The sequence below is a fragment of the Misgurnus anguillicaudatus genome, chromosome 19 (assembly GCF_027580225.2).
Source record: "Misgurnus anguillicaudatus chromosome 19, ASM2758022v2, whole genome shotgun sequence".
NCBI classification, from domain to species: domain Eukaryota; kingdom Metazoa; phylum Chordata; class Actinopteri; order Cypriniformes; family Cobitidae; genus Misgurnus; species Misgurnus anguillicaudatus.
The window spans coordinates 13,526,290-13,814,647 of NC_073355.2; the positions used below are offsets into that span (position 1 = coordinate 13,526,290).

The 288,358-nt window shown below is 38.3% G+C and overlaps 10 protein-coding genes and 1 long non-coding RNA gene across 24 annotated transcripts; 7 read left to right on the forward strand and 4 right to left on the reverse strand.

The window, feature by feature from the left end:
• The first annotated feature begins 27,744 nt into the window (after positions 1–27,744).
• Positions 27,745–65,875, forward strand: brd4 (bromodomain containing 4). Of its 2 annotated transcripts, XM_073856971.1 has the most exons (19): positions 27,745–28,401; positions 51,166–51,535; positions 55,616–55,753; positions 55,863–56,016; positions 56,125–56,453; positions 56,541–56,906; positions 56,992–57,120; positions 57,854–58,075; positions 58,262–58,473; positions 58,615–58,991; positions 59,196–59,306; positions 59,391–59,774; positions 59,933–60,691; positions 60,952–61,046; positions 61,121–61,277; positions 62,614–62,750; positions 62,852–63,060; positions 64,701–64,965; positions 65,051–65,875. In XM_073856971.1, exons 1-19 carry the CDS (start codon positions 28,301–28,303, stop codon positions 65,117–65,119), a joined length of 4,584 nt encoding a protein of 1,527 aa, XP_073713072.1. In that variant the 5' UTR covers positions 27,745–28,300; the 3' UTR covers positions 65,120–65,875. The 2 variants fall into 2 exon arrangements, with proteins under 2 accessions (XP_073713072.1, XP_073713071.1); XM_073856970.1 differs by lacking the exons at positions 27,745–28,401; positions 51,166–51,535; positions 55,616–55,753; positions 55,863–56,016 and having other exon boundaries at positions 56,085–56,453; positions 62,614–62,744.
• Positions 65,876–74,545: 8,670 nt separating this feature from the next.
• On the forward strand, positions 74,546–76,297 carry pet100 (PET100 cytochrome c oxidase chaperone). Its single transcript, XM_055188353.2, has 4 exons — positions 74,546–74,695; positions 74,943–75,029; positions 75,597–75,629; positions 75,893–76,297. The coding sequence occupies exons 1-4, from the start codon at positions 74,669–74,671 to the stop codon at positions 75,980–75,982; spliced, it is 237 nt and encodes a 78-aa protein (XP_055044328.1). The 5' UTR covers positions 74,546–74,668; the 3' UTR covers positions 75,983–76,297.
• Positions 76,298–78,218: 1,921 nt separating this feature from the next.
• On the forward strand, positions 78,219–94,110 carry stxbp2 (syntaxin binding protein 2). The gene is given in 19 exon segments (XM_073856972.1): positions 78,219–78,333; positions 79,168–79,217; positions 79,299–79,376; positions 79,659–79,739; positions 79,840–79,915; positions 82,106–82,209; positions 82,290–82,444; positions 82,552–82,636; positions 83,128–83,262; positions 83,361–83,467; positions 83,553–83,610; positions 88,134–88,199; positions 88,290–88,370; positions 89,403–89,544; positions 89,622–89,728; positions 92,375–92,473; positions 92,554–92,639; positions 93,089–93,249; positions 93,331–94,110. Coding segments are annotated over 19 exon segments (1,782 nt in total). The 5' UTR covers positions 78,219–78,296; the 3' UTR covers positions 93,405–94,110.
• Positions 94,111–95,858: 1,748 nt separating this feature from the next.
• LOC129430815 (uncharacterized) lies at positions 95,859–105,096 on the forward strand. Of its 6 annotated transcripts, none has more exons than XM_055188385.2 (12): positions 95,859–96,014; positions 97,274–97,438; positions 97,537–97,660; positions 97,788–97,963; positions 98,071–98,253; positions 101,118–101,238; positions 101,342–101,487; positions 101,790–101,933; positions 103,228–103,366; positions 103,566–103,774; positions 103,848–103,886; positions 103,988–105,096. In XM_055188385.2, the coding sequence occupies exons 2-12, from the start codon at positions 97,346–97,348 to the stop codon at positions 104,348–104,350; spliced, it is 1,737 nt and encodes a 578-aa protein (XP_055044360.2). In that variant the 5' UTR covers positions 95,859–96,014; positions 97,274–97,345; the 3' UTR covers positions 104,351–105,096. The 6 variants fall into 6 exon arrangements, with proteins under 6 accessions (XP_055044360.2, XP_055044370.2, XP_055044377.2 ...); XM_055188395.2 differs by having other exon boundaries at positions 95,869–96,014; positions 97,248–97,438; XM_055188402.2 differs by having other exon boundaries at positions 95,869–96,014; positions 97,327–97,438.
• A 226-nt stretch (positions 105,097–105,322) lies between these two features.
• Positions 105,323–113,583, forward strand: xab2 (XPA binding protein 2). Of its 2 annotated transcripts, none has more exons than XM_055188424.2 (19): positions 105,323–105,481; positions 105,968–106,116; positions 106,197–106,320; positions 106,405–106,602; positions 106,688–106,822; positions 107,286–107,450; positions 107,544–107,688; positions 107,771–107,922; positions 108,004–108,123; positions 108,210–108,341; positions 108,427–108,558; positions 108,652–108,765; positions 109,982–110,144; positions 110,613–110,803; positions 110,935–111,057; positions 111,141–111,312; positions 112,796–112,922; positions 113,080–113,186; positions 113,275–113,583. In XM_055188424.2, exons 1-19 carry the CDS (start codon positions 105,446–105,448, stop codon positions 113,334–113,336), a joined length of 2,547 nt encoding a protein of 848 aa, XP_055044399.1. In that variant the 5' UTR covers positions 105,323–105,445; the 3' UTR covers positions 113,337–113,583. The 2 variants fall into 2 exon arrangements, with proteins under 2 accessions (XP_055044399.1, XP_055044405.1); XM_055188430.2 differs by having other exon boundaries at positions 107,774–107,922.
• A 1,074-nt stretch (positions 113,584–114,657) lies between these two features.
• camsap3 (calmodulin regulated spectrin-associated protein family, member 3) lies at positions 114,658–168,072 on the forward strand. Of its 6 annotated transcripts, none has more exons than XM_073856976.1 (18): positions 114,658–115,139; positions 136,023–136,288; positions 149,614–149,753; positions 155,285–155,372; positions 155,569–155,601; positions 159,570–159,708; positions 159,794–159,933; positions 161,787–161,880; positions 162,141–162,177; positions 162,332–162,387; positions 162,553–162,625; positions 162,707–164,714; positions 164,796–164,920; positions 165,104–165,372; positions 165,456–165,555; positions 165,647–165,759; positions 165,917–166,035; positions 166,173–168,072. In XM_073856976.1, exons 1-18 carry the CDS (start codon positions 115,007–115,009, stop codon positions 166,473–166,475), a joined length of 4,236 nt encoding a protein of 1,411 aa, XP_073713077.1. In that variant the 5' UTR covers positions 114,658–115,006; the 3' UTR covers positions 166,476–168,072. The 6 variants fall into 6 exon arrangements, with proteins under 6 accessions (XP_073713077.1, XP_073713078.1, XP_073713075.1 ...); XM_073856977.1 differs by having other exon boundaries at positions 164,799–164,920; XM_073856974.1 differs by having other exon boundaries at positions 114,659–115,139; positions 165,101–165,372.
• Positions 168,073–170,466: 2,394 nt separating this feature from the next.
• Positions 170,467–178,065, reverse strand: nr5a5 (nuclear receptor subfamily 5, group A, member 5). Of its 2 annotated transcripts, XM_055188495.2 has the most exons (7): positions 177,815–178,065; positions 175,511–175,626; positions 175,294–175,435; positions 173,611–174,326; positions 173,410–173,529; positions 173,171–173,318; positions 170,467–171,286 (listed from the first exon to the last, which is right to left on the reverse strand). In XM_055188495.2, the coding sequence occupies exons 1-7, from the start codon at positions 177,912–177,914 to the stop codon at positions 171,039–171,041; spliced, it is 1,590 nt and encodes a 529-aa protein (XP_055044470.2). In that variant the 5' UTR covers positions 177,915–178,065; the 3' UTR covers positions 170,467–171,038. The 2 variants fall into 2 exon arrangements, with proteins under 2 accessions (XP_055044470.2, XP_055044477.2); XM_055188502.2 differs by lacking the exon at positions 177,815–178,065 and having other exon boundaries at positions 175,516–175,632.
• Positions 178,066–180,863: 2,798 nt separating this feature from the next.
• soul5 (heme-binding protein soul5) lies at positions 180,864–186,686 on the reverse strand. The gene is made up of 8 exons (XM_055188514.2): positions 186,588–186,686; positions 186,378–186,437; positions 184,170–184,254; positions 183,910–184,030; positions 181,706–181,845; positions 181,238–181,401; positions 181,038–181,147; positions 180,864–180,938 (listed from the first exon to the last, which is right to left on the reverse strand). Coding segments are annotated over exons 1-7 (651 nt in total). The 5' UTR covers positions 186,590–186,686; the 3' UTR covers positions 180,864–180,938; positions 181,038–181,068.
• Positions 186,687–191,623: 4,937 nt separating this feature from the next.
• On the reverse strand, positions 191,624–198,975 carry shfl (shiftless antiviral inhibitor of ribosomal frameshifting). The gene is made up of 10 exons (XM_055188527.2): positions 198,817–198,975; positions 198,407–198,548; positions 198,274–198,323; positions 195,727–195,765; positions 195,277–195,324; positions 195,139–195,186; positions 194,857–195,012; positions 194,638–194,741; positions 194,399–194,556; positions 191,624–192,135 (listed from the first exon to the last, which is right to left on the reverse strand). Exons 1-10 carry the CDS (start codon positions 198,841–198,843, stop codon positions 191,924–191,926), a joined length of 984 nt encoding a protein of 327 aa, XP_055044502.1. The 5' UTR covers positions 198,844–198,975; the 3' UTR covers positions 191,624–191,923.
• An 81-nt stretch (positions 198,976–199,056) lies between these two features.
• On the forward strand, positions 199,057–208,202 carry LOC129430915 (uncharacterized). The gene is made up of 3 exons (XR_008639672.2): positions 199,057–199,459; positions 201,918–202,020; positions 207,959–208,202. It is a non-coding gene; the product is annotated as an uncharacterized lncRNA (long non-coding RNA).
• A 1,126-nt stretch (positions 208,203–209,328) lies between these two features.
• On the reverse strand, positions 209,329–243,235 carry notch3 (notch receptor 3). Its single transcript, XM_073856981.1, has 33 exons — positions 242,910–243,235; positions 241,333–241,399; positions 226,761–226,903; positions 226,350–226,685; positions 225,649–225,779; positions 225,330–225,555; positions 225,101–225,256; positions 224,818–225,003; positions 223,866–223,979; positions 222,666–222,779; positions 220,791–221,024; positions 220,564–220,674; positions 220,277–220,469; positions 220,042–220,187; positions 219,539–219,772; positions 219,308–219,460; positions 219,003–219,231; positions 218,723–218,924; positions 217,924–218,080; positions 217,659–217,843; positions 217,450–217,582; positions 217,111–217,365; positions 216,917–217,029; positions 216,285–216,823; positions 215,883–216,209; positions 215,649–215,797; positions 215,354–215,573; positions 215,155–215,245; positions 213,891–214,059; positions 213,504–213,808; positions 213,249–213,396; positions 213,065–213,162; positions 209,329–212,950 (listed from the first exon to the last, which is right to left on the reverse strand). Exons 1-33 carry the CDS (start codon positions 242,968–242,970, stop codon positions 211,499–211,501), a joined length of 7,377 nt encoding a protein of 2,458 aa, XP_073713082.1. The 5' UTR covers positions 242,971–243,235; the 3' UTR covers positions 209,329–211,498.
• Between the last annotated feature and the right edge of the window lie 45,123 nt (positions 243,236–288,358).

Consider the following 288,358-nt stretch of genomic DNA (forward strand, 5'->3'; position numbering starts at 1 on the left):
TGATATTTTTGCTCTAAAAACTAGACTTATTTTCTTGGGTTGTTTTGCTCATCAAGAAAAAGCATCTTAATTTAAGAATTTTTATATATTTTACTAAAAACAAGACAAAAATACTAAGATTTGTTCTTGAAAATCATTTTTTGCAATGTACTTTCATTACATATTTTATGTTTTTTTTTAAAATGTAATTTACATCATATATTTGGTAGTTATGGACACATGATTGTATTTTAAATGGAAGAAAACACTGTTTTTGATATCAAAATAAAGCATTTTCCATTTGTACATGACTGTGGGGGCGAGCACTTCTGTGGTGCTTGGAATTTTAATTAATTTATATATATATATATTGTTGCATTAATGGCTAGAGAAGGTGTAATTGTTCAAATAAATTTTTTTTAAATTTTAAAATATAAAAAATTGTAACCCTAAAGTGTTTTTCAAGTGTAATATTTCTGTAAAGGCTAGGGTCAGAAAAATTGACATTTCCAAAGAATGACCCTTATACAGGTTTCTAACAAAACGAGAGTGAGTAAATGATGACAGAATATTCATTTTTGGGTCAACTATCCTCTTAATGATCACAATGGACCGGTTTCCTAAAATGCATGTTTGAGCTGCCCTAATTTGAAGACATCTTATCCCCTGACATATCTTAACACATATATTAGTGCCATTATTTTGTCTCAAGATGCACACCAGTAAAGATTTTTGTAAGGGTTGCTGGTAAAAACAACTTAAATGTCCTAATATAACTAAGGCCTAGTCCTGGCTTTATTAACCCTTTAAATGTGCAGCCCTTTTTAAGTGTGTTTGTGGTGGGGGGTGAAAAGGTAATGTACACCTTTAAATTTATATAATTTTTGGTCTAACCTTGGTCTTGTTTTAAAAAAGACACTTTAAAGTTTTTTACAAAAGTGTCTGGAGGTGAAAATATTAAATTATTGTAATAAATAAAAATAATGCAATATATGTATTTTATACATAAAATTATCAAAAAAAATGAAGTTTGTGCTGGTTTGCTGTGAGGTTTGCTGCATACTCCTGTCACAATTTAATAAATTAAGGTCACTGCATTATTATATCTGTTAAAAGGTTTTGAAATATGAAAACTACTTTCCAATTATATATAGTTTGGTGATAGATTAACATTTACATGCAAATATTAAGGTAAACTCAGGTGTCCCGCTCAAGAGTTAACCTAAACCCTGTCCGAAAACCGCCCCATTAGTAATGAAAATTAAATCTTACAATTTTAACATGTCTGGGAGATCTCCCCGCTTTTAGTTAGGTATTTTATCATTTATGATTGATTATGTTTTATATTTATTTATAATGTGCTATTGGTTTTAAAACGTTATTTAAACCTTATTTCCAAACATATATAATATGTGTAATTAGTATCTCTGCTTCTCAAAAGCATTTCATTTAAGGGAGACAGAAATAAATGAGAAAACTCTGCAGTCTATGAAGAAAAAGTTGTCATCAGCCACTTTAAAAGGCTAAAAACGTATCTACAATCCTGCCACACGGCGTCGCAATGTATACGTTTGAAAGTCTACCACCGCTTATGAAAATTAACCTCGGCTTCATTATTGTAAAAGTGTACTAACCTTGGCGTATTTATTACCATTGGTAAGTAAAACCATACTTTGACTACAAAAAGACATGGTTAGCCTACTGTAGGTCTACTACTTAGGTCAATTTGTGGTCACCAGAGTTTACCTATAGTAACCATGATTATTTTTGGCTTTATTTGTAATTAAAGGTTACTTTTCGTAAGTGACTAGCAGATATTGCGTCGTAAATAAAATGCATATTTAAAAAAAATTTACCCTGCTGTAGCTTGTCCTACATTCTAATTTTATATAGTTTTTGCTTTTTTCTACTATACAGACAAAATTACTATAGGATCTTCGTTAATTTTACAGTTTTAATGTGATTTGTAATGTGATTTTTTTGACACAAAGTTTTATTTTGACAACTCATAGGCGTCACCGAGTTTATTATCTTGAGTTTTCCCATGATTCAGTGCACTGAAAAATCAGATAACGGGATTCAGATTGTAAACAGTACAAACAGGGTACGTATATATTTAAATATACACGTTATCTCTGGCTTCTTGTTTTAATTGACATCTGATTTATTTAATCCGATGTGTTGTTTCACTCCAAAGGGTGTCGTTTTAATGACATTGATCTAACACCAAACGCAAAAGATCAGAGAAGAGCGGCTTTAAGTGATCTTTCACACGTGTGACAGCAGCGCTCGCGGTCCTCACGTCCTGTGCGTCCTCCACGCGCATGACGTCATCGACGTCTCGAGCTGTTTGTTCTGGATTGTGGGAGAGAAAGAGCCCGCGCGCCTTCACAACAAAATACAGGAGGTAAATAAACAAGCGGCTTTTGCATTTATTTCCAGCGTTTATATCACATGAACTGTCTCCGGACGCGCCGTGTCGTTTCTCGTAGCGGTCATGCGCGCCAAACAGCGCTGAAACGATTGTCTGCTGCGCGCTGTGATAGCGGCCTGTGTGCTAACGCTAACTGCTTCGAAAGAGAAACTCGTTCACAATAACGGGTCAGTTTGACACCGTTTAAACTTTGAACTCTTTTTTTTAGGTGTGGTTGAACGCCTTATTAGTCCTTAGACATCGCACGGGCGTCCAAAAACAAGGTAATGTGGGACATTCGTGTTTCAGCCAGGTTGTTTATTAGCTTTAGGCCATTTGGTGGGCAATGCTAGCACAGCATCCCTGCCTCTGCGCAGCTTGACGGCCGCGCTGCGAGAAAATCTCGCGTTCCGCTGTGCGGGAATGCTAGCGAATTTTACGTAAAATTCTACGGGAATGCGCGCACACTCGTGCACGGTCAGATTAATCAAGTCGTTTGCATGTGAAACGATTCGCGCTCGTTTCGAGCGTCTGACATTGACAGATGCGTATTGTTCGCTGGCTTTAGTTTCTGGGTGAGTGTCTGTGTGTTTTGATAATGCACATGCGCTCCAATACGCCGGACGAGCCCGTGTCACACATAAGTGTTAGCATTAATAGCGGATCTGAGGAAATATGCACCCATTTAACGCCCATTATTATTTCCCGTCCTTTATATTTGTGTGATAAACGTTTTAGTTGTTTATAATCCCCTGAAACGCGAGTAAAACGCAGTGACCGTCCGTGTTTAAGGGACTTTGCGAAGAAGGACTCGTCTGAGCTGCCCGCAGTCGCCATTTTGTGTTGCTCCCCGATGATAGAGGAACCCAAAACGTGTTCATTTAAATCACGATTAAACACACAAGTGTCGATATGCATGCTTTAGTTTAATCTGTCTGTTTTGATTGATATGGTTATTCTGTACCGTAGTGTGTATTTTTGTTGAAGGTTGCCAGTTTGGTGGAGCGCTTGACAGTAGCGTTAGCCTAGCGGGTTTGCTTTGCACTGAGATTTTACACAATATAGCCTGGTTTATATAACCTGGTTTTTCATAACATGCACACATTTGTCATGTTAATACAGGCTAGTCATTGTAAACCGTTTACCATCCACCCAAACATGTGTACGTCTTTGCTGTAGGTTTCCTATCGGAAATCATCGCTCTGTGATTGACAGCTGTTGAATGTCAGCTTTCCTAGCCTAAGGTGATGTGTGCTGAAGTTCATAAGTGTTTTTATCTTATTAGATACATTTTTACTTTTAGGGTTTCACGAAGAGCCGCTCCATCCACCGTCAGGTGCGAGCGTGCTAACGTTTAGCTTGGTCTGCCATTGTGGATTTTAATTAGGACAATAAATAAAACATTTACTGTATATCAAATAGCTTTGTTTTTAATGACATAAATATTTCCTGTGGGCTTGGTAACACTTTCCCCTAAACTATAAAATAATAGCTCTTGTGACAGTGAGTATAGCGGCTCAGGTGTTTCCTGTCTGGTCGTTTGTCAAGTTATTTTTAATTTCTTTTCCCCACTTTTTGTACTTTTTGTGTTTTTTTGCGTGCTTAGTCACAAAAATTGTTGTGCTTTTGTGTGTGTTAGATTCTATCATCCATACGTGGAACTAAATGTGAGGCAAAGATTCAGGCATAGTCCACAAGGACACAGGTATTTTTATAACCGTGACTTTTTTTAACGCGGTTTGGCCGTTCGTCCACACGAAAACGCAGTATCAGGGCACTGAAACCAAACATTTTTGAAAACCCCTGCCAGGGTGAGGATTTTAAGAAACGCTAGTTGCAGTGTTGGCTTGTAGACAGTAAAACCGGGGGTTTTGGGTTGCAACGGAACCGGTAATAACTTTTTGTTAGGCTTCTGATTGGCCAATGTGGCTTTACGATTTGGGTTAAAGACGGTTTAATCGGACACACGTGCACTGACGCGATACACGTCTGGATCCGAACTTTATTTCCGGTTTTCGTTTTTTAATGGTCTGACTACTTGCTAAACTTATTTTTTAAACAAATGCCTCATCGAAAATAACAAATGTTTTGGTTTCCTAGTTCATCTACGTGTTTTTTTTTGCTTGTTATATAAATAAACTACGTTTAAAGAACTTTGTTGTTATTTATTCTTAGCGTAGTTTACCAGAAGTTACGTGCGGACCGCGACAGTCGCTTGTTTATGTCGTTACTGCTGAAACCGTCTATATCACTGCCTGCTGGTGTGGCATGCTCTTGACAGCGATTGATAGCGTGTTTTTGCTTTTTCATGTAGATTAACGGAGATAAACCGAGCATTTGTGGAAATTATTTTTCGGATAATTAAACGGCCGTCGCCAATTATTCCTTACATATCCTGTTTCTTGACGCATCCATACATCATTCATATGACTTCAGGAAGTTCATCATGTCTTCTAATGAACTGTAAACAACCTCGTAAGTTGTGCGATCTAAAAATGGGGGCATGCAGGCTCCGTGCCGGTAAATAAAGCTGGATGTAATTTTCAACACGTATGCCAGCGTAGGCATAGCGTTTGCATTAGGGCTGTGTGTCTCCAACAATTTCCAGATACGATACATATCCCGATACAGGGATCCCGATACGATGTGCATCACAATACAAGAGTATTTTGAATTAAATTTTTGTTCAGAATTTAGTAACATTATTATTATTATTATTATAGTGCCTTACTCTAGGCATTATATTTGGCTCTCATTTAATTATTCTATCTATGAATATATCTATAAACATGCAGTCCGAGTTAATACTATTTAATAGAAATCAGATTATTAATGTGACAGCTATAGTTTGAAGTAGCTCTGTATCTGTTCTCTAGACGTACACTTTTCAAATCTTTGTCGTGTTTCTTCTTTAATGCATTAGTACTGTTTTATAAGAGAGTGGTTAATAAAGCCCTTTGCAGTAGTATAGGCTAAGATATCTGCGCTTTCATACTGAACTCATTGATTTTAAATACGGGCATGCGCGCGCGAGAGAGAGAGAGCTCGCAAGTTAAACAGACATGTGCACCAGCGAGACAAGTGCATGTGAATCGATACGGAAGGTGCTGTATCGATGCGTGCATCGTCAGGCGGCCATGACGATGTATCGTCGTATCGATATTTTGAACACAGCACTAGTTTGCATAGGCATTGGACGCATGCAATACCTCTCCTGGTCTACAGGGGTTTGTAAAGAACTATTAAGTTGGTCTTAAAGGTCTGATGCCACTAGTTAAAACTCATGTAAACATCTTTGTACTCTTTCATTGCATAGTTGTATAAATTAGGGTACTTCCTGACCTCGATGTGGCTTGCACATGTTCCGGCCATTTTGTTTATGCAGTTTTTCATTGTCTACCTCGTTAATAAAAATAAATGAATACTACAATAAAATAAATGCGCACTTGTGTGTAGTACAGAGTACATAGAATATGCGCACACTATTCTGATTATGTAATTATCAAATGTAAGTCAAATGGGTGGATGCTGTAGAAACCTGGTCACTCTTTAATGACATTATTATTTAATAAAACTTTGAGTTCGGTTGAGGTGGAAAAGAATCCATATACTTGGGGCTAGGTATTGTCAGAAAATCTTCGATACCCATAGCAATACGGATATCTTCTAGGGATGCACAATACACTTAGTTCACGGTTCAATACAATTTTCGGTTCTTGTCCACGGTTTTCGGTTCGGATTCAGTTCTGATGCTTTGGCCTAATAAAGTGTTTTTAAATAATTCTATACTTAGTTAAAAGGAACAGTGAGATGTTAAAAAGAAAAACAATGGTTTTAATTGCAGTTCTCTTTATTTTATGTAAATGCGAAAATCATCTTACACATTTCTAGTGTATTGATACAATAATGTAAGATATAATTAAATAAAGATATATAAAAATTATATCCTGTTCAAACTGGGGAACATGTGAATTCATTACTTTACATAAATTAGCCATTTTATACTTAGTAAATTACATTGTAAATGAAGATTATACATTACTGCACTACTGTTAAGTCCAACATCATGCTGTTTGTGTAGAAACCAGAAATGTGTTCCTCAATCAAGATTACTGGTGGGATTTATTTTAGCATCATGCGCATTCCCTTCTTGAGTTGAACTTTTTCAACTTGCGCGGGAAGACGTGTTTGAGGCAAATAACGCGCGTTTGCGTCAATAACAAGCACAATTTGCGTCATTCGCATTGCCCCACGCGAATTTGCATCTTTACATTGATGTTGTATGTAACACGCGCAAATAATTAATCCGCAGCTAGCGGACAGTGACTGCGCGGCTCCAGACTGCCACCAAATGGTGGCATTTTGCCACCAAAATTTGAGAGTGTGCCACTGAATTTTACATCCAGTCGCACATGTGCGACCAGTAAATTTGACATTTTTTTGTGATGTGACACTGAATCTGAAACAGCACATTGTACTTTCTGCATCTATCATGAAAGTATTTATTAGTAATACAGTGGAAATGAGTAGAAATGTGAATATTTGGTTAGCATGTTGATTTACGGTGTGTGCCCCTAAATTTTCTGGTTGCGCCCCTAAAATTTTTAGTTCAGGGCCTAGTGAAAAAAGTTAGTCTGGAGCCCTGGACTGGATATCAACTCGCTGTGGCGTTTAAGATCACGCGGGCGCGCACATTAACAAAACTGCAGGGAATATAACTGACAGATTTGGATGGATAAACCGAAAAAACGCAATTCACATGCGCGTATTGGACCGTGGGGGTCTAACCGAACGGTTCAATATTATATTGAGAATTGTGGCATCCCTAATATCTTCACTTCGATAAATGTTCCTGGGCTATACTTTGTTTGAGACCAGTTTTATTAAATCAATTTAAACAAAATTAGATTACCTCAAATAAACATTTGTTCTTTTTTTGTTTGTTTGATTTTTTTGCTTTATTTTGCCTACTTTTTTAACTGGGGGTGTTCTTAATATGAAACCACTGAAGCTAGTGGTTGGAATCACAGGGTACCTCGCGATACAATACATGACTCGCGGTATCAATAATATCACGATGCACCGAGTCTACAGCAATCGGTGTATACTATGGAAACCAAATTCCCAGGAAAGGGTTAAGTGCAAGTTTTAACTATATACATACATCCTTTACACATTTCTTGTCTTCTATCCTTTATTCTCGTCTGTAATGTTGGTGTTAATTTATTTTCTCCCGCTATCTCTATCTCTCACCTATGTCCAATGACCCCGCATCTTGTTGTGTTCTACTTTAACTTATCGCTGGGCTGCGTAGACCAGCGGTAGATTACCGAGCGCATGATGACATAGAATAGATGCGTCGTCCAAATGAGAGGTAAAAACACAGTCGCACATTCTGTTTTTTGTGGGCTCAAGATCTGGATGCAGTCTGGAGCCCTGGGGTAAATTAACATCATATTAGCAACATGTGTAACATTTCAAGGACATTAAACATGCTTAAATTAATAGCTTTTGTTTGTAAACTGACACATTTTACAAAATAAAAATGTGCTAAAACAACCTGATACATTCCTAATTTTAACAGCCCATTAATGGTATAAAAGCATTTGGTCTTAAAAGTGGCTGAGGCATAAATTATCTCATATTGTGTCAGACACATCGCCATATCAAAGAATTGTCCCACCCCTAATTGCAGCTGATATGAAAGGGAATGTTACCTGATATAGAAAGCATTTCTTTCCTCTGAGGAGAGTTTGAGTATGTAATGGGTTTTATCGATTAACTACTACTTTACTAGTACCACTAATACACACAGCCTGTGTGTTGTTGACGTACAACCTCTGTACCTTTTATACCCTTGTCGCGTCACTGTGTACATAGCTCTCACGCAGCATAAAGTTCACAGAGATAGCATGCAAGAGGTCAGGGTAGATGCAGGGGTTGAAGTGTTGGGTGTTTATTTTAATTAATAGTTTTTTTATAGCTTAATTGGTAGAGCATTGCATTAGCACCGGAGAACGTTGTAGGTTTGATACCCATTAAACACACACAGATAAAATGTATAGCTTGAATTCACTAAGGCTCTTTGAAGTGTCTGCCTAATATATAAATGTGTTAACGTTAAATGCATGTAATTATGTTAGGTTTTATTAAAGTAGGCTATTGTACATTAGATGTAGTGCTGTGTTGCAACTTTACGAGTCTAATTGCGAACTGTTGTTGGGTGCTTGTTTTTCCTCTCTCCACACAATTTTTGTGCTCTTCTCTGGAGTTGAGTTACCATAGCAACTCCATCATTGGCCTTATTTCGATGTAACCTCTAAAGTGAGAAGACAAGAGTAAATGAACAAGAGTCCAGATAAAGATTCTGCGATACTTTTTTGTTTACCTTCAGAATTAAGTGGTGGTTCTGATATATGTCGTATAGAGTTATTCAGGGTTCCCACGGGTCCTTGAAATCCTTAAAGGTTGGGAATCTGGGAGAAAAATCAAGGCCCTGGGAAGTTTTTGAAAATATACATAGATACAGGTCATTGAAAGTGTCTTTGAATCTATTTTATGCAAGAAATTTTCTGGGAAAAAAATCCATATTATTCCCTGTGTAGTGTAGGATAATAGCATAGAAATTCTAGCCTTTTAGCACACATGCTAAACTGTTTGCTTTAAATGATTATATCTTCTGTATGCGAATGTTGATTCATATCAAAATGCTTTTTTGCATAGTTGTGTTTGACACATGAAAACGTCTTGGGTTACGTATTACTGTTGTTCCCTGAGAAGGGAACAAGACGCTGCGTCTCCCTTGCCATACTTCCTGCATCCCTGTAACGCCATCTTTGGCAATATTTCAAGTAGCGATATACTTCCTGGCTCCCGCGTCACCCTGTCTTTGTCTCACCATTGGTTGAATTTGATATACACATTCAGATGCACTTACCCCTGGAGGCGTCCCCAAAGTGTCACTGCATTGACGCAGCGCAAGTTCCCTCGAAAGGAAACTGTAACAATGTATCTGTATGTAAATGTTAATATATCACGACAAACTATATATTGTTGGAAAGGTCTAAGAATGTAGTTTTCATATTTCAAAACCTTTTAGCAGTAATAATAATGCAGTAACTGTAATTTATTAATTTGTGACACAAGTATGCAGCAAACCAGCACAAACCTCAGTTTTTTGACAATTTTATGTATTAAAAATAATACTATATTGCATTTTTATTTATTACGAATAAATGTAAACTGCTAAAAAAATATGAATTTTTCACCTCCAGACACTTCCCTAAAAACGTTGAAGTGTCTTCTTTAAAACAAAAAATTACCAAAATTAAAACCAAAATTAGGCTTCTAGACCAAAAAAAGTTATATTAATTTAAAGGTGTATATCACCTTTTCACCAACCCCCCACTCAAAAAGGGCTGCGCCAGTTAAAGGGTTAAAATAACGTTTCCATAAAAGTTTCAGTCGTTCATCCACAGGGTGAACGGCACTTTCACATTCACTTTGCAGCCCTCTATCGGCCAAAACTGCACTAAAAATTTTTCCAACCGTCGGGTCGCGGTCCTGTAGTTAGAGTTAAAACTACAAAAACTTGCTTTATGGCGGACCTACAATCCAATCAGAGCCAGCTTTGCTGCAGTAGGCTAAATTATTTACGACAGTGGTAATGGACAATTCCGCTTCTAACCTGTAGGGGGAGCAAAGAGCAAAAACTCTTTAGTGTTTCTTTAAGGTGTGGGAACCCTGGTTATTGCACTTTACATCAAAAATGGCTAGTTATCCTTTAACTGGCTATTTTTACAGGTCTATAGTTGGTGGAAGTTTTTCGTTTTAACAAACAAGTCTGGTATAAGAGTAAAGCACCAGTGTATTAGTCAGACTGATTTAAGTAATTTCGGATGATATTTGTGCAATTTTGGCGCATTTACAGAGGTGGTAGCTTATCCTTGTATCAGTATCTATTAGGGATGTTAACAATTAATCAATTAATTGTCGATAAGAATTAAATCAATAAAACTTGATGATGGTCCATAAAGCAAGGTCATCCACGTGTATGCGACACCTGGGCAAAACGCATACAGCAGGAGAAACAAAAATGAAGCGAGCGCGCATAAGTTAAACTAGCCATGATCACAACTATGCTCGATGCCAAACACACACCTGGACATTTTAACGTCATTCGAGACTAGACTGGCTGCCAACGCTACGAAATGGCATCCACAGTGTATCCGATATGGTCCAATACAGAAAATGCAAATTAGGGCTTCACAATATATCGCATGCGATTGTCACGCACATCTCATCACCTGCTTTCAGTTAGAGCGGCATTTATTACACAGAGCCATAATTCTCTGAAAAGCTAGGCAAAATTGCATTCACAGGGCTCTACAGTGCGAGTATTTCACTCGCGTTTGCGCCTAAAAATAGTTATGTGCGAACTTGTAAAATAATTTAGGAGCACAGTGCGCGAGTGACAGGCTGTTCTCATTACACTGAACAACAGCGAAGCATACCATTGATTTCACATGGAAAGCATGCAAGAGGACAGGGTCGCAATCTTGATGCGCGTGCATCTGTTTCATACAGCATGAGATGCAGAATACGAGTCATGTGACTGGCGCGAGCAGCTGTGTCACGTGTTTATATTCACGCTTTGTTCTGCCCGCGTCAAGATGCGATGACTGACAGTGGTGAGTTAAGACCACGGACTCTATGGCTGTTTTAACTTTATTTATTGTATTTCCAGCTTACAACACCACCTTTTCCGACAGTTGTTGTCTGATATGTCGGCTCAATGATCACTTGCTTATCCACAATGACATTAGATGTCTTTATAAAGGAAACGCATTGAAACGATTTTTGTGTCTTACTAGAAAAAAATCCTGGCGTTTCTTCGAAGTTCAAAACAGACAAAGGCTCAAATATTATGCGAGTCATCGTTCTCACACAAGAATGCAATTTAAACGAGTAACAGTTAATCACCCATCGCTCAGAGCCCAGCACCTGCACCACTGTATGTGTATCGCGCTAACAAACATACACCTGATTTTTCTGCTCTTGTGAAATCTAAAAGTATAATTTCTCTTATTAGAAGATAGCCTAATGTTTACCAGTTATTAAGATGGCGGTTGTAGTTTAAATTACATTAAATCTGCATATAGCGCGGGAATAGAATATCCGTATGAATTGAGCAGTTTAATAAACTTTTTTCACTGTGCTCCTATATTTCTTTGTGTGCTCCTAAATTTTTTCATTTAGGAGCACATGCACTCCTTGGGAAAAAAGTTTGCGTAGAACCCTGATTCATAATTGCAGACGATTCGTACGTGATTATGAATGCGATATTTCCCAGAAAACCACCAAATTGTTTCTTTGTAGAGTACAAGCGTGACTAACTTAGTTAAATGCAAGTTGAGTTGTGGCGCCTCGCACAGGGCAATGGGAGTCATGTGACAAGAGTAAAGTAGCGTGATGATTGACCGGACGATGACGGATGCAAAAAATTGCATGTTAATAAAGGTTTCATTTCTTTCGTTAATATAAATAAGGTTGTCTTTGTATTATTGTTGTTGGGTTTTCATAATATTCAGTAGTAATGAACCAAAAACTAAGCATCCATTTAAAAGTAAGGGGGAAATCCAGATCTTGTTTATTTCTGTAACAGTTGCATGTATATCACTGTCATATCATCTGGCTTAGGAACCCTTTTAGAGCCTACGTCATGGCACTAGCTAGAGGCAAAACAAAAGTAAAACTGAAGGCGGCCAATACAAATCAGCATAGAGTCGGATACACAAGGAACGCAAATGTCATCTTGCTGTGTTGGTACAAGCTCCAATTTGAAATGTATCGCATACCTACTGCCACGCAAAAAAAAAAACGACGACAGCTGTGGTTAAGAGCAATAAAATGTGTGGATTGGACAGGAAGGATCATCATAAATACTTGTGTTTGCAGCGCACACTTCATATCATTCTGCACATAGTTATAGGCATCTAATGATTTATTTCTCTCTACTTTACACGCTTGATTTCTCTGTAATATGTGGAGATGTCAGGCCACTTAAATGGAGGTAGTCCTGTCACATCCATTAAATAAGCAAGTACTGGTTGGCAATCTAGTTCTGTTTATTAAAATGAACTTTTTCAAATTGCATTCATGGTACTGGACAGTGTCACACAATCAGATTAAATCATATTTTGTCCAATCATTGTTTAAAACAGGTAACACTTTAAAATAAGGTTGTTAAAATTTGTTCTCTAATTTAGGGACTTATTTAGCTATAATAAGTGAAAAAACTTAATTCAGTAAATTAGGTTTTTATCTGATTAATCAGAAAAAATAATCGTCTGATTAATCGATTATGAAAATGATTAGTTGCAGCTCTAATTTAAAATGACACACAATTTCCAATTAAATGATGCGCTGCTGCCGTGAGCATTTTTTATTGTTTCTCTAGCATCACAGATTACAAGCATTGACAACTTTTTTTTTTAAGTCAGGCTATGAAATATAGTTATTAATGTTCATTGGGTCTATCAGTCACTGATGATGATGTACACAGTTTTTAGTAGCTCATGCTGGACTGTTAAAGGACTACTCTACTTTAATAATATGAAAATTCGAATAACTTTCTCACCCCCATGTCATCCAAGATGTTTAAGTCTTTTTTTTTTGTTCGGTCAAGAAGAAATTAGGGATGCACCAAAAGGAAAATTCTTTGCCGAATAAACTGAAAAACTCAGCCGAATTCACATTTTCAGAATGTCTTTTTAATATATTTATTTCACATTATTTAAGAATTTTTTTATGATTCCAGAAGTCATTATAGGGTCTTTTTACACCTGATCCCTTCCCTGATCAGATAGCCATAGATAGACACAAACTGTTCCATTTACAAGTAAATCATGTGTTTATTATAATTTTTTGCTGAAACATCCCTTTTAAATGCTTTACCAACATGTTTGCTGCATTTGCGCACCTCTCACTCCGCCCTGGTTGATATTTGATTGCGTCATCAAAGACCTCCATTGTTCTGCCTTTTTACTTATTCCAACGAACATCGAAAAGTTCGGGGTTTTTTGTTTGTTTTTTTGCTATTTTCGGCCGAAATATTTTGGTTGCCAAATATTCGGTGCATCCCTAGAGAAATACTTTTTTTTTTTTTTTTTTAGGAAAACATTCCAGGATTTTTCTCAATTTAATCGACTTTATTGAACCTCAACAGTTTACAGTTTCAATGCAGGTTAAATAGCAGTTTCAAAGGAATCTAAACGATCCCAAATGAGGCATAAGGGTCTTATCTAACAAAACGAAAAATTTAAAATATGCAATTTTAAACCACAACTTTTCATCTTGCACTAGCCGTGTGGAAAGTCACGCGTTACATATGTAAAACGCACACTTTTTTTTATTGGTTTTATTGGTTTGTTGTTTTTCTACTTGGATTAATTAAGTTTATGAAAAGTTGGAAATAAATACAATTATACAAACATTTCTTAGGTCAGTTTCGGTTTTTGGCCAAGTGCGTCCAGAATTTTCTGTTTCAATCCCAGAATTTTTATTTTGATGCATCTCTAGTAATCACAGAATGCTTGCTATGACAATAGATATGTTTAAAAGCGCATCGGAAAAACTATAAGCCAGTTTCATCATCAGTATCAGTGACTGAGAGTTTGAAGTTAGGACCGCGTGCATGCTTTTTAAATAAGTGCAGACTTGACACTTACTTTCTTTGTTTGTCTCTTTGCAGTAGTGGCCCTCTTACTTTGTGATCAACGGAGATTGATTTCAAGCTGGTGACTTGTCTGGACCGCGTCAAGGCAGCTCTTCTGCTGAGTGCTACTGGAGAAGATGTGCACACTCAGATAAGAGACTCTTCACGCGAGAGACAAAAATGTGAGTCAATAACCAGATAGCGCCTTCCATTCACTCCTGTCATAATTCCTGCCATGTAACCATATGCTATGATTGAATGCCTTTTTATTGTATGCCCTTTTCAGATAACAGTTAATCCCATTTAATAAGACAAGTATTTAAAAATGAATGCTTTTGTAGCCTAAATATCTCACAACATGTTAGCCTACTTTATTTTGAGCAGGAGTAATTGACCTTGATTTATGCATCTAGTAAAAAGACTAAAGTAGTATTCAGAATGTGAGTTTAAGGTTTTAAACATTCTCAATTGTCTATAGAGAGTATAAGCACTGGGATGTAGTCTTTAAAGGGATTGTATGTGTATATGTGTAATTATGCTATGTTTTTCGTTTTATGGTGACTTTTTAATATTCTGTCAGCGGGCTACAGATGAAAAATAGCCCTTTGGGCTAATTCTGGCACATTTACAATTATGTTCCTTAATTTGCATTGTCCCTGTTTAACAAATAAACTAAACTAAACTAATATCCATACATGTTGTTCCTAAGGTTGGGTTGCATCTAGTTTTAAATCTGGTTTAAATCAAGGCTTATTTAATAACTCTGTGGCACCAAACTTTAAATCTTGTTTTAAAATAAACAGGGTTACAATTGAAATGTCATTTTGATCCAGGTTTAAATTTTACATTTGAGGAAAAAATCTGCAATTAAATGTGTGGCTAAATAATCAGAAATTGACTCCACGTGCATGGTGGCGCTATTCAAAGATGCGTTTATTATAACGTTTCAACCAAGGGAGTTTGGTAGCTCAGTAATATGTTTTATTGGCTTTGAAGTCCGGGATACCCTCCTAGGGATGCACCGATAGGATTTTTTTTGGGCCGATACCGATTTAAACATACAACTTCTGGCCGATGCCGATATTAAACACATGTATACAATACTATACAGTTGGTCTATTAGCTAGCTTATTTCTGCATCAAATTATTTTTACTAAACATGGATTGGATCTAATTAACATTCAACTGACCCAACATAATAAGAGAGGCACAAATTAAGCTAAAACAAATATAATAAGACAGCATAACAACCTTCAAAGGTGTTTTTTGCTATTCAGCATTTATTTTATTAATAACATTAACTCATTTTTTACATATAATGGATTTCTTTATGCAGTTAATTAATAAACAATCAGTATCGGCCTTTCTCGTGCTATTGCCGATATGCCGATGGTTTCAAATTCATCAAAAATCGGCCGATAAATATCGGCGGCCGATACATCGGTGCATCACTATACCCTCCCTATCCTACGTTATATACAAAAACATATTTTTCAAATACACAGAATTAGAGGCCGATCTAATATAATTTAATTAATTTTAATTATAGATATCACACATTTATTTTGAATCAGCCCTTTAAATTACAGATGTATGTAGGTAGTGATTTATAATACAAATATTACATTTCCTTTTTCGCATAAACTGTTAATTTCCTTTTTGAATGACTGCGTCAACATTTGTTGCTGTTTAATATTTAATAATACTGGCAAATTCATTGTGGTGCACAAAATAGCAGATGAAGGTTTTAATACAAGTTAAAGTTTTAATCTAAGATTTGTTAATGGGTCAGTGACAAAAACGGTTTGGCAGGATGAGAAATTAAAAAATCTTTAAAAAAATTGTTTTAAAAGCATACATCAGGTTTATTTCAATGCACATAGTGTATTTATGTTAATTTTATGCAATAAAAAATTACATTTGCACCATTTTTATGAAAGGTAAGACTGAATGGAGTCGAAAATATCAAATGGTGTAACTGCCAATTGCGCCAAAAAATGAGAAATATTAAATATTTGATCCACCTTGGTGGCATGTATCATAAAATTTCATTTCCTGACATATGCTGAAAACAGCTGTTTTCTTAATAATTTTTGACAAATGATGTAAAAAAAATCATATTACACTAAACTAGATGATTATATTTTATTCCACATTTTTTATGAATATATTTATATTTTTATATATAAAAAAAAAGAAACACCAATGGAGACTGGTTACACCACATTGACATTTTTGCAGTTATCCCCAAAATATTCCAGATATTTGGACTTGACTCAAAAAAGAGAATGTATGAACGTAATCTGCAAATGTATTTGAAATTTTAACCCTTTTACATTTAATTGAACCATACGGACACAAAATAATTAACGTCACGTCATTGATCCTAATATATGTTTAAATTTAAGTGGTGCAACACAACTCGAATTAAAATTAAAAAGAGATCAACAAACTCCTGTTTAGCTCTAACTCTATTAAACTCTGCTTAATCCCACATTATTTCTGGGTCAAAAACAAGCCACGCTAAAATTTGCCACAAAGATTTAACAGCAGACTAAAATGACCAGTGACCTTGATTAAAAAAGAAAAAAAATAATGCTTATTTTTAGCGTTGCCATTGGCGGGGCAACACAGGGAATGTCAAAAGAAAGATATTACAGTTTTTTCCACGGGGTTAGGACATGTTTTCAAATACCTATAGGTATTTTTGAAGTGTAAATGCTTTCAATTGAGGTTTGTGTGTGTGTCTGTGTATTAGTACATGTTAATGATCTGCAAAGTTACAAATCCCAAAGTCTATGATGATGAGAGAGAGTTATCATCTACAAATTAAATCTCTTTTTGACATACAATGAACACAAGTATTGTAAGCAGCAGTTTATTTCTGTAATGAGTCAACGTGGTCTCGATTAACATTTATCATAATTACGCAAAGGCAGCATTTATTCTATTATTTCATATTTACATTTTATTCGTATTTGAATTTACTTGTCACCATTTAAACTCGAGTTTTGAGCAGTGTAGAGTAGCGCTTGTTGTTTATTGTTTCTATGATCACAAATACAGACCTGGTTTATGTTTTAGTATCCTTATCTTACCAATCTGTTACGTTCTTCTCAAGCCGTAATGGCATAGTTGATCGATAAGCTTGGTCATCTGCATTTTCTTTATCGGATTTAAGCTCGTATTGATAAGAAATTAAAGACTATATTAACTCCTATAAGTATTGCTTTGGAAGCTGATCTTCCAAATATGGTAAGAAGCTTCACTTTCCATCACACACTTGGTGTAGTCGCCCAATCACAATGCACTGGATAGCCGGGCCAATCGGAGCACACCGCGCTTTTCAGAACAATGAGTTTTGTGCAAACAATGCGTTTCAGAAAGGCAGGGCATACGTCAGCAACAATAATGAACGATACATGGGAAATTGTTTTTTTTAAACCATAAACCTCATGTAAACATTGCATTACCCCAAATACACAATCACGTTCTTTTTAGCAACGTCATAGGGACTCTTTAAGTTGTGATAAACAATTACAAATAGTACAAAAAATTTAATTTCTTAAAGGAACACGCCCACATTTTGGGAATTTAGCTTATTCACCGTATCCCCCAGAGTTAGATAAGTCTATACATACCTCTCTCATCTTCGTGTGTGCTGTAACTCTGTCTGACGCAGCCCCCGCCAGCCCAGCCCAGCACAAAGACCGGAAATGCATGGCTCCAGCCAGCACACCGCTCCCAACAAGCGACAAAACAACGCGATCATTTTCCTATTTATGTGTTGTGATTTGTATAGTCAAACCGTGCACAAACAACAAGGCGATATGAGACACAGCGATCTTCCAACAGTACACATACTGAGAACTGTGTTCTCTGGAGACGAAGCACTGCCGCATGGGCGGAGTGATCTGCTCGCAGCACACGAGAAGCCCCTGGTGAGGAGCAGAGAGTTCGGTCAGAGTTGTGCAAATCACTCCGCCCATGCGGCGGTGCTTCGTCTTCGGAGAGTGTAGTTCTCGGTATGTGTGCTGTTGGAGGGTCGCTGTGTCTCATGTCACCTTGTTGTTTGTACACGGTTTGACCACACAAACCACAACACATAAACAGGAAAACGATCGCGTTATTTTGTCACTTATTGGGAGCACTTATTGCACTTCACAGATGATCTGTTATTGTTTTAGCCAGGGAATTAACTTAATACCTCAATTGAAATTTATACTGCAAGTGAAAGCACACCACTTTCGCACTACTGGCAAGGTGTTTCAGTTTCTAAATTGTTGACTTTATAACACAGGACGTCATTCATTTTATTACTATGATGGGAGTTATATCTCTATAAATGGGTGTGTATAGATGCGTTGAAATAACCAGATATTTATTTGTGTTCTCACGGGTCCTTGAAACCTTGAAAGTTGTGAATCTGGGGGAAATAATTCAAGGCCCTGGGAAGTTTTTGAACTATACATACTTATATACATACTTATCATTAAAAGTGCTTGAATCTATTTTATGCAAGTTTTCTATAAAAAATCCATATTATTCCCCGTTTCGTGTAGGATAATATCGTAGAATTTCTAGCCTTTTAAGCACACATGCTAAACTGTTCGCTTTAAATGTTCTGTATGTGAATGTTGATTCATACCAAACTATGCAAAAAACCATTTGTGTTTGACACATGAAAACCTCTCGGGTTACGTATTTAACTGTTGTTCCCTGAGAAGGGAACAAGACGCTGCGTCTCCCTTGCCATACTTCCTGCGTCCCTGTAACGCCATCTTTGGCAATATTTCAGATAGCGATATACTTCCTGGCTCCTGCGTCACCCTGTCTTTGTCATTAAGCCTTACTATTGGTTGAATTTGTCACCACAGTGACGCAGCGTTAGTTCCCTCGAAAGGGAACTGTAACAATGTATCATAAAAGGTAACACGATGTAATCTTGCTCTCACTTGAAATGTGTCCCCACATTTAGTCCTTGAATTTGACGGTATTGGACCTGGAAAGTCCTTGAAAGGTCCTTAAATTTTAAGTTAACTAAGGTGTGGGAACCCCAATTTATGTAATATTTTAATGTAGGATTGGACTACTTGCACTACTTGGAAATGTATCTCACTTTCTGCACTATTCAAACCGACACAACGCTTTCCATTTTTGGATTAAGATCACAAAGTAAGCCTGCAAAACAAAGTTATTAATTTCACATGCAAAACTTGCCTTCTCTGGCTCATGTGTGCACGAGTGCCATTTAATCTTAAACAATGGGAGATCTCCTTGTACCTTTTTTGCAGATGATCTATTTCTGTCTACAGCACGAACGTAAGACTTGTTACGAAGGGTGTGTGTCGGGCAGCAGCCGTACGACAGCAGGCAAAAAGAGGTCAAGGTGTCTGCTGCCGCTCTTGTGTGTTTGCGTATTGCTACTGTGTCACCGTAGGGCACGTAGCCACAAAAGACAGATGGGAGGGTTTCTGTCCTGTATGCCACAGGAGGCTTACGTTAGGAGCAGATGGGGAAAGACGAGAGAGCTTTTTTGTGTCCCTTCTTCGTTTTACTGAATGGAGCACATGAAAGACTTGCTTTGTTGTGTTTTTTTGTCTATCCTCCTGTACTTGTCTTTTTGTCATAGGCTCACCTGCTCTTTATACCCCTCCCTGGTGCAAGACATTTTACACACACACATATATACAGTGCAGATTACCCTTCCCGGTTCTCTCCAGCCAGGTCCCTGTTGGCTCCTCAAACGTTCAGATGATTAATGGGCTGAGAAGTCTGAAGGCGCTCACTGCCGCCTTTTCCTCCTCCATTCCTCCCATCCCCCTGTTTTTCCTCTCCCCCCTTTATTCTCATCCACATCTACTTTTGAATTCAGGAGCGCGCACACACACAGAAACGGCCACCAAATGCTGGTGAGGTTCGTCTTCGCCTCTCCGAGTTGTGCATTGTCACTCAGGGGGCAGCTGCTGTATTGTCTCAGACGGTGCTGGGAAAGGCACGCGCTATCTGGGTGGAGGGATTGCCACTGTTTGGTCTCTGCTGCAGAGGACTTACTGACAGAATGTGAAATTGGAGGACGCACACACAGTGCTTACAGATCTCACGCCTCACACCCTTAAAAATATTTGGCCAGTTATGGTAGGGTAGTAAAAGTAAGTGCAGATGGCCAGGAGTGGGATGGAGGTTTACCTGGAATGTGAAGGGTTGAGGTCAGAGGTTAAGGTTTCTGTCCCCTCTGGCGCTCAGGAAGTATGCAGTGTGTGTCACAGTAGATTAAATTGCGCAAGGTGTGTATGGAGAGGGGTGGGGTGTAGGCTATGAATAATTTAAACATGTCAGAATGTAAACTAGGTTTTCTAACCTTTAAGTGATGCCTGCACAATCCTAGGTAGTTGTGATTTATTTTCCAAGGCATTGATAAGCAGTTGTGATGTGCAAGCAAGGTGCAGAAATAATTGCATGACACAGTTTAACAGTCTGAGTTAAACCCATGAACCAAAGTGTCGCTTCCCTTTAGAAGATATGGGTAGTGGAAGCCGTGGCCTAGTTGTTAAATACTTATGCTCTAATATTGGGACATGCGGGTGAATGTCAGGTTCACATTAAGTTTGCCACCTTCAATATTGCTTCCTCTTTAGTATATTAATAGCATTTTAAGTAAGGGGTGATGTTTAGGCAGCAGGTTATTATTGCAAAAAATAAGCCGCGAAAGTGTGATCCGGTTGTATCAAACTTAGGGGCTTATTTTGCAACCTGCTGCCTGCACATCATCCTGCTTATTACACGCCTACATCATAAGTAAGGTAAGGAGCATTAAATATTGATTTAAAATATTTCCTCATTTTTAATGAATACAGAGAGGAAAACACGTTTACTTTCGGTTTTAAGTTAAGACATTCAAATGTCACGAGCACGCTATTTGGTTTAATCATATGTAAATATAACATCATATATGTTATTAAAAGACTTGTATGTAATTTTGTGTTGTTACATTGTACCTGTCAAAATGATTTGCAGCATACGTGTTATCGTGTTTTTAGTTTTGAGGGGTAGGTATCTGAAAAGAATGAATCTTGAAATGTCGCGACTGGCCAATCAGAATCTAGCATTTTAGAGAGCCGTCTAATATAAACAAGTAAACGCTAACAGGGCTCAACGTAAAGGACTGCCTGATGGCCCGAGGCAGTAAACAGTATTATCGGGCCATTGCTTAACCCTCAGTAACTAAAATATATTTTCTGGCTGTGACCGTTTGTTTGTATTTTTATGGCATGTTACCATCGAGACACATTTTAAGCGTCGCAAATGGTAACTTATCAGCAATGTCATGAGGTTTCTCCTACTTTATTGTTTGTAGTGAACACTCTTGCATGTGTTTGTGTGTTACGTCAGGCGCCCTCTAATTATGAGGCCAAACAAAAACTTATTTAACATTTTGGAAGCAGACATTTACTGGGATAAAACACGACGAAAGAAACGATGCAATGTTTTGCACCGTTTCCAGATAAAGCAGACAGGTCGGGAGCCTTTTTCTTTGGAACAAGGAACTACCGTAAACAAAACCTCAAAGGTCATGAGAAAAGCCGACAACACATAGTGTGCATGGTGTCTTGAAGGGTTGCCGATAACCCTTCATCTGGTCCACTGAACTTAATGTGGAGATGCATTAGTGGGACACTCCACTTTTTTTTCATTTTCCAGCTCCCCTAGGTTAAACATTAGATTTTTACCATTTTGGAATCCATCCAGCCGATCTCCGAGTCCGGCGCCACCACCCCCAGCATAGCTTAGCACAATCCATTGAATCTGATTAAACCATTAGCATTGCGCCTAAAATATAACCAAAGAGTTTCGATATAAGTCCTATTTAAAACTTGACTCTTCTGTAGTTACATCGTGTACTAAGACCAACAGAAAATTAAAAGTTGCGCAATGATATTACGTAGTGCCCGAAAATAGTCCCCTGCTATTGAAGAATACTAAGGAGACTATTTTCGGCTGTTGCGTAACAACATTGCGCCTCCTGCAGCCATGTTACATCAGCAAAGTCCTTGACTATTATATTAGAATGAGAGTGTAGTTCCTAACCATATCTGCCTAGAAAATCGCAACTTTTAATTTTCTGTTGGTCTTAGTACATGCTGTAACTACAGAAGAGTTTTAAATAGGAAAAATATGGAAACTCGAGTCATTTTTTTAGGCGCGATGCTAATGGACTAATCAGATTCTATGAATATTGTGCTAAGCTATGCTAAAATGGTACCACCAGACCCGGAGATCAGGTGAATGGATTCCAAAACGGTAAGAAGCAAATGTTTAACTCTAGGGGAGCTGGAAAATGAGCTTGTTTAAAAAAAAGTTAAGTGCATCGAGAGACATATCAACTCAGCATATTAATAACGCTGTTTTATTCATATTGGTTTCGATGTCTGAAATACCAATGACGCAGTTTTTTTTACCTGACGGGAGGGGTTCTAGTGGACCAATCACAACGCTTGTGGTCCACGTAGGACCGACGTGCTATTAAAAATTTGGCCAGGTGCACGTCAGGCTACGCTCAGGCTACGGATAACCTATGGCTTAGATCTTACGCACGACTATAACATGGGCTTTAGTGTTAACAGCTGAGGGAACAAGATGTTGTACGGTAGCGTTACTATTGTCAGGGTTTCCCGCAGCACTTTTCAGTTCGGGCGACCCACCTAAGCTGGGATATCCTACCACCTTAACTAGGTCGTCCAAAAAAAAAAATTCGCTGCACAAATGGCCGTCAAGTGCATCTCGGAGAATACTATGGACACGCTTCACACAACGAGCGGGCACGCGCCACATGGCCAAAATGAGAGAAAGACATGGTCCGTCACTGTCTGGAGGATAACTTGCCTGTTGATAAAACATTTAATTCATTAATAATCTAGTATGTGTTCATTTTCTGTCATAGTTTCTTCAAAATTGAGTTTTATTTGAGTGTTTAAATAAAAATATTTTCATCATGACGCGTACACCCATGGTTTATGGGTAGAGAGGACCACATCTTGGAGACCTGTTATCAATTACTCTTCCAAAGGCATTGTTTAGATAAGTTATCAAGTAGATGATTTTATTTGCTGCTTCATGTAAATGCATGTCTGAGAGATTGCATTGTTCCCCCATGCTTGTATTTTTAACGTTTTATAGTGCTGAACGTTCTTGCTCTGCACTCTCACGTTTTTACTTCATGAGCTCTTAAAAATCATTCTGGCTGAGGACAGCGTGCTCACGTGGTCATACAAATCAGTGAACTGTTAAAAATAGCCATGTTTGTCACGTTGTTAAATTGTAGCTTCTAGACTCTTGTGGTTTTGTAAGCGTAAGCATTTCAGTCGGGATTAATTGGGAAATTGGGTAGTTGCGACACCCCCAGTCTCAGCGGAAGGTTAGATGAATTTACAGAAACCCTCCCATCACATCTGTTCATCTACATTGAATCTGGTGTGGTGACCTCATCCGTTTAGAGATCTGTCACTCTCAAACGACTCAACACCCCTCTTTTGTGCTCACACAGAATACATGATAATTGCTTGTTAGCTTCTAATGTAAATCCCCTCTCCCTTTTGGGGGGACATGATCCTTTACAAGAGTCCTCTAATGAGGCAGAATCAAATCTATATGGACCTTATTCAAGGCAGACGTTGTACTTAATTTTGACGTGAATCAAAGCGATGCCGTGAGGGACAGGAGTACAGTCTGCACAGATTTAATGTCTTAGGCTTGTGTATAATTTTCCACTGAAAATTAAAATTTGTGTGTCTCTCTTCAGTTTCTTGTTTATTTTGGCATTTATTTTTTACGCTACAGACGCCTCTGCCAATAGCATCCGTCAGGCCTTTGGCTCTCAAACCACTGCAGTGGCCACTGTGGCGCTTCTACTCACCCTCTCCCAGAACTTTCCCCTTTGGTTTGTACAGACTCTCAGTCTGTGTGGCTTCTGTGGAACAGGGTGGTCCTGAACTGTAAATGAGAGAGAGAGAGGGAGGTAAAGGTGTTACAGAGAGAGAGAGAGTGATAGAGAGAGAGGGAAATTAGCCTGAGTCATGATGATGATGATGATAATGATTATGTATGTGTGTGGACAGATGGTGTGTTGATTAGGGAGGAGACATTTGATCGAGACTGAATGTCTTGAGGGGGTACGAAAGGTTGTGCGTCTCTCACGCAAATATGTTTTATTTATACATTTATTTGCACTCATGTCATTCCAAACCCATTTGAATTTCTCGTGCACAGGACACAAAATAGTGAATATTTGGTTTTGTGAATTCAGTGCAGTGGAAGTCTATCACGCCATATCTAAACACTTAGACAGTCACCATGAAACGGAAATAGCAGTTGTCTACTTTTTCATATTGTGATTTTTATCCGTGTGAAATGGCTTTTAAAAAGAGAAAACATTTCGGACCGGACTTGAGTATCGAGAACTGATTGCATCGTTGAAAGTTGGCCCGTGTTGGTAATTGCTAATCGTCATGAACTTTTTCCAGGCAGAAACGTGTGTCCGATAGCCCCGCCGCCTTGATATTTCTCATGACAGAAAGTTAAGAGAGGTCATTTTGAGGAGAGGAGGTGGTTGGCATTGTTGATTTAAAGATTATGAGGGCACATGAATTTAATAATAAATAAAGAAGTCATTTATAAAAAGCACTGCGATATTCCATAAACCCTTGAATTTCAATTTCGTGGTGACTTTAATAAGATGCCCTTGAGTGACAGCACAAAAGTGCCATGCTGTTTGCTGAACATTTAAACCATTTCAATGACTTTTCTAAGCAATGATGATAAAAACAACCTTTTCTTTCTACCAAAAACAACCAAAACAAAGCTTTCTTGGAGGCTGCCATTCTTCATTCAGAATAGCGTTCCTCAGGTGAATGTGAGCTAGTTTTATAAAAAAAATAAGTAAGGCTGTATGCTGTTTAAGACAAATGTCCAGTAACTTGCCAAATATTGCAATATGCAATGCGTTAATACTTTAAGTTTGTAAAATCGTTTGTGTTTTTCAGTGTGGACCTGCAAAACGTAACTAAAGTCAATAGTAGAATTTGGCAATCTAAACCTTAGCACAGTGTTCTCCAACATGGTCTCCGCTGGCACCTGGTTGCGGCACAGAGTCTGTGAGTTGCCCCCCAAGCTCATTCTATTAATAGATTTATTTATTGCCTATTTTTTATTTTAGCTTAGCTTCTTTTGTGTATGTTAACATTTTAAACAAGTATAAAACATATCAAGAAGTCAAATTAAATTAAATCAACAAGTAAAATAAAAAAGTTTAGAGTAGACTAGATCAAAATGTAGCCCTCCAAATTGTTTTATCCATTGTTCACAAAAAGGTTGAAGACCCCTGCCTTAGCATATAGCATTAACTAGCATATAGCGCTAACTCAACAGTCACAACTTTGTTTTTAGCATTGTAACAACATTGTACTTAATTTAATGTGTAATTTAATGTTGGGGCGTACATCTCGACTGTAAAGTCACAGTCGGTGCTATGTTGAGATTGGCATGTTTTCCAACAATCTTTTTCATGCATGAGTTTTACATTAGAAGTAGTAAACAAACATTTTTCATATTCTTTCTAACTGTACACACCGCCGCATACTTCCAAAGTTACCGGAAGTCATTCATTTACAATGGAAGCTGGCTTCTCTCAGCTGCAAGGAGCGTCTAATCCATCAGCGTCGCGTTTTGGGTGTCTTAAGCAACCAGAGTGTCAATCAGAAAGTTGAAAGAAGCTTAACTTTATGGTAATGAGCTATGATGCCGTGCATCGGCAAAATGCCAGCAACCAATCGGAATTTAGCCTAGACGTTCTTCACTGGCTGATTCCAGAGAAACATACGATGTAAACTTTCGTTCCTACCAGAACATTAGTTACGAGAAAATGACGGAGAAATTGATAATCGCTGTTGCTGGGTTTCCTATCATTTATGATATGACTTTATTTTCATATAGGGATCAGTTACAAAACAACGAGGCATGAGATAAAATAGCTGGTATAGTTGGTGTCAACCGGTGAGTTTGAAGTGCGTGCTGATGATTTATAATATTTTAACTAGTACTGATAGATACTCAAATGCGTCTCTGTCTTGCCAGTAGGACTGCACAGTGTATCGTTTAAGCATCGATATTATGATGTACGAATCCATGTAGTCACATCGCAGGAAGAATAGGTAGCTATCGTAGTTGATTCATAATTCATTCGCTCACAGATTTAACCAAATGCACAGATGCAAATAAAAAAATAGTAATAATAATAATAAATATAATTATAGACGGTTTCATCGTACGCACGTGATGCACGTCTGGATCCGAACTTTACTTCCGGTTTCGTTTTTTTAATGGTATGACAAGTTGCTAAACTGATCTCTTGAACAAATGCCTCGTCGAAAATAACAAATTTTTTGGTTTCCTATGTAATCTATGTGGTGTTGTTTTTTGCTTGTTATATAAATAAACTACATTTAAAGTACTTTTTGGTTATTTATTATTAGCGGAGTTTACCGGAAGTTACGTGCGGACCGCGACAGCCGCTTGTTTGTTGTTACTGCTGAAACCGTCTATAATAATAGCTAATTATAATTTTTTCCAGACCAAAACGATTATAAAAATGCTGTCATTATAAAGCGTTTATAATGTCAATGTATTTTTTTCCAGTTAAAATTTCATGGTGACACAGACTTCAGAGCGGCCAAAGCGTCAACAAGCTTCCCCGTATTTTTTGACAAGCGTCCTTGACCGGACGGCCTGAGCTTCTTTGGAAGCTCAAGTCTGCGACGGTGTGTACGTACAGTAAGAAACAAAAGCATCTTTCTCTTTTTCGCCAGTCTATCTGCATCAACATAAAACCTTTCAAAGTATTAATATCATCTAGTTATTGCAAAACATTGGGCTATGCACGTTTGAGATTTTTTGATATACAGCCGTACAAAATATTTGTATTGGCTATATCCGCATTCTCAATGGAAAGGCATACGTGTATATAAGTATTGCGGAAATTCATACAAATAAAGGGAATAAGGTTTCGGTATAAACTACCTCTCAAGTTGTCTTTAAGAGTTGTATAAGAGGTTTTTGTAGTTTTGCACTAATACAACCTGTCCTCCTCTATTCTTTCCTCCAGTTCACCCTTCTGTGAGTTCACTCTTTCCATCTACTCGTCCCTTGTAAACCCCCGATCCAAACACTATTAGTGATATTTGGCTCAGAGTGCATTTCCTGTCTGTTGGCTGAGGAGCCCGAGCGTGCCGTGTTTTTTGTGTTGGCGCAGTCTAGACGTGTGAATGTGAGCGGAGAGGCAGCAGATAAGGCGGCTCTTAATGTAGTGGGGGAGGCACGAAGGAGATCGGCCTGAAAAGAGTGAGTGGGGGAGGGCGAAACGAAAGGAGGAAGGGGGTGGGGAGTTAAAGGTGTGTGTGTGTGTATGTATGTTGTAGCTAGTGAGAGAGAGAGGGAAGGAGAGAGAGAGAGGCAAGCCGGAAGACAGAGCGAGGGAGGGTGGAGAGTGCTCACGCTATTGATGGGGAAAGAGAAGGGAGGGGTTAAAGTACGAGCAGGCGCTGGAGAGAGCCGAGGGAGGGGTGTGTGGGTAGTGCCTGTTCTCAATGAGGAAGCGCCAGAGAGCCATTTTCACTGTTGAGTAAGAGCACGCCGCTCTCAGCGCGACACCGAGAGAAAGAAAGTGCGCATTCTGGATTTTACTGAGACGCCTTCGCTCGTTTTCGCTCTCCCCCACTTTCTGGGGGCCCGCTGGAGGCAGTTTGTGTGAGCAAAGCCTTGGGTGGACACACAATGGGGCGAAGTGCCTGTGGCAACTGGGCCGTTGTGCTGCCGAGGGGGGGAGGGGGTAGAGAGCCGACCGGCGCACAGAGCTAACAGATCCAGCCAGTGTCAGGCCTCTCTCTCACACACACACACAGACACACATTTACGGAAAGACTCCGATTAGAGGCTTCTCAGGAACTAAAAACCTCTTTCTCTCAGGAATATGGTGGACTAACTATGGATTAACATGTATTTGGCGCAGTGGATTTTGGGAAACGTACGGAGATTTGAGAGCGAGAAGTCGCTGCGTTTTGGGATCGAGTGAGAAACTTTTCTCGTCTTTCCGAGTTCCCTTTCTGTTTTGGTTTTGCTTTTGTGCCGAAAGGACCTCCTAAATGGATTACAAAATGCATTCCAAGTCCAATGATTTGCTGGATTTTCAGACACTGGATGCCCTTTTGGAAAAAATTGCACATTGCTCCGTCCCAGTTAAAAGGTAAAACTGATAAGCTTTCTGTTTAAGTAGCGCTTTTAAACATTACACAACTACACATCAGTGTTGTTTACTAATGTTTACGTTCTTTTTGAGTTTAATACCAACATTTCCAGGAACAAATCAGATAGCTAGCACATACATCTTATGTATGAAGCTTTTAGCTTTATTTACTTATTTTTTTAGTAACATTATATTTATATTATGCCTTTTGTATCTCAGATATACTATATTTTCTTTTCTAGATGTTTTCCTTAAACTCCAAAACTGTGTTTTTAAGGGCGGCATTGTTAGCAAGAAAGCTAAAAGCTTCGAATAGGCTGCCTCCCGGTGGGAGAGAGGGGGTGTGTGAGTAAGCAGAGGGAGGGGGTGGGGTTATTCCGAGGAAGAGGGGGGGGGGTGTATTTGTTGTGGCAGAAGAAGAGGCTTCACCCGGCACTGATATTGTCAATTTTAGTGAATGCTTGTATGAAAGTTATGGCTAAACCTTAGTTTTCATTTAACTTCACAACATGCTTTTTAAGTGATGTAGATTGGTGCTGAAAGAAGTTAATAACCATTTCCTTGTACTCAATGCTTTTAGTGGATAGCAAAAAGGGAAGCAAAACCAACGGGATCTGTACTTACAGAAATGTCAAGGACATGCTTTTTCCTTTTGTGTAGTTTTTTCCTATCTACAGCACTACAAATCTTTTAAAAGAGTTCCTGTCATCTTGCTCTTGTCCTTCAGATGTGCACTTGTGCACTAAGGTTTTATTTAACTTAACTTTCTTGATAATCTTTAATGCAACGGACTAGCATGGGACTACTTTTGCTGTTTATTAATGTGAACATATCTTGAAAATATGACTTTTTACATGTTTAAGGTTTATAAGTGGGTCCCCAGTGCTTGTATCAACCTGGAAATTGTTAAAAAAAACAACAACCCAATAACCTAGTTTTGGCAAAGCATGTGAAAAAATAGGTTATTGACATTTTGTTTTGCTTGTGATGTCAGAAGGGGATACCCTTTAATCTGCGCTATCCAACCATGGCACTGCCAGTTAAACCCTCTACGCCCAGGGTACCAACGGGTCCTTAAAATCATTAAAAGTTTGTTAATCTGGAGGGAAAAATTCAAGGCCCTTGGAAGTTTTCGAAAATATACATGCTTAGATACAGGGCATTGAAAGTGCTTGAATCTATTTTATGCAAGAAGTTTTCTGGAAAAAATCCATATTATTCCCTGTGTAGTGTAAGATAATATCATAAAAATTGTAGACTTTTTAAGCACACGTGCTAAACTGTTCGTTTTAAATTCTTGTATCTTCTGTATGTGAATGTTGATTCATACCAAAATGCTTTTTTGCATAGTTGTGTTTGACACATGAAAACGTCTCTGGTTATGTATGTAACTGTTGTTCCCTAAGAAGGGAACGAGACGCTGTGTCTCCCTTACCATACTTCCTGCATCCCTATAACTCAGTCTTTGGCAATATTTCAGATACATATATACTTCCTGGCTCCCGCGTCACCCTGTCTTTGTCGTTAAGCCTCACCATTGGTTGAATTTGATATATACATTTAGACACACTTACCCCTGGAGGCGTCCCCAAAGTGGCACTGCAGTGATGCAGCGCGTGTTCCCTCAAAAGGGAACTGTAATAATGTATCTTAAAAGGTATCACGATGTAACCTTGCTCTCACTTGAAATGTGTCCCCACATTTAGTCCTTGAATTTGAGGGTATTGGACCTGGAAAGTCCTTGAAAGGTGTGGGAACCCTGTTATTTACAGCACTACAAACCTTTAAATAAATCATTTGAAAATATAAACCATTACAGTTCCTGTCATCTTGTCCTTTGATGTGCACTAAGATTTTATTCAACTTAACTTACTTGATACTTGAAGCAACGGACTAGCATGGGACTAAATCTGGCTTTTCCATGTTTAAGTGCTATAGTTGGGTCCCCAGTGCTTCTATTAACCTGAAAAAAGTGAAAAAGATCAACCCATTCACTTAGTTTTGGTAAATCATTCACTGCAAGAATGTGAAAAAATAGGTTATTGAAATTTGGCTCTCCTTGTGATTTCAGAAGGGGGTAAAACCCCCATCAAACCATGGCACTGCCATTTAATGTCATTTGCATTTTAAAGGACACACCCAAAAACAGCACATTTTTGCTCACACCTACAAAGAGGCATTTTAACATGTGATAATAAATAATCTATATGGTATTTTGAGCTAGAACTTCACATATGTACTCTGGGGACACCAAAGATGTATTTGACATCTTAAAGAAGTCCTGTGAAATGTCTCCTTTAATTGAAATGCCAAAACAGTCAACCCACTGAATATTCAGACCTCTTAGCATAACAAAACTCCTGCTCCACAAACAGCTGAAGGCAAACCCAGTGGAACATTCCCACATCCGAGAGTGACTGACGTGTATCGGTCCCGGTTTGAAGTATGTCCCTCTGGATTTGCGTCATGTTCGGCATGTGGAACAGTTGCAGACGGAAAAAGTTCTTGGGGTCGCATTGCACACATGCTTGCCGTGTGCCTCGCTGCCAGTGCGCTCCTGGCTCCGCTCTCTAACAGACGTTTGTTAGTCCCCGTTCGGAGTCGTTTTAGGTCACTGATCAAAGCACTAGCACAAAACGACAAGGCACACACCTCTGATTTGATGATGTTTGTAAAGCTTGGTTCCCTCCGCATGGAGAGGAATTTGTAACCAGCAAACACAACTGTAACCTCTGAAGGTTTTACTTCTTGTTGATGGCAGCTGTGAAGCCTGAAGGAGTGTGAAAGAGGAGAGATGGATGAGGTCTGTGCAGCTGATTCAGTACAGTTTCATTTATTATTTATGCATATGCTTTCAAGCAAACGACCTGCCGCCCCGCTTCTGTCCCCGGCGGGAGCCGAGAGTTTTGCTGGCCTGAGAAACTCCCTGTAAACATGAATGATTAATTGTTTACTTTCATCAGAGATGCAGCCATTTTGTTTGCCATCGGTTTTTGCACCCTGCCTTTAATGTGTCACGTTTGGGCTTGGCTTGCCTGTTCAACCAGATTTCCTGGTATGTGTTCAGGTTCCCAGTAGCCACAGCTACTTCCTCCCTCAAATACATTCCATGGCGGTGATGTACGTCAGGTTCAGAGGTCGAGCCTTATTCCAGAGGCTGTTTGTTTTAAGGAAATGTGGCGGCAGGAAGTTTAAATCCTCATTAAAGATATTGTCCTGACTGTACTTCAGTAGTAAGGAAACCAACCTGTTTGTTTTGGGGTTTTTTATATAGTTGAATGAAAATGAAGAGACCTGTTGTACTTGTGTAATGGAATGAGGTTCAGCAGAAAGATTGTTGTTCTCAATTGCTTAATGTTTAACAAAGCCATGGACATATGAAGTATATAATGTTCCTATTATGATTTAAATATTGGGTTCGGCCATGTAATGTTGCTTTTCTGGAGCAATCAGGAGCATAGTCTATTCCTTCACCCTATAAGTATTTGTAAATTCGCCAGCTGTCTTGCTTGCACTTGCCAGCTGCTGCATTTCAGGAAATCAGTGAGGCTCATTTTATGTAACAAATAAAATCCAAGAGTATTTCATTGTAGGTTTTGTGAATTTGTCTTACTTCAATTCCATAGGAAAACTGGTATTGTTACATTTACCATCCACTGTTTACAAACTTGGTATCAGCTTGGTACCAATTACTTTTGACATCTCGAACGTGATGAATTTGTTACTTTGTCCAGTACTTTCTTTGTCACGTAATTGTTTTTTTTTTTACATTTGACTTTGTTATTGTAAATCCTGAAGTATAGTCTCGGTTCTACGGAATTTACAGATTTTTGGAACCGTGCATACTTGGTCACATGCGAGTACAGGAGTATCTATGGAGTATGTAGGCCAGGAGATGCATTGCAATTTGTCGCAATGTGCATGCGTCGAACGTATGCGTATGAGTCAAATAAACTATACTTTTCTAGGCTGTGCTTTCGACCGTGCCCGTAAGCTCACGTATACGTAAAAAAAAAGCTTTACTCCAGGCATAAGTCCAACATCTCAGCTTGGATATAAAGACTAAAAGGCTCGTTATAGTTGTGCGTAGGTCCTACGGCGTAGGATCTGTGTCGGTTTTCTTTTATACTTTTGCGTTGTCGTCCGCGTCGACGTGCAAACACACGTGGAGACCGCTGGTAGGCAGTAACCACGCATGTAACCACAGTACCAGCGCGAACATCAAAGAAGAAGAAGCTTAGCAAGTTAACCCACAAACGAAGAAGAAACAGCAACTTGTTGTGTATAATTTGAGAAGACCCGCAATGATGGAAGTAAATAAACAGCTACTTTTGATGCAGTTTGAGTTAAATCACTCCTCAACTTGGCTCATCTTTGTTTTTACCTTCACAAACGGAAATACCTATGACGCAGTTTTTTTACCTGACGGAAGGGGTTCTGGTGGACCAATCACAGCGCTTGCGGTCCGTGTAGATCTGACGCGCTGTTAAATTTTTTGCGAAGTGCACGTCAGGCTACGCAGAGCTACGCACAGGCTACAGATAGCCTGCGCTGTAGCTACTGCGTAGAACTTACGCACGACTATAAATCGCCCTTAAAAGGTATAAAAGATATCAAATAAAATGAAAACAGCAGCTCTCATGTTTACCAAATGAGACCACGTTAAGTCATGTATTGTTTACACTGCTACAAGTGGTATTAACACAAGGTAAATGCTTAGTTATGCGAGTTATTTGAAGTGTTTTAATTGCATTATCATAGGAATACCACCCAGCAAGAAGTTGTAATTTGCATCAAATGTAATTTGCATCACAGAACATAATTTACTTCATAGTTCTCCACCTTAATAAGCTCAAGGCTAAAACTCTTCATTACGTCTGGATGTAGTATCACATGACTCAAGCTGATGCAAATGAATGATGTAACCTATTCATGTAAATGGTAAAAATAAATAAGTAGATGCAGTGTGTTCAGTTGGTCAAGGTGCCTGAAAATTATTCTTGCTGTCGAGACCTGAGCTGAACCGAGAATCACAATTTAGTTCATGTAAAAAAAGTTAATGCATGCAGTATTGAAAGAACATGTATACATATATCTATATTTTTTATCTATAAGTTAAATTCAATTAATTGATCTAATACAAACATGGCATAGGTTGGTAAGTGGTTGCCTATAAAATTCTCCAGGCAGGTTTAATCACAGTAGTTTTTACAGTATATTACAACCTTTTGACATGCATGCTTGCTCTTTAGTGATGGGGCAGTATGTATATCAACCAGTAATAATTCACATGTACTCTTAATACTGTAGCAGATCCATTGCGCAATAAATTGACACCAAGCAGAAAACTTTGTTTTATTACTTCATAATAGGGGTGATATTTAAAGTGTTGTGCCTCTTGTCTAAACATGAAGTTACCTTTTAGGTTATTTAAGGTTTCCACATCTTATCTTATTTAATAGGGTTCAAATGATGTGCGGTCATACAGTCAGTTAGTTTGCATTTATACATTTTTTCCAATGTGGCTTCATGTTTCGGTATTAAGTGCTTTTTTTCTGGTAATGCCCGTATTAAAGGGCACCTATTGTCTGAAAACTTTCCGAAACTTGTACGAACCCTGGCGAAGTGCATTTGGCACAGAAATACTCTGTAACACATCCAACTACTTTTTTGACACTTTGCCTACGTTTAGCATGAGGAAACAACTCTATAACCGTGTTAATAAATCAGAATGCATCAAATACCATTGAACCCCCCCTTTAAAGGAAAATCAACCCCCAACAGTAAAAATTTAAAAGTAGAAATTTTAAAAGCATTTAAGTCACTAGATGAAGGGGACTTCTACATGGAATATATATTTATGTATTTTGTTTTTACGTACTGTGAAATACCATTATCATGATCAATCTTAAAGAGATTATATCCTTTCAACTGGTTCAACCGGTTATTAATCATTATTTGTTCTTCCAATAAATCTTAAATATTTTTTTGTCATTTAAGTTTCCTGTTACTATTCTGAGATCAGATTCGCCACTTCACATTCCCACTTACCTCTCATGATACCAATCATAATGAGCATGTGGCATCATTTGACATCTGCACTCGTATGCTTTCAACGCTTGTGTAATAGTTTACTCGCATTTAGACCCATAACTCCAGATTGCTCTTTGGTGGATTGCTCAAGAGTTTTTACTATTTACTGCTTATTTGCTGCTTTCCCACACAGATGAAGATCTGTGCCTGATTTTTCTTTAGTGTCTGACTCATAGGCACTCTTAGGATGAGTAACCGCTTTTAATGGCTTCTGTAGTTTAGAAATGTGCCTCCTTACCAAAATCCTCAGCTGGATGACATCACTGGCATGCATTACATCCTGTGACTGTGCTTAATGCGTTTTAGCATTGGCTGACCTCATTCTTACATTTTGCTTCTCAGGGGCTGTTTACACTTGGTATTAAGATGCGTTTTGTTTGATTGGATCACAAGTGGTTTTACATAGTTTGACTTCTAGCGCAAACACAGAGTCTACAGCGCTATCTTTAAGGCTTTTATTGATAAAACTAAAGGGTGATTTATAGTCTTGCGTAGGTTCTACGCTGTAGCTACCCGTAGCCTGTGCGTAGCTCTGCGTAGCCTGACGCGCACCTCGCAAAATTTTTAACAGCGCGTCAGTTCTACGTGGACCGCAAGCCCTGTGATTGGTCCACCAGAACCCCTCCCGTCAGGTAAAAAAAACTGCGTCATAGGTATTTCCGTTTGCGATGGTGAAAACAAAGAATGGCCAAGTTGAGGAGTGATTTAACTCAAACTGTAACAAAAGTCGCTGTTTATTTACATCCATCATTGCTGGTCTTCTCAAATTATACACAACAAGTTGCTGTTTCTTCTTCGTTTGTGGCTTAACTTGCAAAGTTTCTTCTTCTTTGGCGTTCGCGCTGCTACTGTGGTTACATGCGTGGTTACTGCCTACCAGCGGTCTGCGCGCGTGTTTGCACGTCGACGACGACGCAAAAGTATAAATGAAAACTGACGCGGAACCTACGCCGTAGGACCTACGCACGACTATAGCGAGCCCTTAAAGCAGCTGCTCCCCGCATCTTTCATTAGATTCATTTTGTGTGCGTGTGAAAGTTGCGCGATCTTATTTCATTAATTGCGCTGAAATATCAGAGAAAGCTTACATGTACAGAACACTGTGCAGCATGTTTACTGAAAACACAAGCTGCGGACTCATAATATTAGTTTGTGTCATTTTAAACCCATCATTCCTCCCACTCGTGTTTAAACGAAAGCAGAGGGACTCGCTCACAGTCTCCACAGACCATCCCCTCACCGTAATCATGACAGGACGGGATGCACTGCACGATTATTGGCTGTCCCAGACGAAAGCTTGCCATCGTGAAACAATTGCCGCGATTTCTGTGATCGTGGCTCTTCATTGGTGGACCTATGTCGTACAGTGAGAGTGGTTTAAAGACGGATGTTTTCTCCGTCTTGCGTCCAAAGATCAGTGTCAGAAATTCACAATTATCACCGCAACATTGTATGTTTGCTGCTACGACCTGCATACTGGTATTTGTTTACCACGAGCGCATGCTGGTTACTTTGCACTAACGTGTGCCGCAGCCGTCGAAGCTTCTGTGTCATCCTCGTATAGTCTACATGCCTGTCGTACCAGAGATTAAATGAGATGTCACACAGTGTGATAAGGTTCTGATCTTATAGGAGGGCAAAAATCCTGCAGTGTATTCTGGGCTTTAGAAACATGAAGGCTTTTGTATTGTGCATGGATGGGTTTTAACTTCGTTGTTTATCTGCATTTCAATCAGTTATTTAATTCAGTCTCTGTTTATCTTCTGACAGGGTTATTCAGATGCAATAACTAATTAACTAAATTTTGGTTGTAGATTCTAATATAGCACACGTTATGTCTTTCTCATTCAATACAACATGCATCATTTAAATGCTGCATGTTTTAGTGAGATAACTCCTGTCAAACAGAACATGTATCTGATTTGATACATTTTTCATTGGCATCTTCTCTTTTAACCTAATTCACTCTACTGTGGGCCATTTAAAAAATGTAAAAGTTTTTATGTTTTTTGACTTTGTTTACAAGACAACTGTATTTTGTAGTGAATCTTGAAAAGGCAAACTCTTGAAAATGGGTGTTTAGAGATCAAGTTCTTAAAATCGATGCCATTGCTTTTTAAGATAGTGTTTTGTTTATTTTTTTATTGTCACAAATTCATAGCAATCTTATAATTAGGACGTGTCCTTGAAATCCTTGAAAGTTTGTGAATCTGGGGGAAAAAATTCAAGGCCCTGGGAAGTTTTTTAAAATATACATGCATAGATACAGGTCATTAAAAGTGCTTGAATCTATTTTATGCAAGAAGTTTTCTGGAAAAAATCCATATTATTCCCTGTATAGTGTAGAATAATATCATTAAAATTCTAGACTTTTTAAGCACACATGCAAAAATGTTTGCTTTAAATGCTTCTGTATGCGAATATTGATACATACCAAGATGCTTTTTTGCATAGTTGTGTTTGACACATGAAAACATCTCGGGTTGCGTATGTAACTGTTGTTCCCTGAGATGGGAACGAGATGCTGTGTATCCCTTGCCATACTTCCCGTGTCCTTGTAACGCCGTCTCTGGCAATATTTCAGATAGCGATAAACTTCCTGGCTCCCGTGTCACCCTGTCTTTGTCGTTAAGCCTCACCATTGGTTGAATTTGATCTACACATTCAGACGCACTTACCCTTGGAGGTGTCCCCAAAGTGTCACCGCAGTGACGCAGCATGAGTTCCCTCGAAAGGGACAATGTAACAATGTATCTTTAAAGGTAACACAATGTAACCTTGCTCTCACTTGAAATGTGTCCCCACATTAGTCCTTGAATTTGTATTTATCACTCAGTATCACTCAGTAGTGTTTCAATGTTGTTGTTTGTACATAAACTTGTTCAAAAATGCTAAGGAAAACACTCCCAGATGTTCTACAACATTCAGCCTGATTCTCAGGTGATGAAGATAATTGCATGTAAAACGCATCAGCAGTGACATGGCAGCATGCTTTCATAACTAATCAAAATATGTTTGAGAACCACTGGTTTTAAGGCTTTAGAAAAGTCCCCAGTATTTGTTTGCTACAAATACTGGGGTAAAAGCATTACCGTAGTCGAAAATTTCCAGTTGACGAAATAGCGTTTTCCACAGCATTAAGCTAATGGACATTGTATATGGATATTAATGTTGAAGTCTTTTACATCACATTCCCAGTAGATATTTTAGCTTTTTTTTTCTGTAGTTTTGACCCACAGCCTACCATTGACTGGTCCTTTATTTTTTTTAGTAACCTGAATAAGACCTGCATCTAACAAACATTTCTTTGTCACCCTTAAACATTTTGCAACTCGAATACTTAGATTATATTTTGGAAAGCAGGTTGATATTAAAACTATTTATATCTAGAAAAATTATAGATGCATTGTCACACCTGAATCCAATGTCAATCTTGCATGTAGATGCTCTAAGTAGAAAAATGTTTTTGCATTTTTTGCATTACAAATGTGGAATATTAAAGATGTTTAAATGTATGCTGCAATCATAATCAGACAGTAGAAATATAATGTAACCCAATATGTGAAAATCAAGCTATTGTTTTCTACAAAAAATCATACTACATAATGTAAAAATATAACCTTGATATCTTTAATATTGACTGAGTAAGATCATGACAAAGAAATCAGTTATTGGAATCAAACTTTGATGCTCCTGATCTCATAATTAGATGCACAGAGATGTCTACAAACTTGAAATTATATATATATATATATTTTTTTTATATTTTTCTTTATATTAAAAACTCAAACCCCTGAGTACTACCCCTGTACTAAAATCTGTGCTAAACAGCTGGATAGCAACTGTTCAGTTCTTAATGAAGCGGTTGGTTTGTTATGAGTAAAAATCCCACTGTGTTTGAATGAATTACTTGGCTGTTGAAGCCCACTGAATTAATTCACTGTTTACCACACAGATTTGGTGGTTATTGGCCATCTGTGTGTATTTGTGCATACTAAACCAGCTGGAGTACACTACATGACCCCCTGTAGCGCTTTCCAGCATCAGTCTGTCACTTAAGTGCAATCTTTTCCTGTATGTCTGATGCTTGTACATCCTCTCTTTGTGATCACATGCAGTGCAGTCACAACAGTTTTGTTTACATTTGTTGTACAAGACAGTTGGCATGTGTTCTGTGTCTCATATTGGTGTTTGTTTACAATCTTCCTGTCAAACTTCAAGATGTGATGGTTTGTAAAAAGGAAAATATAAGAAACCTCTTATGGTGCAGACGAAGCCTGTGGCTTGATGTCCATTACCTCAAAAGATAACACGGGCTGCGTACATGCCGCAAGGGTTTGGGAGTGGCAGCTTCATCTAAATGCAGAAGTGAATCCTTAACAATTTGGTTAATTTTGTGTACAGCATACACAAGTCACTCCTTAACTTGTAAGGGTTGATGTGCAACCATAGTAAGGATGGCAAATGATGCTAACAAGTTGTGGGTGGGTTAGACTTAACATTGGTTTTAGCCTTTTATAACTAGCAAATGTAGATGCATTGAATCTGGATATTGTAAAAAAAGTTGCTAAAAACAGAGCACCGAGCCGTGTGCTCTGTAATGGAAAGGCTCTTAGATAAATTTAAGTCAATTTGACTGTAAAATGCAGCTGTCGTTGTTCTGTACACACAGAGTTGTGTTACTACTAGGTTAAGCACTCAAAAGAGAAAAGGTAATTGTACTGGGTGTTAAAATGCAGTTTAAAAAGTATAACCATGAAGTACAAGACTAACGTGATGGCTTGCTTATTTTGTCCATTTAAGTAACATCCAATCTAAAAGCATGTACAGTCAGTGAACCTGAACATTTTTAGCAGAAACAGACTTTTAGTCTGTGTCCCAATTCTCGAAGGCTGTGTCCTCCGAAGGCTTAATCCAAGACCGATTGCATCACAGCAGTGCGACTAAAGGCTAGTAAGGTCATCCCATTCAAAATTAGTCTTTTCCTTGAAACGTGAAGGAAGGATCTCGAGATTCATTGCGCATCTGTAAGTAACAGCTATGAATAAAAGCATTTTAAACCTTTAGATAAAAGTGTTTTTTGCAGAAATTTTTTTTTTTTTTGCTGTTTTAGTAGTCAAAATTTGTTATATTAATATTATTTATGCAATATATGAAGCAGTGTTTCCCACAGGATTTTGAGAGACTGTGGTGGTGATGACATCACACGCCAATTAGCATATATGTGACATCATCGTGTCGTGTTTGCGTTTGATCTAGTGTTGGCACCTGAAATATGTCTCACTTTTACTCTTTGATCTGTATCTGTATTTGATCTGTATTATATATCACATTATATTTTTAGCCGAATTAAGCTGTTTTAAATAGTGAAATAAAAATGAAAATGGAAATCATGAAAATTCTATTTGTGGGGGCCAGTTTTGATTCTGTGGTGGGCCACCACAAATAAATCAATTTATGGGAAACACTGTATGAAGAGTTTCGTTGCAAAACGAGATAAATCCATTTTTTTACATTTTTGTCAAAAAATGTTTATTATTATGTTATTATTTTGTTTTATGGTGCTACTTAGCTGTATTTTTTTAAGTTATGAAGGTTTAAATCAAAACAAACCAACTGCAGTTGCATTGAAATTAATTGGAATGCACAACCAAAAAACGGGATTTCTGAACAATTAAGAAAATGGTGGTTATCTCGTTTTGCAACGAAACTCTTCATATGCAGAAATATATTTATATATATTTATTAACTTTGTACAAGTTGGTTAGTTCGATAAACTGTTGGTTAGTTTAATCTACGTCTAAATAAAAAAAACAAAATCTGTACCTTTTTTGTCAATTATTTACGCGTATGTGAGGTTCAATTTTTATCATCAGAAATCTGCGCGTATACTGTACACGCACTGTCAGATTTTTGAAAATGATGTACGTGTAGGTTGTTTTGCAATTTGTCGCAGTGCGCATGCGTCGAACGTCAGCGCACATGTTTGAGTCAAATCAACTATGCCATGCAAGGCTGTGCCATTGACTCTGTGCGTACACCTGCGACGTGATCTCTTGTAAATTAGCTTTTTTTATCAGACTTTTGATGGATTCTGCCAACAAACCTGTATTTCTGAATGGCCTGAGGCTGGGATTAAGCCGATTTGAAGTGAAAGTATTTGATGAACATATAATATGTGCCGAAAGTAGGGATGTTAGCAATTAATCGATCTTTTTTAATTTAAGAATTAAATCTATAAAACTTAACGGTTGCCGAATAAGCAAGCACGTGTGTGCGGCGCCTGCGCGAAGCACATACAGCCGGGGAAAAAAAATGAAATGAGCGCGCAGAAGTTAAACTAGCCATGATCATAACGATGCTCGATGTCAAAAACACACATGGGCTTTTTAATGTCATGCGAGATGAGGCTGGCTGCCAACGCAACGAAATGGCATCTTCAGTGAATTTGAGAGGGTCCGATACAGAAAATGCAAATACGGTTAGGATACTGAAAGCAAAGAACGCTGCTAACGCTGCTATACACAGGGAAGGAGACCAGAAGTCGTTTTTAATGAACAGATTAAGATGTAATCTTAAATTCAGACAAGAAACTGTAAAATGTAAACCATAACTGACTGCCGTAACACTCTGAACGCCCACAACATATATAATTGATCATCGTTATTGACTGGCTACACGCTAGCCAAGTTGACTGTTTCTAATGGAAGGTTGAAATCTTCATAATATAAGCATCTTTGTATAAAGTATGCCGCAGGTCTAAGCTGAGGTGACGATGGGATAAGTGCCATTCGTGTGCTTCTTGGATATAATTACAACAAATAGTGTATCAACGATTTAGAAAGCGAGGTGAACAACTAGAAAAATAAACGTTTGACATGTCATGGACGCATGGCTATATACGGCACTGCTGTACAGCCTTATTGCACTATCACAGTTAACAATTTTTTGATTGATTGATCGTTGTTTTAAACTATCATCGAATATGGAAAATTGCATAAGTTGACATCCCTAGCCGAAAGCATTCGGTTAATATCATTTCTCATTTTTAACAGAGGTTACATTTAGAGGCTTTTGCATCTGAGCTCCTCAATGAAGTCAGAAATGTCTCTGCTGTGTCCCACTGACAGGCACTTTCTCATTTCAGTTTGCTTCGTAGACTTTGGAGTCTGCGACCTACGAAGACCACAAGTGTTAATTTTTATAAACTAAAGGTAAAAAGTCAAAATTATAGACAGCTTGTCACAAGATTGAACCCTAAGCATTCACTCAAACTGTAAATAGGTCAACTTTGTTTGTCTTGTGTTATTCTAGCACAGTTCCAGGTTGATATTTAGGGAGGCCCTACATTTTTCCATGGAGCAGCTTATGAGCAAGCATTTACTGGTAATACACAGTTTGGCATTTTTTCCCTAGTAGTCATCCCGGCCGATTGTAAGTTCTGTCTGCGTGTAGTTGAGATCATGGTAAGATAGCTAGCGGTCATGTGATCTACCCACAGTTTCCCTCGTCACTAGGTGAGTCATCAGGAATTTGGTTAGTTAGTCAGAGACAGACAACTGTTTTGTGTTTACAGCCACATTTAACCATGGTAAAATTTTTATTGATTCCCTCCACGGGTCTCCGGGTATTTTTAGGTTTGCGCTCTTGTGTATTTGTAGCCTTGGGCTGAAGATTAGTCTTGTGATCTTTGTGTGCATGGTGCATTGTGTCCATTACAGTTAAGCTTCTCTGCGGGAATTCAACTGCAGCGTCCCGAGGTCTCCAGAGATCTACAGCAAGAAGGATGCTATCGGCTCAGACCCTCATCGCATGATCTGTAGGCTGTGCCAGAAGCAAGAGAAATATTTGCCCTTAAGCGTTGGCGCTTTCACAATGAACACTTTCTTTTACACAGACGGTCATAAATCATTCCCAGGATTCACTGCAGATTGGATCATTAGCTTGTAAAGCAGTTTCTGATTTGAAGCACTGAAGTGGATTGCATCAAAATGCTGAGTAGCGTTCTCCGAGAGATTTATGTTCAGTATTGTAGACCTGAAAATAGTCAATTTACTTGAAAAGCGAGAGTCGAATTGAGCAACACAGAATTTGTAAGTTGCTTTGATATGAAAGATTTTGTGAAGTTTTGTTTCTTTTCAAATACTCTTAAGCTATTTGTATGCGCAAGCATGTTTGTGCAAAAGCTTCTTTTTTATTAAGCTTTTATAGGCTTTTTAGTACAGTTTACTGTTTATTCTAGAGATGCATGATATTGAAGTTTTGCCAATATGATGATGATGATTTTCAACTCATTTTTGCCGATGCTAATATAAGTTTGTTTCTTTTTTGAGTTTCAAAGATTTTTTTTAAGAATACTCAAATGAAAAGAAAACTTCACAGAGTCTTTGTATATATTACCATTAAAATCACAGACATTAGCATGTAGGCTGTCACTTGGACTGATTCAGTATACACATGATGACCGACTTTTTACATTCACTTAAAACATCTTTTCGTGTTTTTTACATGACCTTGTGTGTATTTGACAGTTTAAGCACAATATGAAAAAAAGTGGAAAAAGAGGGTCCCAGTGCAGCAGGCACGGCTAAAAGCCATCTGAAACCTATAATCGTGCACACTCCTAGCTGAAATGATCCCCATAGCACTCCTTACAAACGTGTGAGCTGACTTGCATAACCAACATGTCTTTATATATCGTCAAATCATATCAGTGTGATTTGTCATATCTGGCCAATGCCGGTATGTTATGCATAAGCAGTCATTGGCCGCTAATTTGTACATTACTAGTAGAGCCCGACCGATATGCGTTTTTTCGGGCCGATACAGATATTAGGGAGTAAAAAAAGACCGATAACGATATATCGGCCGATATTCTTTGTGTGTATATTATAGTTCAGTATATACTACAGTATATTATACTAAAGTACTGTACATAGAATACACTATATACTTTAACATAATATACTGTATATGAATAAATACAATGCAATGCAATGATCACTCACATATGTGGTGATCACTCACAAATGTGGTGATCCAACACTTATATTGATGTGACTAAGATATGTACTATAGGCAAGAAGTTAACAATAAACTTTATTATCCAAAATTAGTCTGATATCAGTGCACTAAACAGTAAACTTGACTTATTATAAATAACTTTAAAACACAAAGAGAACAAAATACATAAAACTTGCATCATTTGCAGTTTTGACGAGAATAACGTTATAAAGAGAAACTTATGAAGTCATTGATTAATATTAGCTTTACAGTAAGTTGTGTACTTCACAAATTAGTTAACGTTAGCCACTCACAGTTACGAAGACAATGCTTGACGGAGCACATACTAATGTACGCTATGTTTAATGTTGTGCTTGTGCACAACGTTTTTATAACACAAACCCAGGGTTCCGTGCAAACTTTAGACTTTTATAAAAATAAAGCGTCTTCGCTCCGCCTCTTTTATTTAGCAAGGGTGTAGAGTTGCGCGAGCTTATTGAATCAATTGCTCTGAAATGAGCGTGTTAACTAACAACACAAGCAGCAGTAATCTCATATAGTGTTATATAAGTGCACGGCTGCGCGTAGTTTAAATGTGTCATTTCTCCGTCTCGCGTCATTTCTCCCGCTTGCGTTTTAACTCGCAAGTCGACAAAGAGACGGATTAAAAACACCAAATGTAAGCGGGAATGCGTCTCTCTTGTCCATTTATAATCCAATCGACCAAAGCGTGTCTTAATACCAGGTGTAAAAATGTTGTGAAGAAGACACTGCGTGACTGCTTCTATGCCACCTGAACTGAGAGACTGACTGAATTGAAGGGGGTGGGGGATTGGCTGGTGTCACTACAGTGAGTGATCTGGGTCGCCATTAGCAACCAGTATGGCGCACTCTGCTGGACAAACAAGTACTTACATCTTTCAAATGCATTTAATGTGTTCTGTAACAAACGTTCATATCGGCGCATATCTGCGGCTTATACGCCGATACAGATATATCTGCGACATGCTCATATCGGCCGATAAAATCGGCAAAACGATAAATCGGTCGGGCTCTAATTACTAGTTTATTCATTTGATAGATCATTTGATCCAAAGTGACATTGATTCATTCATGTGATTCATTTTATATCAGTTTGTGTGCTGCCTGGGAATTAAACACATGACCTTGGCAATGCATACAGAGTTTACCATGTGAACAGGAGTACTCACTTTCCTGCCCTACTGTAGATCAGATCGATTGTATGTCATGCTTAAATTTCAGTCGACAGGAAACCGGAGCAGAATATATTTCTGTATACATACTTTGTAAAGCTTTTCTTTGATTTTAATGCAGCATTGTAAGGAAGGAAGATCTTACAAATTTGTTTTGCTTTTGTAGCATTAAAGACGACGCATAAATGGCATAATTTCAAGGTTAGCCGTGGCTATGATGTGAACCTGGCACCCCAAAAAACCTTTTGACAGCAGCATTAATAAATTAGGGCTGTCAAAATAACGCGTTAATTTCGATGAATTAATCTGAGAAAAAAATAACGCAGATTAATCCATTCCATATTGACCTTTGAACCTGGAAATGTTCTAGCCACCATTCGACTGTAAAATGAAGGAGGGAGACGAGAACGCGCTGGCTGTGATTTGATCATTGATTGGAACATTTACTTATAAAAAACGGCCTGATGGAAGTGATGATAAAAATAAAGTTGTCTGCAGCAAAGAATTTGCATATCACATAGTTCGTCCACTCTAAAGTACTACATCAATGCAAAGCATCCAGGAGTTAGCATTATTTCGGAGGTACGACCTAGCACGTCCCGTAATACCAAAGGTAAACGGGCTGTTTTTTTATTTAAGGTTTATGTTCAATTGCACAAAAAAGCCCTGCAATTGATACTGCATTGTTAAACTTTTGGTAAATAATCTTCCTGAAGCACTTTTGAATTTATTTCCTTAGCATATTACTGTAGGTAATTTTGTTGATTGTTATGACCATTAATGTCACTAATGCTGATTCACTGATTTTTCAATACAAATTATGTATGCGATTAATTTAGATTAATTAATCACAGAGTATGTAATAATTAATTAGATAAAAAAATATTGATTGACAGCCCTATTATAAATGTGTTGTTTTTATTACAGACATGGCATGTGTACATTTAAAAGCATGCAGAGCTTAATGACACTCATTTAGCTGCAGAGAGGAACACTTGGATATCTGTTTTGTTTTTAAGTAAGCCTGGCCTCACTGTTTTTCCTTATGTTTTATAAAAGACTTGACAGTAATCAGAGACTTTGCCAAATGAGTCACTACAGTATTTGTGTGGCTGTATGCTGCAGTCTGTCTACACACTTTATCAGATGTCATAACACTGTCCTCTGATTCGGTTTCATGATTCCTTCAAAGACAAATATGGCCAGTTGACAGAGAAGTTTCTTTTTTGTTTTGTCTAAAATTGCAGTATTAATTTAGTTGACTAGAGTTTGGTTTCAAAACGCAATAAATCCATTTTGAATAATTTTGGTAAAAATGTGTTTCCTGTACCAAGAAAGTGACAAGATGAAAACCACACTTTTCTGTTACAAACTTTCACATAGCATCTTTAGGTTATAACAACATAAAAAATCAAATCCATAATTTGATTTTCCAAGATTTTTTATAAAAAATAATTATTTTCTCGCAAAATGCAATATATCCATGACAAGTTGTTTTTTTCCAAAATGCTATAAATCTATTGAATTAATATATAAATATGCATTCATCTTTGCCATGTTATATTCATTTAGTTGACTAGTGGTATACAATGATTAAACATTAATGGCATTAAACTTACTTTGTCATATTAAGAACACTGTCATTGCTGCGGTTATACTTGAGATGTCGTCACTGAACTTTTTTTCGACAGCGATCAGCTGTAAATGTTTTGGGTCTGCTCGGTTTTCGTTGACTTCGAGTAAAAAAATGGAAAGTTTTTCATAAGATCCCCTGGGGTCAATGTGTTAGCATGACAGAAGCTTGATGCTGTCGTGTGAGAAAAAGCAACAGCCGGCATTTTTCTTTCACCCAAGTGTCTCTCGTGTAAATTATTAGATTTTGATGGCTTACGTTTTTTTCTTCGCTACAAAAAACCACCACAGGTTTATCAATGCCATCAAAAGTATTATTTTGTTTTTGTTTGTTTGTTGATCACGAAGTAGGGCTGCACGATTTGGAGAAAAAATCGAATTGTGATTTTTCTGATCAAAATTGCGATTTGTGATTTAAAGTGCGTTTTTTTTTTTTATAAAATTAAAGAGCTACATCCAGGTTTGTTGTGGTGGTTTTAACTGCACCAAAGAAAGATGCTGCGCTACTGTTTATTTAAAACCTCTTAAACATTGTACCAAGTTGTCTGCTGGACTTTGCTCTTCCGCAGACACACTTTTTGTTTATCAAAAAACATTAAAAGAATACAATTTAACAAAAATATATTGAACGTTTTATTTAAAATAACATACTGGCCAATGTATTTTGGCTGTCACTACAACAATGCTTCTGACAAGCAAATGTTTCGTTTTTTTCTTTTACTCATAAGACTATACTCATCTTGTTTTACTTTTCAGGCATCTGTAATAAATGTAAATATGAAGAGTTTGGTTCCAAAACGCAATAAACGCCATTTTTGAAAAAAAATGAGTTACTGCCAAAATCAGTATTATATCAGGTCAGTAGTTAAAAGTAAATAATTAATTTTACGCAAAATCCAATACCCGCCGTGATATTCTGTCATCTTTTCTCCCTTTTTTCCCAAAATGCGACAAACGCCACTGCTCCTTTTTTACAGAATGCAATAAATCCATTTCTGATATTACAGCGGACCATTCACGCAATGTAAACAAACATGGCGGCGCGCTGAGTACACGGAGTCCTAGTTTTCCTCATCTACTTTGTACTTCGTGATCAACAAACAAAACAAAATAATACTTTAATAGCATTGCCAAACCTGTGATGGTTTTCTGTGACGGGAAAGAAACGTAAGCCATCAACAGCTAATAATTTCCGCGAGAGGCACTCGGTTGCTTGCTCTCCAGACAGCATCAAGCTTCTCATGCTAAAACATTGTGTTCTTAATATAACAAAGTAAGTGTTTTGGTTAATGCCATTAATGTTTATTTTTTAATCATTGTATACCACTAGTCAACTAAATAAATATAAAATGGTAAAGATGAATGCACATTTATACATTGATTTAATAGATTTATAGCATTTTGAAATAAAAAACTGTCATGGATTTATTGCATTTTGTGGAAAAAAGAATTAGTTTTTATAATAAATCTTTGAAAATCAAGTTATGGATTTGAATTTTTTATGTTTTTATAACCTAAAGATGCTATGTGAAAGTTTGTAACAGAAAATACTGGTTTTCATCTTGTCACTTTCTTGGTATAGAAAACACGTTTTTACCGAAATTTATCAAAATGGATTTATTGCGTTTTGGAACCAAACTCTTCATATATTAGTTATTAGAATCTATGATTTAATATCAGCAAAAAAATACAAATAAAACACTGCACAGTCCTTACTGTAGGATTTTAAATGTGGAGCTGCAGAAGCTTGTTCAGTTAAGAGTAAGGAGTGATTTTAATTTTTGTTGTGTAATGAACATTTCTGACACCGAAAGCACCAGGTTACTGTCACTTTAAGACACAAGACAGCTTTAAAACTGCTCTGCTTCAATATACTGATAAACATCCAGCTGTTTATGTTCACTTAGACAAAAAAGAAAACTTTAGTTTAGTGATCCCGCGTGTGCTGACTGCTCGCTGTGTGCGTGCTTCATGAACCCTCGTGCCTGTAAATATACTTTCAAAGCGGTGCGGATGTGCGTGTGCAAGAAAGTATACTGTACCTCTTTCGTCTGTTGTTTTCCGGGCTTTAATGAAACCTGCTTATGATTTGATGAGGTGCTTGTCATTGTTTGCGATGCATGACAAGAAACGGACGTATACACCTTTCTTTAAGTCCAACATTACCCAAAAGGAAAATGTTTCCTTACATTTCTGTCCTTTATTTGCAGATTAATGAGTTATAATGGGTTTTAAAAATGACTGAATCCAAAATTTGCCTAATTCCATGACATTCCGCGGTGTGCAGTTAATTCCATTTTTATGCTTGGATTTCGCGATTCCGTCCGTGTTTCCCACATCGCCGAAATCATAGGGCCCTAGACTTTGTTGAGGAGTTGAACTGCTGCTCGCGCAATAGCGTTATTTGACGTGTAGTCAGCACCTCAGTGTTACAATGTCCTCTATTGGTTAAACTGCATCAAACGTAAAATGCGTATGAAGCGAACTGTCAAAAACTGCGTACTAGATGATTGTTATATTTAATAGTTCTGAATCAAAATAACCGCAGCTCTTGCGATTCGAAAATCTCAGCCATTCAAATTGTGATTTCGATTTAAAAACAATTAATCGTGCAGGCCTATCACGAAGTACAAAGTAGATGAGGAAAACTTGGATTCTGTGTGTATTCAATGCGCCGCCCTTATTGTTTACAGTGCGTGGAATGGTGCGCTGTGATTGGTTAAGTGGATTTGCTGCATTCTGCAGAGAAGGAGGACTGGCATTTATCGCGTTTTGGGGGAAAATGGAGGAAAGATGACAGAATAACACAGCGGATATCGGATTTTGTGTTAAATGAAAATGTACTTTTTAATACTGATCTGATAAAATACTGATTTTGGCTGTAACTGTAAAAAAAATGTTTATCGCATTTTGAAACCAAACTCTTCATATAGACGGTTTCATCGGACGCACGTGCGCTAACGCAATACACGTCTGGATCCGAACTTTACTTCCGGTTTTGTTTTTTTAATGGTCTGTCTAGTTGCTAAAGTGATCTCTTGAACAAATGCCTCGTCGAAAATAACAAATGTTTTGAGTTCCTAGGTAATCTATGTGTTGTTGTTTTTTTGCTTGTTATATAAATTGCGTTTTTAAAGTACTGTTGTTATTTATTCTTAGCGAGTTTACCGGAAGTTGCGTGCGGACCATGACAGCCGCTTGTTTATGTTCTTACTGCTGAAACCGTCTATATATAGTGAATATATTTTAATTACAACAATATACGTTTCAAATTTCTGGGGAGAAAAGCATCACAACAACTACTGAACATGAACAGTCATGTTTATTGTTGCATAAAACAAATGTAGACATTTTAACAATGTAAACAAACAAAAATGTATCAAATAAAAATCACTGTTATCATGCCAGATGTTAATATTATATTATTCACATCAACCTAAAACTATGACCATATGTTACTTTTTTATTAAATTATTATTAAAATTACATTGCTCATGTATTGCAAACCATTATGGTATGCATTACACGATATGAGCGTTTACTGTATGCAGTCATACTGTAAATGCATCCTTGTTCCCTGCAGTGCTGTGTTTTATGGAATTCTCTTGAAGCAGTTGTTAGGGAGGTTAAATGCACTAGAGAGCAGAATGAGGTGACATGAGGTTTCATTAGCAGGAAGTGTTGGTCCGGGGATTGCCGGATTACTGAGCCAGTTGTGGTGCTGTTATTATTAGAGAGAGGAAGACTTTTAGGTCATTCACTGGTATCAATTACCAGGCTGACCTTTAACATGCTTTAGTCGAAAAACAACTGGCTGGGGGGGAACGTTGATTGCGAAGGATGGTTAAGTCTGCTGAGCCGTATTTTTACTAATTACTCTGTGATTGGGCTGTGATGTGGTTGTGAGGTCACCTGGTCATGCTGTGTTGATGTGCTGTGCTTCTCATCTTGACCCTGCTCTAAAAGCCCAACCAATTATCAGGTCTGCTTGCCGACGCAAGCCACCGTTCATTTCTAAGCACACGTATGTTCGAGACTTGTTTATGCATATTTTTGAATAATGGAAACCATCTGATGCAAATATTCATGCTGTGTAACATTTACACATTTATGTGTTTGCCCTGGGGTTCCCACTGTCGGTGTTTATGATGCAATTGTGAATTATAATTATTAATAAATTAAATTAAAACAGTGACCTCTGTAACCTTTAAGTAACCGTAATTGGGTTTTTTTTTTGCAGAAAGTAGGAAAACTTGAAACAACATTGATGTGAATGTTTAGGTGTAATTGTTTAGTTTAAAGACAAAATCAGCAGTATGGTGTCTTTACAGGACCCGTTTTTAATATCCCTGACATGCAGACATGTTTTTATTAGGCATTTATAACCCTTCTACATTAATGGCCTATAATGTCATTCACCCATGACTTGTAAAACTGTATTGGTTACATGCTCCTAATAAGCACCATATGTTATTATTTCTACCAGTTATAGGTTAACCTATGGATTATAAATTAATACTGATTCAAATACTTCAAACATCCCTAGTTTCCTGTCTACATATGTACGTACTGCTGTAAAAACCAGTATTCTCGTAGAGAAGCCAGTCCTAATAAAGATGTCAATTATAAAGACAGGTTGGTAAATTACCTAAGCAATTACTAAAGCAAGCATGTATTATTTAGATAGCGTCATTTTTGGAGGATGTGTGTCGGTAGTTGGGTATAATTGCGATGATAGTAATGATTACAGTGATGGATGTCATCCAGATGCCATGGATGTAAATTAAAAGGATAATCACTCTCTGATTTGCTTCCTTTACAGAGACACCAGCGAGGAGTGCAATGGAATTGGTGGTGCTCTCCCTGTGGAGCCCACGCCCGGCTCGAGACTGAACGAGTGGTGTCCTGCCGCACCCCCTCTTGTCCCTCTGCCCGCGCTCCACCCCACCAGTATGGGGGACGGCCTGGACGCAGTGCAGATGTCGGGGAGCAGCAGCAGTCAGGGGCAGGCGTTGTCCCAAGCCTCTGGGTTAGCCAACCCTCCTGCCCCAGAAATTGTCGACCCTACCCGTCCCAAGCGCCTGACCAACCAGCTGCAGTTTCTGCAAAAGGCGGTGCTGAAGAGCCTTTGGAAGCACCACTTCGCTTGGCCTTTTCATTCTCCTGTTGACGCTGTTAAACTGAATCTGCCTGTAAGTGATCTAATTGTTTGTTTGATACCTTTGTTGTGTTTGGGATAAGTTTCGGTGAGACTGCTGTAAAAATCGTAACCCCTTTGAACAGAAATTGTTCTGTTGGGTAGTATGCCGGCCGCTCCAGAGCTATTGTGTTTAAGTCTTTACTACAAGCTGTTGGACTCGCAGGAGTTATTATTTATAGCAATTCACACAGAATATTTCTTTAAAAATGAAATGTAGTGGTTAGAGCCGCAGTGCAACACAGTATGCATTTAAGATTTGTTTAGTTTCAGAATAAAAGATTTTAAGGAAGAGTAGGGTAAAGTATAATATAGTGGTGTAAAGCTGCCTGACTTATATTTATAGGTAGGGCTTTTAAACTTGACGGTGTTTTTAGATGTTTTTGAACTTGTGATAGATGTGGCTGATTGGGCAGATTTTGGAGATCATTCCATCAGACTTGCAAAATAAATGTCATATGGCGCTTTTTCATTGCATAGTATCCCACCATTTGGGTCGGGTCAGCTTACTTTTGGGGGCTTTTCCATTGGGTGCAGTAAATAGCCCCCGATACTTTTTTTTAGTACCACCCCGGTTGGGGTTCCAAGCGAACCGAGCTTATACCAAAATGTGACGAGAAAACACTGTAGATCACTGATTGGTCTGAGAGAATCGTCACTACCAGCGTCATCGCTATAACGTAAACGATTAGCTTTACCTTCATGCTAGCTTGCGCTGTCTCGAGTAAAACTGTTGTCATCTGTGCTTTGCTGTAAGTTCCCAAACTCCCTTTTAGCGGTGAAAAACATTCACATGTTGCGAATCACATGACAAACACGATGTGCAAACATCTATTTGTGGTGGTCAATTTGAATTTTGTGGCAGACTGAGATATAAGTGCATATATAGGAATGTACAAAGACGCTCTCACTTGTATGATGTCACAGCAGTAGGCAGCGCAAATATAACGACACACCTATAATCCCTCCCACTCCAAAGTGTTACTAAACTTGATGGAAAAGCAAACCAAGCCAAAGTGAGGTGAGCTGACCCAAACCAAATCGTGGGGTACTATGCAATGGAAAAGCGCCAATATATGAATTGTAATACTTTTGCAGATTGCGCCGTCTCTGTGATTTCTGTGTCGGTGGTGGGGCACACACACACACACACAAAGAGGACAGCGACAAGTGAAGAGAAATTATTTGAGAATTATTATGTGTTTTCCTGACGAATACAGTCAAAAAATCATCTCAAAGTTGCAATCCACAGCTCCGAAGTCGGAACATTAGTGACCCGTGCTGGCAAATTGAGTTGAAATGAGCACATGTCCGAAATTAGTTATTTAGACATTCTCTATTTAAATAAAAAAATCAAAACAATGCATGATTTGTTGGAATCTGACACAAAAATTACAGCGCTACACCTGTTCGAAGTTGATAGAGTCGGCAAATTCAATTTTGAGAGAAATCTAGTTAAATAATTTTTAACAAATTCACCCAACCATACCTTAAAATCACTGGTAAAGCTAATAGATTTGGCACACACAAAGTCAAAAACAATATATACAGGAAACATATATGTTAAACTTTTTTCTTTTATTGTTTGATTGACATTGAAAGACATACAGTTTTAAGATCTACTGTAATGCAAGGATCTAATATAATGCTACACATCAGATATTGTTCCCCAACAGCACCAAACATTCACCTAAAGGCGGGGTGCATGATTTTTGAAAAACACTTTGGAAAAGGTAATCGGGCTGACTACCAAAACACACTTGTAATCAATCAGCAGTAAGGGGCGTGTCTACTAAGCGACATTGTTGCCTGGGGTTGCGTATGTGTGGGGCGGGTCTATCAAAAGAAGGTCCAGATTCTATTGGGGCAGGGCCGTGTGTGTTTAGATGATTTCAAATGTCATCATTGGCTTTCAGAGATCATGCACCCCGCCTTTAAGACATAACAGATTAAATTTGCAGGGATTTTTGTCAAAACAGAACTGTAATTCTGTGTATATGTCTATATATCAGGGTTGTGCTCAGGGCTCGTATTCTTAAAGCTTCTTAGTATCCTCTCAGAAGTTTTTAAGAAAAATTAGAAGCTTTCTATGTAGGAGACTTAGATTAAGAGCGATTAAGGACCAATCTGAGAGCAACTTTGAGCAAGGAAAATACAAAAACTTTTATCTTGGTCAGGTGGCAGGGCTGACCTCATTGGTACGTATGACACAGTCTTCCTAAGACTGTGATTTGATTGGTTGTACAAGAAGGAAGAAAAAGAGTGCTTTTTTAAGTGTCTATTATAAGCCATCAGATTGAAATAACAGGTATACTTGTTCCTGTTTTACCGTACTCAGACACACACATGCTATATATGTTTTTGATGATGTTGATGATGTTACTGCGCGCCGAGGTCAAAGTGATGCAAACTAAGTGCTCATCTGCCATACAATATAGTTCTCATTTTTATCCACTTAAAAAATCACCACGTTTTATTTTGTGCCACCATACTTACTCATGTAACTACTCATGTAACAGTCTTTAATTAGGGAAAACATGGAAGTGTTTGGTGGCTTCTAAATTCATCCGTTTGGATCCTAAGGAATGAATAGGGCTAGGCTACATGCTAACACATTCACAACACGCTGTACAAAGATAAAGTGCACGCATTGAAAAAAGATAGGTATGTATTAATTAGTCTAATTTGAGGTAAGAACATAGTAAAATATTCAAAAACTGTGATGTTTTCCTTAAAGCATCTTAAAAGTCCTCGTCGATACTCCTAACAATTTTGGACCTTAAGACCTCTTTTAACGGTTAAGATGCTTTCGGAATTACTTTTTTTCTTTACTAGGATCTTTTCTTAAATCTTAAAGGGAATCCGCCCACATTTCTATGGATTTTCTTAATATTTTGTCACCAGGAGCAACTCTTTGCGCTAAATTTTTTCATGAAAACATGCCCAGATGTGTCAGTCAGCGTGAGAAAGATTGTTTTCGAGTCTTGTCACTCTTAATAACGCTTTTAAGATCTATTAGTTACGAACTTTATCTCTCTTAATAACCACTTTAAAAGCAAGCAAGTCCTGCACTCTATTTTCTAATTCCTGTATGTTTTAAAACCGAAACAAAAATGTCAGATGTGCACGTGGATGGACACGTGTCTTTGTATTAAGGGGGTCGCACACCGGACGCACAGCTCAGTGCCGCGCTGTTCTAAATAAAATTGAACACATTGTTTTCTATGAGTATACGCACACCGGCGCCGACATGTTGAGTCTGTCCGCGGCGCCCAGCTTTGACTCAGGAAGTTGCTCAAATCCCTGTCCTGCCACAGAGCGCCACTCACATAGTTTAACATTGAATAAATCATATTTGTCCCAAATCATTAACGATTAACATTGGCTGCTAAACGTATATTTTGCATTTTGAAGTAGACGCTATTTGACTAAACTCGCACTATTTAATGGGCACTTCCGGTGTACGATACCTCCGAGTTGTCCTAGACGCGCCTCGATGTGGCGCTGAGCTGCGCGTCCGGTGTGCGACCCCCTTTAGGTTAAGGACAGTACATCTCTCAGACAGCATACAAATAAAGATAATTTTTGATGTTTAATGACTATTTATAGCTTTGAAATCGCAAGACATCAAATCGACTTTATTTTTTTTGCCTCCAATACAAAATTTGACTTCGCATTTCGACTTGTTTTGCCAGCACGGGTCACACATGTTTTTTTTATTAATCTTGTGGTATTGTGATGTCAAACGCTGATAGTCCTGCATGGTGCCATGGGAAGGCGGACAAGCCATTTATGGGATATAGATGGTCTGAAACATTCTGGTAGTGGGACATGACAGATAAGCCCAAAGCCATCATTGGGGATTGTAAATCAAAATGTTTGTGCAATGTGCACATTGTTCTGGTCCTAGTGGAAACTTGGGGGAAACGTCTACGATTGGCACAGCACACTGTTGACTTGAGTACTTAGTTGCTAGAAAGTTGTGGTTGCCTTAAGACTATAAATGTTGGGGGTTGTTTGTTTTAAGCATTTTAGTGAATTGCTATGCTAATATTTTGCAACATTTCTTCCCCAGGACTATTATAAGATAATCAAAAATCCTATGGACATGGGAACAATCAAGAGGCGACTAGAGAACAATTACTACATAAATGCCCAAGAATGTATTCAAGACTTCAACACCATGTTTACTAACTGCTATATTTATAATAAGGTATTGGTTCACTTTGCATGACAAAAAAACAATTTATTTGACATCAGTCGCTTTGGAAAAAAGTGATGTAAGTGGGCAGGAAGGTAATGGTGTGTGTCGCCCTCTGCAGCCTGGGGATGACATAGTCTTAATGGCAGAAGCACTGGAGAAGGTGTTCCTTCACAAGATTTCGGAGATGCCCCAGCAGGAGATAGAAATCAAGACTACGGGAAACAGAGGTCGTGGCCGGGGCAAGAGGGAGCAAGATATAAAACTCTACTTGAGTGCTATTCACACTGACACCGATTAGAATTGGACCGTCAATGTTCATATATCTGTCTCACAATAACTTCTTATTTCTACCACTCCTTTAGATGTAAGCCTGAGGATAGGGGCTACCATGGAGTCTTCGCCTTCCCCCCATACACGTGGCCTTTCCAGTCTCACGCCTGTGCAACAACCGAGAGCACCGCCACAAGGGCCGCCTATTTTACCTCCCCAGCCCGCCATGCAAGCCTTGCCCCCACGGGTGCCTCCTTCGCTCCCTCCCCATGCGCCGCAATTAGGGCCACCTTATTCTTTGGGACCCCCTGACTGCAACCCTCCACCCCCCATCATGACGGCTGTGCCTCCTCTTCCCCCCCAGACCTCTTTGCCGCAAATGCACATGCAGCAGAGCACCGGTTCCATTCTACCAAGCCCCATCCCAATGGCGCCGAAAGTAAGTCAAGTTACATTTTGTTTGATTTAGAATTGTTTCTTGTAATCCCCCCTTTATTTCTAACACCTCTTCTTGTTTTGTTTGCAGCAGAGAAAGAGTCAGAAAAGAAAAGCGGACACCACGACACCTACTGCGAATGACCAGCTGAGCGAGTCTTCACCTGCTGAGTCAAAGTCGGGAAAAACTCTGCCACGTCGGGAAAGTGCACGACCTCCAAAACTACCCAAAAAAGAGGCACCGGACTCCCAGCACCACTGGACGCTCGCCACTGGGACCCATAGCCCAAAGCAACAAGAGCAGTTACGCTACTGCTCGGGCCTCGTGAAGGACATGTTCTCTAAGAAGCACGCGGGATATGCTTGGCCTTTTTACAAGCCAGTGGATGTGGCCGCTTTAGGGCTGCACGATTACCATGACATCATCAAACATCCAATGGATCTCAGCACCATTAAGGTTCAAATGCAGCTCGAGATCGAAGTATGATTCACTGTGTCAGTCTCTACTTTCCGTGTTCATTCTTTAGTTTTTTCTGTTACAGGATAAGTTGGAAAACAGACAGTACAGAGATGCTCAAGAGTTTGCAGCAGATGTACGGTTAATGTTCTCCAACTGCTACAAGTACAACCCTCCAGACCATGAAGTGGTGGCGATGGCACGCAAACTGCAGGTACATGACGATGTGAACACCTGCAGAGGATTTTGCGTGTTAAGCTCAGAGTATTGTCTGTTTTTTATGTGTACACGACATGCACAGTCGAACGCACAGCCCTGCAAAGTATAGTTTATTTGACTCGTATGTGTACACAGATGCAATACATCATTTGGGTTAATACAACATTCTCCTGTAGGTGCATGTGCGACCTACGCATAAAATGTACACAGGGTATTAAAAATTTAGCGGTGCGCAAACAGTACGCAAGCACTGTTCTGATGACGAAAATTGTGTCACACGCACAGTACACGGACCCTTGCGTACACATAAATTATTTTTTTCTGTCCAGATATGGAATATCAGGGTTTTTTGTTTGTTGCTTTAATTTTTAGTTTCCATTTATTAAAATGCAATCCATTTGTTAACTTGTGATGTAACGAATACTATTCTATAGTCCCAGGCTTCGCTAATTTCAAGTGAGACTAGAATTTAAACAGCTGTTGGCACTGTTTATTAGGGTGGTCCTTATAATGGGTCAATTTGAATTGTTCCTACAATATCTAGAGGTTGCTCAAAGCCTTTGAATATTTCCGAAATCACATATTTTTGAAAAAACGCACAACACACATAAAACTTGCTTAAGTCAGGGAATTTGACATTTGACTAAGAGTGGTAACCCAGTAACTAGTTGACACAGACTAGGACCTTCTCAAGCGAGTTCATGGCAAGTTTCTCATCTTTTTTTAAGGATGTGTTTGAGATGCGTTTTGCTAAAATGCCTGACGAGCCAGAGGAAATGATGGCAAACGCTCCTGCGCCAGCGCTCCACCCGGCTCCTGTCAAAACGCAGCCGCCCACGGGCCCAGCTTCATCCTCGGACACCTCCAGCGACTCCTCATCCGAATCTGAATCGTCCACTGATGACTCTGAGGAGGAGAGAGCTCAGAGGCTGGCAGAACTTCAGGAGCAGGTGAGATGAACTAAAGACAAGTTAATTTCATCTTTGTTATTTAACCAGTAAACATAGAGTAGATCTGGGATGGAAACGATGTTAAAATTAGAAATGTTAAGTGTATAAAACAACTATGCATATTGAACTGTCCAATGAGAGACTATATCATTTCTTTTAAATGATTTTTGGTGTTTTCTTGCTTAGCTGAAAGCGGTTCATGAGCAGCTGGCTGCCTTGTCCCAGCCTCAGACCAGCAAACCAAAGAAGAAAGAGAAGGAAAAGAAAGAGAAGAAGAAAGACAAGCACAAAAAGAAAGCTGTACTGGAGGACATCCTGGAGCCACCTCCTGCCCTCAAGGCTCAGGGAAAGCCCAAGAGCAAGACCGATGCCCTGCCCAAGAAGCCCAAAAAGCTTAGGTAGGCCGTTTATTACACCTTTAAAATAGAAAAACAAGTAAGCATTGTTTAATTTGTTGCTTTTTAATAAATCAGTCATGAAGTTATAAGCAATAGTGTGTATTGTTTAAACACCAATATTCAATTTCTTTTCCCCTACAGCAAAAAGGAGGGAGGTAAGGGTAACCGCTCCATGGCTCCCTTGGGCACGGCCCCACCCACCCTGCAGCCGGTGACAGGCCTGGATTCTGAGGAGGATCTGGGTCTGACTGGAGGGCAAGCAATGGCAGGCATGGCCGCTACGGAGAAGTGTAAGCCCATGTCATATGAAGAGAAGAGACAGCTGAGTCTGGACATAAACAAGCTGCCTGGAGATAAACTGGGGCGCGTGGTCCACATCATCCAATCCCGCGAGCCCTCGCTCAAAAACTCCAACCCGGACGAAATCGAGATTGACTTTGAGACGCTAAAGCCCTCCACACTACGAGAGCTGGAGAGATACGTGTCGTCCTGTCTGCGCAAGAAGAAGAAGCCGGCAGGTGGGTGCATATATGATCAATATCACTTGAACGAAAAACCTACTTTACATGTCAATTGTCCTGTGAATCATTACGGATCAGATTGGCTGTGATTAATCTGATCATTTAGTCGGCAGTGTACCTACTTTCAATTCACCAAGATATACAAGTTGTTTATCATGTATTTAAATTTTTATAAAACTGTATTTTCTCCCTGTAATTCAGTTCCAGAGAAGTCCATGGACGCAATGAGTTCGGCAAAGACGAAAGGTTCGTCATCTGAGTCGGGCAGCAGCAGTGAGTCCAGCTCTTCAGAAAGTGAAGACTCGGAGATTGGTGAGCCAAATACAGAAGCAGACACATTTTTAAATCACTTGCGGTGTTACTTGATCTGTAAAACAGCATTTTTCTTCAACTCAGGGATGGCTTCCAAGACGAAGAAAAGAGGCAGAGGTGAAGGAAAGAGAGCTCATCACCAGGCAATGGCACCGGGCATGCAAGTTCCTCATCAACCGCAGACGCCTGTGCTGCAGCCCACCATTCAGCTCAAGCAGCAGCAGCAACAACATCCCTCGCCAGCCACTTTCATGGCTCCTCCTGTTACAGCGCTGGAACCTTCACAACTGCTGGAAGCCCCCTTTGACCCCCTTTCCCACTTTAGTCAGCCCCTCATGCACCTTTCCTCTCACGCTAATGACTCGTCCTCCCCTGCACCACCCCACCTCAACGCTCACCCTCCGGGAGGCCCTGTGTCACCTGAGACGCACCCGTTCCTGAACCAGCACCCCATTCTTCCTTCCCCGGGTAAGTGAAAGATGTACATCACCTTTGTTTTAATAGCTCCAAAAGTGAGCAGTACCGAGTCGTACTATATACGATAATGATGAGGTTATAAAAAGGGTAGAAGCATTTTGCAAGTCGTCTTCTACCTCTTTTTCATCTGGCTTTTCCTTTGTCCACAGCCCTACACAACGCAATGCCCCAGCAGCCTTCACGGCCCAGTAATAGGGCAGCTCCGCTACCTCCTAAACCTCCGCAACAAAGCACGCCCCAGCAGCAGCAACCCCAGCAGACGCTGCCCCAGCAGCTCCAACAGAACCAACAGCCTGCTGCTGCTCCTCCCCAGCACCACCTTCCTCCTCACCTCCTACACCCTTCTCAGCAGATGCGTCAGCGACCCCTCTCCCCTCCCACGCTCACTCCCCAAGGCCTGCTCTCCTCTCAGCCTCCACAGATGCTACTAGAGGACGACGAGGAGACGGTTCCCTCCATGTCGCTGCCGATGTACCTGCAACACCTTCAGCCGAACCGCCTGCAGCAGCAGCAACAACAAACAGCCTCGTTATTGCAGTCGCTGCAGAGCAGGCAGCAGCCAGGGCAGCCGTCGTTGCTGCAGTCAGTGCAGGTTCAGTCGCAGATGGGGACGCAAAGCTCCCTACCCCCACCGCAGCTCCCCGTTCAGACTCAGCCCCAACAGGCGGCATCGCATCAGCCCTCCCCGCAGCTCTCGCAGCATCAGGCGAGACACGTGCAGCACTCGCAGCAGCAGCTGAGCTTTTCTCAAGGCCCAATGCAGGCCACACAAACTCAACCCAGTCAACACAAAGTCCCAATGCCTCCCACCAAAGCACAGCAGATCATCCAGCAGCAGCAACAACAGGCGCAGCAGCAGACGCAGCATCACTCTCCACGTCAACACAAGTCTGACCCGTATAACTCAGGTAACGCTTCGGCACACGTAAGGAGGGTCAGCTGTGTTTAAAACTATTCAGCTTTTCCAGTAAAATGTATATAAATTTTTTGTTACTGTTGATTCATTACCATAATTTTCTAATCATTTACTCAATTTTTTTTATTATTCAAATACAGTGGTGACTTTGTTTTGGTTTTGATTTAACTTATATTGAGAAACGTATCAAATTATGTTTTTATTCTAGCTAAATAAATGTGCTTAATTTTAATAGTATCTTTATTTCTACAGCACACATGCGTGATAACCCCTCCCCACTCATGATGCATTCCCCTCAAATCCCTCAGTATGCCACTTTCCAGCAGTCCCCCCCTCAGGGCAAAAAGGTAAGCATTGTTAAGTCCCGTTACCTGCTTTGGCACACGATGTCCGTAATAGCTGACACTTTTGTTTGCTTCAGGAATCACAGCGAGGTCCTTCAGCTCTTGTCGGTATTAAAGAGGAAAAGCTGCCCCCGTCGTCTGTGATGCGCAGTGAGCCATTTAGTCCAGCCATGAGACAAGACTCTCATAAACACCCTGAGACCAAACCAACAATGCCGGGCCACAGCCAACAGAGTAAGTTTATGTAATTAGATTTTGGCAATATCTGACTTTTTTCATGTTTAAAGGGGACAGAGAATGAAAAAACATTTTTACCTTGTCTTTGTTGAATAATGGTAGTCTACCCACATTCACAAACATACAAAAAGTGCTAAACATGCTAAACAGCTCAGTCTCATAGAAACTCCTCTTTTAGAAATGTCAGCCAGAAAACAGCCCAATCTGAAACTGATGCTTATGACATCACAGGCATCTAACTGCCCCTCCACTTTAAAATAATTGACTACATTTTTTGAGTGGCAGCAAAGTCAGCCAATCAGTAATGAGATTGCAAGTTAAGCCAGTAGGGGGAGCCAAATAGGTGCAAAACCACTTGTTTAAAATCCCCACCCTAATAGAGCTATCTGAGAGAGGTTTTTAGGAAGCTTCTAAGGCATTACAGACCCAAACAAAACATTTTTTGTCTACATGTCACATCACAGAACATGGATAAATACTCCGTTCAACCATTCTATGTCACCTTTAAGTGCTATAATTGGGTCCCCAGTGCTTCTATCAACTTAGAAAATGTGAAAGATCAACCCAGTAACTTAGTTTTGATAAACCATTCTCTGTAAGCATGTGAAAAATAGCTAATTGAAATTTGGCTCCCCTTGTGATGTCAGAAGGGGATAATACCGCCCCTTAATCTGCATTATCCAACCACAACACTGCCATTTAGTGCAGCAATCAGCTCATTTGCATTTTAAAGGACACACCCAAAAACGGCAAAACATTTTCGCTCACACCTACAAAGTGGCAATTTTAACATGTTATAATAAATTATCTATTTGGTATTTTGAGCTAAAACTTCACAGACTCCTGGGGACACCAAAGATTTATTTGATATCTTTAAAAAAGTCTTGTGAAATGTCCCTTTAAAGGTGCAGTGTGTAAATTTTAGCGAATTGCAACCAACGGCTTAGTCCACTGCTCACCCCTAGCTTTTGATACACATAGAGAAGCTATCATAGCCGCCACCGGACAAACATGTCATCGCCGGAGACAACTTAGTAAAAAAATGTGTCCGTTAAGGGCTTCTGAAGAAAAATGGCGACTTCCATGTAAGGGGACCCTCTGTGTTTGTACATAAAAAGGTCTCTTTCTAAGGTAATAAACACATAATGATTCGTTATAAAAAGGTATTTATACACCCCTGATAATATAGTTTTGTATATTATTTTGCATTTCTGTCAAGAGATCCTTCTAAAAATTACACACTGCACCTTTAAAACATGCGTCATGTAAAGTCAAGCTTTTTTGTCCAAGTTAAGTTTTGTCCTAATATATATGTGTGTTCATCTGATTAAAGGAGCCGATATGAAACCACTTGAAAGTTCCCGACCTGTCATACGCTCGTCTGAACAGAGCGGCCCACCACCTTCAATGCAGGACAAAGACAAATTCAGACAGGAACCCAAGACACCCGTGGCCCCTAAAAAGGTACAGGTGGGTGCATGGAACGTTCTCATCAATGCAACTTGACCTGATTATGGCAGTATATCTTGTTATCATGTACCAACTCCTAACCTTGCCTAATTCGGTCCTAGGATGTGAAACTGAAGAATATGGGTTCCTGGGCGAGCCTGGCACAGAAATCCACCTCTGCTCCCTCGTCCGGACTAAAGTCGTCCAGTGACAGCTTCGAGCAGTTCAGGCGCGCAGCCCGGGAAAAGGAAGAGCGAGAAAAAGCTCTGAAGGCCCAGGCCGAGCAAGCTGAGAAAGACAGGCAACGCAGAGAACAAGAGAACAAGATGCGGTAAGAGAGACACTGAAAAGGGAACGAGTTGAATTGCTATGTTCACATGCACACAATTTTGTCAATCCGACTGAATTTAATCTGATTGCAGGTTATGACAATACAGTTTACATGCACCATAAACACTGCAATCTGATTAAAATGTTGGTTTACATGTACATTCTATAGACTGTTTCATCAGACGCACATGCGGTGACGCAATTACGCATCTGGTCGGAACTTTACTTCCGGTTTCTGTTTGTTTAATGGTCTGACTAGTTGCTAAACTGAACTCTTGAACAAATACCTTGTTGAAAATTAACAAATGTTTTGGTTCCCTAGGTAATCTACGTGTTGTTTATTTTGCTTGTTATATAAATAAACTACTTTAATGCTGCATTCAGACCAGCCGTGGTAGAGGCGTCAAGCGCGAGTGATGTTAAGTCAATGTAAAGACGCGTTGACGCGAGTCTGGAGGTCTCGCGGCGCGAATGAGGCGCTTAGCACGGTAGATGTGATTCCGCTTCATTCGAGTGTCTAGTTCACGCGATTTGAGCGCTGCCGCGGGAAACGCGCGAGTTGAAAAAATGTAACTTTGGTGGAAAACGCGCCACAATAACCAATCAGGAGCTTGTTCTAGTAGCTTCGTGATTAAAGGAAGCGAGCGGAGTCCCAGAAGCCCCTCCCATGACGTGAATTTTCGCGTGAATGTCTCTATGACTAGAATTTCACACGTGGCTTTCACGCACGTATGAAACAAGAAAACTCATAATGTTCCAGCGGCAAACTAGGCGCTGTAGACGCAAATTTGACGCCTCAAACGCGGCTGGTGTGAACCCACGTTAAAGGACTTTGTTGATATTTATTCTTAGCGAGTTTACCAGAAGTTATTGTTGACCACGAAAGCCACTTGTTTATGTTGTTACTGCTGAAACCGTCTATATAATCCAAACCAAATGGCTGCGCAAGCGCACAGCTAGGGTTGCCAGATTCGCATATCAATACCATCCCAATGGAAATTTAAAATTAGCCCAAAAGCATCCGAAAAAATTAGCTTGTGGGAACAGTTTAAACATTAGCTCAAATCTGAACTGGGGGAAAAAGCAGAGGACTTGGCAACGCGGCGCATAGCATATCTCGTTGAGTTCATGCTTTATCTCGGAATAAATGTAAAAGTCAAAGCTAAGTTGGAGGTTGTTCTTCAGAAGCAACGAAAACACAATTTCCGAAAGGCACGACGCGATTTTATTGCTTTATGTAGCCTAATGTTATGAAAGTACACATGAATCCTTAATAATGCGTGTTGCCATTGCCTTGCTATTGCATGTTTCTGTGACGTAAATATGAGGTAAATATAAAATTTGTACTTTTTGCGCATGTGCACGTGGTATTTTTGCATCCGATTGAATAAATGCAACGATTCACGCGTTTACATGGATACTCTTCTCCTGCTGATCGGATCACAGATCGGACAACGCAATCAATACAATCAAAATTTGCATTTGATCGGCCTCAATCGTATTGATTAAAGTGTTTACATGAATGCTTTTCAATACGATTGAGCCGATTGAAACGGATTATTTGGTTGTATGTAAACGTACATACATGACTTATTTTAACAAGAGTACTGAGTGTGTCTAAGATCTTGATTTTTTGTAAAGGGGGCGAGATGATGAGGAGTCCATGGAATCTGCAAGAAGACCCCCGGAGGAGCCCCGCAGGCGGTCGGAGCAACAACAGGTTCAGCCTCCTCCTCAGCAGCAGCAGCACCAAACGCAGTCTCAAACCCAGAACCCGGCCCAGCCGCCCGCGGCCCCACAACCTTCCCAAGCGCCGCCACAGTCCCCTGCCTCTTCCCAGAGTGCACTTGACCAGCAGAGGGAGCTTGCACGTCGCCGGGAACAGGAGAGGAGGAGGAGAGAGGCGGTAAGTTGAAATTAAATACAAAGATCTTGTGGATGTGGAAATAAATACGGTCGGTTATTGACGCTTGTTTTCTTGACCTTTCCAGATGGCAGCTACTATCGATATGAATTTCCAAAGTGATTTGATGGCTATCTTTGAGGAGAACTTGTTCTGAGTGTAAGAGGAAGCGAGAGACTGCAAAAAAACCCAACAACGACCAGATCACGGATTCCTCTACACGGACAGAATGGACTTGTAAAGCAGTAAGGGAAAGAGACCCCGTCTGACCGCAAGAAACACTGAAGAGGCTGAAATAGCGATGCATAAGCTGAGGCCCTGTGAGGGAGGCTGTAGCTCTTCTTTTGCCTTAGCAGAAAGAGAGAGGGACCCTCAGACTGGGACGCCATCGCCTCTCCGGCATTCCTCCTGGATTTGGCATTGTGACCGTGGCAGGAAAGAGAGGACTTGTGTGACTCTAATTCAGAATATGGGAGCAATGGACAATGCTACGATTAGCGGAGGAATAACCTAAACGACAACATTTAAATGTACTGATTATCTGTAGTACGGCATCCATCGACTGCCAGACGTCTGAGGGGGATTTGTTGTTCTCGTTTCGTTTCCCTTCCATCGTTTTGATTTCGCCATATGTCCTTTCCCCCCTTACACGGCAGGATGGGATCGGGGGCACTTAAGATCTTCCTCGGGAGAAGAGGGGAAGTGTACAGCTCGCCTTACACCGCTGACTTGTAACCGTGACAACACAAATAAAATTCACCAGGGGCTGTGATAAATGACTAACCGTGGTGTGTTTCACACTGTTATCATGTGCAGATGTTTCATTATGTAGGATCTACTGTAAAAAGGTATTTTCTTAATTACTGTTTTGGTTGATTTGGTTTTCTTTTCCTTTTTTAAAAAAAATATTTTTAACTCTCTCTTACCAACACCTCACCCCCCCCCCCCCTCTGATGTCTATGCCAAACATACGCATATCCTTTTACGCCCGAAACGCTTCACTTAACGTCTTTCTTAATATATAAATATATTTTCTTGTTCTCCCCACTCGTCATTAAAAGTTTAGGTAGTCTTGTAGAAAATAAACCCTAATATATGCATTATTCTGACAAGTGTTAATCGAGGCGAGAAACGGAGATCTACTTTTCACTTTTCATCGTTTTCACGTAAAAGGAATCCTATGGCAGGCCGGAGCGCTGATCTATAAGAGGCGGTTTCTGTTTAGTTTAAGTATAATTTAAAGAATACAGGAACTATTTTAAGTGTATTATACATGCATACATACATATAGAAGGAAAACTCGCAACTCTGTGCAAACTGGTACACGCATTTTACAATGTCATGCTAGCGCCGGGCAAAATTTAGGCGCGACGGAGCTCTCAGCTGGTCACTGCATGACTCCTCCTTTCTTTTCACGTTTCATTACAACTGCACAGAGCGAACTCTGTATGCTGTACTAGATATAATTACAAAAAAGTTTGCAAAAAAAATCAAATAATCGAAACCGTTCTGATTTATCATTGTTCTTGTTCGATTCTAGTGGATGTGTTCTAATTCTGTTATTTGACTCTCAAGAAAGGGTGGCGAGGACACAGTTTGAGACCTCGGCAGGTCCTCTGAGTTTTCTCTTATAGTGTTTTCTCCAGTGCCTGTATTGTATTGCGATTCTAGTTGGCATTTATTGCGTTCTGGGAGGGCGAGGGAGGGCCGCGGTTCGATCCGGGTGGGAAATTTGGGATTTAGGGGAGAGCTCGTGTTTAAAAGACGAAAAAGGAAAGTCGACGTTTTATATTTTACCCATTTACAATATTCAGGTTTTAGCCGGACTTCTCGAGTATACGCCATACAGCTACGTTTTCGTTTTCTCAAAACCGCTACGAGGATTCGTTCGAGCAGGCTATTAGGTGTGTCTGGATGCATCGTCATATGTCAGTATGGTTATATATGGAAGGGGAGGTCGGTCTAACCTGGAAGTTGAAATCCCAATAACACTTCATTTAAACGATATGCTTTGCAAACTTTTTTCTTTTTTTGGTCATGAAGTCCACTTATATAAATATCTAAGTTTTTCTTTGGTTAATTTGGTCTGTAAAAGTTAAAAGAGAAACACTTCATTCCTTCGAGCCTTTAAGTGTATTTTTTCGTGGTAACAGTTGGACATTATGTGCCATAGATTTGGATTGTCCGGAGAATGTGCTGACCTGCAGCTCAGCAGAGAGTTTGCTTTATTCAGGTATTTTGTTCTTTTGTTTTGTTGTTTTTTTTCTTTTTGGGTTTGTTTAACATTTTCCTCGATTACTGTTTGGTATGTGCGTGGGCTATCGAGGTCAATGGTTCAATCTGTTATGATCATGAAATAAACTCATCTCTTTTATAGAAAATTAAATGAAACAAAAAAAAAATGAGCCCGTCTCCTCTTTTATAATTCATACACAGAATCAGAGTTGTGTTCAATGCAGCATATCAGTTTTGCTTTGTTTAATATCAGATTAGTTTTTGCTGTTAACCTATTAAAACTGAATTATGTTGCTTAAAAAAGGCTTTTCAAACCATATATTTATTGCTAGGGGTTGTCTATATTGTTTAATGACACTTTTCAAGAGGTCAAAACAAAAGCAGTGTTTCCGCTATATACATTCTACCGTGGCGGCCCGCCATGCCTAAAACATCCCCGCCACGCCTGCGGTTGTGGATAGAAGGGATACAGCAAACGAAATCTCGCTGGATGAGCACTGTTTTATCCTAATCCTTCAACCAAACCCCACTCTAAACACAAAATTTCACACGATTGTAGGATGTATTTGTATCTCATTTAGCCAGAGCCGCTGTCTTCATCCTAATAATCCTACCTCCAAATCTAATCCTTAATTTTTCGGCATTTGCTGTATCCCTTCTAGACAAAACCCACGGCGGCAGCTCGCAAAAAGCTACAGAAATGTCCGCTCTGCCAGACTGGCTGTCTTAGAAATAAATTCCTTTCTGGATTCGCGTTGTTAACTCGTTTATAAATAAATCTCCTAAAGTATCATAATTTCTTCCATGGGTTTAGTTTAATGAACAAATAGATTTAAATCAACAGAGGATGATTAAGCTACGTCTTTGTTTTGAGAAATAATAATAAAATAAATAAGCCTATACGAAATATGTTACACTTAAATAATAATTAAATTGACAAAACGAATAAAAAAAGTATTTGAGTTTCTGTTTTTTTTGTGACGCGCGGACCAAAGCAGCAGAAAGCACGTCATGTTTTTAATGATTTTAAATAAGCACAAAGTTTTCTCCTTATTGTGAGTTTACACAAATAAAAATACATAATTTGAAGTTTCGAATATTGTTTTACTTTTATCTTTATGACTATAAATTTAGGGTAATTTAAGGTGCAAGGTCATCACGCATTTGATGTTCATCGGCGCATATACACGGACGCAGCGCAGGGCTGCGAGAAAAGACATTATTAAACTTTCGATTTAACATATTACGAGTTTTTTGGACATTCATTTGGAATCACTGTACTCATATTATCAACTTATCTGGTCATTAGTTATTCAGAATAGGCTATAAGCGCAGTAGCGCGCTGCTGGCCGCTCAGCTGTCAATCAATCTTCTGTGCTTTAGATCGACACTCACAAAGTTTCACATTAAATTATATGATATTTGTCCAAAAACAAAAGGCTAAATACTGAAAACTACTTATATGCGACTGCAAGACATTAATAGTCGAATCTGTTGTAGGAAACTTACATTATTCCCGTGGAAGAGAAGAACGTTGGTAATAGAAACTTGAGGCAGACGGATAATATTTGATATAACGGGTGTAATAATAGACTATTCGCGTGTCATTTGTGTTGTAGATGCAGGTCGGGACTCAATAGACAAGAGTAAAATGCGGGTCTAACATCCAAGACCAAAATTCGACTCGTTTTTTAAATGGCCCCGTGCTTTGTGTTTAAGATCTGTCTGAAGACCGTTAAAGGTTTCTATTCAACTGCGCGATTTGCGGTGTGACCGGCTCGGGGTCTTTATGTCAAATGGTCCGGACCGGGTGTGAAATAAAATTGCTGCTGATGGATGTTCGGTCAATCACAGTGGTGCGGATTATCAAACAGGACTGTGCGTGAGTTTGCAACAGCTCTGTAACGCTAAACACGAGCACAACTTGCAATGCACACTACATTAAAACTACAATGAAATATCCGAACTACGTACGTAGCTATGTAACGTTTTTTAAGAAAATACATTTTAGATCAAACATAGAAAAGCAATATGCTATAAATATAAGGAAAAGTAAATGACAGCATGAAAATGATAAAAAAAATACATGTTAGTTTACTGTAGCCTATATTCTACTTTTTAAAAAATAATGTACATTTATAATCATCATGGGCGCCCCCTGCCGCCACAGCTGAAAAAAATCCTAGAGGAAACACTGAAAAGGATGTTTATCATAAAGATGTCCTGGTAAAATTTTATTTGTAACAAATTCAGCAAATTCAATTTGTGTTTTATTTATTTATCCTTTATTTAATCTATCGAGACAGTCTCTTCTTCCAGGAAGACCTGGTTAAGAGCGCAGCACATAAAGTTTTACATAAAAACAAGGACAAACTGTACTTTAAGTATTATGACTGAAAAAAACAATAAAAAACAGTTTTTTTAAGACAAATTGCAGAATATTTTTAAAAATACATAGACACTTTTATCCTAAGTGCTTATAAATAAGACAGCTTTTTAAAGCTTTAAGATCAATCACCCCGCTGACCACCACCACCACATATAACAATAAAATGATTGTATACCCCTTACGTAAATTAACACTGGTTTTATCATAATAGTAAAAGTGTAGTAGCCTTGGTTTTTGGTGTATTGTGAAACATTTGTGAAACCATAGTTTGTCTTACAAAAGCCGTGGTTAAACTGTGGTTACTGCTTACTGTAGTGAAACCAGAGGTGTGAAGTAGTGACTTTTTTATTCCCTACTACTCGTATATCTGTACTTTTTTCAGTTCTTTGGCAACTTTTATTGCTTTTACCTTTAATACTCATTCAAATTAAAAATGTAGTACCTTCTTAAAGAAACCTGCCGACTTTTTGGGACTTTAGCTTATTCGCCGTATCCCCCAGAGTTAGATTAAGTCCATACATACCTTTTTCAACTTTTAACTCTGTCTGACGCATCCACCGCTAGCCAAGCTTAGCACAAAGACTGGAAGTAAATGGCTTCAGCTAGCATACTGCTCCCAATAGGTGACAAAATAACGCCAACATTTTATTATTTTTATGTTGTGATTTGTATAGTCACAGCGTGTACAAATAAAAGGTCATATGTAGGGCTGGGTATTGGCAAGGGCCTCATCGCCCATTATACAATGCATAGCGATACAATATAATGCGTTGCATGTTCCGATACATTGCAATGATTTTTCTTCTTTTTTTATAAAAATGTAAAAAAGACGGCTGATTTTTTTGTAACTTTTTGTCAAAGCCAAAGTGCGTCCACACGAAAGCTGCAGGTGTTTTTAAATTTACTGCCATTTTTTTCACTCCTGCTAACTTTTGAGACATTGGCTGAATGGCCGTATATGACAGATAACTGGACAGCGACAACAACAGCGGTGGAGGAGGTCGTTTGATGCACACAGAGGGATTAATTAAAAAAATAGTATAGTAAATCGATAGTAGAGATCGAAATATCGATACACTATCATGGAAAAAAGTATCATGATAGTTAGCTGTATCGATATTTTTGCACAGCCCTAGTCATATGAGAGACAGCCATCTTTAAACAGTATACATACTGGGAACTATATTCACTGCTACCAAGGCGGAGTGATTAGCGCAACACTTGCGTGAACTCTCTGCTCCTCACCAGTGGGCTTCTCATGTGCTGCGAGCAAACCTCTCCACCCAAGTAGCAGTACTTCGCCTTCTGAGAATATCGTTCCCAGTATGCTAGCTGGAGCCGTCCACTTCCAGTCTTTGTGCCAAGCCAGGCCAGCGGTGGGTGCATCAGAGTTAAGGCACGCACAGAGATGAAAAAGGAATGGACCTATCTAACTCTGGGGGATATGGTGAATAAGCTAAAGTTCCAAAAAGTCGGCGTGTTCCTTTAATAATAAACTTTATTACTGCTTTAAGTACTTTTTTAATGTAACTGTGTGAAATGTAGTTGAGTAAAAAGTATGGGAGTATGCTTTAATGTAGTAAAGTTAAAAAAACAGATACTTGAAAATGTTCTTGATTATAAGTACTCTACACCTCTAAGAAAAACTATTGTTAGTGAATGTAATCACGGTTTAACTATATTAAGAATGTTTTTCTTTTAAACTCGGTAATTTCATAAGAGCCGTTAATTAAAAATCTAATTCAGAACGAAGTATAATTTAATAGATACAATTTTAAATATACACATTTGTATTTATTTTTAAGGGTCACAAAGTGAACCCTGGAGAGTTGTACCATTATTTATAATGTGTGACGTAATGTTGCTTCATGCTTACATCATGCTGAGGTGTCTGGTCAACGATTTCACTCGGTTTCATAAGCAACCAAAACATTGAGCAAATCGCCTTTAAAGTGGTCCAAATTAGGTCCTTATCAGCTGCATCGACTCACAAAAATAAAGTCTTGATATATTTATGGTAGAAAATTTACCAAATATCTCCATGGAACCTGATCTTTACATATTTGAATGATTCTCCCTGTAGGGGTTCAATCTTCAGCTGGCTGGCAGGAGCAGCCACTGGCAGGTCACGTGACCTGCCATCCCTGCCAGTGGCAGCGACTGCTTAAAACTGATAGTTAAAGATATTTGGAAGTGATATGCTTTGTCTTTTATTCATTCAGTGTGTTTAACTTCTAGGCTTGTTAGTTATTTGAATATGTACTTTGATTAAAAGCTATTTTTGCATGCATTCACAACCAGAAGGAGCAGTACCGCCAGCAGCAGGGTGACGAAGCTCCTAATTTAGTGCCTTTCTTTTACCAGATTTATTTACATTATTATATGGATCTCTATTATGTAGTAAATATAAGTATCAGTAAGTATATATCAGTAAAATGGCTATAATGCGTGGAGTGGTTTAAACACCTCCTCCCGCTTAGAATATTATATCAAACGACATATTTTCCACAGGCAGCTCAGCCAGCCACTATTTTGCGCGAACTTTAACGTGCACCCTCCTGCTTGTCACAAAAGGATTTTTTTACACGCAGGAGTATAAAAAGTTTACACTGCATTTGTGCTTATGGATGTTTTCCAAGAATAAATCATCGTTTTGTAAACATGTATCGTGTTTAAAGCGCTTAAAAACAAAATGATCTGAACTGGATGCATTCCAGCTAAAGCCAGCTCAGCCAGCCACTAATGCACAAACTTTAACGCACGGCCTCCTGCACTTCACAAAAGGAATTATATGATTTTTTTACTCTGCATTTGTCCTTATGGATGTCTTCCAATAATCAATCATCGTTTTGTAAACATTTATCGTGTTTTTGGTGCTTAAAAACGAAATGATCTGAACTGGTTGGATTTACAGCCACCCAGTCAGCAACTTTGCGCGAACTTTAACGCACGCTAAATGTTTACAAAACAATGATTGATTAATGGAAGACATCCATTAGGACAAATGCAGAGTAAAAAACAATATAATTCCTTTTGTGAAGAGCAGGAGATCGTGCTTTAAAGTTCGCGCAATATAGTGGCTGACTGAGGTGGCTGTAAATCCAACCAGTTCAGATCATTTCTATTTTAAGCACCCTAAACACGATAAATGTTTACAAAACGATGATTGATTAATGGAAGACATCCATTAGGACAAATGCAGAGTAAAAAACAATATAATTCCTTTTGTGAAGAGCAGGAGGTCGTGCTTTAAAGTTCGCGCAATATAGTGGCTGACTGAGGTGGCTGTAAATCCCACCAGTTCAGATCATTTCTATTTTAAGCACCCTAAACACGATAAATGTTTACAAAACGATGATTGATTAATGGAAGACATCCATTAGGACAAATGCAGAGTAAAAAACAATATAATTCCTTTTGTGAAGAGCAGGAGGTCGTGCTTTAAAGTTCGCGCAATATAGTGGCTGACTGAGGTGGCTGTAAATCCAACCAGTTCAGATCATTTCTATTTTAAGCACCCTAAACACGATAAATGTTTACAAAACGATGATTGATTAATGGAAGACATCCATTAGGACAAATGCAGAGTAAAAAACAATATAATTCCTTTTGTGAAGAGCAGGAGGTCGTGCTTTAAAGTTCGCGCAATATAGTGGCTGACTGAGGTGGCTGTAAATCCAACCAGTTCAGATCATTTCTATTTTAAGCACCCTAAACACGATAAATGTTTACAAAACGATGATTGATTATTGGAAGACATCCATAAGGACAAATGCAGAGTAAAAAAAATAATATAATTCATTTTGTGAAGAGCAGGAGGTCGTGCTTTAACGTTCGCGCAAAATAGTGGCTGACTGAGGTGGCTGTAAATCCAACCAGTTCAGATCATTTCTATTTTAAGCACCATAAACACGATAAATGTTTACAAAACGATGATTGATTAATGGAAGACATCCATAAGGACAAATGCAGAGTAAAAAAAATAATATAATTCATTTTGTGAAGAGCAGGAGGTCGTGCTTTAACGTTCGCGCAAATAGTGGCTGACTGAGGTGGCTGTAAATCCAACCAGTTCAGATCATTTCTATTTTAAGCACCCTAAACACGATAAATGTTTACAAAACGATGATTGATTATTGGAAGACATCCATAAGGACAAATGCAGAGTAAAAAAAAATAATATAATTCCTTTTGTGAAGAGCAGGAGGTCGTGCTTTAACGTTGGCACAAAATAGTGGCTGACTGAGGTGGCTGTTAATCCAACCAGTTCAGATCATTTCTTTTTTAAGCACCATAAACACGATAAATGTTTACAAAACGATGATTGATTATTGGAAGACATCCATAAGCACAGATGCAGAGTAAAAATAATATAATTCCTTTTGTTTGGGTGTGCATTAAAGTTTGCATAAAACAGTGGCTGGTGAGCTGCATGTGGAAAATATTTTGTTTGATATAATAATGTAAGCGGGAGCTTCAACTCCAAGCCTTAATAGCCATTTGAGAGATACATACAAAAAAATCCATATTACAAAGCAAATAAATCCGGTTTTGAACAGAAAAGAAAAGCAAGGTTGTGAAAGTATGAAAAATAGTTAGACATTAAACACACTGAATGAATGCATATCACTTCCAAATACGTCAAACTACTTTTAAGCAATTGCTGCCAGTGGCAGAGATAGCGGCTGCCAGTGACAGGGATGGCGGCTGCCAATGGTTGAGTGGCAGGTCACGTGACCTACCAGTGGTTGAGTGGCAGGTCACGTGACCCGCCAGTGGCTGAGTGGCAGGTCACGTGACCCGCCAGTGGCTGCTCCTGCCAGCCAGCTGAAGATTGAACCCCCTCTCTGATTTTTGGCATAAAATAAAAATCGATAATTTTGACACATACAATGTATGTTTGGCTTTTGCTATTGGTTTTGTGTTCCAGGGGCACACATTTATATTACTTACTTGAAATATCTCCAAAATATCTGTCGTCTGAACGCAGCAGTGAATGCGCATGAGTGCGGACTTCAATTTTGACATCCAAACCGGAAGTGCTTCAATGCGTGCTGCGACAATACTGTCAAGCTGTAGGACATGGGGGTTAAAATAGAGGTTTTCAGGGTGAGTTAGATGTAATTAACAATTTTAAAGGCCAGTAGGTCTTAATAAACTTTATATAAACAGAGTAAACTGCTTTTTGGACTGTCAAACGTATAAAACTAGCTATTAAGATAGCATGGCTACAAAGCTGTCTACCCTGCTAAACATTTAGCAATTCTTTGTATAGCAATTCTTATATTTACATATCAGTAAATAACTATCCGAATATGTTATTTCCTATTAATTTACGTCACGTTTAATTACACAGATGATGGTTTATCTGTCATTTCCAGTGACGATGTTTTGGATATCAAATCAAGCCGAGTATTTCGAGGAATACATCGTAAAAAGAAAGGTAAACACTTTAATTTGAGATTTGTTATTTACTGTTATGAAGTTGTTTCATGGTGGCATATTGAACCGCTCCATTATTCTATTTATAAATAAAGTGTAGTCATATTTATCTACTTTACAGTGAGCAATACTTCTACAGCATTATTAATCTTAGTTAATGTTAATTTGAAAATTTACTTTAGCTTATACATTTTTTAAAAATCAAAAGATCTGCAAACTTTAGTTAATGCACAATAAATAACAGGAAATCTATATTTGAAGTCAGATATATTAGTATTACCTAACATTAACAATGACTTATAAATGCTATTCAAATATATTATTCATCCCTACTGAAAAATCCAGCTAAGACCAGCATAAACTGATAGCTGGTTTAAGGTTGCAGTAGCTGGTTTAAGCTGGTCCTTCCAGCCTGACCAGCTAGACCAGCTTAAAAAAATGACTAAAACCAAGCTGGGAGACTAGCTAAAACCAGCTCACCAGCTTTTGCTGGTCTTATATATATTATAAATATAAACGTTAAAGAGTAGAACCAAGTGTAAGCAATATGTGTTCATATATTTTTCAGAGAGAAATCTTTCCCCCTGATGAGAAAATGCACGTAAGTATTCAATCTTCAATTCGTCAATTTAACTTGACTGGTGGTTTCATTGACTAGTTTAGGCCAAACAGGCCTAACGTTGTATAGCTAGATACTTCTTTAGTTAGCAGCAACATTTAATCAGATTAAACAAAGACAAGTTACACTAGTTACTAGTTTTTTTAGATCAAGACGACAAAAAATGAAAGTTTATCTCTTTAAGGAAATGCAATGATACATTTTCTGTACATATTCACGTTGTGTCATTTCTTTTTCTGAAACAGAGACAAAAACTAGAGGACTTAAAGGAGCGCATGAGAAACAGGAAGGAGCAGAAGATGCTAAAACAGATGGCAATAGAGAATGAGGAATGATTACGAAACTACGTCATCATTTTTTCCATCATAATGCTACTTTGAAATCAAGACTTATTGTGTAACATTAACACACTGTCGTTATCAAACCATTGTTTTAAAACCTTGAGTACCGTATATAGTTTTGAGATATCCTTTCATTTAAGGAACAGATGGGGAAAATGTATATATTTGTAAATATATGAGTTTTCACACAATTATACACATGGTTTGATGTTTTTGTAACTTTCTAAATTACTATAAGTTATTCACTGTTTGTTTTGATTTATTTACAAATTCCAAATAAATTAAAGTGAATTCTTTTGAAAAATTTTGTTCAATTGTTTGATTTAGTTATTTTTTTTAAGTTGCATGTATTCTTACTTGTAAGTCGTATGTTTGTTCCTGTTGTTGAATTAGTGAAGCATTGCGTTAGCAGGGCAGATGTGATATAAAGCATCTGCCAAATTCAGTTATTGAAAAGAAATGTAATTTTATTCAAATGAAATGACTGAAAATATATCTTGCTTAAAATGTATTATAACAATAGTCAAATTAAGCTAGTTAGCATTTTCTCGTAACTGTAAATTATCTGCTCATAAATAGATTAAACTGTGTGATGTCATTAAATAATTGAAAACTGAAATATATACATATATTAATATATAAATTTATATATATACAAAATATAAATTGGAAAGAAAAAAATAACAAAGAAACAAGCAGTTTCATGAATGGTATATATGCTAATGCAGCAAGGCTATTTGCAGCTCTACTGCAAGCTCATACACTCCTGAGAAGACATTGGTAGGTGGTGGACAACTTTTGGATGTTTTATTTTAGATCAAGTAAAATTTCCTCCATCCAAGGTAGGCTTTGTTCATTTGTATCTGTCCTAGTTTGCAGGTTTTGGTAACTCTGTATAGCACTGCCTCCTGGAGGAGTATACATGCACTGACAACAACTTAAAACTTGGATGAGAGAAAAAGATTTAAGATGAGCTGCTTCTCATTCAGTCATCAAGAAAAAACGACATAATTTAATTTTAAAGTACATTTAACAACATTTAAACAAGTTAACTGCTTTAAGAAAACGCTTTGTTAAAAAAGGTTGTTGGGTATATTAATCCTTATGGATTTTTAAAGATTGAATAAATAATCAGTTTTAAATGTTTGTGTGTTGCTTTGTAAATTAAGAAATATAATATTTTAATATTTATGTATACATATTTTGTTTCATAAGATTATCAACATTACAACACACAAAACAAAACTTCATCGCTTTAACTCAGACGACATTTAATAACTGTATGAATTAGGTTTTGATGGATGATGCTCGTTTTGGAGCTTAAAATCAGGCACTATCCAATATACCATTATAAAGCTGAGGTTTAGCTTTAGCTAAAAGAAGACAATCAAACACCTAGAATGGCTTAAATGTAAAATATGGGCTAATTTTAATTTTGGATTGAACTATTCTAGCTGTCTTTATTTGAATAGACACTTTAAATACAAAGCAAGTTGCAGTGCAGCAGCTGCAAGGACAGTCCCCTGTTGTGCAATCCAGGGTTATGTGTGCCTAATGTAACTTCCCCTGGAGTGCAAAATGTGTTCTTTAGAAGAAACTTGTAACATTCTGGGTCATCTTTTCCTGAAATAAAATCCACACACTTTGTATTTGAATCTTAACCTTAACAGAATCTGCTACATTTGTTATAAGTTAATAGTTATGCTTCAGATGAGTCCAGATTAAAATCTAAAATCAAATCTAGATTAGAAAACAAACTTTATATATTTTTATAATATTGTAATCCATAACTAAAAATGAAAACCTGTAGAAAAAAGATATTTATAAACAATTAAAGCTCATTAATAAGCTTCAACAGATAATTTGTAAATATTTAAGTAATGCCCACCCATGTCATTTTCAGTGACCATACTCCTATTCATAATTTATTTCTAGTTAAAACCCTAAACGCAGTTTGTGCCATAATATTTGTAGTTAAATAAGAAATATGTATCTAGTTTGATACCTGCATGTCTAGTAGTCAGTTATAGAAACCATATTTTATGTCTCTATCTAAGCATAGCAATCAAACCCTAGCCAGGATCTTACTGGTGGTTAATATGGTTTTACTACAAACACATTATGTGCAATAAATATGCTCATATTGTTTTTACAAAGCTTTTTTAATTGATACAAAGTGAAGACTTTTATATTGTTAAAGACTTTTATTTTGAAATGTTTTCTTCCGTCCGTCAGGGTGTGGATTAGAAGCCATCATTTCTTCCTTCCCACAGGCCTGCTGGTGATCTGTCAACACGGAAGTGTCAAGATGGCCCCGAGTGGACTAAAAGCGGTGGTAAACGAGAGTAAGCGACATGCAATCTCAAAATGTGCACTTTAACATTGTCAATATGTAGAAATCAACCGATTGATGCCATTTATTGTTGTGTTATGGCTGTGAATATATCACTGTAACAACAGGTGTACAGTAAGTGATCGTTACGTCATGTCGGACCGTACTTCCGTATGAAGGAATTCACGCACTATAACTAAAACTATAGTTTATATTAGCACAACTTCATCAAAGTTTAACAACTGTACACAAAGCTTATTTTATTTAAAAATGTCATTTGTTTAAATGTAGTGTTTAAGATGCTTATGTTTAAGTACTGCATGAATGATTACAGTGCGTGTGTCAGATGTAATCTTGTGATCAAGCTCACGGTGGACATAAAACACGTAGGAAATGTTTAACTAAACACGTAAAAATTCTTGTGACAATGCCACCACAACACAAATAGATAAAGTGTACAGTTACAGCTCATTTTATCCCAATTTTGTCATCATCAGTTTGATTTGTATGCTTTCTTGCTTTATCAAAATGCTCTTCCTCTTTAATTGCTTGCCAAATTTTATAGCATTAACTGTATTTGCTTAAATATAAAAACAAAAAAAACACATATATGTTTTATTCACATGATTATTTTGAATGCATTTGTGTTTTCCAACAATTAAAATACATGTTATTATTATCATCCCCCCAGTTTTATATATATATATATATATATATATATATATATATTACCCAGGAAAGTCATTCAAGAGTAAAATCTTACAAATGCAATGTAAACTAGCTTTACTATTCTATTCTTTTCTTTTCTTTTATCTCTACAAATGACAATATTGTTTTTCCTGTGTAGAAATCCTCAATGGTGTGATCAAGAGCATTAAGAAAGATGGCGAATGGAAGGTAATATACGTGAAGTGCATCATCATTTACGTTTATTAAAGCGCTCAGATATCTCTGTATTTATTTATTTTGTTTGTTTAGGTGCTCATTGTCGATCACATCAGTATGCGGATTCTGTCCTCATGCTGTAAAATGTCCGACATCATGGCTGAAGGGGTAACAAGTGAGTATATTTTTTTAAATGTTACAACATTGGATACTATTAAACATTAACAGTTGAGTGCTGTGATGTTGTTTGTCCACAAGCTTACTATACAGTAGAAGAGTTTTATATCTATCCGGCCATAATAATAAGGCCAATGTGAGAATAAAGTGTGAACGTGTGTGTGGGTTTTTAACCGGGGTGTAACTGAAAGTTTCCGCTTATGTTTTTATTGTGAGATGTGTCTGTGTTTGCTGCTTTGCTGTGGCTGCATAAATAAATTTGAGGTGGTTTTCTTTACAATTGTGGAGGACATTAGCAAGCGCAGGGAGCCGATACCTAGTCTGGAGGCTATTTACTTCATCTCACCGGTGCCAAAGGTAAGGAATATACAATATAACAAAATGTAATATAATATATTTATAGACTTATATTTGCATAATAGTGGTCTTAAAACTTTATATCTTTCCTTCTTTACAGTCAATTCATGCACTTATCAATGATTTTAAAGACACAGCCTTCACTTATAAAGGAGCGCATATCTTCTTTACCGACAGTAAGCTAATTTTACTTTTTGCTATTTTTGGTTTCATACTTTACATGTGGTTACATAATAGTCAAATATGGGGTTGTGCCGATACATAATTTCTGTGCAGATACCGTTTTTCAATTACTTTGAATGACATCTACTGATAATGATAGATATCGATAGTTTGCTTTTAACTCCTTGCATCAAATTTGAGGACATGAAATCCTATTAGTGTGGGCTGCATAACGATTAATCGCAACTAATTGTTTTTGTTTACACCATATATGTGGGTGTACCATGTATAATAATTATGTATATATAAACACACATAAAGACACAAACTTGTGGTATGGTACACTGCAAAAAAAAAGATGTTTTTAGTATTTTTGTCTTGTTTTCGGTACAAATATCAAAAATTCTTAAATGAAAATGCTAAAGAAAATAAGTCTAGTTTTTAGACCAAAAATATCAAATTTAAGTGATTCTGTGCATAAAACAAGCAAAAAAATCTGCCAATAAGTTAAGCAAAAAATCTTGAACATTTTTCTTAAACACTAAGTTCAAGAAAAAATTTGCTTACCCCATTGGCACCTTTTTTTGTTGTTTTATGCACAAAATCACTTAAATAAGTAAACTTATTTCAAGATTTGTTTTCTCCCCCCATTGGCAGATATTTTTGCTTGTTTAAGCACACATTCTCTAAAATTGTATATTTTTTTGTCTAAAAACTAGACTTATTTTCTTAGGTCATTTTGCTCATCAAGAAAAAACATCTTAATTTAAGAATTTTTAGATGTTTGTACTGAAAACAAGACAAAAATACGAAGTAAGAAAGTATTTTTTTGCAGTGTATATTTTATATTATATATAAATATATAAATAATTTATAAAGTTTTTTTCTTAAAATTATACATGCATGTGTGTGTGCATTTATTTATAAATAATTATTATACACAGTACACACACATATATGATGTTAACAAAAACATTTAGTTGCGATTTATCGTTATGCAGCCCGCACTACTACACTGCATTTTCAAGAAAATATTTTCTTAGTATTTTTGTCTTGTTTTCAGTAAAAATATCTAAAAATTCTTAAATTAAGATGCTTTTTCTTGATGAGCAAAACGACCCAAGAAAATAAATCTAGTTTTTAGACCAAAATATCAAATCTAAGTAAAAAAAATCTTGAACGTTTTTTTTTTTAACACTAAATTCAAGAAAAATTAAAGAAAAATTTGATTACTTGTTTTATGCACAAAATCACTTAAATTTGATATTTTTGGTCTAAAACTAAACTTATTTTCTTGGGTCGTTCTGCTCATCAAGAAAAAGCATCTTCGTTTAAAATTTTTTAGATATTTTTATGAAAACAAGACAAAAATACTACCATTCTTTTTCTTGAAAATAACTTTTTGCAGTGTAGGATTTCATGACATCGTGTTTGATGCAAGGAGTTTAAAGCAAACTACTGGCCGATATATCGGTGCATCCCTAATTGTTTCTTAATACTAGAGTTTTGTCACGTTCATTATGTTGTTTTATTCCTCATACACTTCTACAAAATTAAATATTTTTAAAGTTGATATTTTTATGTTCAGCTAAGACCCCTTCATTATGTGCATATCAATATGTATACATTTCGGGGCCGTTTCCCAGGCAGGATTTAGATTAATCCAGGACTAGGCCTTATTTATATTAGGACATAATAATAAACTTACCTTAAAAAAACATTACTGATGTGATTTTGAGACAAAACAATATTTTAAGATTTGTCAGTGCAAGATGTTTTTTTTTTTTTTAATTAAGCGACTCAAACATGCATTTTAGTCTGGGACTAAGATAATTCCTCCTGCCCCTTACACTTTGTCGTTTAGTCTTTTCCTGTCACATCCATAACACAAATATACTTTAGAAAAAACATTTTGCCTGTCAGTTCCCCAGATTTGGTATTCGGATAATATGCACACCTAGTTAAAATATTGTAAGACGTTCATTTTTACCGAGCTGTCATTATAGATTTAAATGTCACATCCATGATGCTGGAATTGCCTTAGAATGATCAAAACTAAATAAATGGAAGTTTGGAAATTCTTTAGTTATATATCACAAAATACATAAATGAACTTAGGGGCGTCCTCACTTTTGACTGATATTGTACATGTTTTGGGTTGATGTAAGTGTATCGTGTGTAATCTGTGTTCATTGTGCCCTCAGCTTGTCCGGATGGGCTTTTCGCTGAGCTCGGCAGGTCAAGAGTCGCCAAGGCCATCAAAACCCTAAAGGAAGTGAATGTGGCTTTCATTCCATACGAGTCTCAGGTATGTAGACTTTCACGGTGTTTGATAAACTACACTCGCCCAGCTCGGCCCATACAACAACACTTGCGTTTGCATTACAGGTGTTTTCTCTGGACATCCCTGCTTCCTTCCACACCATCTACAGCCCGGTTCACACTGACTTAGATGCAAAAACAAGGATGATGGAGGCCATGGCCGAGCAGATCGCCACACTTTGTGACACGCTGAAGGAATACCCAGCCATCCGCTATCGCCAGTACGAACCACACCTTCAGTTCTACGCCTATTTCCTTTTATATTGTAGTGAACGTTTCCTGGTGATTAGGTTGAAGTATACGGGTAAACCACATGTGTGTCTTTTAGGGGCCCAAAGGAGAATTTTACTCTTGCTGAGATGGTGATGGATCGCCTGAATGCACATAAGGCAGATAATCCCAGCATGGGGGAGGTGAGATGTTGGATATTTCAGTCGTAGTTTCACTGAAAGCTGTATTTCCTGTATTCCTGTTTTTGAAGTGTTCCTGTTGCTCGACTGGTATAGTGGCGTAAAAGGTCATGGGTTCGACTCCGAAAATGTACTGCTTGAAAACATTGCTATTCACTTTAGTTAAAAGCGTCTGCAAATGTGTAAGAGATGTGTCACACATTTTCTTCACACCTTTCTATTTCTTCTTTTTAAAGTGACACCCGTGCCATTTCTTACACTGTCTTCTGGACTTTTCTTTCTCTCTCTTTTTTTCCTGTCTCTCAGCTGATAGTTTCAGGTGAGTGTTCAAATGCAAATCTTGGCCCTCGTTCATGAAACCCAAGCAGAAGTTGTGAAAATATTAGCTTTAAAGGTGCAGTGTGTAAATTTTAGGAGGATCTGTTGACACGACATGCAATATAATTCTAAACATACGGTTGTGAGTGTAAATCCTCTGTGTGTTTGATTGACAGGGCACAGATAAAGCACGCTCCCAGCTGTTAATAGTGGATCGTGGATACGATCCCGTTTCTCCGATTCTGCACGAGCTGACCTTTCAGGCTATGGTTTATGATCTGCTAGACGTCCAGCAGGACATTTACAAGTGAGTGGTATCAGCTTGTCCACCGATCTTTAGTTCTTCTTAAGCATTAACTCAAATATTATTTTCGTGAGTTGATCTTATGAGCGTCATATTGCTGACAAGTATCAGACGACAGGAATCGGTGAGGCCCGGGAGAAGGAGGTGTTGCTGGATGAGGATGATGAGCTGTGGGTGCAGCTGCGGCACATGCACATCGCAGACGTCACAAAGTGAGAGCAGCTCAGTGATTGGTTATGTGATGTGTGTCGCACCCGCTGTCGTGTTTCTGTGCTGACGGTTTGTGTTTCGTTGCAGGAAAGTGACGGAACTGCTGCACACTTTTTGCGAGAGTAAGAGGATGACCACAGACAAGGTACAGAAGCGTGTTTTCTCTCTGTGCATTGTAATGTTGTGACCTGCAGTTTATTACGCGACTTTAATGAAAAGGACATGCAATTTTCATTTTAGTTGATTTTTATGTAATTATGTGAGATGAAAGTAATTGCAACGAGACACTTTTTAGGAACGTGGAATCAGTCATGTTTTGAGGGGGGGGGGGGGGGGGTTAATGGTATTTTATGCGTTCTGACTTATTAACACAGTGTAAGAGTTGTAATCTTCATGCTAAACAAATGCAAAGTGTTAAAATAGCAGTTAAGCTCATGAGTCATGAGTTGCTGGTGGTAGTAAGACTGCTTCTGTGTTAGGTTGGAAATCAGTAGGGGTGTAACGACGATACATCGATTTGGAACGATACATCGACTTTATTCCTACTGATCCGATGCATCACTGCAACACATAAAAAATCAATTTGAAGTACCTTTATTTTGACACCCTCCACGCTCTCATTCCTTGTTGTTTTGTCCATATACGCGCATTTTGTTTATTTTCATCTGCTAGCGTCAGCAAGTGAATGCGATGCAGCCACAAAGCGGTTGTAGCAGCGAAAACACAGCTAAAGACACAGAAGACAAGCGTGTGTTTAGCACTGCAGGTGATATTGTCCATGCAAAGTGCAGTGTCCTCTCTCACATGTTCATTAGTTGATTTTTCCCTCAAAAGAGACCACTGCAGCACTTGTTTGACTGTTAGATCTGATGTTGTGTGACAAATCAAATGCTTAAAGGAATAGTCTACTCATTTTCAATATTAAAATATGTTATTACCTTAACTAAGAATTGTTGATACATCCCTCTATCATCTGTGTGCGTGCACGTAAGCGCTGGAGCGCGCTGCGACGCTTCGATAGCATTTAGCTTAGCCCCATTCATTCAATGGTACCATTTAGAGACAAAGTCAGAAGTGACCAAACACATCAACGTTTTTCCTGTTTGGGACGAGTGGTTGTACGAGCAGGTTTGGTGGTGCAGAATGGGTCGTGGCGCTTTTCTGAGCGGTTTTAGGAGAGGAACTATGTTTTGTGGCGTAGTGGCTCTTTTGTGAGTACTTCGACTCGGCGCAGTAACACCCTCCCTCTCCCATTATGAGAGTGAGAAGGGGAGCGAACTTTTCAGGCGAGTCGAAGTACTCCCAAAAGTGCTATTACGCCATAAAATACAGTCCCTCTTCCAAATCCGCCCAGAAAAGCGCCACGCTTCACTCCGTACCACCAAACTTGCTCGCACAACCACTCGTCCCAAATAGGAAAAACGTTGATGTGTTTGGTCACTTCTAACTTTATCTCTAAATGGTACCATTGAATGAATGGGGCTAAGCTAAATGCTATCGAAGGGTCGCAGCGCGCTCCAGTGCTTACGTGCACGCACACAGATGATAGAGGGATGTATCAACAATTCTTAGTTAAGGTAATAACATATTTATTATTGAAAATGAGTAGACTATTCCTTTAAGTTTAACAGCTTTATTTTTTATATTCATTTATTTTTCAATTTATTAGCATTTTTTCTAAATCTACCTCAGTTATTGTCATTATTGCGCATTTTGGCACAAAATACTGAAATACTATTGCCATAATAAGCTTGATTTTATGTGACATTTTGCCTCTCATTATTTATTTTTCTTTATTTAAAAAAAAGTGTATTTTTTGTTAGTTTGTTGTTGTAAATGTTCCAAGTGGGACAGAGATTGTGCCATTTCAAAGAGTTTTAATTTAATGTACATGCTATATATTTTGGTTGCATTTTTAAGTAAAACTGTAACCGCTTAACTAGGCATGTAACATAAAAATACCGAAAAATTAATCCGATCGAACCGTAATCACATTGAAGAAGTCCTTGATGCATTGGCAAAAATCGCAGAGTCGGCGGAGACAATAGATATTGCATCGCAACGTAATGAACTTTCCGATTTACACCCCTAAAAATCGGGGCGTAAGTGCATATAAACGACACGAATATGTAATGAATCATAAGTTATCCAGAGATAGTGGGATAATGTTGTGTGTGTTTTGCTTGCTCAAGACTTGCTTCTGTCTACTAGTCTGAATCTGAGTAGGGCTGCAAGGTATAGCGAAAGCGGGAAAATAGCGCAAATGTGCATATCGCAATGAGTCCTGGTACCAGGTGATTTGAATACGTCAAAAAGTTACCTATTGTCAACGTTTTTTGTCGATGCAGATGGCAGAGAGACAAAGGGAGTGATACCAGAAAGAATGTGAGATGTGTATGTTGGTTATATCATTTTATTTTTTTATTAGAAATTAATTTGACTTTACAAACTTAAAGGAGTATTCCATTTTCATAAAAGAAAAATCCAGATAATTTACTCACCACCAATAATTTAGTCATCCAAAATGTTGATGTCTTTCTTTGTTCAGTCGAGAGGAAATTGTGTTTTTTTGGGGAAAGCATTGCAGGATTTTTTTCGTTTTGATGGACTTTAATAGACACCAACAATTAGCACTTAACTCAACACGTAACAGTTTTTTTCAACGGAGTTTCAAAGGACTATAAACAATCCCAAACGAGGCATAAGGGTCTTATCTAGCGAAACGATTGTCATTTTTGACAAGAAAAATAACAAATATACACTTTTAAAGCACAACTTCTCGTCTAGATCCGGTCGTGATGCGCCAGCGTGACCCCACGCAATACGTCATGACGTAAAGAGGTCACAGAAGACGAACGTGAAACTTTGCCCCAGTGTTTACAAGTGTGTTGAAAGAGGACCATTCCGACATTGTTGTATGTCAGCTGATACTAATTAATGTCTTTGTGTCAGTTTATTGTTTAAAATGGTCTGCAAATGTGCGTTTTATATATGTAACACGTGACCTCCCTACGTCACTACGCATTTGCGTTAGGTCGCGCTGGACCGGACCTAGACGAGGAGTTGTGGTTTAAAATGGTATATTTGTTAATTTTCTTGTCAAAAATGACAATCGTTTTGCTAGATAAGACCCTTATGCCTCGTTTGGGATTGTTTATAGTCCTTTGGAACTCCGTTGAGGGAAACTGTTGCGTGTTGAGTTGAGTGTTGGTTGTTGGTGTCTATTGAGGTCCATTGGAATGGGAGGGGTCCTGCAATGTTTTCCTCAAAAAGCATGACTTCTTCTCGACTGAACAAAGAAAGACATCAACATGTTGGATGACATGGTGGTGGGTGGATTGTCTGGATTTTTCTTTTAAGAGAATGGAATATTCCTTTAAAGGTACTGTATGGTTTTTAGTGACATCTAGCGGTGAGATTGTGAATGGCAACCAACCTCAATTTCGAAACGCAATGAGAAGCTACGGTAGCTGCCACAGGACTAAGGGCCGATTCACACCGGCTGCGTGGCGTATCTGTTGCATGTCAGTTGCGTGGCGGCTGCGTCGCATTTTCTGTGTCTGTACATACCAGAAGCGTGCCTGACGCAGCACTGACGCGCTGCTGTTTCTATAGGTGACATATATTTTGCCTGGAAACGCTTCCAAGACGCTTGCGTGTGGCGTGAAAATTAGGCGTCGGTCCTATTCCTAGCATGCACGCGTTTTCTGAGACGTGCATGTCATGCAGGTGGTGTGAACTGTCAAACCTGCTAACATGGGAGCCTAAATAAAAACGGACACGCCACGCAGCCGGTGTAAATCGGCCCTAACATGTCGTCGTCGTCTGAGACAACGTAGTGACGAAACGCGCTCTATAGAACAGTTTGTCCATTTAGGGGCTACTGTAGAAACATAACGACAACTTTCATGTACGTAGATAAAAATGGCTCACGGTCAGGGACTATTTTTTTCTAGCGGAAGGAATGCTTTTATTGATTTAACTTCATGAAAGTTGCACTTATAATTTTTTTTTTACTTTAATATTGTGTGGTAACTGTTTTATAAAAGCAATAAGGTACTCGAGGCTTCGCGTCGTGCCTAACAACGCCCATTCAGCCGTTATTTTTTCACGATACAGTACAGCCTCTCGTACCTTATTGCTTGTGTATATTGCATTTACTTCAATATTGTGCAGCCCTACTGAGTAATCTACAACGTCATATAAACGGTTTCAGCAGTAACAACATAAACAAGCGGCTTTCGTGGTCATTATCTAACATCCGGTAAACTCCGCTAAGAATAAATAACAACAAAGTCCTTTTAAAGTAGTTCATTTATATAACAAGCAAAATAAACAACATGTAGATTTCCTAGAAAACCAAAGCATTTGTTATTTTTGATGAGGTATTTGTTTAAGAGTTCGGTTTAGCAACTAGTCAGACCAATAAACAAACAGAAACCGGAAGTAAAGTTCGGACCAGACGTGCAATCGCGTGACCACACCAGACGTGATGAAACCGTCTGTACACCCGTGCTGTATTCTAGAATATTTTTTATGCATTTTAACTTTATAATCTCAAGTCAAGAATAAAGTCGCACACATCATAGTTTAAAACTGTACGTTCCTACAAAATGAAGATTATATTTCCAAACTGTACTGAAGTGTCATTATTATCTCATTCCTCAGGCTAACATCAAAGATCTCTCACAAATGCTGAAGAAGATGCCACAGTACCAGAAAGAGCTCAGCCTGGTATGAGTTCTCCAAATTAACTTCTCAGTTTCACTTTAAAGTCTTAAAGTCGTGCAGACTCAACTGTGTACCGTGTTGTGTTTATGACAGTACTCCACTCATCTGAACCTGGCTGATGCGAGCTTGAAGAAGTTCAAATACCAACTGGACAAACTCTGTGAGGTGGAGCAGGTCAGTACACCAAACAATACTTTGAACTTTATTAAACCAGCGTTGATTATGATAAAAATAAAATTTCATTCCTGTTTGTAAATATACAGTTGCACACCAAGCACTAACATCTGACCATGGTGTGCATTTCAGGCAGAGGTTTTGTTGTTAGGAAGGAGGGTCATATCAGACCATATCCATATAGATGGATTTGTTTCATCCTGTATCCCGCTGGGAAAAATACTGATGAACTCGATATACCGCCCAGCCCTACTACATGTGTACATTTAGCATAGTGCATGTGTTTAATGCTGAATTTAACTCAATATTTAATGTTATTTTGGTAAACATCTTAGAAGAGACAGTTGCGTTTTAGATGGTCTATTTACAAATAGTTAAATTATCTATTTACTTATTGCAATTTTTAATCAATGTGTTAAGGGACCTATGATCTGTGACAGTGAAATAATGCACAGGAAGTCATTGCATAATCTGTGAAAGTACCATGTACACGGCTGTACACATTACATTTACTTCTGTTTTATATTTAGCAGTTTGTTTATATATGGCAGATGGGCACATGGCTTTAACTGTGCATTTAAACATCCATTTAATGTATGACTTTGTGTATGGAGGTATTACAGCTGGCTGAATACAGCTGCGTTCTTTACCTTCAGTTTACATAACACATGACAGTCTGCTAATGGATAATCTCATCTAACTCTTATTTAGATGGATTTGTGTATTTATAAGTAAAACCTCAGTTGTTTTATGTAATTGTAAGTAAATTTTTTCCTCAATGTCGCTTTTTAACTGATGGACGTCTGGGTGTAATATGCAATGATATGAATGTGTTTAAAAGTACAAACTGCATGAATAATATTTATAACGGAATTAGCAATATCCTCTTTAAAACTTATTTATTGAAGTGTCTCACTAATGTCATCTTCCTCAAAGTACTACACTGCATTCTTTTAGTATTAATGTGATGCTTGCAAATCTCGTTCTTCAGTCACATGCTGTTCTCATAGGTGGACGTGTTTGTTTCTCTAGGATTTGGCCATGGGATCAGATGCTGAGGGGGAGACACTCAAAGACGCCATGAAGAGTATCGTCCCCGTTCTGCTCAACGCTGAGATTCAACCCTACGACAAAATCCGCATCATTCTGCTTTACATTTTCCATAAAAAGAAGGGTAAATAAACTTGATGACGTTATCGAAGACTGATGTATTAAACAGATTCTTAAGCCTGTTTTTGTTTTTATACATAGGCATCGGGGAAGAGAATCTAACCAAACTCATCCAGCACGCAAACGTACAGCAGGACAGTAACATCATCACAAACCTGCAACATCTGGGCTGTCCCATTATTTCTGGGGTAAGATGATATCTTCTGATATCTTAATGTGGCCAAAAAAGTGAAAAATTGTGCAATATTTGCTTTGAATGCCCCCTCATGTTAGATTAAACCCTTTAAGATATGATGTATGTATGGTTAAAAAGACAAACCCCACTTAACTTTAACCTCCTAAGACCCGGGCTTTGGTTTGGCTTGCATTTTAGATTTCTTAGGAAGAACCAATAAATATAATAACCTAATATTTTTCTTTGAACATGAAGCAGTGTAATTGTCCATGTTTGTGTACAACAGGTTCCAGTTACACAGAATTAAGTATTATGGTGCAAACAACAAAAAATGTGGTGTCCATGTATGTGGACACATCAGGTCTTAGGAGGTTAAAAGTAGTTATCGAAAAAAAATAGCAAAAAACGCAAACCACCAAATTAGAAAAATCTGAGAATATGGCTTTAAATAAATATACAAAGTTTTATATTAATATTTTGTAGTCATTGTCCTGGGCAGTGTCTTTATAAACTTAGTTATTATTATATAATATAAGTAGATGCTCCAAACAAATCAATTCAACATGCATATACATTTTTATGCTTCTTTAATACAATATTTGAATAAATAGCAAAGATATAAACTAGCTGCAACAACTAATTAGTTGGTCTGTGACGGCACATGTCTGCTTCATACAACGCTAACTGTGCACTTATAATTTAAGTCAGCAGGCGCATGCCCTTCATACAGCGCGAACTGGACGTTTTTCAGGCACTCCTCCTTCTCACCGCGCAACCAGTTTGTTTAAAAGCAAAGGAGCATTGCCCGGACTACAGAGTTGCCAGGTCCTCGCCTTTTTGCGGAGTTCTGATCTGTGCTACTTTTAACCCTTAATCAGTGTTCAAAAAGGATAACGTTTTTGGTGTTTGGGGTCCGATAGACCCCACACTTTTAAAGAGCGATTGCATAAGGAAATATAAAAAAAATGTATATGGACAACTATCATTTTCTTTTATTTACTTGTCAACTCTACATTTATGCTGTGTTTTTGTGGAAATTTAAAAGTTTTTTTTACCTATTGCACAATTTCCCTTAATTTTTCTTGATGCTTCAACTTCTCCTCACAACTTTATGATATATATTTTGTGAATATATATTTAAACCTTCTGAAATACATAAAAAATCTGTATTTTGTGTGTGTGTATGATATTCATTTACTTTTATTTTTTTTGCAAACAAAATGAAAAAAAAAGTTCCCATTCATTCAAAACTTTTTTTTTTTCATTTTTCCATTCATTTTCAATGTGGGATCATTTTGACCCCAAACACCTTAAACGGTAATATTTTTTACCCACCTTTCAAACAACCAAATCAAGCCCGGTTTTTTGCATGTATAGATATATAATTTTGGAAAAGAAGAGTTTCATCCTACCGAGCCCCTAAAGTGACATTGAAGTAAAAAAATCTAAAGTTTAGTTTCATGTGCTCACGCGAAACCTTCATGTGCAGAATTTTTTTTTAAGTTTAGTTTCGCGCGCTCACGTGCAACTGTCACGCACTCACGTGAAAGAGATGGTTTCACGTGGGGGGCACACCGTGGTTTCACGTGGGGGGCACACCGTGGTTTCACGTGGGGGGCACACCGTGGTTTCACGTGGGGGGCACACCGTGGTTTCACGTGGGGGGCACACCGTGGTTTCACGTGGGCATGCAAAACGAAACTATTTAATTTTTGCTCCATGTCCCCTTAGGGACTCCGTATCATGCCCCTGGGATGAAGGTAACACTTTTGAAAAAAAGGAAAAGTCCAGTGGGGTCGCCTGGGACCCCAAACACTGATTAAGGGTTAGAGGTTGATGTTTTTCTATGGGTTAGAGATAGAAGAATTTGGTTCATGAGTTATTGGTATTTGTGCTGCGAATTAGTCATGCTTTTGGACTAATTTTAAATGGCAATTGGGCTGATTTTGTTACGTGGATCTGGCAACACTGACAGAACAATGACGGAAGCAAATGCGCAAATGAACGCTGGTTAATAAAGGTTACATTTCATTCTTTAATATAAGTGAGTTTGTATTTTGTTTAATTTTTGTTGGGTTTTCATAAAAAATAGTAATAAACCACAAACTAAGCATCTGTTTTAAAGTAAAGGGGAAGTAAGTTTTTAGTACTGTAACAATGCATGTATATCACTTTCGTATCATAATGGCTTATTTATTTTGTTAATAACGAATAATGTTAATTAATTCTCATCAAGTTAAAGATTAAAATTTGTTTATTAATCTGTGGCTAAATTTCCTCACCAGCACTGGGTTCATTTTGCTTATTTATGTTTTGACATTTAAAGATGTTTTACTATTTAAAAACTGCAAAAACTGTTTTTATTTAAGGCTTAAAATATCAAAATCAAAAATATACTCTGTAGTATTGTGTGGCTTTTGCACTTTTTGACATTTCTACACATTGATAACCTAATTTAATGCCTTATTTAGCGGAGAAATATTTATGTTTTTATCTGATTAGTTGATTAACCCCGAAAAAACAAACAATCGCCCGATTAATCGATTATAAAAAATAATCATTAGTTACAGCCCTAGCATCTCCAAAGACCCAAATGTTTGGATTCAAGGCAGGCCTAAAGAGTGGTATGTTAACACGTGACCTATTCTCTGTCTTTTAGGGTACTAATGCCTGTAAGTCGTTGCCTGATAAGAAAGAACGTCCAGAGTCCACTTATCAGCTCTCCCGGTGGACACCAACCCTTAAAGATGTGATGGAGGTCAGGAAACTCTTCCTAGGTTGGTTGTCATACAGGAATGCAACGATTGTTTTCTCATTTGCATCCTCTTTGCTGTGCAGAATGTGATCGATGACAAGTGCGACAGGAAGCAGTTTCCATTTCTGTCTGACCCCGCCCCCATCACCACCACGCAGACTGCAGTCAGGTACCTGCACAGCATGACAGATTATGTTTAAAGAGGGATTAACCAGCTAGCGATTTGAATAGATTTATTACACACATTTGTATTCTTAGTAACACGAGACGAGAGTGAGAGGCCAAAACTGAATTAAATGGCTTTTGCTATTTACATTTGTGATATTGGACAAATGTAATTCATTATTTTTTTAAATATTGCTTTAAATGAGGCTAGTCGCTTAGGTTGTTTATAAGTGAATTTTTTCAGTTTGATTTCAATCTTTGACTCAGTCAGTATTAAATATATTAATGTTATATTTTTACTCAATGTTTTTTACATTATCTCAGATGGTTTTTGTTCCTAAACATTTCAATTTCATAAATATCATAAAGATCAAGAACATTTCATTTAACTTTTTACCTACAGTCACAAGTTCACAGTGTTGTGTAACAGTGTAAATGTTGTTGGTACCCCAGCAGTGCGAGGTTTGGACACTGGCACAAAAACAAAACCGCCACCGAGTACCGCAGCGGTCCTCGCCTCATCATCTTTGTGATCGGAGGAGTGACCCATTCTGAGATGCGTTGTGCTTATGAAGTCACACGAGCCACTGATGGCAAATGGGAGGTTCTGATTGGTGAGATGAGATCTCTGCTTTAAACATGTATATCACGAACACCCTAGCAAACACTTATCACTTTGTTGTTTTCCTCCGTAGGCTCGTCTCACATTTTGACTCCATCTGATTTCCTGAATGATCTGAAGAAGTTGGACCAGCCAGTATCTTCTTAGCAGTCACGTTTCTTAATCATGTCACCGAGCTCACGTATAAGCCGATATGTTAAAGTTTGGATTGTGAGAAATAACCAGTAAAAAAGACTTATTTGCTGTCTTTTAAAGTAGTTATTTTAATGGTCTGAGTTAAATGGTGGTATATGTATGTACATATATATATTAATGCTGTTATTACACATATTTAATATAAAAGAAAATATAAGTGAAAATTCTGTTGCCAGATCCTCATAATTTTGTGGATAAAATCTTGCCTGTATAATTATCAGTTCTGTTAAGATCTGAATATGTGAAGACTTTTATAGACGTCCGAACGGAAACAAATGATGTTGGATCACACTGGATTCTGAGTCACACTGTATCGACTGCTTTTGTTTATTAATAGAGGTTTTATCTCACAACTGCCTTTATCTGTAGTGTCCACAGGCCTTTATAACTATAGAAAAGAGAAGCAAAGATTTCTATTTGTTGTTTGGTTCTTGTGTTTGTGAAGGCATGAAATGTTTCATCTCAGTTATAGGCGTCTTTGTGTTTGTCATGCTCTAAACTTGTGCACTTTTTCTCTTAGTGTTACGCTTTGTAACGTTTAATGTCACAGATTGGGTGATTTTGGTTCTTTGGGCCTTTTATCTGTATGCTCTAAAAAACTTTGTATAAATGTGTCATCATATATGTCTTCAATAAAGGATTTAGATATTTAAAGCAACCTGCGAAGTATGAAGTCAGTTCCTATCAGCTATTCAGGTTCCCTTTAAAAAAATGCAGGGTTATTTTTAACATACTAGTTTCTTGTCACACTCTATTCTCACGATCACATACTAAAATAATTTCAGTTCAAATAAATACTTTTATTTCTATGATAAGTAAACACATGTGACAATCACAGTTTATTTTGCAATAAATGCCTGCAGACTATATGCATTATTCCTCATTTTAAAATCACTTTTTTGCAATATTTCACTTGAAGCAATGAGCATGAACTTATAATAGAGGTATAATAAAAGTCTGTGTAATAAAGTGATATATTTCTATGGCTCTATGTTTATTTGTAAATATGACTTTGCCACACCACTAAAAAAAATGTGTTACTAACTTCCAAGCCAAATTTGAATGATAAAACCCGCCAAGTAAATAAAATAAGTTATTAAAATCTTGGGAAAATAAGCAACAATCTCTGCTCTCAAACGCTGGGGGGGGGGGCGTGTCCGCTGTCGGCTCTGAAACCACGCCCACTCGCGAGTAGTCTGCCTTCAGTCTCACCTTTTAAATACCGCTACAACTTGAAACAATTTCCAGAAATGTCAAAAAAGTACGGATTTTACATGTAAGTGCACGTTTGTTCGCATAAACATCAAATAAATAATATTAACCATGGCACGTTTTGGGTCGGTTTCAGATAACAATATAAGCAAACGGCATTCGTGGAAAACACGTTACTTCCGGTTAACTAAGCAAAAAATGAATAACAACAAAGTCCTTTTAGAGCGTTTTATTTCTGATAACAAGCAAAATAAATAAAAAGAAGATTACCTTAGTTCAAATCATAGCTAAAGCGTATCGAAAACTACACTTAGCTAACGTTAATGTGTAACGTGTACTATAATGCAGTGGTTCTCAAACTTTTTCAGCGTGCGGCCCCCCTTGTATACAGTGCATTTGTTTGCGGCCCCCCCAAAGAAAATTTGTTCTAAAATGTAAAATTTTAATTAAACAAAACATATAAAATTATTCAAAGTAGGGCTGTTGGTTAGTAGCCTTATATATTTTTTGGTTTAATTACACAGAATTCATGACAAATTCATGTATTTTATAAAATGTCATAAAACATGGACCCCCTGGCATCATCTCGCGGCCCCCAGTTTGAGAACCACTGCTATAATGTATGCTAATGATGATCGTTTTCGAAGCACTGCTTCATGAGGCTTCGAAACATTTACGAATCTTTTGTTTCGAATCAGTGGTGTTTCAAACTGGCCCAAGTCACGTGATTTTAGCAAACGAGGCTTCATTACGTCATAACTGTTTCGAAACTCTGATAGTTTACCACTAGGGGGAGTTTGATCACAAATGACCAGTGTCTAATATGTTTAGGTAAACTTGGGTCAGTTATGCAAGTTCATAAAACATTTATCCTTCTGACTAATAACATTGCATTTTGTCTAGTTTTTGTTTATAGACAGATTTAATGACAAAAATGTGCATAATTAAAAGGGTAGGTAGTTTTAATGATTTGTTTGCCCTAAATAAAACAAAAAACAAATAATACACGTTTAACTATGTCTTAATTAAGTTAAATAATTTTTTAACATATTTTAATAAAAGTCTTGCTATTATTTTGTAATAAAAAGTGTAAAATGTTTGGACATATCTGCTTTTACACTGTTTTGACCAGCAGGGGTCGCCAGCGTTTGTGGTGTTTCGAACTGCTTCGAAAAACTGAATCAATTTGGTTCAATTGATTCGAAGCTTCGAAAAGCTTTGTTGCTCCCACCACTAATGTATGCAATATTAACTACAGAGGCTGCCAACCCTTCCATCAAATAGCGGTAATCCAGGATCACCGTTTTCCCTCGTCTTTAGGAAACCAAAACATCTGTTATTTTCGACGAGGTAACGTTATTTGTTCAAAAGTTAGTCAGACCATTAAACAAACAGAGACCGGAAGTAAAGTTCTCACTGTCTGCTATGTTGTGATAGTTTGTACTTTATGACCCAAGGAAAATTAATGATGCGGTAAATACTAACCGTTGATTAACCATTTAACCGGTAATCGTTACACTTCTCTCTCTATCGGAGGGGCAATGCTCGGTGTGCCCAGTGAGGCCCTGTCCCAAATGGCGCACTTCATGTGGACTTTCGGTCTCGTGGCCTTAAATTGCGCGGGCTCGCTTAGTCCACGAGTCCGTAGGGTGTCCCATCTGTCATTTTTACGCTTTGAAGTGTGCTCATCAGCGCCTCCTTTGTCCCCTTGATGCGGTCTTCAGCGAAGCCCGCACTGCAGCAGGCTTCGCGGACTTTACCAACCCAGAAGTCCTTGCGAAAGGGCAATCAGACCAATCAGACGAAGGAAGGGAGGAGTTCACACTGACGGGCAACTTCCCTACCTATTTCCGGTGTGATGCTCGAGTCTGTCCCAAAATACGACTCCGGTGCACCCACGTGGACTCGCATCAAGGGTCCCTGAAGTCTGGACTACGTGATGTCATCAAAGTGTGGACTCTGAGGAGGACCACAAGTCCGGAGTGTGCCATTTGGGACAGGGCCTGAGTCATCGAGCAACCGTTTTGGCCCCGCCCAAATAATCCTGAAATAAAGAGATGTGGAAAAACTGTTTAATGGTGTAACGCCACAGTACTACATTGTTCACAGTCTTTATAACTTGTTTCAGCAATACATTTCTAACAATTATAATGTGTTTAGAAACAATTCTCTGAAATGACTTTTATGACTTCAATATAAAAATTTTGAATCCTTTATGGGCCAGTGGATTAGTCTGCCATTATCTGAATCCTTTATCTTAAACACAAGCCCTTGAATAAATCCGTTGAGATATATTATTATCCCTCTTTAAATGTAAATATCTCATGACTCATCCTCGTGTGTGTGATTCACCCTGAACATTCCCTGTATAGAGGATTTGAGTCATATAAAGAAACCCACTAATGGCTTTTGTAAAGTTAAACACAGACTGATGGTGTCGGGTGATCTCTGTTGAGAGTTCAAATGATTGAAGTCTCCCTTCATAAAGGATCATTATTTTACATGAGAGAGGATTAACAGGTTTTTATCTAGGATTATAGTACTGGCCTCTGGCTAGGTTTTCTAATGGGTGTGGGTTTATAGTTGAAGCTTAAGCACCCTTCTGAAAGCCCTCAGACAGCTTCATCTCAACGCTGGATCATGGCAAGTTCGTAGATGGCAGGTCTTGCTGATGATTTGTTATGAAGAAACTTGCACAGATTTTTAATGAAAGGAATATCCAGATGAAGATTGCAGAGTTGGAGACAACTACTGGACTGAAAAAGATGCAAGAGGTATTTTACACTTATTCATTTTTTACTTTTCTGCTAGCTTGATTCTCATAATGTGCATTAGCATTTGAAATGACTTTAACCAAACGGTTGCACGGCAGGAGTTTTCACCTGAACAGGATCATTTGATCAGCATTGTAAGTAATGGTCAGCGTGGGAGAATCGAGGAACAGCGCTGCTCCTTCGGTCCAAGAACATCTCAACAAGCTCCGGTCTACAGCCCAGGTCACACAATAAATCCTCTTTATTATGATGCATGAATTGTTGACAAAAATGTAAACGTATAAAAAAAATATGTTTGCATTACTGTACTCATTTTTATTATTTGTCACTTTGGATGTTACCACACCAGATCCTGATGAGATTTATCAGCTCCTGGTTAAAAGTCAGAGCCGCCGATTAGATGAGCAACGGATGATGCTTAATTCATCACCAGGGATGGAGGCATTCACCATGAGAGAGCCAAAAGAGACAAATGCATTGAAAATAAGCTTTGATCAGATCTGCAACATGGTCAGCCGCACTCATGTAAGTATTTCTTTTCAATCGGTTATGAATTGAAACCACTAGAGAATATATTGCATTGATATATTGGATGGTTTAAAATTGTTGCAAACTTCACACTTGTCATACAGAGTTTCAGGAGACGGACCCCTCCAAAAAACCTTCGGACCCCTGAGTCTCCAGGCTCTATGAAAAGGGCAAGCTTCAGTTTTACCAAACCCACTCAGCATTGTGATGACTCTTTTAACAAGCTGCCATCTAGATCAACCTCTTTCAGCCCAGACAAAGACAGAACAGATTATGAATGTTTTCAAGTGAGTACTATGCGTATTTACAGTGGCCACATAATGTATCTGGACTCAAATGACTAATTTCTCATAACCCAAATGGCATCTGCAAACATATGAGATAGTTTTACAGAGCAAACTTCAATTACTGGTCTAAATTGTACTATGTAACCAATAAGGTTTGAGAGGCTGTGCTGTATCGTGATTCATGAATAAGTCATGACTGAAGGGCGTTGTTAGGCACAATGCAAATCCTTCAGTCGTGACTTCCATCACTAGCCTCAAATACCTTATTGCTTTAATAAAAACAATTACCACACAATACAAATATTACAGCGAAAAATATATATGTCAACGCAACTTTCATGAAGTAAAATTACTAAAAGCCTTCATTCCGCTGGAAAAAATGGTCTCTGGCCGAATGTGAACAACAATAATTTTTTTTCATATGTTTAAGTTGCTATTGGTGTTGCGCAGTGATACACAGAATCACTGGGGGGGGTGACTCTCACGAAAACTTGGTTTTAAAAAGGTCAAGCATGAAAATGTAAAAATTGCTTGAATTTACTTTTTTTCCCACCAGACACTGAAAAACAAAGTCTGGAGTAAATGGGAACATTAATTTTAAAACTTTTACAGTCAGAAAACATCAACACTGACATATTTTCAAAATGACATGACAAACCTGAAAGAACATAATTTGGAGATTCTGCACATGCATTTAAAAGCAAAGTATTATGCTTCTATTAATTAAATTAACATTTAATAAGCATTTGTTGCGGTAATGATAATCAAAATGTTGTGTAAGCATTCTGACAAGACAATATTTCAAATTAACTGTAAAAAAAATGATCTTACCTGGTAGCCATCTTGAAGTAACTGGTCCATGTGCTTGGTCACTCAAAATCAAACTTTATTAAAATTCTGTATGTGTGCTTAAACTGTTCTCAAAAAGTGTTGCGGAGGATGAGAACATCAGGCATGGACACATCATTTTCCTAATTTTTCTTCATTATTATTACGTATACATGAATATTCAGTAAATATTTTTTCTGTCATCTAAAGTAGTCTAGCAAAACATCCATTTATTTTTTTTCTTAATATTTTTGTGTTTAATTAAATTACAACATAACGCATGTTCAAACACAGCCGGACACATTGCGGTAATGAGAATTTCAGCAGAAAATGAGATAAAATTTACAATTATAAATTCTTATGTTGAAATCACACATTGTGCAAGGTAGAACACAGTATTGTGTTAATTCTGATGCTTTTTAATGTTACTATATTACACATTTTAAAGCTAAAATCATTAGTGCCGTGGTGTTTCAATGGTTTCGTGAGAATTACCCGGGTACAGCAATCATAGTTGTGTTTTATCATAAACTATTACCCAATCAGAATTAAGGAACTAACCGTTTTATAATATGTAATAAATACTGATCTCAATGTGGTTTTAGTGGATGTCTGAGGTATGTTTGAAGCCTAGTAAACTATCCATGATTATAGTTCATCACATTATTATTATAACTTATAGGCAACATGCACGTATTATGACAACCAATTATTTTTATTACCACTTTGGTTGATAATATGCTAAGGCAGTGACATTTAGACATTTGTAAGTGTGGTTGAAGTGTTTAAAGGGGACATATCATGCTATTATTGGGTCCCCAGTGCCTCTATCAACCTAAAAATGTGAAAAAGATCAATCCAGTAACTTAGTTTTGGTAAACCATTCTCTGCAGACATGTGAAAAAATAGGACAGAATAATGCCTAAAAGCTGCAGTGTGACAAGGTGTACAGCTAACAAACCAAAAAAACCCGAAAAAAGTTTTTATAAGCTGTCGACCTCCAAAAAATGAACGTTTAAAGACACAAAAGTGGAAAACTTTTCATAGTACTACTATTAGGAGAACTGCGCCCACTAGAGGGAAACGTAGTCGGCGATACACTTTTTTCTCCTTAAAAGGTGCCGTGTGTAAATTTTAGCAGCATCTAGTGGTGAGGTTGCAAATTGCAACAAACGGCTCAATCCACTGCTCACCCCTCGCTTTTGAAGCGCATAGAGAAGCTACAGTAGCCGCCACTGGTAAAACATGTCATTGTCAGAGACAACTTAGTAAAAAAAGTTTGTCCGTTAAGGGCTTCTGTAGAAACATGGCGGCACAAAATGGTGACGTCCACGTCAGGGGACCCTCTCTGTATGTAGATAAAAAAGTCTCATTCTAAGGTAATAAAAACAAAGGTTCATTATAAAAAGGTCTTTATACACCCCTGATAATATAGTTTTGGATATTATTTTGCATTTTACACACTGCACCTTTAAAGGCTGGGTTTTACGGCTCGACAGCTTATAAAAACTTATTTCTGGGTTTTTTGCTTGTTAGCTGTACACATTTTCACACAACAGCTTTAAAGCATTATTCTGTTTTTGTTATAAGCCAGAAATTACTTGCAAACTTGCAATGCAAAGTCAATGGAGACGGTTGGATTGTTTTCCCCCACGGTGGGCGTGGTTTTTAAATTAGCATAACTGCGCTCTGTGTCTATTAGCCTATAAAATGCACTTTTCACAACCGCCCAACTGATCCCAAACCCGCCCAAATTTTCAACACCAGCCCAAGCCAATTTTTACCCGCACAATCAAATTTTAAAACCGCCCAATCTGGCAACACTGATGGTATTTTAAGCTAAAACATTAAATACATACTCTGGGGACACCAAAGATTTATTTGATATCTTAAAAATGTCCCCTTTAAATACTTTTCAAGACTACCATACAGTTACTATTGTATCTTCCACACAACATATTGTATGCAGATTATTTGTGTTTTGACAACTGTTATTACTTATTTACTAAAGTATACTTTTTTTTGTAATCCTCAAGGGTGAACAGGACAAACTCTTCTGTCTAGTTAGTGAAGCTCAGCGTGGACGTATTGAGGATCAACGCTGCTCTATTAACCCCTTATCACATTCAACCAGCCATATAGATAACATACAGTCAGGTTAGCCTTAACAAAATCCTTCATTATAAATAATATTTATTTTTAAAGACCAAAAACTGTCAGTCTACTTTCCTTTATTAATATGTCCTTAACCTCCAAACAGATCAACATGCTGACCAGTTTTTTACACTTATTGCCAACACCCAGAATCAACGGTTAAATGACCAACGGGCAACACTTCCAGCGACATCTTCTGATATAACTGGTCAGGAATCTGATCAACTCTTCAACATCATCTCCAGACTACAGGTGTGTCATTTACTGATTGTTTGCTGAACCTTAACATTTAAAGTGATAATATTATACAGTATTTATAAATGATACATTTAAAAGGAAAGGATTATGTAAAATGTATTTTTATTTTCATACATGTGACTTTTTGATACACAGTTTTAACTAGGGCAGGAATACAGGCTTATTTTAAGATCATAATCATCATTTAGTAGTGCTCTCCTCTTACCGTAATTAATATGTGCACAGAAATAGAAACCTGGACAGTGTTATTAATTTTGTGATAAGACTTTGTGCACTCTTGTTTATTTTCCCTTTAGCAGGGCTTACGGATTGATGATCACCGCTGCTTTGCTCCCCAAATCCAACTGGGCTCTCCTGCCCCCCCGAGAAAGTTTCAATCACAACCTCTATCTGAATCAGAGTTAACCAGAGGATCAACATCTTTCAGTTCAGTTTCTGAGGTGGGCAACCTGTACTTAACCCAAACCTTTCCACTTACTGATTCTGATAATGATCATTAACTCTTTCCCTGCCATTGATGAGTTATCTCGTCAATTAAGAGAAAACATTTGCATAAAAAAGTGTTCCTGATAAGTTTTTATGGTAGTCTTTAATACTGCGATTATCCACTAGATGGCACTCTTACCCAATTTATGAAAAATCTGAAGCCAAAACGTTATTTACTAATTTTAAACTCTGTTTATGTTTTAATAATCATTCTGAAACTGATCTCTAAAAAAATTTCTTCAATAAAAAAATGCTATTATTTCAGCTTTTTGCTAAAAAAATATATTTTTAAAGAAAAATACCCATATTTAAGAGTTTATAAGCAGAGAAAAAATATAAATAGGATGAAAAGTTTTTTCCTGTTTTGTTTGTTTTTTTATTGTTTGTTTGAAATCAGAAGGTCTGTTCTTTCATTTGATATATTTGCATGTTTATATATTTAAGAATTTTTTTCCTGAAAGGCATTTTGTGAAACTTTGTGAAAATCACAAAAAAATGCTGCTGTGCAACTTTTCAAAAAATGGCTGGCGGGGAATGAGTTAATACCTGAATTCAGATTAGTCCTATTTTATGTGAGTGAGCTTGTTGTGCAAAATAATGGTAGTAAATGTATTATAAGCAAACCTAAAATAACAATGAACAGTTTTTATAAACAAACAATAACTCCAGACTAATAAATGTTGTATATTTATGTTTGCCTAATGCAGTAACTAAAGTAAATAATTTGAATTGTAAAATGTTTTATTTATTTTGTGTTACATTTTGTCCTAATTATGTAGAATAAAAAGTTGGTTTATCACCACTGTAAGCAGAAGTAGTAATTTGTGGCTGTCAGATTAATTTGCATAATATTTATAAATCAATTAAGCTTGGATGTAACTGAATGACTAGCTCACATTAAGTCAATTTTGAATATTATTAATAATAATATAAAAAATAAATGATGAGGCATGAATGATCCATGAAAGCACAAATTTACACTGCAATGTCAGAAAAATTGTTCCCTAGCTGTCACTGGGACGGTACCCTTTCATAAAGTACACAATTGCACCTAGCAAGTAAGTACTTCATATTAGTACCTCAGAGGTAATATCTGTATCTTTTTAAAGGGTACTCCAACAGTAACAACTTGGGAGCATTTTTTGAGAGCATGGAAGATGGATGTGCTTGGTAATAAAATCATCCATATACATCTCAAATATTATTAAATAGGTTGTTTGACACATTCATGTACTTTTTTCTGATCAGGATCACGGTTCTGATCATGACCAGTTTTTCTCCATGATCCATCATGCACAGCAAAGACGAATGGATGACCAGCGATGCTCATTTGAAACCAGCAAACATAGTTCCTTCATTCCAATAAGTCCAAACACTACACCCATAGGTAACTGGAATTTTATTATCTAACAGAGTTGCCCCTTGTGATTGCTAGAAATAAAACTACATGTTTCATTCTTTCACTAGTTTACAAAAACACAAATCTATCATTTTTTTCAATTCTGCCATAATGAATTTGTTCATGCTGTCATGTGTATTACTACTATAAAACAAAACTACTATAATACATCTCAATTCATTGCCAGGGTTCAAGTCTTCCAGCACTGGGAATCAAAGAGAGCGAAATCCACAGATCATCCTGACCCCCGCATCACCTGCTACGCCCAAAAAACCTGATTCCAGACCTGCATCACCCATCCTGATGCTTTGTGACTCTGAACCTCTTCCCAGATCTGCCTCATTTTGCCCTGTGTCGGAGAAAGAAAGGTTATTATATGATGACATGCCCATGCAGGTGAGAGTTTGAAAAGGATTTATTTTATATTTTACATAAAGGGTTAATACTTAGTAATCTTCCTGTTTTACAGATAACATTTCAAATTTCCATGCGCCTCCCTCCACACGAAGTAGGTTCACAAAATCATCAGCTAATAGCCTAAACAAATACTGATGTCTAAAAATTCACAAGAATAATTGTGACTGTAATGGTTTGGTTTCATTCATACAGTCGTGTCTATCTCCCGAAGTATTTCTCACAATCGGACAACCAGGGGAAACTATCGTACTTCCTCTCAGTTTCAAACCTGGCAGACCTGTCTCCCTTAACGTGAACCCTCCTAAAAAGCATCACTCCAGGTCCACATCTCCTCACGGGTCTCCTGCAAGACAAGAACGTGGAAGGCCGTCATCTCTAAATGCAAAAAATCCAGGTCCAGTCAACCCACACGAGGACTACTTCTCTCTGATCCAGAGATGTCACAGTAATCAGCTACAACAGAACAATGAACAGAAAAGAGAAGAGATAAACAGACAGGCCAAGAGCGAAAAAGGAAAAAATAGCGGTAGGAAAGAGAAAAAAAGAAGGAAATAAAGAAAAGAAAAAATAAGATGCATGTTCAACTTATTTATCTCAATTAATGCTGGCTTTAGCTATGGATAAATATCTATGCTTTTATAGAATTTACTTTTTCTGTACTGGTAAACTGTACGGTAAACAGATTAAAGGAATTTAAATTTTTGTGTTAAAGTATCAAAAGACAAATATAAATGACAACTACATATCATATAGGGCAGTTCCCCAGACCGGGCTTAACCTAGTCCTAGACTAAAATGCGTGTTTGAGTGTTATAAATTTAAAAACCACTTGTCCTGATTAATGTTAACATATTTTGTTGACATTGTTTTGTCTTAAGATGCACACCTGTAGTGTTTTTTTGTAAGGTATGTTTGTAAAAACTTCTTAATGACCTAATATTAATAAGGCATATTCATGGATTAACTTAAACCCTGTCCGGGAAACCGTCTCATGGTTTTTAGACAGTGTCCGTTCCTAAATTCGAAGGCTGCAGCCTCCGAATGTCGCATTTTCAGACTGCATACGTCATCAAGACGGTCTTTTATCGGAATATTAACAATTTTGAAGATGACTGTTAATCTTAGTTAATCATAAATTGTTGTAACATGCTCATGATTTGCGAATGTAACGCTCAATTAACTTAAATAAATCAGGCTTGATGACGGATGCAGCCTGCATATGCGACCTCCGGAGGCTGCAGCCTTCGGATTGAGAAACGGCCAACTTCTTTGTGATGGGTGATCAGGATGTTAGGCCTGTGCTGTGTTTGTCTTTTGTGAACAATAAATTATTAACTTAACTTCTACTTGTGTGTGGCACTACCTTTTTGTACTTAAATGTCTATTCTGTTGCCTAACTAACAACGGCATTATTCCTGTTATCTGGAATGCTATTTCGAAAGATGTGCTCTCGCGGCAGTGTGATGTCATACAGCCATCGGTCTGCGCAGCTCCGTCGGAGAAAGACACCAGCCAATAGGAATCGAGTACATTCAGAAGAGGCGGGGTTTTCGTACTCTGCGTTTTCAGCACGTTGTGGGAAGTGTTTTGTTTTGTCAAGTGTTATTTTGTTTCTCACATTATTATTCGGATATCTCTTTGACGAGGAAAAATGCCAACTCCTGGCGGAAAAGCCAACGTTATATTCGTATGTATTTAAGCTTTCTTAACACCGCTTTATGACATTTGAGGCAGTATGTTATTACTAGCTAGCTGTGAATGCTAACTGTGTGAGAGTTTGGGATTTTAATAGAAAACAATATTATTAAACACATTAAAGTTATTTATTAGTTTAACATTTGTAATTAATTAACTGTAAAAAGTATCTGTTGTGTCTTTAATTTGGTTAATACCAGATTTAATAACGGACATGATGTGTAACAGTCGTTAGCTAACATGCTAACACTGTGAAGTAACGCTGTCCATTGTCATTACATTATAATTGCGTTTGGCAGACTGTTATCGAAAGTGAATTCAGTCTAAACAATTTTTTTTGTGTGTGTGTTATCTGGGAATTGAACCCACGACATTTGCGTTGCTAGCACAATGCTCTGCTTGTATTTGACTTGCTTCGCTTTCAGCTTGTGTTTACGTCTGTCCACATATCCAAACAATAAATCTCTGTCCTTTCCAGGAAGATGATGATTTGCCATATGAAGAAGAGATCATCAGGAATCCGTATTCAGTCAAGTGCTGGATACGGTACCTTGAACACAAGCAGAATGCTCCTAAATCTGTGCTCAATATGATCTATGAAAGGGCTTTAAAAGAGCTACCTGGCAGGTATACACATGCACACGATTGTCTTTAATGCATTACCTTTGAGATTGCTGGATCTTGACCTTCTAATAAATGTTTTCCAGTTATAAGTTATGGTACAACTACCTGAGAGAGAGGAGGAAACAGGTGAAAGGCAAGTGTGTGACAGATCCAGCCTATGAGGAGGTGAACAACTGCCATGAGAGAGCTCTGGTGTTTATGCACAAGGTAAAGTTAAAATATATATCATGGTGATGCAACTGTGCCGTTTCAAAACTTAACTAATATAACTCTTCTTCACTGTCTCCGTAGATGCCGAGGATTTGGATCGATTATTGTCAGTTCATGGTGTCTCAGTCAAAAATTACACGGAGCAGACGGACGTTTGATAGGGCATTAAGAGCACTTCCCGTTACCCAGCATACTCGGATTTGGCCCCTGTACCTTCGCTTTTCCCGTAACTTACCTCTGCCAGAAACAGCTATCCGTGTTTACAGACGTTACCTAAAGGTAATGTTATGCTGTAAACCACATATACACTTTTACTTGGTTCTATTTATTTATTTATTTCATATTTACTTTTTACTGTGTTTAGTTATCTCCCGAGAATGCAGAAGAATACATCGATTTCTTGCGTTCAGCTGGCCGTCTGGATGAAGCTGCACTACGGCTGGCAGCCATTGTCAATGATGAAAACTTTGTTTCTAAAGAGGGCAAGTCTAATTATCAGGTTAGTGGGTTTTGCACTTTACACAGTGAGTTTTTTACGTGTCCAATAATATATTTGCTGTAATTATGATTATTTAATGTGCCATACATCATGTAATTTGAAATTTGGTTGTGATTCAATTCAGCTGTTTTGGTATGATTTATTGAATTCCGATAGTTTTTAATTATAATGAAGTCTTTAATGGGACCACAAAACCAATCATAAGTACTAATAGTCATAAATAAGCTTTGCATAGATGTATGGTTTGTTTAGGGCTGGACATTAATTCAATATCAATATATTTCGCTATATATATATTTTTTTTTCAATAACAATGATATGGTTTCTAAACACATTTCCGATATTTCGATATACTATTGCACAGTACTGTGTGTATTCATTTTGATTCATTCATAACATTATCGTATGCAAGTGTCGTCTTTAAAATATATCCTGAATTCTTTCAATTGTAATTGTGTTGCAGCTCTGGCACGAACTCTGTGACCTCATCTCACAAAACCCAGACAAGGTGACGTCACTAAACGTGGGAGCCATTATTCGAGGAGGTCTCACTCGCTTTACAGACCAGCTTGGCAAACTCTGGTGTTCCCTGGCTGATTATTACATCCGCAGTGGACACTTTGAGAAAGTAAGCATGGAGGAAAAACATCACCTGTTGCTTCTACGAATGTGCCACGAACAAAATTAACCATTTTTGTCATTTATTTATTTGTTTATCAAGGCGCGTGATGTATATGAGGAAGCCATCCTGACCGTAGTCACCGTGCGAGACTTCACACAGGTGTTCGACAGCTATGCGCAGTTTGAGGAGAGCATGATCGCCGCCAAGATGGAGAACACATCTGAATCGGGACAGGATGAAGATGGTTAATATTTCTTTATGAGAATCTCTTACAGCAGATGAGCCGTGGTGTTGGTCTTACAAAATCTTTGATTTCTCCCGTGCAGAAGACATCGACTTGGAGTTACGCTTGGCACGATTCGAGCAGCTGATAATTCGACGACCGCTCTTGCTGAACAGCGTCTTGCTGCGGCAGAACCCGCACAACGTTCACGAGTGGCACAAAAGGGTTAAACTTTATGACGGCCAACCACGACAGGTTAGAACGCTGTCTCGAAGTAGATTTTTGGTGTACTTCACTGATGTTTATGCTTATAGGTTTTTGTGCTTTCTCCTGTAGATCATCAACACGTACACAGAGGCCGTGCAGACGGTAGACCCGATGAAGGCCACAGGAAAACCTCACGCACTTTGGGTTTCCTTTGCCAGATTCTATGAGGACAATGAGCAGCTGGATGATGTATGAATTCCTTTAAATTTTCACTATTTGCTGTACTTATTTTGCAAAAGCACTATTGTAGACTCACATGCCACTTTAACTCGAAGGCTCGGACTATCTTTGAGAAGGCCACCAAGGTGAATTACAAACAGGTGGATGATCTTGCAGCAGTGTGGTGCGAGTACGGAGAGATGGAGCTGAGACACGAGAACTATGATCAGGCTCTACGCATACTAAGGGTGAGAGACAAAGAAATTAAGAAATTATCATCTGTGTTTTTATGTAGATGACAATTTTATATTTTCTGGATTGTTTTGTTCACAGAAAGCAACAGCTATTCCAGCAAGGAAAGCGGAGTATTTCGATTCATCCGAACCGGTGCAGAATCGAGTGTACAAATCACTTAAAGTGTGGTCCATGCTTGCAGACTTAGAAGAAAGTCTTGGCACATTCCAGGTATGTAATAACATATATAACAGAAAGTCATTATGTGTTGTAGGCAGATTTAAGATTGCTGCTTGAATATCAATGAATCCGTTTCTTTTCCAGTCTACGAAGGCAGTGTATGATCGCATCATTGATCTCAGGATTGCCACACCTCAGATCATCATCAACTATGCCATGTTCCTCGAGGAACACAACTACTTTGAGGACAGCTTTAAAGTAAGATTTATCTTTGTGAACATATCATAAAAATCTGACTTTTCCATGTTTAAAGGGACACTCCATAAAAAAAAAAATGCTTATTTTTGAGCTCCCCTAGAGTTAAACATTTAATTTTTACGGTTTTGGAATCCATTCAGCTGATCTCCGGGTCTGGTGGTACCACTTTTAGCATAGCTTAGCATAATCCATTGAATCTGATTAGAGCATTAGCATTGCGCTAAAAAATAACCAAAGAGTTTTACAACTTGACTCCTCTGTAGTTACTATACTTTGCTGCTGTAACATGGCTGCAGGAGACGCAATGATATTACGCAGTCCCCAAAAATAGTCCCCTGCCATTGAAAGTTACTAAGGGGACTATTTTCGTCTGCTGCGTAATATCATTGCGCCTCCTGCAGCCATGTTACAACAGCAAAGTATTTGATTATTATGCCAGAATGAGAGAAAAGTTCCTAGCCATATCTGCCTAGAAAATCACAACTTTAAATTTTCCGTCGGTTTTAGTACACGATGTAACTAAAGAAGAGTCAAGTTTTAAATAGGAAAAACATCAAAACTCTTTGGTTATTTTTTAGCTTAATGCTAATGGTCTAATCAGATTCAATGGATTGTGCTAAGCTATGCTAAAAGTGATACCGCCAGACATGGAGATCAGCCGAATGGATTCCAAAATGGCAAAAATCAAATGTTTAACTCTGGAGGAGCTGGAAAATATGCATATTTCCAAAAAAGTGGAGTGTCCCTTTAAGTGCTATAATTGGGTCCCCCCCAGTGCTTCTATCAACCTGGAAAATGTGAAAAGATAAACACAATAACTTAGTTTTGATAAACCATTCTCTGCAAGCATGTGAAACAATGGGTCATTAAAATTTGTCTCCCTTGTGATGTCAGAAGCCCCTTAATCTGCACTATCCAACCACGCAACTGCAATTTAGTGCAGAGATCAACTCATTTGCATTTTAAAGTACACACCTATAAACGGCACATTTTTGTTCACATCTACAAAGTGGCAAATTTAACATGCTATATTAAATTATCTATATGGCGTTTTGAGCTAGAACTTCACATACGTACTCTGGGGACACCAAAGATTTATTTTGAATTTAAAAAAAGTCATGTGAAATGTCCCCTTTTAAGTTTTATCCTTTTATTTTGTTCTTTAATCTTGAATTACTTTTATAAGTAAATTGAATGATTTTTTTGTGATCTATAGGCTTATGAGCGGGGCATTGCCCTCTTTAAGTGGCCCAATGTCCATGATATCTGGAACACGTACCTCACCAAGTTCATGGATCGTTATGGAGGCAAGAAGCTGGAGAGAGCGCGAGATCTTTTCGAGCAAGCACTGGATGGGTGTCCTCCTAAATACGCCAAAAGTAATTTACCAAAAGAAAACATTAAATTAAAACTTAATGTTGGGGTGTGCGATATGACAATATTTGATTGTGAATGATTAAAATGTCTCCACGATCCACTTTTTCGCAAACAATGTTGTATCGTGATTTGTGCCTACATCAAGTACGCGACAAGGCGTGTGCTACATGAAGATGAGGTAAGGGCCGGGTATACCTTTTTCCCACGTCCGGCATTAGTATGGCTGTATTAAGGGTCAGTAATGGTCTTTAAAAAACCAACGTGAAAAAGAACCGTGATAAAAATCGTGATTTTGCCTAAACCAACCGTATTATCATATTTTCCCCATATCGCCCACCCCTAATGTGAACATCCTCCCCTAAGAAAATGTAAAAAGTTGTGATTACTCCACCAGCTCTATTCAAGTCCTTTACTTTTACATAACAGTGCTTTGTGGTCAGATTATGATTTTTATTTGTGGTATTCAACAGCGATATACCTGCTGTATGCTAAGCTGGAGGAAGAGTACGGTCTGGCGCGACATGCCATGGCTGTGTACGAGAGAGCCACTTCTGCTGTTGAACCAGAGGAACGCCATCAAATGTTTAATATCTACATCAAACAGGCAGCAGAGATTTATGGAGTCACACACACAAGAGCCATCTATCAGAAAGCCATTGAGGTAAACCTTCCAGTCGTTCTGTCATTGCCTTATGTTATAAAGTGTTACTGACTCTAAATTTAAATCTGTTAGATTGTTACAAGGCTGGATAAAATCTGCATCTGTTTTGTTTTACCTTTCTTCTTGCTCAGGTCCTACCAGATGAGCACGCCAGGGACATGTGTCTGCGCTTTGCTGATATGGAAAGCAAACTTGGAGAGATTGACCGAGCAAGAGCCATCTATTCCTACTGCTCGCAGATCTGTGATCCAAGGGTAACGCATTATATGCTGTTTAAAGTATTACTTGTAGCTAATACTTCTGAGTTTTTGACAAACTTGTCTCCTGTCCCGATCAGATGACCGCTCTTTTCTGGCAAACCTGGAAGGAGTTTGAGATTCGTCACGGGAACGAGGACACAATCCGAGAGATGCTGCGGATAAAACGCAGTGTGCAGGCCACCTACAACACGCAGGTCAACTTCATGTCATCTCAGATGCTAAAGGCCACCACCAATGCCGGTGGAACAGGTATGTTTCATTTTTATCAATACAATCAAAATCTACTTTAACTTTGTTGCTATATAATAGGGTGATTCTCACTTAATCCAGACTTAGAAGGTGTCCAGCATCAGAAGTCTTTGAAACAAATTTTTTTTGCACATATAAGATTAAAGGCGGAGTGCACAATGTTTGAAAGCCAATGTTGATATTTGAAATCACCTAAACAAACACGCCCCTACCCCAATAGAATCTGGACCTTCTGGACCCGCCCCACACATACGCAACCCCGGCAAGGATGTCGGTTAGTAGACATTCCCCTTACTGGTGATTGGCTACAAGTGTGTTTTGGTAATCAGCCCGACTTCCTTTTCCAAAGCGTTTTTCAAACATTGTGCACTCCGCCTTTAAGGTCTGAACTTACTATAACCATTATTTTACGAGGATTTTAAAAATATTTCCTATTTAATTATTTAAATTTTTAAGATTATCATTATCAAAAATTATCATTACCGCAACTGATATTACATGAAAAAAATATGCATTTACAAACTCATGTACTATAACAAACAAAATTTTAACTTTTATCTGGAGAGAAAAAAAATAAGAACTGCTTACCTGGTAGCCATCTTGAGTGTCACAGTCAATTATGTCCCTTCCAATTTTTTTTTTGAAAATGTTAGTTCCTTGAGGGTTTAAACAATGATTGAAAATTGTTGCGGAGATGGGGAAAATTGGTCTTGGACACATTTATATTCCTTATTATTGTCTCTACATTTACCAATGATCACCAAATACCACATGTTTCTTTACTGTAAATGTTTATAGTATAACATGCACTGAAGCTTTTTATTTTTTAGATTTTTTAATTGTAAATATTTCTATGTCAAAGAACCCAAATTCAGTCATGGAAACGTTGCGGTAATGAAAAAATGTGGAAAAAACAACAAAATTGGTTCGTATGATGCCATTTGAAATCATGTGCAAAATAATACATGAAGAGATGTTTGTAACATATGCTTCTTATTTATCTTCTTTTACTTTGCATTTACTTTGTTTATCAAAATGTTTCATGACACCTCATAAGTCTAATTTCGCGAGAATCACCCAATAGTGTTGAATTAGGTATATATTATATATATTAAGGTATAGTTTAAATTCTGTCATATTTTAATCACCATTATGTTGTTAATAAATTAGCTGTATTGAACAAAAAAAGATATTTTGATCAATGATTGTAAGCATGCAGTTGATGGTGCCTATTGACTTTCATAGTATTTGTTTTTTGTCAATACATCACTATGGAAGTCTATGGGGTACCGTTAACTGTGTGCTTACATCATTTAAGTATCAAAATATCTTCTTTTGTGTTCGACAGAATAAAAGTCATGCATGAGGTTGAGTAAATGATGACAATTTTCATTTTTGGGTGAACTAGCCCTTTAAGCCAAAAAGTGAAACCAATAAGCTGTTCCCTGTGTGTGTAAACTCTTTAATTGTATGTGTGTTGTAGTGTCAGATCTTGCTCCAGGGCAGAGCGGAGTGGATGACATGAGGTTGTTGGAGCAAAAGGCCCAGCAGCTTGCTGCAGAAGCTGAGCAGGACAAACCCAAACCTAAAGACAAGATCCTTTTCGTCAGGTCTGTACTGTGCCCTAATTTAAGGCGGGCCACCACATGAATCAAAGCATGTCTGAGTGGATCATAAAGGATTATTTAAAAGATGCCGCCCTTTTAATGTGGCATTTCTATTGTACTATTTGCTTGAGCATCATCGACCTTTGTTTGGTTTGTACAGGAGTGACACATCTCGCAGCGAGCTCGCCGAACTGGCCAAACAAGCTAATCCAGATGAGATTGACATTGATGATGATGATGAGGATGCAGACGATGGAGAACCAGATGGTTAGTTTTTGTAAACTTTGGTACTGTGAAATTAAGTGGTGTGATTTTGGAAAGCGGTGTGATTTTAAATGAGTTTGTCTCATTGCAGAGGTCCAGCTAGAACAGAAGTCCGTTCCTACCGCTGTCTTTGGAGGACTAAAGGATGACTGAATCACTCACAAAACTCAACACTTACAGATGGTCATAATGGCATGCCTGGATTCGATAACAAAGAGGAAAAGGATAACATGAACATCGATTGAACATACATGTTTGATGTTGTTTAAAGGCTTACAGTACCAGCTCAGACCATTGGGTGGCACTCTTCTCAGCATTTGTGCTTTCATTTTTCTGGCTTTCATTAGTTAAAACTGATATTTTTCCAGTGTAAAGTACAATAAAAACTGTCACAAACAGATCTGCGTGTTTGTTTGTTATGCGTAATGTCCATGAAAGCACTGCCCATAATTGCAAGGACACTTGGGTGGAGCTGAAACAGTGAGAGCTGTAATGACACTGTTCAAAGTTTTGTATGCGCACACATCTAAAGCTGTGGTTTCAGGAATCCGCCAGTAAAAAAACAAAGCATATTCCATCAATAAATACTGCAAACGTTTCCTTGTACCTTAAATCAACATGTTGCTTTACTCGAAAGTTTATTCTGGATTTTGATGTATTCTTTATTTGCCTGAAAGTTTTAAGTACTGTTTCGTTAAAAATAAAAACATTTGATTATTTTAAGGTTTGTTTACTTTACATTTTGAGTGCTAGCTCATCCACAACAAAGTGAAATGAAAACCAAAGAAAAGAGAAAAACAAACTTGCTCCTCCATAATTAGATTAAAATAGTTTTGTGAGTTAATCTTCTTAAAAAGTTACAGCAATGGTCCCTTTAACACCATGTGACTCAGGCTTTGAATTCAGTTCTCAAAAGCTGTGCATTTGAACCATTTTGAAAAGAAGTAATGACTTAAATATATACATTATTTTGATTATTGAAAGCATTTTATAATACTCATACAGTAGCAGGTTTATGACATGTTTTGACTTAAATTCGTATGTATTAAGTGTTCAAAGCAAGTGGCATTTTTAAAACGGACACAATAATAGGGTGTTAATATGATTTTTTGCATGATAAATGTTTATACAATGTGGCATTGAATATAAATTTTATGCATGACCTTAAATATAGGTTTATACAGCCAGTACATGAAATTATAATAGAAAACATGCATTTTCATAGTAAAAATATAGATATTATACAATGCTTTTAGTTTAGTGTTGTAATGCAATGTCAACTAATGGCATTATGGTCGTTCATTGTGACTAATTTTTGATGTGGCACCTCCTGGGCAAGTTTTACCTGTCCTGCACCTGTTTCGCTGTTTCGGCTGCGCCTCCCTGCCTGCTGCTCGCGTTCACGTGCGTGGCCCCGCCTGCTTTGCTTCGGCGTCGTGGGCTGGTTGGACGTGTGGCGGAGTGATTGACGGGAGTATGGAGTACCTGGAAATCAGTAGCTTACGGAGCGAATCAGCTAGGGCGATGTGGACTCTGAAACGGGGTCAAAATAGTGAAACATCCCGGTGAATGTTGTCGCTCCCGTTGAGCTTAGAAAGATCCGTTTACATCCGCCAACAGTACTGGATATCTATAAAGAAGACCTACAAGGGAATAATTTGTGAATTACTTTATTTTTCGCCGGAACGCTAGCCGATATATTGGCCTTTCACGGTTCTAATGCTGCGGTCGCGTGAAAGGAAAGGATGACTGTTTGATTGTGTTTCATTTCTCACCGCATCGCCTTCCTCTCAATATCCCGGCCCGTCTGTTTTGGACCTGCTATGGTGGACTCGAATGCAATGAGGAAGACTTTTGTGGTTCCGGACATAAAGCCATTGGATCAGTATGATGTGACCAGAGCCAGAATCTGCGCCAGTGTCGGGTGGCTGCTGGCAAAATCCTACGGCAATGCAGGTATATAGCGGGGGTGTCTCAGAGAACCTGTCGTGGTGCCTAGATAGACAGCATTTCAGGGCGCGTGATGAGTCAGCTGTATATTTGAGGGAACCATAATCTATGGTGCCCCCAAAATGCGCAAAGATACGCACACGCGATACCTCCAAATGCTGACTAGGTGGGCAGGTGGTGAGGTTTTAAGACGCAGCCCGCAGTCTGATACATCTTGTTTTATTTTCGCGTCATGTGCTGCTTATTTCTCTATCATGTGTGTGTTGTGTACAACATTTGTGCTGCTTTGTTCAGTGACCGCGGGGGTAAAGCATGTGTGAAGGTGAACAAGATGTAAACTCAGCGTTTTTTACACACAAAGACCATACGAGAGAGAGCAAACGCTGGCCATTTTCACCCAGTCACATGTAACGTTACTGGAAATGTGTGTATGTTTATGTATGTATGCGTCTTTCCCGAATCATTTTGTAGCAAATTGCTTCCTCATGCTTTTCATTCAACTCATTGCAGATTTGTTTAATAAAACATTTGCACAGATATGTAACTTTACTGAGCTACAGCAGAGGATACTGACAGCCTGAATAAAATAAGGAAATTATTTATAAAATATAAAGGCCCGCGATACAGTCCTTTTACACGAGGACATGCTTAATCCTTACTGTAGACACATTGTTGTCTAGGAATTATTATGTAAAAAACCGTAGTTTTGACCTAAATATAAACATGTATGTTTGTGTAATATTAATGATGGAAGCGCGTGTGTCAGTGACGCGTGCACACACCCACTCTCCCACTACCTCGAGTCTTTTTGTTAATACACCCATACTTAACTTACAAGATGAAAGTGACCGAAGACACACAGTTAAAATTATATAAATACTTGGTTTAGGGATTTAATTTGGAAAAAACGATAATGTTTATGTTTGACACATTTTAACCCCTTCAGACCCTGCGTTCACTAGAATTGGCCATCACATTTTTAGTGGTTCAAACCAAATCAAAATCATGATTAAACACCCGAAAAATCAGGTCTGACGGGGTTAATGGGAGAGTTTTTCTGTTGTAATACTGACTGAATAATATAAATGATGACTCATAATGCATTCACTCAGTTTGTCCAATAAAAATTCTGAAGAACGAGAATGCCCCGCCCCCAATATTATATATCTCAATATTGGATAGCACGTTAGCAAACAATGTTTGCACAAATACTATTTCAGTATCAGGACTGTTTTCACAGTGTATAGTTTTTCTAGTTAGTTCTCTCATAGAAAAAAGAGTCAGATTTGTGTGTTTGTGTAGATGTGCAAGGTGGTCAACATCATATTATTAGCAGAATTTGTCTTTTCGGGTGCAGTAGACATCATATTTAGTGTGTGTGTGTTTGTTTGTGTGTGCTTGGATTGTTTTTAAAAGCCCCATTGTGTTCACCTAATGAGGCACCGTTAATTCAGATTGCAAGTCTGCATTCCTGTACTTGCTGTGGTGCTTTCAAATTTGTTGAGCAAAAGCACTAAAATCGGAGCTATTATACAGCTCACAAAGCTGAAACTGCTCGACAATTAAAATATATTTAAGGTATTCATGTTTTGTTTTGTCAAGAAGGAAGTAATAGTCATCAATTTTTAATTTTTAACCACAAACAAAAGTTTTAAAAAGCTATGGCGTAAATAATTTATGTCGAGTTTCTGATAAGATTCCTTCACATTGTCATAAATCTAGTTTCACTTGCTATCATTCATTATCATAAATACGTTCCCAGTTTCCCTGCCCATCCCTAGATATGTAAACAGCTTAAACTCCACAGCCTTTTGAACTGCCCCAACAGTTAGTTTTGTTCACTTTGCCCAATTCCAGATTAACAGGCCAACATTAGGATCTGCCCTGGGTGTGAGAAACGCGAATTAATTTAATTAATGTAATTGGTACTACTAAACTCCAAAAAAAAAGCCATGTCTGTGTTTGTATTCGCTCCATGCATCGATAGCAGACCTGCTCGACCACAAAATCACACAGGCCGGCTAGCACACACAGAACGAAAGAAATCAAACGGGATTATAGAGGCCTGCCTGGAGAGAAGTGACAGTGATGGCTGTATTTCAACATTGCGTCTGACTTCAGGCCTCTGATCCAGAATGGCACTTTGTTTCTGCTTAATGTCTGGTCTCAGTGATCCAATGTAACATTTGTGCTCATATCAGAGCCTTGGTTCTGTGTTTTGTCCTTGCGATGAACTTGTAACTTCAAGGCTTTGATAGAGCATTGCATTAGTATGGCGAAGGGAGCACACATACTGAAATATAGAAATTGTAAGTTACTTTGGAAGTGTACCAGAATGCATAAATGCAAATTTATTATCAGCAAGGCTTTCTTTGTGTGAGCTTTGTGTTTTTTTGGCTCATGAGCCGCATATTCCTTTCGGATTGTGCAATAAAGTCTATCCTTGGAGCTTTGTCCCAGTGAAAAAGAGTGATAAGTTCAAGCACAGCCTGAACAGAAGTTGTTTTAATAATTAGCGTTAAGGCAAGCTTTGCTTCTACTGTTGCTTATCATTTTTTGAATCTCGAACAGTTTAGTGTTAGTTACTTTGGTGCATACTTTGTCACGCAGACGAGAGTGACACCCAAATCCTGCGTCTGGTTGAGAAGACACTTTCAGATTTACGATGAATAGACAGGGAAATAACACAGATCTCTTTTTCAAGAGGAAACCACTCAAAATACTCTACTTACTTTAAAGGTACATTTAGTACTAAAGATTGCATATTAGTACCTCAGAGGTACAGATTGGTACCAAATCTATGTATCTGTACCTAAATGTTACATATAAGGACCTTTAAAAAAGGGTACTCCCCAAAACATAAGAGCTTTTTTGAAGCGGAAAGTGGGCTGAGCCGACTGACTCCATCTTGGCATCGCATCCCCATGCGTCACTCCCAGATAACCAAAAATGGACAATGAGGCAGAAGTTGAGGTTCCTGTTTGCTGAAACCATGCCCGCCTAGCTCGACGTTAGTGACATCAGCAGCAATCCACCTGTCACTCAACTGGCCACACCCTTAATTATGCAGAACTTTATGGCTTAATATAATTCAAACAGATCAATTTAACTCCTTCACAGTTGTCATGAAAAGCAAAATTAGCTATGTAGACCAAAAAAACTATTTGTACCAGGCTGTTAACATTTTATTTCCTGCTGCACTCTTAGAAAGGATTTAGGGGCTGGACCCACCAAAACTTTTAAACGCAGCTGAAACGCCTTGAAGATGCTGAATGCCAGCTGTTTTTCAGCGAAGCACTTTGGTAGCTGTGATACTTGAGCTGTGAGACGGTTGGTTGCTGTGTTAATGTCCCACCCCTCCTCCATTGTGATTGGATGGCCGTGTGAGAACTGACATTGACGAGCGGAGCTTTTCACTCAAAGTTAAGGGGCTGGACACACCAAAACTTTTAAACGCGGCTGAAAACGCCTTGAGGACGCCGAATGCCAGCTTTCTTCAGCTGAGCGCTTTGGTAGCTGTGATACGTCAGCTGCGAGCCGGTTGGTTGCTGTGGTAATGTCCCGCCCCTCCTCCAGTGTGATTGGTCAGCCGTGTGAAAACTGACATTGACGAGCGGAGCCCCTCCTCCAAAGCCGAACATTTCCCAACTCTCTGCGCCGGTTTTCAGCGCCGAAAAAAACCGCTAGCGGCTGGCTTATTTGAAATACGCCGAGTTTCCATTGAAATGAATTGAAAACATGCGCCGGCCGCGGGCGTAAAAGCGTTGGTGTGCACGCCCCCTAACACTCTTTTGACGCTCAGCGCCGAGCGCAGAAAAATCGCTGAGGGCTGGTTTTCAGCGCGGAAAAAAACGTTAGCTACTGGCTTATTTGAAAAACACTGAGCTTCCATTGGAATAAATTGAAAACATGCACCGGCCGCGGCGTAAAAGCGTTGGTGTGCACGCCCCCTTACACAAGTTTGTGTTTCATAATCCACAGCTTCATTCTGGATGTCTTGGAGCAGTGTTCTCAATTCCAGTCCTCGTGCCCCTCCCAGAATGGTTTAGATGTCTCCCTATATGAAACACCTGATTCTACTCATTAGGCTCCTTCCAAAATGTTTGAAGGGTTTCCTTAATTAACACAAGCTGATGAACTGAATTAGGTGTTTTATATCCACCTGTTTCTTGACGTAAATGTGGGCGCCGCCATCTTTGAGCTTTCCGGTTGATGACTTCCGGTGAGCTACTAAAGCTAATGGTAGTCTATTGCGAAGGACACAAGAGTGCCGTTTTGACTGGCTGTTTAATGTTTATTATGAAAAGAAGACCGACATAATTTGTGCAGTTAGGGGTTGCCATAATAGCTAATACAAACGCAGTAAATCCCTACAAAACATTTGTTTTAACCCCATGCACAATAACTGAATGTGTATGTGGCGCACATGCACTCATGATTTGTATTTACAAACCCATCCAGTAAAACCTTTCATAGAAACTGCCAGTAAACAATAAATACATAATTGTTTAAAAACAACTAATTTATGCTGATAAAAATATGCTGATTTATTTATTCTGCTACTATATATTATTACAAAAATGCGATTACAGTACAGAATATATACAACATAATCTGCTAGGTTATTGTTTATAATAGTTCGTAATGTGTTTGCGCGTACTTTTGTTGTGTTTTGAATCAAAAAGCAAATACTTTAAAAAGTAAGCAATAATTTCATAAGCTCATGTCTCCACCAGCGTAAGAAGCGATGTAATAATATTTTCATAAAACGAAAACAATACTCAGTACATGGAGTAGTTTAACATGTTTATTAGGGTTTGTTCAAATAACTTACAATTAGAGATGTTCCGATACCATTTTTCTCTTCCCGATACCGATTCCGATACCTGGGCTCAGGGTATCGGCCGATACCGAGTACCGATCCGATACCTGGGTGTATATCTGTAAAATATACAGCTATACATACTACTAGTCCTGTATGAATGGATATAATGGTTTTATGGTGTGCTTCAGACTTATTCCTGTATAAAACATGAACAAATACATACAGTAAACTAGGGTATTTTTATTATCTGAAAGACATTTGACAGTAATATTTATTTTTCCTAAGAGAAAACGAGCCACAAATCTAACACTGTACACTGAAAGGGTATTTTAGTTTTAGAATAATTTGAAAAATCTGTGGAATTCTGTGGGATGATTTTAAATGTTTTTAGAAGAAATTAGAGAATTTAAGCAATTAAATATTACAAAATTGCATCTAAAATAATTACTTTTTAAAGGCTTACAATTAAAATGAATACACCAAACCAACGAGTCCTCTGAATTAAACTGGACCAACATGAACCAGATAATGTGCATGTCAAGATAGAATTATAGTTTGTAGCCTATATAAAATGACATATATTATTGTTAATATATATTATAGCAGAATAAAAAAGCTTGTGTAAACGTTCTCATTATGAATTAAGCACATATGAAGATAATTTCATCATTTTTACAACGCAATGTAAACTTTATATTAAACATAACAAGAGCATTCGTCTTGTAAACGGATTTGAAATTATGGATGTGCTGTGCTGACTGTCGCGTCACATAGACGACAGAGACAAGTAAGATCTGCGGTTAAACTCAGTGGTAAGTTTTATTTCATCTCAAATATCAAACGGTTCATGCTCTTATCATTAAAAACAATCACAGCAAACAGCACACGCAGGGTTTATGTACTTATCAATGCTGCTCACAAACGCGCGAGGCTATGTATGTGTACTTGTTGTCAATGACAGTACTGGTCACTCACAAACGCGCTCAAGCGCGGGGTATGTGTGCTTGTCAATGTTTTGTTTTATTAGTCTGAAATACTAACAAACAGCGGACATACGGCTGCATGCTTTCATTTCTTTGCCGCTCTTCCTGGTGTTTGCATTCAGAGCAGCGAAGAAGAAATGAGTTTCGCTTTGCAGCGTTAGCTATAACGGGCATAACTAGGTTTAGTAAGAAAATGGTATTGGATCGGTACATGGGTTCACGTACTCGCCGATTCCGATGCCAGAATTTTTTGTGGTATCGGCCGCATTTCCGATACTGGTATGGGAATCGGAACAACTCTACTTACAATGTGTTGAATGAAAGATACTGCTGACTGTGTCAGACCGCGTGAAGCTCGACGTGTCGCAATAAACAAGTCCATTAAAAATTGCAGTTTAAAAAACCTCACACCAGAGGGACAGTTGTGACATTTTAAACCATCCCCTGAAAAGTTATAAACGCGAAGTCTTGGTAAATTCCATGTACAAACACTTGACTGACTTTCCCATTGTAAAGATACTGGTATGTCTCTGTGCTTTTATATTTGCTCATTGAAGACCCATCACCTCCGATCAACAACACGAAATTATTGAATATATCTTCATATATCAGGCCACTTCTTAATTTCATCCTCACACTGGTTCATACATGGCAGCTGTACTAAATCTTAACTGTTTAAATCCTGTTTTATGCGTGCTCCCACTACACTGTTTTCTACCGGCTGGCTATTGAACCTGAAGTCTCGGGCTGGAAAGGAAATACGTCACATCACTTACTTCCACGTTCGAGAAACAGGTGGATATGAAGACATCTAAAACATTCTGGGAGGGGGGCCCAAGGACTGAAGTTGACAACCACTGCCTTGGAGTACTGGGTTAGTTAAAGGTCCAGTGTGGGTATAGAGTTTTTTCTAGTGGCGAGATTGCGAATTGGAACCAAACCTAAATTTCGAATCGAATAAGAATAAGAATCTACAGTATCTTAGTTCCTACAGTAGGGACAAAACATGCTCCGTAGAAAAGTTTGTCCGTTTAGGGCTACTGTAGAAATATGACGGTGACTTCCATGTAAAGAGACCTTACTCCAAGGTAATAAAAACAATACAGTGTGTTACGTAAGGGTTTATACACCACTGATAATATAGTTATGTAGATTTTATTGCATTTACGTCAAGAGTTCCCTCTAAAAGTTACACAATGCACCTTTAATAGAGTTTTGAATACATTTACAGCCTAAAAATACTTTGTAAACTCCAGGCAAGAGTTGTACTTGAGCCTGTATCATCGTAGGCCATTGACGCTGACAAAACATTTCACGTACATCAGCAAAAAACCAAACATAACTCAAGTCGTATCTTTAACACTCAGAACTCAAACTCCATCCACAAATGGAAGAATTTGCCCTTTTATCTGCTTCTGCACTGTTATTGATAACCGTAAGACAGACTTTAACTGATAAACGCTCTGTGTTCACGGATGTTTAAGGACAGTCAGTGCTGTTATGACGTGTTGGGCCTTTAAGACTGTATCATGCATTAGTCACATTGAAATCATATATTGGTCACCACCATGACTCAACAGGTGAGGCATTGGTGAATGGATGAAGTTGTGGCTTGTTTGATTAATTACCCGTTCCTCTAAATACGCCCTAAATGAAAGAAAGGATTAAAATGGTTTTGCAGTGTTATGCTTTTTGTTGAAGATTGGACACTAAGAGCCTCTTGAGGTTACTTTCATGTCTGCTTATTCAGCTGCATTCAGGATGAAGAACAGTGTGTACAGTATGCGTGTGCGTCTGCATACAGGTGCCGCTGTTCAAAACATGACCACAGACTTTAAAATGAGTGTTTAATTTGAAAGGATTTAGGGAAAATATAAGACATTTGTGCAGAAATGTTAGTTTGAAAGCAGCGGATCATCTGGTATACAGATTATGCACTGGAAAAAGACAGTCTGCTAATGACTTATGATCTTTATTGTAAGAGGTCACTAAGCACAATGTATGTTTTTGTTTGTTTGTCTTAACTAACGCTTCTGTGTACCTTTATGCAATCATCTCAGTCCAGATTATCCTCCTGTGTAATGTAAAGAATGTAGATCCTCTATTCTGCATACATGAGAAAGAAAAGCATGCTGTGTGTTTTGAAATATACAGGGAGCTGGACTGTAGTGATTAAGTACATTTGTTCTCAAACTTTTGCAATGAGTTTAAAAACATTCAGAGGACCACCTTTACAAATATAGTATGAGTACAGAATAACAGTGAAAATGTACAAAGGCATCAAAAAACGAAGCATTATTGCATAGGTACTTACTTGCTATTGTGTTTTATGGAGAGGTGGTTGGGGGTACGTAGATTCTCCAAAAATATTTTGGAAGTATTGTGATAAATGACTAAGAAAATGTTTTGATAAATGCATTATGCACACAGTTGACATTACCCATTCATTTCCATCATATTTTTTATTCCTACTATGGAAGTCTATTGTCACTTACTGCTATGTGTCATCATTTCTCAAAATATCTTCTTTTGTGTTCATAAGAGAAAAGAAATTCATACAGGTTTAGAACAACATGAGGATGAGTAAATGATGACAGAATTTTCATTTTAAAGTGAATTATTCCTTTAAGATCGTATAATAACGCTAGAGTGCGCTTATCCCTAAAACATAAATGTACATCATAATAAATGCTTGCACAAACGACCTATGGGGGTTGTTATTTTTGATGGACATTTTCTAAAACACAGATACTTGAAAATGTACTTAAAGGTCCCATTCTTTCTGTGTTTTTGATGCTTTGATTGTGTTTAAAGTGTGCAATATAACACGTGTTCATACTTCACGTGTTATAAACGTTATATTTTTCACACAATTTACTTATCTGTATAGCGCTGTTTTCACTGTCCTCAAAACGGGCTGATGTCTTCCTTGTTCTATGAAGTCCCTCCTTCAGAAATGCTTAACGAGTTCTGATTGTGTAGTTTGTTTAGTGTGTTGTGATTCGACAGCTTAGCTTGTCGTTAGCTTAGCTTGTCGTTAGCTTAGCTGGTGACTGACGTATTCCTGTGGGCGGAGTTTAGCCAAAAACTGATCTACTGAAGTCATTAAAGCAGGAAATAGAGGGCTTTAGGCCGAACCGGCCGTTCACTCTATACACTAAAAGAAATCAAGTGTTGGGTTTAATTAAAAATATTATGTCAACAGGTTCCACGTAATCTTAACAAACAATAATTTTGTTCATTTTACATAAGAAGTTTAAGTAAACTCAACAAACCTTAGTAGAGTCAACAAATAAAAATTTAGTTAATTGTACATTAAAAATGTAATTAATGATGTCAAATACTTTAAATAATGCCATTTTATAAGGTGGTGCTACACTTCTGCAAGAGGGTGCCAGAACAACAATTTCCCATAATACAATGCAAAATCCTCAGCCAATGAGATGCAAGTCTGTATTGGTTTTATTAATCTGTTACTTTTATGCCATAATGTTATGTTGGCGAAACAAATGAGATATAAGTAAAACTGACAAGACACTTTTTTGTTGAATGAATTAGAGTAAATTAAGTTCACATTGTTAAATTGACTTTAAGTTATCAACATGAAAGAATTAAGTAAAATTGGCAAAGTGAAAGTTTTTTTGAAAGTGGGCTTTAAAAGGGGAATTCTGTTAATGAAAATAATATCACCTGCCAGTGAACTTTGAGCTTTATCATTTTACAGGTATTATTTATGCTATTATAGCAACATTACACACTAACTAGGGTTTAAAAATAGGATCAGGAAGAACGTGACATGGATAAAAAAATTGATAGACTATTCCTTTAAAGGGATACTTCACCGATTTAGCATTCAGCTTTGTATCTGTAGAAACCCGGCAGTATTACTGAATGACCATGTTTCCCTCCATCATTTCCCCCTGAGAGGAGAGATATCTGCATTTTGGTTCTGCAAAAAAGTCCTCCGATGATGTAATATGACGATTTTTGCATCATCGGAGGACTTTTTTGCAGAACCAAAATGCAGATATCTCTCCTCTCAGGGGGAAATGATGGAGGGAAACATGGTCATTCAGTAATACTGCCGGGTTTCTACAGATACAAAGCTGAATGCTAAATCGGTGAAGTATCCCTTTAAAGAAATAGTCTATCCATTTTCCATATTAAACTATGTTATTACCTTAACTAAGAAGAGTTGATACATCCCTCTATCATCTTAGTGCGTGAACGTAAGCGCTGTGGCGCGCGGCGACACTTTGATAGCATTTAGCTTAGCCCCATTCATTCAATGGTACCATTTAGAGATAAAGTTAGAAGTGACCAAACACATCAACGTTTTTCCTATTTAAGACGAGTAGTACTTTGGGAGTACTTCGACTCACCTAAAAAATCCGCTCAACTTCTCCCTCTCATAATGAGAGGGAGAGGGAGAGTGTTACTGCACCAAGTCAAAGTACTCCCAAAAGTGCTATTCCGCCATACAATATAGTTCCTCTTTTAAATCCGCTTAGAAAAGCACTACGTTTTATTTTGTGCCACCATACTTGCTCGTATAACTACTCGTCTTAAATAGGAAAAACATTGATGTGTTTGGTCACTAAGCTAAATGCTATCAAAGTGTCGCCGCGCGCACACAGATGATAGAGGTATGTATCAACTCTTCTTAGTTAAGGTAATAACATAGTTTAATATGGAAAATGGATAGACTATTCCTTTAAAGAGGAGTTAAAATACCTCACTACACTCCACCTAAATTGATTAAAGCTACTATGTGTTTATGTTTTACTTAATGACTTTCCACCTGTTTTTGTCTTCTCCTTCCTTTGTTTAGTCAAACAGTAGTCCCAAACTCTGGCTAGAATTTAATATTTTACCAGACCGACCGAACAAGTAAAACAACACTTCACACTTAAACTATTTCTAATTAGGTTTTTATCGATCACAAAGTGAAACTGTATTGATTATGTTTATCTTTTATATATTAAGTAGATTATCATAAACCACAGAGCAGCAGATCACAGTGTGATGGACATTATGCTCATGTTGTTCTAGCAGCCGGCATTCAATTAACACACAAGAAGATTTTAATGCTTAATGTTCCCATGACAACCTGAGGTCCACCGCCAAGTCTCTGTAGTGTAAAGGAGGTATTTTGTAGAAATGGGCGTTATGTTGAAAACGTAAAACGTGGGTCATATTACATGGATTGTAATGTTATAATCTTTTGCTTGCTTCAATGTGTTTTGAGACCGACTGTATATGTAAAGATCAGCTGATCCGTCAGTCGCTCAGGGTGTGGAGACGCTACATCCTATTTGCTGATGCCTTTTGGAGATGTCTATGCAAAACAACTTGAGTCGAACTGTTTTCTTGTGTAACATTGTCTGGGTTTGTCCATTGATTTCGCCTTTCTGTCTAATACTGCCAGTGCGCAATATCTCCTGAATCTCTTAACCTTTCACCTTTCTAATGATTGAAATTGACATGAGGGGGTGTGTGAGAGAGAGAGCGAGAACTTAAAAAAAGAGTCATGGGTAATGTTTACACTTGGAGGTTGTGTTTGCTGTCATAATACTGTCTTTACAGGACATGGGCTGCTTGTGTCAACTGACACACTCCTTATGAAAGCATTTACCTCTATGTGTATCGTATACAAGTCTTCGCATGTGCTATTGTAAAGTAACTATCATAAATATTTCAGTAGATTGACATTAGCTTGGTTGTTTTTAAGACACAAAGTAATTTTTCATAGCAATTCACAGTGTGTCCTAACCTTGTATGACGTGACAGTTTTACAATGTGAAGTTATTTGTTTGCCCAATGCACACATAAATGTTGTGCAACTTTGTATAATCATCCACTTAGAAAATATTTGATGTGTGGATAAACTCGATTTTACTATGGGTGGGCAACAACACAAATCGAATTGACTTGCCGCTCGTCATGGTTGTTGCTAGTCTGAAACATTTTGGAGCTAGTCCAGTTTATTCCCTAAAGTTTGTTTTATTTCAGTGAATTGGTTACTTTGGATGGTTACTATTTCACTTAGTGGTAGCTTGGCTGCAGTTTAACTACAGAATGTGAGCGGCTTTTGTGCGCTACAGTTTCAAAGTCCTTAACTGGTGTGTATCCTGCACTCGGCCCATTAATTCTGCCCTAGTTTAATGTGGCCCTCTCTATTTTCAGGTATTACTGTCTTCTATCTTTTCTCTGAAGGTGCAGTACAGAGCGGTCATTCATTGACTGCCAGTGCTACAGGGAAATAAAGCCTTTATCGTCCGCCCTCATCTCACATCGCTGTGCCTTTTGCATCCTGCTTTGCATTCTGGGTTTGAAATGTGTGAATCAGTTAATGGGCAATATGTTGGTGCACTTACTGAAGTTATTTTTAAAGGTCGCATAACACATGCTGTTTCTGCTTATCTCATTTAAAATTTTGAGCATCTGTAGAGTAATATTACATCCTTCATATATCCACAGAGTCTTTAGTTTTATCAGATTTATAAAAGACAGATAAGCTGTACCGATTCACACTGAATAAACCCAAGGTCCTGGAGGAGGGTCGTGATCAAGAGCAAGCAACATACACCAAATAATATCCCATTATCTCTGGATAACTTATGATTCACCATGTTTGTGTCGTTGGCATTATATGCACTTACTCAACGATTGCCAACAAAACACATTTGATGCAGTTTTACTTTATGATCTGGTCGGGACCGCCCCATTTCAACGAAATCTAGAGTTAAACAAACACACACGCACAACTCCGCTGCTTCCCAGGATAAACAAACTATATCTATTGTTTCCATAAGGCTGGGCTCATTGGAAAACTGAACAAGCTTACATTTCCCTCGCAAACAACAACGCACTTTTTTGGTGACATTGATTTCGTGTCAGCTCTTGGCTGATGTGTGCGTGCGCTATTCCGGTTGAAGTGCCCATATAAGGACTTCCACTGTACTCTCTGCGCTGAAATTGCTTATAAAAGAAATAAAGCAAGATTGTTACATATTAATCATTCATGTTTGTAAAAAAACTTTCCGAAACTGGTTTCGAACCCTGGCGTAGTGCATTTGGTACAGAAATACCCCATCACACTTCATTTTTTTGACACTTTGCCCATGTTTAGCATGAGGTATCCAACTCTTGAAAAATGTTTATATATATCGTTGCTGTCCGATGAAAACCACGTATGTCCATTTTGCCGATTTTGAGATTTTCGACGGATTGAATGTCCAGGTTCATTTCCATATACAGTATGCTTCACATATCTAAATGGCCAATGAAAAGTTGTGAAATCATTTCATCTGATTTTCACGTATATCCATTTGGTGTCAAAACTCAATCATGCCACGTATCTCCCGCCTGTTAAGCATCTCGCCGGTCTCGTAAAGTTTCATTGAAGCTCAGCACTGCATAGCCGAATAAACAGCCTGGTGAGACAATGACTTTCCTTCATCGAGGTTAACGTTCCCCCTGACGCCAGACATACGTCTAGGAGTGACAAAATTACGGACTGTGCTAACAAAGTATCTGTCTAGCATAGGTGTTATTTACACTGGGGATGCTGGGGACATGTCCCCACTACTTTTTGAAAGCATTTGGTTAAAATGTTCTGAAAAATCAAGCAATGCTTAAGATTGGTTTTGTGGTCCAGGGTCACATATGTTGCGTTGTATGCTTATTGTGTGTTTTCTTTTACATATGTAATGAAATTCATTGTAATCATTGACTAAACGCGCTGCTGTTTTCTACAGTATGGTGCTTTGGCACTGTTCGGTTGAGCTGGTGTTGCAGGGACTGTTACATGTGTGCAGTCGACATTGTTGAGGGTTTTATGCTGAGTATTTTCTTGTTGTTGACTGGCCTACGCTATGCCCATTTTTGATGTGCCGTTATTCAATATTTTTCCCGTCCTGCAGTAATCTTTTTTTATCTGATCTTTTGTCCCCACCACTTTTCAACACAAACTGACGCCCCTGCTGTCTAGCATTACCATGTCAGTGTATTGATTCATTGTCCTTTTATAGTTTGCAAAAGACATTTAATAAATTTATAATTAATATTAAATAAACTAAGCGTATTTAATAAACTGAGTGTATTCATCTGTCAATATGAAACGCGACTTGGCCATTCTAATTAATGATCGGTATCGAACGGTGGTCGAACACAGTAACGTGTATCGACCACCGTTACTGTAAAATATGCACATATGTCCATTTAAACTCAATTTTGGTCAAATGTGGATTATATCATTACACTGGCAAGAATATGGTTACTTGGTACGGCCTCTTTACATGTATGACACGCTACATTCAACTGCTATGAAATACTGTGTTTTTTTCACTTCCTGAGAAGTAACCGTTTTGGACATACGTGAATTTCATCGGGCAGCGACGATATATTATATAATATTATATTATAATATTTAATACATTACTATAATATATTACAATATCTAAATATTTAGAAAACTTAAATCATCATCAATCTGGTTTTACATTGACATACGTCTCATCAAATATAATTAGTGAAATATATTTGCATATATAGTTTCAGCATCGACATTGCAATGCTCATGTCTGCAGTACTCATATCACAGAACATTCATACCTTTTTTAAAGAAAAACTATATTTTGTGTTTTGAAAGATGTCTAATATACATCCAAACACAGCCCTAGGCAAATACTAGGCAAAAACAAGGCAAAATTTGAACTGTCAGTGAAAATGAAAGAAGTCTAACCATAGCCCAAAAATGCATAACATAAATAAATTAATGAAACACATTGTAATCGCTCTTGACTTTGCTTAATTGATGGAATATCTTTATTTGAATAATATTATTTTGGCAAAAGCGACGAATGTAACTTTATTGTGGCTAGAAGTAGGCTTGGGCGGTATCCAAATTTTGATACCATCAAACCGCCTCCCTATTTTACCCCGGTATACGGTATTACCGTGAATAATTATAAAATGATGATGTAATCAGACGGCGTCACTATAATGTTGGCTTGTGCCTAAACCCTTCAGAAACTGAATACCATACTGAAACAATAACAAAATAACATGCACAACAATATTAAAAACTTTTATAAGCAACAACTAGCAGTTTAGAAAAAAGTTAAATACAAAGGTCAAACAGAATTAACCAGTTGTCGGTTAAAAAGTGATCTCTAAATTAGGTTATAATAGACAGTGAACTAAACGCGACTAGGGACTACAGTTAGCCATCTCATTCCAATTTCCAGGATATTTTTGTGTGAAGTAAACAAATCCCTCACACTCAATTTTTCATAACTCGCCTGTTTGTACTTATAAACAAATAAAAACATTTGCCGCAAGGTCACGGCATTTGGGTTCTGGCGCAAGGTCACGGCGTTTGGTTTCGTGCACTCACATTGCATCAAGCTAAAATTTATTCAAAGCAAGTCTCAGACTTGAAGAAAATTGCTGAACATTTAAACCTATTTTCTGCACATTCCACCATATTTTAATGAAATAAAGAAAGTCCTCTTTCTGTTAACTTATATTTCTGCATATTCCAGCATATAAAATAAAAATATTTTTGTAAAATCCAGCAATAAAATAATTAAAACGAAAGTCTTTCCTGGTTGTATTCCAAATTATTAACATTTACGTCTTTTAACAGTAAAGTGCAGATTAAGTTTTGTTTTTGTAAATCATTAGACATTTTTACCACTTAATTAGGTTTTGCTTTGTAGAAATTTGTAGTGAATTTCGTTTTGTATAAATAGTGTCTTAATTTTAATAAATGTTTCATCAACCAATTGCACGTATTTAATAAATTAAAAGCAAATATAGTAGACAATATAATTACCGTGACATTGAGGCGCCGGCACGCGCGTTCGCTTGCATTGCAATGTTGACTTGAACGCACGGACCTCATCATAAATGAATGAAACTCATACATTAGCATTAAATATCTTTGATGCATTCTTTCTAAAACAGACAAGGGCTTTCTCGCGGCTCGCATCAGCAAAGCATTGCATCGTCCATGTTGCACTTAACAGAAGTTGACACTTGTCTTTTTGAAAAATAAAAAAGTAATAATAATAAAGATCATAAAGATATAAAGATATAAAGAGTTGTTCTAGTCGTTACTAGAAGGCACTGAGTGAGTTAGACCTGCCTTGGCGGTGCGTCTTTTATGCATTCTGAAGGTGCCTGTTTTATCGTGTTGCAGTCTATTAGGCAACATTCCGAATAAGATGGGTTTAGATTTGGAATTACATTACAACAACATTTTAGTGCTAACTGATAAGGTGATGGTGATGATCATCTTTCTTTATTATTTTTAGCACTACCTCAAACTTAAGCGCCGTCTCTTCGGAGCTGTCATTTTTTTAAATAAGCCGCGGCAATGTTTCAAATGAGCTTCTAATAAGACAAACGCCTTTATTTTCCACGCGATCACCTTACCCAAACCATTTTGAAACTAAGGAGTCATTTGTCCTCTGATTACATACAAGCAGCATACAAGCTCCTGGCGACGCGTTTGCGGGAATCATGTTTCGCATGAGCCAGAGGCAGAGCAGCAGAGAGATGCGACAGAGTTGCGAAATTGCAGGCGCGGCTTGAAATGGCTGTTATTTCAAACAGCGTAACTTGTTTTAAACTAATCAGTTAATGGCTCGGTTGTCGGTGAAGAAAAGGATTAGTTTTCGCCATCCCTAATTTAATATTTAATCCTTGTCTGCTATATAAGTTCATTGTTTTTTTAAATGCCGGTATGGCGGTATAGAAACTGATACCTTTGCTATTTTTAGATCCCGCGGTATACCATATTACCGTATTACCGCCCAAGCCTAGCTAGAAGTGGGTTAGTCATAGCCGGACTATATCAGGTGTATAGTTACCCTAGACGGTGAAATGGCGGCTATTGCTTGCTGGGTTGCCTAAATATGTGTAAATATGTAAAGAGTTTGGTTCCCAAATGCGATAAATGCCGTTTAAAAAAAAACGTACCACCAAAATCAGTATTGTATCTGGTCATTATTAAAAAGTCAATTCTTCATTTTACACAAAATCCGATATCAGCCATGTTATTCTGTCATCTTTTTTCCCAAACTGCGACAAACGCCAGTCCTACTTCTCTGCTGAATGCAATAAATCCGCTCAACCAATCACAGCGCACCATTCCATGCATTGTAAACAATCATGACGGCGCTTTGATTACACACAGAATCCTAGTTTTCCTCATCTACTTTGTACTGCGTGATCAACAAACCAAAAAAAACCCCAAAATGGTCATTTTGATGCCATTTTTTAACCTGTAGAAACGTAAGCCATCAAAATTGAATAATTTACGCGAGAGGCACTCAGGTGAAGGCAAAATGCCTCAAGCTTCTGTCATGCTAACACATTGACCCCAGGGGATCTTATGACAAACTTTCCATTATTTTACTCGAAGCTGACAGCTGATCGCTGTCAAAAAAGTTCAGCGACGACATCCCAAAGAGGACAGCAGTAATGACAGTGTTCTTAATATGACAAAGTAAGTGTTTTGATTAATGCCAATAATGTTTATTTTTTTAATCAGTGTATACCACTAGTAGCTAAATGAATATAACATGTCAAAGATGAATGCACATTTATATATTATTTCAATAGATTTATTGCATTTTGGAGAAAAAAAATCAGTTTTTATAATAAATCTTTGAAAATCAAATTATGGATTTGAATTTTTTTATGTTTTCATAACCTAAAGATGCTATGTGAACGTTTTATAACAGAAAATACTGCTTTTCATCTTGTCACTTTCTTGGTATAGAAAACACGTTTTTACCCAAATTAGTCAAAATGGATTTATTGCATTTTGGAACCAAACTCTTCATATGTACAATTAATACAACGCAAATACACTTACATATAATTTGTAGTATAAATGGGTTTTGCGAGTGTTTGATGTGTGGATTACTGATGACATAATGATCATATTACAGATTAGAACCAGGCCAGATCAGATACAACTGACATTATATAAACATCTACACTGGTATTGCCATTTTTAGTTGGTGCCATCAGGATATTTTTGTCCTCTGTTGTGTCCTAGAACAGGTCACGCAACTTCTGGCTGCTCGCTTAACATGGATGTGTTAGGGAAGTGCCAGTCTTACTATGAAGTCACAATTAGTGTGAATGCGGCAGAACCAGTTTGCTGTGGGTGTGTGAGGTTTACGTTTCAAGTCTGTGATTCACAAGGTGAATGTGTGTGTGTTTGGTGCATGTTTACAGAAACTCGCACCAACTCAGGAGCTGTCTTTCTTTGTTTGTCCTTTCACAGGTGTAGACATTCGCATCCAAGTTTTCAACGTGACAAAGCGTGATTGTATAACAGAATAGTTCAGTGTAAATAGTTTTATGTGTCATCTGTATATCCAGTGGATGTGGTTCAGGTTACATTTGTAGCTGGCGTTTATCGTTTTACAAGGTTTTCTCTTTGTTCGTGTGGGAGAAATTGAGAAAAAGAGAGAGAGAGAGAGAGAGTAAGGTTGGATCTCTGCACAACGGTGCTCTTATTGTCCCGTACATCAAACAAAACCAGATCTCAGACAGCTGGCTTTGATTGGTTCCTCAACCCCCTCTCTTTGAAGCTGTCAGGTGTGTGTGGCTTTTTGAGACTGGGTTCTGTGTGCCAGTTTGTGCTCAGCTGTGGTGCACCCTGGGGTAAGTGATGTCACTGTTGCCCCGAGAGCCGATTATCAGAGAGGTGCTGAGTGGAAAGCAAAGGGCCAATTAAAAGACATTGGAATGAGAGCGTTCTCACAATCACACACTGACAAACACACATTTGTATGTGTGTATGGTTTGTTAAATCCCTGCTTTGCTCTTTCAAGCGGATGATTTGGGCCTAGGGCGACGGAGGAGCTGGGTTTCCCAATTGTTAGTCATTGATTTTATGTAACTACAATAACATCTTCACAGATTTCTAATTAAGATGCCAGTGTGTGCTTGTGAGTGCATTTATATGCACAGTGCAATGATAGCTAACAAAAAACCTGACAATGCAAAAAAAACGTGTTTACATGAGATGGGTTTTTTCTTTGGTTCTCTGGTGCTCGCCTCTTGGCCTAAATAAAGCATCTGATGCTTTGAGATTATAAGATTAAATGTTACTGCCCAAGAACCACAGCATACTAAATATGAAAATGTTGTCATAACTTACTTGCCTTCATGCCTTCCCACATATGTATATGGGTCTTTTTTATTTTGAACACAAACAAATCATTTTATTTTATATTTATATTAAATGCATAGTTCACTCAAAAAGAAACATTTTATCATAAATCACTTACCCTTTCCAAACCCGTAAGCAAGGTTTCCCGCAGAAAATGTGTTAGTTAAGGTGGTAGGGTTGGGCGAGTAGGCGTGGCAATCAAAGGGGCGGGGAGTAGGCGTGATGAAAATTATTTTTTTATTTAAAACACTCAAATAAAACTTAATTTTGAAGAAACTATGACAGAAAATGAACACATACTAGATTATTAATGAGTTAAATGTTTTTAACAGATACCTCTACGTGATGAAGTGAAAGTATAGGGTTAATTAACACAAACTGAAACAGATGACGTCTGGCGAACGATGATAGATAGCGCGAAGATTGTAAAAACTGATTATTTCCCACTATTAATTACATTATCTTAAAGGAGTGTAACTACTGTAGCATATAAATAATGTTCATAAATAACGTGAGCAAGAGCGCTCAACAATTATATCGAATCAACCGGCACGTGCAATTTAGCCAGCATGTAGTTCAAACAACAAAAATCACAAGCTAACTTACTTTAAATTTGCAAGAACTATAGACTAATACAATAACAGGCTTAAGTAAACCCAGAACATAAGTCCACTTACAGTTCTTCTCACGGACACGCGTTTTATCAACTTGCTATCCTCCAGACAGTTGATGGACCACAGTTCTCATTTCGGCCATGTGGCGGTGTGAATTGCGTTCGCGCTATTCTCCGGGATGTTTTATTTACTGGCTACTAGTTATTCTCCAGACAGTGACGGCTCTCATTTGACCATGTGGCGCGCATGCCCGCTCGCAGTGTGAAGCGCGTCCACGCTATTCTCCAAGATGCACTTGACGGCCTTTTGTGCAGCAATTTTTTTTTTTTTTTTGACCACTTAGTTAAGGTGGTAGGGTTTTCTAGCTTAGGTGGGCCTCCCGAACTGCAAAATGCTGTGGGAAACCCCGCCCGTAAGTCCTTCCATCGACTTCAGAACACATTTTTAGAAATTTTTGATGAAAACTTGGAGGCTTTTGACCAGGGATGGAAATAAAAAATTTTGTCCACCAGCCACTGTGGATTTCAAAATCTACCAGTCACTCAATGTCACAAAAAACATATTTTGCAGCGATTTTTGTGTAAGCATATCAGTGAACACCCCTGACCACTCGGTGAGTTTCACGTCTTTGTAAACGAAAGTTTAATGCATTTTAGGAAGGATTGTTCCAGTGCACCTATACAGCCATTATAGAGGTGGGCGGTGATACACCCGAAAATTCTCGGGCCAGCATCATATGTCCAAATTTCAGTTAAAACCGTTCTATTTCATCATAAACAATCTGAAAACTTCACAATTTTTGCATAATATATATTTAAACACACATACATACATACGTACATACATACATATATACACATTTAATAAATGTTTTATTTATATATAATTTTTTATATAAAAATAAGGAACACTAAATAAGAGCACTAGCCTCTCGTACCTTATTGCTTTTGTGAAACGGTTACCACACAATACAAATACTGAAGCAGAAACTGTTTATCAATAATTCATAAAGTAAAATCCTTCCTTCTGTTGGAAAAAAATATTCCCAGAACGATTGTGAACAGCAGCTAAATGTTTTACATGTGTTTAAGTTGCTGAGGGTGCTGCGCATGATACAAAGAATCGTTGGGTGCACCAGTCACATAAATCGTAAATAAAACACTGCTATTAACCAATCAGAATCAAGTAATGGAACTATTAAAAGGCTATAAAGAATATGTGTTATTTATTTACTTTGAACTCATTGTGATCATCTCTCTCCTGTAGAAAATGTTCCAGTGGAGCTGCGAGATCCTTTCTACTGTGACCAGTATGAGCAGGAGCACCTGAAGCCTCCTGTCACGCGCCTGCTGCAATCCCCTGAACTCTACTGTCGCACGTATGGCCTTCTGCTGGGTGGAAGCCCGGGGGCCGAGGGGCCACCCAAAGACATGACAGCCCTCCTACAGCTCCTGAGCAAAAAAGGCTTGTCACCCAAAGACCAGAATGTCCCTGTGACGGAGAAAGATCTCCAACAGAAGCCCATCAAAATGGTATGATGTACAGTACAGTATGTGCTGTGTATGCAAATTCCTTTTACATTAAACAAGAAGATTAGGTTGTTTAACACATTGGTTGTGTCTCAAAATCCCAAGTGTTAACTTATTGTTGTCTTTTTAATTCAAACGGAGTCTCGTGAGTGTTTTGAAATGGTTTTCATAGACAGAAACTTTAGCTGTGTTAATGGCTTTCCTCATGTGAACCACCTGAGAGACTCGACTATCGATCGTAGTTGATTCTGATGTTAGCTTGTTGATACTTTTTAGTTTTAGACACTTTTCACGAGTTCGCATTAACATGTAATCAAGAGGGAATGAGATAAAGCACATTTGACGTGTTATCCAAGGGGAGGGCTCCGAAACCGGAGTACTCCCCCCTCTTTAACTGGGATAGATGAACTAACTGAGAATAAGGTGATGGAGGGATGCTGCAAAAACTGTCACAGGACCGAGGTGAGGGACGGCTATATAAAGACACCTCTTTCCACTGATTGGTTGTATTACATAACCATGCTCTTAAAAAGCATCTTCAGGGCTGTTTATGACACTTTTTGTGTGTTTTGGCCTTCCATATACATGACAACTGCATTTTTGGGGCCTGTAAATATAGACTTAAATATTGACTTTTTGACTTTTTGACTTTTTATCATTTAAAATTGGGAAACAGTGAATTCGTCTGACATAGGGCTGCAACAACTAATTGCATATTTGATCATGAAAATAGTGTTCAATGAACATCATTATTGATTAGTTTGGTCTGTGGCATCACATGCGTTTCATTTCTCTGAGCAGTGCAGGATGTGAGGTTGTTTGCTGGAGGTGAGGGGGGTTCTGTGGGAGGGTGAGTCTTGCTTATCCTTCGATTTTGGGGATTACAGCACATAAATGAAATCCCCTCTCCAGCTGCTCTAGGGGAAAAGTAGATCCAGCTGTAAGGAACAAGACTGTTGTTAAAACTCTACATGCTAACCAAAGGAGAGACACAATAGTCCCTTTCACACACACAGTCTTTACTGGTAATTTACTGGTAAATTGCCGTTAACAGGTCATGTGTGAACAGAACCTTTCCGGTAAATCAGTGCTCCCAATTTACCAGTAAGACAGGTTGTAAGATTACCAGTAATTTACCGGTAAGCGCTGTGTGTGAATGAAAATTATAGGATTACCGGCATTTAGAACGGACGACGTCAGACCGTGCTGACAGCTTCGGGCCAATCATAGCGTTTAAATACAGATGACGCGTTTACCCCCGCAGTGTTTACTGAGGTTTCCACACACATGCTGCTTGAAAGTTGAGCACACCTGAAGTTTACGTCCACATTTCTTCACCAAAGTTGTTTAAAACAGCTTACCGCCGAATTGCAGACGTCCTTAGCACGACCTCTGTGAAGCCTAAAGTGCAAACTGTTGTTAAAAACGCATTTTCGGTTTGACGTCGTCTCATTCAATGGTGTTTGGTCATGAGCAACTTCGCGACTGTTTACCACAGACGTGAAAACAACAAAATATGGACCGTGGTTATGAACGACGTGGATTGTTTACAAATACAACACTGAGCTCGCCGCGTGCTACAGATACTTCCGCTTTCTCAACGAATTTACCGGTATTTTGATAATGATGTGTGAATGATGTCTTACTGGTAAAATAACGGAACGCCACTGCGTGTGTGAACAGCACATTTTTGTATTTACTGGTAAATTCATTCTGGTAAATTCATGGTAATTTACCAGAATTACTGTGTGAAAGAGGCTAATGACAATGGCCACATCCACATGAATCCAGAGCTTTCCCTATTTAAGTCAGTAAGCACGGCGTCATCTCAAGAAATATCTAAGTACACATGATAGTGATGCGCGGGTCGGGTTGGGGCGGGTAAAGAAATTGTAACTTTTTTGCGGGGCGGGTTGGGTCATTAAAAACAAAATAAAAAACATGTATGTTGCGTCTAATTCCCTGTAGAATATATTAAATATTTGGGAATATTTTGATATTTTATTAGGTTCTTGGATAAGGTTAAATTACGTAGGCCTACGTGGCAACGTAACTTGCGCAACGTAACTTGATATCCCCAAACCTTTGGCGTCACGTCACGGAAGCGCCAAGTGGCTCCCGCTGCCAGCCACAACAGCAAAACAAATGGAGAAATAAATGATGACAGAAGATCTGCGGGAGAAATTAAGGTAGAGAATCAGATAATACAAATGCTGCTTTGTAAATGTTGAAAATCTTTATCATTATCCTATCATATTAATTTGACCATGCTGGTTTCTATGGTTCATTCGCGTATGTTGTTGCCAGTTTACAGGGCGATGTAATCTAATGGCCGTTTCCAAGCACTTTTAGGCTGAAATAAAGCCTCTTTTTACTTACGTTACTAATGCCTAGTATGTCTATTTTAATGGTCGCAGGTGCGGGGCCGTGCAGGTTGTAAAAATAGATACAGTGCTGGGGGGTGGGGCCAAATATTTCATAAAGGCGGGACCCGCGGGTTGGAAAAGACGCAGACCGCCTCATTAATTACACATGAAACCACTGAAACTGACTCAAATCGATGTAGTTTACATGCCAGACCACTATGTGGTGCTGTAATTCTGTCACAAAGATGACTTGGAGCACGTGTATAGACGGTTTTAGCAGACACAACATAAACAAGCCGCGGCCGTGGTCTACACGTAACTTCCGGTAAACTTGGCTAAGAATAAATACAACAAAGTACTTCAAATTAGTTTATTTATATAACAAGCAAAAAACAACAACACGTAGGTGACCTAGGACAGTGGTTTGTAAACTGGGGGCCACGAGATGGTGCCGGGGGGCCCCAGTTTTATGACATTTTATGAAATTCATTAATTTATCATGAATTCTGTGTAATTAAACCTAAAAAAATAAGGCTACTAACCAAAAGCACAACTTTTTTGTATAATTTAATGTTTTTTTTTTATTAAAATGTTCAGTTTTTTGTCACAAATTTTCTTTGGGGGGCCACGAAGGAATGCACCGTACACAAGGGGGGCCGCACGCTGAAAAAGTTTGGGAACCACTGACCTAGGAAACCAAAACATTTGTTATTTTCGACGAAGTATTTGTTCAAGAGTACAGTTTAGCAAATAGTCAGACCATTAAAAAACTGAAACCGGAAGTTGTGTCCAATGTGCACGTGTGTCCGATGAAACGGTCTATAAACCGGTTACTAGACTAGAGGGGTTACAGCTACGGCCAAACCTCGTGAGATGTTGGGTTTAAGGGCTCATTATAGTTGTGCCTAGGTACACGTCGGTTTTCATATATATTTGTCCGCGTCGATGTACAAACACACATGCAGGCCGCTAGTAGGCAGTATTAACAGTAGCAGCGCAACAGCCAAAGAAGAAGCAGCTTGGGCTGTAAATCCACAAGCGATAAGCAATTTGTTGTGTACCAGCAGTGATTGAGGTAAATAAATGATGACTTTTGTTGCCGTTTGAGTTCAATCACTCCTCGACTTGGCCCATTTTTGTTCCTTCTGTCGCAAGCGGAAATGCGACACAGATATTTTGAAAGGTTCTAGTGAACGAATCACTGTGCTTGCGCTCCGCGTAGAACAGACGAGTTGTTAAATTTTTGCCGTGGTGTGCATCAGGATACGCAGACCTACCTTCACAGTATTAGAATAAAAAAACAACTCTCATCCAGTGAGATTTCATGAGATTTTGGCCATTCTGTATCCCTTCTAGCCACAACCGCATAAACGTTGCTGTTGTCCATAATCAATTGTTGCTCATCGGAGTAGCAAATGAGCAGAAGATTTTGCTTTTGTGTAGCTAGTAGGCTCACTACCTATACAAGCATGTAGCCTGCTATTGTTGTCGTTGTTGCTGTTATGTGACAAAGTGGTGTCTGACTAGGGTCGAGATGTTGGGTGATGATGTCATCGTATCATAAATTATATGGATTTTCTGTACACACGAAACGGCAATGGTGTCATGTTTAGATTTATCCACTGTGGGACCTCCCAAAACGCCCGATGCATCTGGATGGAACGCCAATATGCATTTTTTACGTGTATAGCTAAATGTGTCTCCATGTGAACAAGCTCAAAGAGTGACAGGGTGGAGAGATTACGGCTAAAGACAATAACCAGACAAAAGAAAACAGACCCTATACTGATAGCACTCTCTTCACTGCCGGACAGAGGCGTTTCTCACAGCAGGCGATGGCCTAATGGATACAGGAGCATTTGTTTATTCCTGGGCTCTGATCTTTTCACATTAGCCTCCGAGATGGATTTCCACTTACAAGATTTAACCTATTCCAACTGAGACATTAATCAGAGTAATAGATCAAATCTGTGTTCCTGTTAAATATGACTTAAACGGTTTATGACCTTCACCTGATAAAATATCACAGTTGAATTGCGTTTGAATGACCTCACACATCAGATTATTCAGCATAATCATGTAAGATAGCTCATGTAAACGTACTTGATGTTCATTCGGTTTTATCGGTTTTTGAGACGTCTCGTGCTATCTGTTATTTTTGCGGTTGTTTTGTGTCCTTCAACCGTTACTCACTTGTTGATTATAACTGTTGCTTTCTGCATTTGATATTAAAGGGTGTATAATAAAATACAGATAATGAAACCTTTGAGTCTATAAGGCTTGAAACCAATTATAATTTCCTTTTTGTAAAACTAGATAGTTTTTTTATTAAATAAAGTTTTGTATATGTTATATAGTTGTAGTTCCTAGCTCTACTGTTTTATATTAATATTAATTAAGTGGTTTGATATAGATTTTTGCAACGTCCATTATTGTTTCAACAAAAAACATAATACTAGCAGTCGTGTCTGCCATACTGCATCATTTATTGCTATTTTCCGCATTGACCCAATTCCTATTCTGTCCCACCCCCATACACCCGGTTTAAATCCTCTGGATTTGTTTCTGTACTGCCTCTTAAACAGAGATGTTTGGCACATCCTCTGAGGATCTGTTGTTAGCGGGTGATTGTTCTGGGCTCGAATGCCTCTGTCTGCATATCTCCTGCTGGTGTGTAGCTGTGAGTTGTGCTGGTGAGCTCTGGGTTCGACTGGTGCTGTCTGCCTGTGCATGGTGCTGATCTCAGTCCCAGCCATAGATATTATATACGTAGACGCCTCATAGACTGACGCTGCCTATTGGAGGTGACGTATCAGCGCGGCCGCCATCTTGGATGGGTCCCCAGTGGTGTATTCCCAACTAAGTAATGTTAGTTACGATGACATAATATTATAAATTGTAAAATAACCAAATTATCATTAAATTCTACTTGTAAAAGCTAATCCCATGTGATCTGGTATCAATACAGTGCCGGTTATTGCAACCGTAAGCTGCACAAAATACGGGCTTAGTTGCTTGTTCTCCATTGACTCGGATTGACTCTGGTCCTAGTGTAGAGTGAGGAGACCCAATCAATATGGCGGCGATGCTGGATTACGTTCCAGCACGTCACTAGGCATCTACGAATATAATGTCTATGGTCCCGGCTGTGGGGGTGACCGAATGGTTGGTTGTCTGCTGTGACAGCATGAGGAAAGTGGGTCATGATGTCCGCAGGATGGAGGCACAACAACATGTGGCATGAACAGTAAACAACTCCGTGCCAGGGGTTCGATCCCATGGCATTTTTTGTATAGGTAGCATCCAGGTTATGTGGAAGACGTAATCTGCTCTGAATTCAGTAATATCTGCAGACAGTGGTCTGACCTTTCTGGTTAGCTGTGTAGCTCTCTGAAGGTCTGATGGATGTGGAGCAGAGCCCAGCCCCCATAAAGGATAAAGATCTGTGAAGATTAGTGATAATCTGTGATCCAGACTCAACCTCACCATCCAGATGTATACTAGGCTATGCTTACATGAAAACAATGTAGTAAAAAAGTGAAAAAGCAAAATATTTCACATGCACATGATATAGCTGTCAAAAAGATCTGCAGACAACTAAATACTCTGTATTATCCATGCCAGGCCAGGAGATGGCGATGTTACCTTGTAAAGAAACACTACAAACATACACATTCTTCTACAGACTGATAAATACTGTACATATAGTCAAGATGTCGAAGCATTAAACAGTTTTGTTTAGACGGCAAAAGAGGTAGGTTTATTACTACAAATGACCCGGACTATAGTCAGTTTCAGTAGCAACAACATAAACAAATGGCTTTTGTAGACCAAACTTAACTTTCAGTAGACTTCCGCAAAGAATCAGTAACAAAATAGTCCCTCTACAGTAGACTAATAAATAAACTGTAAATTACCTTAGCTTAAATCATAGCTAAAGCGTATCAACTACTACACTGAGCTAAGTTACTGTGTTACTGTACAATGTTAGCTAGATCCTTAAATTCTTGCCTGGTTGCAAACCAAACCTCTCTTCACAGCGGGGAACTATGCTCGCTGTCTCCCCTTGCTATCTTTAAACCGAATTGTTTAATTTTCGACAAAGTATTTGTTCCAGAGGTCAGTTTAGACACTAAAGGGAATGATAAACGCATACTAGTTAACTTCAGGCCAACATGCGTGCAACGGAAGAAAGGTATATAAAGTGACAGCATTAGCTTTTGCTAGTATTGGTTATACTAGCACAAGCCTGTAGGCTAAACTAACGCATGCGCATGGCGTCACCGTTATCACAGATTTCGCGGTTACATAGTTTACACAGAGACAACAAGGCGACGTTATCAAAATAGACTTCAATGGACTGATCTGTGTCTTTGGAAGTGAATCTGAAACCAAAATAAATGCACATTTTAAATATATTCAAATGCATAATATATATAAGAAATTTAAATATAGCGGCACATCAACAACTTCTTGCTTGTCTGGTGACTAGTTGTTATATTTTGTATTGAGACACAAACTAACTAATGCTGCGTACACACCAAGCGCGAAGCACCACGTTCCTCACTCTAGATAACTCCCAGGATTTAACTTCGTGTCATGCGAATTTTCACTTGATTTGAATATTTTTTTTAACTTTCGCGAAGATGCGTTTGATGCGAACAACGCATTTTTTCGCAGCAATCACGTCAACTAATTCACGTAATTTGCATCGCCCCACACAACTTTGCGTCTTTTTGTGCCTTTTCGCGCCTATTCGCGCCCTATTCGCGTCTTCACATCTACTTCGTATGTAATTTACACGCACAAATTGTTGAATTTGCATTTGGTGTGTATGCCCCATTACAATTTTTCTGTAAATCCCTAGATATCTGCATGTTATGATGAGCTGAGGTTTTTTTTTATAGGAATTTATGAACATTCACTGTTTGAATGATTCAATTTACTTAAATGAATGATGCTTCTGGAGGTTATGTGAAAGAGAGAGAGACATTCTGTTTATGGCTGACTTTGGTTTTAAGCTCACAGCCCAGTACGACGTGATGTATCAACAACAATGTAGTGTTTTTGTTTTGTCTTACACCGCTACTTGTAAAAAGTAGCTAGGACAAGCTAAAGTATTTCATACACAACACAATTGTAGTCATACCGCCAAAAATATACTTAATGTATTAAAGCAACACTATGTAGTTTTTTTTACCTTTAAATAATGTCTCTAAAATTATTTCAGTGATATAACAACTTTTAACTGGACAAATTTTACTGCTGCTGCAACCTGAGCAGCCTCCTAGCTGCTACAAGCACACTCTGAAAGTGGCAGTGGAGGGTAGGAAACACAGCCCCGCCCCTCCCCCTGCCTGCAAAAGAGTGTCTGATAACAGGCACTGTTGCGCTTTTCAACCACATGGGGGAGCTGTAAGTCATTTTTACATGGAAACTACATAGTGTTGCTTTAACATAGCTACTTTAGTTACTGCTGGTGTGAAGTGCATACAATGTGTTTACATAAAATATAAAGTACAAGAATACATGATTTTGGAAAACACTTTGAAAAAGGAGTCGGGCCGAGTACCAAAACACACTTGTAGCCAATCAGCAGTAAGGGGCGTGTCTACTAATCAACATTGTTGCCTGGGTTGCGTATGTGTGGGGCGGGTCTATCAAAAGAAGGCCCAGATTGTATTGGGGTAGGGGTGTGTTTGTTTAGGTGATTTCAAATATCAACATTAGCTTTCATAGATCATGCACCCCACCTTTAAGATCACTGCCATAATGTAAATCACCCCTTGCTGTGCCTCTGCTTTTCTTATTGTATCGCACTGGGGGTTTCAATAAACATTCATTTCCTCCACAATTTTAACCACATTGAACTTTGTTGGGGTATTCGGGGGGTTTACACATGATTGCACGGGGTATTTTTTTTTTTAAAGACCATTGATCATCTACCGCTCTCTTGTGTTACCTCAGGTTTTCCAGCCTTGGTGTCACCTCACTGTGACACCTCAAGTGCTTAGCTGTGTGGTGGTGTGCATTGTGGGTCAGTGCAGGTTGTTATGGTAATTTGGCAAGCCGGTGTGCTTTGCATTTCAGTGTAGGTCTTCGATCCCCCCTCATTAAGGAAACTTGTGATTCAGATTAGTGAGTCCTGGAACGTCGGGACGGGAAATCCAATCCTCCCCCCTCCTCTCAGTTTCATTCCTCTCTTTTGTTATGAATTGCTTTCAGTGTCTCCTTACAATAAATACTGTACTGGGGAATTTATTTGTGACCATTGTTATACAATCCCATTGCCAGAAAGCGTAGGTTTCAAGGGAATTTTCGTTTTCGAGTAAACTATTCCTTTAAGACCACCTAATCAATATTGGAAACGTGTAGTTTTGCACACATCTTATCTTTAATCGTTCTTTCTGGAGCAGATCTACACAGTCCATTAAAAGCTCAAAGGGCATTGTGACATATCAATTTCCCATTAAATGCAATATATTTATTATTGTCTACTTCACTGTAAGCCAAAACATCTGTTTTCAAACCTAAGCACAGATATCACCCACTGTGCTGGCTTATCCTCACAAATCGACCCCTCGCTGAGCCCCACGTTTAGAGCCTGGAGTATAAATGCGGTCTGACAGAGCTGCTCCTCCCATAATGCTTTGCAGAGGCCACACTTTAGTTCATGCTCGGAAACACACCGCCGTTCAAGTGTCTCACTGAATTCAAAAGGACAAACACGCTACTGAAGGGATGTTAGCGTGTTAAAGGGACAGACACTGGTTAGGACATAGTAGACTTAACTGTGTGAGTTATAAGGGCGGGTCGCATCGAGGAATGTTTTTCTCTGACCTGTGTTGACTGTTGGAGAGTTAATGATTATTACATGCTGAACGTGGCAAAGTCGGTAATGACGTGCAGGTTAGGCGATGCGTGTGTGCAAAACAGCGACAGGGGACACGTGAAAGACAATGTACACTATTGATTTCTTTCTCAAGTAAAATGTCCCAAGAAAGTGTCTGGCGTAGCTCCAGCTGATAGTGAATGATTGGCTTTGGCAGATTTTCTTTCAGTCATAAACCAAGATGAAGGCTTTTAGTTTTGTCCTTGTAAGATTTACTGTAAATAAACTCATACACCCGGTTTGTCTGCGCAAGGAACGCCCCTCCTGGCTCCCACTTAAATCAGTATATGATTTGTTAGTTGGATTGGGAATATTTAAGTTTAGGCAGTTTTTTTAGGAGGATAATCTGATACGGATTCTCTTAGACAGCAACGCAATATTTATCAATACCTCAAAAACTGTGTTTGGATGCTCCTTGTACTGCTTTGTTGTGTAGACGGCGCCTCTTAAAAATATCTGTATGGATTTTTCACACATTCCATCGATACGTTATGTCATGTGACTGATGTACCAATATTGCCTAAACGGTTTTGACCCTACATGTGAAAACCCATCTTAAGTCTTTTTTTGCTATATACTTTGATGCTCCTAATCTCATAATAAGATTACGAGACTTAAACCTGGATTTCACATAAGTTCTTCATTATAAATGCTTAACCTTCAGAAATGTTAAAATAAAATGTAAACCCTGCCCTAGTGACCTCGTATTGCCGTTGTACTCGAGTGAGTGTCAGCATTGACCACAGCACAGTCCACAGAAGAAGTGTCAGTGGTTTGGGCAGTAGGTAGCAAATGGGCTGTGAATAGTTAATGGCTTTAATGGCTGCTGCTCAGAAGTTTTTCCTAACTGAGCTGTTGGGTTGTTTGAATGGGCTCGGGTGTGAGTGGACAGTAATGGCCCGTGAGGATTATTATGAGTCGTAAGTGTCTCTGTCCACTGCTGGTTATTATTTCTGTTACGGCATTCAGGATGGTCAGATTCAAGATGGCGAAGCTCCAAAAAGCAAATACATCTGTCATTCAAGAAATCCAAAGCAGGTGACATCAGCAGCATTCGCCGTAGTTTGATGTGGACACGCACTTAAGGACCAAGAAGGAGAAGAAATTTTTGAATAAAATGGTTCGTTTTGTAATCTTTGCGCACAAAAGTGTTCTTGTCGCTTCATAATATTACTATTAGAATAATTATACTGATGAAACATGGACCTTTTTGGTGATGTATTTCATTCTTTTCTGGGGGTCAATGGGACAGATAGAAGCCTCCCGATTTTCATCAAACATTTCTAAAAATGTGTTGTGAGTACAATCGGAGCACTCTGTGGTTAAGAACGACACAAGGGTAATGATCAAATTTTCATTTTGGGGTTAACTAACCCTTTAAGGCTTAAAGGCACAATATGTAGGATTTTCACTGCTAGAGGTCGCTATTTCACAATAGCACAATAACAAAGGCAAAGCTTAAAGGGATACTCCACTTGTTTGAAAACAGGCTCATTTTCTAGCTCCTCTACAGCTAAATATTTGATTTTTACAGTTTTGGAATCCATTCAGCCGATCTCCGGGTTTGGCACTACCACTTTTAGCATAGCTTAGCATAATCCATTGAATCTGATTAGATCATTAGCATCGCGCTCAAAAATGACCAAAGAGTTTCAATAGTTTTCCTATTTAAAACTTGACTTTTCTGTAGTTACATCGTATACTAAGACCGACGGAAAATTAAAAGTTGCGATTTTCTAGGCCGATATGGCTAGGAACTCATTCTGGCGTAATAATCAAGGATTTGCTGCCGTAACATGACTGCAGGAGGCGCAATGATATTATGCACTGCCCAAAAATAGTCCCCTGCTAGTGAAAGTTACCAAGGGGACTATTTTCGGGTCTAGAAAATCGCAACGTTATTTTTCCATCGGTCTTCGTACATGTTGTAACTATTTTTAAATAGGAAAAATATCAAAACTCGTTGGTTATTTTTGAGTGCGATGCTAATGGTCTAATCAGATTCAATGGATTGTGCTAAGCTATGCTAAAAGTGCTAGCGCCAGACCCGGAGATCGGCTGAATGGATCCCAAAACTGTAAAAATTAAATGTTTAACTCTAGGGGAGCTGGAAAATGAGCCTGTTTTTATTTTTTAAGTGAAGTGTCCCTTTAATGATGTTATAAAGGAAAGTGGAGCGATGGTAGATGTTGTTTTCACCATTCAGATATGTATGGAATTCACTAATCATGTTCACAAATTAGTTAATGAATTATCTTTTATTACCTGTACGTTTGATCACATTATTTTATGCCATCGTAATGAATTAATGAAAGGCACAACAACTGCGTGTGAGATGCTGCATTTGTCCACTCGTGTTGCCATAGTTTCTTCAACCGGAAACTGGGAATATGGCAGATATATTAAGTCACTGATAGGGCCACAATTACAAGGGATGAGCCGTTATTTAAAATAGGATTTTCTCTGGAATGGATGTACAAATCCTTGGGAACTTTTGGGATAATGCAAGTAGTACACAACTCTATGATCTTGAATATATCACATTGTGCAGTTGTTTTTGGATATTTTATTACGAAATATTGTGGCTTTAATATTGTAATATTTAGGACATTTTAATACTAAAAACAAAGTTGTTTTACAAAGTTTGATAAATACAAGTACACAAGATGGATCAAAGTTAAAACAACCTCTATCATACAACAATGGGGTGACTATAAAAGAATCATCAAACTTGAAACTCTGCTTTACGTCTCTTATGTAAGTTATTAAGATGTTAGCACTGCTGGCTAGCGTGATGTCTAACTATGAAAACAAACTCCTTAGCAAAATATCATGGAATTGGAGCTGCTGTCTTTGACAAGATCAACAATAAAATAGTCGATTACGAGGTTTCTTATAAAAGTTGTGTTATGTAGAATTGTTTAGTCTTCACTGATTTCGTATTTCGGCCCTCTGTCATAAAAAACGTATCCTGATTGGTCCTCTTGTGTACATACGAATTCCTGATTGGCTCATAGATAGTACCGCATACTAGTGACTAGTTGTCTTATGTGGGTTTTGTCACGTGGCACGCAAGAAGAACAAACAAGATTTATCGAAAGAATTCATACATGTGGGATAGCGTTAATTATGAGAGATTTTCATATTTTGATCAAAATAACCGTCTCTTACTTTTTGAAGTAATTATACCAGAGCAAATAAACACATTTCAAGCAAAAGATGCTATTGACATTACTATTAATGACATCATAACCACAAAGGCATTTCGACCAAGTGCTCTTCATTGAACATGCACATGAGTACCCATGTGAGCTTTAAAAGCACCTGCTTGTCACAAGGGTACAAAATCAAAATTGTACTCTATACTGATACTGCAGTAGGATGGATTTTGGGAATTGTTTTATTAGTATCAAGAAAGAGCAAGAGAGAGAGAGAGGGAGGAAAGCAATCTTGCTGTTGCACTTAAAGAGATCGAGAAAACGTATACGAAGTCAGAAATGAATATTGATTGCACAATTATTCATTGTTGCATTATGCTGCAAAACACAATACATATATACATAAATCTGGTTTAGTGTTTGTCTGTGATGTAAGTTATTTACTGTCACCTTCATTGTCTTGAGACATTTTTAGAAAGTGACAAGCACTAAAAGCTCTCTTTCATGTATCTCAACTTTTATCCTAACCAGCCATAATCATAGTGATGAGTGACTGAACATTTTGTCATGCACTTGATTTCAGTTTCTGTGGTGTCATGCCATGTAGCCCCGCCCATTGTGGAATATCATTGGTCCAGAATCATGTACATTTAACAAAAATCTTCCGATTGGATTTTATTGGTTTGTCGCATAGCAATTTTTCCTTCTGTAGGACATACAGATTGCTTGGCATTTCCTTTTATTATTCACCAGAGACTATTTCGTCATTTCTGAAGGTCCTGACTATCCAGGCTACTCTTAATGTCACTAGACTGCATTATTACATTAAACACACACAGGATGTTTCTACTAATGACAGCTGGGTTTTCTCTGTGCCCTGACGGCCATGTTTGTTTCCTCTGATTGGTGCAGAGCGCCCACTTGGAGTTGATGGATGCTTTAATGGCCGTGGCTGCCATGGAGACGGTGAGTGCAGTCAAGGCGAGCGGCGGATCCGAGCTGCTCCGTACAGATGCGAGTTGGGACAGCGCCCTGCTGTGTTGGGTTAACACGCTGAGTCCACAATCTCGTAAAACAAACCGCAACCACACAGTTCCTCACACGAGCTAAAATAACTCTCATAAACTAATGTAAACACTTTAACAGTATACACAATGCTTAAAGTAATTAGTTGAACACTGTTTTATTTTCTCGTGCTTATAAAGGACCATGTAGCACCAAATCATAAGGGTCAATTTTTTGATTTTGAGAATTGCAGGCGATTTTTTTTTGCACAGCCCTATGAGAATTATATATAATCTGAGTAAATAAGCTTTGATGTGTGGTTTGTTAGGGTATGACAAAATTTGTCAGAGGTACAACTATTTGAAAATATGTAATCTGGTGCAAAACATAATCAAAGCATTGAGAAAATCGCCCTCACAAATAAAGTCCTTAGCAACACCATATTACTTATGATAAATAAATTTTTGATAGATGCACTTTAGGAAATTTACTAAATGTTTTCATGTAACATGATCTTTACTTAAAATCCTAGTAATGTTTGGTTTAAAACAATCGATAATTTGACCCATACAATATATTTTTGGCTATTGCTAAACTGGTTTTGTGGTTTATAATATTCGATATACATTACTGTAATATAGTTGACCCTGGACCACAAAACCAGTGTATATATATACATTTTGGGGCGGTTTCCCGGACAGGGATTAGCATAATCCAAGACTAGGTCTTAGTTTAATTAGGAAATATAGCTAGTTTTAACAAACATGCCTTACTAAAAACATTACCTGTGTGCATTTTGAGGCAAAACAAAGGGCACTGATGGATTTTAACCCTTAAGAGTTCCTAGGGACATTTTGTGTCATTTTGACTTTTTAAACCATCCTGACAGTGATGACTGAATATTGCTCAAAACTGCCAGAGGTAAACATTTTAGAATTTTGGTTTCAGTTTTTTAAATTAGCTTAAAATGGCTAAGCTACGCAAAAACCGACTAATGTGTTCCTAAGGACAAAAAATGCCCCATTGAAAACCATTATAACTACCATTTTTGACCCCCCATTTATCTTAACATAAACTAATACATACCTTAATGTCAATATATCATTTCGAACTACTGGCCTTGAAGTTTTAATTTTTATACTTGTCCACCAGGTGGCGCTCCTTTTTTACCATTTCAAGCATTCATCAAAATGTCAAAATTTTTGCTGTTTTCTGCGGACCGCATAGCTCCTGAAAAGATAAACCTTTAATGTTGAAAATTGGTGTGTGTGTAAAAAAAGTGTGTCTGAGTGGTAAGGGGGTGGTGGCGATGTCGGGGTGGAGTCGGTGTTGAGTGGGGCAGGGGGGCATATTCAACATATCCAAATTCTTCTCTCTTTGAAGGGCACATTCTGCATTATAAACTAATTCAATAATAAAAACAATGAGAGGCCAGAACCGAAACAAAATCAATGTTCATTTTGTTTCTCGCTCATGTTGTTTATGTAAGTACACTGCTATAAGTATGAACAGTATAGCAGAAGTAGTAAAAATGGCAAGGCATTACAGCACACATAAGGCTCCTGAAATAATCATGCACTTCAAGAGCGAGGATGACTCCTCATCTTCCTCCGAGGATTCTGAGCTCGACACGGAGGCCTCAGAGGTAGAAGTAGACCAGCTGAAGTCTAATTCATTAGAAGGATCTTCAGAAGAGTTGTCAGAAGGTGAGAGCGGAGAGGAGATTGATGAAGTGGCGGCAGAATGGACGTAAAAAATTGAAAAATCTTCTGGTCTCCCACAAACATGGAGACGCTCCGCTACTTCCCAGCAGCCAGAGATTTGATCCCAGCGCTCACACTCTATGCCACTGCCCGAATCAGTGCCCTGACTTCAAGCTTTTCATTGATGCTGATGCATGAAATCCTGCAGCATATTGGGGCCATGACAAACCTACATGGGAGACAGTCACAGACTGGAGTGATCTTGAGACACAGAAACTGCAGGCTTATGTGGGGCTGCTCATTCTGACCGGTGTTTACAGATAAAAAATGAATCAGCCCTCAGTCTCTGGAGTGAGAAATCAGGACAGGTCACTATCTGGGCTACGATGTCCCACAAAAGTTTTCACGACATCAGCCGAACACTGTGGTTCGATTAATGTTAACATATTGGCAATTAAAGGGTTAAAATTTCCACAAATTTAATTAATATTTGACATGTATGTTTCAGGAAGAAGTAGTGTTAAAAGATTTAATAGTTTAAAGTGGAAAAAATTATTGATGTGTGATATTTTTTGAGCAGTTTTTGGGAAGGTGTCATTTTGGCCTTAGGATCATTTTGGCCTTAGGAAGTGTGAGTTTTGTATAAAATCTGACCCTGTTCAAAAAATAACAATGCATCAGAATCAATGTTGCTACCAATCTTTTACCCATCCTAGGGTCTAATAATAATTATAATCAAATGGTAGTTCAAATGTTTTTTTGGGGGAAAATATTTAGATTTTTGCTTTTTTCTGTTAAAAAACATGGGTTAATTTAAACAAACTGGCATGTAAAGGGTTAAAATTTCCACAAATTTAATTAATATTTCATATGTATGTTTCAGGCAGAAGTAGTTCTAAAAGACTGAATCATTTAAAGTGGAAAAAAATATTGACGTATGATATTTTTAGAGCAATTTTTAGGAAGGTGTCATTTTGTGGCCTTAGGAACACTTAAGGAAGTTTTTTATAAAATCTGACCCTGTTCAAAAAATAACAATGCATGAAAATCAATGTTGCTACCAATCTTTGACCCATCTCAGGGTATAATAATAATAATAATCACATGGTGGTTCAAATGTGTTTTTTGGAAAATATTTAGTTTTTTTGTTTTTTCTGTTAAAAAAAACATGGGCTAATGTAAACAAACAGGCATATAAAGGGTTAAAATTTCCACAAATTTAATTCATATTTCATATGTATGTTTCAGAAAGAAGTAGTTATAAAAAACTGCATAGTTTAAAATGAAAAAAAAAAATATTGACGTATGATATTTTTAGAGCAATTTTTAGGAAGGTGTCATTTTGTGGCCTTAGGAACATTTAAGGAATTTTTTTATAAAATCTGACCCTGTTCAAAAAATAACAATGCATGAAAATCAATGTTGCTACCAATCTTTGACCCATCTCAGGATATAATAATAATAATAATCACATGGTGGTTCAAATGTTTTTTTTTTGGAAAATATTTAGTTTTTTTGTTTTTTCTGTAAAAAAAACATGGGCTAATGTAAACAAACAGGCATATAAAGGGTTAAAATTTTCACAAATTATATTAATATTTGATATGTATGTTTCAGGCAGAAGTAGTTCTAAAAGACTGCATCGTTTAAAATGAAAAAAAATATTGACATATGATATTTTTAGAGCAGTTTTTAGGAAGGTGTCATTTTGTGGCCTTAGGAACACTTAAGGAAGTTTTTTATAAAATCTGACCCTGTTCAAAAAATAACAATGCATGAAAATCAATGTTGCTACCAATCTTTGACCCATCTCAGGATATAATAATAATAATAATCACATGGTGGTTCAAATGTTTTTTTTTGGAAAATATTTAGTTTTTTTGTTTTTTCTGTAAAAAAAACATGGGCTAATGTAAACAAACAGGCATATAAAGGGTTAAAATTTTCACAAATTATATTAATATTTGATATGTATGTTTCAGGCAGAAGTAGTTCTAAAAGACTGCATCGTTTAAAATGAAAAAAAATATTGAAATATGATATTTTTAGAGCAGTTTTTGGGAAGGTGTCATTTTGTGGCCTTAGGAACACTTAAGGAAGTTTTTTAAAGGAACTCTTGAGGGTTAAGATATGTCAGTGCAAGCTGTTTTCAGTTTGGACAGTTCTTAAAAATGTTTTAGTCTAGGACTAGTCTAATCCCTGTCCGGGAAACCGCCCCTTTAGGTATATATATATATATATATATATATATATATATATTTAACCCTTTATATGCCTGTTTGTTTACATTAGCCCATGTTTTTTTTACAGAAAAAACAAAAAAACTAAATATTTTCCAAAAAAAAAACATTTGAACCACCATGTGATATATATATATATATATATACATTTTATATATATATAATATATATATATATATATATATATATATATATATATATATATATATATATATATATATATATATATATATATATATATATATATATATATATATATATATATATATATAAAATATAATACAATATAATATAATATGTATAAAAACATTAAAAGTTGTGATGTTTTAGTAGTGGAGAAAGTTATTGCGTTATTATGCAAGACAAACTTTTTAAATTTTTTGCAATAAGGAGCACTGATAACATGTGCATAAGTCTAGGAATGTGTATTCGAAAATATAATAGGGTCCATTTCTGTATCTCAAAAAAAACTTTAAATAAAAAAGGGGTGCACCAAGGGGTTCATCATGATTATAGTGACCAAAGTTATCACGGTTATCAATATTATTGTGGTTTTGTTAAAATGAGATGGAAATGTTCAAAAAGAACTGATACACACACTGAAAACATTTAAACAAGTTAAGTAATATTTCATGTCCCTGAAATTATTTCTGTGGTAAAAAAATAAACAATTCTGTCTAATAAGTTTACCGTGAATGAATACAATACATTATCCCTTAAATGCCTTCTTGTGCAAAAAACTATGTTGCATGTGCGCGCCTGCATCACTGATTCTGGCAGGACAGGATTTACCACGAGTTTTCAAAATCACGGTAATCAAACATGGTTGTAATGATAATTACATTTTAAATCATAATACTAACCGCCAGGACCTTTTACCGTGGTTAATTGTGAAACCGGTAATCGTCCCATACCTAGCACCAATATATTGCCCACTAACAATTTTATTATTTGACTATGTGAAAATCTGGAATCTGAGGGTGCAAAAAAAACGAAATATTGAGAAAATCACCTTTAAAGTTGTCTAAATGAAGTCATTAGCAACACATATTACTAATGATAATTACAGTTTTGATCTATTTATGGTAGGAGATTTACAAAACATCTTCATGGAACATGACCTTTACTTAAAGGCAGGGTCCATTATCTCTGAAAGCAAATGTTGACATTTGAAATCACCTAAACAAACACACCCCTACCCCAATAGAATCTGGACCTTCTTTTGATAGACCCGCCCCACACATGCCCAACCCTGGCAACGATTATTTTCAGAAATCGTGCACTCCACCTTTAATATCCAAATGTATTTTTGCATACAATGTATTGTTGGCTGTTGCTACAAATATACCCGTGCTACTTATGACTGGTTTTGTGGTCCAAGGTCACATTTTATTCCAAACATGTTTTACTTCTCACAAAAAACTATTGAAAGCTGTATTGTAAGCTAAAATAGGTTTGTAACAATTGGGTGAATTATTCCTTTAAAATGGCTTACTGACTTGACCACATATACAATAATTGTTCTTATAGGACCTCCACAAAGTGCCCTGTGGTGTCATCCTTAAAATAAAGTTTATTTGCACTTTATTCATTGTCATATATAGCATAAATATATGTTTTTGTTTTTGTTGTGCAGCTGAATCAGAAATTGAAAGAGCAATATGAAGGATCACAGACTGATGGATCTCAGCTTAGTAATGAACCACAGCCTGTTCAGCCATCGGTAAGAGACAAATATACAGACAGCCTCACATGTTACATGCTTGATAACTTCACTTTAAATAGAAAGTCACTGCTTTAGGAGACCTATTTTCTTCTGTAGGTCAACTTTGCTGTCCTATATACTGTATCTATCCCAGTCCCTCTTCTCACTTCCCCTCCTCCCTTTCCTTTTTCTCATCTTCTGTCACTTCTGACAGTGTCCAACTCGCTGGTACTGGAAACTTGTTCCTGTAAGTCTCTCTTTCATCTTCCCTTCCATCCTCCTTTCCTCCATTTTCCTATCTTGAACTCATCGAACTGTCCACTTTCGCCCCCTGCTGATCAGTCAACCTGTTGGAGTTTAACTTGTGTTTGGAATCGGATCTGACATTCATTTTAGGCCCTGTCCCAAATGGCGCACTTCATGTGGACTTTCGGTCTCGTGGGTTTAAATTGCACGTGCTCGCTTAGTCTACGAGTCCGTAGGGTGTCCCATCTGTCATTTTTACGCTCCGTAGTGTGCGTAAAATCAGTGTGAGCTTTGCAACCTTGATGCGTTCTTTGGCACAGGCTTCACGCACTTTACCAACCCACAAGTCCTTGCGAATGAGCAAACAGATGACGGAAGGGAGGAGTTCACACTGATGGACAACCTCTCTTCCTATTTCCGGGGTGACGCTCAAGTCTGTCCCAAATTACGACTCCGGAGCGCACTCATGGACTCACATCAAGGGTCCCTAAGGTCTGCACTACATGATGTCATCAAAGTGTGGACTCTGAGGAAGTCCAAAAAACTGGAGTGTGCCATTTGGGACTCAACCCAACTCATACGGGCTAGCATGCACTTCTCTCTTATCATGGCATGCGAGTAAGTTTAGTTTTGCCCTTTTTCAGCACACCTGCCTGCAAGTTTGATGTAATCCTAAAGAGGGGAATCTAGGGAATTTTGGAAATATTCCAAATTGGAAACTTAAAGGAACAGTATGTAAGAAATGTATATCAATTGATCATAAAATGGCCCTGATATGTCACTAGACATTAAGAAATTTCATTTCAAATACTTATATCACTCACAACAGTGGTCCAGCCAGGATATTGTCATTTAAAAAGTGGATTTGCAGCCCTCAACTGATGTTTTTGTGTCATGTTGTGTATTGGCCACCGGTTTTGTGATTGCAGTACCAGTTTTAGCCACAATCCTACATACTCTTCCTTTAAAAGTAATTATTTGGAAATTTAGAGAAATTTATATAAGCTATATTATATACAAAGATAAAAAAAACATTTTGGGGGTGTGGCCTCAATGGCTCTTCAGTAAGCTGTGTGCATGTGACTAATTAATGTGCAGGGTAGAAATTAAACTGAAATTGCATTAAATCTTATTGTTTTAAACAAAATAATGCTGCAAGAGTTTTTAACTACATTTAAGTTCCCTTTTATAGTCAACTCTGCAAGTTTTTCAAATTCCCAATTCCATTAAAGTGCACATATTTCATTGCTAAAAACAACATTATTTTGTGTATTTGGTATAATGAAATTTTCGTTGTTTATGGTTAAAAACACATTATTTTCCACATACCGTACATTTTTGTAGCTCCAGATATACTGTCTTCCTACAACGCATTGATTTTGTACATATCTCACCGATCTGAAAAGCGCTGTGTCCCTGATTGGCCAGCTAATCTGTACGTTATCATTGGTGTGAATACTTCTGACGTAAGCCAGAAATGTGACGCTCCTTACCATGTTTGAAAGATTCACTCATAATGCAATGCTAATGCCGGATTTCCACCGACTGCGCATCCACTGCGGAGCGGCGGCGGAGTCAACCTGTTTCCATTCAAGTCAATGTGTGAATTTCCACTGACTGCGTTCCGCATCCGTCACGGCTCCGGCCATCCGCAGCCCTCCGGAAACAAATACGCAGAGCTTCTATTTTTTCCGGATGCAGAGCGGAGCCATGACTATATTGCGTGATCATACCTGAATTCGCGAGATCTCATGTTGTGATCTGGGCTGGTTTGTAAAAACATCATAATTCAACGTCATAATGGGCGGAGACAGAACTAGATATCGCGCGATCATCACGTGAATTTGCGAGACATGGTTCCTCGTCTCTTCAGCACGCAGCCGCTCTGCAACAAATATGGAACTGGTGGGTATTGGCGGAGTGCGAAGCCGTAACGCAGCGGAGCCGATCTGCAGCTGCTCAGCAGTTGGTGGAAATCCGGCATAATAGGAGTTAACTTACAGGCTGTGAGTCTGAAGCGGGAGGAATTATGATAATGTTGGTCTTGTCTACATCACCAATCCCTGGAAGTAATATGTTGCCTACAATCCGTGTGTTTTTCGTAGTCCAAGAAAAGAGATTTACATTGGAACCGATAACTAGGTCATCCTTTACTTTGGTGTTTTTACCTTTTGTATATCATTAAGATGTACTAATACACACATACAAATATCAAGTTTATATTTGCACAGAATGTTCATTACTTTGATGATTTTATACAGTACAAAACATTTAAAAATGACATGAGCCTCTTCAGAGAGATTTGATATGTATCATATTACCCTTTGGGTAAAGTGCAAGGTCAAAGACTGTATCTTACTGAATCAGAAAGATAACAATGCTTTTCTCCAGAAAAAAGCTCAAGAAAACAGGAAGCAGCGTCTGACATTCTGGCATTGAAAAATCAACAAATTTGCATTACAAAAAAAAAAATAAATAAAATGGCATGATATGGAAATGTGTGGTTAGGATAGAGGAAAAGCATTGTTTGTTGCGGTTAGATGAATATAGTCGGTCTTTGTGTCATTAATGTGCATTCGGTTAGTAAGTGCATGTCGGATATCAAGTAGAAAAGGTCTATTGATGTATCAGGTGTTAGCCGGTGTGTTCATCACGCTGCATGGACCGTTAACGTTTTAAGTCTCTCGAGTCTGTTCTGTCCCAGTTCTTCCTAACAATGTCCTTGCTGTTCTTTGGGCTTATCTCACCCGCTTTTCCTGGATTCTGGTTTCATGTGTGTTTATGTTCTTGCTCTCAAAATGGGTGCACACTGTGAGGTTTTTGCCCAAATTTTAGGGGTGTAATATTTCTTGATTTGGTTAATGTGAGATGCTCACTGGCATATGCATTGCTTTCTGATGAAGATATTAAAGGTGCAGTGTGTAGATTTTAGCAGCATCTAGCAGTGAGATTGTGAATTGCAACCAACGGCTCAGTCCACCGTTCAACTAAATGCATAGAGAAGCTACAGTAGCTGTCACAGGACAAACATGTTGTTGTATACGACAAAATACAGTAGTGACAAAACACGCTCTGTAGAGCAGTTTGTCTGTTTAGGGCTACTGCAGAAACATGGCGGTACAAAATGGCGACTTCCATGTAAAGGGACCCATGGTGTATGTAAATAAAAACGTCTCATTATAAGGTAATAAACACAGTAACAGTTCATTTTGTAAGGTATTTATACACCACTGATAATATAGTTATATTGAACTTATGTCAAAAGATCATACTAAAAGTTACACACTGCACCTTTAAGCGTCCATACAGTCCATGACCCAAAACACTTAAAAACACATTTGGCAGACACTTTTATCCATAACTAACTTAAAATGCATTTTAGGTATAAAGTTCTAATATATACAAATGAGTATGTGTGTTCCCAGAGAATCAAACCCATGATGATTTACTCAATGCTCTACCAATTGAGCTACAGGAAAACATTGCCAGCTTTAGCACAAAGGCTTGCTTTATTTATTAAAGGGATAGTTCACCCAAATTTTTAAATCATGTCATCATCGTTCTCATCTTCATGTTGTTGTAAACCTGTATGAATTCCTTTTTTCTGATGAACACGAAATAAGATATTTTGATAAATGATGGTAAACACACAGCAGATTGTAACCATTGACTTCCATTGTAGGAAAACAAATGCGATGGAATTCAATGGGTACCATCAACTGTGCGCTTACAATCATTTATCAAAATATATTTTTCATCATTTATCACAATACTTCCACTTTTATCTTTAAATGTGTCCATTGTTTGTACAGTTTTAATTGAGCATGTGTGTCTTGAATATGGGCATGCTTTAAATCCTTATTTTTTTGCATGTGTTTCCTCCACTGGATCAGCTGTTTAACAGGAAGAGCAAACAACAGAGTTGAATATAAATGCACTGAAGTCAAACCCAATGTTTCTCTCGTTCAGATCCGGTACAGGAAGGACAGGATGCAGTCTAAGCTGAAACCTTGTTTTCCTGTGGTGAATGAAGTGAAGGATTTGTCCAGTGGATGTGCTGTTGCTGCTGTTATTCACCATTACTGTCCTGGACTGTTGCGATTAGAGGGTACAACATCTCAAATGCTTTCATTTGCAATGGACGTTATATTGTCGAATAAGCAAATGATTTCTGTTTTATTTCTCCTTTATAGATGTCTGTATGAAGGAGTCAATGTCTGCTGCTGACAGCCTGTATAACTTACAGTTGATTCGGGAGTTCTGTGATAGCTGTCTGAAGAACTGCTGCCCTCTAGTGTTGGAGGATTTACTCTACAGCCCACCAGAATTAAAGGTATTGCAACATAAATATGTCATCTTAAAGCATAAATGTCTGCATAGGGTGCTAGGAACTGTTAGTATGAAGTATAATAAAGACTTAAACGGATAGTTCACCCCCCAAAACATCACCATTTACTAACCCTGATGTTGTTACAAACCTGTATACATTTTTGTAATGAAGCAGAAAAGAAAAGCACCATTGACTTCCGTAGTAGGAAAATACTACTGTGGAAGTCAGTGGTGCTGAAAAACTGTTTGTTTACAAATTTTTATTTTTGAGTGAACTATCCCTTTAAAACCAGTTTGCATACTTCTAAGTACTACTTTGTGTTGGTGCTGTGCATTAGTGTGCATTAAGTCAGTGCGTAAGTATTGAGATGACTACAAACATTACATGTCTACATGCAGCATCTGAAGACGATCCGGACTGATACCTTCATGTAGGATTTATGTCATTTGATGGACTAGCTTTGACATTTTATATAAATTTAAATGACCTTATGGGTGATTCTCACGAAAACCAGATTTAGAAGGTGTACGACATCAGAATTTTTAAAAAGCCCTTTTTTTGCACATACAAGACTTACTAAACCATTATTTTTAGAGGATTTAAAAAATATTTCTTATAGAATTATTTACATTTTTTTAGATTATCATTATCAACAATTATCATTACCGCAACATGATATTACATTAAATACCGTATTTTCGGTCTATAAGCTGCGTTTTTATTATAACTTGGCTTGTGCTGCGTCTTATAGTCAGGTGCGCCTTGTAAGTCAGTATGAATTAATTTTGACATTTATGAGGCAAGAGACATCAATCCCGTTTACAGCCGTGAGAGTCCACTATATGCTGCTTCTGTATTTATGTAATTCAATGGGTTAAGTAATGTGGAATGACGAGTATGCGAACTTCACGCTAGTTGGCTTGTTCGGTTAATTTAGCCTATTCAACCTTCCAGGTAAGTTCTGTATGCTATAGTTTATCGTTTATATAACTGATAATATTACTTTAATGTACGGACACCTATTCAGCCTGCTGTTTTTTCTGTTATTGCTTAGTTGAATAACTTGCCTTTCCAGATTAAATGTCTTTTCTTTTGCTTGGATTTTGTGAAATAATTTCCTAAATAAATAGTCTACTGTGACTTATATATGTTATTTTGTCTTAATGACATATTTTTGAATGATGCGGCTTATAGTCCAGAAATTATGGTATATGCATTTACAAACTCATGTTTCCTTAATGAGAACTAAAAAGTTGTCTAGGTACTATGACAAACAAAATTTCAACTTTTATCTGGAGAGAAAAAATAAGAACTGCTTACCCGATAGCCATCTTAAGTGTCACAGTAAATTTTGTCTCTTCCAACAAATTTTTTTTTTTGATAATGTTAGTTCCTTGAGGGCTTAAACAATGATTGAAAATTGTTGTGGAGGATGAGAAAATTGGTCTTGGAAAAATTTATATTCCTTATTATTGTCTCTACATTTACCATTGATCACCAAATATCACATGTTTCTTTACTGTAAATGTTTATAGTATAACATGCACTGAAGCTTTTTATTTTTTATTTTTTTACTTATAAATATTTCCATGTCAAAGAACCCAAATCCAGTAATGGACACGTTGCGGTAATGACATTTTTTCCCTTAAATGTGGAAAAACAACAAAATTGGTTTGTCATTTGAAATTATGTGCATAATAGTACGTGAAGAGATGTTTGTAACTGTATGCTTCTTATTTTGATAGCTTTTAAATGTTTCATGACACCTCATAAGTCTAATTTTCGCGAGAATCACCCGTATGCCTTTGGCAGACACTACAAGTAGAAAAATTATATCTCTATTTATGCTTTTCTAGATGAACATACTGAGCTTTCTGGCAGAGCTTTTGTATTGGTTTGAAGTCTCAAAGCCTGAGTTTGTTCAGCCCCTGCAGGATTCGGAGCTGACTGGTAAGTGTATGTTTGTATGTGACCCACTGGCAAACTAGAGTTATTTTCTTAGGTCATTTTGCTCATCAAGACAATACATCTTGATTTAAGAATCATTTTAGATATTTGTACTGAAAACAAGACAAAAGTACTAAGTAAGAAAGTCTTTTTTTTTGAGTGTATGATCACTGTACCATTGCAAAAACAACAAATCTAATGGTGGCATAAGACTTTTTCACACGGTATACAAATCAATAATACTACCTTTTTTGATTATGCAGAAAAATCCGGAAGAACTGATAATGGGACTTGTAAAAGGTACAACAAGAGTGCACATCCATCTTTTTTTAAGTTACTTTGTCAATATTTGAGAAGTTATAAGAGTACCTGCTTTGAAACTTACATTTCTTCCTGCTTAAAATATTATGAATAAACATAATTTAACTTTTAGTGTTGATTTCACCTGTTTCAGTGGTTCTCCCTCCATCTTTAAAAAGCCCTTCCTGCCCATCTCCTCTCCTGCGACAGGTGAGAGTTAAACGCTTGAGTCATAAACTTTCATTATGTGTCTGTGCTTCCCGCTCTTGTGTTGTATATGTACGCATGCTCACTCTACTCTGTGAAAAAGTCATGTGGTCTGTATTTGCATGATGTGTGTGTCATCCATTCACGTGTGTGTTTGTGTATAATCAGGATCTCTGACTCAGTCTACCTCAATGTCTCATGTAGAGGCAGCTGGACGGCCATGGAGTAAGAACCAGCTCAGGTGAGATTCCTTTAAATATGATATTTAATTTCTTTAAATCTTTTTGGAGCTATTAATTTTTCTTTCTTGCTTTCTCTTCAGTCGTCCACTATCCTCTGGTGTGTCCTTTAGTATCCCTTTTGGTCTGGACAGTGATGTTGACATAGTGATGGGAAATCCTGTCATAACTCGCTCGGTCAGCTCTGACAATCTCAACCCTGCTGGTCAGTCCATGACTCGAGTCCCCTACACCCCTCCAGAGGACCTTAGCCACTTGTTGAGTAAGTCTCCTGGCCCTAACGGCCCACACAGAGCATCCTGGACCACACAAACTCGCCCAATGTTGGCTGAGGAGAACGGCATTGATGGGAGCGAGGCGGGTGAGCTGCCCACTATTGAAGAGGCGCTGCAGATCATCCACAACGAGGAAAAGATGGAACCTCGTCTTCACCCCGACGGGGCGTCTGATGGTGATGGTTTTTACCTGCATTCACCAGATGACCAGCACAACGGTGATCCAGCACCTCTTAGCTCATCAGCCCCACCTCGATCAGGAATGCTCTACCACCGATCTTCCGGAGTGCCGTCAGAGCCCACCCGCACAAGACGCACCTCAGAAGGCTCCAGAGATGACGACTCTGTGTTAAGAGATGGAAGCGTGGATTCGGACGCCTCGGAAGACCTTCCAAAAACTCACTCTACCCCAGCCACGCCCGCATCTGGTTCTCACGTAACTCGACCTCGTGGAGAAGAGACGCCAGACAGCGGTGTGAAGATGACTAGCTTTGCTGAACGCAAGAAGAAAGTTGTTCCAGAGCAGGTACGGCCCAGTGAGCCACAGGGCCCGCAAATGACTACCTGGGCCAAGAAATCAGAGGAGAGCCCCAGTAAAAGTCCAGCACTCAGCACCGAAATGTCTGAGTTAGGGGCGAGACTGGAGGAGAAGAGGAGGGCCATAGAGGCTCAGAAGAAGCGCATAGAAGCCATTTTCGCCAAACACCGGCAACGGCTGGGGAAAAGTGCTTTCCTGCAGCTGAAGAAGGAACAAGAGAATGGGGTGGAAGGACTTGATGGGGAGGCTGGGACCTCTTCTGTAGAGGATGACCTTAGCCGATTGGCGTTGGATGAAAGACTAGCGCGTTTAGAGAGCGAAGAGCTGCAAGAAGAACAACAAGGGGGACGACTAAAAAAGCGTTCATCTGTGGAGGATGAGGGAAACATCAAGCCGTCTCCACAAAAGGACAATCCAGCAGAGAATGATAAATCTGGAGTAGACGTACCTGGGGGGCACCAGGCACCGCTGGGTGATTACAATAATGCTGTGTCAAAACTCAGCGCTGCTCTCAATTCTCTACAGAGCGATATGCAGCGTCTTTCAGAGCAACAGAATCAGATGATGAGGAAGAAAGAAGCTTCCAGCAACCAGGCTTGGGAAATCCCACCAAGCTCCAAACCCTCAACAGCCACACCTCCTCGTCTGTCAAGGGAGTCCAATCGTGGCGTACCATCTACCTCCACTTCCCCTTTCCCATCTCGCAAGAATGGAAATCACACCGTGCCACCCAAATCGCCAGCATCCCAACGCAGGGCGCAGTCTGTACCTCCGAAGAGCCCCAAAATGCACCACAACTCCCGAGCTGCAGATGTTAAAGCGCCTTCTTCTTCAAGAGTAATTTCTGCCCCTCGGGACGTGGACACCATCCCACACTTACGAAGAGCATCGCCATGGAAAAATCAGACCTCATCCTCTTTCAACATAGGGACACCCAGTGAATCTCGTTCGGGGTCATCCCTAGGCAGACCTGAGGACTTCTCAGATGCCGGCTCTAGTGATGACCATACAATCTTTAGTATGGACCTGGAGGGTGGATCTTCACAGATTAGGGGGCGCCAAGGTGGCAGCAGCTCAGGAGCACCATCCGAGTGCTCGTTTGAGAGTGACATCCCTGCAGCGGGTTTGAACGGCAAACGCGGCAGTCTTATTGAGATCTCGCTGTCCTCTCTAAAAGCCTTTGAGGGAGAGGAGGGTGATCACAACCAGGACTTCTCCGACTCCATGAGCGACCATACGGAACCGGAAATGAGGGGTGGAGTTGGATTCTTCTTCAAGGTTAGGAAAGAATTTTCAAGGTTAAACTTTAAAGAAAAAGGTATGTGTAGCATGTGTTTAACTGTCTGTAACTGGTTGTAGCAGGATGAAGCTCGACCTGAAGATGAGATGGCTCAGAGAAGAGCTGCATTACTTGAGAAACAACAGAAGAGAGCAGAGGAGATGAAGAGACGGAAACAAGAGCAAGAAAAAGAGAGGGAGGCAAGGTGAGAGCACATGAAAGTGGAATATTGATGTTTAGGGATTTAAAAAAAGTATGTTATGTGCTACAGATATGATTCCTCAAATAATAAAGATAAATGTTTTTGAAGAAAGGACTTGAGACAAGCCTAGTAAATTAAACATCTTTCAGTTTTGTAATTCTAATGAATGTTGATCACCAACAGCAGGCCTTCATCAGTTGAGGATAGACCCCAGACTCCTTGCACACCTCCGCCACCTCGCACCCCTCCACCAGAGGGCACACCTCAAAGGGCACACCGCGGAGATTTCACTCGTCTGGAATACGAGCGTCGCCATCAGCTTAAAATTATGGAGGATCTTGATAAAGTCCTCCGTCAGAAACCCACTACCGTCAGGGGCGTGAAAAAGCAAAGGCCCAAAACGGTGTTCAGAGACGACTCCGGCCTCTCCCGAAGCCCTGCCAAAGGGTCCATAGGTAATGCATTTGTAACATATTGTCGTTTCATTTTCATAAATTGTGTTAAAGCTCAATATCACATGTAGACTGTTGTCTCGTAGGTACTAGACTTAATAGAGTTTACTCTCATTCAACAACCAACCTGTCCTCCATGGCCAGTGACAGTGGGACTCTAACTGTCAGGAAATCGAAATCTCCAAGGTAGATTATTTCAATGTGATCTAAATATAGTCTTCTGATAACTTGCCCTTTTTCTGCGACCTCATATCCGAGCTCTCACTCTTGTTTACAGTCGTTCGCATTCACCGTCCAGACTGATGTCTCCAGGTCGTCTTGCATCACAGAATGGAGACTGGGAAAATGGCTCTACTATTTCATCTCCGGCCTCTATTCCAGAATACACTGGTACACAAAAATACAGCATACATTTAATTATTGGTGCAAACGTTTGCATACTGAATCTTCATTTATATAACTGACTGATCACATTTTCTTGTAGACTGCTACATTTTAAAGTTGCTACATTTAGGCTTTTACGTTAAAGCACCTGCTTTTGTTTCAGGGCCTAAACTCTACAAGGAGCCAAGTTTCAAGTCCAACAAGTTCATTATCCACAATGCCGTCTCGCGCTGTTGTTTGGCAGGCAAGGTCAACGAACCCCAAAAAAACAAGATTGTTGAGGTGAGCGACCTGTGAGTCATCCGAAGTGCTCTCACTCCATGACTCACTGCACACACACATTTGCATGATGCATTTGAATGCATGACGTAATGGCCTCACATACTGATCATTTGAATTTATTTTCGCCCTGCACAAAGGAAATGGAGAAAAGCACTGCAAACCATTTCCTCATTCTGTTCCGGGACGCCAGCTGTCAGTTCCGGGCGGTTTACACCATGAACCCCGAGACGGAGGAGATGGTCCGGCTTGTTGGGATCGGCCCGCGCGTCATCAGTCTAGCTATGGTGGAATCCATCTACAAGTACAGCTCTGATCGCAAACAGTTTACGGCCATCCCGTCCAAAACCATGTCTATGAGCGTGGATGCCTTCACCATTCCCAACCACTTGTGGGAGCGCAAGCGCCCGGGTACCCCCAAAAAGCTCGGGACTCCAAAGTAAAACCCGATGGGATGGCTAACTATGCCCGAGCTGGCCGGTTTACCCCAGGTTTCTCAGCAGAACAGAGCGTGGTGTGACAGGAGAAAGTGTGGGAAGAAAAAAATCGTTAAACCTGAAAAAAAAATCAACTGCCCCCAGAGTTTGTTGACTGTGCACTTTCTTCAGGTTAACTAAGTGATGTCAGTTGCTTAAAAATGGCCAGATTGATTTTCTGATTGTATTAAAACTGTCCTTGGCGTTTTAATGTTGAAACTCAAAATAAATCCTTGAGTTTTGCCATTTAACTACAAGTATAATAACCCCCCCAAGCGCCAAAGGAAAACTCTCTTCTTCGGAAATCCTCATGTCCTCCTTACATTCTTTACTCTTTATACTGGATCTTTAACTGCTGATAAATCCGATCTTCAGTGCTCTCTGATGAATGTAGGGAATAAACCGACACAGGCCGCCTTAATGTTTATGTCATCAGCTCAGTCTTGTGAGACCGAATGTTAAAAGTGTATTACAGGCGGGTGCATAGTACGAAAGGTTTCGAGTTTGTCTCGCTCTTTAATACAACCGTCCCGTTCACCGGCCTGCCTAAAGTCATCCGTAGACGTCTGGATGTGTCTGACTCGAGCTTTAGGACCTCAGGAGAGCATGTTAAAGACTTGATTATTTTTCTTTCCCATTTGCTTTAATCAAGGATTAACAAGCAAGCAAATAAAAGAATAAAATAAGCCAGAACATGCTGTTGATTTCCTTTAAGTATACTAGAAAATGAAGGAAGTCTTTATACTCTCTTTAGCTGCAACTGGAAAACAATGATTTAAGAAAACAGTACTGAATATTTGAATGCTGTTTATCGCTGATTATTTTCATTTTTGACAATGATTTGTATATTGTGGAGATTTGTAAGCATTGAATAAGCTACCCTGCTGGTGTGTATGAGTGAATGAATGAATGAGCAGGTGGGAGAGTTAAGACGTATGGCGAGAAACAATAAACACTAATCGGATATCATTTAACTCTCGGAGTGAACAAGTGTTTCTGTCTGGTTAATGACTTGTATATTAGTGATATAAAACAAACAGACTTATAAGAGTTGTGTTGTTTTTATGACTCCATAAAGAATCAGCTATAAACTGTCTAACTTGGCCTTATCACTTTCTTGGATGGCTTGTATGAAATGGGCATTTGGTCTGTTTCTCTTCATTATAGCACTAAACAACTGATTTAGTCAGGCCAATTTTTCTTGATGAAGTACTTCACAGATGTACATATTTTTGTAAAAATCATTTTTGAAATGGTTGATGTTTCTGTGAGCGAGGTGTATTTGTGTATATGTTGTCTTGATGGTGAAGTGTAACTGGATTCTGTGCAATGTTAGGTCACCTAAGGTGTATTTATTGGGTAAGGATGAACTAAAATTCTGTTCTGTGTTTAGTTTTAGATATTATTATTTATGTTCTGGCTAATGTGGTGATTCACTCGTTCATTTCACCGAGCACATTGATGTTTTGCTTTTTTCTTTCCATGTTCATGTTTTTTTCTTCATAATTATTTGATTATGAATCACTCCCACTGGATTAGAAAAAATAAAATAATTTTTAAATAATCTCATTTCTCTTCATTGTCATTAAGTTATATGATTTATACACTGATTAAGAATTTGTTGGCATTTTTATATCAATTGTATTAAATTTTTCATGTCCACGTTCTTCGTGTTTTTGTTCAGATTCATTTTTGAACATTTAGAGGAATTTAAGAACACTTAAAATTAAAGGTGCCTACAAGGTTTTTCACAGTGATGCCATAGAAGAACCATTTTGGTTCCACAAAGAACAATTCAGTCAAAGGTCCTTTATGGAACCAAAGGTTCAGTCAAATAAATATTTATTTTATACATTTTATAATTAAAATAAACTTTTTACACTACAAAGAACATTCGTAAGGTTCTTCAGATGTTAATTGTTCTGTTATGGCATCATGAAACACCTTTAATTTTAAAAGTGAGCATGCATTTGTCATATTTCACCCCAAAAGAAAAAAATATATTTTGCATAAAGAAAAAAATTAAGCATGTTTTTAGGGCCATTGTGGAATTTTGCAGATAATGAAGTACATACATCACACTTCCCCTAAATTATTATCATGTAAAAAAATTTCATTATTCTCATTTCAGTCATGCATCTGTATTTCGGTGTTAGGTTTTACTTATTAATATTTTACTTTTTAAAATTCTGATTATTCTCAGTAAATTAACTTCAGTAAAAATACAAGTAATTATTTAGTGCACTAAATTAGAATATTATATCATTATTGTTTCCTTTTATGGCTATTGACAGTGGTATGCTTAATCGCCCTGAGTATCACTTAGCCTACACAATGAATTCGTAAAAACAAGTTCTTTATGTTTTTTTTTTTAACTTTTTTAATATGTAAAAATTTGAGTGAGATGCATTCCACAAAACGCTCTTAGCCTTTACCAAGCACTTTATTTTACAGTCCAGTTACACATCTATATGTACTTATGATGTTGGCTATCTTTAAAAAAGCCCTACCAGCCCTGAACCTATTCCACAATAACAGTGATGACGTGGCAACGTATGCGCGCGCATTTTGGTAACGGAAGTATGGCCAGAATCAGCAGAGAAGCAAGCATCATTATAGCTTGTTGATTTCTGGTGTTTTGTCTGAATGCTAGGGTATGGCAATCCGTTCATTAAACTACCCTAACACGTTAGAACCAGCGGGAAACAACATCACTTCCGTTGCCAAAATCCGCGCGCAGGCTATTTGATCACGTGGGCTGTAAAAAGGCTTGTTCGACTTCATGCGGCGCCGCAAGAACCGACAGTCGGATGACGTCAAAGTACCGCGAGAGCGATTAGAGAAATCATACGAGGTCTAATTTCGTCTCACTCTCGCGGTACTTCGACGTCATCCGGGTGTCGGTTCTTGCGGCGCCGCATGAAGTCGAACAAGCCTAAAGGATCTTTGATCGTGGGAAATTTGAACAACGGACGCATCTCCGAAGATATTGGCAAAACTTTTTCTAAGGTAAGACGTTCACTTCAACATGCACTCTCCACAATGAATAGCTTATTATCCTTATGTGACTGTTAAACGTAACTCGTATAATCACAAACTTTATCCTAAAAACTCGCATATTTCGTGCCGTGGTATTGTGTCATGCATGGTCATTGAAAAATCTAGAGAAATGCGCGAGGTGGCCAACCGGGTGCTGTAGCTGTCTCAGCTGTACCTGTTACAGTTAAAAAAAACATTTAATCTCAAATAGGCTACTTCATGTTACCTGAACTAGTTCTTGTTCCTAAAGGTCTCTTGAGTCTTTCCCATATGCCAAAACTATATTTTTAAATATATTTTGGAATATATTTATAAAACACTTTTAACAGATATATTTTGGCCATTTTATGTATATTTTGAAATATATTTTAAAAAGAAATACATTTTGAAGCATTAAAAAAATTATTTAGCCCTTATATTTCAATCCAAGAAAATATATTCACATCGTACTGGAAGAAAAACTTTGAAAAACTTTGTCTTATGAACCTGTAAACATAACAAGTTTGAAAAGGTAAAAATTAAATATATTTTCAACTTCAATACTTTTACTTTATAAAATTTACTTATATAAAATACACTTTTTGCCAAATTGAATATAACATTTGAAATGTATTTGCTTGTCCTTGAAATACATTTTGAAATATATGTTGATATATAAAGGTTAAAACTACACCCTACTGAAAAATCCATGTAAGACCAACATAAGCTGGTTTTAGCTGGATTTGCTGGTGTAGCAAGCTGGTCTGTGTTTTGGTCACTGGCCTAGTTGGACTTAGCTGGTCAGGCTGGATGACCAGCTGACACACCTTGACCAGCTTTGCCAGGGAGGACCAGCTTAAACCAGCTACTGCCACCTTAAACCAGTTATGCTGGTTTTAGCTGGATTGTTCAGTAGGGAATATATTTCCAAATTCTAAAATATATTTATTTAAGCTTTACTTTTTACAAAATGTATTTAGCATATATTTAAAACATATTTTTGGCCAAATAATTTTTTTTTTTTGCTGTATGGGTCTGTATGCCCTTATGAAATTTAACCATGGTTTTATTGTGGTAAGAGTGTGGTTTTTTAGTGTATTGATTACTATCAGCAAAACCATCGTTTTACTACACTAACCATGGTTTATATGTGTTTTTTCAAAACCATTGTTATTTTGTGGTTACCATGGTTTTACTAGTAACTATGTTTTTTTGGAGTTTTAACTGGTATAAAACCATGGTTAATTTTCGTAAGGGCATCCATAAAGAATCTTCAGTATCCACTGAACCTTATTTTTGCCATTAGAAAGATGCCGGAAATGGTTCTTATGGCATTGCTGTGAAGAACCCTTTAAGAATATTTATTTTATATTGTATATACAACCACTGATGACAATTAGTTTCTCGATTTGTTCACAGCTCAAATTGGTGACGTTCAAATATTCATTTTGTGCCACAAATCCACATTTAATACTCGGAGGTCAAATAGATTAACAGTTATCAAAAACAGTCCTATGTCTGCTTAGCATGCAGCATTTCAGTGAGGAGTGAGTTGCAGGGTAAATCTCCCAGCAGGTGGCGCTGATACAGATATTCCTCCACCTGCAGGCTGATGCTGCGAACCTCAGGCAGACGGAGCAGCAGCTGGCCAAACTTGTCCGAGTGACCCGGATGGGTCTGCATGGTGTGGTCCATCAGAGCTCGGTTTACACGCTCTTGTGTCTGTTCAACCTGTCTGCGATCCTGTACTGATTTGACATCTGCAACACAAAGTTAGGATCCTTTAAACTGTGAATGGAATAGTTCACCCAAATAGGAAAATACTCATGCCATCCCAGAGGTGTATGACACTGTTTCTTCAGTTGAACAAAATTTTATATTAAAATGCTTTCATGTTAACTTTTTATATTGCTAAACATGATGAAGCTTCATCATTACTTAAGTAATCCAACCAATACAGCAAAAAAAAACTTTCTTTGGCCAAAAATATATATACATTTTGTAGAAAGTAAAGCCTAATTAAATACATTTTTGAATTTTGAAAATATTTCGTTTTAATCGTCATATATTAACATATATTTTATGTAGGCCTATTTCAAGGAGGGCAACAACCACATTTCTAATTATATGGCAAAAAAATTATGGTTCCTGGACAAAATATTTGTATAAAAAAGTTTGTATAGCAAAAACTTTGTATAAAATGTATAAATTATAAGTATAAATTGTATAAATGTGTATAAAAGATACAATTATTTTTTGCTGTGTGGGAAATGACTGGAATAATAAGTGATATGCTTGCATAAGAAAAATATTCATATTTTAAGATTATTTGTCAACTCATATGTCACATATCCAAGCCAAGCCCATGGCAAAAAAAAAATGTTTTAAATATATACTAAATACATTTTGTAGAAAGTAAAGCTTAATTAAATATATTTTTGATTTTTTAAAATATATTTAGTTTTATTCTTCATATATTAACATATATAAAAAAATGCATTTCATTGGCAACAAATACATTTCTAATTTTATGGCAAAAAAAATTTCTGGCTAAAATATTTGTATAAAAAAGTTTGTATAGCAAAACGTTTGTATAAAATGTATAAAGTATAAGTATAAAATGTATTAGTGTGTATAAAAGATAAAATTATATTTTTGCAGTTATTTACAGGTTTGCAATGTAGAAAGTTTTTGTTCCGATGTGACATGAACATAAATGCTTTAAAATATATTTTAAAATATTTAAAAAATGGCCAAAAAATATATTGGTGAAAAATACATTTTTGTAAACATATTTCAAAATTTATATATACTATATATGGAATATATGGCAATTTTTTGTATATTTTAAAATCTATTTAAAATTTGAAAAAATAAATTGGGGGAAATGACTCGAGTGGGTTAATAATTGAAACAATATGCTTGTATGAAGAAACAATTCATATTTTAAGATATTTTTGGCAACTCATATGTCACATATTTGAGCCTATGCGGCAAAAAAAAAAATCTTTGGCCAAAAATATGTTTTAAATATATGTTAAATACATTTTGTAGAAACTAAAGCTTAATTAAATATATTTTGAACTTGAAAATATATTTAGTTTTAACATTAACATATAATTTAAAATGTATTTGGTAGTTTGTATAAAATGTATAAGTATCTATAAAGTATAAAATTATAAGTATATTTTATTTTTGTATTTGAAAATATATTTAAACTTGATTTTTTTCAGACCTATTATGTTTAAAGTTTTTCATCCAATGCAACTTGAATGTAAATGCTTTAAAAAAAAAATGTAATAAATAATACTTTATTTTTAAAATGTATTTCAAAATATACAAAAGATGGCCAAAAATATATTTGTGAAAAATACATTTATTTTTTGGCCATTTTTTGTATATTTTGAAATTATATTTGAAAATATATATTTTTCCTGTATAGGAGGAAACAACATCATGGTCAGCATGTTAAGTTCACACGTCAATAACGTAGACTCACATTCGTTCTTGCGTGTCTTATCATGAAACACACACATGACTTATATATAAAATTGCTTGTTTGTGTTGAATTGAAGATATGCATTCAGGGCTGGCAATTGAGTAAAACTATTTAAAATGTTCATATTTTCTGAGTGAAGACACACCTGGATTGAAGAGAACCAGATATTTAAGGCACACAAACTCCTCCCTGTCCAGCTGAAGTGATTTAAGCTTGAAGACAAGGTCCTGGGCCCTGGACACCAAACTACCGAGAGAAACTCCAGCCTGACTGAGGATGATCGATACCTCAATCTGGCACATTTGAAAGATAGTAAAAAAATGAGCCACATGAACGCACAGGTTTGTCTTTAGAAGTGTAATGTAGTACACAACGTGCTCTTACTTGTTGTCCAGTAATCAAATAGATGCGACCATCTCTACCATAAGCCACCTGACGGCACAGATGATCCAGAACCAGCAGTTCACTCCAACAGCTCTGCAGAAGCACCATTTGGTCCTCCACCTACAAGAGATCAGGTAGTTATGCAGACATTGCCATATAAAAAAACCCCATAAAAGCACTCTTTAAATGAAACTCTTCTACCTTAAGTTCTTTAAACAGTGTGCTGTTGCGAGCCCACTCCACCAGCGCAAACAAAGTCTGGTCAGCCATTTTGCACATGATGCTGAAGGTGTTGAGGCGGTCGTGTTTTCCTCGACAAGCCTGCTCTCTTTGAAGGCTCGCCAGCACCCGCGTGCAGAGCTGCTTCTCATCCGGCTCCGATTCTAGGAGCTGGCTTAAAAAGCACAAGCTAGGGTTAGGGGTCATGGTGGTCAAGCTATGTGCTGTAGGGGTTGAACATGGAGTTGAGGCTGGCGTGAGCGTGGTGACGGGTGTGGAGACAACGGTAGGGGAGATCGGCGCAGGGGGCGACACGGAAGCAGGGCTGTAGTTGAGATCCCTTTTTCCGTGATATCCGTGAAAGCCTGGATAGTACAGTGTGTGAAATGACATGGATGGGTCAGACGGTGTCCGGTCTCGGGGTACGGTGCAGTCCAACAACATGGGGAACTCTGATTGGGAGATGCTGTGAGGAAAGGGCGGAGGGGAGTAGTAGTGGTCATGGGCAAGAACACCAGGGGAAGGGGTTGAGACGTGAAAATCATGATGCAAGGATTGTTGTGATCCTTCATGTTTGATCCTGTAGGGGGCGGTGTTCGCTGTATGATAGACTTCTCTCTGCTGTTTCAGTTGTCTGTCTCGTCGATATAGCGGCCCGAACTTATTTCGTCCACCTCTCATGCGGTCTGCACGTACAGCTGTAAGGAGGGATTTTACAGACAAGTAAATGACACTGATTGTAGGAACTTTAAGATGATTTTTTTATTTTCTGCTTGCACTTGTGGGTCATCATAGATTGCGATTGCAGTGATTTATGGTATTATAGATAAGTGGGAAAGGGGTTTGAAATATCTAGGACAGCTCCATACCTTCATATCTTTAAGACAATAATTATTACTGTACTTTTATCTTTGACGGCAGCAACTGCGTGGGTAGAGTATTATCATCGAATCTCATTCGTTCTTGTGTGTCTCATGACAAAAAACGTAACTAGCCACAAGACACGCAAGAACCAATGAGATTTGATATGATAAACGCGCCACCATATGTTAACTTATTGCTGTGATATTGTTGTTGCCATGGATACGTGAGGTATCAATTGCTAGATAAGCTGAATATATGAATTATTTTCTCATAAAAGGTCATATACAAATGAAACGGCATGAGTCCTTTAAGTCTCAATATGCCAAATTTAATAATCACAGTAGGTCAACTGTAAGCACAGAAAAACAGATGCACTTTATTTCAATGGTCCTGTCCCAAATGGCACACTCCGGACTTCCTCAGAGTCCAAACTTTGATGACATCATGTAGTTCAGACCTTAGGGACTCTTGCACGAGTCCACAAGGGTGCACCGGAGTCGTATTTTGGGACAGACTCCAGCATCACGCCAGAAATAGGAAGAGAAGTTGCCCATCAGTATGAACTCCTCCCATCCATTGTCTGTTTGCTCTTTCGCAAGGACTTGTGGGTTGGTAAAGTGCGTGAAGCCTGCATCAAGGGTGCAAAGGGGGCGCTGATGAGGACACATCAGAGCGTAAAAATGACAGATGGGACACCCTACGGAGTTGTAGACTAAGCGAGCACGCGCGATTTAAGACAACAAGACCGAAAGTCCACATGAAGTGCGCCATTTGGGACGGGGCCTATGTGTGATAGTTTACCTTCTCTTTTCATGCCCACAGCTAAACATTTCTGAAAGCGGCAGTAAGGGCATCGTTTCCTCTGGGCCGGGTCCATTGGACAGCTCTGTCTCTCTGCGCACATATAGCGCTTGTTGTTCTGCACCGAGCGCTTGAAAAATCCCTGATGAGAGTGTTTGCATGTGTTTATTATGTATAAATGATCAAGGTGTGTAGTTAATCGGTTGACAGCGCTTACCTTACAGCTCTCACAGGTGAGCAGGCCATAGTGATACCCCGACACTCGGTCACCACACACCGGACAACCGTCATCCTGAGCTGCCCTACCATCAGGGTCCGGCTTCATGTCCTGGGCTGTGGTATATCACATTTATAAGTCATGGAAATGATAAAGTTTTAGTTTAGTTTCTCTCAGAGTAAGAATTTAGTAAACACTCCCCCTTACGAAGATTAAAGGACAAGTTCAGTATTTTACACTTAAAGCCCTGTTTTCAGATCGTTTATGATGAAATAGAACGATTTTGACTGAAATTTGGACATATGATGCTGGCCCGAGAATTTTCAGGTGTTTGTTGTTTCACCTCCCACTTCTACAATGGGTGAATAGGTGCACTGGAACAATCCTTCCTAAAAATTCATCAAACTTTCGTTTACAAAGACGTGAAACTCACCGAGTGGTCGGGGGTGTTCACTGGTGTGCTCACACAAAAATCGCTGCAAAATACGCATTCCAACAGGTTTTATCGTAGTTTTTGTCCAACTCCATTGACTTGTATTAGTTGTGCTGTGAGGTACGGTATTACTCCGTGCCGGGAACTTTGTTGGTATTCTTGCAATTTGCAAAGGCGGATTATCAGCACCAACTGGGCTGGAGTGTCTATTATTCAAGCTCTCAATGGAAGAATGTGCGGGTGTAAAATAGGTCCACAAGTTTACAACGAATGCTAAAACACCTGTTGGAAAGCATCTTTTGCAGTGATTTTTGTGTGAGCATATCAGTGAACACCCCTGGCCACTCGATGAGTTTCGCGTCTTTGTGGACGGAAGTTTAATGCATTTTAGATGGTATGGTTCCTGTGCACCTGTGCAGCCATTGTAGAGGTGTGAGGTGATACAACAGAGGCCGAAAGTTCTCGGGCCAGCATCATATGCCCAAATTTCAGTCAAAACCATTCTATTTCATCATAAACAATCTGAAAACAGGGCTTTACATGTAAAATACTGAACTACTAAACTTTTAACGACTACAGTTAAAACACAAAAAACATGGTTTTGACCACCGTGGTTTTCAAAAAATATAGTTAAACCATGGTTGGTCTAGTAAAACCATTATTTTGCTAATTGTAATTAGTACACAAAAAAACATGGTTACCCTTTAACAAAAAAAAGGTAAATTTTTCATAAGGGCCACTCCAGCTCTGCTCCAGGTTAACTATTTCCTGCTCCTCGCTCCATGTTCGCTCCATTTAAAAGGTCTTTGCCTAATTAACACTCCATTATAAATGTTATTTTTTTGAAAAATCACAAACCTCTGTTCAGAAGATGTATTCAGTGTAAAATAAATATGCAATGAACAGTAGCTAATATTAGCCCAAGCTATATTTTTCATGAGAAATGTTATGCTTTTGTCCCCTCCCAACTGTTAGATGAGATTTACTCCAATGGTTGCATTATTGGCTGTTAACATGAGTTATTAAAGTGCACTCGTGGTGAAAATAAACACAATGCTTTAACTTTAATTAAAACTGCTCCTGGCTCCAGACAAAATCACGCCGCTCCACTCCATGCTCTACTCCCACTCCGCTCCAGTCACAAATCTGCTTTCTCTTTTCAATTGGTTTGCATCTTTATGGGTGTTTCACATGGTACGCGGCAAGCCGCGAAATTGCCGTGCGGCTACAGCTTTTCTCGAATAGTGGAAGCGTTTTGTGCAGCATTTCGTGCAAATATGTTTAAACAACTCCGCGTTTACCTCTGTAACCGTTTTGCCACTTTCCGCACATCTACTATTGAAAATGAACTATAGACTTGCGTTTGTCGCGTACCGTGTGAACCGCCCATTAGGAACCTAGCAACAAAACTTGGTGATGCAGGGTTGTTTAGCAGGGTTATAATAATGAACAACATAGCTTTATTGCGCGTCCTATCTGATGTATCTGTAGGGCAGTCTATTATTTCTCAAATAGACCTAGTTTCTTATCACAAAGGCTGATTAAGCGATGAGATATACAGCTTACACAATCCTGAAGTAAAGTTTTTTTTTAGTAGTCATTAAAAATGACTTACAGTACATTCAATATCACAATTTATAGATCAGTTCATCTTTTGACTGACAGGTATCGCAATTCTTTAAAAAATAATTTAGATCTTTAGTGTTTATAGTAAAAACAGACACATTTGAATCATATATGAGGTTATTTTCTCCCTCAAAAAAATAACGAATCTAATTGGTAGGTTTTGAATCAGACTAAACATCTCATAATAAAATATTAGATTTATGCGAAAAAGTGTGATTACTAAAGTCATCTGAGGATCTACTCACATGTTGACGGTTCCTCTTGGGTCAGTATGTCCAGATTGTAATCGGTAGATTGGAGAACAGTGGGCTGAGGGAGATCCAGGAGATAGTTTGAGATGTTCATTGTCCATAGGAGAGGGGCCGTACGGGTCAGCGTAAGATGTCATTCATAACCGCTGAGCCCTCTCAGGACAGAGATGAAAACAGACACGGCTGTCCCAGACACGGTGCCGTGTGAAGGCCCTCTGTCGGACTTTGCTCCACACTGGGGGTAATAAACCTGAGTCTGTCACACCTTCCCAACTTGAATAAAGACTTTATACATGAGCACAAATCTCGACAGGCAGATAAACAGATGCCTAAAAACAAAAACATCATGGGTGTCCATATAGGAAAAAGACAGTTTTTATTATTACACCATAATCATTTGTCTTCAACATCATGTAATGTCGCTCCAAAGCTAATATGAAATATCCAAAGGGTAGTCCACCTGTAGTGTTCATGCCCAAGTGGTGCATAACATTTTAATTTGTTTATGAGATGGGTTAAACACATTTAAATGATATAAAGTCAATGCTTCAAGTTTAAGTTTCATATCCAGTTTTGGTAACTGATGCATGTTTTATCATTGAGTGACGTACAGCACCTTTGACATTAGTGATAAAACTAGTAGACTAGTCATGATTAATTAAGGGAGCGTGTATGTGATGTGGGGTCTGACGTCAAAGACTATAAAACAGTTCAAGGGTGACAGAATATCCTGAGTAATGAAGAAATACTGTATGCTGTCCAACTGAAGCGTCTGTCAACCAGATTAAAGGCTATGAGGATCTTTATGTAATATAAATGACATCTGGTTAATTATTATTTTAAACTTGTATCACTAATTATATTATCTAAATTATTTTATATATATATATATATATATATATATGTGTGACCCAGGACCATAAAACCAGCCTTAAGCAGCATGGGTTTATTTGTAGGAATAGCTAACAATACATTGTGTCAAAATTAAATAAAAAAAAAAAATAACAAAAATCATTAGGAAAGATGTTCATGGACAAAATTTTGTACATTGCCTTTCGTTAATATATTTAAAAAAAATGCATTTATCATTAATAATATTTATTGTTAAGGACTTCATTTAGACAACTTTAAAGGCGATTTTCTATTTTGGCGATTTGAATATTTTAATTTTTTTGCACCCTCAGATTGCATATTTTCAAGTAGTTGTATCTCAGCCAAATATTGTCCTATCCTAAAAAAAAAACCATACACTGGTGGAAAGATTATGTATAAATATCAATAAAAAAAATATGACCCTTTTGTGGACCACATATTCACATCTGCTTTAAATTGTACACATAAAATGTAAGGCTGTAATCCGGTATAATACCTGCAGGAAGAGACTGGGTTAACACAAAAATTAAACAAAAATGTAGTTTCATGAAAATAATAAATGCAAGTCTATTGAGGCAGTGGAATAAAAGGGTCAAGGGAATTATTATTTTATAACAGCGCCACCAGCTGGCAGTATTAATGCACACATGCTATAGCACAGCCACCAGGTGCTGCTATAATAACAAACATGTGGTTCTCAATTTCCATTTCCATTTTTTCTCTTTGTCAGGAATACTGAAACTGTTTCATTGAAGTTTGTTGTAGTAACTAAGCCATTTAATTGTTTTAATTATTAGACTGATTGTTAACATTAATGAGACTTTGGGACCAGTGGCGACTCATGACTGCTCTTCCGAGGGGCGCTAATTCAAGATAAGTGTTCGGATGTGTGTTGCTCGTGTTCTCAAAATATGTGTTTGTTGCATCATGTGAACCATGTGCACCACGTGTCAAAACCGTTTATGATAAAAGAGACGCTCACGTTCACAAAATACATGCAAGACACTCCCTTAACAGTAAACTCTGAATACGCATGAGATTATGCGAGTATCTGGTAAACGTGAGCGTCTGCAGCAGGCACTTATTTTGACCAGACACGTGATGCACATGGGCTCACTCGACGTGCTGAACACATATTTTGAAATTACGAACCACACACATGACGGGCTTCATACAGCGCCCTCGAAAAAAGAAGTCACCGGCCGCCACTGTTTTGGACACACATTCATAGAAAGGTTTTGATGGCAACCATTTACGTCATGTATTGTAATGTAAATAAAATGGGGGCCCTTCGAGTGAAAAGAATTTTTATTAAAACTATGACGTGTTTAAAATTTCACATTCTTTCAATAATTTGAATCGTGAATGAATGATTATGCAGTTGACTATTTACAGGGCTGTCAACTTGTCAAGGCAATGGAATAATTGACGACATGCCGTTGAATTATTAATAAATAGTGCACACCCATGTGCTTCATTTTCAAATAATTCAAAGGACCGGAGTCAATTATTTTGTTTATACCACAGACATAGCTAAGACATTTTGACGTCAGGTTTGCTTTTTTGGAAAAATAATGTATACCCATGAAACATTTCTCAGCCTATCAAAATAAAGCATTCAACAGCCGGCTGTATAATTATAAACAATATTCATTGTATTTACACCCAGCTTTGCAGAAAATACTATTTATTAATAGGAACAAGATTAAACAGAGATGTTAGGGTTTTCGTTGAGTTGCCTAGCAAGTTATGTAAAACAAAATGTCAAAATGTTTATTATTTATAGGTGGTATTTTGATCGGTTGCAATGCATCAATCTTGAAATCATGGTTTTGTATACCCTACTGAAAAATCCAGCTAAGACCAGCATAAGCTGGTAGCTGGTTTAATGTAAACAAAAAACTTAAATGCATTCATATTTTAAAACAAAAATAGTGCAGTGGAACAATACATTCACAGTCTACATCATATGAAAATCCCTTTATTGTAGTATACTTTAGAAAGCTATAGGTTTTCATTTTTTAAAGACCTATTAAAGATCTTTTCTAATATAAAAACAAGGGCATAGTGAGATATGACCGGCACAAGATCCATGTTTTTCATTAATAATTTGTATGCGTTTTATTTTATTCACAGTACAGTACATTAAAAACAAATGCAATTTTTAAAAGAGTTAATAAAAGCAAATAGTTCAAACAAGCTGTTTATCTTATAACATTATAGGTTTGATGTTTTCTGTGTGGCTCTGAAACAGAATTACAAATAAATATTCAGTTAGAAATATATTCTGTAATAAATCCAACTTCTCTGTATTTCTGATAAGCAATTTTAAACAGTTATTTACCTTTGAAAGACTTGAAAATGAGTCACTTTAACTACTCAGTTTTGGGGCAGACTGGCTCACCCTTAACAATATACCACGCCTCATTGTGTCTGTTCAAAATCTTCATTGGGCTAAAAACAAAAACAACACAGACACAAAAACACAAAATAAGTGGACAAACATGTGCATAAATATATTATTTATCTAAAAGATAAGCTCACCTGTTATAGCCAACATCATAATGATACTCTGTCTCATATGATGCCTGTACTTTGTCCAATGATGTCTTTAGTTGCTGAGCCTTTATTTTGCTTACGACTGACATCATCCAGCCCCCATAGCTCTTGACGTATACATTCATATCAGGGGTGTCTGTGAAATATACCTGCAAATGACAAAAACACAACAACACTTAAAGGATACCTCGACTATAAACACAATGTACAGCGTTATAGATAAGCACTGGGATTGGCTATGAATGTGAAATTAAAAGTGCAAAAATAATAAATAATGCGAAACATAATGGCGGCCTCCGCAGTTTAAAATGAGTATTACATGTTTGGATTTTTTTAAAGTAATATTTATTGTGTTTCTATCAATGGATTGTAGTAGTAGAAGGCAAATATAAAGTATTAAAGAATAAAAGTTTTCATTGTTGAAGTACGCATACTGAGGAAAATGAGACTTACAGATGGATCAGTAGGCTTTGGTGGGTTGGCCTGGAAGTCAGATGGAAGCAGGAAGTTGAGAACGTAGACTGATGAATCCCAAATGCTCACATCTTCTTTCACTTTAATGAGCACTGGAGCGGTCATATTAATCTTAGCACCTATGAAGATACGGTAAGTGTACAACATTTACATTTACTTTTATGCTTTTGGCAGACATTTCTATTCTAAAGCAACTTAATTCTTTCCCGCCATCTCGTCAATTAAGAGAAAACATTTGCATAAAAAAGTGTTCCTGATGAGGTTTTATGTCAATCTGTAATACCGCTATTATCCACAAGATGGTGCACTTTATATAAAAAAACTGAAGCAAACATTTTTACTAATTTTGAACTCTGTATATGTTTTGATAATCGTTCTGAATCTGATCTCTAACAAAATTTCTTCACAAAAATGCAACTATTTCAGCTTTTTGTTAAAAAAATATTTATATAGAAAAATACCCATATTTAAAAGTTTATGAGTAGAGAAATTTTTTTAAAAATCCCTCCGTTTTGTTTGTTTGTTTGAAAACCGATGGTCTGTTCTTGCATTTGATATATTTGTATGTTTATGTATTTTTAGAAGCAAATTTTCCTGGAATGCATTTAGTGAAACTTTTGTAAAAATCACAAAAAATGCTGTCGGGCAACTTTTCAAAAAAAGGCTGGCGGCGAATGAGTTAAAGTACATGGTATATATTCTTTATCAGTAAGGGTGTTCCTCATGTTTGAACCCATGACCTTTTCTGCTGCTAACTCTACTGTGCCACTGAGGTATAAAAGGAGCATACTCAAATCTGTCAATATCAGAACGAATATCACTGAATCTATCCAGATTCTGTTTTGCTCCAAAAACAACAAAAAGAGAGGGAGAAGATATTCTGCTTAAAGGTCCACTGTGTAGATTTTAGTGACATTGCATCTAATGGCTCAGTCCACAGCTCGCCCCTCCGTTTCGAAACGCATAGTAAAGTTCCAGTAACTGCCACAGGACAAACACGTCATCGTCTGACCCCCCAGTCACATTAGCTACAAGCGACAGAGACAGATTGACAGCATACCATTCATTTTCAATGAAAGTGGCTGTTTGCCAGCGACAAGCGACGAGCTCGCCGGTGCGGGGCCAAAATAGACAAGCAGGCTATTTTATGCAAATGCTGAGCGATGCGACAAAGCGACTGCCAATCGGAGTGAAGGAGCAGCGTGACGTAGATCTGTGGTCGAGTCTGAGAAAATAATTCAAGATGGCGGAAAATGCGTATTTATGTATATATCTGATAAGTTTGGCATTTTATCTCATATATTTTGTTACTTTTATCGAGAAATAAATACTTTTAAATCCAAAACACCGTTCTTGTAACTTAACAATACCTCTAAAGTGACTTTTGATACCGCTTTTAGAAACTAGCCAAGGAACGCCCATCAAGCGAGTGCGTGTCGCTCGGTGTCGCTCACTTTTGAAGCTAATGTGACTGTAGGGTAAGACAACGTAGTGACAAAATGACGCTCTTGTTTAGGGCTACTGTAGAAAACACAATGGCGACTTCCATGTAAGGCAACCCGCGGTGTATGTAGATAAAAACGGCTCTTTCTAAGGTAATAAAAACAATACAGTTCATTTTGTAAGGTCTGTATACACCACTTATAGTATAGTTATGTATATTATATTGCATTTCTGTCATTAGATCCTTTTAAAAAGTTACAAAATGCACCTTTATAAAGATCACATCAATTTAAAAAATCCAGTTGTCGTTATTCCCTCATCCTCAAGTTTTTTTTATTTGTACAAATGTCTTTATTCTTCTGAACACAAAGGAAGATATTTTGAGAAATGTTAATAACCAAATAGATCTGGGGCACCATTTACTTCCATAGTTTTACTTTTTCTGCTTTGTTACGAAAATTTCGCAAAATATTTTCCTTTGTGTTCAGCATAACAAAGAAATGTATACAGGTTTAAACAATGTGAGGGAATAATGACCAGAATTTAATTTTTTGGTGATCTAACTCTTTAAGGAACGTGAAACAGTTTTCTGGATCTTTTTATGCTTTTATAGATTGTGATATTATTTTAGAATAACAGTAAATGCATATGTTTGCTTACCCATTATCAATACTGTAAGGCTATTATTGCAATAATGTAAAAGTGACCTGGCCATTTTTAATGGGATTTACAAAACTCACCAGCCTCATTTTCTCCGGTGATGTATTTGTAGAGTTTCTTGAAAGCTCTTGAAATCGCCACTTCCGTAAAATATGATTGTTCCTCCGTAGACACCCATTTAGCAGCATCATAGTGACGCACCTGTACGAAAAGATAATATACAGTAATTATAAATTATAAACATATATGTTTCTTTTATGTGCTTAATCTTACATCACGTATCACTATTTAACTGCTTCACTTTCTTATTTATTCTCGCATGTGCTGTCTTGTATCTCACCTCATAACCGTCTCCCTCACAAACCAAGTCAAACAGCAAACATTCCTTGGTCTCTGTGCAGTAACTGGATTCACTTTTTGAGTCTCTGAGATGTGCACATACAAAATATAACAGATTTACAGATGACATGAACACTATAATGCACATATAATGTTTACAGTGTTTCAGCGTTCTTAAAAAGGTTCTTCACATTTTTTTGCTAAACAAATATTTTTATCCTTATATATATATTTATATTTATATATTTATCCAAAGCAACTTACAGTGCATTACAAGCCATTGTTATCAGTATTGGTGTTCTCTGGGTTCAAACCCATAACCTTTGCGCTGCTGCAAACGCAATGCTCTGCCACTGAGCTATACAGAAACATTTTAAAGGAAAACACCACAGTTTTTTATATTTTACTATGTTCTTACCTCATCTTAGACGAATTAATACATATCTACCTTTTTTCAATGAGTGCACTTAATCTTTGTACAGCGTGTCGTGAATGTGTTAGCATTTAGCCTAGCACCATTCATTCCTTAGGATCCAAACAGAGATGAATGTAGAAGCCACCAAACACTTCCATGTTTTCCCTATTTTAAGACTGTTACATGAGTAGTTACACGAGTAAGTATGGTGGCACAAAATAAAACATGCCGATTTATTTAAGCGGATAAAAAATGAGAACTATATTGTATGGCGGAAGAGCACTTATGCTGCGTTTACACCAGCCGCGGTAGAGGCGTCAAGTGCGAGTGATTTCAATGTTAAGTCAGTGTGAAGAAGCGTTGACGCGCGTCTGGAGGTCTCGCAGTGTGGATGAGGCATTTGGCGTGGTAGATGCAATTCCGCCTCATTCGCGCATCTAGTTTGCGCGAATTGAGCGTATGGTGTGGTACGTGCGCAAATGGTGCTTTTTGTGCCGCATTAACCAATCATGCTTGCTGCTGTGGCGAATGGAGAAACGCTTGATATTGTCCGTAAGCTATCACCCGGAGCTATACGACAAAAGTTCTTATTTCTATATAGACAGGAATAAAAAAAGACCTTGCTTGGAAGAGAGTCAGTGAGGACATTGGGCAACCTGGTAAGTTGTAACTTTTGAGTCACGTGACATATATTGACCCGCGCCGTTTAGTAAGGTGACCATATACAAACCGGTAACTCTCTCAATAAATGCACAATCAACATCAGCAATCTTGCAAACACACAACCGCATAGCACTTGCCCCTCCCACAAGAAACGGATTTTGCCTGACGCGCGTCAAATGCTTGCTTTTTCCTTGCGTGTACTTCGCTCTAGATGCGCGAATGCATTCAAACTGTTCAAGCTGCAAACTAGGCACCGTTTTGACGCCTCAATCGCGGCTGGTGCAAACGCAGCATCAGTTTGCACCACTTCGACTTCTGGCACAGTAACATCATCACTCCTGACCACTCCCCTCTCGCTCAAACTTCTGTCAATATTACTGCGCCCGAGATTTAAGTGTTTCAAATGAAGTGCTCTTCCGCCATACAATATAGTTCCGCTTAAAAAAATCTCCACATTTAATTTTGTGCCACCATACTAACTCGTGTTACTACTCATGTAACAGTCTTTAAATAGGGAAAACGTGGAAGTGTTTGGTGGCTTCTAAATTCATCCCTATTTGGATCCTAAGGAATGAATGGGGCTAGGCTAAATGCTAACACATTCACAACGCGCTGTACAAAGATTAAGTGCACGCATTTAAAAAAAGATAGGGATGTATTCATTTGTCTAGGTTGAGGTAAGAACATAGAAAAATATTGAAAAAAGGTGGTGTTTTCCTTTAAGGTTCTTAAGAGAACCATTTCTTTCTTACTTTTTTTATAGTCTGATGAACTTTAATTTACTATTAAAAATCTTTATGCAGAGAGGTTCTGTGGCTGTTGATGGTTCCTTATGAAACTAAATGTTTTAAATGGTCCCTAGATGTTCCTGGGGCGTTACCCTTTCAAAAAAGTATATATGTGTACCTAAAGAGTTAATAATAGTACATCAAAGGTACATATGTATACATATCTGTACATACATGGTACATATCAGGACCTTTTCAAAGTGTACAGCCGACGTGACAGCTATGCACCATTTTTAAAACAAATACAATTTAGGAAACGTAATTTTTAGGAGTGTAGTAATATCACCAATTTAGCTAGGTTACTCAATATTTTTCTTCAAAAATAAGCAAACAAATTACTTACCCAATTCTTCCCTCTACAGTCAATCCTAGAAGCAAAACGATCGCTCCCGTCAGGCAAATCCTTTACAAGAAAAGAAAATATTTAATATAACTTGAACACTTCACTGATATATTCATGTATGTCAAGCTTTTGCTACACAACTTAAAACACTCAGCTTTCTTTATCAGCTATGTACACTGTTTTAAAAGCAAAGAATACTGAAAGACTTACATGTTGTATGTTGGTCAGGCTGTTTGCTGAGGAAACTTGTGCACGTGTGCGTGCTGCTGCTTGCTTTTATGCATATTTTGTTATAAAACGTGTTCCCACCCCTACAAGACACGCCCACAACCCTCTGCTCATGTAAGCATGTTGAATAATCATGTTTTTACCGTCTCCTCCACCAGGGGTAGTATTTCATCACTTTTATCGATATCCATGTAGTTAAAAGTCGTGTTGCATTGATTTTGATGTGCAATGTGCAACATTTCAAAATGTTTTTCTTCTATCAAATATACAATCCACTACACGTTGATGCCATTATTAAATACCTTTATGGTTCCAAATTAAACAACATTCACTACACCTTTCTGTTTCACAACAGTGCTACCAAAAATTGTAACATCTGTATTTTTAATAGTGTATGAACAGACTTTCATATTTAGTAGTTTTATAAGCAAAACAACAACAACAACTGTTTAATAGGGTAGATAGTACAGATATATCAGCCAATAAAACAGCCGATAGTCATTGGTGATATTTCCTGTCAATCAAAAGAGAACCGGAAAATGCATTGAATTTTAGCTCTGTGTATACAAAATGTAAAGAAACATCACTTGTTTAATGTTCAATATTAATAGTCAATATATAAATGAATAACATTCAGAAAATTTCATCTTCAGAATTTAGTTAATGCAAGTTTATATAACCACTACACTGTAAAAAAAACCCCGTAAAAAACCGGTAAAAAGTCTGGCAGCAAAGTTGCCAACCACTTACCCTCAAATTACAGTGAAAAACCTTAAATTATTTTATGGAAGAAACTTGTTTTCAGAAAACGGATATTTACCGTAAATATTTTCTATATTTTTACAGTCAAACTGCTGTAGAAAGACAAAAAAACCTCTCTGTTGAATGTTAAAAGAAATTATAAATCTGTATAAAAATTTAAGAAAATTGTAGAAATACCTTAAAATTACATAATTAAAACAAATAATTTGGTTTTAACATAGTAGTTTTTTTGTATATTTTTAAAGTAATCCAGTCCATCTACAAGAACTCCTCGTAAAAATAAAGTATTTTCTATTTAAAACACACATAAAATGTTTATTATTACATTTAGATACCCTAATTTAAAGCCCAATTCAGTTATATAGATGGATTTAAACTTTTATTTTATGTAATTTTTCAATCTGTTTTCAGTAAATTCCTTTCATTTAATGTTTTTATTCTTTACAAAAAAACATAATCCTGTGATTTTAAGTTTTAGAAGCATATTAACAATTAGTGCTTTATAAAAAAAAAATTTGACAGTAATTGTAGACACATCTCTACTGAAACTACGAGCTTTTACCATTAATGTATGCAGGTTTGTTTTATATAAACATTATTTTACAGTAATTATAAATAATTCACCAATATTTAAATATAATTATAACATTTGAGTATGGTAGTTTACTGTACATAAACATTATTTGACAGTAATTATAAATAACTACCCAATATTTCTACATACTTATACCATTTAAATACAGGGATTTACTTTATATAAACATTATTCGGCAATTAAAAACAAGCAACTCACCAATATTTCTACATATTTATAACATTTAAATATGGTAGTTTACTTTTTATAAACATTATTTGGCAATAATAACATGCAACTCTCCAATATTTCTAACTATTTCACTATTTCACTATTAGTATTGGCTGATCAGTCTGAAGAATCAATTATCGGTGAAAACTTTATTATTTGTGCATCTCTATTAGATATGGATATTAAAAAGTTGCAACGTAATAACTTCTGGCCTACATTTTAGACCAAAGAACATCTTTACGTCTGATATCTTACTATAGGTACAAAATAAACATAAATGACCCTTGATCACCGACTGACCACTGTTTTATATTTGATTAAAACAAGGTTTATACAGTCAATATTGTGTAACTTCATAAAAAACTGCTAAGAGCAGCACATTACTCAGGAAATAATTCCCAGCCTAGCATGGGAGAAATTACTTTTCCTAAAGAATATAAGAAATAAACTCAATATTTTCTTACTTTTGTCATTAAGAACAAATCTATCATGACTTAGATTTTTTAATACAAGACATTTTTATAGACTTGCTGTTTGGCTTCACACTGTGAGTACATCAGGTATGTTGTTGGAAACAAAATCCTCTTTAGCACTTTTCTTTTCTTTTTACAGCCATCCAAGTTTTTTGGAGAATTGGTCACAGTTGGTTTTATCATGCAAAGGTTTAGGTTTTATAAGCATGTTTTTTCTCTTGTTTGGTCTCAGTACTAAGTGATATCTTTTGTATTTAACTCCTTTAGTTGTGTAAGTGCTGGGTGTAGCTGTGTGTCATTATTTATACATTCCACAGACAACAATACACCAAAAGAGTTAACAGTTATCTGTCATACTAAAAGCATTATTACTTACTAAAGAAGAAGATGTGCAAAGTGATATCATACAAATAATATCACAATATCTACTTTCTTTGTTCATGTTCTACTTGTTTTTCTGACAATATTACAGTCCTCTTGAGTTCAACACATTGTCTTTGGCCAAAATTTAAAAAAATTAATAAATCAATAGTTATTCCATAATGAAAAAATGTTAAAACTTATATCATACTGATTATTTGTTACATAAGGCTGACGTTACATCACTTCACATCTGTTTTATTTATAAGCAGTTTATAAGGTGTGTCATTTCCTTTGGAATGGCTTGTTTTTCAACAGTAATGTTAGCTTTAAATAATGTGAAGTGATTTTTAAGAAATCTAGACAAAACAGTTTTTAAAGCAAAGTTTTGCCATGGGAATGTAATATAAACTAAACTTCATTGAAGTTGGATCTGCCTGTTCTTTGCTTTGGTTTGCTGTGTGTTATTGTGTAATTGGATGATGGGTTTTAAGTCCTGCCCTTTGATTCTTTAGAAAACAAACAATAGCAACCCTAGATCGAATACAGGGAGGAAATGTAGTGATAAAAGATTAAAAATAAATGTACCCATCCAGCAGGGGGCGCATTAAACTCTAACTATCTTAGTTTATTTTAAACAAGGGGTGTGTAAACCTTTCTTTCAGATGTGAAATCTATAAATCACAAATTATCTTGAACTTGTACGCAGCTAAACAGTTTCAGATCTCTGCCTTTAAACAATGCATAATTCATGTCATTGACATAAAAAAGAGCGCTGGTCAATGTTTAAACCTAATTTTGAGCAGCAATAATGGCTTATATTTCCAAAAACCGTCTGCAATCAGACAAGCAAAAGTGTGTACGTCTGCTCAGACCCTGACGTGGCACTAAGCACTTTTCCACGTCAGAGACAGTTTTTATAAATATGGACTTTGCCATGGATTTTACAATCCAATTTCTGTGTACGCACGCTTTATAAATGAGGCCCCTGGTCCTGGAGGGCCACTGTCCTACAGAGTTTAGTTCCAAACAAATCAAAGGCTGTGTTCGAAAGCTCTACGGCTGTTTCCTTAATCCGAAGGTCACATTTGCAGGCTGCATACGTTATCAAGGATGTCTTATTTCAGAAAATTAACAATTATAAAGTTGACTATTATTACTATTAGTAAATTGTTGTAATATGCTTATGACTTGCGAATGTAATGCTCAGTTAATGTAAATAAATCAGGCTTGATGACGTGTGCAGCCTTCGGATTGGGAAACGGCCTACAATGCCTCATTTGGAGGCAGCATTTCAAGGCACATCCGAATACAATGTTTGGTCTCCTGAGATACATTCTTTGTCTTGTCCTGCAATTCTATGCATGGGCGTGCACGGGATTGTGATTGGTTGAGCCTGGTCGAGTTCGAAAAAATAAAATGGCGGCCAAGCAAGCAGCTGGGGCATAAATTAACTTTTATTTTCACTTTTCGATTGCATTTAGCGAGAAATTAGTATTGTAGTTTTCAAAACTGGAATTTGTTATCACAAAGCGCTCTTTTTTTAAATTACAAACTGAATTCCATTACACTGCCTATGAAGGCTGTCTGAATGCGTTTCCCAGAGCTGCCTTAAACGGACACTCCACTTTTTTTTGAAAATATGCTCATTTTCTAGCTCCCCTAGAGTTAAACATTTTATTTTTACAGTTTTGGAATCCATTTAGCTGATCTCCAGGTCTGGCGGTACCACTTTTAGCATAGCTTAGCATAATTCATAGAAGACCATTAGCATCGCGCCTAAAAATACCAAAAAGTTTTCCCATTTAAAACCTGACTCTTCTGTAGATACATTGTGTACTAAGACCAACAGATTCAAAGTTTTTTTAGGCAGATATGGCTAGGAACTATACTCACTATCATTCTGGCGTAATAATCAGAAGAGTCGAGTTTTAAAGAGGAAAAATATCGATTTTTTAAAATATTTTTGAGCGTGATGCTAAATGGTCTAATCAGATTCAATGGATTATGTTAAGCTATGCTAAAAGTGGTATCGCCAGACTCGAGATGGGCTGAATGGATTCCAAAACAGTAAAAATCTAATGTTTAAAACTAGGGGAGCTTGAAAATGAGCATATTTTCAAAAAAAAGTGGAGTGTCCCTTTAACGCCGCCAAAGTCATTGCCTCATGACGTAGGGAGGCGACAGGTCAGCTGCCTAAGCTTCGGACACAGCCAAAAGCCCTCCGCCGCCTTCTTCGTTGGATAACTACTCTTCTGGTGGATCCCCAGATAGCAAGTGTTCATCGAATGAACATTTCAGGATCTTTTGGAAGTAGTAGGTCATCCGGGTACTTTTCGCCTATTGTTTTTCGAATACTATGAATTCGGACATAATACTCGCCTCGCCTACTGCTTTTTGCCTACTATATGGTATGGAAGTAAGCGGTTTCAGATGCACTGAATGTCTTCAGGATTATTTGGAAATGAAATGCAGGTGTGTTTGATTAGGGTAGGAACTAAACTCTGCAGGAACTAAATGGCCCTCCAGGACCCAGGATTCCCCACCCCTGCTTTAGGCTGAAAGTGATATATAACAAATTTGCATATAATCATTTTGGAATCAAAATGACTTACACATGAGGAACATAAGCACTTTATTATAGAACGTCCAACACAATGCCAAGTCACAAGTAAGCTTGCACAGAAGCAAGTGCAGTGAAAGATGAAGTATACAAAAGTTATACTTTAAATGAATTTAAACTGCTGAATTGTATTTTTGATATTTTGAAGTGCATTGATGAGTGAAATCAAGTTTGCGTAGCTACAACCACTTGCATTCACATACTTGTGTAAAGTATGTTTCAGCCTAGGCTTGTTTCACTCAAAGCAATGCTGTCACTTAAATAAAAGTGCTAGTTTCTGATACTCTCTGCTGTCTCAGCCGCTGCTGTCCGAGTCTTCATCAGACTCTTCTTCAATGTCTTCCATGATGAGCTCATTAATGCTCTCCAGCAGACTGCCTTGACTCAGGCAGGTGTTTACAGTCGATCCGCTGCTAATGTGAACAGGGCTGGGGTACACCACACGGGGCTTTCTGTTCTTCTGTCTGCTACGAGGGTGGACACATTCAGTACCGGGTACATGTGGCTCTGGGTAGGACAAAGTTACTAGTTAGGTCTGTACTGTATAGTCTTCCTCACATGTGCTTAAAAGTGAAAACCCAGCTAAAAGTATTTTTTTGTGATTTATTAAATCATGCTACATAATGTAAAAAACATTCTGTAAAAAATAACTTTAATATCTTTATCTTTAATGCTCCTTATCTCAAAAATAGATTGAGACTTTAGCCTGGATTACATAGACAGAGTCATAAATGTTTAACTTAAAACTTTTAAGTGTGTCATTTCTTCAATACTTAATGGTATGGCACATTTTGGTAACACTTTACATGAAGGGGTGTTAATAAGACTGACATGACACCTTCATAATCATGACATAACACGTGTCATGAATATGAAGGAGATTTTATGCATGTTTTTGACAACTGTCATTAAGTGTCATTTGTTCAATTATGACATTTTTAATGTAAAGATGACATTGTTTGAGATTGACATTAACCAATACATCATAACTTGGCACAAATCTGCCACAAACATGACACAGCAGAATAATTATCAAACTTCGTCATGACAACTTGACATTACCAAGACAACATAAACTGACCACTTTTGTACCAGTGATACAAATTGAATTTGTCATTAAATGTCATTACGTGTTAATACTCTGTCAAATTGTTTTATAACAGCGTCATGAATATTTTTCTTGACCTTCAACTACAGTGTTTCAAATATAATTTGTCATTAAAATGTCATTAAGTGTTAATACTCTGTCCAATAGTTTTATAACAGCATCATGAATATTTTTCTTCTTGACCTCAACTACAGTGGTACAAATATAATTTGTCATTAAAATGTAATTAAGTGTTAATACTCTGTGAAATAGTTTTATAACAGCGTCATGAATATTTTTCTTGACCTCAACTACAGTGGTAAAAATATAATTTGTCATTAAAATGTCATTAAGTGTTAATACTCTGTGAAATAGTTTTATAACAGCGTCATGAATATTTTTCTTCTTGACCTCAACTACAGTGGTACAAATATAATTTGTCATTTAAATGTCATTAAGTGTTATACTCTGTGAAATAGTTTTATAACAGCGTCATGAATATTTTTCTTGACCTCAACTACAGTGGTAAAAATATAATTTGTCATTAAAATGTCATTAAGTGTTAATACTCTGTCAAATAGTTTTATAACAGCATCATGAATATTATTCTTGACCTCAACTACAGTGGTACAAATATAATTTGTCATTAAAATGTCATTAAGTGTTAATACTCTGTCAAATAGTTTTATAACAGCATCATGAATATTATTCTTGACCTCAACTACAGTGGTACAAATATAATTTGTCATTTAAATGTCATTAAGTGTTATACTCTGTCAAATAGTTTTATAACAGCGTCATTAATATTTTTCTTGACCTCAACTACAGTGATACAAATATAATTTGCCATTAAAATATCATTAAGTGTGAATACTCTGTCAAATTGTTTAATAACAGCGTCATGAATATTCTTCAGTTCAATTTTTTAAAAAGTTTCCTCCAGGTGTTAGAGAAATAAAATCAATTATCAATAATAATTATAATTAAAATTGATACAATTATATCTTATTGCATTTGGAGACCAATTAACCTAAAATTAAATGAAAACAGTACATTAATGGGTTAAGCCATGCAGCCTTGGGTCTATATCACTGCAAAAACAGTTTATTACATCAAATTAATTTGATAAATTAATTAAATGTTTTATTCTTCTATGTCAGAAAATTTCAGAAACCTCTTTGTGAGGAAGAACAAATTCTGTTAGTTGTCAGTTTTTAATGTATTGTGCACATACATAAAGTTAAATATAATCTTTTGACGTGTCTGTTGCATTTTGTTAATGTATTTAAAATTATTTGACATAGTATTAACACTTTTAAATGACAGTTTAATGTAATGTTAACCCATAAAGCTAGGTAGTGTCTTAAGTATGATAATTATTCTGCTATGTCATGTTTATGACAGATTTATGACAAGTTATGTTGTACTGGTTTATGTTTTTAGTCTGTTTAACTCAGGTTTCCCTGCACATCCCCTATCTGTGTTTGGTCAGACAAATAGATAGTCCCACACCCAAATTCATACCATTGGTTGAGCACACGTTGCTTTGGGATGATCAGACAAACTGTGCAGTGTACTGTGTGCCAATACTTATATAATAAACTAAAACAAATCAGCTCTACAATGATTATACACAAGGCATAAAGCAGTGCCCTCTAGTGGTCATCGTGAACATTACATTACCCATTCTGTTATAACAGTCTTCAGCTAGACAGCTGTGTGGATTTTTTCTTTGGAGTCCAGGCACCATCGTTCTTTTTTTTGGTGGCATAATCCTTCTTGGAAATATAGCTAAACGACAGCCATAACAGGGTGAACGTCCATTCATATGGCCAAAACCCCTTGTAGAAAAATCAAATGTTAATTTCTAAATCTTAATATAACATCAATAACACTGTATATACATAAAGTTAACATCTCACATGAAGGAACGAGCACAGTTCGGACAGTGAAACTCTGCGAAACCCCACATTTTGTCGGGCGGTACCGGGTCATACTTCTTTTTGCATCGTCGACAGCGAGACACCTAAAACAGGACAAAGTATATACTTAAAGCATGAAACCCTTTTCTTTTGAAGTATAGTTTATAGTAGTATGTCAGAGCTGTGACTTGGGACGAGTGATGTGCTCCATTGACTTACTCTTTTCCTCTCTGGGACATGTCGCCACCAGTCCTTGTCACATGACTGACAGGCGAACTGATGTACGACGGAAGGGATCTGGTTTTTCTGCGCCTGGTCAAACATACGTTTGTTCTCCTCTGTCAACGGCAGAACTTGTAGACGCTCCCCAATTTCCTGCAAGCATGTCTATGCATGTTAATGCACTCTTTTTATGGAAACTTGCAGGTATTAAGCACTGTAAGTTGAATGTATGGCTTAAACTGTATCATTAATATAAGCGGAGAATGCAAAGCAACTAACCACTACATCTTGGTCTTCTTTTGGGTTCTTCTTAGCCTTTTCTTTGGGCTGGGGAAAAAGGAAATACAATCAGATTACAGTGTAACATGATGTTTTTGTCCCATAAAGGCATGTACAAATACAGAAGCACCACTTTACCTTTGCTGATGAACTGGTAGCACTGGATCCAGATGCAGAGTTCTCGGCCTATAATTTTTTTTTTTTTTTAAATCTTGGCTTATTACTACTATACAATAAAAAGCAGTACTTAAAAATAATTATATAACATAAGGGAGGTTTATATGATGTACAGTTGTGCTCATAAATTTACATAACACAGTTGATTGATAATAAATGGCTTTGGGCAAACACTAACCATAAGTGAAAGAAAAATGTTTTATCATACATATTCTCTGAAGAATAAGAAATCATAAATTCTGCCAGGGTGTTAAACTTATGAGCACAACTGTATATAATATATGACAGGTCTTCAACCCTTTTTAGGCCAAGGACCCCTTAATGGATAAAGGGACATTGAGTACATGTATCAAATAAGACTGGATTACAAATGTATACAGTATTAGCCTAAATATAATATTGGGATGTTACCTTTTGTCGTTCATCAGCCTTAAGTTTCGTAACCACGTTCTATAAAAATATAAAAAAAGTGTTATTTTTCATGTTTAAGTGCTATAATTGAGTCTCTATGTTGTAAAGTGTAATAATAATCTGTGGCGTACTTTGAGCTAAAATTTCCCATACGTACTCTGGGGACACCAAAGATTTATTTGACATCCTAATAAGTCTCATAATATGTCCTCTTTAATGGGCAACACAGTATTACTACATATAAACTAACTTCACTTTACATGAACACATATGGGAGATGCTTTTATCCAAGTGACTTAAAATTTATTGCATGGCCACTGTCAAAAAAAGGGTACAAAAGCTTTTACTGGGACAGTACCCTTTAAGAAGGACATTTGAGGAACTAAAATGGACCCTTGGGGTACAAAAGTGCACTTTTTAAAAGGGTATTACCCCAGTTACAGTGTCAGAATCCAACCTGATCTCACGAATTTCCGTGGCATAGTCACGGAATTTTGTGCTCATTTTTCCGTGGCATTCTCACGGATCTCCGCATTTTTCCGTGGCCCTGCTACGGACTGTCTTTTTCCGTGTCATTCTCACGGATTGGTTACTCAACTGTTTTGTCCTATTATCTTACCATTTTCGCTTCGGTTTAGGGTTAGATTTACATGAAATGACATCCCTACCCAAACCCAACTCTAACCCCAACGCCAGGCAACAATTGTTTAAAGTTAAGAAAATATAAAAGAATAAATCAGAAAAAATAGTATAAACCAATATTTTAAGTGACATACTAACACAAAAACCAAATCTAACCCTAAACCGAAGCGAAAATGGTTTGAAAATAGGAAAAAGCAGTTGAGTAACCAATCCGTGAGAATGCCACAGAAAAAGACAGTCCGTAGCAGGGCCACGGAAAAATGTGGAGATCCGTGAGAATGCCACGGAAAAATTAGCACAAAATTCCGTGACTATCCCACGGAACTTTGTGAGATCATGTTGCAGAATCCCAGTCTGTCTGCCTGCTTGGTTTTCCCTTTTTTTCTCCCATTATATTCCCATGGACTCTAGTTCCCAGAATCCCTCACTACCCCGCACCTACATTCCAGCAAGCAGCGTGACAGAATACGGGACCAAACAATTGATTCTCCAGGCTCTTCTTTCTAAAGTTTTCTAAAGGTCTCTGAGAGGTGCGCACTGCTCCCAAGAGGTGCCCGCTCGCTATCCAAGTCCCAACGAGGTGCATGTTCAGTTTCCTGGCTTCAAAGAGGTGCACCATCACTCTCCTAGTTCCCGCGAGGTGCGCGCTCTTTCTCCAGGCTCCCAAGAGGTTCCTGCTCGGTCTCCAAGCCTCTGCAAGGTGCGTGCTCGTTCTCTTGACTCCAGCGAAAGACACACTCACCCTTCTGAACTCTGCTCAATGCCCCTACCCCTAATGCCCCTACCACTGCCCAGAGCTGGAGCTAGAGGTAGCTGATGGCACGTGCCTTAGGATGTGTCTGGGCACCTTCCTTCACTTTACCAATGAGACGCATGCTCACACTCCAAGTCTCCCAGAGGTGTGTGTTCGTTCACTTGACTACAGAAAAGTACCCATTGACTCTCCTGAACTCTGCCCAGTGCCCACTGGCTCACCTGAACTCTGCCCAACGCCCACTGGCACGCCTAAACACACTCCCCTGTAAACCCCCCAAAAATTTGGGGGGGGCAATATGCCCACGGCCACATCTGCCTCTCCCATTTTACTGTCTCCTGTGGTTGTTTTGCTTCCTGCTCTGCCTTCCCCTCCATGGCTCCGTGCTAAACTGACAACCCCATGGGCTCCCTGTGCAGGCTGCATTTCCCTAATTCTGGGTGCCATGCGCACCGTCCTGGATGCTTCCTGTCCTGTCCCGTCTATTGTCCCAGCCTGCAGGACACCAACACCCCTCCCAGAAGTTACTCTGTTGTCGTACTCTGTTTCGGAAGGGGGGTTACTGTTAGAATTCCAGTCTGCCTGCTTGGTTTTCCCTTTGTTTCTCCCATCATCTCCCTATGGACTCCAGTTCCCAGAATCCCTCACTCTCCCGCACCTGTTCCTCGTCTTGTCATCATCGTCACCTGCCAACCATTACCCAATCAACTCCCTTATATAAGTTCTCCTGTTTCCCCTGCCTTTTTTATTGTCGACTGTGGTGTGTTGTTCCTGTGTTTATAGTAAATAAATGTTCTTTATATCTGATTCTCCCGATTCCCTCGTCTCCACCCAGCATGCAGCGTGACAGACAGCTTTGTGTTTACATTTTAAACTATATCTGTATTCCCTGAGGATCCAACCCATATCTGTTTGTGCTGCTAACATAGCTCTTAAACACTTTAAAGACATATATTTACTTTGTAAATAAACCCTAGCAAACTTCTTTCCTTTATTTGTGCAATATCTTGTGCTGGATACATTGTAAATGATGTTTATCATATATATTAAAGTCTCTAAATACTTTTTGGGAGCACTACCTGGCCACACAAACAGGTTGCAAAATATAGCTGCAAGCTATTTTAATGCATTTGCATACAGCTGCACCTTACCTTTACTACAATGTCATTTTTCAGCGTGTGTCTGTCCTCATCATCCAGTTCTGCATAAAAATATAAGTATTTTAATTGCAAACACAAAAATATTTAACACGTGCAATAAGAGTAGCTTTAAGTTGCACTTTACCCCTGTCAATATTGGCCATAAGCGCGAGCCATTTTGACACCATTTGATGATTGTTCCCATATCGTCTCATGAGTAAAACAGCTTTATCGATGTCAATACATCCATGAAACTTCTCTCTCAGTCGCCTTACGCTTTTCTCCAACTAAGTGATGACAAATGCATTTACGATTATGTAAATCTGATATAAATTTGTAATAACGGCTCGTGCTATCAATTGCACTATACGACTCGTTACAATACAAATGCACTTGTTCAAATCATGCAATTTTTATTCAACACATATTAACAAGCCATATGTTAAGGAAGTTGCACTGTATTGTTCTACTTCCTTTATTACCATGTCTATCATATTACCTTACAATAAAATAACAGACACTTTAATTGCTTTAAAGCGAATATAAAGTTCATACCTCTACTTCTTCTTGTACTAGATTCATCTCTGAGTCTTATTTTGATGTTTTTAGAGTATTGCTGACAAAGATAGACGCTCAGTGTGGCACCGTTTCCTTTACCGCTTCAGTCTGTTATTGCAAATGCTACTTTCAGTTTGATCAACAATACCCTAACATTACCCCTAGAGGTCATCATTGTACCACTGTACACCCAGTAGATAATAAAAGGCCTTTGACCCGATTACATTTCACAACAGGTAGAAGACTACAAGAATCAAGTGGGGTTTTTTTTCAAGGTAACCATAGGCTTTTGGTTTTAACTATGTCAATATGCCATAACGCCCGCATGCTTTAAAGTTTACCAAATGCCAAAGGTTTTATCAAATCTTTAATTTATTACTTAAAGCGTCAATTTTAGTTATTAGATTATTTCATTGTCGTTGTTATAATTATCTAAAAAAATAAAAATAAACTTTTATCATGATCACTATCAAAGAGTTAATGGTGCTGAAATAGCATCATGATGTGCATGACTTCAAATCCCAGGATTCTCTCGTTCACAGTCACGCGCGTGAACTCTGAAACATGACCTGTGCAACCTGAGGCAACGAGGCAAAGGACTAAAAATAAGTTTATCGAGATGAGAGGAGCATTCAAACAGGTGCACTGCAAGCGACCATCACTTCATTTTAATTTTTAATTGTTAAAGGTATAGAGATTAATAAAATATGAGGTGTAGATGCGAAATTGTATCAGACAGCGCTTTGGTAGAAACTTGAGGCGCACTCTAGGGTTGCCACCCATATCTGATAAAAAACCTGGACATATCGATGACCCGACCAATTGGTTTGCTCACAAGCCCCCCCCCCATAATATTTCTATAGACCTATGCAGTTATTGGCCACATTTTACCATTCTTATTTGTTAACATTAGTTAATGAACTAACCATAAGCAGTACATTTGTTACTGTATTTGTTAATCTTTGTTAACATTACTTAAAATTAAAAATTAATTTAATTAAAAAAATAGCTTTATATTTGCAGTTCATTATTAGTTCATGTTAACTAATGTAGTAAACTACTATTAACTAATGAACTTTATTAACTCTTATAAGACAGGGGTACACTTTCGTGTAGTCTGGCGTAAAATGTGTGTTATATTTTCGTTTTTGGGGCGCTCCTGCTTTTACAGTTTTTTTTACAGACGCTGGGACACATTTCTCAATACTTGAGTCACTTTTGCAAAACTCTTCATACAGTGAGCACAACAGAAGTCTATGTGGGCAAAACTGAGGATCAATTATCAACAACTGCCAAAACTCCGTATACATGCAGGCCAACTTTGCACATGCTTACATACTGTTTTTAAAACTGGTAAACATATGTTCAAAACAATAGCATAATACAAAACTGAATAAGACAGCAATTTGCTACATTTATACAGTAATATTTTAATGAAATATGTTTAAAATCTTAAAAATAAATGCTATAAAAACAATTGGCCAAATGGAGAAGACCGAGTAGATTAGCATTACTATTGTATTTGTATCAGTGGATGGTGTGTATACAAATTCTTATATTTTGGAATTACTTAGTGCAAAAAACTAAAAATAAGCTACAGAAAATATTGAAGAATTCTGCATCATGTCTGATTCATTCCAGTAACATACATTGCAGGAAATTATAAACAGAGAAAAAAATTGTATAATGCTACATGTTAGTGTTTTTTAGGTAATTGTTTTGAGGGTGACAAAGTGTGTTTGTCGACTGTCAACCTTTGCTAGTGTTCTGAAAGAATGAGTTGATTTGAGACCTGAATAAAGAGTTTTGCTAGTTGTAGTGCATTTTGAATGTGAAATGAACTGCTTTGCCAAGCTGAAAGTTTGTTAGGAGAACTGTGTGAAGAGTTTTGCAAAAGTGACCTAAGTATTGAGAAATGTATCCTAGCATCTGTAAAAAACTGTATGAAATGGATTTTAAATCTTAAAAATAAATGCTATAAAAACAATTGGCCAAATGGAGAAGACAGATCAGATAAGCATTACTATTATATCTGTATCAGTGGATGGTGACATACAAATTCTTGTATTTTGGAATTACTCAAAAAAACTAAAAATAAGCTACATAAAATATTGAAGAATTCTGCATCATATCTGATTCATTCCAGTAACATACATTGCAGGAAATTATAAACAGAGAAAAAAATTGTATAATGCTACATGTTAGTGTTTTTTAGGTCATTGTTTTGTGGGTGACAAAGTGTGTTTGTCGTCTGTCAACCTTTGCTAGTGTTCTGGAAGAATGAGTTGATTTGAGACCTGAATAAAGTGTTTTGCTAGTTGTAGTGCATTTTGAATGTGAAATGAACTGCTTTGCCAAGCTGAATTCTCTACCTAAAACACAAAGATCTATGAGGAAGTGACTTGCTTTCCTTTTCCAAACACAACCAATCAAAATGCTACACTTATTCACCAGGTCACACAGACACACTTCTCACATGTGCAAACACTAATTGCTTATCTGATCACTAACCAATCACGTCTTTACTTTACAGTAGTATAGATAGGCCTATAAATAGGTCAAAGCTCATATTACCTGTTTTGGCAATTTGGACCCCAGCCCCCCTGCCAATTCCTGGACCGGGACCCCACACACAATATTTTCTGTATTCTACTGTAAAGAATATACTTTTGGTTACATGGTTATAGTTTTGTACTGTTTACAACAGTAATGTTTGGACATTGCATTGGCGTTTCCGGTGTACGTGTTACCCCTCTCAGAAGATTACTTTCAATGTAGAACATTGTATTGATAAGTAGATATAAGCTTTAGATTTAGAACAGCAGTGTTTAGATGGTATATCCAAAAATGTATTATTAAGAAGTGTTTGCCATTTGATGCAAATGCTTTATTCTGACATGTGTTTGTGGCATTTTGAATGCAGTGTTGCATTTTGAAGGAGATGTGAGCTACTTTGCATTTTGTGTGTGCAGTTTTGAGAATTATGTGTAGAGTTTTGAAAAAAGGAGACTTAGTTTTGAAAACGTGTGTAAGCAATTGGTAAAAACTGTAATGATATAATAGTGATTCAAATTTTCTACTGTTGGTTTTGCCATGAGGGACCTGGATGAAGAGGTGCTCTGGAAAGGACAACTGGAGAGACGCTGCTGGACGTCACCAGTGAGGACTCCATCAGAGATGTGTGAATAGCTTGTCAGATCGGTAAGTCAGAGACTTTTATAAAATATTTACTTTTTTTTACAATCACAATCATGACATAAAATACACCCTTCTTTCCATAAGCAGTACACTGTAAAAATTAGCGGTAGTTATGCAGCTGTTTGCCAGTACCTTACTGTAGATTTATATTTATGTTATTTACTGGCAACAGTTTGTTTAAAGTTAAATGAACATTAAACATTAACAAGTCTTTGTCTTTGCATGAGGCTGTTTAGTTTTATTCTGTAAAGATACAATAACAAATGCAATATTTATTAATAACTTTTATAGAATGACTTAGATTATATTCATGTTTAAGAGGAAAGTATACGAAGAGGCAGAGTAGTTAGACTTGTGAGATGATGATAGCTTGAATATTTCACCTGATTGTGCTGATTGTGTAAAATATGGCTGCAAGATATCTAAATGATCACAAAATAACGCAAATGTACAATATGCAATAACTGAATGACTTTAATGCTCTAAAAAAATATGCATAATTAAAGATAGCAGAGACTTTTGAGTGAAACAGAATGTGAAATGTTGGTTATATAATTATTACTTTTGAAATATAGTTTGACATTTTTTTAATTGATTTTACGAACTTAAAAGTGCAAAAGAATGCATTGAAATAATAGGTTAAATGATATTTATGTGGAGGGTATGTAACTTTATTAAGTGCAAAATTATTTTTTTAAAATTAAAATGTTCTTTTACAAACCTAGGATTTGTCCTTTGAATGAAATGGTCTATTATTGTCCTATTTGGAAGGGTCATTAATAATAATGTTGCGCTCTGCTCTGAGGCTCATGTCAGTAGCTCTTATTAATAAACAGACATTATGTGTTTGAGCCTGAATCAGATGAAAATACAGATTTTGAGGAACACCTAATTGTTTAGAGATTGTTAAAGGAATAGTCTACTCATTTTCAATATTAAAATATGTTATTACCTTAACTAAGAATTGTTGATACATCCCTCTATCATCTGTGTGCGTGCACGTAAGCGCTGGAGCACGCTGCAACGCTTCGATAGCATTTAGCTTAGCCCCATTCATTCAATGGCACCACCCAGAGAAAGCTAGAAGCGACCAAACACATCAACGCTCCTCCCATTTAAGACGAGCAGTTACACGAGCAAGCTCGGTGGCACAAAACAAAACGCAGCACTTTTCTAAGCGTATTTAAAAGAGGAACTACATTCCACGGCACAACAGCACTCCTGGGAGCACTTCGACTCGCCTGAAAAGTCCGCTCCCCTTCTCGCTCTCAAAATGGGAGAGGGAGGGTGTTACTGCGCCGAGTCGAAGCACTCCCAAAAGTGCCACCACGCCACAAAACACAGTTCCTCTTTCAAATACGCTTAGAAAAGCGCTACGTTTCATTCTGTACCACCAAACTTGCTCGTATAACTACTCGTCTTAAATAGGAAAAACGTTGATGTGTTTGGTCACTTCTAACTTTATCTCTAAATGGTACCATTGAATGAATGGGGCTAAGCTAAATGCTATCGAAGCGTCGCAGCCCGCTCCAGCGCTTACGTGCACGCACACCGAAGATAGAGGGATGTATCAACAATTCTTAGTTATGGTAATAACATATTTTAATATTGAAAATGAGTAGACTATTCCTTTAATTGATATTTCTGAGTGGTAGGTTTGTGATTTTTCAGTATGGACCTGCAAAACGTAACTGTAACGTCAATAGTAAAACTTCAGCCTAAACGCTAGCAGCATATAGCATTAACTAGCATATAGCGCTAACTCAACAGTCACAACTTTGTTTTTAGCATTGTTACAACATTGTACTTAATTTTTTGTGTAATTTAATGTTGGGGCGTACATCTTGACTGTTACATCACAGTCGGTGTTATGTTGAGATTGGCCTGTTTTCCAGCAGTTTTTTGCGTGCACGAGGTTTACATAAAAATTAGGAAACAACCATGTTTGAGGCTCACAATATGTCATTACCATGTACTTAACATGTAAATACAGTTTTTTATTCTGTGGCACCTTCAAAGCCTGATCATATAACATAACGTGAAGTGCAGTATTTAAGAAGTTATCGCATATTGCATTTTTCATCAATATTGTGCATCCCTGTGAAAGAAGGCCCCATTTTGTTATCAAACCAATCGATTATACATGCCATTGACAGACATGAAGCATGCAGACCCTAATGGCACATAGATACATTTTATAAAATGATCTTCCAGCATGATTGTTTGTTCAAGTGATAGTCTAGAGACTATGCTAATGCTGCAGAGGGGAACGGGTCAACAAACTCTGTCAAGCCTATAAGCATAAAGGATCCTAATGGAGGAAAACTTCCTCCTTCCCACAGCTATAGTATTTCAGTGACAATTTCATACATGAGTGGATAGGTTGAATGCATTTACACGTTTTGAGGAGACAAAACATACACATTTGAACCTTAACCCAAAATGAAAGTGATTACATTACTTTGTGTGTATAGAAAATGTACGCATATGTTTCTTTTGAGGAACACGAGAGAATGAAATGAAAGAAATAATCTCACAAGGGTTTTGAATAACAAAGTTGAATAAAATTTATTTTTACCTCATCTAATCCTCAAAGCTTTTTTGTGAAAAACATGTTTAAATACGTTAAAATTTCAGTAAATATGTAAACACAATTTTCAGAACTAATTATCTTCTTGCAGGCATCAGTCAGAATTTGTGTGATCTTCTTTTGGCACTAAACACATCTTGAACTTTTTTCAGCAGACTGAAGTCCTGAAGTCATTTGATTAGAATTAGAAATGCGTTTAATGAAGAGCGCAGATTGGCTTATATAAATGAAGAGTTTGGTTCCAAAACGCAATAAATCCATTTTGACAAATTTCGGTAAAAACGTGTTTTCTATACCAAGAAAGTGACAAGATGAAAACCACTATTTTCTGTTACAAACTTTCACATAGCATCTTTAGGTTATAAAAACATAAAAAATTCAAATCCATAACTTGATTTTCAAAGATTTATTATAAAAACGAATTATTTTTTCCACAAAATGCAATAAATCCATGACAGTTTTTTATTTCAAAATGCTATAAATCTATTAATTCAATGTATAAATGTGCATTCATCTTTACCATTTTATATTTATTTAGTTGACTAGTGGTATACAATGATTAAAAAATAAACATTAATGGCATTAACCAAAACACTTACTTTGTTATATTAAGAACACAATGTTTTAGCATGAGATGCTGTCTGGAGAACAAGCAACCGAGTGCCTCTCGCGGAAATTATTAGCTGTTGATGGCTTACGTTTCTTTCCCGTCACAGAAAACCATCACATGTTTGGCAATGCTATTAAAGTATTATTTTGTTTTGTTTGTTGATCACGAAGTACAAAGTAGATGAGGAAAATTAGGATTCCGTTTTCTCAGCGCGCCGCCATGTTTGTTTACATTGCGTGAATGAATGGTCCGCTGTAATATCAGAAATGGATTTATTGCGTTCTGTAAAAAAGGAGGAGTGGCGTTTGTCTCATTTTGGGAAAAAAGGGAGAAAAGATGACAGAATATCATGGCGGGTATTGGATTTTGCGTAAAATTAATTATTTACTTTTAACTACTGACCTGATATAATACTGATTTTGGCAGTAACTCATTTTTTTCAAAAATGGCGTTTATCGCGTTTCGGAACCAAACTCTTCAAATGTCAATCATTCCTTGTTGCCGTGCTACGTTGGTACGCAAAGCGCGAAAATGTGAAAAAATGCAACCCAGTCTCACGGCAAGTCGTGTTATAGTAACGAAAATTTTGATTAATTTATTCATGTTTGATGACACGAATTTCCGCTGTTTTTCGTGTCTCTGGAGACGAATGTCTTTTTCGTATTTCCCAGCACGAATTTCTATCAATGGCTGTTCGTGTCTGTGGCACGACTTTCTTTATCGTGTCATTTTATATTTTGTTTTCTCATCGTTGTTTTCTATTTTTTGACCATTGTCGCTTGGGGTTAGGGTTAGAATCACTTTCTGCGACTTCCTAACCCAAACCCCAGCTCTAACCCCAACTCCAGGCGAGAATAGTTTTAAAAGTGGACGAAAAACATGTAGAAACCAATGCAAAAAATAACATCCTAACGCAAACCCCGGATCTAACCCTAACCCCAAGCGACAATGATTTAAAAATAGGAAACAACGATGAGAAAACAAAATATAAAATGACACGATAAAGAAAGTCGTGCCACAGACATGAACAGCCATTGATAGAAATTCGTGCTGGGAAGGACGAAAAAGACATTCGTCTCCAGAGACACGAAAAACAGCGGAAATTCGTGTCATCAAACACGAATAAATTAATCAAAATTTTTCGTTACTATAACACGACTTCCCGTGAGACTGTGTTGCGGGAGGCGCGAGCATGAAGAGAACGAGCCAAATACAGCCAATGTTAACTGTATTCATTCATAACGACGGTCCGGATTTAAATGCAACTTCACAACCAGAAAATAAGGCTTAATGTTAAACCTTTTGGAGAGAGTGGCTTAAATATTACGAGTGGACCCGCTATGAAAATGGCTCGATGTTACTGTGTTTACTGTAAATCCTGTGAAACAGAGGTTGCAGGTAAAACGGCGTTGGTGGCAGAATCCACACATTTTAAGCGCGAGACCTTGCTTAAACATGGCAAAAGTGCCAAAAACACAAGAAGTGTTGTGACAAATGTGTTCATTATTGACGGAGACACCGACCTGTCGGTCAAAGAGTGTTTGATGATGTATGTGCGCATCCTGCTTGAGGGACATCCGACAAACATCCTATTCCATGTTGAGGTGGAACACAACAATGCTGATATTTTTTTGCCTATTTAGTAGTAACAGCATCATAGTAATGCAGTTATCAATACCAATATATTAGGGTCTATATTTTATATTAGGGTCACTTTTGTAATGTCACAATTAATCAGTGTTTTACGTGTTTGCTAGATTTTCTATTGTAATCATAATTATGTTACCTGTAATTGTTAAATTATTATTGCTGCTGTATTATTTAAACAGCATTTGGGGATTATTTTAGGAACCTATGAAGCAAAAAAGACCAAATTTCAAATCCTAGCCATAGGATGTGTAAAGCCCAGTTGTGGTGTTTAATTTTTAATAAAATAAATCTTTTAACTTATACATTGTAGTTGTGGTGCTTCATAATTTTTGGATGAGTGCGCCTCAATTTTCAATCAAGTTGGGAGCACCAGTGCTACCAAATAAAAAAGTTAATTTTGAGCCCTGTTATAGTGATCATATATAATTGTTTTTTCAGTCTCTTTAACAGAATACATCCAGAAAATACAGGAAATGTGTATGTAGTATTAAAACAGTATAAAAGTATAAGCTGAAGTGTCAAGTATTTAGGGTAAACTCCACTTCAACTTAAGCAATAGCAGGCAACTGCAGGATCTCTTAAATCTAAATTAAATCATAATTTCTAATTCTAATCAAATGGCTTCAGGAGGACTTTAGTCTCCTTAAAAAATCTTAAGATGTGTTTAGTGCCAAGAGAGGTCACACTGAACACAGACGATGCCTAAAGAAGACATTTAGCCCACCCACCCCCCTTTTTTTTGTACGTATTTCCTGTATTTTCTGTTTGTATCTTAATAAAATAGATTGAAAAATAAACATGGATGGACTTAAAACTTCTAAAACAACAAGTCTGCTGGTGGTTGCCTAAGATTTTTGCGGCCCTGATTTACACTGTACATTTGTTGAGTTACTTTTCATTAGCACTGTGTAAAAGATTAAACGCATGTGCTTAAAAATTATATTTGTCCATATTTGCCATAGACATACTGTCCATATTTAAAGTAACAAATGTTACACCTTGACATGTTAAGACCCCATGATTGTTGTTCACTGTAGTTTCATAGCTGAAATGTTTTCGTGCTTTTCATTTATGCATTTGTTTTCTTCTAGACGGTGCCATTCAACAAACATTGGTTAATATAACAGGCTGTATCTGATGGGCAAAAAAGTAAGAAAAAAAATCTACACGTGATTGAAATGTGACAAACTTGAGAGAGATGGTGCCCATTGCATCTGCAACCCCTTCACATAACACATATACGTTTAAACCTTAAAACCTTAATGCAGCGTTGAAGTATGACCATATTTATCAACTAAATATGCACGGTAAAAAAGTGAAAGGTGCTGTACTTAAAAAAAACACCTAAATAAAGTTTTATAAACTTAAATTCTAAATTTTAAGTGAAAAATTTAAGGTGAAAAAAATAAAAAATAAAATACTTAAATTGGTAACACCTAAAATATGTAAACATTTTAACTTACATTTTTCACTTAATGTGAGAAATTTTATTTGAAAAGTAATAATAAATACCGTTTTTTTTTTTTTGCTTAGACAATTGCTGCATCCCAATTCGCCACTTTATGCCATGCACTAAAGCACTGTTTTTGTTAGGGAAAAGTATGCAATGTTTAGTATTTAATATATTTGATTTAGTGAAGCATCACTTAAGTGTTAATTCAGTGTAGCATCATTAAACTCCTCTCTCTTGCAATGAATTGTGGGTAAATTTAGTTCTTATAGTGTGTATTGATCTGTACATTAGTACCAGAAATAGTAGTCCATTTGGTTACTTTAGGGATAATCATTTAAACATACCATTATTTGACCTATACTAATTCTAATTTCAAATACTATTTAGGATGAATAGTGTGCAACACATAAAGTGGATGTCTTCTCTTGTTATACCTTGCTTTCAGTTGCATTCATTTAGGCCCGGTTTCATAGACAAGGCTTAGATAAAGCCAGGATTAGGCATTAGTAAAATTAGAACATTTAAATAGCGTTTAATATTAATATGACTTAGAATAAACATGAATTGTGTGCATCTTGAGACAAAACAATGGCACTGGTATATTTTAAAGGGGACATTTTATAAAACTTTTTAAGATATAAAAAATAAATATTAAATATGTCACATAGGGAGCAGAATCGGAATGAACTATCTTTTCACATGCTTGGTTTACCAAATTTAAAAAAAAAAGTTTATGTTTTTTTACATTTTATAGGTTGCTAGAAGCACTGAGGACCCAATTATAGCACTTAAACGTGGAAAAAGTCAGATTTTCATGATGTCCACTTTAAGATAAGATATTTTCAGTTAAGACAGCTCAAACATGCATTTTAGTCTAAAGCCTCGTCTGTGAAACCGGGCCTTATATTGTTTATTTCCCAGCAAGGCCCACCAACTTCTGCCATTTTTTATTAGAAAAAAATGCATGAAAATATAAACAGGTGCAAAATAGAAAAAGACATTTGTGGATTGTAGTTCCTACTGCTTTATTAGAAGTAACATATTTTACAACTTTGTCTGTAGAAAGAAACTGTGAAAAGCTGTTTATATACAATGATTTAAACTACTTTTAAACAAGTATAGGAAATTAATATTGAAGATAGAAAATATCTATGCCTGTTCTAGTTATGCGAGACGGACACAAAGTCACGTCCTCGCCTTAACAACGCTAATAGAAAGTACATTTGCTTTTCGTTCGTTTTAGTACATAACCATTTTAGAAACATAAGAATTCTCATAAACAAGTAGATCTAAACAAAGCAAAACATATTTACACAAAGGTACTGGATTTTCAAAAATATCTGGAGCACTGTATAATGGGACGTGAAAGGTTACGAATGAAAGAAGGGTTATCTAAGCTTAGTATACATGCAAAATAACAAAACAGCTCCGGAATGTGCTCCAAACCATCCCAAGCTTTGAAATATGGCAAAATATTATTTTATAGCTGTACACTTAACATACGGCTTTCAGAATGTTTAGGCACAATTGAACGCTAGGACAAGGACATCCTAAAAACAAACAAAAAAGTAGGAACATTTTATGTGCCACAGTCTAGTTAAATGAACATGTTCCTCCTAAAAAAAACAACTTTAGATGTAAACCCAAGGCTTAGATCCCTGTGTCATGCATTAGGGAATATAAGAGGGGGTTAACATACAGACATGCTGCAGAAAGCCAGGGGCATCACTACATAGTAGTGTTTCCCTTTCTCATGCCTCCTGAGCAGACATGACAGATGTCACCGTCAAGGCTGGTGAGGTGGGAACCGCTAAAGATGCAGAAACACTGCATGCCATATAACACCTCCCTGAGGAGTGACAGAGCGCTAGCAGACCATTAGCAACCTCGTTAGCCACGTACCCGACACAAAACACATATGCTCACTATCCAAGCCAAAAGGAGCTGGAATATGATTAGACCACACGGAAATGCTGGACCTGAGGGATTAATGACATAAAATATATCAACCACATCTCCTTGGTTTCGTAAAGACCGGGAGATTTTTTTTCGTGGTCAAGGGTCAGCTGCAGCTGATCAATATTGAAATGAAGTGCTCGTGAGAGATCAGGAACACTGTGAGATGGGTGCTAGCTATCAGGAATGTTTGCGGAAAGGAGATGCAGAGCAGCAGCCTATTAACACAGCTTAATACATCAGTGTTCCAAAAATGTGGTTATAAAAACAATATTAAAGGAAAAAACAAAAAAAAAATGTACACAAGACAAGACTGTAAGGCAGTGACTGGCAGATTTACCCCCTTGCAAATGCCCTTTTTGCAACCGTTTTACTGTATTCAGTAAAACAATTTCAACACAACACTGAAACGCTCCAAACACTGGCCTGTTTATAAAGGCGCTTGTTGTTTATGTAAAAGAAAACTAGGATTTCCGGGTTTCTTGTTCTCTCTCAAGCTTTTCCCCTTGAAGTGCTTTGCAGATGCTCTTCTACATTCATACAAATACTTTTATAAAACATATAAACTCATTTCGATTCGCACTTGTTTACGTCTGTTTCATGTGCCAATCTATCACCGAATGCTGGCGTAAATAAATAATATCACTAAAAATCTTCTGTCTCTTATGTGCCTGCATTCATTGCTAAGCCATCATAGGCTTCTCCTGTTGTAACAGTAGTGATAGGGAGGCCTCAGAAGGGGTCCCGAATTGGGAGTAGTAAGGCATTTGTTACGGGGGTCACTAAAAGAAACAGAGACAGAATAGGGGGGTAAAAACACCCACAAGGCAGTTTGGAAAACCATTAGACAATAAATAAAGGAATTTCCTTCAACATTTCACTTTTCTCTCAATCTACTTTTTTAAAAGTTTGTTAGTTTCAGGAGTGTCCCCAAGTCTTTGAAATGAAAGACGTGGTTTTCTTCTTCATATACTTTTTTTATAATTAAAAAACAAGTCCATCTGTGACAGAATGTCTTACTTCATTAAATTGTCTTTTCTTTAGAAGACAACACACGTTTCCCTTTAACTTTCTTTCTGCGTGTACCAGCAGACGGTACCAGACAGTCAATCCTAATCCAATTAAAATCTTGGAAATGGGCTGACACGATAAGTATAAAAATAAGCCCTTAAATGAGTCGTCACCTTTATTCTCTGAAAGTCACAAACTCAAACTTTGCCGCTCAAGCAAACACCTGCATCTTCCCATTGGACTCCTGGACATGGGAGATCTGGGTTTGGGCAGGAGCCGTGACTGCTGGGCTGGGGGTGGAGTCAGACCAATCAGACACGCAGTGAGGGGAGGGACTGGACCAGGGTTCTGGAGACTCTGGAGAGGGGGTCAGGTAAGGATGTTCACTGTGAACGTGCAGGTAATGCTTGGGTGTAGCATCCATGGCCGAGGTGTAACTGTGTTGTGAGGGTGGCGTGGGGTAATCCTCAAGGACCGCTGTGCTTCCGCTCGCCTGTGCTGGGGGTGCCTGAGATGGGACAGCCTGTGTTTGCGAGGCCTGAGGTGCTGCTGGTGCTTGGGAAGGCTGCGGCTGATAGAAGGCTGGAGGTGGCTGTGCCTGCTGCGGGGTCGGAGGAGTGGATGACATGCGGGAGAGGGTGTGGCTGTGAAGCTGCTGCGCTTGCTGCTGCTCTGCAATAGGGGGCAGTTTGACAGGGCTAATAGTGGGCGTGCTGGAAACAGGCGTAGGTTGGAGTATTGACTGCTGGTCAGTACGGAAAACTTGCCGCTGGTGCATGAGCATGCCATTCTGTTGCAGGGTAGATGTCAGGGAATGCATGCCTGCTTGGTTACTTGCTGGATGCACCATGTTGACCATGGGCTGAGAAGATGAAGGCATGCGGGTGTGCCAGTCAAACGGCACGCTTACTGGACTCACCAGGCCCATGTTGAGGCTCATCTGGCCAGCATTCAGCACGTAGTTGTGGGGGCCTTGATTGACTCCGCCTCCTTGCATGGCCACACGGCCCTGCATGGACAGCCCACCGTCACCTAAGTCACTCAGCTGAGCCAGGGAAACGGCAAAAGGGCCGCTACCATCCAAAATGTTGCTGTGCACCATGGGAGTGTTAGGGACAGACATGGAGGTATGGAAAAGTCCAGGAGATGGCATGGCAGCCGGTGACGTCGGATTTGTGATGTAGCCAGCGTTACTGGCACCTCCGCGTGGTGAATCCAGTGAGTCTACTGGGGACAGTGTGACAGAGCTTTCCAGCAGAGCACTCTGCATGTCCAACGTCAGCCTTTTGTTGCGACCTTTGGCTGAATCTTTCATGCTGGTGGTGTGCGGTCCACCCATGCCTTTGGCCCCTGGACGTCGGTTTTTCTTACCCTGCGGGGTGCTCTTAAGCCCTTGCAGGAAATTGCTGGGAGGGCACATGAGCGGTGAGAGCGTGTGGCCACCGGACATGTGGTGACCAGGTCCTGCGTGGCCCTGTGGGCTTCTTACTGTGTTATATTCATCCAGTAATTGTACAATGTCGTGGTGCATACGCTCCTGCGCAATATCTCTAGGAAGTCTGTCCATATGATCCGTTATCTCTCTGTTGGCAAAGTGAGCCAACAACACCTTCACTGCCTCGCAACTACCTTCCCGGGCAGCCAAAAATAGTGGAGTTTCCTCCTGAAAATTTTTTTATATAAAAATGAACAAACATGGCTGAGGGTGATATATAAAATAAATAAATAAATAAACAAAATCTATCTCTGATCCTCTGTATAAGATAGTATTGCATACCTTGAGGTCCTGCATATCTTTATTTGCTCCATTCTTTAACAAGGCCACTGTGGCTTCAACATTATTTACCGCTGCTGCCCAGTGCAATGCTGACTTTCCTGCAAAAGACCATAACAATATGGACCCGTCAGAAACAATGAAATTGCACATTTAAAGATGAATGGTTTATCTCTATTATGTTTACCGATTTCATCAACAGCATTGACATCAGCATGGCAGGTGATCAACTCCTCCACCATTCCCTCTACAGCCAGACGAGCAGCAAGGATCAAAGCAGTGGAGCCATCATACATGCGTGCATCCAGGTCTGTGGCACGATTCCTGATCAGAATCTGAAGAATACGGGATAGGAGATCCACCATAAATATTAAAATGTTACATCAACACTGGCTTTAAAATATTTCATTTGTTTGACTTTATTCCTGATGCTTTTGCATACCTGGAAGACCCCCTGAGCATCAGCTGCTACAGCTGCATGCAGAGGTGAGCGGCCTGTGTTGTCCTGCGCGTTTGCATCAGCCCCGGCATCGAGTAGCCTTTTAGCTGCATCGGCTCGGGCATAGCGTGCAGCCAGGTGCAGAGCGGTCTCTCCAGTGCGGTCGGTCTGTGCACCAAGCGATGCTCCCTGGTAAATGAGGTCAGATATGATGTTGGCTGAGGATTCTTCAGATTCGTCATCTTCCATCACCTCTGGCTCAAGCCCGCCTCCACAGAACGATGCCAGCATCAGGGGAGTGAAACCATCTGTAAGAAGTTATTAAAATTGATTAGTTTTTCTAATACATGCCAAGTTCACAAAAAGCAGACAGGCAAACATATTACATACCTGGGCCGCGGACATTGACATCCATGCAGTCACTGTCGAACTCTCCCTGTGGGGGTGTAAGTGCCATTGAGGGCGGCATACGAATGTCTGCTGCTGCCAAGTGGTGCTGTGTCCACTGTCTGCTGTCAACTGCATCCTCACCATCTAACAGAATGCTGGGCTCTTCCACCTGTGCCACACACAAAGCAACAGAGTAAAAAAGGCAGTCCTTTCACAAGCACATAAGGATACACAAACATTAAAGAGCCCATAATATGCTAAATCCATTTTTACAAGGTGTTTGTACATAAAAGTGTGTTGGCAGTGTGTCAACACAACCACCCAACAATGAAAAAAATTCACCCACTTGTGATGTCACACTAACAAAGCCCCGCCCCAGTTTCTTGAGCTGAAACTCACTGAAATTCCCTGACTTTTACTGAGTAAAAAGCTGAATTTCCATGGCTTTCTATTTCCATGAATTTCTATGTCCAGGATGACGTGAACCTGGATAATGAAGTGTACTCTGTTGGCGTCATTTATAAAGCGTGCGTAAGCACAGATTTGATCGTAAAGTGCACATACGTAAAAATCCACGGCAAAGTCCATATTTATAAATCTTTGACGTGAAAAAAAGTGCTTAGCGCTACGTCAAGGTCTGAGCAGACGTACGCACTTTTGCTTGTCAGACTGCTGCAGATTTTTGACAATATAAGCCATTCTTGCTGCTCGAAATAGTGTTTAACATTGACAAGCATTCTTTTATATGTCTATGACATTGATTAGGCATCATTTAAAGGCGGAGGTCTGAAATTGCTCAGCAACAAGTTCAAGTTCATTAGCGATTCATAAATTTCACATCTGAAAGAAAGGGGTACGCGTATTTTCTGTGTGTATGTTCGGTTTATGAATCACACGTAGGCATTTTTGATAAATGATCGTAAGATCAAATGTAGGATGGTTTCTACGAAGCATTTTATAAATGAGGAGTGAGTTTTTAAAAATGTAGCTTAAACTGGAAATGAATAAACAGTGACAATGTATAAATTGTAGTCAGCGGAGGCTTGGACCCGTAAATGGTATTCCTTACGTCACAAATTAAGAAGCAGATTGCATTTGATAAATGTAAACAAAAATTTAAAGCAACAAACCAAAATCCCTAATATTTAATTGGACAAAAATATATACAATTCTGTGACTTTCAATGTCTGGAATTCCTTGATATTCCTGAAATTCCATGACCTGTGGGAACCTTGTAAGAATTGAAATAGTAACTGTTTTCCACCTTAAGTCTTTTGGCTTCTGGGAAGTCTGGATCTATCCACTGGTCACTGTGATCTCCCAGTAAAGACTCTTCCACTGTCTTTGGCATGTGTCTGCATAGTCATGAATGCTAATTAGTGCTTTTCAAAGGGTTACTTTTTATGACCTCTACTTAAAACAGCAGCAGCTATTTGAGGTATTGACTGAACTGAAACACTCACTTCATGCCCAAAGAATCTTGGCCCACAGGTTCTCTGCGATTTTTGTTACTGCTCGTTTCTTTTTTGAGGAAGAAGCCCTCGGGAAACCAGAGTGTGCTGTGTTCGCGTTTGCGGCGTGCAATTAACATGCCCGCCATCAAGATCACCATCAAGAAGAGAGAAGCTACCCCCACCAACAGTAGCTTAGCCCATTCAGGAAAAATTACAGGGATTTCTTCACCTGAAGGAGATGAACAAACTACTTTATTAAGGAGAATTCAAACTGACCTGGAGATGAATAGAAGTGGTACTTCACTGCGAACTTCTTTAAGAGGGAACGGGAAATCCAGCATATCCGTTGCTGATAGGGCACCCAAGTAATCGGCAGCAGTGTCAGCCTTGCGGAAACAATCATCTGAATTCTGTGAGCAAAGCCTGTTGTCTATCTCCAAATATACAATTGATCTGCAGAGGAGCCAATGAGTATTTGTCAGACTTGCAAGAACAAGAGTGTTTCATTCATGGTTGTTGTGACAACTAATCAACTTACCCAATGACCTCTGGCTCATTTTGAAGCTCCCGTTTAGGGCGTGCTTCACGGCCCGTGTATGGTCGGATCATGAACTCTCCATTCCGGTCGATGCGGAGACGCACTGTGGTACGGAGAATGGCGCTTAACTTCTGCAGGAATGCCGTTTGTGTCCTTAGCAGCTCATCTGGAGGCAGGAGGACAACGATAACCAAAAGATTTTTCGCAAGGTCTTCCGGTATATTTCCTGCGCAATCCAGTCCATCCCAGCCACACTCCTCAGTATCGCAGCCTTGATCGCAGCGCCCATCTGCGTAATGGTCAGTACAGTATGCCTCATAGATGGGGCTGAGAAAAAAAAGTGTTTTAGAGAATATAGATGATAAATGCCTCTATGAGAAGAGCACAATATAATTTACTTACTTGCAGACTTTCTCTTTGTTTCTCTTTCTCTTGCAGTCAAAGTTATCGTAAAGGCAATCTGCGTTATTGCAAAACTCATCACACTGGCTGTTGTTAAAGAGGCGCCAGCACTTTGGGTCTGCGCAGCGTGCCCATGGATTTACAGCCAGAGAGCAATCACCTCCATCCCAACGACAGGCGAACGAATTACACTGTTTGTCACACACACCATCATTGGCTCTGCCGTGACAATCAGCAATTGGGCAGGCTGGAGGGGAAGGCAATGATATCCTGGCCTCGATATCACAGTGTTTGCCAGACCAGCCTTTCTGGCACTGGCAGTGGAAGAATGGGAAACTGGTTTCATCTGTACACGTGCCTCCATTGTGACAGGGCTTGGAGGAACATCCCTCGTTGCTGCGATGCTGACACTGTAGCCCGGCATAGCCCTGAAGACAGGTGCAACGTGCGCCCCGTGAGGTTAAAGTGCAACCGCCACCATTGTAACAGGACAGCTCTTTGCAGTTCATGCTCCTCTCACAGTTAGCACCTGCATAACCCTGAAAAAGTGAGAAAGGAAGGAGGTTAAGTAGTGTACTTTTGGGAACACTTACAATATGATTTGTTTGTCTGAAGTATGTGACATTACTTACAAACTGACAGGTGCAAGTGTAACCCGGTGGTGAACTGCTGGACACGGAGCACGCTCCTCCGTTCTTACAGGGATGAGCCTCGCACAAACCGAATCTATTCTGACACCCTCGCCCTGGAGGCACAAGCAGAAACTTTGTGTTTAGAAGTGCATCACATTCTAAAATACTTCACAGATGCAGTGAGCATCCCTTACCTGTGAAGCCGGGCTTGCATACACACTGGTAATCATTGGGCAACTGTATGCAATCCAGACTGTTGGAAGGGTTGCAGGGGTCTGACAGGCACTCGTTGATATCTCCCTCACAGCGTTCTCCGGTAAATCCTGGAGGGCAGTTACACCGGTACCCTCCAACCCTGTCCACGCAAGTACCGTTATTTTGGCACTTGGGCATTCCCCTGGGCCACGAGGGGATCGCGCAGTCATCCTCATTTATCTCACATAGAACCCCTACCAAAAGATTATAACAGAAACATTATAAACCCATTTAGATTAGTGCTGTTTAATCATTGTAAGTCACAAAATCAGTCTTACCCAGCGTGCCGGGAGGACAGGAGCAGATGTAGTGGCCAACAAGGTCAATGCAGGTTCCTCCATTCTGACATGGGTGAGACTGACACTCATTGATTTCTTGTTCACAGTTGTTCCCTTCATAACCAGGCATACACTGATATAGCGAAAATATATTTTAGTTTATGAGAAATTCACTTGCATTATGATTGGTCAGGTGTGAAGAGACTCACATCACAGGTGTATCCTCCCATGTAGCTTCTGCAGGTTGCACCATTGAGGCAAGGTTTATCCTCACAGCGATCAAACTGGGACTCACAGTAACTACCTGTAAGGTCTGGGGGACACTTGCAATAGTGTGTGTTTCCAGTGTTGACACAATGTCCACCGTGGTGACAAAGCTCATCTGTCTGGAGGCCTGTGAGAGAGAGCGTGGACCGTTGATACACTGTAGCCAACAGTGACATGCATCGATAATTCATGTGCAATTTTATATACCTCTCCGTCTGGCCGCAAGTTCACAGGACACTGCTGGGATGTCGCAAAAACGACCTGACCAACCGCTCATGCACTCGCACATGAAGGAGGCATCTTTCTGTCGACAGCGACCACCATTTTTGCAGGGGTTGGAAGGTCTACACCAATCAACTGGGGACTAGAAATAAAGATAAACATTTTATTTTAACCACACATTTGGTCTGCTAATATAGTTTTTAAAGGGGCCATGTCACAAGACTTTCAAATAAATCTTTGGTGTCCCCAGAGTACACATGTGAAGTTTTAGCTCAAAATACCATATAAATAATTTATTATAGCATGTTAAAATTGCCACTTTGTAGGTGTTTGCAAAAACGTGCCGTTTTGGGTGTGTCCTTTAAAATGCAAATAAGCGGATGAAGTGCAAACCCTGATCACAATGATGGTGGTTTGATGCAATTCAGACTCAATTGTGAATTATTTTTTCTTTCTCTCTGCACTAAATGGCAGTGCTGTGGTTGGATAGTGCAGATTAAGGGGCGGTATTATTATAATAAGAGCCCCTTATGACATCATAAGGAGAGCCAAATTTCAACAACCTATTTTTTCATGTGCTTGTAGAGAATGTTTACCCAAACTAAGTTACTGAGTTGATCTTTTTCACATTTTCTAGATTGATAGAAGCACTGGGGACCCAATCATAACACTTAAACATGGAAAAAGTTAGATTTTCATGCCATGGCACCTTTAATACACAGTAAATGCAGAACTTATATCTGAGTTAGTTATTTACCAGCATATTAAAGTGTGGGATTAATACCTGGCAACGGGTTCCAAAGTATCCTTTCGGACATGAACATCGATATGACTCCAGGGCATCTTGGCACACTCCTCCATTAAGGCACGGCTGAGAGTCACACTTGTTCACCTCGTACTGGCAATAATCTCCCTTGAAGCCCGAGCGGCAGGTGCATTTGAAGCCATTAATCCCATCAGAACAGGTGCCTCCATTAAAACATGAACTAAAGGGCAGATGATTTGTTAATGACCACCATTAACAACGCTGGTACTTTTGTACACCAGTCACTTCACCGTCTCACCTCTCAGTACAGTCTGGTATGTTGGTCTCACAGAAGAGGCCAGTGAAGCCTGGTTTGCAGGTACAGGTGTAGCTGTTCACATAGTCTGTACATGTGCCTCCATTCTGGCAGGGACCACTCTGGCACTCGTTCACCTCATTAGCACAGCGTGCCCCCGTGAAGCCTGGCAGACAGTTGCAGCGGAATGAGTCCACTTCATCTGTACAGGATCCTCCATTCAGACAGGGATCTGACAAAACCAAGAATGGTATTAGACCAAGTCAACTCTACTTATGAAAGTAACTGTTGGTGTAAATTTGACCTACTTGGTGAGCAGTCATTGATATCTGTTTCACAGTTGGCTCCAGTGTAGCCAGCACGACAGGAGCATACATAGCCACCCAAAGTGTTGGTGCAGGTGCCACGGTTCTTACACGGGTTAGGCATGCACTCATTTATATCAACAGTACACAGCTGACCTATTGCGAAAAGCACGATTGCCGTTAGTCAACAGAATTCTTACCAGCTATAGACTTTAAACTTTGGTTGACACTTACCCTGCCATCCAGGTTGGCAGTTACACTGGTAGCCCAGATAGTCGGCCGTGTGAACGCAGGCAGCATGATTGGCACAGGGATTGGGCGAGCAAGGTGTTAACAATTCGGCACAGGTGGGTCCACTATAAGGTGGCTCACAGAGGCAGGTGAAACTGGCGACTCCATCCACACAGGTGCCTTGATTCAGACATGGGCTGGACGCACACTCATTGATGTTCACCTGACATAGGTTACCTGAGAATAGTAAAGAAAGGGAGTTGACATTTCATTGTATGCTAATCCGATCAAGAAGGATAGTCAGGAAGAGCAAAGTTTCTTAGAGCTTTCAGTAGAAGGTGTTATGTTTGTTTATTTTTAAAGCTTTTAAGAAACATTACACCCTTTTTAGCTGTGGAGTTTACCAAAATGTAAGGACATTCTGTTCTTCCTTGTAATGTGTGTGTGTGTGATAATATCCCTTTTTGTTGTTATCTCATGCATACTGAGCGTAATATATATCTTACCTCTAAAACCTTGCCGACACTTGCAGGTGAAACCATTAAGTTGGTCATAACAGGTGCCTGCATTCTGGCAGGGGCTGTTCAAACAGTCATTTCGGTCCAGGTTACAGTTCTTACCCACCCATCCAGGCTCACAGTCACAGCGATACCTGTAAAAGCAATTCAAACAAGAGTCAAACAAACAATTTCTGATTATATAACATCCTGATGATTTTAATGTTTATTATGGGATTGGTACCCGTTGGGGTCTTCTATGCAGGTTCCGTGCAAACATGGGTTACTGGCGCACTGGTCCACTTGTGAATAACAGTACGGGTCATGGAAGCCCTCGGGGCACTGGCAGTGGAAGCCGTTTTCATCATCTACACAGGTCCCGCCATTGCGACAGGGGTTAGACAGACACTCGTCAATCTCATCTTTACATTGAGGTCCTGAGCAGAGGAGAAAAGAGGTGTTGAGGTTACAATGAGGTTTTTCCCATATGTCTTTGAATTTGTGAACTTAAAGGGCTAGTGAAGGTCTCACCAGTGAAACCGGGTTTGCAGACACATTCGTAGCGGTTTATGCCATCTTTGCAGATTCCATAGTCACAAGGGTTGCTAGCACAGTCATCGAAGTTGATTTCACAATTTGTGCCTGTGTGGAAAAAAATGCATCTTACTTTAATGTGAAATACGTTAACCATGAAGTTGATACATACATAGCAGATCGATTTTGCAAATGAACTTGACTAGAAATACATTATCCCTCACCTGAGGTGCCATGTTGGCACTGGCAGATGTATTTGTTGACTAGGTCTACACATTTGCCGCTATTCTGGCAGGGGTTGCTGTGGCACTCATTAAGCTGGTTCTCGCAGCGGTAACCGGTGTAGCCAGGTTCACAGTTACATGTGTAACTGGCAATGCCATCTATGCAAGTGCCATGGTGGCATGGGTCAGGCTTGCAGTTATCGATGTTGCTCTCGCACAGCCTTCCCTCAAACCCTATAGACAAGAAAATACATATATACACATAAGGAATAAATTAACATGGTACTTTCTCTTTGGGCCAACACCCAATACTGAGGGTACGTTTGCATGACAGCAATGTTTTAAAAATGGAAAAGTTTTGTAGAGTTAACAGCCTTAAATTAAGTTAAGATTTATCTCCATTCACATGAATCTGCGAAAACAACTTAAACGCTTTATTACGCATGCCATGTCAGTGATGTCACAAGATGTCTGAATACATAATACACATGTGCACGACATCACCGTTTTTGCAAATTTGTAGTTTCAGAGACAACATTGGTGTCATTTTCAAAAATGCCTCACAAATGCTGTTGCCATGTAAATGAATTGCCAAAGTGAATAAATAGTTTTTCTTTTTTTTTGTTTTAGTTAGTAAACTGTGTTATGTAAACCAGGGTTTTTCTAACTGTGAATCTGGATCCACATTTAAAAATTATGTGATTCACGAAATGAAAAGATTGGAAATCCTTGGTGTAAACCACCCCTTGCTGAGGATATTATCAGAATTACATTAAGATTCTGCTGGTCTATATGTTTCCTTGTTTGTATTTCTGGCCAGTCAAATAAAAATGTCCATCTAAAAAGCATTATTACATTAATTACCTGAGGCAACAGTTGCCTGTGTTTATAGTTTTCCCTCTCTCTACTTATCTCTATTGACTATTGCAGACCTCTTTGCGTTTTTGTCTAGTATGTAAAAACTTTCATTTGTACTCTTTATCCTTCTTACCCAGCACCCTCTGACTGCCCCCTCATGCTTTTTTGGTCTGAAAATGTCTGTCCACTTTCCCCAGCCTCTCGTTTTTTCACTTTTCCGTCTCTCTTTCTCATTTCCTTCTTTCTCTTGTAAAAGGTTCTACAGTTTGGAGTCTCTTTTCCCGTGGTTTACATGTCGACAGGCTGTCAGGGCATCGGACTTGTGAGGAGCAGGGCAGAGCTGGGCTGAGCCAGTGAGAGAGAAAGCGAGAGGGTGCCCTTCACAGGCCTCACAGACCTGCTTTTGTCCCAACAAGCAGCGGGACAATACCCTGCGTCCCAGCAAACGGGACAGCTCAGCAGAGGGGAACTGGAGCACAGAGAATACCAAGCAGCAGGCTGCTCCAGACAATGCACAGACTCCACGTCTGTTTTTTTTAAAAGGAAACTATGCCCAGTGATGCATGTGTACATACTGACTCTTTAAGGCAAAAGATTCAAATATGAACTCATGCTAATTTGTTGGATAAGGCCCATTCCAATACACAAAACTATGTGAAAGGGAATGCTGGAAGCTTTGGTTGTGCCATACGGTGCTGTGTGGGTATTCATTGTGGGTTACAGATGAACAGATGTCGGGGTGACGACCGAGTGTAACCCCCTCGTCAGCAGCTGCCGGCCTTGGTGACCCTGTGACATTAGGGTCTGTAGGGCAGAGGAGGGGGATTAAGGGCTTCTCATCTATATGCCCAGCAGTGTGATCCCAGACACATAAAGCAAAGTGTCTGACCCTGAAATCACTACACACAGGTGTGCAGATCTAATCGGTGACAATCATGGTTTTGACTTTGAACTCTAAAGGAATCCATCAAGCACAGAAACACATACACGAACAGACAGACAGATAAACAGGCTTACCTTCAGCGCAGCGGCATTCGTACCCGTTGGGACGGTCAATGCACTTGGCTCCATTCTGGCAGGGAGTGCTGGCACACTCATCAATGTCGATCTGACACATGGTGCCAGTAAACCCTGGGACAGGCAAACACAGAGGTTAGAGGTCAGCCTGAGGCAACAGAGGTGAGCTCCAAACACTGGTTGGAGGTCATTCGGTTCAACTTTGGGGGCAGTTTTAGCTGAATCCAGACAAGTGTAGAATTGAATTTTCAATGGACGCACAAGGCTGCGTAGGCCTTTAGGTAAAAATCTCATTTTAAATGTTTTTCATCTAGATAGCATGCATGAACAATAACACCTGAGTGATGTGACTGGACACTGTTCCAGATTGTATAAACAGAATTTGAAACATCTGACTTGGCTGAAATTAAATAATCCTAGATTATATCCATGTGTTACATTCTTTCAATCTATCCAACAGACACAAATCAATTTAATAGAGTTTGGACTTGATTTCGGATGTTGTGAGTCAGATTTGATGTTTTCAATGAAACGATTGCGTTTGAACATACTTGGCGAATGTTTATCTAGTCTTTTCTGATTCTGAGTTACTAAACTGACTTGAAATGTGCAGTTTTGTATGCAGTAAAGAGGTTTAAACAATGTCTGGGAAAATGTGCTAGCAAGTATGAAAAACATAAAGGCTGGGGCCCCATAGAAATCTTCATTTCTGCATCTTTAGAGGGTGTTGTGTTGATTAACAGTGTTATGATGGGATCTGTGTTGATGCCTAGGGCAGAAGGTTAGAGGGGGAATTGTTTTCTTCAAGGCCAATGTCCCTCCCCCTTTCCTTACACAAACGCTACCGGCTCAATAGCTAAATGGGGGGGTGCAGGGTTGTCTGCCCCAGATGTAAATTGCGAACATGGAAAAGAATCTCATTAGCAGGGCTGCTGTTCCCCCCAAACTTCTATGCAGAGGGAGACGGGTGAGACTGCTGTCCCTTCTCTATGAACGAATTAGGAAGAGGAGGGGTGGTTGTGTGGCGAGGCCACAATGGTGTCTTTGTTTGGGCACGCAGTTGCAAAGTGCTCAAGACCTCGCTCTAATGAGTAATTACACAAAAACTCAAATCCGAAACTGGGAAATAAGTTACGATGGGTTTTACACACGTATTTTGTTGAGTTGAGTGATTGTACAACTGTGAGAAAGGTTTCATACCTGGTTGACAGGTGCAGGTAAAGCCGTTGACCATGTCTCGGCAGATGCCATCGTTTACGCAGGGGTTGCTCTCGCATTCGTCAATGTCCACTTCGCAGTACTTCCCCTGGTAGCCTAAAAGATAGACATATTCAGAGTTAAACACGGTCCAGTACTTCGATGCACTTAAGATAGGCTGCAGCCTCTCTTGAAAAGAAAGCAGTTTCTCTCACAACACTGGGGGCCCAAAGACACAGGCTAAGATGTTCTGCTACACTGCACCCTATAGCAAGTTCTCAAATGTCTAATGAAATACTACTGGGGCAAACTGGGGCCCTGCCTTTACTAGAATCACCACACCCTACTGTCCGCAGGATGCCCTGTGGCCATATCTCCTTTGAAAACGTGCATGTACTATAATCGGCAGAGTGATGCCCTTCTGCGTTGCCCCATTCAGGTGAAACAGAGTGTGGGCCGGGGCCAGAGCACTGACGGCGGCATGGAATCAGAAAGAATTGGCCCCTCCACATGAGCCCAAGCCAAGTCTTGATGATGAGGAGGGTGGGGAAGAAGAGGTGTCTGTGGAAATGAAAGGGGTACGGGCAGAAATGGGGGAAGGGGATGAGAGTGCTGGGAAAAGTTTGCTCTCTCTCTATGCGCGAAGGGCGAGGAACGGAGCACAGAGGGGCCCCATTGTTCCACTCCATTCCCACCACTCAAGATCTCATTATAATTCACTGCACACTCTTCCCCCCCTCTCCCAATACACCCCACTCCCAGCACTCATTTGTATAGATCCCCAAAAACCCAAAGATGCATGTAGTGCAGGGCACAACTTTTTACTTTTTTCTGCCCTGAGGTATGTGTGACTTACCCATGTTGCATGAGCTGTTCTTTTGTTTCTTACTACCTCTTCCTGAACCACCACTTTGTTTAACATGTGTCCTCACTACGGTCAACCGCACTTACTTACCAGGCATACAGATGCATGTGAACTCTCCAATGCGGTCCAGGCAGGTGGCATCGTTTTGGCAAGGCATGGATAGACACTCGTTAATATCAATCTCGCAGCGAGGGCCGGTGTAGCCCCGTCCACACTGGCACTGGAACGAGCCCTCTGTGTTTACACATTTCCCAAAATGCTCGCAGGGGTTGGCACCTGGCACAACAGAGAGAGAAGTAGGAGTCGGTTAACACTTCTTCTCTACCGAGAGAAAACAAAGAAGAGAAAGGCATTCAAAAAGTTGTAAATTTACCAATGGAGCATTCATCCATGTCTTGGTTGCAGGCTCCGCCAACAAAACCAGCGGGGCAGGTGCAGATGGCGCGGCCGTTCAGAGGGTTTGTGTCGCAAACTGCACCTTCGTTGCAGGGGTTACTGACGCACGCATCATCTAGATGACAGAGCAGGCCTATGGAGACAGCAACTGTCAGTAACTAGGCACAGAAAGACCTGATTATAAGAAGAGATGAAGACAGTTGTACCTGTCTTGCCCACTGGGCACTCGCAAAAAAATGACGCCACTCGGTCATGACATGTGGCACCGTTAAAGCAGACAGCAGTGGCACAGTCATCGATGTTTTCACTGCAGTCATCACCAGTCCAACCATTGACGCACACACAGGTATGTCCCCCGATTGTGTTAAAGCACGTACCACCATTGTGACAAGCATTGGGCTGCATGAGACATTCATTGACGTCCTCGGCACAATATTGCCCTGTAGGGACAGAAAGGCGAAAATCAAGATATTTTCCCCATTTTGAATAGTAAAACGCAGTAACTGTTCCCTGAGAATTCTGCATATATTGCCCTGTCCACTCGGGCAGACACTGACAGTTGTACGTGTTGACACCATCTACGCAAATCCCACCATTCATGCACTTGTGTCCAGGGCAGTCATCCACGTTTTCCTCACAGTTGTGTCCCTGGAATCCTGGGAGAAAGAAAGAAACAATATCCTTGAAGTGCAATGTATCTATCTACTTTGCACCCCCTTCCCCAGACACCTAATAACTCATTTAATCCTACTCCACAACCACAAATAGATGTGCCGAAGAAAGTAAGCAGTAAAAAGGTTCAGTGGGTGTAGAGTGTTTACATATTCTCACAGCAGTTCCCACAGCGGCAGAGCCAGGGCCTGACAGAGTTTCGCTCCAGAGGGCCATACTCCCTGCCATGTTTGCTTGTTTTATAATCTCTCACGGTTTCAATGACTTCCTCTCTGGCGAGAGACATTTCCTGCTTGCTCCCCAGAGGAAAGCAGAAAGGCCATAAAGTAAATTCCTGCCCAATAGCCATTTCGCTTTTCATCTTCCACGCTTTTACTGTCTTGCTCGCTCTCACTCTACTGTGTATTCATATCTCAACCAGTGTCTGAGCTATTTATAGCAAACATGGCACAGCAGTAGCACCGCCTGGAAAGTCCAGACTCTTGGAACTAAATCTGAAAACAAACCCAACGTGCAAATATAGGAATGCCATTAATTAAAGTGCATGTTTGTACCTGGCATGCAAGCACATTGGTAGGTGTGGTCACCAGTCTGATGGCAGGTGCCTCCGTTAACGCACTGCGAAGGGGCACATGGCTGGGTGGGCACCTCACATGTCCGCCCACTGTACCCAGCCTGGCACTCGCAGCGGAAAGAGCCATGCGTGTTCATGCAGATGCCGCCATTAAGGCACTTTCCAGGTTTGCGACACTCGTCGATGTCATTGCGACAGTTCTTTCCCTGATACCCAGGTGGGCACGAACAGTTGTAGTGATTATTCCAATTGGCACAACGACCACCGTTGGCACAGGGATTTGTGGCACACGCATCGATCAGGGAACAGTCCTGACCTGCAAATAAAAAAGCGTTATATAAAATAGCCCACAAAACATAAAATGGCAACCTCAAACGTCATTTAAACGTACCTCTGAATCCTCGCTGGCACACACAGGTGTACTGTGGGATTCCATTGGCCATCTGGCTCTTGCAAGCGGCTCCATTTAGGCAAGGTGATCGGTGACACGGGTCCAAATGCTGACAGAGTAAACCAATATAACCAGGCCGACACCTGCAGAGAAGCATAATTTAGAACAAGGGCATCACCAGAGTATAAAAGCATTGCAGGTAAAATTTGAAACAATTCTTAAGTCCATCAGCTAACCCCACCTTAGAATCTAATTACCGAGCACCAGGCTGTAAATAAAGTGTACTAAACTCTTAATACAGGAGTTAGCAAGTTAGTTGAAACACACACAAGCACACAGGAAAAAAATATTCAATTACATGCCGTACACTAGATACCACATTCGTCTTGAATGAAACAGGCGATCACACTCTTTGCATTCCCAGATAGTTGAATCCGGAAAGCACACTTCTGTTCAAGTATACACTATATATATCGTTAAAGGTTTGGGCATTATTTGAATCGTTAAATCATGGCTAAAAATAACAAAACAACCTGTATTCAACCATGAAACTTATCGTTTTGCATACAGCTAGTTTTACAATAGAGGCCTCACCAAGTGGAAGATATAGGTATGACGTGGTGGTAAAGCCACATATATAGTTGCCAAATAAATATCTTTTTTATGCTTTTTAATTCTATGCCTCTTAGTACTTAAAGTTGATCAACAATTGACTGCGAATCGTACATGAAATAAATATATTTTTCTAATGACCGTCTTTCTCATGGGCTCTGGAGCCTTTGGTAAGCCAGGATTGAGAAGCCACTGCATGTAGGGTAACCCTACACCCGCACAGGGAGCCCCGCCACAGGATGAACTCCCACATCAAAAAGGCCGTTTGAAGCTGATGACAAGCACTGGGATGGTCTGTTCTCTCTGTGTCCCCCCTCAGGCCCTCTCTCTTCTTTCACTGTAAAACAACCCCTGGGCTGAAACAACAATGGCTTTTCCTCCTCTTTCTGCTACAGGATGACCAGTTTTTACACTGAGCTATCTGTTCCTTTGTTATTTCGCCTCTTTTGTGGCTGCCGTCTCCTCCCTCACACTTATTTGATGCAATTTCTTTTTAACCTCTGAGTGGAGGTACAATGAAGGCTTTGGCCTTTAGGGGGAGCTGTTTTTAGAAAGATATTTGGTGTTTGATAATCTATATAGTCTCTGATATTTGTGTACCCTGCAAGACTGCAATGCATGACAGAAAAGTGTTCGGCTTTGTGGAGGAAAAACTTTTGTATGTATGTATAATGAATGTATAATAACCAATTTGCTGGCGCCCAGAAGTCCACATTGTATGATTAATGTCTTGATTCACTTTTGATACTGAACAGGAACCGTTACGTTAAAGATTAAATGGACCGTTTGACATTTCCTTACTGCTGATGAAGTCAAGAGTTAAATTTCAGGAAAAACGCTCACTCACTTTGTCTAATAGTGGTCAGCAGTGCATATGCTGAATACTGCGACTTATTTTTATAAGACAGGCTGAGAATTTGTCATTTAATTGTGCCTGTCTAACTAGTGTATTCAATACACGCAGCTACACGAAATACCGCAAGTTCCACAAAAAAGAAACAAAGGAGCAATAATGAAGAAAGAAGAGTTCTTCATGAATACCCAGGGCTACTCCTCCATCTCCTAAAGCCCCGATACGGGCGCTGTTTTTCCCTATGAACCCTTCACATGCTGGGAGGTCAAATGTCAGAGGTTAGCAGTCTGATTGTGATGATAATGTCAGGCAGTGGAGTGGGGGTTGGTCGGGGCGTCTGTTAGGTAGAAAATGTCTTTCGGAGGGTGGTTTGGGGAAACGGTCCGGTACGGAGAGTCATGTCATATTTCCTGTAATCCCTCGTCTCCTGCTCTGAAAACACTCGGACTGTTTCTGAATCCCAGATCCTTGTTGCTGTGGCAACCTCACAGACGACCGAGCAAGCCTGACACCCCACCAATCACCCCCTACCCTTCATCCCCTTGGCTATTTGTCATGGCTTGGCTGGGTTTATTTAGAGGCAAATTAACTATGTCTGGAATCTCGGGGGTCACCGAAAAAATGAAACTGGGAGTTGGAGCACAAAAAGGGGTTTGAGGAGACCCACATCAAGGTTCAACTAGCATGCAGTCTGACACTCAAACCTTTAGAAATTGCCCATTCGGGCTGATAGGACATTAAATGCAGAAAAATGCCTACTTTACAACCTGTTGTTCGCCATTAGGAAGCATTTGATGTGAATGAGAAGTGAAAGCGTGCATGTATACATTGCACAACTCGATTCATTTGAATGCATTTTGTTACAGAATATCTGTGGTGTACATCTCTTAAATATAAGGGAAATATTTTGGAAGACCAGCATGGGCAGGACCGCTTGTGGGATTTCAAAGAGTTACTGGACTATGAGGAATTATGGATGTGTTGACAAAAGCTATTTCAACACAATGAGAGGGAGCCTCTGGCCCTACAAAACATGATAACATTCATGTGTGTGTGAGTTTTGAAACTTACCCCCTTGTGTGTGTATATGAGAGTATTTGTTCTGGAGTTTTATACTTTTTGGAAAAAAGACGGGTGAGTTTTGAAACGTATTCCCTGTGCGTATCCCATATTACATTGTAAAAAACCTTGGTGAAAGTGTGAGAATGTGTAGATATTGGTCAAGTAGCAGCAGGGGAGGACTGGAGAGGTTAGACTATTTGTCCTCACGCTGCATTCGGCAGCCAAAACACACATTCTTTTGTCTAGGCCTTGGCCGTGCCTATCAGAGTCGTCCAAAAACACACAGCCAAGAGTCCTATCAGAACCTTCACAGCGAAAAATAACTCATTGTAATGGGACACAAACTACACATAAATGAGGATGTCCTACAAAGAATCTGAAAACCGAACGTCATGCGGATGGAAATTTGGCGGTTTCGCTTTCACACAGAAGGAGGAGGTTACTTAACCTGACCACAGAGTCAAATGTACCAAGAGTTGACCCTTGACCTAAAGAAGATCCGGGTAGACAAGGGTGAGGTGGGAAGTGGCGGTGGGTAGAAACAGTAATCCTTTAATGTCACAACACCAGTGAAGGCTCTCGCCAGCTGCAAATAGTACCGCACAACTGTTCACATCTGTCAGCGCTGTCAGCTTTGGCTGGCTGCCTCCTCCTCCTCCTCGCTTTATCAAGGATAACACTGAAAACAATGGCACTATTTTGTCTATAAAAGTAACTCTAACCAATGCGTACAAATACACAAGCACACGCATGAAGAGCTGTTAGTAAATAAATAACATGCAGATACGTTTAACATTACACTCACAGCACACCAGCCCTGATAATGTTCAATCCACTTTGTATGCTAATGAAACTCTTAAAGGGATAGATCACCCAAAAATGAAAATTCTGTAATCATTTACTCAGCCACATGTTGTTACAAACCTGTATACATTTCTTTGTTCTGCTGAAGCAGGAAACAGAAGCACCAATAACTTCCATAGTAGAAAAAATGTACAAATATCAAAAGATTGTTGCATCAGATGCATTTTCTTGATAATCAAAATGACGTAAGAAAATAAGTCTAGTTTTTAAACAAAAATGATAAAACTTAAGTTAAAATAAAAAAATCTGCCAATGGTGTAAGATCTTATGCTGCGTTCACACCAGCCGCGGTAGAGGCGTCAAGCGCGAGTGATTTCAATATTAAGTCAATGTGAAGACACGTTAATGCGCGTCTGGAGGTCTTGCGGTGCAAATGAGGCATTTAGCGGGGCACGGTAGAAGCAATTCCGCCTCATTCGCGCGTCTAGTTCGCACGAATGCCGCAAATTGAGCATTGCCGTGGAAAACGTGCGAGTTGAAAAAATTTGAACTTGCCGCGTTAACCAATCAGGAGCTTGCAGTAGTAGTGATGTGAGTCAGAAAACAGTCAGACACCACTTCAAATACTTCACATGCACACTCAACGCAACGTTTGACTTACGATCATTTTCCTCTCCTAGAACTGAAAAACCACAAAACATGTCAAATTAAGAAAGCAATGGACAAACAATGCAAACAACACTAGCTAAGGTGCTCATTTTAAACGAAACAGCCATTATAAGATGTTACGTGTAAGGTTTTCTTAATGCTGTGTGGATGACGTGCGTGTGAATTTTGATATATTTTCTCATTATTGAAACCCTATGCAGTTTTTCCTGCTCTCAGGGTCATTGTATAGTATTGTGCTAAGGAGAATAGTGTCAGGTGACATTGCCACAATCATCTAGCGGTCTAAGGTCACAGCACCTGTGGGTGAGAAGCAAAAACACACCATGTCCATCTAAAAGAGCCTCATCTGGTCAGTCATGGTCCAGGAGGCACCAGACACGAGAGAGAGACCCCGAATGGATTCCAATCTCCCGGTTACCTAAAGTCATCCATCCCACACTGAGGTGAAAGACAATAAGCATGCATTCCAGAAGGCCGACTATTTCCTTAGTACAACAGGAAGTGCCTTGAGTGTAGGTCACCCACTATTAATGTCACCGAAACCAAACCCTGTTTTGTTTGCTTTGAAAACAACAATAACGTGAAGTTTAAAGCAACATCCAGGGTATCAAAATTCAGAAAGTCCCTTAAGATAAACTGTCCATGGCGGTGTCTGGCATGTAGCCGCTCCATTCCTTTGTGACGAGTCCATACTGACACCACACTGCCAACAAGAGCCGGTTCCCTTCCCCCAACTGCCCCCTCCCAGCCCCCATCTTCATAAAGAGGAACCAAATGGGGGTAGGGGAGTACTTTGTGGGCCAAATAAAAGAGCTAAAGTAGTCAGAACCCTATTGTTTGTGGACGGGGGAGCAGTGGCCCAAACAGCCGAGCTTTCAGGCCTGTGCTGAAATGGACCAACAGGCCTCTGCTGTAGCCTGGCAACAGTAACCCATGGCTGAGAAGAAAGCTGAGAGGGTGGGGGTTTGTGAGGACAGTTTCTGAACTTTCACAGGAACTAAACTTCCAGAAATACAGATAAAATGTGGTTGGGTATTATAGTGAATTGGGACAACTGACATCTACTAGCTGACTCTAGTTTGACATATAAACGTAACTGGGTGATTCTCGCGAAATTAGACTTATGAGGTGTCATGAAACATTTTGATAAAAAAAAGTAAATGCTATCAAAATAAGTAGCATACAGTTACAAACATCTCTTCATGTGCTATTTTGCACATCATGATTTCAAACAACAACATACAAACCAATTTTGTTGTTTTTTCTACATTTAAAGTGAAAATGTTCATTACCACAACGTGTCCTATGACTGGATTTGGGTTCTTTGAAATGGAAATATTTATAATGAAAAAATCTAAAAAATAAAAAGCTTCAGTGCATGTTATACTATAAAAATTTACAGTAAAGAAACATGTGGTATTTGCTGATCATTGATAAATGTAGAGACAACAATCTATATAAATGTGTTCCAGATAATTTTTCTCATCCTCCGCAACAATTTTCAATCATTGTTTAAGCCCTCAAGGAACTAACATTTTCATTTTGTTGGAAGGGACATAATTGACTGTGACACTCAAGATGGCTACCAGGTAAGCAGTTTTTATTTTTCTCTCCAGATAAAAGTTAAAATTTTGTTTGACATAGTACCTAGACAACTTTTTAGTTCTTATTACCGAAACATGAGTTTGTAAATGCATATATTTAATGTAATATCATGTTGCGGTAATGATCATTTTTGATAATGATAATCTAAAAAATGTAAATAATTCTATAGGAAATATTTTTTAAATCTTCAAAAAATAATGGTTATAGTAAGTTCAGACCTTAATCTTATATGTGCAAAAAAAGAAAAAAAGAACTTTAAGGGCTTTTTAAAAATTCTGATGGTGGACACCTTCTAAATCTGGATTTTGTGAGAATCACCCAACTGTATGCTACATTTACTGTTGGCTCCTTAGATAAAATGTTACATGCGCTCTAATTTGTACATCGCTTTGGATAATAGGGTATGCAAAATGACTAAATGTCAATGTAATCCAAATTATAAATAAACTACAGGCCAAAAGTTTTAGATCACTTGACTGAAATGTTAACTATGATCCGAAGGTATATGGTTAAATGCTTGAAATTACTTTTGTAGACAAAAATATACCTGTGCCAAACACATTAATTTCTGTAATTAAATTACAATAATTCTGAAAATTATTTTTATTTTAAAATATTATTTTTGAAATCAATGACATAAACTGAATATTGCAGGAAAAGTAGCCAATAAGAGGCCAGATTAAATGCAAACTCCTTCGATATCCTTAAAAATGTGTTCAAGATGCTTATTGATAAAATGACACAAGCACGGTTTGGCATTTCTAGGCAAAGGGTGCCTGCACTTTAGATGATAAAATATGTTTTTATTTATTTTGGATGCTTTTAGTCACCAACATAATTCCCACAGTTACCCATAGTTTGGATGAGTTTATTATTATTCTGTAATGTGAAAAAAGTATATGATTGTATAAGATTATTGCATATTGAAAAGTTTACCCTATACTAAGCATATTGCATACTAAGGAGTTTAGCCTATAATGTTTTATCTACTTATGAAAACTTAAAAGCTTATGTAAAATTAGGACAGTCATTTATTACTACACATTCGTTTACCTGATCACATTTGGTGACTTGTGCAAAAAAAATAAGGTTAGGGAATGTAACCATGTCAATGCTCATGAAAACGATCCCTGGAATTTCTGGTATTGCTAACAAGCCAACCATAACCACACATTATGCACCCCAGACTCGAGGTCTTCCAAAGCATTCTTCACCACGAAACCTCACCCCACCCCGGCACCTAAACTGAATCCAGATCTCTTGCAAATTAAAAATCAAGCAGTCTTTTCATACTGATTTTGTTAATCTGAAGAGACTATGTTCCTACACAAACATGACTCTACTTCTCATATTCAAATGCAAACATTCTGTCGATCTGAAGATTATTAAAGATTATCACCCAAAAATGAAGTTTCTGTCATCATTTTCTTGTGTTACAATGTTGTTACAAACCTGTATAAATTTCTTTGTTCTGATGAACACAAAGGAAGATATTTTGAGTATGTTTGTAACCAAACTGATTATGAGCCCCAAACACTTCTACAGTAGGGAAAAAAAATACTATGCAAGTGAATGGGGCTCATGAATGGTTTGGTTACAAACATTCCTCAAAATATCTTCCTTCGTGTTCATCAGAACAAACATGCAAGTGAGTAAATGATGACAGAATTTCCATTTTTGGGTGAACTATCCTTTTAAGGCACTGTATTCCAATTGTAATCGGTTTAAATGTTTAATGTAAATAAAAATGCCCCATGTAAAAACCTCAATAGGAATAAAAATAGCGAAACTGATAAAAAAATCGAATTGGTTTCAGAGGGGTGGTTCATACCTTTTATAATCTGTTCAAAAGAACATGTAAACAAACACTTGATTGGATTGAAACCTGAAACTGGGACGCCTGTGCATGTGCAATGACGTAGAATTGGCATAATGATGTATGACGCAAAGTAGAAAGTCACATTAGGTGAATGTCTTGTCATTCTTAAATTCTCCTTCCACTAATCGTCAGCGAAGTGATACAACGTTGTCCGGCCAGTCCCCGATTTGCACTCTCATCCACAAACGCATGGCGTTGCGCAGCCCCACTGGTGTGCGTATGATTTCAAGTACCGCTGTAGCGATACAGTGGACTCACTCTCCATCTGTGCAGCATTGCGTGAAGTCAAACACACCTTCTGTTTGGGGCACACGCGTTTGGGTGTTTTTGTGGCTTGATAAAAATGTTCAGCACGGCACTAAGCTCCGCAAGCTCGTTGTTTATTAATTAGGACCCGAAATAGATAATCCTGCATTCTAAAGCAAATTAAGCGATTGTACACTAGTTTGCGCATCTTGAAACTCTGTATTTCGTGCAATGTGCGCATGTCAAATGAACAAATCTGATTTAAAGCATGCACTTTATAAACACGCACACAAATCCGATCACATTATTAAGTGTTCATGTAAACACTATTATGTATTTATTAACCAGTATGATTTAATTACGATTATAGCTCAGTGGTAGAGCATTGTGTTAGCAGCGCAAAAGGTCATGGGTTTGAACCCAGGGAGCACACGTTGATAAAAACATGATACCTTGCAATACACTGTAAGTTTCTTTGGATAAAAGCGTCTGCCAAAAGCATAAATATAAATGTAGCTAATGTTCCTACACCAGGGGTCTCCAACCTGATATAGTCTACTAAAACTTTTTGTTTTACCTGTTAGGGATGCACGATATATCGGCCGACATATCGTTATCGGCCGATAACTGCTTATTTTTAATATTATCGGTTATCGGTCTGATACCAAAATTAGGCCGATAATTGAAAGCCGATAAATTATGGATTATTTTGGTTTGTTGAATCACTTCACTTGCTCATTGCTGGCCATGTGGAGTTTTGATTGGTGCTTTCTGTGACATAGCACGAAGATGACACGTGTTGCGGGCTTAAGAAGAGTATGCTAGTCTAGCGCAAAGACAAGATGTCCGCGGTCTGCGAGTTTTTCATTGTGAAAATAATATGAATATTTATCGGCTTATAGATATCGGTTATCGGTCCCCAAATGTAAAGAGTTATCGGTTATCGGTATCGGCCAAAATTTCCATATCGATGCATCCCTATTACCGGTTGATTTTATTTTATTTTACTTGTTGATATGTTTAGTATTGTTTAAAATGTTTACATACATAAAAGAAGCCAAGCTCATATCAAAAATGATTTAATAAATCAATATTAAAATTGAGGCTATTAATAGAATGTGCTTTGGCGGGCAACTAACAGACTCTGTGTGGGCAACCTGGTGCCCACGGGCAATACGTTAGATATAGGAATTTGAAAATGCCCAATCACAAACTAAAACTATACATAGCACAAAAAGTTTATATGACTAGCATATTGTTCACTGGAAAAAAATGTGCACTTACATTTTTTAGTTTGATCAACTAGGACAATTGATGAGTTGCTGTAGCTTATTAAATCAAGTTGAATTTTCTTTAGTTATGTCAACTTTATTTTATAAGTTAAAGCAACTTATCACTAGTCAATACAGTTTTAAATGCTGAAAGTTGATTAAACTTGAAAAATGCCAAAAGATTTGTACTGTAGTACAACAGCACAAGACAATTTTCAGTACCGCATTTTGCAGTATGTCCGCATTTTACATTCTGTAAAATTCTGCCAACAACTCTAATAATTCCCATAAATCACAAAACAAAGCGACTCAAACTCAAAAAAGTCTGGTTTATCTCTATATTTTTTGTGTTTAGAAACACTTTCAAAAGCTTTAATGTGGTTCAGAAAGCAGAGCTTCAGAGATCCTGATAAGTGTGTAAAAGGACACACAGGTAGAGGCCAAAGAATGTCTCTTATCTACCGCTCTGTTGCCCATTAACTGCTCAGGCACTTGAAGGGTGAGGTCTCAACTTTAATCTTCTCTCAATAAACACACAAAAACTACCCTGTAAAATTCTTTGTTTAATGCAGCTAGACTTACTTAACCACCTATGATGTTCTTAAGTGTGCAAATCATATCAGACTGGGTAGCAATATTGTTTATAATCAAGTAAATTAGGTTCTGATGGCAAGCCTTTGTAACATAAATGTTTCTCTATAGCAGTAAGATAATTAAAATGAAAAATGAAAGAGAGAGAGAGGGGGCAAAAGCATATCATACACTCTCCTCAGCTGTCATGATAGACAGGATGTGAGCAGAGCAGAAGGGTCAGGAGTCAACACTTCCTGGGACAGGGCCTGGGAACCAGGCATCCCTGCTTGCTGCATCAAACCATGCCTTAATCACGCTATTCGCTCTACTGTCAAACTCAATTATGGCCAACTGTCCTCTAACTGAAAGTTAATTGAAACGGTAGGGTCCTCGTGTTAATCTGCTTACTTTAAGGTGAAGGTCTCAATCGTTTCACTAGATGTTTTCTCGAGCAGTAAAAGTTTTTAAAGATACCTTGATGAATAGACTGGATAATGAAATCAAATGTGATAGAGTAAGGAATCTTAAAAGGCATTCCACAATAATCCAATATAAATAAAGAGAGAAAAACTTTAAGTGCGTAACACTAAACTTAGGGGCCGTTTACATGACATCGTTAACTAAAAGCTGAATTTTTTTAAATTAGATTTGGCCGTTAATTTACACAACAACAGCGTTTTCAGAGTATGAAAATGCAAACTTTTTCAAAATTGGGTTGTAATAGAATAATGTAATAGATATGAAGCATTTTTGTAGGCTAACACGGATGTTAGCGCAACACTGGTTTCCTTGCGAAAAAGCCCATTTATTTTCCCTATAGACTTTTGGATTGTCACAAAAAATAAACTTTTGTTAAACACAGAATTTACATGTTTTGTCCAACATGTTAGTCTTTACAAAAGAACACAAATTTAATGCTTTTAATCTGTGATTTTTCTTATTTTGTACAATGCCCTTTCCTTCTTTTAATTGTATACTTTTTGTTTTTATTTCATTTGTCTTATGATGTTACTCCTAATTGTTGGCATGTTTTGGTTGTAATGATACAACTACATGTTCAATAAAAAAAGGAATCGTAAAACCCGAGATGGACAGAATTGCGAACCAATCTAGACCAATAAAAGAATCTAAAGTAAAAAAAGTAAATAAATAAAACAGACGAACACAACTTTTATGAATGTTGAAGTCAAAATTTGGCTTTTTATGTTTCTAGAAAACGCATTTACACTTCAAAATTCATAGCATTGGTTTTCCTCTAAAGATTATCTTGTTGGACAAACCATGTATGGGTATTTCACTTTTGTTAAACACAGAGCTTATTTTATACGATAATCCAAAAGTCTATGGAAAAAAATGAATGGGCTTTTTTGCAAGGGAACCAGTGTCCTGCAAACTTTCGGGTAGGCCTACAAAAATATGTCAGCCCTGCGGCACTCAAAAGTGAGAAAAAGTCTACAAAAAAGTGAAAAGCATATGCATGCACATTACATGGTCAGATATTGTGTGAAATTTCCAACTATTGGCCTGGCATGCATAATACAGCGTTTCAGTCATTTTTGTGGATCTTTGGGAACATTTTGACAATGTTGTCGTCTGTACATGTGAAGTACAAAACATTTCCATTTTTAGTACATGGCTGTTGTGTAAACTTGTATAAACAGTTTATTAAACTTTATGATATGAACACTGAAGACGGTATAAACCATTCTTTATATAAATCATCAGGGATCTTACACTTCAACTGTCAAACGGCACCAAATTATTTACCTATCTGAGGGCACCATTAATTATTATATGTAAATATGCTCCAGCTGTTAGTCTGCATTGGAGAAGCCTGTTTCATGTCTAACTGTCCTCATACATCATTTCTTAAGAGGCAGAAAGCTTCCATGGGTCACTAAAACACAACACTTACAATTTATGGACTCGCTGTGCTACTGGGGTCAAGGCGACACCATCAATAACGAAAAGCTTGACTGTATCCACTTCCTTTCCGAGAGGTAGTGGGAAAGTGCAAACATAGATTTCATCGTTCCTTCCCATCCCTGCTCACGCTTTCATCTCCAGTCCGCCACTGTTTGTTCTCCGAGAGTGACGGTGGCCTGGGCTTTAAGTCCACAATGGGGAACCTCTACATCACTTCGCTGCGCGTGAGAGCGTGCGTTCGGAGACCCGTGGGCCGCCGGCTCCGCTACTCCATAGGCCAGTCTGTCTCGGCATGGGGCAGCAGGCCGCTCAATGGCAGCACCTGGCCCTCCGCTCCCCCTTTGTAAGGGTCTGACTTCACTGGATTACCATCACAACATCCACCAGCTGTCCCTTCACACCCCAGTACAAGCCCCCTCTCCAACACACATCCCCACCCCCATCTTATTCTTCCAGCTGGACCCTCTCTGAATGACACCCTCACAATCTGCCTAATTATCTCTTTGCTTCAGTCGAGACTTTATCCCACACTGCGGCTGCACTTGCTTGCACACTCTCCACACCGGGGGGATGAGATTAGAGGCACGCCGGCACTTTAACAGGGCTTCCTGACTCTTCACCTAGAGTAGCATTCCAGGATTCTTCACAACAAGTGCTCGGATGTCCCATGTCTTGCGCATCCTATAGAAGATGGATTTAAAGGGTGATGGACCATGGCAGGTCAAGAATTTAATACGCTTTTACGTTTCCCGTACTCTGATTGTTTCATTATTTGCATGCGAAGATCTCAGTTGAGGCTCTGGGTTATCAACATGAGATACCTCATAGGAATTACATGGGAAGATTACAACACCTATGCCAAAGTATGGGTAAAAAACGTAACCCCATCCCCAAAACCGTGTAGCCCAAAAACCACTGAACCACTGCTTCCCATTGTACGGAAGCACTCAGGGGAGAGAGTTAGAGTGGGATTACACCTGTAATCTGTCATGGACCGCACCAACCACTGAAGTTCTCAGCGCAGAGAACCATGAAATGACATTGGAGGCAAACAAGTACTAGGGCCAAGCGTTTTCTTAATACACCCCAAACAAGGTCTTGAAGTAGGTAACAATTACAGTCCTAAGGGTCATATTAGCGTAATATTACGGTCACTTGAGAGCATGTGCAACAAAGATACCGCACTTGTAAATAGGACGATCAACTTCCTTCAGGCATGTTAGCTCTTGTGCTAAAAAACAAATCATGGCCAGGAACAGGTGGAAGATTTGTTGCCTTGTCGAGAAAGCCCTGTAGCATTCTTGCGAAATTGCAATCTAGTCCTGAATTCAACCAAACGTTGCCATTATTCGCTCCTTTTCCCCTCATTCTCACATGCCCTTTCTTTTCCAGTCCTCCTCCTACCACTCTCTCTGGTCTTTCCAGTGGTGCTGGGTTACAAGCTGGTATCTGGAGAAATAAAGGTTCCATTTTGTTGTTTTGGATCTCTGGTTTCATCATGATCTCTAGGGAGGGGACTGGAGTGGGCCTACTGTCCCCATAGCACAAGGACTGGTTAGACCACTCTCCTGTGACCGGGCCATTCCAGATGGTTGTGTTACTGTGTTGTGTGGCATGACATTTAACGTCCCCTTTAAAAAAGTCCCTTCTTTTCATTCGAGAAATACCAGCCGCTGCACTGACCTAACATATATTAAATGGGAATGGCTCTGCTATAGACATAACACGTACAGTCCCAAGCCAAATAACACTTAGCTCTCTAAAGGAACAAATGTAGAGAATCTTAAGAAGAGTAAACAAATAAAAAGTGGCCCATTTACTAAGACCAAGTTGAGAAGGAACCGAGTAGACTAGGAATGAATTACAAAGCACCATTAAACACCATTACACATTTACTAACACTGTTTTCATAACCTGTCTTGGTGTGTGCCGGGTAATGATTAAAGATTGTGACACTGACACAGAAAGCATTTTAATGCCACATTGCCATAAAATGTATGAACGGAGAGTTAACTTTTTAAAAATAATAAATCAACGCCTCTCAGTCCTATACTATGATTGGACAGGCATGGAGTCCTACAATCCATTAAAGCAAGTTTGCATTCTAGTTTAAAGTATAATGAGGTTTATCATTCATAGCTGGTCAGTGAGCAAGGCATGGCAGCTTGCCTAAGGCTTTGAGATTCTTTGGTTAATTGTAGGGTGTTTCAAGTAGGAAAACAACTGCCTTGAGGACACAAAACATGAGTCCCTTACAGATATTAAATGACCAACATTATTGTAAGGAAAGAAGTAATAGTCAAGTAATAAACAGGACAGTAGAAGATGCCAATTTTTATTCTCAAGTAACAACTGAAAGAATCGTTCGTTGTTTGGTGGGGGCACACCTTCCAAAGACGTAAAAGTATAGCTTCATATTCTACACCCTACTGATTTAGTCTTCCCATACAACCACTGTGAGTGGTTCCCACGTATTAATGCCTCCTGGAAAATCACGAATGAAAGCTTGAGTGCACAGACACAATTTTCCAAACCAGGCGGGAAACATAAAACAACAGCCCTAGGCGTTTATGTGATAACAATCACTTTGTATTAGCATAAACAATGAAGACAATGCGTGAGTAAAGGACCTCTAAGCATTCGGGATACTGCTTGGCATGGATGAAGAGGCACAAATCAAATCTTTGTGACTGATATATTGAAATCAGGTGTAGTGGAACTGAGAGCAATATTAATACAAAACACACAACAATATCACAACCATGACTCAGTTTCGACTCAGATTCTTATACTAACAAACAAAAGAGACACTTTGGACAATTTATCTCCTAAACATTTATTAAGCAAAGCATGTGTTTGACTACATTCCATCTTCTTTTCTGTACCGTGCCAATGTATCTGTGCTTGAATCTCAATGTAAAACTGATAACCACAGCTGAATTGTGAGCAACAACTATTGAGACTTTTATTCAGATTGTTGATATTTTTAAGAAAATGAAAGACCAGACCAAATATTCAATTTATAGGATAAGCTATAAAAGTGCGTATTGAAAATGACAACTGTTTGCTTACAAGCATTTTGAATCGATACACATTCCTCCATTTTCGCACGGTCTGTTTGTATCCAAGCAGCGCAGTCCTGTGGGAAGAGAGGGCACAATGAGACAGAGACCACTTTATATCCAACAATACTTTACAGAACACATTCATTAATTTCGGTTACTTCATTTAAGTCAGTACAATACGTCTTTAAATATTGTCTCGTAAAACGAAGGTTGTTTACTCTCCCTCAATGATCTTATCCTTGAGAGCGTGAATCTGTGCCGCGCGATGCTTCAAAGCTTTGCCGCGAGATAAGATTCAGATTCATCTACACAGATTGCCGCGTTGTTTAAATGACAATAGAGTTAAGCACGTGAATCCTTATCAAACTTTGAAGGCGTATCGTTTCCGCGACTAATCTAATACATTGAATAAGACTGTATACAGTTAGTATTCCTAACATCGTAAACGTAACTGTTTACTCTGAATGAAGCAGGTGCTGATCTGCTTGTTGATAGGATCTCACTATGACGTTTATTTAAAAGAAATCCCGCTAGACTGAGGCTGTGTAACTTATCCGTACATCTGTTAACCTTATTTTATAATTAATGGCAGCGTTTTGTACATTAAGTACAGGCAAGCTGATTGTAGACTAATTATTGTAAAATGTAAGTTTGATTTGACATTACAAACAAAACTTAAACCTAAAAACTGGACTGATAAAATAATGTCAATTACTAGGCTACTCACACATCCTTAATATGTGTTAAAATATCGTACAATTGCAAATTGTCCCTTTTGTGCCTCAGAAATGGGCACGCTAAAGTTTGTCTAGCCGTTTCATGTCCGTTTTCACAAAACGTTTGAGAACACAAAACATTATAAACCTCAAATGTCCATTTTATAATCTAGTGCAGTGATTTTAAAGTGTACCTGTTGCGAATCTCAATTCACTGACGTTACATCGTTTACATAGCGCAGCGAAGCGGACACTCACTCTTATTTTCTCACGGTTCAGCCAGATAAAGACGAATGCATACGGAACCAAATAGCTAACACATAACTTTATAAAATAATACAAGTATACATAAGAACTAGATTTTGTTTGACTTGTATAAATTGTAGCATAACAAACAGACAAACAAACAGAAAACGCAGCATTCCTCATCCACAAAGAGATTTTTCCTTACGCGTGGTTTGGACAGCCTAGTCTACTTTAAATCCCCTTATAATGAAATACGAGTGCATTATGCATTTTACCAATGATATCAACCTGGATCTTTGCGTTTCTAAATGTACAACCGTTTAAAATTGATATTTTAGCAACTTATTGTATGTCCGCACATCTCATAGACTAAAACGAACGCTTATGAGAATAGACCACCAACTGATAGCACAACTGATGCAAAAATATGCTAAATGCAAAATATGTAAAATGCAAAACATTGTAAAATGTGATGATGCTGAAGCTCATTATAGAAAAAAAGAGTTTTAAAACAAAGACAGATATCGCAGCTTCCCTGTGCTCTTTCGCTGATGCTGAAGTAACAGGTTATGCGTCCGCACATGTCCCATAACTCCGTTAGACGAGAAAAAAATCATCTTACCTTCGCAAATGTGCGCCAGATATAAAAATGACAGAAATATCCAAAGTCTGTAATATCCCATTTCTGTGGAAACTCGATCCTACTCCTTTTTATGAAATGTCAGCAATAATACATCCTTTTTAAAAAATGACACAGTGATTGAAGTTCCAAGGATCACATTAAGACAAAGCAGCGGCATAAAGTTAACTCGAGTTATTTACATAGAAAGTTGAGAGCGTTTTCGATGTAGTCCAAATCCGTATTTCCCTTTTGCAGCTCGGACTCGGCTGCCGTGTGACTCGCAACAGCTCCAGGAACTTTTGAAAAACTTTCTTCACTTCACTTGAGATCGGAGTCCAGCGCAGAGCTTTGTATTACTCCGCCTCCCTCTGAAGCCTCGTGGTTGTTGTTCGTCCTTCCGCCTCACTGAATAGTGCTGAATCGTCAAAGGCTTGGGAATGGATCAACACATCTTTCCTTGGTTAATCACTTGAAAACTTTCATTTTTTAAGATTTGAATAAAAATAACAGATAACCTTCTGTTATTCAGATGAAATTAACAGTTTATTAAAGACAAATTATAATAGCTAATGGCAAAAGGGGCAAAACTGTCAGAGTCAAAATAACATTTTAAAATTATTCTGTGGTTATTTTAAAAATGAAAGAATAATAAATTCAGCAAGAAACAAATCATTCGAAATGTATTTATGTGAACAAACAATTAGCATGACAATTAGGTCTGCATAACCTTTATTTTAATGAAAATTAAGAGTAACACCAAAGGTCTTGTAGTAAATATACTGAAAAACGAATAAAGACTTGTATGATCACACATGGTTAATAAATAAATAAAATAAATAATTAATGTATTTGAAAATAAAAACATAAATGCTGTTGAAAGCTTATCAGCTTAGCTACAAACGTGGTTAGTTAAGATGAATAAAATGAATGTCACACAACCATTAATTAGAAAATTATGCAGATATTTAAACACAAAGTTGTATTACCCCCAAATTTGGGATTCCATTTATAAATATGTTACAAAGTTTTAAGACGTTAAGCTTCTGTTTTCACAAACTAAGCCTACCATACACAACAGCTTGTCTGTGGCTACTAGTTTGTGTGTTTACGCTTGATGTTGTGGTGAAGCATGTGAATTGTGCTTGCCAGATGAAATGAAAGCAGACATTGCCCTCCCTCTTCACCACCAAAGCAGCATGGATGTTCATTGAAACTGCTTCACACTACACCCTTCCCTGGTGTACTCATTTTCTGCAACATATAGGGACTTGGTTGTTTTGTGGCACATAGCAGAGCTGGTTGCTTACAGAGACAATGGGAGTCATTTGAATAAGAAAGGGGCTTCTGCATTATGACACAGTTTTTCTCTGCAGGGGTGCAGAAGAGGAAGGGGGCAGAGCACATATTCAGGGATATGGTGCGCCCCCCAATTTATTATTGAATAAATTAGTGGCAAGCCATGTGTATGAAATTTAGCACGCTCACAACAAATAACTAAAAGGTTGTTTGGATTATTAAGCACCATTTTACAAAAAATCATAGATGATGCATTTAAATGTAGCCTGTGTTATACATCAGATACATCTTGCAATAATGCATTTAACTCCGTATTAGAAAAAGTCAAGCAAGAGGCCGTTGGAGGTTATATGTCATGTAATACAATTTGTTTTTAATAAGAAAAATGGGATACTCCATCTGCTCAAACTCACTAGGGACTATAAAGATCATACTCCTATATGGATGGGCAAAAATCAGAATAACATTGGATGCCTTTATGAGTGTGAATGAAATTGGCCACACCCACAGGAAGTTAAGTTATAAATCAATGGCAGGATGTGGAATTAAGTTCAGCAAGTTGCCGTGAAAAAAAGCAGTCTCTGGCCCATAAAAAAATGAAGTCTCCATAAAAAAATAAAAATAAAAATATATATATATATATATATAATCAAAACTAAGCTTTTTTTCTAGCCTTGGGCACCAATGTCTTTTTTGTGACGAATTTCTATAAATAGTTTCTCGTGTCTGTGGCATGACTCTTTTTTGTGTAATTTAATGTATTGTCCCCCCCCCCCCATTTTTAAATCATTGCCGCTTGGGGTTAGGATATTCTTTTATGTATTGGTTTCTAAATGTTTTTCTTTCGCTTTTAAAACTATTTTCGCCTGGAGTTGGGGTTACCGTTGGGGTTTGGGTTAGGATGTTTAAAAATGTAATAGAAAGTAATTCTAACCCCAACCCCAAGTGACAATCGTAAGAAAATAGGAAAAAACTATGAGAAAACAAGACATATAATGAAACGAAAAAGAAAGTTGTGTAACGCACATGAAAAACTATTTTTTTAGAAATTCGTGCGAGTGTCACGAAAAAGACATTCGTGCTCAAGGCACAAAAAAGGCTGAATTTCGTACCATGGACACAAATAAATTGATCAAATTTTGCGTGACTATAACACAACTTTCTGTGAGATCAGTCTGGTCATGAAACGAGGAATGGCATGAGGACGGGGCTATCAGACACTTGTTTTTGCCCAGGAAAAGATTGCGGCTATTAGCAACATGGCCCAACTTCCAACAATTCAGTTCTTGTGGGGTGGGACTTTATTTCATCCATTATTTTTCTTCTCATTTTCGAAGCAGTTTTGGATAATCGTCACAATATGGAAAAAAGACAATTGCTACATCATGGTGACTTTAAATATAATTAATATAAAGATAAATATAATACGTGCAAATATTTTCAAATAGATTTTTTCTAGTTATGAGAATTTCAATTAATTATTTTTGAGTTTTATTTATTTCTACTTTCGTAAATTCAGATAGCAATTCTGCATCCTTTTTTTAAATTCTCAATTCTGAATGAGCACAACAAAGTCATTTCCCTTCAGAATCTTTGTTTTTGTATTTATAATCATAGAGTATTTATATTGTCTTGAGTGTGTGCTTAAGTTTATCTTCTTGTTTCTTTAGATAATTTAAGAATGTTAAGCAACAGTTGTCTGGTGTAGCTTCTTTCAGATGTCATTTTGAATACTTGTCGATTTTGAGTGGTAACAGGACACATTCTCACCCGCTGTGTTATAGGACACGGTTATGTTTATTGTTTCTGTTCTATATGAGGCTAATTCATGCACACCATTCACACTTGCTGTACTGATGGGGAGGCAGTATTTTTGTCTGTCTGTCACTGTGGTTACGGTTGGCAGATGACTTGGCAAAGATCTATAGAGATGACTCTGCTCTCACATCGATCAGTAATTTAAACAAGTATGTGGCCCTGGACTACAAAACCAGTCATGAGGGTCTTTTTTTAAAGGGGACATTTCACAAGACCTTTTTAAGATGTCAAATAAATACCCAGTGTCCCCAGAGTACATATGTGAAGTTTGAGCTTAAAATACCATGTAGATAATTTATTATAGCATGTTAAAATTGCCACTTTGTAGGTGTGAGCAAATGTGCCATTTTTGGGCGTGCCCTTTAAAATGCAAATGAGCTAATGAAGTGCAAACATTGATCACCATAATGGCGTTTTGTTGAAATTGAAACTCATTTGTGCTGTCAATTATTTTTTCTCTCTCTCTTTCTGCACTAAATGGCTGTGCCGTGGTTGGATAGTGCAGATTAAAGGGCGTTATTATTATATTAAGATCCCCTTTTGACATCACAAGGGGAGCCAAATTTCAATGACTTATTTTTTTCACATGCTTGCAGAGAATGGTTTACCAATACTAAGTTATTGGGTTGATCTTTTTTTACATTTTCTAGGTTGATAGAAGCACTAGAGACCCAATATAGCGTGGAAACGTCAGATTTTCATGATATGTCCCTTATTAAAAAACCTCACCTGGAAGTGTTTAGTTCGTCTTTAAAGTTATTAAACATATTACTATTGATAAATATATGATTTAAAAAACAATAATTTTGTCCAATACAGTGTATTGTAGGCTATTGCTACAAATATACCTGTGCTACTTATGTCCGGTTTTGTCCAGGGTCACATATAAGAGGAAATCACAATAAGCTTTGGTTGGGTTTTCTACAGCAGCAAAATGAAGTTGAGTATAAGTCGTTCAAGTGGACCCTTGATCTTGTGTTTGACATCAAATATATAATTATATGTGGCCAGTATACAATTAAAGCCCCCGTGTTTTTTTTTGTTAGTATATACATGACATTGTTAACTGTATATGTTGACTTATGTCATAGCGTGTAAATCAGTGAAGCAATGTATATGTTTATAGAAGGGAACGTGGCTATGAAGGGAAAGTAGGGTGACATGATTCTCGAAAAGCTCAGAGGGGTTCCAACATCAGATAAACAAAAACGTGATGGACATTAAGATTTACTACCCTAGTGACTGCTTTTGAAGGAAAAACGCCGGCCCTCGGCACCTGGGCACACAGTATATTGCCGAGGTCATTTCCCTGGCTTTCTGATTAGTTAAACATCCCAGTGATGTGGCATTTCTGAACGAGAAACTTCATGTTTAGCGCATTCTCATTTGCTCAGCTGTACTGACTCTGATGACATTAACATACTAATGGCATCACATGTTTGAGTACCGCTGTTATTTTTAATATTGTAATAATGCTTTGTAGTCTTCACTGCTATTTTCTATTGTTTGTGTTGATTGAATGGTACTGTATGTTTGCCTCGCTGTAAATGGAAGTGGGACGGTAAATCTACGTTGTAAAAGAAGACCACCCTGTGGAGAGCAAAGCCAAACGCCCCTGTTCTCCTATCTTTACCCACTTAACCCCCACCCCAAGCGTCCCAAGGGAAGGTGCTGATAACTACTGATACAACAATTAAAGTAAAGGTACACCATAGCCATAATAATTTCAAGCTGTGAATAACAACCCTGCATTTAAATTTTTAAAGAAAGAGAGCATATGACAAACCTAACTCATGGCCCACATTTTACTGAAAGTAGCGTATTTTGCGTGTGGAGAGTTGAATATTTTGAGACCAACTATGTGAACTGTATCATTTACAGCAGTGGTTCTCAAACTGGGGTCCGGGGCCCCCAGGGGGGCCGTGAGATGGTGCCAGGGGGGGTCCAGTTTTATGACATTTTTATAAAATACATTAATTTATCATGAATTCTTTGAAATTAAAATAAATAAATAAATAAGCCAGCACTACTTTGTATAATTTAATGTTTTGTTTAATTAAAATGTGAAGTTTTAGAACTGTTTTTTGTCATAAATTTTCTTTGGGGGGGCCGCGAAGGAATGCACCGTATACAAAGGGGGCCGCACGCCGGAAAAGTTTGAGAACCACTGATTTACAGGATGTATAGCAAATGCAAATTCTATATATTAATTGCATTTTACTGACTAGTCTTCTGGGTAAATGCATGAAACGTGTTAAAACTTTTCACAAGTACAAAAAAAGTATATCTAAATGTACTCGAAATATACCAGCACATACATTGTTTTTTTTGTGTGCTAAATAAAAGTGTAAAAGTTATACCCTACCGAGTAAATACATAGTTCTACTTCAGTAGTACTTCAGAAAAACTTGTATACTAAATACCAGTAATACTTTTTATTATTTATTAGTGTATTGAAATAAATAGCACTTAGATGGTCATCTTAAGAAGTACTAAAAACTAATTTTTACAACATTATCCCACAAAAACATTACATTTACTAAGTTGTATTTTGAGTTTGGCTTTTAGTGACCACTACAAAGTATACTTAGCTTTGAGTAATACAATGCTGAGTGGACTGTGACTTTTTAAATGCAACTTACCCTTTAGCAAGAGGAGGATGTGTGTGAACTATTTGTGCTAGCTTACTAAGTGCTAGCAAGCTATGAGACTGAATGGACAATAATGATTTTACCACCCCAGTGCAGTGTGATTTATGTGGGAAAACTCCACCGAGCGCCTGCAGAGAGTGTGGAGAGGATTAGAGCCCCCTCCGCAAAGCTCGTCACGGCCAATCAGCAACGCAGACCCCCTACTAGGAAATGTCATGACCAATCAGAGAGTTGCTTTTGTGAGCGCTGTCTTTATTACCTCTCTGAGAGCATGCGATCTCTTCGTGATTATGATTTGATGATTGTATCACATCCCGTGTTTTGGTGTCACAAGCATTATTGTAGTATTTCAGTAGAAACCTATCTGGTCTATGGAGAGAAGATGCAATACATGTGCATTTATAATGTAAGATTTATCTTTATGCATTTGGCAGACGCTTTTATCCAAAGCGATTTAAAGTATAAATTTTGATCAGTATGTGTGTTTCCTGGAATCGAACCCATGACCTTTTGTGCTGCTCCTAATGCAATGCTATACCTGTACTACATGTACTCCTATCAATGACATAAGGATTTCCATTGGTTTCTGGTGTTTTTTCTCTGTGGGACATAATTCTCACACCGACATATCATTCTTGAATTCTTTGCATAAAAAATTTGCTAAGTGGGCTTTGGTATATTAGCGTCATCATCCTACACTTCTGCTTTTCCCAAACAGATCTTCGGTATAGCTTCCTGAGTTTTATTCTTTCTCAATTCTGACAAACCCACAAACCACAGACCCCATGGTATTGTTATATTTCCTCATAAATGTTAGTTTTTGTTTCCACTAAATGAATATGTGCGTAAAGTTAACAATTTCATTCTTGCCTATATGGATACAACTATGCTATTTGGGATTGGGAAATAAATCAGTTTTTATTATGACTTTAAGGAAGAGTTACTGGGTGAGCAGTCTCCTTAGTTTGACCTCACTCTTAACACACACCCCCACTTTCCTCTTCCTAATTCCTCTCTCTCTTACTCATACGCACACAGAGGTTGTTATCCTACGCAAACAAATGAGCGATACATCATGGTCTGCATTCAAAGACAAGGTGTTTGATTTTCACACCAGCCATCTAAACGACTATTAACTTCTGTGAAACTCTGTGCTGTGTTACGGTGTCTGTATATGTGTGGGAGCGAAGAATTGTTTATGTTTAGGGATCAAGGGTACATTTGTCCATATCCCGCTCATTCCCATGTTGTGCTCGTTCTCCTCCTCCATGATTTGGCTGGATCCAGGCAGAAGTGGGTTTAATTGCTAGCCTCAGGGGTGCGAACCCAAAATGCCATGAGAAACTATGTGGTGTCCACATTGCAAACTGCTCGGCTTTTAACAAGTCAGCAGCCCATCAGAATCTGTCCACAGTACCGAGAGCCGTGTTTGTGTGCGGGAGTTTGCAAACTAGAACGTATTCGCAAGAGGGCTGGACGAAAACCAGCTGGTGGAATTTTGATTGCCATTGCAGTTTTTTTGTGCGAAATAACTGCTTAAGTCCGCTGTGGACAGCTGCAGGACAGTGCCCCCTCCGCTACCGCCTCCTCCCTCGGGCTGTAAATCTGACTTGAGGACAGGAGGTACTGGCGACTTGTTGAAAAGGGCTCCTGAGAGGGTCTTGAGGTTTAGTGCACGGGGTCAGGGGCTGCGCTAAAGGCCCTGAAGCCGAAGCTCAAATACCGATACACGCTGATAACCTAGCGTGTGCCTGAGGCTACACTGATGCTCGTCTTCCCTACGGAGGTTAAATTACCAAACCACACCTACAAGTGCTCATATCTGCCGGGTCTGCTTGCTTGGTTGCTCGCTCGTGGGCTGGCTGATTTCTGCCACGGCGTCTGCACGCACCAAGACTAAAGGAATGTCTGGTCGCTGAAGTCGGAGAGCGCATTTGACTAATCTGACAAATAATCGCTAAACAAATAAGTGATGGAATGTCTCGTTCCCTTGGCACTGGTTAAAAGGTCTTTGAAGAGTGTTAAGAGTGGCATATGTTCAACCTAAAATGTCAGAATGAGACATATTGAGAAAAATGACTGAATTACAACTTCAATTGATCCTGCATTTGCCTCTGAAAAACAAGAGAAGAAAAAGAACCCTAGGCCTCTGTTAGACTCTGTCCCTCCCGAGTCAATTGTTCCTCGAGCCTGGTGTCAACCTTGCGCCATCAATCACCCTCTTTCAGAGGAGGGGAGACAGGCTGTGGGCACGCCCCTCAGGATGGGGGGGTGGTAGTTCTCATGCCCTCCCCGCTTCGAAACAGCCCCACATCCCCACAGTCACAACTCCGACAGCTGGTCTGGTCATTAGGGGTAGGCCGGGACCTGTGGGCCCCTGAACAGCAACGACAGCTGCCAGCCCACTGTCCCCCGGCACCCACACGCACTCGATTGCCCCCACTCCAGACTATGATATGTATTATATCTCTAATCTATTGTCATTCCTTTCAGCTTCCTCGGGGAGGCCCGGGCTTATTTACTTAAGTCACTTACGTATAGATTTTAGCAAAGTTCGTTTTCTATATATTTGGTTCTGGTGAATCAGGTACCTGTTGCATTCACCAATTTGTTGCTTGATTTGTATGTAATGGCAGTTTAAACATTGAACGTTTTGGATGTAAATATACACTCACCTAAAGAATTATTAGCAACACCATACTAATACCCCCTTTCGCCTTCAGAACTCCCTTAATTCTACATGGCGTAGATTCAACAAGGTTCTGAAAGCATTATTTAGAAATGTTGGCCCATATTGATAGGATAGCATCTTGCAGTTGATGGAGATTTGTGGGATGCACATCCAGGGAACGAAGCTCCCGTTCCACTACATCCCAAAGATGCTCTATTGGGTTGAGATCTGGTGACTGTGGGGGCCATTTTAGTACAGTGAACTCATTGTCATGTTCAAGAAACCAATCTGAAATGATTTGAGCTTTGTGACATGGTGCATCCTGCTGGAAGTAGCCATCAGAGGATGGGTACATGGTGGTCATAAAGGGATGGACATGGTCAGAAACAATGCTCAGGTAGGCTGTGGCATTTAATCCATGCCCAATTGGCACAAAGGGGCCTAAAGTGTGCCAAGAAAACATCCCCCACACCATTATACCATTGCATTAATGAGAAATTGAACAGGTGTTCCTAATAATCCTTTAGGTGAGTGTATATTTATCTCTGGGAAAAAAATGACAGTAAATACATTTGCTCAAATCTTGAATTTTTTCACCATGCGATTTCAAATAAAAGCAAGCTTTAGTTTTAATGACATACCTGTCCACATGTTTTTTTTTTGTGTGCTTTGTCTGTTCACAACTTAGCACAGTATCTCCATTCACATTAATCCACCCGCATTACCAGTAAGTATAGCCCTGTGTGACTGGTCACAAAGGTAACAGAAAAAGAAAATCTCAATGTGTATCACGTGCATAAGCGTAACTCCATTAGGATTGTTTGTTTAAAGTAGGAAAAATAGGCCGAAGTGTCAGAAAGTGCATGCACAGATTGAAGATCTTAAATGATTGAGCGGTTCAGTGTGTTTACATGTGTATCTTTGTGCGTGTAAGTGACGATGGAAGATAGAAAAGAAAAGTGGTGGTTGAGATTACGCCACACTCCCTCAGGCTCTTGTTACTCATGCACTACTGGCAGGACTCTGGTTCCCACACCTCCTTAAAGAGGTGAGTGAAACTACACCCACAACTTCACCTGTACGTGCCTGCCTCGGCACAGCCCTCCAGCTCCTGCTAAACCGTGATCCGTGTTTTTTTTCTCCGTAAGACCAAGGATAAGACGACAAATTTGGCAGGAGTTCAGCAATAATATCAGCGAGAAAATCACAATTGTAATGCTCCCCTACGCAAAGGGGTATAATTATAGCTAACACTGCAATAAAAAAGCGCTATCAAAAGACAAAAAGGTTTTGACTAGAAGGCCTCCCTAGTGCAGAGAAATCAGAGTAACAGAGTTAGTCTCATACAAACAGGCTTGTCAGGTTTTGTTTGTTTGTTTGTTTATTCTTTATGCCATTCCTATTGCATCTATGACTATATTCATGATGAGAACTGGTTGATCCATACACACATTTGGGAAGGGCAATTTGGCATCTCCAATTCACCTAACCTGAGTTAAAATGTCAAAACCATGTTTATTTAGTGGTTACCGTGGTTTTAATACAGTAACCATGTTTTTTTGTTTTAACTAAAGTAAATCCATTGTTAATTTTCTTAAAGGGCTGTGGGATGAAACTGGAGTACCCAGAGTAAACCCACGCTGGGAGAACATGCAAACTCCACACAGAAAAGCCACCTGAGCCGGGCTCGAACTGGAGACTTTCTTGCTGTGAGGCAATAGTGCTACCCACTGAGTCACTGTGACATAAAATGGTGTACTACATTCAGCCGTTTATATGTACAGCATTTTGTAATGCTTTGTTGCTTTATTTAAACTTTTTGCAGCGCTTATTGCTTACATTTCGACTATACAATGGATCTTTTAGCATGAAAACTGCACAAGCCCCAACTTTTTGTCTAAGAGTGTTTCACACCTTTGGATTTATTGCTTTGTTAAAACGTTACAATGTTGCCATTTTTTCTTGGTTGGGTTCGCTTTCACAAGGCAATATTTTTAAACAGACCAAACTTTATTAAAGGTGGAAAAGAGGATGTTTGTTTAATACATTTTTGCAATATTACTTGAAACTGTCTTTACTAAATGATAAAATAATATTTATTAGGTGCACTGAAAGTAATAAAATTAATATATGTCATCTGTGCATAAGGTAGGGCCTTAAAAACATCAGCCAATCGTTGACACAATCATCAAATTGAAAACATGTCTGCGGCGATTTCCTCTTTCTTTCAAAATGCTCAGGCTGCTGTTGGTAAGCAACAATAAGATAAACTCTCCATAGTCTCCATGTATTGTTTCTTCTATTTCTGGCGAAATAATATGTGTTTTATTAATAATCGTACACTTCTGAGTATCCATGTACAGCTATGATCTGTTGTTCCTCCATCTTAAGTAGATTTGGAATGATACATTGGCCGTTTCTCAAACGGAAGGCTGCATCCTTCAGAGGTTGCATTTGTAGGCTGCCTACGTCATAAAGTATCTTACATTAGAATATTAGCAATTTAAAGATGACTATAACGGTACATTCACATGTGGCGTAAGTGTTGACGCTTCCCATTCACTTTTAATGGGTGACGTCATGTGTTGTCGAACTGAATTGTGGATCCGTCGGCGCTGCGTCACTGCCGTTGCTCGCGGCAGAAGTTGAACATTTTTCAACTTTTCAAGCGCCAACGCGTGCGTCAGCCAATCAGATCGCCTTATGCAAATAATCTAGACCGAGCCAGCCAATTACGTTTATGGAAGATTGGAGCATGTATTGCGGCCACTGTGATTGCCTGTTGGCCACGCTTCAGACAAGCCTTCCGTCAAGCGTTAAAGGAATAGTCTACTCATTTTCAATATTAAACTATGTTATTACCTTAACTAAGAATTGTTGATGCATCCCTCTGTCATCTGTGTGCGTGCACGTGGGTGCTGGAGCGCGCTGCGACGCTTCGGTGGCATTTGGCTTGGCCCCATTCATTCAATGGTATCAAACAGAGATAAAGTTAGAAGTGACCAAACACATCAACGTTTTTCCTTTTTAAGACGAGTAGTTATACGAGCAAGTTTGGTGGTACAAAATAAAACGTAGCGCTTTTCTAAGCGGATTTAAAAGAGGAACTATATTGTATGGCGTAATAGCACTTATGGGAGTACTTCGACTCGGCGCAGTAACACCCTCCCTCTCCCATTATGAGAGGGAGAAGGGAAGCGGACTTTTCAGGTGAGTCGAAGTACTCCCAAAAGTGCTATTACGGCATAAAATATAGTTCCTCTTTTAAATCCGCTTAGAAAAGCGCTACGTTTTATTTTGTACCACCAAACTTGCTCGTATAACTACTCGTCTTAAATAGGAAAAACGTTGATGTGTTTGGTCACTTCTAACTTTATCTCTTAATGGTACCATTGAATGAATGGGGCTAAGCTAAATGCTATCGAAGTGTCGCAGCGCGCTCCAGCGCTTACGTGCACGCACACAGATGATAGAGGGATGTATCAACAATTCTTAGTTAAGGTAATAACATATTTTAATATTGAAAATGAGTAGACTATTCCTTTAACGCTTTCGCCCTGTGTATTATGTGTATTGCACGTAGACGAGGACAATTTTAATCGTAAAATTGTTGTAATATGCTTATGACTTGCGAATGTAATGCTCAGTTAAATAAGTGAAATAATTCAGGTTTGATGACGAATGCAGCCTGCAAATGCGACCTCCGAAGGATGCAGCCTTCTGTTTTGTGGCAAATGTTTACATGAATCACTCATGTCACATGACCTGCGTGCTGATGCGGCATTCTGAATTTGTTGAAATATTTTCAACTCGCTGCAGTACCGGCGTGCCTGGAAAAGATTCCTGGAATGTGGATTCCCTATTCGAAATGTGAACAGCATCTAAATGTGCATTAAAAGTGTCAGATTTACCATACTCATCCTCCTCTTTCTCCTAACCACTGACTCAGACACAGGCCATGTTGCATATTCACTCACGGATGTTATGACACACTGCAGCGCAGCTGCTGTTTCTCTTCATCAGAATGGAAGTATAATGACACACTGGCTGCTCGGTGGGCTTTACGGAGCCGAAGTGGGGATTAAGTCCAGATAGAGGGGGGAAAAATCAGTTTATTCACGGATTCCATAAGGTCCTTTAAATCATATTCAACTTACCCAGGCTTACTGTAGAGGAAGCAAACTGTCTTACAAAAAGTAGTGTGTAACAGCACAAACCAGTGTTGAAATAGCTTGCATATTTTATGCTTTAAGGATTACCACATTGTAGAGAATACTATGAAAGAACTTTGCCATTAGCGTACATAAAACAAGTTGCGAAGTGTATAACATGAAGAACGGGAATAACAGTTCAGGTTAACTGTTGTCGGTTATTTGTTTTTTTCCGCATGTGGGTCCGGTGTATCAAGTGTGTGATGGAAGTTCACTTGCTCTTTTCTCCATTTGTGGGAGAGATGAGGAGCAGACAATACAGGTTTGCCTGAGAGGCAGGGTGGGGGCAGGCTGTAAGACCACTTTTATTAAAATATATTGAAGCAAAACAACAAGCTTGCATTGTTGGAGGAACAAGAAAATCAGCCCGACATGCCTCTCTCTCTCTTTCCATCTCCATATTTGTGCAGCTTCACTGATTTGGTTAATACTTTAAAGGTCCAACATATAGTCCCAGGATCTCCAATCAGCTTTTCTGTCTGTTTTAAGCCCTTATTCTTTCAACCCCTCATTTCCTCAGTCATTATGTTCCTGTCACTGTGAATACAATAGCCCACTGCCTCAGGTGAGGGTTATTGCGCTGGGTGTGGTTCACAGTCCATGACTGAGGAGTCACATTCCACTGACCATCTACAATATACCGACTCATTGATATCCTGATCCTCCTCTGTGTCAGGGTGATTAAGTAACCCTGCCTCTGGCCATGCTGACCTTTCTGACCTGGTCAGTGTGTGTCTGTGGACACTGACTAATTACAGACCTGATAATGCAAGAGAAAGCAGCTTTTCACCATATCTCTCTGATCTCGATTTTCCGATGGAAAATGCACACACAGTATTACTTGCTTCCCAGAAAATGTTGGAACTTAAAAATCCACTGAAGTGTTTTGAAAGGCGCAGTTTTCTTTGATGCTTTGACATAATTCCAACTAAAATAGTAAATTAGGGCGGGGCTTTTCTAGTGGCTCCTCCCCCTTGTTACATCACCAATAGCATTTAGTTTATCTGACAACATGGAATCTGATGAGAAGCCGAAGTGCAGAATGATGTAAAAATCTATATGATCTATATGGACACTTTGTTTTAAATGTTTATATCTTCTAAATGTGAATTTTTTAGAGATATCCTTAAAGGAACAGTTCACACAAAAATAAAAATTAGCCCATATTTTACTCTCAAGAAATTGTAGGTGTATGACTTGATTATTTTAGCCTTACACAGTCTGAGTTATATTAAAATATTATCCTGGCTCAGGATATTTTCAGCTTTTATAATGGCACTGCATAGTGCCCCATTTTAAAGGGGTCATATTATAAGATTTTTTTAAGATGTGAAATAAATATTTGGTGTCCCCAGAGTGCGTATGTGAAGTCTTAGCCCAAAATACTCCACAGATAATTTATATATATATATAGCATGTTTAAATTGCCACTTTGTAGACCTGAGCAAAATTGTGCCGTTTTTGGGTGTGTCCTTTTAAATGCAAAGGAGCCGATAAAATGCAACCACTGATTATTGTGATCAGTTTCATTGCGAAAATCTCATGGTGGTTTGTTGCAATTGAAACTCAATTGTGCTGTCAATTATCTTTTCTCTCTGCACTTAATTGCAGTGCCGTGGTTGGATAGTGCAGATTAAGGGGCGGTATTATTGTAATAAGTCTTGCTACCTACCTCACAAAACAGGTGAAATCTAAATGACCTAATTTTTTTCACATGCTTGCAGAGAATGGTTTACCAAAACTAAATTACTGGGTTGATATTTTTTATGTTTTCTAGATTGACAGAAGCACTGGGGACCCAATTATAGCACTTAAATATGGAAAAAGTCAGATTTTCACGCTATGACCCCTTTAATGCTTCAAAAAAGCACATTCATCCATCAAAAACTAATTTATATAGCTATTTAATGTCTTCCAATGTGAACTGATGTACGGCTGTACGTGTGTACAAGAAAGAGCTGAGGTCAGGCGAAAGGCTGACCCTTGACCCCACACTACTAAAACATATTACTTTACTTCAGAAGCAGTGGCAGCCGGTGACTTCTTTTTCGAGGGTGCACGATGTATGTTTCCCAACATGTGTGTGGATCGTCATTTCAAAATATGTGTTTGGCGTGTCAAGTGAACCTATGAGCATCACGTCATGTCAAAATAAATGCCTGCTGCCAATGCGTCTAAAGGGTTTATGATTAAAGAGATGCTTGCGTTTGCCAGATACTCGCATAATCTCATGCGTAATCAGAGTTTACTGTTAAGGTAGTGTCTTGCATGTATTTTGTGAATGTGAGCTTCTCTTTTATCATAAACGGTTTTGACGCGTGTGCAGCAGGCTCCTATTTTGACAAGACACGTAATGCACATGGTTCACATGACCTAACAAACACATATTTTGAAAACACGAGCAACATACATGACACTCCGAACACTTATTTTGAATTCGCACCCCCCGGAAAGAAGTCACGAGCCGCCCATTCAGTAGACATTTAATAGCTGCATGTAAATGTGTTTTTCTGCAGCTTAAAAAAATGGGGCACTATCCATTGGCATTATAAAAATAATGGCATATTAAATGTTGGAAATGCGCAATATACTGTATATGGAAATTATATTGCAAATCAAAATATTGCAAATGTACATACTGTATGGCAATATGCATATCGAAATAGTTTGCAATAACTTAATAATTGTAACAAAATAAAAAGATTATGTATACACTATAAAAACAAATGGTGCTAAATAGCACCAAAAGTGGTTCACTGGCTCATAATCATAGGGGAACCATTTTAAGTGCCATATAGCACCTATGTAGTACCTGTGTAGAACCATATTGTACTATAGAACCATATCTGGTGCTATAGGGGTGCTATATCACCCCCATATGGTTCTTCATAGGTGCTTTACAGGTGCTATATAGCACTAAAAATGGTTCCCCTATGATTACGAGTTTTAAGTGCTATTTATCACTAATTGTTTTTAGAGTGTTGTCAAAATTTTAGATGTAAACCGATATGACGGCAACTTTATTCCACGTGACTGTTTAGACTCCACTCATACATGTACAGCTGAGAAAAAAGTTAAAAACATGCGGTATGGGAACACTTTGGGTATCCAAAAATGGCCCTGCACGTTTTGCTCTCCCATTTATGCCGTTTAAGAGAAAATACAGTTTGGTTTATTCTTGTCTAATCTAAAGAGAAATAACTTATTACTTATTTTTTGAAATGGGAGATGTGCAGCTTTATTTATTTTTATTTTTTTAAGGGTAGGGCTAATGCGACAACACACATGCATCCAATGAAACCGTCTATACTGCGAAACCGTGATATTTTCAAAGATCCCGCCATATTGTGAAAATACCGTACCGTTACAACCCTACTGACGTGTGAAAGATGATCAATGATCAGAAAGAATGTAAACAGTAAAGCCCTTATCTCTACTTGTTTTGCCAAAGTTCTAAAGTGGGAAAGCAATGGGACGATCCTGGCATTCCAGGGTGCTGTCGTGTTGTCTTCTGGTCTCTAATTTGGGAGCAGCTGTCAGGCTCTGCGAGACCTCAACCATCAAAGCTCAGACTAAAGGATTGTGGCCGTAGAAAGAAGGCATGAGGTTATCCCCACAGAAATGCCTGAACTGAGCACACTTTCCAGCCTTTAGCGAATCCCATGTACACAACACCTGCACCAAGTTCCCTCAATGCCGATTACAGGATGACTGGATAGTTATTGGGGGCAGTCAAAGCAGATGGCTACTATTAGGAGTAAAATTGTCCTATTGGGAATATAACGCAGGCTGTGTTTTCAGATGTGGTGCTGTTTAATTTCTCTATTTGGCAGGGTGAATTGAACTACTTAGTGAGGTGTTTGCACAGGCAAACTGTAGTTTCTCCGTAAGTCTACTACACTTTAAAGTATCCCTTAGTAGCCTACATAAAAACAGCTAAAACATATATTTTACAGGGAATACATGGGTGATTCTCACGAAACCATTGAAACACCACGGCACTAATGATTTTAGCTTTAAAATGTGTAATAAAGTAACATTAAAAAGCATCAGAATTAACACAATACTGTGTTCTACCTTGCACAATGTGTGATTTCAACATAAGAATTTATAATTGGAAATTTTATCTGATTTTCTGAAATTCTCATTACCGCAATGTGTCCGGCTGGGTTTGAACATGCGTTATGTTGTAATTTAATCAAATTAACACAAAAATATTAAGAAAAAATAAATAAATGGATGTTTTGCTAGACTACTTTAGATGACAGAAAAAATATTTACTGAATATTCATGTATAATAATAATGAAGAAAAATTAGGAAAATTATGTGTCCATGCCTGATGTTCTCATCCTCCGCAACACTTTTTGAGAACAGTTTAAGCAGACATACAGAATTTTAATAAAGTTTGATTTTGAGTGACCAAGCACATGAACCAGTTACTTCAAGATGGCTACCAGGTAAGATCATTTTTTTACAGTTAATTTGAAATATTGTCTTGTCAGAATGCTTACACAACATTTTGATTATCATTACCGCAACAGATGCTTATTAAATGTTAATTTAATTAATAGAAGCATAATACTTTTGATTTTAAATGCATGTGCAGAATCTCCAAATTATGTTCTTTCAGGTTTGTCATGTCATTTTGAAAATATGTCAGTGTTGATGTTTTCTGACTGTTGCGGTAATGAGATTTTTTAGGACTAATTTTTTAAATTATGTTACAAAAAGTGTTAAATGATAAGTAAAAGTTTTTAAATTAATGTTCCCATTTACTCCAGACTTTGTTTTTCAATGTCTGGTGGGAAAAAAAGTAAATTTAAGCAATTTTTACATTTTCATGCTTGACATTTTTAAAACCAAGTTTTCGTGAGAATCACCCACATAGGTATAGCTATAGGTAGCCTATCATTTTAAACAAAACTTTATCATTTTGTACTGCACTTCTCATGTTAAGATGAATTGCCTTACAGTTTTTCTTACTGTTGTGCAGTAAGCATCTGCAAAATTTGAAAATGTAAATGTAATGCTTCATTTACGTTTTATTTGAGTTTGGATCTTAGCAGTAAGTTACTTTTGAACTACTCATATCAATTCCTGAATGCCCTCCAATATAACAGTGCTAGCAGCTATAAACCTCAAAGAGAGAAAGTTTTGACATTGTTTACATGGCAATTAAAAATTAGAGCAAAAATCCGTACACATTTCTTTTTTTAAGATTTGTGGTATTCCACCTTTATAGTAGTACCAAAAATGTTTTGTTAACCTCGGATTGCGCAACGACCTGTCTGTGACAGTAATGCTTTTATGATCGTAGGTACTCAAGAGAGAGCAGTTTCTCACACTCTGGTGGGCTTGTCGAGACACAGATACCCCTGAGGATTCCAGATGTGGTCTGGTTTCTGTTCCATCAAACCCGTTAATTACACCATTAAGTTTTCTATAGGCTATAATTAGTGGGAATCTAACAGTGTTCCAGGTCAGGTGCATGCTGATTGATTTATCTCGTTCTGTCGCACTCCTCCTCTCACATGCCCTTTACATGTAACCTTTGTGTATGTAAAGACAATTCATTTTTGTTTTCTTCTCAGGGCTTATCGGGGCTTTAGAGTTTCAGGTTGCATGTTGTTGGTCTTGGCCCGATGCTTCAATAACTTCACTGCAAGTATAAATGTATGAAAATGGCTCGCGGATGCAGGGGATCAGCAGTCTTGTTCTTGTGAGGAGGTGATATTTTAACAGCTTGCTTTAATTTAGTTTATTTCCTTTGGACAAACAGAAAAACAAGCAGCAAATCCCAACAATGAGATCAAGCCGGAAAAGAAGCTTTACCAGCGGGGTTCAGACCCGGGGTAGTAAAGGACTGAAAATCAGTCGAATGGGTCATCTTTATCCTGAGTTTATCCAACACAATCTCATGGCAATTCTCATGGCATATTTTACGAAGTGGCTAGTTCGTATTAAATCATATGACCACATTTGTGCATTTTTGTACTATTTGCTTTTGCCCCTGATTTTGGGGTTTGGGTGAGATTTCATAATTGTTTTTTATAATAATCATATGAAGAGTTTGGTTCCAAAACGCAATAAATCCATTTTGACAAATTTGGGTAAAAATGTGTTTTCAATACCAAGAAAGTGACAAGATGAAAAACTGTTTTTCTTTTTGTTACAAACGTTCACATAGCATCTTTAGGTTATAATAACATAAAAAATTCTAATCCATAATTTGATTTTCAGAGATTTTTTTATAAAAACTGATCATTTTCCCCCCAAAATGCTATAAATCTATTGAATCAATATATAAATGTGCATTCATCTTTGACATGTTATATTCATGGCATAATTCAAAACACTTGCTTTGTCATATTAAGTACCCTGTCATTGCAGCTGTCATCCTTGGGACGTCGTTTCTGAACTTTTTCCAACAGCGATCAGCTGTAAAATGTTGTGGTCCTGCTCGATTTTTGGTGGATTTGAGTAAAATAAAGTTTTTCCTAAGATCCCATGGGGTCATCATGTTAGCATGACAGAAGCAGAAGCTGTCGTGTGAGAACAAGCAACAGCTGCCATTTTTCCTTCTCCCGAGTGCCTCTTGCGTAAATTATTCAATTTTGATGGCTTACGTTTCTTCCTCTTCACAGAAAACCACCACAGGTTTATCAATGCCATCAAAGTATTATTTGGTTTTTGTTTGTTTGTTGATCACGAAGTACAAAGTAGATGAGAAAAACTAGGATTCTGTGTGTATTCAACATGCCGCCATTGTTGTTTACAGTGCGTGGAATAGTGCGCTGTGATTGGTTAAGCAGATTTATTGCATTCTGTAGAAATGGAGGAGCGGCCTTTATCGCATTTTGGAAAAAAAGATGGCAGAGTAATGCTGCGTTTACACCAGCCGTGTAAGCTGAAGTGCGAGTGATTTCAATGTTAAGTCAATGTGAAGATGCGTTGATGGGCGTCTGGTGGTCTCCCGCCGCGAATAAGGTGTTTTGGCACGGAAGACGCCATTCCGCCTCATTCGCGCGTCTAGTGCGCGGTACGCGCCAATGGTGCTTTTTGTGCATTTTGTGTTTGACGCAAATTTGCAGCTGAAGCCCGAGTTGAAAAATTTGAATTTTGGCGGAATTTTGCGCCACGTTAACCAATCAGGAGCCTGCTTGCTGCTGTGGCGGCAGCCCCACCCGGAGTCACTCATTCAACCTGAAGGAACGCTTAATATTGTCCGTGAGCAGTCACCCGGCGCTAAACGACACAAGTTCTTATTTCTATAGAGACAGGAATAAAAAGGACCTCGCTTAGAAGAGTGTCAATGAGGACATTGGGCAACCTGGTAAGTTGTAATACACATTTCACTTTTGAGTCACGTGACGTTTATCGACCCGCGCCGTTTACTTTCCCCCTATAGTACGGTTACCAAATACAAACCGATAACTCTCTTGATAAATGCACAATCAACATTAGCCATCCTGCAAACAGTTAACCACATAGCACTTGCCCCTCACAGGAAGCGGATTTTGCTTCTGACGTGCGTCAAATGCTTGCTTTTTCCAAATGGATTCAAACTGTTCAAGCGGCAAACTAGGCGCGGTAGACGTGATTTTGACGCCTCAAACCCGGTTGGTGTAAACGCAGTATAACACAGCGGATATTGGATTTTACTTAAAATTTAGAATTTACTTTTTAATATTGACCAGATAAAATACTGATTTTGGCTGTAACTAATTTTTTGAGTTTATTTCGTTTTGGAACCAAACTTTTCATATGTTTTTGTACCATTTAATTAGCCAACTTGTTCATCTGGACATTTGCCGTCTTATGTTTATGAGTTGAATTGTCTTTAAATGTTATACCAAAAAACACAACATTTATCTTCAGCTTTTGTCCTCTAGAAAAACCTTTTTGTCTAATGACACCTACTGATCTTATTTTTTTAACCTTGTACCGCCCAACCACCTGTAATATGGAGACCATTTTCGACTCCCAAATTAAATTCTCATCAGATAGCATCAACGTACACCTTGCTGAATATCCTCTTTCACTTGTAAATGCGTTGTTTTACGATCATAAAATGAGTTTACGTTAACTTGAAAGCCTTTTTCCTGTGGAGGTTGCTTCCCAGTGGGTGATGATGCTGAGTTGAATCCTAAAAGTAACACTTCCAGTTTAAACACAGCTGGAAACCAGAGGAGGACTGTTGTAAAAACACTGACCTAAGACTTCTCTGGCCCCCTGAAATCAAGAACAAATAAATGTATAGATTTTGTATATTATAACATGTGGACTTGACATAATGATTTATGCTTTTGACACTTGAGAGTGATCAAAGATCTTCAGATATTTTCATGTGGGCTTTTACAGAGCTAATACAGATACTTTCATTAAGAATTTTGATAATACACAGTGCTTAACAAATTTATTAGACCACCTCCCAATGTAAAGTTTGTCCCACAACTGCCTTATACTAACTTTAGGTAAAATATAATTATCTTTCGAAATTAACTGTTTCACAAGAACTTTATTATTTATTCAGATGCCCAATTACAGTAATTTACTTGCAGTCCTTAATAGCAGTCCCTGCTTAATGGAGAGAAGTTTAATGTGCCGGCTAAAAACTTAAAGGTGCAATTTGTAAGATATTTGCAGTAAAATCTCCAAAAACCACTAGGCCAGTGTTATTTATTTTTTCCAGCTGATTACTATCAATATCTGTAATGTTTTCAACTACTTGTAAATCGTGAAAAAATTTCCATTCAAAACATTGACACGGGGCCGGCAGTGCAGTCTCCTGTCAATGACGTTAATATCCATGTGACCCTTTGTCACCGCCTTTACTGACGTAAACCACGTGACAACACTGGTCGAGCTCGAAAAAATAAAATGGCGGCCAAGGAAGCGGCTAGAGCACAAATTTAGTGAAACTAAACGTATATTTTCACTTTTTAAGCATTTTAATTTCATTTCTAGCGAGAAATTAGTATTGTAGTTTTCAAATATGTGATTAGTTATCACAAAGGCGCTCTCTGTTTTTATTTCAAACACGCTGCCTTTGAAGTGCGTCGGAAAGCCTTTCTCTGAGCGGCCTTCGAGTCCGAAGTCATGTCCTCATGAGGCAGCGAGGCAAGTCCTCACTGCCTTGAGTTTTCGGACGCAGCCAGTGTTGTGGACAAATGCGGAACTATGCGCTTGCTTATGGACTTATGGATATCTCTGTACCGTCTGCCGCTGGTTGTGTCAGCTCCTGTAAGCGTACGGGCCAACCAAACGACCCAAGAAGAGTTTGGAACAAAACGAGGGAGGATCAATTTGGTGTTGCATTATCTGGATAGAAAGAGCTTCACGACAACATTTAACTAGACCGAGATTCTGATCCTGCTTGTGTTTTACGCGATGGGTGAGTTGTTTTGATTCGTAACCCTTCAAAAAACGTATGCTATTATATTGATCACAACATGAGTGTGTAGACTGTAATCAGCGCGTCTTCCCGCGGACGATATGCACATCAAAAGGTATTGTACAGCAATATAAATGGTCATTTTAAGACACTTCACAATAAGATTTGTACTGTCAATACATTATGTGAAAAATCATTGTAGATTGTAAGTTGAAAACTTAATTTTGAGCTGTGTTTACCATCGAATTTGGACTAATACTGTAATATCAATATGACTAACAATTTCGTTTTGAACATCACATATAAACTTACATAATGAAATAAACGATGTCATCAAACGCAACATTTATAAGACTTGATTACCTTATCCATCAACGTGATTTCTCGTTCTCGTCTGATTGATGGCTAAAGTTAAAGACTACAAATCCCATAATTCCACGCTGCTTCAGAGCGTCAGTAAACAACATCATTGTTTTTGTTTGATCTGGCGCCATCTTTCGGCGCATAAATACAAATTGTATCTTTAATTTGACAATCCTCATTCCTTTTGAAAATGGTAAGATATCGAGACCTCTTGAAAAAAAGAGTCCATCTTAAAGCACTTCATGATGCTGGATGGTCTTTGAGACCAATAGACAGGTGGTCTAATAAAAAAACACACACTGTATTTACTACATCGCTAAAGACCAATATCAGGAAGATGGACATTTGCCTTGGAGTTGTAAAGTTTCTTAGAAAAAGTAGTGTGAAAGTAATGGTAGTGTTTTGAAAACAAAAAGCGGCCGCCGGCAATGAATGATTTTGCCTTCCTACAAACAATAAGAATGTTGAAGGGTTTGTTTAAAATTAATGGAGCTTTACAAGGTGCACACTCTGTGTTAAGCACTGTGTTTGGTCTATACTTCAGAATCTGTTATTTTAACCTTAAACTTCCATCTCATACATAAACATGCTTTTCATCAGGTAGTCATAACTTCACAATAACTTCCTTGTTTCAAATGTAAACTTCCATACTTTCAATTTACGTACCTTACCCAAAAATGAAATATCTGTCTTTATTTACTCACCCTCGAGTTGTTCCAAACCTGTATAAATGTATTTGTTTTGCAGGACACAAAGGAAGATATTTGTACACTGTATAAAGTAAAGTGATGTCAAATTACATTTATACAACAGTTCTTTCTGGTTCTCGAATCTGATTGGCTAAGAACTATACGATATTGTACTGATAACGGCACTGTAACCTCTTCACCTTTCGTATTATTTCGCCACCTAGTGAATGGAGGTCCTAAGCAGGCTCATCTCTGAATGGAAAAACACAGACGCGCTGTGTGAATCACTCTCCGTGTGTGTGTCTCATTAGTTTACTAGCTCATAAATCAGTCTGTGAATCCCCAATCAGAAGTATTTTTCCGTCAAAGATCAGCGCTCTTGGATGTTACGTTACAGTTAATGGGAGAAATGTCTTGTCACATCGTGTGGATTATTAACACTTGGAAAGAGGAATATAAACACTCGTTTTTTCTGGAGCTATATTTCTTATCAGAACGCGAAAACACCGTGGAACTGCAGGTAAGCACCGCAGCTTTTAAATGTGGACATTGATCATTTACTTTATCGTGACGTGACTATTAAAACATGTTATGAGATATCGCCACTGGTATATTTATAAGCAGCATGCAAAAACATCTCTCTGACACTTATAAAAAACAGTTTTATATAGTACTGACAAGAACAAAGTTTAATAATAATAATCGAGTGCTCGTATCGCGTTATGAATAAATGAGAAAGCAATAGTAGCGTTACACAAGTATAGTTTTATTAACTTTTACCTCGCGCCAAAACAATAACAACACAAAAGACACTATATATGAATTAAAAAACAAGTAATAGTTTGATCATGACACCAAATACTGCTGATTTGATCTCATTTTGACGATCATAAACAAACAAGGCCAACAGGAGAGCCAGGGTATCCCTTTCAGAAATGTAGCCCAGAGAGGGCGGTGGTCAGCGGGGCGAGTGAACACTGATGTCCGCTCATGCTTTGGTTCTCATTCGTACCGAATCTCACTAAGCAAACGTTCAAACAGGCGCTATCTTTACTAATCGACTGCAGATTTAAATATAATACAGATACATTCTCGACTGAACTAATCTTAAAACTACACTTTGTGACCAAGAAACTGTAATATAAAGAAACGGCTTTTCCGTCCATTGAGTTGTTATGAGCTTCAAATCGGCTGAAAGTTTTACCTGTCATTCTGGCCGCCCTCAAATCCGTGGCGGAAGAAGTAGTTCTCAAACAAAGAGGCTTTTAAAATAACTCCGTTGTTGTTTTCTAGTTTTCGTTTTTCAAACGTGTGCCGTCGAACTGTTGTATAAAAGCAATATCGCTCTCGGGGTCGTGTGGTGTGGCTCTGTGTCATCACGGCTGTGATTGCCTCCGGCACTCGGCCGGCGGCCTCGTGCCTCTGGGCGGATCGCGGCCGTGTTGATGTGGAGCTGTATCACACTCCTACTCGAGCGATATTGCTTAAATATTTACTTTAACTTAACTTATCATTCAAATATTAAATTGTTTGAATTAAATTAATTTTAACAGTGAAGCAGGAGCAACATTTACTGTACTTCCAAAGTAGGAAAAATTATTTCGCCGAACAAAGGCCTCTTACACACACCATATAAATATATAAATTCGGTTGTCACTTCACCTTTTGATGCTTAATCCTGTTGTGTAGACACACACAGTTCAGTTATATATAAAAGGCAGGTAGTGACAACTGCATTTACAGAAACTCTACGTAGTCTGTACATAACCGAACTGAACAATTAGTTGTTGATGAATTTTTCAAACGTGGATCATAGACATGACAGACATGATGAAAACATAGATGCCTAGAAAGGTGGAAAAGTCTTCGCGGGGCAGAAAATGACAGAGGCACGAGCGTTTGCTTACTAGTGTTGCCAGATCTTGCGCGAAATAAAACAGCAAACAAGAAAAATCCAATAATAAACCGAAATAAATCCAAATGCTTTACCTCAAAGATCAAAATATTGGGATCGGCATCTTCACACTTTAATAACACCCACAACTTAATCTCTTTGTGAGCCAAAAGCCATAAACGATTAAGCGTTAAAAAGATGAGGACCTGGCAACCCTGCAAGACAAATGCATACAACACAACTCCAAGACAGAGGTTTATTGCAAATATAATGCTGTAATATTATTTTGGTCAAAGCTGTGAGTGATACTGTGGGTTCACTCCAGCCGCGTTTAAGTCGTCAAATTTGCGTTTTTGCTTTGCCGCGTGAACATTTTGAGTTTACTCGCTTCATTCGCGCATGAAAGCCGCACATGAAATTCTAGTCATCGGGACATTCACACGGAAATTTGCATCATGGGAGGGGCTTCTGTGACTCGCTACCTGTAATCACGTCACTACTAGAGCAAGCTCCTGATTGGTTAATGCAGCACGTTTTTTCTGCCAAAATTTTTCAACTCGCGTGTTGAATTTGTACAAAGTAAATCATACAAAATATACAATTATGAAAAAAAATGAAACCTCACTCATAACCCCAAAATCACGGGCAAAAGCAATTTGCACAAAACGTACGAATGTGGTCGTACAAATTAATACGAATTAGCCACGTACAATGTACACGTACATTGTGTTGGCATTCACTGAAAAGCTGCTTAGCAACAACGCAAAATTAGGAAATTTAATTTACTTTATCAGGTATTCTGCTTCCTTCTCTGATGGGCTGTCCAATTTGTATATTTTGTTTACAGATTTTTAAAGATGTGGTTATGTTGGTTGTCATCAGAAGCACATGGGTTGTAAATATCAATACATGATTTACATACAGTAATAAACTCTCCTTGTTCTTTGTGTTACAGTAGACCTTGCTTAGATGCTGTTGCCTCTGTATCCTCGAGTCAAAAAACATGAGTAGCAGGATAGGACCGAAAGAGAAGCAGTGCGTGGAGCAGATGTTAAACTCAATGTTTATTTGCGTTTCTGGAGGGGGTGTTAGTGTGGGAAAGCTCCTCTCTACGGTTGAAATCAATGGGGGAGAGATAAGCTCATGATGTGGCCTTGGTCAAGCATGGATGAAAACTGTTTTGGTGTGAGAACTTTCTCCCATGTTGTAATTTCAACATAACATGAGTTTTAGAAAGGTCACTATGAGAACTGTCTGGTTTATCCTTTCCCTGTGTGACAGGGGTGCTCTATGTATACATACTACACCGCAAGCCTTTGGGAACCTAACCGGGTCCTGATCTTGAACATTTTCCCATCAGGTTTGTGGGTTCAGCGTGGGAATCTGAAGCAGAGATGAGCGGATGTGGGAGAGTATCCTCTGTCACTGATGTACACAAAGCATATAGGATGGACAAGGGTTGAGAATGTATACAGCAGGCAACATATATGTGTGTTGGATTTTAAATCAGTTGTAGAACAGTATAGGATTTTTATTCTCTTGCAAGACCCCTATGTTTTTTCTGTCTTTGTAAGTCTTTGATGCATGGCTGTGATTGATGGCAATTACCTGATAAGAAGTTGTACTGCATACATTGTGAGAAAAGAGCAAACCTTTTTTCTACCTGATTTTATCAGTATCTTCCCATTTGACTTATTATTTTTTTCATACTCATTCACAGGGCATTCACATGGCAGTCACAATTGTGTGGTTCATTTTCAATGAGAGGTATCTGGAAAGTGAGAAATCTAAGGTGGTTTGCAATGTGCAGGCCTTGTGCAAGTAATAGACCAAAATGAGCTTTATATAATTAGAATTTATTTTCTCCATAAATATAGCCTTAGAAACTGGCATAGCGTTTAAAAGAAAAAAGAAAGAAGGACCCTAAGGGGTGAAAAAGTAATTAAATGGTGCCTTTAGTTTAACAATTATTTTATAGCAGTGTTCAATAAATAATAGATTAATAAAAAGGTGCTACACTGTCAGAAAAAATTGTAAAACGAATATGTACCCAAGCTGTCAATGGGGTTGTACCCTTTCAAAATGTACACCAAAAGAGTTCATATTAGTATCTCAGAGGTACCGTACATATTGGTACTAATGAGAGCTTATTAATATCTCAAAGGTGCACACTAGTATCTCAAAGATACATATTAGTAAAGTATCTCAAAACACATATTAGTATCTCAAAGGTGCATATTGGTATCTCAAAGGTACATATTGGTATCTCAAAGGTGCATATTGGTATCTCAAAGATACATATTAGTATCTCAATGGTGCATATTGGTATATCAAAGATACATATTAGTATCTCAATGGTGCATATTGGTATATCAAAGATACATATTAGTATCTCAATGGTGCATATTGGTATCTCAAAGATACGTATTAGTAAAGTATCTCAAAACACATAGTAGTATCTCAAAGATACATATCTTAAAGGTGCATATTGGTATCTCAAAGATGCATATTAGTAAAGTATCTCAAAACACATATTAGTATCTCAAAGATACATATAAGTATCTCAAAGGTGCATATTGGTATCTTAAAGTTACATATTAGTAAAGTATCTCGAAACACATATTAGTATCTCAAAGATACATATAAGTATCTCAAAGGTGCATATTGGTATCTCAAAGATACATATTAGTATCTCAATGGTGCATATTGGTGTCTCAAAGATATGTATTAGTAAAGTATCTCAACACACATATTACTATCTCAAAGATACATATTAGAATCTCAAAGGTGCATATTGGTATCTCAAAGATACATATTAGTAAAGTATTTCAAAACACATATTAGTATCTCAAAGATACATATTAGTATCTCAAAGGTGCATATTGGTATCTCAAAGGTGCATATTGGTGTCTCAAAGATACATATTAGTAAAGTATTTCAAAACACATATTAGTATCTCAAAGATACATATTAGTATCTCAATGATGCATATTGGTATCTCAAAGATACATATTAGTAAAGTATCTCAAAACACATATTAGTATCTCAAAGATACATATTAGTATCTCAATTGTGCATATTGGTATCTCAAAGATACATATTAGTATCTCAAAGGTGCATATTGGTGTCTCAAAGATACATATTAGTAAAGTATTTCAAAACACATATTAGTATCTCAAAGATACATATTAGTATCTCAAAGATACATATTAGTATCTCAATTGTGCATATTGGTATCTCAAAGATACATATTAGTATCTCAATGGTGCATATTGGTATCTCAAAAATACATATTAGTAAAGTATCTCAAAACACATATTAGTATCTCAAAGATACATATTAGTATCTCAAAGGTGCATATAGGTGTCTTAAAGATACATATTAGTATAGTACCTCAAAGGTGCATATTACTGTATTTAAAAATCCAACTCCAGCATGTTCCTTCAACAAAGATAATTAAGTAACTTGAACAAAGATTTTTGTTGAAGGGGGTCCATTCATTATTTTGTGTTCACTGAATGAAAAAAGCATAATCATTCAGCTAACAAATATTATTTTGTTGACTGGTCTTAGATATCTAAGTTTTTGTCCAATTCGTTTACCCAACTTGCCAAACTGAGTAATCTGAACAAGCAGTTAAAAAAACAATGGTCTGAATGGTTCCAGGCATGCATTGCGAAATGTTCACTCCTTTGGTTAATATATTTACTAAAAAGATGACTGTTTTAATGTTTGCTGGAAGTCAGACAAAGACTTTGTTTAGGAGACCTTTCTATGTACAATCCCACAGTCCAAAATATGCAGGTTAGCTGAATTGAATATACTAAATTGCCCTTTACACAAATTGGGTGTGGATTACTTTATGGACAGATGCTATAATGGTGTTTTTACAATCTCAATCTTAGTTAAGAAGACTTAGGTCACTGGTTGAGTAAACACAGAAATTTGCTTATTGCCTAATCAGTTTAAGTTGGTTCAACTTGTTGGTTTAAGTTGACATTACTCAGTAAATTGAGTTGAACTACATCATCCAGGAGTTGAGTGAACTCAAAAAAGCTGTGCAGCAAGTTGCCTTAAAAAATATTTTTTCCAGTGTATGTTTAGTATGCTATTGTGTATCGTGTAAATAACTAATAATGTTACATTAACATGCGGACATCTATTCAGCCTGCTGTTCTGTGTGCTATTGTTTAGTTAAAATAACTTGCCTTTCCAGAAAAAATGTCTGTTCTTCGGCTTGGATTTTGTGAAATAATTTTCTAAATAAATGTGACGCGTAGTCCATTGGGACTTATATATGTTTTTTCCTCTTCATGACGCATTTTTGATTGATGCGACTGACCGTCGGTTCACACCAGCCGCATTTGAGGTGTCAAAATCACGTCTACCGCGCCTAGTTTGCCGCATGAACACTTTGAGTTTACTCGCTTCTTTTGTGCGTGAAAGCCGCGTGTGAAATTCTAGTCATCAAGACATTCACACGGAAATTCGCGTCATGGGAGGGGCTTCTGCGACACCGCTTGCTTCCTGTAATCACATCACTACTAGAGCAAGCTCCTGATTGGTTAACGCGGCATGTTTTTTCGCCGAAGTTCAACATTTTCAACTAGTGCGTTTACCGCGGAAATGCTCAATTCACGCCATTCAGGCGTACTAGACGCACGAATGAGACGAAATCACATCTGTCATGCTAAACGTCTCATTCGCCGCGAGACCTCCAGACGCGAGAACGCGTCTTCACATTGACTTAACATTGAAACGCTCGCGCTTGACGCCTCTACCGCGGCTGGTCTGAACGCAGCATTATACTCCGGAGCAACTTATATTCCGGAAAATACAGTAGTATCTCAAAGATACATATTAGTATCTCAAAGGTGCATATGAGTATCTCAACGATACATGTTAGTATCTCAAAGATGCATATTAGTATCTCAAAGATACATATTAGTATCTCAAAGGTGCATTTTAGTATCTCAAAGGTGCATATTGGTACCAAATCTGATGGTACATGGGCAACTTTGGGCAGTTTTAACCTAGTGGTTAGAGAGTTGGGCTTGTGACCCAAGAGTTGTGGTGCCCTTGAGCAAAGCACCTTACCCTAATTGCTCCTCGGGCGCTGGGATAGTGGCCCACTGCTCCGGGCACATGTGTGTGCATCACTGGGATGGGTTTAATGCAGAAGTCACATTTTGAGTATGTGTTGCATGCTTCTCACTTTCACTTCACATACTATGGAGTTTTTAAGGTGCACTGCCCTAGTGATAGCTGGGGTACATATTTTGTCAATTTCTAACAGTGTACACAGCGATGTGTTTCTAAATATCTATTGCTACACATATTGGACAGAATACAGTGCTGGGTTAAAAATAACCCATTGCTGGGTTGTTGTTACCTAACTTTAGGTTTAAATGACACAGAATTTGGGTTGAATTCATCCCACCTATTGGGCTTTTCATATTTAACCCAACTTTGGGTTAAAACAACCCACCATTTTTTAGAATAAAAACTTAAAAACTATGATTACTGTATGCCATGTCCTGTGTAAAACAGCCCTAACTTTCATTTGCTTCAACATACTTTCGCTGCTGCTCTAAGATTTTTATGGTGCCCCCTTTGGGGATTTGGACTATTTTAGTTTCTCATGTAATATTTGACAGCCTGGACTATGTATATCACTTAAAATGATTTGGACTTAAAATCCCACTGTGTTACTCAAGCACCAGTTTTGCTCAAAGGTAAATACTGAGCCCTAATTCACAAAGACAGTTTGAGAATAATACAAGAGAAACCATGTGAAACAAACGATTGAAGCAGGGTGGACTAAAGAGAAGAGAGTACTGTAATGTGGTATTTAACTGTAAACAGAGTTGCGGTACACCCTGTGTGGTCTCGCAGCAGTACTCTGGATCTACAGTTCTCTACTACGAGCTTATGTTAGGAAAGGGGAGAGGTCCAATAAGCAGGCCTTTCTGATGCAGGAACAACACTCTGCCAAATCCTCCTTTTGTCTCAACACAGACAGCACCACCATCAGAGTCTCTTCTCAATCCATTCCTCTTAGCTGTTGTATGGCAGCATTTACTTGCATGGCTGTTCACAACCTGCAGGGAAAAGAGAAAAGGGGACTTTTATTCATGTATCTTACAATCTCTTTCTTTTAGTGTGCATCTTCTTGAGCTGGAAACATCATAGCCCAACGCAGAGCACATTTGGAGGTCATATATATTACCTGGTTATTACTTAAAGCACATTACACTCATTGTCCGAGTTGTCTCCCATCATCTATTTAACCTGCTTTTAACAGATCTAAACATCTAGAGCATTCATGCATTCCTGTACAGGTTGTAAATATAAAATAATGATAAGAAAATCTCTTTTGGGAAAACCAGTGTTCCATGAAGAATTTGTACGTTCATTCTTGCAAAATTTGATTTATAGGTACAATTACATGGCCTCAAATAAATTTTATACACGTATTTTATCTCAATTTGTGGAGGCAAAGAATACTGTCAAAATTTTTACAACTGCTGTTCTTCTGTTTGCCAACCCCCACATGAGCTATGGCTTGGCCTGGGTTCGGGGTATATCAGACCAACTGGCCCTAATGCAAGTACTATATTTTTCCATTGCTAGGGAAATAGACGTTTTAAAAATGCCTTTTAAGATGCACTGGAAGCAATATTATACTAAATAACCTGTCAGGGTGGGTTCACATCTGGTTCTTTTCAAAAAAGAACCAAACTCACAACTTCAAGTGGGTCAAAAAGACAAAGAATCCAATTCTCTTTGTATGAATCCTGCCAATGGTTTTGAAAGTGAGGTCAGATTTTGTTTTACTTAACCCATCAGATGGGACCTCAAAAACAATTGATATTACACAGATGTGAATAAAAGTCGTTCTGTTCCATTCACTTCGAAGAGCTTTAGTTTGCTTTCGAGTTTGTTTGGACCGTTCATATATACGTGTGAATCACTTTCAGACACCTAAAACGAAATAGTACACCCCCCATAATTTTTTGTTGTTGAAAATATTTATAAAAAATCAGACAGAAAGAGTAAAACAAACGAAATCACGATCCAGTCGGCATTACAGAGTAGCAAACCAAAATCTAAAGAAACCAAAGTTATTAGCACTCCATTCACACAACACATTGATCTTAGAAAATTGCCATAAAAGAGTCTGAATGCAAACTTGTCCTGAAATTGATCCTGAGATTGCTCCCGCAATGTGGACCTATTAACATTGCTGTAACATTTCCGGAAAGCGTCCTGTGTAAACGAAAAGCAGGAACAATGCCATAAGGGGTGTGTTGTAGCATGTATGCGTTACAATAACTTACAGTTGTTATCCTTCAGGTCTTTTAAGCTAGCCCGGCTCCGCCCTCCTACGTGCTTCCGCTTAATTTTCATTTCGCTTCAGTACAACGTCTGGGACTGCTGTGTAGAGGTGGCTAAGAACGATGACGTTGACGTCGTGCGCCAGACTGAGTGACATACGTCACGACCAAACATTAGCGATTGGTTATGGCAGATTCAGAGTGACTCTGGGCAGATCCAATAGTTTTAAACTTCAACAGAGGACCCTCCTTAACGGAAGTAACGCTTTGCAATGGAGCGTGGCCAGACTCTCTGTACAAATGAAATGAATTGGACCAGGCTACTTTTAAGCTGCCTTTCACTGTACGCGACATTCGGACACGACTGTTGGAGTTCGCCTTCTAGTGGCAGTTGTTTTAGATTTGAATACACTGACATACATCATTTCGGGTTGGCGTATAACATGCAGTGTAGTCGCACAAGTTCAATTTTTTAACGAATTCAACGCTCAAAACGGATCTGAAAATTACGCATTCGCAGATAGTCGGCACCTCATGCAGCCCCTTTGCGACTCCCCATAGGAAATGAATGACATCCGGTTTGTCCGTCGTTTGGTACAGTAAATAAAACGGTTTACTGCAGGGGTTTTCACAATGAGAAATGTATGCAAACTGGGATGAAGAAGAGATTATCTGGGACCTCCTCAATTTCCGTGCTGAAGCTAAGAACCTTTACTAGCTTAATGGAGCGGTATGGGATGTGCTAGTTTATGATTAAATCAGAAAAAAAGGACATGTGTGGTTTGAGAGAGAAATCGCACATAATAAACAAACTTAAGACGCTGTGAAAGAAAACACATCACACACTTATGTCACAAGTCTTTATTATGGGATCTTTACGGGATTTGCGCATGCACAGATTCCAGATAATCACTGCCAGTGTGAAGGAACCAAAATCGAACTCATTTTCTGTGTATATTCTGTTAATCTGTGTGTGAAAAAGAGTGAACTAGTTACACAAAAACAACCCAACACTGAAAAATAACAACCCTGATAAAATCAGGTTAACCCAATGGATGCATAGTTAAAACAACCCAAATATTAGCAACTTCAACAAACTACACCTGTTAGTGTCCCATGTGACAGTGAGCCTCTCTGTACCGGGCTAGAGTGGTTTTTTTTTGAGAATAGGATTTAAAAGCTCAGATTTTCTCTTGGTTTTTGTTCTCTTCCACTTGGCAAAAAGAGGGTTGGAGTTTTTCCAGTTGTCAAGGGGACTGTGATTATCACCATCAAATGCCATTTTGTTGAGTTGTTATTTCAAGTTAAGCCCGGCTTCCCCGGTTCTCTCTGTTTCTTCTAATTTGCGGTGCTAGCTTGAGGAAACTCTAAACTGAGCTCGAGATCAGATGCACACTGCACTGTTTCCCACAGTTGGAAGCAGGCGGCACAGGCCAGATATTTGACACTAATCAGTCATTAATAGCGTAATGCAGCTCCTGGCCAAACCAATGAGACCGGGCCTGTGACAGCTGCTGGTATGTCTAAGCAAGATTCCAAGAACACACAAAACGCAGAGACAAAGAACAGAGTCTATTGTGAAGCTCCTTTTCTTTTCCAGCGCCTGCGTTTCTTTCCGTGTGATAGTTTCAAGATGGCGAGAGAAGAAATATGGGATGCTAACCACTGGGATGAAATAACCAGATCAAATGCTTGGAAAAGATGAATGAAAGAAAGTGACTGATGTTATTTTAGGCAGAGAAAGAGAGAATGGGTTTTCCAAGGCGCAGTCTTCATAGCCATGTGTTCCTTGATTTGTTTTGTGGTTTGTTTTTAGATTTTCAGTGTAGATCACGTTCCGATCTGGAGACACACACAGATTTACATAAGCTGAGTTCACAGTGAGATGGCTGTGATCCAAAGCTGGTATCTAGCACCTGTTGGAGCCTTGGATCTGGATCATGCAATTGTGAATCCAGCCTGAAACACAAGCAGCATGCGCTATGTGCAGCCCTTACATCAGATATAACAATGAATCACCATTTCAAGTTCTTCAAGTCCTTTATATGTGTTATGGGAGATTGGAGAGCACAGCAGTGATTAAAAAATTGGCTGAACCCAATATTTTTATGTTTGAATCATGTCTGGCCTGTCTTGCTGTGGTGGATTTCCTCCTGCAAAACATGAAAAAAATGCAAAGCATTTAAAGGTTATGCTACAAATAACAGCTTGGACTATTGCATCAACCTAGTGTTGTAGTTCTCTAGACCGGTCTCAAGACCATGTTTTGATCATCTTGGTGTTGTTTCGGTCTCAACTGTCTTTGGTCTTGGTCACAGACTTATGCTGCGTTCACATCAAACGCGAATGATTTCAATGCTAAGTCAATGTAAAGATGCGTTTACGTGCATCTGGAGATCTTGTGGCGCGAATGAAGCGATTCGTATGTACGGCGCCACGCTAAACGCCTCATTCGCGTCGCTAGACTTCCAGATGCGCGTAAACGCGTCTTTACATTGACTTAACATTGAAATCATTCGCGTTTGGTGTCTAGTTTGCGTAAATGACGAGAATTGAGCGTTGAAACGCGCGAGTTGAAAAATCTGAACTTTGGCGGAAAATCGTGCCGCGTGAACCAATCATGCTTGCTCTAATAGTGATTACAGGAAGCAAGTGGGGTCCTAGAAGCCCCTCCCATGATGCAAATTTCTGCGTGAATGTCTCAAATGACGAATTTTTTTACGTGCGGCGTTCACGTGCAAATTAAGCAAGAAAACTCAAAATGTTCAAGCGTCCAACTACGCGCAAATATAACACGTTTTTGCCGCCTCTAACGCGTTTGGTGTAAATCCAGCATTAGTGGTCTCTGGATTTTATTTCAAGACCACAACTACAGAAATTACATTAAACTGTTGGTGCATTATCATAACTCATGATTTCTTTTGTTACTGTTGTGCTGGTAAGAAATGAATGGGGGATTGTCCAAAATGAAATCTGTCAACAAATTAATACAAAGGCCCACAATATCCAAGATGTAATTCCATCCAGTTTTTGATGGTCTTGCTCATGTCTCTGTCTCGATTATCTTTGGTCTTGGCCCCTCAGAGTTTTGGTCTCAACAACCCCTGGTCTTGGCCATGTTTTGGTCTTGGTTTAGGTGGTCTTGACTATAACACTGCTTTAAACCAAGCAGTAAACATAAAGATATCCCTGCTTCTGAACTATTTAACCATCCATTTTCCAAATCCACATGTCTTGCAGGGTCATGGGAAACTGGAGCCTATCCCAAAGTTTTGGGCGACAGACAGAAGACCAATCTATCCTCTGTAACTATACCACCTTCTATTTTTTTTACAAATGGCCCTCTCTCATTAATAGCTGTAGTAAATATCTGATCTTTAAAGCCTGTAAACCGTGCTAGATTGTTTCCCAGTGTAATGAATGGAAAAACTGTGTGCCCCTTTGGCACGTCTTTCCACTTTAGCCTCTTCAGATAGGGGTATAATAAGACCTGATGTGACTTCAGGGCAGGATTGTGCATTTGACTTCAGGCTTGCATGGATTGTCCATTTATGAAGAGATTGGTTCAAATATGCAGAGGAAGAGAGAGCAGCACTTTCCCACAGTGTTGCAGAAAGCCAGCGTGAGCGTTCATGAGATCTGTGCACTACACTTCCCTGCGGGCACACAGTAAGGCCATTCGAGCATAGAGCCATTCCCTGCTTCATTTAGCCTGACTGGAAAGGTGTGTGGTTTGGGAATTCTACACACGTCTGAAATGATGAGGATTTGCATGTATATTTTGTATAGTAATCATAGCCTAAATATTACATTTAACAAACAATTACAGTTGAGCAAACTGAAATACTTAAACAAAGCACATCAGAATTTCTTGAATTTCTTGAGACAATTGGATTCATTGGTGGATTTTTTTCATTGTGGGGTGGTTGTGCTCACACACTGCCAACTCACATTTATGTCCAAACACCTTGTAACAGTGGATTTTGCATAATATTTGCTCTTGTAAACCAACAATAGAATTTGTCTATATTTCACCCAACCATAGATTGATGAAACAACCCAGCATTTTGTAGAACGAACCAGACAAATGTATTGGTGGTATAACGTATAAGTGTGTCTGTTGCTGTTGACAGAGTTTTAAAGTAGCTTTCTGAAAAGTAGTAAGAATGACCAAAGGATCACCCGCCGATGCCACTGCTCGGTTTGGCAAAAGACCTCAGATGAACAAAGAACATGTGTAACGTGTAAAGCTGTTGCTACACTCTGGACACCTGTTGCTGACCACAACAAGCATGAAAACGAACTTGGCCCAAAACGTTGGGATCACTTACAGCTAAAAGCCTCCCTGAAATCTCTCAAACTCTATGCCGTGCCTCTTAGCGAGCTCCTCCGTTGGGCCACTTTCCCCCCTTTTCCTCGCATTTTTACGGCTATCCAATATCAACTACAGTGTGCCATTTGTCTTTTATATTAACATTGCGCTTTTAACTTTTCCTCATTGTGGCCACAAAGGTATGAACCCCCCTCAGCGTGACCGACGTGTGGGAATTGTGTTTTTGAAGAGGACTTATCCTGGATTAATGCAGACTTTTAACATTAACCCACAACAATTTACCACAACGTTTGCAAAGCATGAACAGCATCGTGCCATGTGCAGATGTTAGATCGCATTTCAAAAGGCTTCTAAAGGACATTCAGTCTTATTTTGGATGTGTTACGGCACCTGAAGCTTTCATGTGTCCCACACCGTCCCACATGTATGTGCAAGCTTCTTAGTCCTGAATGTTATGCTTTGTGCAAAAGCTTTCAATGGCTTATGAAATGCAACCTCTGTTTGGGTAAAACATGGACATTCCCAAGCACTGGGTTTGAATTCTCCTGGAAAATGCCCATATTTGACCCATGGTTTGAAACAAGTGGTTGAGTGGTTGGGTTTGTCCATATTTGCTAAATACAATTGCGAAACAGATATTCTCAATCTGGAAGTTTTAAACCACTTTTTTGACTTCAGTAAAAGAATACAAAACAGTTCTCCTGGGCAATGTGTTGGCATGCATTATTAAATCAGTTCTGGGCAGCTGCAGTGCAGCATGAAGTCCGTCCGATTTCCATTCGGCACGCCAGTGTTACGACAACTACAAAGGGCCGAATGCACTCATGCTCTAGTGCTCATCTAAATATGCTTTCATATGTTCAATCGAGGCTTAAACGTACCGCCTCTTTAAACTTGAGGCCATGTTTGCGCTCTGCGTCTGTCGCCCGTAGTTTTTGACTCATGTGGTTTACCATTCCCACAATACAGATTTGCTGCATGTGGTGTGGCCGGGCCGTTCCGTTTCCTGCAGTTTCAGCTTGCAAGCTTGTTTCTTTTTTCTGACAGATTGCATCAATCAAACGCAAATAAGGAGTCATGACTTTCTACACATCCATGTTCTTCTGACTTTCCCTCGAGTGGGAAAATCCTCAGGATGGAATTTTCTTTTCCTCTCTCTCTCGTCGTCTTCTTTGCTTCCCACAGACGCCCCCAGCTTGATGACTTTGACTTCCCACATTTAAGGATGGCTAAAAAAAGCATCTTCAAAATTGCAACCAGAAGTTCCTTTGACCCCCCTTTTCTTGTTTATGAGGCTAATGGGGCACTAAGCACTGGGAACCGATGCAGATCTCATAGCCCTGTTTGAGCCCGAGTGTAAGAATCTGAATGCAATTCTGTAATTAACCTATACATACCTCTAGTACCAGTAAAATGTCAATCAAAACCCCAGCGGCTCATTTTACGGACTTGCATATGAGATTCTCACAGTCAAGCCAAGTACTCATAGCTGAAATAAACTGGGTTCACCCGTGAAGCTCAACCGTGTCTCACGTCAATTCGTGGGTCAAAGGCAACCTCCCACAGGACGACACAGAAGGATTGCATGAGGCTGTTTAATGAGATCACTTCCTGTGCAACCATAAGCGGCGGTGAGAACGCTATCAGCAATATAGAGCAAGATGGGAGGCTGTTACGGCGATCTGTTCCCACACTCGTAGTAACGTACAATGGAAAGTTTTTCTTGAAACAACACATGCTGTTTTGATAAACATAACCATGATCAGATAAAATATGCTATTTATGAAAGTTTACTATTACATTTTCCATGGCCTCATTACCCTGGCTTTTTAATAAGTCGCACTTTATGTCTACATTTACTTCAGTGTAGTTATGTAAGACGATGTATACGATTTATGTATATGAAACATAACGTTTGTGTACATGTTTTACATTGTTTTACTTTTAAAGTATCCGTGTGTAATTACTGTACACTTTTGAGCTTACATTTCTATGCTGTCCCCTGCATATTAAAGCAGTGACCGGATATAATATCAAACGCTAAAGTGATGTTTTTTATTCATACATCATGGATTCTGACATGCTTGCGCCATTATTGTAGTTTGTTTTATTATTGTACAAAATAGGATTGTGCAATAATCATATTTTCTGTTTTTCCTCCACCTGAAAAGATCACGGTGTAAAGGATTGATCATCTTTTTGATGCAAATCTTAATGTGATATGAATTTGCAGGTTAGAGTTCACCACACTTATATCTTGAAACTAAAAATGCTAATATTTTCACATGAGTTTGCATTTCGTGACTGCAGCTTTTGCACGCGTATGAATAAAAGTCAATGGAACAAAAAGTGTAGTGTGAGCAAATGCATGTTTATACTTTATATACACTCACCTAAAGGATTATTAGGAACACCATAATAATACTGTGTTGGACCCCCTTTCGCCTTCAGAACTGCCTTAATTCTACATATCATTGAGTTAACAAGGTGCTGAAAGCATTCTTTTGGCCCATATTGATAGGATAGCATCTTGCAGTTGATGGAGATTTGTGGTATGCACATCCAGGGCACGAAGATCCCATTCCACCACATCCCAAAGATGCTCTATTGGGTTGAGATGCATTATCCTGCTGTAGTAGCCATCAGAGGATTGGTAGGCCGTGGCATTTAAACGATGCCCAATTGGCACTAAGGGGCCTAAAGTGTGCCAAGAAAACATCCTCCACACCATTACACCACCACCACCAGTCTGCACAGTCGTAACAAGGCATGATGGATTCATGTTCTCATTCTGTTTACGCCAAATTCTGACTCTACCATCTGAATGTCTCAACAGAAATCGAGACTCATCAGACCAGGCAACATTTTCCCCGTCTTCAACTGTCCAATTTTGGTGAGCTTGTGCAAATTGTATCGTCTTTTTCATATTTGTAGTGGAGATGAGTCGTACCCGGTGGGGTATTCTGCTGTTGTAGCCTATCCGCCTCAAGGTTGTGCGTGTTGTGGCTTCACAAATGCTTTGCTGCATACCTCGGTTGGTACGAGTGGTTATTTCAGTCAAAGTTGCTTTTCTAGCTTGAATCAGTCGGCCCATTCTCCTCTGACCTCTAGCATCAACAAGGCATGTTCGCACACACGTGCTAAACTGTTCGCTTTAAATGCTTATGCGAATGTTGATTCATACCAAAATGATTTTTTGCATAGTTGTGTGGGTTACATATGTAACTGTTGTTCCCTGAGAAGGGAACAACACGCTGCATCTCTCTTGCCATACTTCCTGTGTCTCTGTAACGCCGTTAAGCTTCGTTGTCGTTAAGCTTCACCATTGGTTGAATTTGATATACACATTCAGACACACTTACCCCTGGAGGCGTCCCCAAAGTGTCACCGGAGTGTCGCATGACGAGTTACCTCAAAAGGGAATTGTAACAATGTATCTTAAAATGTAACACGGTGTAACCTTGCTCTCACTTGAAATGTGTCCCCATTTAGTCCTTGAATTTTAGGGTATTGGACCTGGAAAGTTCTTGAAAGGTCCTTGAATTTGAAGTTAACTAATATGTTGGAACCCTGTATGTTAAAATTAGTCAGGACAAGGTGTTTTTAAATTAAAGCAGCTCAAACATGCATTTTAGTCTGGGACTAGGATAAGCCCTGTCTGGGAAACCGCCCCAAAATGTTTATTCTTATGTAAGCAGACAGACACCTAATATAAATAGATACCCATCAATGTGAAATGTGAATAAAAGCTAAAACACTTCTTGTGAAATTTGACTAAATGATTACAAAGCGATTACAATTCAAAGGCCTGTCTCCAAAATTGTGTCCTGTTCTGCTTTGATGATAACAAGCACTAAATGCGTCCCATCATGTCGGTGCCTCTTTCTCTGTCTTATATATGAAATATCCTGGCGGATTTTGGAATTTGATCTCTGTGAGACACTCATAGCAGATTGTCACTCACACTCTCACAGAAAGTGCAACATGCTGCCCCAGTTATAATCACACCAGCCGCATACAGGCCCTTTCAGAGCAATAGGGGTGAGATGTTTAAAAGCATAATGTAACAAATGTTATCTGTTCACCTGTGATGAGTACCCACATTGGCTGGCTTTAAAACGTGGGGGCATCATTTGTTAAGAAAAGTGAAATAAAGAGATGAAGAACACGAGCAGGTGAGACTTTATGACTGCATTGTATTGTCAATGCACTCACCACAACCTCCAGTCCACATCTGTAAGATGAACATTGGAAGAGAAGAACATTTTATCTAAATTTAGGACAGAAGGTTTAGAATTTTGTTTTGTTGCAGATTTGCTGATGTATACCTACACTCAATAAAAGACAGTTGACCGAAATATCTCATTGAATCTTGTGGGTCTTGACCAGTGGCGGTTCTAGACGAATTTTACTAGGGGGGCCAAGGAGGGGCCAGTGTTTAACCAGAGGGGAACATTAAAAAATGGCAACACATGATATTTAAGATTATAAACTTTATTTTACTTTACAATACACATTTATTTTGTACAAGAGTGAGTGCAGGTTGCAAATAGGAAGGGCCATAAAAATACAGTACAGGGTACAAATACATCCAAGTATATTTACAGTTTTATTATATTCCTCCTGTGTTATGCACGGATATGTAAGAAAATAATGACAGCGTTTTTCACAATGTCCTGTTTAAAAATTAAGTCAGAGAGATGTTGATTTTGCCGGTTGTTGATGAGCAACAGCTGTGAATGATCACAACGCACTGAAGCCGCCACATCATAAGTGAACAGTGTCCCAATGTCAAGTGAGTCCTTACCAGTGCCCGAACCTGCATACACGATACACTAATTCATGAACTCGGGGAGCTATAGAGGGTATGCATTGACGTAACTTTTTCACGTGACCACGCCGGAACTCGCCCAGTTGAGTGGCAAACATTTACCAAAATAGCTGGTTTTCATAGCGGACGGGTGATTCTCACGAAAACTTGGTTTTAAAAATGTCAAGCATGAAAATGTAAAAATTACTTAAATTTACTTTTTTTTCCCACCAGACATTGAAAAACAAAGTCTGGAGTAAATGGGAACATTAATTTAAAAACTTTTACTTATCATTTAACACTTTTTGTAACATAATTTAAAAAAGTAGTCCTAAAAAATCTCATTACCGCAACAGTCAGAAAACATCAACACTGACATATTTTTAAAATGACATGACAAACCTGAAAGAACATAATTTGGAGATTCTGCACATGCATTTAAAATCAAAGTATTATGCTTCTATTAATTAAATTAACATTTAATAAGCATCTGTTGCGTTAATGATAATCAAAATGTCGTGTAAGCATTCTGACTAGACAATATTTCAAATTAACTGTAAAAAAATGATCTTACCTGGTAGCCATCTTGAAGTAACTGGTCCATGTGCTTGGTCACTCAAAATCAAACTTTAATAAAATTCTGTATGTGTGCTTAAACTGTTCTCAAAAAGTGTTGCGGAGGATGAGAACATCAGGCATGGACACATCATTTTCCTAATTTTTCATCATTATTATTATACATGAATATTCAGTAAATATTTTTTCTGTCATCTAAAGTAGTCTAGCAAAACATCCATTTATTTTTTTTCTTAATATTTTTGTGTTAATTTGATTAAATTACAACATAACGCATGTTCAAACACAGCCGGACACATTGCGGTAATGAGAATTTCAGCAGAAAATGAGATAAAATTTACAATTATAAATTCTTATGTTGAAATCACACATTGTGCAAGGTAGAACACAGTATTGTGTTAATTCTGATGCTTTTTAATGTTACTATATTACACATTTTAAAGCTAAAATCATTAGTGCCGTGGTGTTTCAATGGTTTCGTGAGAATCACCCGGGTGCTGCGAAAATGCCAGTAAAACTGACTATTATCAGCTTAAATTGAATTTAGTTGGACTTAGCATAGGTGGACAATACTTAGTTACATTAGTTACATTTTCCAAGCATCTGTGCTTTATTAGGGTGTTTGTATTGGGAAAAATTTTACTTCACTACATTCTAAAGCATATAATCATACTGTGTATTCTTTAATGTTGCATATTAAAATTTATTTAATACCTAATTACATTAAAATTGTGTACTTTTACTTGAGTAAAAATACGTTAATGTACTTAAATATTAAATGTAAAACAAAAACTTGTAATAGCGTAAAAAAATATGATAATATGCTTTTGAATGTATGTTTTCCAAAGAAAAATATGGATAAAATACAAATATTTTTAAATTGAAAAAATATGTAGAAAGTAGAAAGTAAAACCTCTCCTTGATAGTGACCCTAGCAACTTGTCAACCCATCTGTGGACGTTGGCATGAACGATCTATTTACTTCTCCTTTCTGTGATTTTGGCAGTTACCTCCAAATTCTTGTAAAATCTGTTAATACAGTCTATCGCACATCTTACAGTCTATCGCACATCACACCCATTTTGACCCGTTTTCCCTGTGTTTTCGCTGATTTCACACTGACTGTACACAAATGCTGACGCTCTGTCTTTTGCTACTGAGTGGGCATAACCGCAGTCCTTTTCATCGATGGTGACGTCACGTGCATACCCTCTATAGGGAACACAGCAGGTGGGTACAGTGATTGGGTGCGCCGCTCTTATTTACCCGTGTAGAACATTGCATCGGCATTAGTTCCGCTTTTGGCGCTCGCGTGTAAAATCATAATAAATTCATACTTTTTTATTTGGTCAGCATGGGGGGGGGGGCACAGGGGTGGCAAGGGACATGCCTACAGAGGCACGGGTCTCCCTGGGCCTCCGTGTAGAACCGCCACTGGTCTTGAATTGTTTATCAGCTGCTGAAAAGGAGATGTATTTAGACTCAGAAAAAGCTATGTCTGTCTATCTAAATATCTCTTTATTCAATTTCCCTTTATTGTACTTTGATTTTTAGTACTTTATTGTTTGTCTGTCTGTCTGTCTGAGCAGGGCACAACCTAACACTTTTTGGGTTTGGCTCTGTCATTCAAAAAATATTTAAGTTAGATTAATCATTTTTTACATAAGCAACACACACATTTCTGCTACAAATTAACACTTAAAGTTTGTTTGTGGGACCTACCATTATCATACTTGTACACCGAAAGTGACAGACGTGCAAACTTTACATCTTACCCCATAGGTGGGGTTCATTGTAACAAACAGAGGGTTTGTTGTAACACCTGCTAGAAATTTTGTTTAAACACAAATAATTCAATAAAATTCCATCTCTATACTAAAGGTGGATATTGTTTATATATCTGCCTATAATAGATAGATATCCACACATTTATCCATTCATGATCCTTCACCTAACCATCCCTGTATTATGCATCAATGCATTTAAATAGATTTTTTTAAGTGCTGCACAATTAAGACAAAAAAAATCATAATTGTGCGTTATTTCCCCTGATATTGTATTAACAATTACCATTTCGGAATAGTATTTTCATATTCATGTTTTCATTTCATTATCATTGTATATTGGAAGGCTTAATTGTAACACGGTGTTACAACTAACCCCGCTGTGTAAAAATGTTTTTTATCCCAGCTCTCAGTTACTAGTTGCTGACATGTTTCAAAATGGTGCTATGTTTTAAGACAGTGATTAAAATAATATAAGGTTGGATTTGGTGAATTACACACTCAACTCAGAAATCGGGAAAAAAAAGATGAAGAAATTCACTTCCATGCCTCCAAAACACACAATATCTTAACGAAAACACATCAAAACTTTTCACTAATTCACAGGAGATCATCTACTGACAGTAAGAGAAAATGACCACAAGCACAGATTGCTCACCCCTGTATAAATATGTAAAGTAGCCGTGTTACAATTAACCCTACGCTATTTTGTGCCCCGCTCACCCCTACTTTATTGTCTCTCTCTCTCTCTCTCTCTCTCTCTCTCTCTCTCTCTCTCTTTTCTTTTAAAAAGTATTTTATATTAAAATTTAAAGTAAACAAAAATAATAAGTTTTAAATCATTTGAATATTCTCTTTCTCTGTAAGTTGTGTAATTTTCACAGACATTAGCCCCTCCTGTTTTCAATCTCTTTTCTAGAAATGATTGACGTTGTTTTTCACACTTTGGCAGACGAGCAGGAACATGTCATTCCCCTTTTCGGCACGGAGCCCGTGTGAGCAGTTGGCAAACCCAACACACCTTGTGGGAGTGGGTGCAAGGGTGCGGCCATGGGCTCCGTCTGAAGACTCGTTCTCTCCAAGTTCAAGCTAATGGATGCGTCGGTCGCGCAAGCTGGAGTCACGTCCTCTCTTTCCGACCTACCAGCCAAGAACAACTCTGTGCGTCTCTCTCGGGGGTTTCATTAGACGGAAAAAAACTGAAGACAAATAAATGAAGTAACCCCAAAATTGTTGCGTGTGCGTGGGAGAGTTCAGATCTCTTAAAATATCTCAGGCTAAGAATTTAGAAAAGAACATGGTTATCTGGATTGTTTCACCATACAAGGATCTGCCACCAGACCGCTTCAGAATCGCCACACCCTTTAGTTAAGGCGGATCGCTGGGGCATTGGGACGTTTTGTCTTTGTCCCTGCTCTCCGTCTTGTGAACACGTTTGATTCAACTCATCAATTCTTTAGTTGGGTGCTTCTGCCCCCTGTAAAATACGTAAAATACACCTGTTAAATATGCCAAAATAATACAAATTACAGAACGTAGGTGTAGGCCCACACCTAATTATGTTTTTTGAATGCACAGTAAAGGGATATAATTTTGTGCCAAGCCTCCTTAAATTCTTCTC

Bases quoted from the DNA above. Each gene is read 5' to 3' on its own strand.
- brd4 (XM_073856971.1), top strand. From the start codon at position 28,301: ATGGATTACAAAATGCATTCCAAGTCCAATGATTTGCTGGATTTTCAG. The intron at 56,454-56,540 runs GTAAGTCAAGTT...TTTTGTTTGCAG, and splicing joins CCATCCCAATGGCGCCGAAA to CAGAGAAAGAGTCAGAAAAG. The intron at 59,775-59,932 runs GTAAGTGAAAGA...CTTTGTCCACAG, and splicing joins CCCCATTCTTCCTTCCCCGG to CCCTACACAACGCAATGCCC.
- pet100 (XM_055188353.2), top strand. From the start codon at position 74,669: ATGGGGGTTAAAATAGAGGTTTTCAGG. The intron at 74,696-74,942 runs GTGAGTTAGATG...TTAATTACACAG, and splicing joins TTAAAATAGAGGTTTTCAGG to ATGATGGTTTATCTGTCATT. The intron at 75,030-75,596 runs GTAAACACTTTA...TATATTTTTCAG, and splicing joins AATACATCGTAAAAAGAAAG to AGAGAAATCTTTCCCCCTGA.
- LOC129430815 (XM_055188385.2), top strand. From the start codon at position 97,346: ATGAAGAAACTTGCACAGATTTTTAATGAAAGGAATATCCAGATGAAG. The intron at 97,661-97,787 runs GTCACACAATAA...TTACCACACCAG, and splicing joins AGCTCCGGTCTACAGCCCAG to ATCCTGATGAGATTTATCAG. The intron at 101,488-101,789 runs GTGTGTCATTTA...TTTTCCCTTTAG, and splicing joins ACATCATCTCCAGACTACAG to CAGGGCTTACGGATTGATGA.
- xab2 (XM_055188424.2), top strand. From the start codon at position 105,446: ATGCCAACTCCTGGCGGAAAAGCCAACGTTATATTC. The intron at 110,804-110,934 runs GTAAACCTTCCA...CTTCTTGCTCAG, and splicing joins TCTATCAGAAAGCCATTGAG to GTCCTACCAGATGAGCACGC. The intron at 113,187-113,274 runs GTTAGTTTTTGT...GTCTCATTGCAG, and splicing joins AGACGATGGAGAACCAGATG to AGGTCCAGCTAGAACAGAAG.
- camsap3 (XM_073856974.1), top strand. From the start codon at position 115,007: ATGGTGGACTCGAATGCAATGAGGAAGACTTTTGTGGTTCCGGACATA. The intron at 162,626-162,706 runs GTGAGATTCCTT...CTTTCTCTTCAG, and splicing joins TGGAGTAAGAACCAGCTCAG to TCGTCCACTATCCTCTGGTG. The intron at 164,715-164,795 runs GTTAGGAAAGAA...AACTGGTTGTAG, and splicing joins GAGTTGGATTCTTCTTCAAG to CAGGATGAAGCTCGACCTGA.
- nr5a5 (XM_055188495.2), bottom strand. From the start codon at position 177,914: ATGAACATCTCAAACTATCTCCTGGATCTCCCTCAGCCCACTGTTCTC. The intron at 173,530-173,610 runs GTAGAAGAGTTT...GATCTCTTGTAG, and splicing joins CACTGTTTAAAGAACTTAAG to GTGGAGGACCAAATGGTGCT. The intron at 171,287-173,170 runs GTGTGTCTTCAC...TTTGTGTTGCAG, and splicing joins TCTGGTTCTCTTCAATCCAG to ATGTCAAATCAGTACAGGAT.
- soul5 (XM_055188514.2), bottom strand. The intron at 184,031-184,169 runs GTGAGATACAAG...CTTTTCGTACAG, and splicing joins GTGAGGGAGACGGTTATGAG to GTGCGTCACTATGATGCTGC. The intron at 181,846-183,909 runs GTGAGTTTTGTA...GTATCTTCATAG, and splicing joins CACCGGAGAAAATGAGGCTG to GTGCTAAGATTAATATGACC.
- shfl (XM_055188527.2), bottom strand. From the start codon at position 198,843: ATGAATCTAGTACAAGAAGAAGTAGAG. The intron at 195,766-198,273 runs GTAAGGTGCAGC...ATATTTTTATAG, and splicing joins AAAATGACATTGTAGTAAAG to AACGTGGTTACGAAACTTAA. The intron at 194,557-194,637 runs GTGAGATGTTAA...TTTTTCTACAAG, and splicing joins AACTGTGCTCGTTCCTTCAT to GGGTTTTGGCCATATGAATG.
- notch3 (XM_073856981.1), bottom strand. From the start codon at position 242,970: ATGGGATATTACAGACTTTGGATATTTCTGTCATTTTTATATCTGGCG. The intron at 219,461-219,538 runs GTAAGTGTCAAC...TTTTCGCAATAG, and splicing joins CTGCCAACCTGGATGGCAGG to GTCAGCTGTGTACTGTTGAT. The intron at 217,366-217,449 runs GTAAGACTGATT...ATCTTTTGGTAG, and splicing joins CTGTCCTCCCGGCACGCTGG to GGGTTCTATGTGAGATAAAT.